This window comes from Amblyomma americanum, chromosome 7 (assembly GCF_052857255.1).
Source record: "Amblyomma americanum isolate KBUSLIRL-KWMA chromosome 7, ASM5285725v1, whole genome shotgun sequence".
Lineage (NCBI taxonomy): Eukaryota > Metazoa > Arthropoda > Arachnida > Ixodida > Ixodidae > Amblyomma > Amblyomma americanum.
The window spans coordinates 48,015,219-48,281,261 of record NC_135503.1 but is presented as its reverse complement, the minus strand read 5'-3'; the positions used below and the strand labels follow the sequence as shown (position 1 = coordinate 48,281,261).

Below are 266,043 nucleotides of genomic sequence, written 5' to 3'. Positions count from 1 at the left end.
GGCGCGCGCAAGAGTGGAGGCAGCGGACAGAAGGGCGAAGACTGCCGACTGACCCTGAGCTTGGGGAAAAGAGGGCTACCTGAAAGGAACAGGAGGAAAGCGGCAGTGGAGGTCAGAGGCGGCGGCACGCTTTTTGGGGAGAGAAAAGAAAGAGAGCAGTAGCGTAAACAGCGCCGCTTTTGAAGAAGCGGGCGCGTGCGCCGTATCTTTGAAAGCATCCCCCCTCCCCCCTCCTTTTTACATTGAGTTTGGCATGCATCCACTTTCGCTTTCTCATTGTCCCGCCTGGCCAGTGTCAGGCGGTGGATAGCAATTTGGCCGATGGCTGAAAAAGAAAAGTGCTAAATCGAACGCGGAGGTTCTATGTCTTGGTAGTAGTAGGGGAAGAAGGAAATAGAGGGCAAAGATTTAGGGAAGGTGATGAACAGAGTGATGCAAACAAGCAGCCGGGCGTCGTTCAGTAGTGGGAGAGGAGGGCTCTTGGATGGGAGGCAGGGAAGCCCATAGGGCGAGCAAGCGTAGGGAAAGCAGGGGAATGGCCAAACAGGGCTAGGAAAAGACGGCCGTCGCGTGTATGCTTGCGCGCTTGTTGACACCGAGTGACTGGCGGCCGGCGGGGGAGGACGCGTTTCAACGGTCACTCGCGCCCCAGTCCAGATGTGGACAGCTGCCGGCCCAGCCGTCCAAAGAAGCAAGGTCGCGGGGTTTAGTAGGGGGTCGCCGGGGGACGTAAGAGACGAGTACTCTCTCCCCCATCCCTACTCTTACCTCTCTGCGGCCATCCTAGCCTTCCGTTCTCGCCCACGGCTTTCCATCGGCTTACCGCCGGCCGCCTGGACCCCGGTGTCTGGGGTGGTGCGCCGTCGCTGAGTGACCACCGTTGTTGTGTGCTGCCACCTTGTGACGATCTCCGTCACTTCTGCCGCTGGTGTTCGTTTGTGTATGCTCGCTTTCGTATGAAAGCTTCTGCTATACCACCCTCCCCTCTCCCTACCGGACCGCTTCTCACCGCCTCCACAGCCGCGCCGTCTTTTTGAGGGTTTTTACCGCCTCGCGAGGCTTAACTGAGGACGTTTTGACCCCGAGCAAGCTTTCAAACGGCCGAGACTGGCGGACGCTTTCTGCGATCTCGAGGGAAGATTGGCAGGACTCGGCGACCATGTGATACAGTTCCGTAGCTCGGGACCAGACCGCAGGGAGTCCCCGTCTCCATTTACAACGCAGCAGCATGGGTTAGGAAGCCGGTCGCTCCGATCTGGTCGCCCTGTTGTGCGCTTTTTGGGATTACTGTCGAATGCGCGCGGGTGCCCTCACAAGCGATGCCAAATCCTGATTGGCGCCACTTCAAGAACGGGCTCGACCAAGGCACGATCAGTGCATTGTGTGGCATGCATAGCTTGCTGATGAGATGTGCTTTTGTACGTTGCTTGAGGTAGCTGGGGGTAATCCTTGTAGGCCATGTGTGGTTTGTGGTCAGGAATGATGTTCATGGTAGGGGACGTCGGATTACGACGAGGTCTTGAGGCAGCTAGTAACTGCACCACGTGAAAGCGTGTTTATTCGTCGTCGCTGGTGTTGGTTTCTTTGATCTTCTAGCTTGACAGCTTTCGAACCTAAGATCCGACGTGAAATGAAGTCGTCTGTGTGGGGGCTCTTATCTGCATTGCACCGTACTGCCTTGCAACGGCGCGCGGCGTTACGTGTGTTCAATTATACATGCGGCTTATTCATTGGCTGGAGTTGAAGTTTCGCTCCTCTGTTTCCTGAACGTATATGGCGCAGATACGTAATCTGTGTTTTCCCTCAGCTGCTGAGCGCCGCGCTGTCATTTTCTCTCAGTTTCCATAAAAGGGGCATTGAGGACAGATTGAAGTTGGCGTTTATTGTTACATTAGCGGATTATAACGACAAATACACCACTACTTTTATTAAAAACGGAGCTTTTATATGTTCGAAAAGCGAAAACAAATAAAATATGAGTACAGGTGTCGCCATCGCCGGCTGATGTCGCAACTAAGCTGGGGTGCAACGACACAATAAACGCGGATGCCGGGGGCTATTCTGTACTGCCATTCACTTCAAAACTGTGATTACGGAGTCATTTCCGGTGTAGACGTCAAGAGTATATATTAAGTAGAGGGAAAGCTTGTATATACCATTTCGTCGACAAAAATTTGCTGGCGGAAGAACATCAATATGCCGAGAAACAGCGACGAAATCCATTTGTGCTAAGAATAAACTTTGGGAGGAGTTGCCGTCAGTGTCCCTCTGACCAGTCGAAGCTCTGCTGCTTCGAGGCAAGCGATGCAAGTTTCCGTTATCTTCTTGTCCATTTAATTTTTGCCTTCGTCCTCTGAAAGAGTTTTTTTAGTAATTTTGCCTTCAATTCGCACAGAAGGTTTAAGTGATGGCGTTGTATTAACTACGCCTTCCACTGTCAGCTTGTTTTTCCAGATGTCACGCAGCGCGCTTTGCTAAGCACATAATGAGGCTTACGTGCGCCAACACTCGGAAAATGTCGCCGTCTTCGCGGGCGTCGTTTGTATGGACAAACACTGACAATGTGCCTTGTCCTAAGCGAGATAAATTGAGAGTCAGCGGAGTTCCTCAGATGGACAGAATCCGATTAAGCCTATCCTGCAGGCCACGAACCAAACGGGCTTTGTGCGTGTAGCTGATATATACGCATTCTCGCAGGGTTGCCCCTAAGCGCACGCAGTCCGGCGCTCTTCGAAGAAGTAAATGCGGTAGAAATGCAGGGTCTGCGCTGAGCCTTAATCGCGCTGGACGCAGAAAACGCTGTAAGCAGTCTCGTCGACTTCCGCCCGGGCGACCGCCCGCGGAGAGCTCGGAAGTGGTGACCGGAACTTTGAAACAACCGCTCCGGAAGCGCTCCATTTCCGAGGATGGCCCGTATACGCGCAAGCGCGGAGTGCACAGTGTTTGCTGCCCACCCGACCAGCAGGATCCCGCGTTCATCACTTTTCCTCGGACACTTCGCAAATTTAATAACCTCGACCAGGGCAGCAGCCTGGGCCTGTATAGTATATGTGGGCATCATTGTCAGACCGCGGGTAAACTGTAATGAACGGTTTCCTCCGATATTCCTAAATAACGCCGCACCCCTGCAGCCTAAAATGCGATTGAAAACAACAAAGTATTCACTTCGCTCCTATATATATCTTTGCAAGAATAGGGGAAACTAAAAGGGCGCACTCAGAAATCCTCCAGGATGACTGCTGTGTTTAAACCAGCGCCCCACTCGCGAAGCCCATGTAAGCACCGAGTTTTTCACACTGTACTCTGTGATTATTTGTATTTTCTATTTAAGTACGTATTCTGCTGCGCACGCGCTATGAGGAAAAAGAAGTCGCTGCCACTTTAATGTGTAGAGACCCATAGCATAGAGCATGAAGTTAAATCGTAGAAGATTACAGAAGAACAACTGCTAGACATGCGTACGGCTACAAAGCATTTTTGCCACATTAACGGCAGCACCCCGACTTGACTTAAAAAAAAGAATGGTAGTTTTGTTTGCGCGTGACTCGAGTAGGGTGCGAGTTTATTCTGTGAAGTTACACCTGGAGACTTTGGCGATCTTGTATAGAGAGAAGAGTGCGCTGCAGCAACATCGTCGGTGATCCATATGCGCTGTAGTTTGGCAGCTGCCAATCGATCTTAGCAATAGCTATTTGCATTAAAGTGTTCAGGGCGCATGTTTTAGTTTTGCTATCGTACTGTCACAATGCCCCGTAGACACGTGTCATCACGACATTGTAGACTGATGTTCATTTTGCGCGCTGCACACAGCGGCGCGTATTTTGCGCACATCGGAGTACTCTTCTTCACAGCATCACCAAAAAGCTCAAGGATATTTGCATGCGGAAAATAATTTAAAGAAAGTACCTGATTGCAAATATGGAAACGCGCATAGCAGTCAGTCAGAGATGCTAAATGCGTCTATGTTAAGCCTCCCTACCCGAGCCCTCATTTACAGGGCACAACGATCTGACAGTAATGAAGCACGCCACGTAAAAAGAAAAACAGAAAAACCATTGATAGCCGTAACAATCAGCACGTAAATCAAAATAGCCTAATAGAACTTATAGCAACCTTTCGAACGTATGTATGTCTTGCATGCTTGTCGAGATAGCATCGTCCAGAGCGACCAATCAAGAAAGGTCGGAATAAAGTCGCCGGCACATCCCACATGAAAAATGCCAGTCGACTGGGTGCGTAGCGTGATATGGTAGGTGATATGGCATAATGCGTAATATGATGTTCTGTAATGTGAAAAGGCATGGAAGAGTACATGATTTGGTGTTTATGACATAATAGGATGTGATCGTTAACAGCTGGCTGTGCCCGGAAGCCTGCAACGAGCACAGCGCTGAACTCATGAAAAGGCACCTTGGGTGAAGCGATATTTGTGTTGGAGGTCGTGTTCTGTGTGCTGCATAACATGATCTGAAAAAGGATTAAAGAAAGGTCATAGTTCTGCTGCTCCGTCATATAATGTTGGCACTCAAGCAGCATACCGAGCGCAAGTTTTTTTATTCATTGAGAAGCTTTCTGCACACTTCCGATTGAGTACGAATTCGTTTGTACAGCTTTACTACTCGAAAGTGACCATTTTCGGAAAAGTTTCTGCGCATGCGCGGTGAAGGCACAGCTAGCGCCCTCTGTAGGCGATTTGGTTTTGGCTGGAAAACATGAGCTGGCCGTGCATTCCAGCGCTGTAGTGCGGCGACTGATGTGAGCTGTAACTGCCATGTAACTGCAACGCGTTTCTAACTAAACTAACCAACGCGTTTTGCAACAGCGATACTTGGACGTAATAAAAGCCGCGACGAGATACAACGCGCAAAAGACGAAGCCGTTAATGGAGCCAGTAATTCGCGCATCCAGCATGTTTCGAAACGACTGTTCCTGCCACATTTCGCGCTTGCTTCCAAGTGCGCGCAGCTCGGTCGTTCTAGGAGAGGTTTGCCATCGACGCACGTGCGTATTTGGTGACAGCCAAATTATTTATAGTAGTATGAACATTCAGCATAAATGCTACAATGTCAAGCTGTGCTATCTCAACAGCGGAAGAATGCGTCAGAGCGCAAGCTCGCCTATATCCGCGCATTCTAACGCTCAACCGGCCTGTTAGAACGCGAAGCAATGCTCTATCCTATCAGCACGAGCTGTGATTGAGATGGTACAACGGGTTGTTTAATATAATCAGTTAAGTGTGGCCTCCGGAAAAAAGTGCTGCATGAAGTTAGCAGAAACTCCTGCCCTATCAAGGAAGCGCGAACATAAATGTCTGTGCGCATCAGGAAAGTGCATTTCATTACGCTGTTACAGTCGCCCGCACTTAGGCGCACATTCACGCACACTTTCATTTGGTCATTCGGCGTTCCGGTGAGGTAGTAGACTGCAGGTTTAGCCACACATAGTCGTTTTTCAGGCTACAACTCGAAAACTCCTCGCTTCACTCCGTTTCTAAAAACGGAAATGGGGTGATCTCCTCCTCTATTAGCCTCTTTCGTTAGCAAACGCACGTTTCCGGCGAAGAAACAACGCTAAAACAAGAAAACAAGCGCACGTGAACAGCTGAAATCTACATTTGCACATGCCTGCTCGAGAACCCCTTTCCAACCAAAAGTGCCAGCGGAGCTTCCCTGTTTGCACGGCAGGTGGCGCTCGCTTTTCCGCAAATGGTCCATTGCCTCCGACTCGGATTGAATGATAACAAACTATTCTTTTTATTTCAACAAGCTGTGACCTTTCCATTTTCTACAGCGCACACTCGTGTGCTTTTTTTGTAAGTCCTCATGTAGCATTAGTCCTCAAGTAGGTTAGGATTCATAGGGTTTCTAAAAATTGTTAGAAAATTTGTTAGAATGCGATAGTTTTCGTCTTCTTTCTCACTCAGCCCATGAGGTTTTCTGTAGGCGCACATAGTCTTCAGCATCGGTGCAATAATACACCTCAATTTGTTAAATTACTTTGTTTTTCTGTTTGTTTTTCTTTCAACAAATTCATTACCTATGCATCGTCCGCACTAGATGTAATATTTGGAAGCGAAGCCAACAATACTTTCTTTCCGAAACACAGTGCTAACGAAGACGACAAAGACGTGCAGGACGTAGTCGCGCTCGTTCGTTCGATCTGCTTGTACCAGAACGTTGTTTCGACCTGTAGACGAAGCGGTCTTCACGACTCAAGTTCACTTGCGCGACGTTGCCGAAGTCCCATCGCATTGTGGTCTAGGCTAGGACAAGGCTGGTGTTGTTCGTTCGCTGCCTGTGACGTGGCATCAGAAGGGTTGCGCCTTAACCTTGGGACCATGACTGACACATCCGCTTCACCGGAACGCCCGAGCAAGGTACGCCTCTTGCGCTCACTTCAAACTGGCGAGCTGTCAGTGCGAGGTCATTTGTGAGAAGACCCGGTAGCGCGTTTCAGCTTCTGTCTGAACCAGGAGTCTGGGCCCTGCCTTGGAAAAGTTGACGAGCTGCACGCCAGCTCTGTTTGCGGTCACGCGCGGGCCGTGAGGTTGCTCACTTCCAGAGACGTATCATGCCGGAGGAGACTGCTGTATTCTACCCTCGTTGGTGCAATCCTTTGGAAGAAAGAACGATTACCTTAACATATGTGCCTTTAATGAGAAGATCGGTGCACACGGGATGTGATGTTGCGCTTAATCGAAACCTTCTTTTTTTCTGTGCGCGTAGTGCTGCGTTGCAATACGGTTTTTATTTTTTGTAATGGGAAGGCTGTTTGTCACCAGTAGAGGGATGAGCCATTTCACAGTGGTAATTGTATAGAGGGGCCTCTGCTGAATAAATGGCGCAGTATGTCCTCTCTGACAGCTTCCCTCTTCAACTGCCTGTCAGTGAGGGGGTCATCCATGTGGGCCGGCCACCGGGCACTCTAGTGAACGTACGTTGTGTGGTCACGTGATCAGGTGAGCCTGACCCACGTGGCCATTGTAGAGAGTGCAATTGTCGCTCCTTCGCCTTTAGAGAAGCGGGAAAAGTGTGTCATCCATTTTGTGAGCGAGATGTTTGGGCTTGCAGTCTCGTGTGGCGTAACGTTGTCTTTCTCCTCGACGCATGCGCAGTCGGTGATCCAGATGTCCGGCTTCCGGAGCCTGGGCGACGAAGAAGAGGTGGAGTTCGAGTGCAAGGCCTCGGACAAGGGCGTCGAGGCCACGGCCGTGTCGGGGCCCCAGGGCTGTGACTGCAAGGGATCCCACCGCAGGCCCATGTCCAAGAAGCGCTTCCGCAAGATCAGGTACGGAGCACGTGTGTTACAACACACGCCACGCTCATTCCTTAACGCGACAACGTCCCGTTCAGCGGAAAATCCTTGTGACGTCATCAAAAACTGCCCACCGGATTGTGAGCAAATTGCCCACCGTGGCAGGTCACCCTTATGGCGTCACAGCATGCCCATTGGATAATGAGCAAACTGCCCACGGTGGCAGGTAACCCTTGTGACGTCATCACAACCTTCTCTCCGGATTGAACTGCCCACCGCAGCAGGTGATCGCGAGAGGTTGCCCAGGAAGAGCAACCGGAGTCTCACAGTCTCCACCAGTGGCTGCGTTTGAAACAGCCACCTGCCGGGGCAGTGGCGCATCGCTTAAACGCTGCACCCCTGTGCTAGGAATAGCATTAGGACTCCCAGCGACCTATGAATGTATACATTGACCAGTTCCGCATATACGGGCATTAACCCATTATCGCTATCGCGTCATAGCCTCAAGGCATATACCTTAAGTATCTCCTCCAGTTTTGAGTCGGCTAATGGCTCTGGCGTTGAGAGGAACATACAAATCGGGAAAGAGAACGCAGTTCCGGATCCATGGACGATCAAACAATTGGCTCGAGGAATAGAGCGAACACGGAAAGAGAAATCCTACCGTTGCAGAAACGTACCCTTACAAGAGGTTGTTGCTAAGCTGGACGGCACATATGTGCAGGATAGGTATTCTGGTGCAAAGCAGAACACACAAGAGCAGAAGACACAGCACCCCCCCCCTTTACAGGTGCGCCCTCATGCAGGTGCACCTGTAGCGGGTGCATTTATTATCATATCATTATTGCATAACATTTATTATGATAGGCACTAGAGGGCCGGCTTGTTCGGGCACTGTGAAGGGTCTGACGTTCTGGCCATACTGGTGACACTATGTCAGTGGTGGGACCGCGTCCTATCTACAGAACTTCATGTCACGGAGTGCCCTCTCGTCACTAAGCTGTCGCTAATAAGCGTAAGCCATATTACGTACTTTTCCCAAGTTAGCTCACATTGAACTGGAACCTACAGCCTTCTATAGTTCCCATTCCAAAGACAACAAATTGTGCAGCGAAAGTATATGGACATATCGACAAAGGGCGGCCTCGTCAATAACCAAAGGCAGTCTTTCATGCAGTTCGTGAGCTTGTTTTTCTGAGAAAGAGAGAGAGAGGGGAAACGTTGAGAAACAATTATGTGAGCGTAATTTTTAGTCCAGGATTCCACCAGTACAAAAATGAATTGTTGTACCCCGATCATAGCATTGCTGGCAAATGCATAACATTTCCCTGCAATGGTGACGACTTTTAATGAACACAAAGAACTTCGAGATAGGCTGTCGTCTGGTGTCGCTGCAAAACAAGATACTCAGAATTTGTTCATTGGGATGGAACTTGATGGCTGTTCAGAATATCTTAAGCACGGGATTAAGGGCGAGGACTATAACATGTCTACCAGTGAACGAAGGAGTGCACGAGAGCCTGGTTACCGATGAAAAAACAAAGGGAGAGAAATAGGCGGAAGTGCTGGCCTGAAAACCACTACACTGATGGACGCCAGCAGGAGTGAAGAGTCAGGACACATGTTAACACATTCACTCGAGCGATAACGAAAACACAGTAAAAAGGTTTCCCCGATATCTGTGTGTGACAAAAGGTTTCTCACTCTCTCTCACGCGTGCTTATCTGCGGTCCTACGCACACGCTGTTGCGTGGGCCCTTGTCTGGTTTGCGGCGATAAAAGTGGGCGTGCAACAGCGTCCAGCCTCTTGCACTCCGCGGTAACCGGGGGACTCCTGCTGTCCTCACAGTCTTGTCCCGCTTTAATGGTTTCCGCCTCGATTCGCTGCTGTCCGCCGGGGTCGGGCTCTCTCGTAAGTAACGGCACACGAGGGTGCACTACAAGCGTCGGGTGCACGGAGGTTTCGACGCGTCTCGTCCCGATCGCGCGCGCATGGCAAGGGAGAGCATGGAGACTACTGCGGACTTGTCTTTCGATCTTCGGGATGGAGACGCATGGACCGCGACGAAAATCGCTCGTGTTTCCGCCCGTCTCGTTTTCCGTTACTTTATCCTCCTCTTCCGCTACTAGAGATCGCTTTCTTTCACACCCTCCTCTATCTGTCGTTCCTATCGCATACGTGCTTCCGATGCATGCTTGACGTCTGCCTCGGCCGCGTATCCACGCACGTTCGCGCATTCGACGTCTGCCCGTCTCATCTGCGCTTTTATTTTTGTTTATTTAGTCGACCCACTCGCCCAGATGTCGACCGCTACCGCGGCGTGACGAAGACTCCATAAATCTCGAGCCTTCTAATGGCACCGTGAGGAATTCTCGGGTGGACACAGCTCGGCACTCTGTGCATCCTGTTGTCAGGCTTGGGGAGCGAGCTCTGGCGTTCCTGGAATCAATCGTACTCGCGAGAGACAACTGCAGGCGTGTTATATAACTCTGCTGGTTCCTTGGTTGCTTTTTTTATTCATTTTGCGTCGTGAGCGCAGCGTCTTCTACTTGTTGCCGACAGCAGCACAAACTACACTGTTTTGTCCACGTTCCTGGAAAAGGCGACAGCATTGTCATATGGCACTGTCGGCAATATTCGAGATCCTCTGGGAATCCTGTTGAATGACGTATAGGATGCATCGACTCACGTTCTACGAGGGCTGTTGCGGGCGGCCTCGCGTAATGTTATGACGCTGAACAGCGCTGTGGTGATGTATCGGATACCAGACATGCCGAGCAGGCGTCGAACATCCACAGTGGCTCAAGACAAAGAACATCGCAACCTTGTGCACGGTGCAAGGAAATGAAAGGTGTTGCTCTCAATACTAAAAACGTGAAACGCAATGCACAAAGACGTGTAAGTACCTCTAGAGGACCCTTGTCGTGTATATTCGAGTATTGCTTATATATGCATGATGCTAATTTCAAAGACGTAAGTAACCCATCAGTCTGTTCTTGATGCACATCCTGTGTTTCCGCAAGCATTGTCGTTATCTGCATTAAAATATAGAGATCAGTTTCCATAGTGCTGTGGCACCGCAAGGACAAGGATGTTGACGGAATGACGACAACACAAGTGCTCGCACTAAAAACCGACAAAATTTATTAAATGCGCGGAAAATATATATAGGAAAAAAAACGGTTACATGTGCAGTCCAGAACAAGGTTACAAAAGCACCCCGCAATTACACGTGATACTGCACCACGAATCTACCTGTTATCATGAGCTTAATACTCTTTCAAGATAATCAACCCCAGAGTCAAGTCCGACTTGCTTATACGGAAGGCCTCCATAATCTCATCGGAAGTCTTATTTTTATTTTCAAGAGAAGGCGCGTTTGTTTGAACAGTGGGACACACTTGTAGCTTTTCACATGCTTGCTCAAGTGCGTCCCCGAACCTCCGTGCTTCTAATAAATTTTGTCATTTGTTAGTGTGAGCACTTGCCGTTACTCTGTCTACGTCCTTGTCTTTGTGGTGCCACAGCACTATGAATTCGTACCAACTCGCCCTATTGTCAACCATTTTGAGATTAGTTTTATTGCACGAGTAACCGTCACTTTAACGGCGCTACGACGCGTCTAAGGGCCCTGTCACACTAGCCCGACACGCCGCCGACGCCGACCCGACAAAGACACCAAAGATCGGCCAACCCTGTCGGCCGACCTTGTCTGTGGCAGACCAAGCTGTCACACTAGGCCGACAACGACACCAACTCGTCCGACGACCAGATGTCTTCGTAGTGTGACATGCTTTGACGCCCGCGACGCCGACAAAACCGGTCTGCCGACCGTGTCGTCACGAGATCGGTCGCTGAGCAAAAACATTCACGAGACACGAACACGATTTCGCTATAGTACTGTTTGTTTATGTTCATAACAAGCTCTGGGATAGATGAATGTCCAAAAAGGTATCATTACTGAGGATCGTTGGCCAATGCAAAGGGGCTGGTTGAAGTGATAACTACGATACAAGCAAATTTCATCCTATAGCCGCCTGCTGCTGCTGCTGCTGCTGCTGCTGCTGCTGCTGCTTCGTGCGGCTCGCCTGACGTCTGCTAGATCCGCTGCTGAAGCCGTCGCGGAAATCGAGCATAACTTTATTTTATTATCGGACAGGTTGGTGTGACTAGAGGAGTTCCTTTATTACTGCGCTGGCTAGTTCCAAAGCTCCCTGAGCTGCGGCATCGATGCGAAACCAGCTAGGCTTAGCGACGAGTACGGCAGCCGGGAAGCAGCGCAGTTCGTCGCCCTGGCGCTCCCGCAGGCGTCGTCGTTGCCGAAAGCGCGGCTGTTGCGCAGGCATGGTGTCGTTGCTCGAATATAGCATGCGGCCTTTCTGATAGCATGGCTGTTTCGTTTTTTTTTTTCTTGTGCGAACGTGAAGTAAACCGAGACTGCTCGCCGGCAGGCCAGCATGGATCCCGTCCGCCGCTGTTATAAAAACCAGCTTAAGATTGTTTTTGACGTAAGCAATAAACGCTGAGACTGAAAAATGTGACAAATGTATCATTTCTGAGGATCGTTGATCAACACCGAGTTGCTGGTAAAAGCAACAACTTTGATAAGAGCAAAATTTCTCGCCAGAATCGCCCCGCAAGCTGCCGCTGGCCCGCCGTTGTGGTCCGGCTCGCCTGTCGCCCGCAGCGGTCCGCTAGCTCCGCAGCCGAAGGTGTCGCGGAAATTGACCATAATTTTAGTTCATGGTGCGATTATACTGTTAACAGCCAACCGATATTAAGAGATATAGCGCAGGCTACTTGCGAAGCGGCGTCCGCTGCGCCAGGCAGCAGCACAGTTCGTCGCCTGGCGGGACCGCGGCGCGGGCGGTGCCGTTGCCGAAAGCTCGCTACTAGCGCAAGCATGCTTTGTCGCTGGTCGTGTATAGCAGGCGGTCTTTCCGATAACATGGCTATTTTGTCTTTTCTGGTACGAACTTCAACACGCAGTAATCAGACCGCTGCGGGTGGCAAAGCGTACACTTTGAGCTCGAGTGCTTGAGTCGAGCGGCGCAACGATACTTGCTGCTCCGTGTGTCCCTGCTTGCAGTGGGGCTGCAATGCGCAAGCAGCGACCGGTGCATCGCGCCGGCCGAGTTTTCGCACATAAGTCGCACGCTTTACTTCTGTCGCGAGTGCAACACTGCGGAGTGCTTCTTATCAGCGCGTCTGAAGGACAAAAATTACTTTGTTCTCCGTGGCGTCATGGGTATGGCAGTAGCTTCGCATTCCAGAGGTACCTAGTTCGAATCCGCGTCAACGAGAATTTCTTTTTTTTCTTTTTATTATTTTAGCCTTAAATAATCTCTCCCGTCCTGTTTACCCGCGAACGACTGGATTTTTTTTTTTCGAGCCATGCCTTTCTGACCCAGAAACAAGTGCCGCTCAGTACTGGGCTGCCCTCAGCCTAGGTTCATAATCACGATTGCTAAAGAGTGTTTTACTATGGTGGGATTTATTTAAAAGAGTTAAAAATAAAGCGTCCCGGCCCATGAATTTCGCATAGCAGGAAATGACAAAAGAGTGAGAACGAGAAATGGTCAAGTCGGCGGGAGGTCTCGCACGCGGTCTCGCTAGTGTGACATGGGAGTTGGCGGACCATCGGCCAACTGCCGCCTTGTGGGAGACATGGCGCCGACGCCGACAGTCGGCCGACTGTTTTCGTCGGCGCAGTGTGACATAGAGCCAGACATCACGACGACATGGTTTTGGCAGACCGAGTCGGCCGACTGTTGGCCTAGTGTGACAGGCCCTTAATCAAACTACTACAGCTGCTCACATTTGGATGCAGATAACGAGAGCTCCTCGTCCATTCCAGCCTTGTTGCTGCCGCCGCAATACCGGCCACCGTAAAAGAGACGCCGTTTTTGGTCTCGATTTTGCCCCCTAAAGCTTTCTACGAGTGTCAGTGAGCCGTACCGCAAGCCGCGGCCAATAGCTGGTATCTCCAATTCTTCTTCCGTCGGTACTCTGTTGACGCCAGCAACTGAACTAACTGCTGCGCTGCTTTAGTTGGGCAGTCAACGTGAGTGCCCGCAAATGCGGACATTCCTACGCGTTATCCTTCGGGTACGCAGCCCGATATAGATGGGTAATCAGTTGTCGAATTCCACATCACAGGGCTCTTGACGCGGAAAAATGAATCGCTGTATTAGACGTTTTTAGCCTATCGACGACGTACTAGCGGAGTCGTATACTGGTCTAGCGGACCCCTCCCGCGCATGCGCGCAAAAGGCGTCCGGTAAGCCGGTATGCATCTACGCTAGTGGGTCTCCGCTTTGCTAAATCTCTTTATTCACTCATTATGTCTGAACGTAAAATGGCGGCCTGCTATACCTAACACCAGCTCTTCCTCTCCTTTGGCTCTGGCGCAGGTGCTACAACTGCGGCGAGTTCGCAAACCACATCGCGGCCAAGTGCACGATGGGGCCGCAGCCCAAGCGTTGCCACCAGTGCAAGTCGGCCGAGCACCTGATCGCCGACTGCCCACAGCGAGAGGACAAGCGCGCCAAGATCAGCCTCGCCTCAGCCACCGCTGGGGCCGGCGACGCGCCGCCGGAACACGCCCGGACCAACGGCGACAGCAGTCTTCCAGAGGACAGGCCCGCCCTCGACAACCACGCGGACGCCGCGGACAACAACAACACCAGCGCGCCAGTGGCCAAGCACGCCACGCAGCAGCAGGAGCAGCAACCCTGAGGCGAGCGACGCCCCGCAGTCTCGTCCTCTCCGACACGGGCTGTTCATCGCGCCACCTGGCGCCGCGAACCTCGCCAAGCAGCAAGGAAAAGAAATGAGAAACACAGAGGGGAAAAAAAAATATCTTGTAGAGAGAAAGTTTCCTTGGCTTTTTTTTCTTACGGAATCTGCCACGAATGTGTGGGCTTTGCAACGTCATCGGCGCAGCCTAATCCTGTCGTTGTTCCCAGTAGTCGAGCGGGGGCGTAGTTCACTGCTCCCTGATCGTCCACTCACAAGAAGCTCAGAGGAATACGAAGGTCGGTCTGCTTGCAGGTCTACTCCGAGTGAGAGCCGCCCTTGCGTCATTCTGTTCAGGTACTAGGAACTACCGATGCGTGGCGCTCATGGTGTTCTGGCGGAATCATGTACTTGCCAGAACTGAACCTCGAAACCACCTGTACAGAAGCGAAAAGTGACAAGACATGAGCGCCAAAGAAAGCAAAAAAAGCCTAAACGTGGCTGTAGTATCAAACGTTTCTTGCTTTGAAGTTTCAGGCATTACAGTCGGATACACCTCATGAACAAAGCGGCATATACCTCAAATGCGACCCTCCAGCCAATGGCGACGACCGATTTTCATGACGCCGTAGTTAATTTCATTAAGCTGTGGTCATTATTTTTAATCTGCCACACTCTGCGATCTCAAGCTAGCAGATGAAAGGGAATTAACCACGACGTCATGAGAAGCGGTCGACGCTATTGGCTGGAGGGCCCCTTCAATGGGAATATTCCGCTTTGTTCTTGACTTCTACCCGACTACAGTACCAGGTATGCTTAGCCACGATCGTGTCTAGCAGAAACGCCTTCGTGTGCACAATCAAAACGACGTTGCGTCGCGTGTTGCGTCGGTAATTTCCCGCACTTCACCAGTTTGCAAGTGCGCACTAGTTGGATCCGAATCATAATTGTGGTATCTGAGAACAGAGGTCATCACAAAGTGCCTCGTAACGTCAGCCTATTCTCATTTCTTTGCGAGGTCCCCCGTTCTTGGCTGATACCAAAACAATGAGCTGAACATTTAGCATGTTTGTGAAGAAAATTCAGCCTGACGAACAGCTACTGCCAACATGTCGCAGCTCGTCTTTTTAGGCGGAGCCCAAGAAGGTGGCTCATTAATTAGATGCTATGAAGGATGAAATCGAGCAGCAAAGCATGGTGAGAGCAGGCGAGGTTGATATTCACTGCGGTATTTTAACTTTTGAGTGGATTGCGACGGTTTTCCGCATGATACTGTGCAAGCATTTCAGGCGATGCCTGGCATCCATGTAGTTTAAATTCCGCGCTTCTGTCCAAAATGTAAATTCGCTAGCTTACTCCAAAGTGATGGATTGCCCATACGCCTCCCTTCTAGAATGTGTTATTTGCTCAAGCATCTCAACAGGCGGGCTCAATACCAAGTGGTATTGAGTTATATGCACGTCTACAGAGCTAAATAAATTTTCTGTCAGCTAATGGAATGAAGAAAAATTCATCATACTTGTTTCATAACCTGTCATTTTTCATTAACAGTCTGCAAAGCAGCCGCTTTCTATCACTGGCGTACGAGGATATTAATGAAACCGTACGCAACCGACCGTGAATAAAAGTCGGCCTTTGATCCCGAGCTAGGCGCTAGGCATGCCGCCAATCAGTGCATTTCGCTTCCACATATCACATCTAGAAACTTTATCTTGAGTGTATTTATTCAACTGAAATATGCGCGGGGGAGACCGGCGTACGTTTTACGGATTTATCTATATATCCAGCGGGCCAACAGTACATTTGTGGACGCAACAGCCTTTACGAACAACTCTAGAAAGAAGAAATACACTAAAACGGAAACATGCTTGCGATGGTCTTTGCAGACCATGCTACCTCGCTGAACTTACAAAACTTTAAAGTCGGTTTGCTAAATGGTGCAAAATTATCTTCCCGAGCCACAGGGCCGCCTCAGTAACCGTTGCCATCGCAAAAGGGCAGCTTTTACAACCTACAGAAGACATAGACGCGTGGACGTCCACATACTGAGCTAGCAATCATCATACCGTTTATGAACTTTTCTTGAATGGCGTATGTGGCTCGATAAATTCGCAAGGATCGTCTTAAAAGTCTTCGTAACGAATGCCACGCGACAAACTTTACGTGCCAGTAAAACAACTCAACGACTTATTTAGGTCCTCTGTGACGCAAGGAGTACTGTCATTCTGCCAAGGACGCATTCTGTCGCCTTGCGTGTGTAAAATGCTGTGTTGACTGCGAGGCTAACTTGTACAGACCATGTAGACAAACCTTGTTGCGTGGTGACCACAGCTGTGTAGGGCCTCTCTGAGGTCGTTTCTTTTCATTTTTCAAAGAGCTAAAGGTGTTGTTGTTTTCTTTTGAACCCATTGTGTGCAGTGGTGTGCAAAAGAACCGTGTATGTGTGTGCATGTGTGCGTGCGCATATGTGCGAGTATGCTTTGAGCAGGCGTGAATCCGCACGTCGATTATAGAGGTCACACTGCGGTCGTGACAGCCTTTTGAATCGTGTCTTTCGTTGTATTTACTCATACGCTGCTTTGCACCACGCTTTGAGTCTCAAAGTGGAAGAGTTCTTTCGTTTCTGATTACCCTTAATCTCGTAATCTTTTTTTTTTCTTTACGACAGTAGTGCATGTGCTCTGCGTTTGCATTATACTTAAGTGCTATTGCTTGCCTCTACTCTATTTGTCTAGTTTTGTTGATGACGCAATGTTTGTTGAAAGTTTATTATATTGCTTGTTGATTCAAATTCTTGACCTCCGGTGAAGAGTGATAAGACTAAGTGTAAAATAACGGCGAAAAGCAAAATTTTAGTCCTTTTTTTGTGCACATGCTGTGCATCAAGTCGTCCATGCAGTCAGTCTTGTTGTTTGTCTAAAGATACTAAGAAAAGCGCATTTCTACAGCTTTATTTACTTGGGAATAGCGTATTTTACCAAACACCCACGTGTATGTTCATTTAAAATGCTCAGTAATGGTAGCCATATTTGGGACTTGCATCAACATACGGGCGTGCGTGTGCATTGTGCAGCACATTTAGATTCTCTTGTTTTCACTTTAGTTTAATCCGGAGGCCAAGAATAATCCTTAAAATAGTCTAACAACCGTCTAGACAGAACTTGGTTTTGTTGTACTGTTGTGTGATTTTATGTTTAGAAAAAAATAGGTTGATGTGCAACTGCCAAATGACCCTGCCATACCAACAAGCGCGCGCTGAAAACTGTGAATGTATAATAGAACACCAATAGTCTGTGGGTGGAAGACAAGCTGTAAAATTGTTCATATTAAGCCGATAATATAATATACAGCATACAAGTCACACTGTATTAAATCGCTGTCATGCAGGCAGAGTCATCTAGGATGGTGCTCTGTAGTGACGCGTCTTCAGTGGCCAAAAATTAAATAAGTGTACAAGAGTAGTTTACTGCGTCACAAAAACTGAATGCCTATACTTCACGAGCGCTTGCTCAAACTAATCGCAGCTCCTCTTCTGAGTTGTTTGACGAATTAGTTACAGACAAAAACGCTTTGCGAATTAAGGCTCTAAAGTAATGGTCTTTTGTTTCGTTCCCGTGGTCACACTGGTTAGCTCAGGCGTGATTTGTACCTATCTGTGTAGCTGATTTGCTGCGCAGTTTATAAATCAGCAGCCGTTGACGGGTTGATACTCGTAACCAGGTTTATGCCATCTGCTCTAAAACCAGCCACAAGCAAACAAATTCAGTTCCCAGCATCCAATGTTTGGAAAGGCAGCATCTTATTCAACGGTCTAAACGAAGTGTGCCTTTGTGGTAATGTAACCTGGACCCAGTGACCCGCACTTTCATCGATTCATCTTCCTGACGAGTGATGCTCATTCAACCAATCTACTATAGCGTACGTGCAACCAGTTTTTTTCTTGTTGTGAGCTCAGGGGGCTCTTTGCCAAAGACATGCGCAAGCGATCGTCTTTAATACTCGGTGCGAGCTGGTCCCAGTGGCTTGAGCACTCGCCTTCTGATGTGTTATTCGTTGTTTGTAGATATTTAAAGGTACCATGGGAAACTATAGAAAATACTATCTAGAACATTTTGTTCTCGTTGATGAAAAAAAAAAAGACTGGAAACAGTCTGTGCTGTGTCAAAGAAATCTTTTTCCGGGAAAAGCTTGGGCGTGCATCACGTACTAGAAAGTACTAGCGGAGATAAGGTATATTTTGTAAAAGAAAGCTCAAGAAAATTACCTTTCCCAGCATTTCGGGGTGCTTTCTGCGAATTATTCAATAAGGAGTTGTGAGTTTGTTATACTGGAAACGCAGTGCGTAAGCAACGTTTTTGTGTTGTTTTCGACTAGGCTTGTGCTAAGTTTTATAGAACGAACAGTTCTTTGTGTGACGAGTACATATGTATGACTCTATTATTTTGCAATAAATTACCCTTGTCTATGCTGAAACAACCGGTATCCGTGATTGAACAGGTTCACGTGACCGTCAATGCCTGACAGCCGCAAAAGAAGCACTTCGACATAGTTTTTGCTTGTTCTTGAAAGTGCGTGCCTAATTTCGAGCACAAATATTCGTAGGCTTCCACCTGCGAGTAGATTTGCTGCTTTTCTCGGAGCAGCTCTCTTTGTTGGCACAAACGGATAGTGTGGTGTTGCATTTTTCGCAAGTCTGCCAAAAAAAAAAGGCGTGAAGTGGATTTGATTTGTTGTTTTAGAGAACAATCTGTCACTCAAATCTCGAAGACACGACCGCAGAAGATGTTTCCACTTTGTATGCTGAGGAATAAAGGCTATATATTAAGCACTTGGAACATTTCGTCTTCACTTGTATCTCCTGCTCACCTTTCTGCGAAGAAAAATCCACCGAAATTAAGTGGTTAGTTTTTGAACGCTACTCACCTGAGGGCCACAGTACACACGCAATACATCGGACGAAGTGCCGCTGTGCTCAGGGGGCATGACGACGCTGGTATGTTATGCGACCAGTGCTGTGGCATTGTCATGAAGACGAAGTGGAAACTTATCCAGTATTTCAAATTAGTCCCCAGAGCTAAAGTAATTACTAATTACCACGGTCACTCTAAACTAAACCCAATGCATTACCTTAAGGAACCTTGCAGGCACTCATTAAGTTAGTGTGGCTCATGCATAAGAACACGTTATTGCCATTTGCAATTTCTCATTACAACAAACTATCGGATGCATAGCTAATAAAACTAAGGACTTTGACTTTTGGTTCTTATGTAATGTGTGGCATTTTGTTTGTTTTGTCTTGCACACGTGGCATGATAACTCGTTGTTCTGGCTTCACATCAATATTTTTGTCATGTTTCCCAAGTCGTATTTTTTTTTCTGCACTTACCCCAGTCCTGCATGGGTCTGAGACGGGCCTGCATTATGTGTAAATAAATATATTAAATAAATATAGCGGGCCATATAATATATATTTTATGTTTCGCACGTAGAAACATATAATTCAGATTTTATTTATTCATGAGGAAAACAATTTGCGTTCGATCTCATGACAACTGCGGAGCTGTCACTGCTATCTATTATGTCTTCAAATTCTCAACTTTGCCTTTTTTTTCTGACTCTTCGTCCCTTCAAAGGTAGGTCAGCTACTTTCTTCACTGTGGTGAAAGACGTACTGGGTCATAACAAAGGTTTTAACATGAGCGGAGATATGCAAACCTTTCGATATTTTAATATATATCCCGAAAGGCATCACCATTAAAACGTAATATAAACAATCTTTCAACAATCTATAGTGCTTACAAGATAATCTCGCCATGTTCCATATCGTAACGCGTTCAGGCTGCGCAAGTGCATCGTAAAGGTAGAAGTCAAGCAATGGCCTGCGAAACCTCGACAGCTCGAGACGACATGGACAAAATATAGGCAGCACTGCGAAACACGGTAAGTGCCTTAATTAAAACAAGGTCGCGGACTTTTCTGCTTTGCATCGGGGCGAAAAAGCATCCATTCCACGTCCTCCCTAGTTGAAAGCACCACCGATAGCCTCAACCAAATCACTTGCTGTTTTGCCAGATTTATGAATGTCTAGGCCAATTACTCTCAACTCGTCCACTTCTTGTAATGCTTATTTCCAATCTTTAGCGTGGCTCCTTTAGTTGCTAATTGCTTTCTTTCATCCTTGCTTGCAACATGAAAGTAGCTGGACTTCTATGATGACAGTCCCAGACATGCATCATGGACGTACTCATCTAGCGTAGTTAAGGCCATTTGCAGATAAAAATTCAGTGTCTCAAGCTGTTTATGAGCAGGCCAAATCGTGGCATCATCTGCGTAGATGAACTAGCTGTACCTCTAGTATTTCTGCTAATTTCCACGCCAATAGTATGAGTGCGATATTGAATAGCAAAGGTGCTAATACTCAACCTAGTGACACGCCTCTGTTTGAGATGTAATTACCTATTTGATGTCCTTTATCCGGACAGAAAACGTCCTGTCCTTGAGCAGATTATGTACCGCTCTTGTGACTTGTAAGGGGTTGCCTATACCTTCCATAAAAGAATAATGACATATGTCTTTAGCGTCGTCTTCGGAGAGCGGGTGCTGCTGTCTGCTACAAGTAGACTGACCGATAGGCGCTGCCATCAGTCTGATTTACGCGCAAAATTATTGCAGGAAAAAATGTGCAAACTGTTGAAAACGCGTTTATAATGATCGTCATTGCAAAGTTTAAGAAAAATTACAGTATAACTGTCCATAAGCTTTAGTTACATTTTTACGCCGTGAGGCGGCATGAGCAGTACACAAGTTCCAATATGTGGACATGTAGACGGCTTCCAAGACGTCACACTAGAGGTCTTGTCGGATGTCTAGAGAATTGGAACGCGCCACAATTCTGTAACCGATACGTCCCAAACGTTCTTAAAGTTAAATAGCTCGGATTGGCTCAAATGGTGCTGAAAAACGAATTGGTTTTCAAAGAATGGTGTTCAAAAGGAAACTCTGTCTTCCGCTTCTTACCTGCATGTGCAATACGGCAACTGGGTCCATGATGTCAACTCTTACTGACTACCATTTGGGAAACATTTTGAACCACGTCAAGATCAAGAAAAATGACTTCAGGGCATTTTGCAATCCAGTTTATTCACAACCAAGTATGAACAATATTCATATCGGCTTGGTTCAAGTCCTTAACCCTTAACCCGGGGCTTAAAAAACAGACAAAACAAGTAAATATATTAACTCAAATCGTTCATGCATTTATAAGGAAGTTATGTATTTGAGTTTTCCTGTACACAAAACAGCTCGAGTCTAGGATGATTTTTCTCAATTACCTTATAAACAAAGCAATCAAACCTAAATGTTATAAGCGCCGAGAGGTTTGAACACGCTTTGTCAAGTGCTTCGTCAATGATCTCAAAAAAACCTTGTTTGGCCAAACCTACACTAAATTCCAGATCTTTCCTGAAAAAGCGTCAAACTTCCCGCAAAACACGACCACTCCCCTCTTTTGTCGAATCTTCGCGGCTTACTGACGAGATGGCGCCACCGGTGCAATCGCTGAGATAACTGCTCTTTTTGTGTCGTCGTCGCCGCAGACGATGGCAAGTACCCCAAACAAATATAGCATAAAGCAATTCTGGTGACCAAATGCCACTCCTGTGCAAAATTTGAGCTTGAATAACTCGCCAGTTTAACTGAGAGAAGAATTCTACGACGCGCGTTTAATTGCGGAACAAATGATATATACAGTATTGTGCGTTTTTATCGCTGTCACTTTCAAAAATTCCCCGCCTCAACCGCTGGCTCGTTTGCGGTGAAACTGCACACAGAGCTTGCGTATTATGGTAACTTTTGTATCGTAGGAAGTTTGACAACGGTACTTACTTAGTTGAGCCGTTTATGATGCGAAAACATAATCGTCTACGTAGAGATCGGCAACCAAAACCCGCAGACGACGCTTTTTCGCTGAAGGGCGGCAGTGGCGCCATCTGTTTGCGGTAGCGTAAAGCGTCACGACAAGGCCGTCGAGGAGAGCGTTGCAAGGAGCGCGGGCCGTTTGAATATGCCGTTCCTGTCGTTTCGTCTGCTTCTACACCACAACTGGCAGCGATGGTCAGATAGAGGATACCCTGCAACAAGCTGTAGACATAATACAGGACCTGGCGGGTAAAGCAGGGCTAACCTGCTCGCCCTCCAAGTCCGAATTATTTCTAATCAGATAGAAACCAAGGGGCCCTCGAGCAAAAAATTACAAACCTCCGCCTCCACTGAAAATCTGGGTGGAAGGGCTCCCTGTAAAGGAAGTTCAAACTATAAGAATCCTAGGACTCTTCCTTCAGTCGAACCGGAAGAACAAGGAAACACTAGAAAAACTCCAGACAACCGTCAATATGACGGTAAGACTAATTAGACGAATTGCAAGCAAAATGAAGGGAGTGAAGGAGACAGAACTTTGCAAAATAGTAAAAGCATTTGTAATAAGCAGGCTTGTCTACGCACTCCCATACTTAAAATTAGACAGTAGTGAAAAAGCCAAAGTAGAGTCTATGATTAGAAAAGCATACAAGGTAGCATTAGGGCTACCGAACTGTACCTCCACCGAAAGGTTTCTGGGCTTGGGAGTACACAACACCTTAGACGAGCTTACAGAGGCACACTTAACAATGCAGAGAGGCCGGCTTTCCCGCACCAAAGCAGGAAGAACCATACTTGATCGTTTAGGACTAGGCATACAATTGCCACCCCAAGATACCAAAACACAGATACAAACGCATCGCTAAGGTAATAAGAGTTAAGCCACTAGCTAAGAATATGCATCCTGCTCACCACGAGGGAAGAAGGGCTAGGGCAAGAGCTCTACACAACATATACAACCAAGATGAACATGCAGTATATGTAGATGCCGCAGAATATCCCCAGAAACAAGCGTTCGCTCTAACGGCGGTGGATACGCAAGGTAGACTGATAGTCTCCGGCACTACCATAACGAAATCCTCGGAAACGGCAGAAGAGGCGACAATCGCCCTTGCTATCGTTAACACAGAAGCTGCTACCATACTCAGCGACTCTAAATTTGCCATACGCAATTATGCGAGGGACAGAATTTCTCAGGCAGCAATGAGCATATTGGGTCAAACCAAAGACTTAGACAGAATTATTGAATTGGTATGGGTCCCGGCTCACTCGGGGAACCCTGGTAACGAAGCGGCCCACATAACAGCTCGAGAATTCGTCAGCCGAGCAGGGGACGCTGTCGTTGCTGAGAGTTTTTCGAAAGACGGCCTATCATCTTTTCACAATATTACTAATCATTTTAAACTTGAAAGGAGGATATTCCCTCCTCCAGACAAAGCCTTTAATAAGGAGCAGGAGACCACTTGGAGGCGACTCCAGACGCGATCCTTCATGACGCCTTACCTGTTGTCAAAATTCTACCCCGGTGAATACGACCCTGCATGTACATTATGTGCTGATTTAGCCACTTATGATCACCTATTGTGGAACTGTAAAGAGGAGCCGCCCCCGAAATCTCTAATACAGGTTCCTACTCTCGAGCAGTGGGAGGCCGTGTTGGTCAGCTCAGACTTGGGAGTTCAAACCCGGGTCATTGAATGGGCTACCCAGGTCGCTGTCAGCCGTGGACTGATAGCCACCTAGCACGGATCGTCTGCATTCTGCCTTTTCTGACGAATTAAATGTTTTCCAATCCAAAATCCAATCTGCTTCTACTGAAGCGCTTACAACATTTTCGACTAATTAAGCGGAAAAATATCAGAACGAATGATTTAACGAGGCTTTACCTTTTAAAGAATATTGTTTGCAGTTCTCGCCTCGGGCGGCCTAGTCGTGACGCTTTCCGCTGCCGAAAACAGATGGCGCCACTGCCGGTTCTCAGCGAAAAAGCGTCTGCGGGTTTTGGCTCGCCGATCTCTCGTAGACGCTTACGTTTTCGCATCATGTGCGCCTGAACTAAGTAAGTACCATTGTAAAACTTGCTACGATACAAAAGTTACCATAATACGCAAGCTCTGTGTGCAGTTTCACCGCAAACGAGCCAGCGATTGAGGCGGGGAAATTTTTGAAAGTGTCAGCGATAAAAACGCACAATACTGTATGCTCGGCAATAGTAACGATTACAAACTTCATGAGCAAAATAAGACGCAGCGAGGTCATTAATGCGGAATAGCATTAGGGTAGATGTCAGTAAGCCAGTCCATGTGTCACCACGTTTATGCCGTTAAAGCTTGAGACTTAATAAGGAACTTTATTTTTTTTTTTTTTGAACCTATGCGGCACGGCTTTAGCTTGTGACATACAGAACTTTTGTAACTTTGAGTCTATGCGGCACGGATATTGGTCGCGCTCCGTGCCTTTCATGTTCAGTGCAATTTTAGTCGCATTGGAATGTTCAATCACCGTGAAATCGCGCGCCCGCTTCATGAAAATTAAATCAGTTCACTTAGCTTGCATAGATACCAAAAACTACAACCAGCGAATATTAAGCACTTCTGAAATAGGAATACGGCAAGGTTGCTTATACAAACATTTCACGTTGGTCCTTCCCACGTAGTGTTTGCAACATCGGCACGTCAATGCGTGAATAGGTGCGACAAAGCGCATGCAGTACGATGCACATATACATTATAAACAAACAAAAAAAACAGGGCATAAAAAAAGCACTCCGTCGAGCCGGATTCGAACCAGCGACCTATGGATTTCTATAGCAAGAGACCTCTACAGTCCACCGCTCTACCAACTGAGCTATCGACGGCGACGAGAACACAGCTCTATATTTGTCGTTATAAAGGCATTTTATATTTTAATGCTACAAGAAATTTTTTTTTTTCCATAGTTCACACGTGGAACAGCAACTTGCTGCATCAGGTCTGAGTACATTCCATTCAAAGCGCAGCAAACAACTTCTCTCTTTTCAATTACTGTCAATGAAGCAAGCATTATGTGACGTTGAGCGTTCGCAAAGTTGACATCCGAGACCTGAAATGAACTACAAGGAGTTACTGGCATTAAGAAACACTACAAACAATACCTTGACTGATATAACAATGTCTCCGCCTGCTAAGACATTTCACTAGAACAACGAGGCATGCAATGTTTTTCTTCAGCTAGTTTTAAATACGAAACAACGCAACTACCGGCTACCCGTGCAGGAAATGCACAGCTTGGTTAAAGCATGGTGTTTCCCACAGATGTAGTTGAGGGCTCATGCTAAAGACGTCTGTAGTACAGTACACTGCACATACCTGTGGTCTATCACGCTTAAGCTAATTGCACTGACCTCGTGCACCGAGCTGCTCAGAAAAAGAGGGCCACCTATATTCGAGCACTAAACTTAAAAAGCACTTCCTGTCGCGAAGTGCTCACATGAGAGAGAAAACTTGCAATAATCGGGAAGTTCTCATCAATGCCGATATTCAATGTTGACACACGTTGCTGTTGACACACCCAGCTCACACAATGCTCATGGTCTTTTAGCTGTGCAGCAGACAGTGCCACCTATAAGAAAATAGGCCACATGTTTTAGGCTAGTCTTTCTTTAAGCCACTAGATGGCAGGAAAATACCGTGCATTGAGTGCGTTGCAACGAACTTTTGTTAGTCTTTTTGCAGTTTTCGATCGTTTCGATGCTGCTCGTCAACTGCATCAGCCATATCAAAGGAATTTGATCATATATGATTAAGAACAACTTGCTGTGCGCATTAGAAAAACATGCAGTAAGGTTATAACACAAGACAACAAGCAATAAATCTTACCAAATATATTGAATGAGGCGGAGAATAGTTTATGTTATATGTTAGAGCCTACATGCATCCAGCGGACTCGGTGGCGCAACGGTAGCGCGTCTGACTCCAGATCAGAAGGTTGCGTGTTCGAATCACGTCCGGGTCATATGTTTTTTTTTTTTTTTCGGTTTGTTGCACATTCACATTCCATAGAACAGGACGAAATAGTTTTAGCTTGGCGTAGAGATATTTGCGTATTCCAGTACCTGCGGTGTCTGCGAAGTAGCCAGCGTGCATCTTCACCTTGCTAGTGCGCGTACGCAGCACGCGTCTTGCACGTCCGAACACGTTTACGGTAGTACGCCTCCGCTATGCTAGAACTGTCTTGGCTTTGGTATTAAGGGGTGCAACGTCCCAAAGCAACTTAGGCTGCGAGGGACGCCGTAGTGGAGGGCTCAGGAAATCTCGACCACCTGGGGTTCTTTTAACGTGCACTGACATCGCACAGTGCACGGGCCCCTAGAATTTCGCCTCCATCGAAATTTGACCACCACGGCCAGGATCGAACCCACGTCTTTCGGGTCAGCAGGCTATGCTAGAACTATCGAAGTTCTCGGATCCTCCAATACAAAGCGAAAAGAAGCAAAATCAAATAATACCCCCGTCACACGACCGACTCGGAGCTCCAATTAACTTCGTTGGCCTAAAGAAGCACAAGGGAGTTTCGCCAGGGCGCTCAGCTACTGAGCTGGAGTAATAATAATAATAATAATTGGTTTTGGGGGACAGGGAATGGCGCAGTATCTGTCTCATATACCGTTGGACACCTGAACCGCGCCGTAAGGGAAAGGATAAAGGAGGGAGTGAAAGAAAAAAAGAAGAGGTGCCGTAATGGAGGGCTCCGGAATAATTTCTACCACCTGGGGATCTTTAACGGGCACTGACATCGCTTCTCGGCCTCATATGGCTGAGATCGTTGAATTTAAGCTGGATTACCCTGGTTCTAAACCGGCCGCGGCGGCCGCGTTTTGAAGGAGGCGAAATGCACAGGCGCCCGTGTGCTGGGCGATGCCAGTGCGTGTTAAAGATCCACACGTGGTCGAAATTATTCCGGAGCCCTCCACTACGGCACCTCTTTCTTCTTTCACTCCCTCCATCATCCTTCACCTCACCGTGCGGTTGAGATGTCCACCGAGAGGTGAGACAGTTACTGCGAGATCTCATTTCCTCGAAAGCCAATTTTCAACAAAGTTGTCTCACGGTTTGTAACCAGCTTCTCAGGGAATCCTGAGACACTCCGAGGTAAGGCTATAATAAATATTTACAATTTTTAGCCCTCTTTCTCTGCATTCAGTGCCACAGATCAAGACTGATCATTGCATATTGTATTCATTCTATACTTGGAGACAAGAAAATGCGCAATCGTGCCACGTATCTTACTAGAAATTGTCATTAACGACTGTTCCGAACGGCGCTGCAATAAAATACGCAGTTTCTTTTTTTTTTTTACCTGCTATGAAAGAAAGGTTTTCGAAATTATGCATCCTGGAACATAGTACGCCGATCCTCAAACAGGCACAAACCTATAGAAACCTTCCTTGCAGACCGCCGACCCATTCACCACGGTCTTGAGGCACTAAAAAATACGGCGCAGCGTTGCAATATCTAGCTGACACATGCGCGGTTTGAGCGGGCACATGCCGCGCGGGGCCCGGAAAAAGCCGAGCACAGTATTTCAGCTGCAGCTGCGCCACTTCAAAGGAACACCATGTGTACGATAGAGAACACACAGAAAGCTTCACGTCGGAAGGAACCCGCAGATTTTTGCTTCATGGGTAGTCCGAGCCGCGCAGGTAAAAAAGGTTTCTGCATGCATCGAACGTGACCTAGCTCTTGCAAAAGATCAACCAAAGCAACCAATTAAGAGGCTAAAAAAAAAGAATAAGGAACAATTATAGTGTTCATTTCGCGGCTCCTAATGACCGCCATTGAAACTGGATATGCTTTCATCCGCAGGAGACGCCACATTTTGTGGGCGTGGCCCAGGTATGGAAAAAAGCCGTCGACAGCACCATCCGCCTGGGTACACTTGTATGAGGACTGTATCGTGCCGCAAAGGCGTCATGAGGAGATACTGGGCGCGTTGTGGAGCTTCGTCTGTATATGCGTATGCGAGATCGTATATGCGAGGCATCTGTATAAGCGAAGTAGACACAGCGAGTCGCAGCAAATTCTCCATCCCTCGTCTCAGGCGGTTCAAGCAATGTGCATAAAAAAACTGGAGGTGCCACTTGAGCTCCGCCCTAAAGGTATAACGCGAAAGCGCGAATGGATTAATACCCATGTACGCGGAATTGGTCATTCTCTACTTTAGTCATAGATCCTTGGCAGTCCTCATACCCCTTCCTGCGCAGTGGTCAGGGGTTAAGCGATGCGCCACTGCCCTGCGATGGCAGGTGGTGCCACCGGTGTTGCATGTCAACGCAGGGTGCTCTTCCCGAGCGCGATCATTCATTAATTTAACTGCCATCTGCGACTGGGGGCAGTTTGCTCACTATCCGGCGCCCAGGTTGCGATGACGTTGCAAGGTCACGTGGCCTAGGCAATGGCTCCGCTTACGCGAGGGTACAGGAGGTCTGTCGCATACGGAAGGGACCTGTTTTGCACCCGCGAGAATATCATTTGGGTGACCAAGACTATAAGACAGCATTGCGTGGACTCACCGTGATTGGTCGATTAATTTAGCATTCGCTGAAGACATAGCCGGAATGAAATAGCACCAATGCAGTCGCTAACTTGCCCGGCGCGCAGAAATTAACGCATGGTTGCCAGATGCACGTTTGATATTCCACAACTGTCTCATCGTAAAACCAGTAAAACGGCAAACAAAAGTCCATTCAAGTTACCTTTACCACTAAATCATATGGCTTGTACAACGTGCGCTTGTATATAATTATAATTGGTTTTTGGGGAAAGGAAATGGCACAGTATCTGTCTCATATATCGTTGGACACCTGAACCGCGCCGTAAGGGAAGGGATAAAGGAGGGAGTGAAAGAAGAAAGAGGTGCCCGTAGTGGAGGGCTCCGGAATAATTTCGACCACCTGGGGATCTTTTAACGTGCACTGACATTGCACAGCACACGGGCGCCTTAGCGTTTTTCCTCCATAAAAACGCAGCCGCCGCGGTCGGGTTCGAACCCGGGAACTCCGGATCAAAAGGTATTTTTTAAATGAATAGACTGTCCAGTAACGCTTTAACAACGAATTTTAAAGGGAAACCAAAACCATACTTCAGTGTCTCTATCTGCTATCTAGTGAATATGCTCAAAATTAGCATGATAGCATCACTGTCCTCCTCTGCAGGAGTTCTCAAAAAGGTGGCAGTTCGTGCGAGTATGTTTCACGATGGCGCTCGAAAAGAGCAAGGGAATTCACGTTCACTTCAACGGGCGGTAATGCACTTTTAAATACCTATTAGCCCTGTTAACAAACAGCACACATTCGAGCTGAGAGGGTGCTCTTCTTTTCCGCTGTGCATTAGAAATTTCGCATAATTTTGTTTGTTTTGCACATTTCCCGACACACAGTCACAAGTTCGAAATGCCGTAAAATATATTTATTCAGGTTTCCGAACCCGAGTTATTTGAAAAGCGTCGACAAAAACAGGGTGACACAGGTACAAGGTACACTTCAGCACTCCGAAGGGTATTCACCTTTCTAGTCTTTTTTAGTAAGGAATCCACCGATGAACGTTTTTCATCATCGTTCTCAGATAACATTTAAAAAAAAAAAACAATTGGTAGCCGAGGTATACAGTCAAGACGGTTGTGGGTAGGCGCTGTAGCTCAGCTTACCCACTGTGGATTTCTTACTGCGATCACGCAGGGCTAAATACTTGCCTTTCTCAGTGGTGGAATATTTGAAGGACCAGGCTAGAGAAAACGTTGAGCGTGACACTCAAAGCTAAGCCAGAAAAGCTTAGAAAAGATGCCCCACACGATGTCCACGTGGCCGAAGCATTGTGCCCACATTTCAGGGAACAAATCTAAACCCGTCACGGTATGAACACGGCACATACCTCACGACATTTTTTTTGCTTTATTTTACTACGCCTGACCTCATAGGATATTAAGAATTACATTATCGGCCGTCCATATTATCGGATTTTTGAATAGAAGGCTTTATACAGCCGTGCCTTTGTCGTAAACCGTTCTTACTGTGCTTCGGGATCGTTTACTGCCACAGCTCGCGAGATGTTATGGTTACCCAAAACAACGCACAGACGTCATTGCATGTGACCTCTTGCAGAAGTGACATGTTATATTGCCACGAAGCTTTGTTCGTTTCCTTCTCTCTTCTTTGCTTGTGTCTTACTTTTATCGCCGGCGGGGCGTGGGTTTATCACTTTGTTTGCTAGGCAAGATGCGATCGGAGCGCTCTGGAAAAATGATGATCGCGCACGTCTGCTTCCACGATGTTCCAGGTGATTGTAGTCTTTTCATGAGTCTTATCTCGGAGGTTCTCTGATGTCGGCATTATGATCTTCGACGACCGCCTTGTGAATATTCGACGACCGCCTTGTGAATATATTTGCTGCTCTTGCCGCCGCTGAGTTGTTTTCTGGTTGCGGACACAAGTTCTCCCAATAAATTTTCTTTTGGAGTCGTTTTGCCGTCTTACTGCCTTCCCATTTGTCCTGACAATCGGTGACGATGGAGGATTTTAGCATAGTGCGTACTGCTACCGCTACCGCGTGCGGCGCCACCACTGCGCTTGTAAAGACGGTCTCAAAGCAGGGCGTTTAAAGGATACTATAATAGGACCGTCTGCGCATGTGCGCTGACGGCACCCGATGCGCGATGCGCGGTGCGGGGTAGCGGTGGCGATACGCGCTATGCTAAAATTCTCTAAGATCATTCCATTTACAGCGCAGATAGACCGGCGCAGAGCTTTGCATTGTTAACAAACAGCATGATGTGCGGCATCGGCACCGGCGTACAGTGCGCCGCGAGCGAAAATTAGCAGCGTTCGTCTTCTCATGTGCGCGATATATGTCTTGAGTGAGGAGTTGGGGATTTTTGTCACTGTTACTTTTGCATCGCGGATGACGGCGAAAGGTCCGCGAGAGCTTCATTTCATGACGTGTCTTGCGAATTCACTTCCCATACATTCTTAACTTGTTTTGGAACTACTCAATTCGGATGCAAAGTTCTGGCTGCTCTGTAAGATGCAACAACAGCTGTATCTTACCGGCACTCACCATGCATGCAGAAATGTGGAGGCTAACGAAAAGGGTTCAGCTTAAGTTAAGGACAGCACAGCGAGCCATGGAAAGAAATTGATAGGTGTAAAGTTAACAGAACTGAAGCGGGCGGAGTGGCTGGAGAAACAAACGCGGGTAAATGATATCCTAGTCGAAATTAATACGAAGAAATGGGCTTGGGCAGGGCATGTGATGCGATGGCAAGATACCCGCTGGGCCTTAAGGGTAACGGAGTGGATGCCAAGAGAAAGTATGCGTAGCCGGGGGCGGCAGAAGGTGAGTTGGGTGGATGAGATTAAGAAGTTCGCGGGGATACACTTCATGGCCGCAGGTGGAATTGGACAGGGTTAATTGGACAGAGATGAGAAAGGCCTTTGCCCTACAGTGGGCGTAGTCAGGCTGATGATGATGATGCATTATGGTCAAATATAGCGTCAGGAGTCTGAAAATCCCTTGTCCAACGCGAAATGATGCCCAGTAATTTAAAATAACTGTTATGAACCAGATTTTTAACCTTGCACGCAGGCTCTGGAGCGCTTCTATATTGATATATAAATAATTATTAACCATTCCTTTACACTGGCGTGTTGAGAACTGTCAACTAGCCATTAATTTCTAGCGTGCTCAATATTTTCGGATTAACTGCCGATTCCCCCCCCCCCCCTCCCCCCCCCCCCCCCCCCCCCCCCCCCATTTCTAATCTACTCTCTAGAACTTTTCCACCAACACCCAACAATTCTGGACAAAAAAATTTTTGAACGGGAAACCGATTATGAAAGCAATTTTTTCATATAATGTAAGATTTCACTATAACAGTCAATATATCTGCTGATCACGCGACGGCAGTCATGTTTTTTCTATTAGCGTTTTTGCTATCGTCAGAAGCGTTTCCCATTGGTTTTCTATGGCAGTCTTAACTGTTCGATGCGATCGATGGAAACACTTGAAAAGAAATATTTTGCTACATATCAGAATGGACCATTACTTTCAATATTTTCATAACATTGTCTTGCAATTTTCAAAATTTTTGACGAGAATGTTGGGCATGGGTTCCCTAGTCGTCTCTTGTTCCTACTATTTGAAAATCGAGCATGTCCTGGCAATTTCGAAACCCTGGTGCTTTGCGAATTCCTGCGGCGGCATCGTGCACTGAGCGTTGGAGGGTCTTACACTCAGAAAGAATATGTTGCATTGTTTCCCTGTCTTGCATGCAGCGACGGCATACATCATTTGTGGTGTCAAATTTTTGCTGGTAACATTTCGCCCTCAAGCACCCAGCCGTAGCCTCTAAAAGTAAACCACTTTCTTTACAACTAAAAGAAATCCCTTTTAATCTTCTATTTAGTCGCCCTATAGTGCTCCAACGTCGGCTTATCCAATATTTTCTTTTTCCAGTGAGTATTTTCTGAGGATCGTACTTTCTGGTTTGGTTTGGTTTGTGGGGGTTTAACATCCCAAAGCGACTTAAGGCTATTAGAGACGCCGTAGTGGAGGGCTCCGGAAAGTTAGGCCACCTGGGGTTCTTTAACGTGCACTGACATCGAACTTTCTGTTTCAAAGGTTGCCTTACTATCGGTTTCTTCGCTTTGACATTTGTATTTAGCAACCCATCTAGTTCTCCGCCTCCATGTAGTATCGCTACTGCGTCAGTATACGTACCTTAAAATATCTGCCACACATAGTTTCCGATTTCCTCATTCATACGTATACGCCTCAACCGTTCTTCATACCGCACCTTACTTTTAAGGCGAAAGCCTTAATGGCTCATACTCCCGGTCGAGATCCTGTCCGTCCGTTACAGCGCCAACCGGAAGTCACGGCAACGGAAGTGACGTCATACCGTCCATCCGTCCGTTACGCTCTTCAACTCAATAAGAAAAAAATTTTGTGCATGATTGGATTCGAGCCACCATCCTTCCGCTCCGCACCCGAGCGTGCTAACAACTACGCTACTTCCTGCCAGCGCATATGTAGTTCTCCTTGTCTAGGACGCTGGAGAGTGTTTGCGGAAGGCGTCGAATCAGATGGATGCCTCCCAGACAGCCCTCCAGTGTCTCCAGCATTTAAGATTCACAAGCAATTCTGTACTTAATTAACATCTGAACGACACATCAGTGACACAAGCAGCAACACCGCGCTAAAGGCTTTCGCCTCACCGCACTTTAGGCCAACAAAGTGCCGCCCTGAATTTTTCGCCTCGCGCGTTTCGAATTCGACCACCCCATATCACCTTGAACTGCTTCATTAATAGTGTTTCCATGCGACCCCAACGCAAGCCTACCGACTGTCCTCCGCTTTATTTCAGGTGTTGAATTTTGTGCAGATCCTAAGCACACCACAGCGTTTGCAAACCTCAGGCCTGTTACCATTGCGCCTTTACAGATTCCCCAAATAAATTCATATCTGCTATATCCCCACAGCGTGCGATTATTCATGACAGCTGCATTTTTTTAGTGCGAAAATACCAGTGAACATGGTTAAAACCAAAATTTTTGTAAAATCTTGCAATATCGGAGTGACTCGGGTATGCTCGGGTTAGTTGGGAGAAGCGTCGTGCACGCTGTAGGCGATGCAAGGGTGGCGTTGAGTGTGACCTTGGCACCCTCAAGGTCCCTCGCTTTCTCACCTTTCGCACTTCTACTCGGTTTAACCACTCTTTTTGCTTTTTTTATAATTTCCTCCCTTTGGTCTCGCATGTAGTCTCTGCCTTCTGCCATCATTTCTGAGGATACCAATATACGGTAGGCCTTGCCTACAGGTACTCGAGAGAGGAAAATAGTAGCGTCGAAAAACACACGCACAAAGCAGAAGAACGACATAGAACAAGCGCTTCATCTGACTTTAATCTCTGAAAAGCGAGCAAATATAGAGAAAACCTAGTCAACAAAACCGTTCAAGATATGAAATCTCGGCTTTAAAAAGGTTCACAGATGTATTGCTGACACAACCTCTTCCTTCTTTTCTTATGTGGTACACCTCCAGAACCTCCCGTGCCTTACTATCACCGCTCCTACCCAGAGTCTTGAACTCATCAAGTCGTAGTTCACACTTTTTGCAGTGCTCGCAATTTTCCCCCGCCGTATGTTCTGCCGCTCGGTGGAACAGCTTGCACTCTGCGCGGTGTTTGGGTCGATGTGCACCTCCTACTTCTTTGAGAGCGAGCGCGCGTGCTCCGCTGCACGCTCATTGATACACCTCCCTGTTTGGCCCACATAGGCCTTCCCGCAGGTCAGTGGTATTTCATAGACCACACCGGTATAGCACTTCACAAAGTGTTTTCCATGTTTTTTACCGGACCCGTTCCTCTTTCCATCGCTCGCTACGCGTGCGCTGCATAGCTGAGCAAGCTTCCGTGGAACCGAAAAGGCGACAAGTACCCCATGTCTATTCACTCCCTTGTTTACGTTGTGGGCCACTCGGTGCACATACGGAACAACTTCAGGTTTCGCAGCTTGCTTTCTTCGCTCTGATGGCCGCTTAAACATGGCGCCCTTGACTTTATGTAGGAGGGCTTCTGCAACGCCTGTGATTACCGAGCTTGGGAACCCGGCCCACACCAATCGATCCACTTGCGTATCAAAGCTCCCTTGCGTACCATGCTGACACGACTTCACGAGTGGAGATTTTAGGCAAAGATTAGCAATAACGCGTTTAACTGTATTTGAATGAGCCGATGCATACGGTGGCAGCTCCTTCCTAGCTCGAGGGGCACACTGCCAACATACATGTTCTCCAAAAGTAAGCTTCTGGTCTAAACGCAGTTTTTAAACATCCCGGCAAGGGCATCTCATGCGTGAAAACTAACCCCCTCCAGTTCTCTTTAAAGATCTCTACAACATTGCTTACAGCATTGGTGTAGGTTACGTCGTTCAGTTTTTTAAAAACTATCAAAAAATCGTCTACGTACCTGAACACTTTTAGTACCCCCTTCCGTGTTAAACACCGTTCTAGGGCGCGGTCAATATAGGCTAAAAATATGCTAGTAAGCATCGGAGCTACACAAGATCTGATGCAGATCCCTTTTTTTTTTGTCGATAAAAACTGTTGTTAAAAGATACAAACGTCACGTTAAGGTAAATTTCCAGCATTCTGAAAGAAATTAGCTACCGACACGTCCGAGGCGTTCTGGAACTCAACTGCTCCGGTACATTTTATGGAATATCTTACTGAGGCAAAAAAAAATGCAGTTGTTCTGTATGTGCAGAGAGTGTCCCACAACGTAAAAAAGCTGGCGAGTAGACATGGCGTGCCTGTCGTCTTTTCGGCTCCACGGAAGCTTGCTCAGCTCTGCAGCGCACGCGTAGCGAGCGATGGAAAGAGGAACGGCTCCGGTAAAAAAACATGGAAAACACTGTGTGAAGTGCTGCACCGGTGTGGTCTATAATATACCACTGACCTGCGGGAAGGCCTATGTGGGCCAAACGGGCAGGTGTATCAATGGCCGTGCAGCGGAGCACGCGCGCTCGCTCAAAGAAGTAGAAGGTGCACATCGGCCCAAACACTGCGCAGAGTGCAAGGTGTGTCACTGAGCGGCAGAACATACGGCGGGAAAAAATTACGAGCACTGCAAAACGCCTGAACCACGACTTGATGGGATAAAGACTCTGGGTAGGAGCGGTGATAGTAAGGCACGGGAGGTTTTGGAGGCGTACCACATAAGAAAAGAGGAAAAGGTTGTGTCAGCGATACATCTGTGAACCTTTTTAAAGCCGAAATTTCATATCTTGAACGGGTTTGTTGATCACGCATGAGATTTTTCTGCGCATGCCTAGGTATTCTGTATATTTGCTCGCTTTTCAGAGAAAAAAGTCAGATGAAGTAAGCGCTTGTCCTACGTCGTTCTTCTGCTGTGTGCGTGTGTTTTTCGGCGCTACTATTTTTCTTTCCCGAGTACAATGAACCATCAAGCCCCAATAGAAGTTCTTCATAATAAACTACAGGTAACTCTAAGTTTTGTGGCGTGACGTAGCTCCAAGCTAATTATTATGAACCATGACTCTCAATTTTTTAGCGCTAAATCTCAGTCCTTATTAATGCTCCGACGCTTTTCCGCAAATGTCCGCCAAGACTTGAAGGCCGTTCACGCCGACTGCTGGATGAACGATATAAATCTCGGTATGCGATTTGTCTCCAATTGCTCCCTTCGCCGCCACGACACAGTAAACCCTAATCCGCTCATTTCTATCTTCCATTCAATCTCCCTGATTGATCGGAGTGGCGATAAAGGGAATCCTTGCCTAAGTCTCTTTTTAACTACAATTTTTTTCTGCACCGTCCATTTCTTGCCAATTCACAGCTACGTCGTCCTCCTTGTAAACTTCGTTTGATAAACATACTGTTTCAGTGCCCATACCTTCGTTTCCCAAAATTTGGCTTAGGTTCATAACAAGACGTGGTTTACATTGTTGTAAGACCTTTTGATGTCTAAAAACGCCGCCCGCGGTGGTCATTCTTCGCTTGCAGCAATTTAGATGCACTGTGGGACTGCGAACAAGATGTCGTCTAATCTACGTCCTTGTCTGAATCCATTCTGTAGTGCTTCCAAAACCACCGCCTCTTCAGTCCAACCTTGCAGTTGATACTGGATGGCTTGCATTGCTATTGGAGCTATTGGATACAATTCCGATGTCAGCGTTACAGGACTATTGGACTTAATAATGGCTGCATTTGGGCGAGTTGGTTTTCCATTCTGAACGTAAAAGCGCAAAAAACACAAGGACACAGACTAAGGCAGACAACACGAGCGCTTACTTCCAACTGATTTTATTTCATGCAAGAAGCGAAATTTATACTCTTGATAAGTGTCTGCACATGCTTACAGGGCAATTACCGCAGAGTTATGACTGATACCAGTTATCATGTAACACATATGAAAGATGTCAGATATGCCATCTCTTTTTGTGACAGCAGAATTTATGGAGCACTTATGCAATCATCCCCAGCTCGCGCTATCTCCAAAGCTTCCACAATTTCTCGGGTAATTTGGCATTTGTGCACGTAAAGGATTTTGCACTTGTGAAAGAGAGGACGACAACCCTCTTTACTTTTACTTTTGCACTTTAAACAATGAATGCTCATGTGCCCCCCTTTTTTGTTGTTCACAACGTAGTCATGCTCGCTCAACCGCTCGTTCAGGCAACGTCCCGTTTGGCCTATATAGTATTTTCCACATGATAAGGGCACTTTATAAACAACACCTTCACTGCATCTCACAAACGGCTTTTGATGCCTGATTTTGCAACCAGTTTTTCTTTGGTTTCCTGAAGTACTTTGCTTACATAATGACATCAGCTTATTTGGGGCAGAGAACACCACGTCAACGTTTGCCCTGTTACCATTTTTTTTGAGATTGTGTGAAATCTTATGTTTATAGGGAATGACTGCAAATTTCTTATTGGCTTTTGTCTCTTCCGGCTCGTCCTGGCACTTGGCTTCCCATTTTTTCTTTTTGACAAGTCCTTCCGCCACAGAAACCAGCAGGTGTAACGGATAACCCACATCTTGCAATTTGTTGGACTGCAGGAGAAGGCTTTCTTCGATTGCATGTTCACAAGACTTCTTTGTACAGTTAAGAAACCCTAAACGAGCTATGTTTCTTTTTATAAGCTTTGAGTGCGCGGAACTGAAGGGTAAGGGCATTTTTCCATCCCTGGGATGATAAATCCAGCAAGTGTGGTCTTCTAGAAAAGTTAACCTGATATCGAGAAAGCGTATGCTACTGTTCTCTGGCATTTCATGCGTGACTACAAGAGGAGATAGGCTACACTTGAAATGATCTAAAACCTTTTTTACCGCCTCATTGAGGGTGATTGCAGTGGTGTCTAAGAAGATTAAAAAATCGTCGACAAAACGAAAAACTTTTAACACCCCTACGTCTTCAAGGCAGGCTAAAAGCCTTCTGTCACATTCAGCTAAAAACAGGTCACTTAACAAAGGAGCTACGCTGGACCCAATACATATTCCTTGCTTCTGCAAAAACAGATCGTCGGCCCACTTTACAAACGTAGAATTGAGATATGTACTTAATAGCTCCAAAAAACCCCCAACACTCACTCCCACTGAATTCTGGAAAGCAATGGGGTCAGCGCTCTCAATACATCTTTCAACGCACTGCAATAATCCGTTTTTCGGCAAAGAATAGTAAAGGTCTTTGACATCGACCGAGAAGGCAAACATGTTCTTTCCATCGCTTTGCTTTAGAAAATCAATTACATTTCCTGAATTTTTTATCATGAAAGGGTCATCAACAACTAGCTGTTTTAGACATTTCTGTAGGAAGTCAGAGACTGGTTTTTGCCAGGTGCGCGCTTCCGAAACGATAATTCTTAAGGGACATTCCATTTTGTGTGTTTTAGCGGAAAAGAACATGTTAAGACTTAGATCACTGGCCTTTTCTACGGACTGAGCTAAGCGGGTTTAAATTCAAGGAGATGCACAACTTTTTAGCTTTCAATCTTACTTTTGACAAATTTATACCTTTTTGCCTATCAAACACTTTCTCAACAGCATGACTGACTTTTTCATGAAAAAGGACCTTAGGCATCACAGCAAAACCACCTTCCTTATCACAAGGAAGAAGACATAAATCGCCTTGCTTCAGGAATTTCAAAACACTTGAAGGGGAAACTTGAGGCTTTGTCTTCGGACACTTCTTTAGAACGTCGACACCCTGCGAGACGCAGCTCCCTTGATCACTCGTAGGTGCATGTTTGGAGACTGTTCGGACCATGGCCAAGAGTTCCGGTTTTGATTTCTTTTGCTCCACAGCGAACTTGGGCCCCAGCTGAAGTGTACGGCGTACCTCTTCGGGAAGTGTTACCTCCCCAAACGTACGGACGTGGTTTTGCGACCTAGACAGCCGTGGAGGGACCAGTTTGCGAAGCCCTGGCAGGACAGTACTCCATAAAAACTCAGAAACCTGGTCGAGCGTTCGATTGAATTGTTTCCATTTTCTTTTGGCGCTCGGCAGGCTCTCACCTGTGCCGAAAAACGGATTATTGCAGTGCGTTGAAAGATGTATTGAGAACGCTGGCCCCATTGCTTTCCAGAATTCAGTGGGAGTGAGTGTTGGGGGTTTTTTGGAGCTATTAAGTACATATCTCAATTCTACGTTTGTAATGTGGGCCGACGATCTGTTTTTGCAGAAGCAAGGAATATGTATTGGGTCCAGCGTAGCTCCTTTGTTAAGTGACCTGTTTTTAGCTGAATGTGACAGAAGGCTTTTAGCCTGCCTTGAAGACGTAGGGGTGTTAAAAGTTTTTCGTTTTGTCGACGATTTTTTAATCTTCTTAGACACCACTGCAATCACCCTCAATGAGGCGGTAGAAAAGGTTTTAGATCATTTCAAGTGTAGCCTATCTCCTCTTGTAGTCACGCATGAAATGCCAGAGAACAGTAGCATACGCTTTCTCGATATCAGGTTAACTTTTCTAGAAGACCACACTTGCTGGATTTATCATCCCAGGGATGGAAAAATGCCCTTACCCTTCAGTTCCGCGCACTCAAAGCTTATAAAAAGAAACATAGCTCGTTTAGGGTTTCTTAACTGTACAAAGAAGTCTTGTGAACATGCAATCGAAGAAAGCCTTCTCCTGCAGTCCAACAAATTGCAAGATGTGGGTTATCCGTTACACCTGCTGGTTTCTGTGGCGGAAGGACTTGTCAAAAAGAAAAAGTGGGAAGCCAAGTGCCAGGACGAGCCGGAAGAGACAAAAGCCAATAAGAAATTTGCAGTCATTCCCTATAAACATAAGATTTCACACAATCTCAAAAAAATTGGTAACAGGGCAAACGTTGACGTGGTGTTCTCTGCCCCAAATAAGCTGATGTCATTATGTAAGCAAAGTACTTCAGGAAACCAAAGAAAAACTGGTTGCAAAATCAGGCATCAAAAGCCGTTTGTGAGATGCAGTGAAGGTGTTGTTTATAAAGTGCCCTTATCATGTGGAAAATACTATATAGGCCAAACGGGACGTTGCCTGAACGAGCGGTTGAGCGAGCATGACTACGTTGTGAACAACAAAAAAGGGGGGCACATGAGCATTCATTGTTTAAAGTGCAAAAGTAAAAGTAAAGAGGGTTGTCGTCCTCTCTTTCACAAGTGCAAAGTCCTTTACGTGCACAAATGCCAAATTACCCGAGAAATTGTGGAAGCTTTGGAGATAGCGCGAGCTGGGGATGATTGCATAAGTGCTCCATCAATTCTGCTGTCACAAAAAGAGATGGCATATCTGACATCTTTCATATGTGTTACATGATAACTGGTATCAGTCATAACTCTGCGGTAATTGCCCTGTAAGCATGTGCAGACACTTATCAAGAGTATAAATTTAGCTTCTTGCATGAAATAAAATCAGTTGGAAGTAAGCGCTCGTGTTGTCTGCCTTAGTCTGTGCCCTTGTGTTTTTTGCGCTTTTACGTTCATATTGGACTTAATGCGAACTGTTTCACCTTTGCCTTTGTATACCAGGCTCATTCTATACTCTCTCGCAGGTTACTGGGATTTTTTTTTGTTCTCAATACGTCACTTAAGGGAGTATAGACACCTAACTTTTGGGTGCGTGTTTTCTTGTTTGTAATGATGCGTAAGGCATTATTACACATTGATTACCACCTGGTATACTCCTACTACCGCTAAATAAATTATAATTGCATTTCTTTCTCATGCTGTTTCGGTTTCGGTTTCAACGGCCGAATGAAGACTGTGACGTCAATGTATGCTTACAGGTGACGTGAGGCATGAAAAGCTGCATCACCGCTGCTTCCTCATTCGTCGTCATTCCGGGATTTGAGGAAAGCTGGCTTCAGCACTGCCGTAAATTAAAACGATGAAGCAGCGATTATATGGACGTTTTTTTACATGTCTCACGTGGCACAAAAGCACTCTTTGACGTCACAGCCATCGTTCGGCCGTTGAAAACGAAACCGAAACAGCATGACAGAAAAAAGTTCGATTATAAATTATTTAGCGGTCGTAGATGAGTATCGCATGGTGATTCATGCTTAGTAGTGTCTTCCGTGTCACTGAAGAGAAGAAAACATGCCACCAAAATTAGGTGTCTATACTTCTTAAAAGCAGCATACAAAGTCTTTCTTTTTTATTTACCAAGGAACGGAGTCAGTCTCCCTGGTATTGAGTCCAAACCTGTTGATGTATGCAAAATGACCTTTTTCTCTGCTTTTTTTTTCAGCCTAACTGGTGTATGTCAGCGTCAAATTGTTCCGGAATACTCACGTCTTTCTTCAGTCGCCGGAGGAAAGAAAAAGGAAAAAAAAAGGCAAGAATGGTCGTTTACAGGCCGGACTCCTTGGATCAGTCGCATGTGGTAGAGGTCCGCCTCCTTCCGTTTCCACACTAGCCACGGCCGTAGTGCCACTGAAAGTTGTCCGCGAGTATGACAGAGTCGTACAACGGAATACCGGGCGCCGGCTGCGCACCCATAGTGGCAGGAGCGAAGCCAGGTGGGACCACTGCGCGTGCGCAGTCGACGCCGCCTCCCTTATGCTAAACCATTCTAAACAGAAAGGAGTAAAAAGGGGGTAAGCTGTCCTCTATAGCGCACTCCTTTTCGTAAAAATGAGTGAGCTAGAAAACTTACTCTCTTTTTACACCCATGTAGGGGAATTCTTGTTTAGAGTGTAGTTACTACTGGAAAGCGCGGTAGTTTTTACGCTGCAAAGATTCGCATGAGCGTCCGGTCAGGCGTTGTGCGAGCGTCACGCAGAAACTTCACGCTCGAGCCAGTGATGGTGGTTTGTGTGACACGAAACATTTATTTTTCTTATGATTCCACATTCGACACGTGTGGCGAACACTTCGAGAAAATAGAACACGTCGCCAAGTTTCGGCGTGAAGAACCGATGTCGTAATGTAATGAAGGGCAAAGTATCACAAAGGTAAGAACACTGGGAACAAAAAGAAGGAAAGGGAATGCGAGTTTGTTCATTTCAGATCTGCATTTAGTACAAAAGCGGGGTAAGTAAGTTAAGAGTGCCACATTCTCAATTTATTTCCGAAATCATTTGAGCCCTTGAGCTAATAAAGACGTCAGCAAACATTAGGAACAGGAACAGGTCACAGCGACAGCGTAAAAGCCAACTAACGACGATTAACAGTCAGACGTTTCGCTAAATGTGATACAACATTAAAACCAATGGGAGCACAGGTTGTTGACTGCCACGGATGCAGAACGGGTGGGCTTGGGAGTCACCACAACAACCAGCAGGAGCGTCGCTGTCTTCCGTAGCTACCAGAGCACCGAATTTTCACTGTGGTTTCGGGAAGTGCTTTGATTGCACAGAGTTTCATCGATCCGGAAGACGCTGAAAGCGGGACGCGCTATTAACGGCTTTTTTAAATAAGAGTATTCATTTTCAGGCCACAATTAGGCTAATTTTCTTGCGGTTATAGGTGAAGGTATTGGTAATGTTCGAAAACTTTGTTTATATATAGCGGAGGTCAGCCAGCGTAAGAAAGCGAACGATAAAGTAGTTCCAGAAGTCGGGATCAACTGCAAAGCTCATTTAGTGTGGTGGAGAATAATAACAGTAGAGAGAGAGAGATAAAGAGCAGCTTTTATGATGCGCAAGACATCATAAAAGCTTTTGACAGGCATTAAGTAAGCCTTTACGCGACTTGATCTGCTGAAACATGGCAGAAATCCACGATAATCGGCTGCGTTTGTGCAAGCACGGGTGACGTTTTGACGACTTCACCAAGCCCATCGCTCCATCCGTGTTCACAAGAATACCAAGAACACGTGACATCTACGGCATGAACAAACTGCTATCGTGTGTGAACCGGTTGGAGCTGCAGAGTCGCCAAGCGCCCCAGTGGCGTTTATTCCAGCAGGAATCACAGCTAGGCACGCAAATTTGCATCCTTGCTAAACCTATCGCTTATATACGCCAGCTTTGCGTTGATTAAAGAGGTATACCACTGATGCTGAAGCCTGGGCAGCAATTTTCACTGGTATTTCGCTTATTTTAGATCTAATGCGTCCATTTTACCAAGCGGTTTTTCAACGCATTACTTGGTGATTATTAAGAACGTGTTTCCTGTTCAAGTAAACGCCAGAGGAGAAAAGAGGGACGCTCCCTTTGGTAGGAAGGGTGGCGTCGGAAGAGGGGCAGGTATATTATTCGGTTTCCAGCTGATTGAAAGATTGGAAGTTTTTTTTCAGTTCTTTACTGCGTATTAACAAGCGACAAGACAGTAACGAGAAAGAACCGCAGAAGGAATACAAGGCGGTGAAGGATTTCCGATTGCACGTTTGAAAAAATAGCGCCCAGGAATGTACATACGAGATCTGTGAGCTTCACCCCTGAAATTGATTGCTTGCTTTGATCTTTCGATGCAGGTGTCATCGAAGCTTTGCGGGCTACTTGCGTGGAGCGCAGGTGAGGTGACACTCGCGGCTGAGCACAAGCGCTTATCAGGCGGATACAGTTTGGTAGGGATGTCGATAGGGAAGGCCAAACTACGCAAGACGTTCCTGTATACAGCCGTTAACTAAGTTCGCGCGACCAGTTGTCATTACCGGCCTCTTTCTAACATCCGTGCTACCGAATGGTGTTCATTTGCATTGTGCTGAGCCAGCAGCTTACCGTGCGATCAATTTGCTCGGTGGCAACGAGCTTAAGCCGGTTTTATTGGAAAAGCCCACCAAACGCACTTTATCCTTGGCGAACTTCTTAAAGCAAAAAAACTAACTGAAAGGATGACGAACGCTTTCAGTTAGCGTTGTCGTGAGATCGATCCCCGTGACGGTTTTTAGCTAATTCAATCTTTTTTTATGTAGCTATTATAAGCTAAAAACAGCTTGGCGTGATTGACGGATTTGCAATGTCCAGGTATGCTGTGAGGCATGGTGAGCGTGTTTTAAAACTGCGGGACTTTGAATTAGACAATAGTGCATTTCTAATCGAGCATTTGTCCAGAGCAGAGACTTGCTTCTCCACAAATTTTTTACTGATATCATTTGATATCGTTGCTTCGTAATACTTTAGAGCGCTTCACAATCTGTCACTTGCGAGGTTATGTGAAAAGAAGAATAAGAACGATTTTGACACTCAACAGGGGCGTGAACGGAACTTGTGTCGAACACGGTTACACATAGCATAAGAAATTGTTTTATATTATATAATCTATGATCTTAAAAGCGGGAAGGGAAAAGGGAGGACGTAGACAGAGAGCGTATACTTGTTCCACCGATTTGTCGTTCTCGAAGACGATAAATAACCCATCTTATCTCCAACATACGACGGTTACTAGTATATATCGACCAATGTGTCCAGAAGACAGAGAGACTAAGGACACAGGGGGTAGAAACAACATGGAGGGGTTCTTCTTTAAATGTTTGTCTGTTTATTCTGCCTTTTGGAAACGCGCAGAGTTGTGAGATGTGTGTGCACGACGTGTTTCCTCAGGTCCTGATTGCGTCTGTGAGTCTGTCCGCACCGTTTGAAAGAGATTTACACATGCCCAACACACGACCTTCGTGCGCCTTCGTTCAGCTAACTTATGTACAAGCGCCATGTGAGAATAAATATCTTGCGGGCCTCGTTCCCCCGTCTCGGACTGTGAAATGCAATAACACGCGCGGAGGCAATCGCTAAAAAAAAACAAAAACAGTAAGACACGAGCGAGGAAAGTACAGAAAAACGCCTAACCCGTCATAGGAGGTATACAGAGTGGCTTTTTATCCGCCTTTTTCTTTCTGGTTCTGATCTGGACAAAACAAGTACGGTGCTACAAGCTGAAACTGGGGATTTTTTTTACGCGAGATCAGGAGTCTGGCAGAATGCATACTTGAGCAGAATTTGTTTGCTCACATTCGTGGAAAAATTGTCAGTGAGGTTTTTTTTTTCATATTTGGCAGGAGGAAAAACGAAAAATTCCTATAATTAATTCCAAGCATTTCAGTTGCAGTGAACCCCAGTAACTGCTTCGCCACTCTATTAACTGTTTTGTAAGTTACTCTTTTATCCTCGTACGTCCAACCCTGCCTTCAAGTTTGTTTTGCTCATTTCCAGTTGGAACTTGCGAAAATGAAAGGGACCATTCCACGATAACACTGTTAAAGTTTATTTTCCAGGCCCTGTATTCTGTTTTTTTTTTTTCCTTGAAGAGGAACGTGATGACCTATGAACGTGCGGACAGACTTAAGACCACCTTGAGAGCGCAGATAGAGAGCAACGTTTACAATATATATATTTTTTTCTCGGTGGGAATTCCAAAATGGGTAGAGAGCGGAATGTTCGTGCGCATGCGCCAACTGACCGGCAGCCAGCGACTTCCCAGGCTGTGAGCCTCGTGGGACAATCGGAAAGGGAAGGGAAGGGCAAAGGGACGGGGAACCGGGAGTGAGAAGAGGAGGTGCGTCGCCGCACCACCGCCGTGTCCCGACAGGCCTGTGAAAAACCCTCGTCTGTCTGTTCGCTATTTCCTACGATGTTGGCTCTTCTAGAACCGCTGCAGGAACAGCGCTTTTTGATTGGAACCAAGCCGCACTTTGCGATGAAGCTGGACACGCGGTGTCACGAGGGAAGTGCGCGCAGGTACCCAAGAGAATGATCCGGATGGGTGTCGATGTTGTACCAAAGGCAGTGAAAGGAAGAGAGGGGACCGGGGTCATTGGGAAGGGGAGAGGAGACGCGCGCCCCCGGAATGTGGTGTGTATGGAAAGAAGCCGACCGTCCCGCAGCCCCCCGCCTCTCGGCCGCGCGATACAATAAATACGGTCTTGTACAGACCGGTGAGCGAAGGAGAGAGATACCGAGCGGGAACGAGCCCGACGTCGCAGTGCGTGTGATGTGAGAGCGGCCACCCGGGCCCATGACTTGTGTTCAGCTTTGTACAGAGTTCGCGACACGAACTGCGCGGTGAAGATCACGCACGCGCGCACGCATAGTCACTCTTTGTCCCTGTCGGGCGTCGGGTGGCACTTCTTGGAGAGGTCGTCGTCGGGCGACGCCGGGCCGCCACTGCTGACAACCGCCGGCTTGGGGTCTGGCCGGTGGAAGGGGTAGTCGCTCTCCTTGGGGGGTGGCGGCGCGTGGTGTAACGTGGAGTACTCGTCGCCAGGACTGGCCGGGCCAAGGTGGCCCATACTCGCGGGGTGCCTCTCCATGCCGGGGGGCGGAGGGGACAGCTCCATGGGACCGTAGTCGTAGCAGTTGGGACCCTTGTCGAGCTCCATGTCCAGGACCATGTTGGGCTGACACGAGGTGGTCTTCCAGTGCGTCCGCAGGCCGGAGGCGCTGATGTACTTCTTCTTGCACGTCTGGCAAGTGTACGGCCTCTCATTTGTGTGCAGCCGCTTGTGCAGCTTGAGGTGCACGAACTGGGTGAACTTGGCCGGGCAGAGGTCGCACGCGTACGGTTTCTGTCCCGAGTGGAGTCGCAGGTGCGTCTTGAGGTTGCTGGTGCTGCTGAAGCGCTTCTTGCAGACGTCGCACTGGTGCGGTTTCTCGCCCGTGTGCACGAGGTGGTGTTTCTGCAGGTGGGCCAGCTGCGTGAACGTCTTGCCGCACACGGAGCACGTGAAAGGTCGCTCCCCCGAGTGCGTGCGCAGGTGCACCTTGAGGTTGGACAGCTGGCCGAAGGTCTTGTAGCAGATGTTGCACTCGTAGTGCATCTTGCCGTCCTTCTTTTTGAGAGGGTACGGCAAGGACCTGTAGCCCCTCGGGTTAGAGCCTGGGGAGTAAGGTCTGTTGGCGCCCGGGGAGTTGCCACCGGAGGGCGGCAGCTTGCCGCTCTCCGCCGACATCGGAAGCATCGCATGGTGAGGGCTGTGGTGTCCGCCGAACTCGGGCAACTTCGGGTAGGGCGCCATGGCCGCCGATGGGGAGGCGAGGGACGAGTGCACAGTCTCGGGCACGGAGTACGCGTACATATTGAAGTGCGCCGGCGAGAACATGGGCGCGATGCCGTTCATGTAGAGGTAGTTGGCCGGCGCCGAACCCGGCACGCCGTAACCGGGGCTCACGGCAGACGAAACGGCCGGCTGCTGGTGCGCCTTGTCCGTCGAGTCGGGACTGTGCATCTCGGGGCTGCCGCCGCTGCTGGGGTGGAAGCGGATGCTCTTCTTGTGCGGGAAGACCATCGGCGGCGGCTGGGGGCCCTCACCCGAGGTGTCGGGTGCGGCGGGCGGGGACACCTCGCTGGACACGATGACCCGCACGGGCTCCTTGAGCGACTCGCGTCGCAACGTGGGCGCCTCGGGACCGGCAGCAGCGGCAGCGCGTTCCTGGTAGCGCTGCAGAAGGAGGTTCTCGAGAATGCCAGGAGCTGGAGGACCCTTGGGGCTCTGCGGCGAGATCCTCTGGCCCATGCCCTCGTAGGTGGAGAAGGCCGAGCTCGCGCTGCGCTCCAGCACGTCCTCAGTGAACCGGGGCGCGCTGGCGTACTTGGGACTCGCTGGCTCGTGCAGCGCGCCCTGCCGCTTGTCATCGTCGCGCCGCGAGGGGGCGTCCGGCGAGCTGGAGCTGTTGGGCCTCGGGTTCTCGTCGCTGGTGGTGACAGCGGGCGGCGGCGTGCTGGGCCCGCTGCGGTAGTGGTACGCCTTGGGCATCTTGATCTTGACCTTCCGGAACTCATTCTGCGGCGACTTGTCCGGCTGCTGCTCGGCAGCGACGACGGCGACCGACTCGCACTTTTCGTCTCGCTTGTCCGCCTTGTCGCCGCCGGTGGGCGGCTGCTTGCGCTTCGCCTTGACGCTGAAGTCGAGCACATAGTTGTCGCTGTCGCTGTCACTGCTGTCCTCGGGAGGCGTGAGGCCGTCCTCGGGACCGCCGTTGCTGTGGTAGCCCTCGTCGCTGCGAGTGCTGCCCTCGGGCGGAGTCAGCTGGTGCGGCCGGGAGAAGTAGGCGTCCTCCTTGTCCGCAGGCTGCAGTTGCTCCCCTGCGCGAGAGAAGAAGGTGGGCTTAACCGGAGCTTCAACCCTTGGTGCGCACTTCCGAAGCTAGGCTCCTCACACGAGCACTCTACAGAGTGCAGCTACTTCTACTGCAATTCCTTCGTTCAATCAAATTCATGGTTTAACAGCATCCAGGGGACTAATGCAAGCAGGCCGGATAATATGCTTACCTCGCTCTAGGGTGTGCAGTGTGCGTACTTAAATACTTTAATGTAGTATTAAAGAAAGGTGATTTGACTTTTCGTCGGTTCCTTGTCTCAGTAAAGTAGACATAGCAACACAATGTACTTAGAGGAGGTAAAACAGTCTTCACGGCACTTGACGCGTATCCGTGGCAATCTTTACGCCATTCTAAGGTGGTCTAGAACCTCCTATGCATCAGCAACGCAACCGGAGCCCAACTACCCAATTCATTGACTTAGCACACGCATTCGTATAGTGTCTTGAGGGCGTTTTGAAAAGCTTTGTAGTTGTAAAAGCTACTTTCTTTGCTAATACCCAAGTGCATAATGGCGTGCGAGTGGAGCTAGCTGAAAGTGATTATCGTGCAAAGGCTGGGGCTAGGCCTCATCTGTTTGCTAAGCAGAGCTTCAGTGAAAAGAATGTTTCGGCATGCAGGCAGGTAGAGAGAGAACTCACGTATCCTCTGGAGCATGAGCTCTCCGGTGACGGGGTAGCTGAGTCGTTCCGCAAACTCCCGGCAGTACCAGACCAGGAGCTCCTGGTTGGGGTAGATGGGCTTGATGGTGTAGAAGTAGATGTCCTGCTTGACCTGGCAGGCGACCAGATTCTGGTTCTCGCTCGAGTAGGCGGGGTTGACATAGCGCATCCAGTTGGCCTTGGACACATCGAAGCCGTCCACGTAGTGGAACGAATCTGGTCCGTCGTACACCCGCCAGAAGTACTTGCGGTTCGCGTTCGCCGGAACCTCATCCTTGCGGTAAACCTCGCCCATCAACGGGCCGAACCGTGTGCCCCGCGGGATGTAGTCCGTGCTCCAGACGCCCAGAACCTGCGAAGCAGCAAATGACCATGAAGTCCCGTTACTCTGGCGATGGTGGGTGTCGTAGACGTGACCATCACGGAAAAGTTCAACAGTGAAGCTAACAGGATGCCAGTATGGAGGCGGGGATAAGTGGGCGGTTTCCCCAATGGGTTTACTTTCAACTACTGCCTAAGACATTGCTTTCGCGTCTACATTAAAATAAGTGGAAGGATGACACACTCTATAAACGTAACTCGATATGTTAGCCTTGTTCACATGCCGTGCTACTCCAGAGGAGACTGACAAAGATGAATTCATACACACTAACAGAAGTCACATGCCACAAAAGTCACGCCACGGCCACCCAGTCATAGAACTCAAGATCTCAGAAGTCAGAAAAACCTAAGTAATTTCACAGGATGCATATAAGATCCGCGTGTCATTGCGAAATCTTAAGAGGGCCTGCGTTATGTGTAGGGCTGATTCCTTGGGCTGTGTTGCCACTAAAATGAATCGCACTTACTGCCTTCGAGAAACCAGCTCACCTCTGTCGAAAGCTACTGCGCACACTACCCTGAGCTCAATGTGTCAAGAAGGTTGCAAACATAAGGGAGTCGATATTTTTTCTCATGCTTAATGACCAAATGTTTCTTTTGTATATTCCCCGCTGTAACTTTATAAATAAGGCGTCGTCACGGAGAAGCGTGGACCAGGGATCAAGCCTACCTAATCTAATCAAAGTGCCTTACTCCTTTCCTCATGCGGGACGTTCTTAGATGGGCCAAACGTAAGCGCATTGTCCACACAAGACATTACTGCGGGCACATTCGATATCCGAATACAGCGAGCATTAAAGTATAGTACAGATTTGAAGCTATTCATTAGAGTGCATTGCTGATAGAAGGTACACGGAGAGTTTGTTTATGAATCCATGACGACGCAAATATGCTTCAGCACGGGAATAATGAAATCAACGAGACACATTGCAGGAATGCGATAGCAGCCCTGACACCCGACGTTCCAACATTGCCATCCGCTGAGTAAGTCTTCACGGTTTTCTTTGAGGCACCATGTACTAAGGAAGCGGAATAACATTAGGCAGCGCACTTGGGGTGGCGGCTTGAGATTTCTCCTATCAAGCGAGGAATTTAGGAAGTGCGGGAGCGCAAGGAGAGAGAACGATGGGGGAAGCTGCAGTATTATTCGCTAGGTACGAAAGCTGGGACAGGGCACGTACCCAGCAATTCTGGACAAAAGCATCTTTGAGCGGGAAACCGCATATGAACGCAATTTTTTTCATATAATGGTAGATTTCACTATAACAATCAATAAATCAGCCGATCGCCCGACGGCAGTCTTGTATTTTTTTCTGTACACGTGTTTGCTATCGTCACAAGCGTTCCCCATCGATTTTCTATGGCAGTCTTAAATACTCGATGTAATCGCTGGAAACACTTTAAATAAATATTTTGCTGCATATCAGAATAATGGACCGTTACCTTGAATATTTCTGTACCAGCGCCTTACAATTTTCTCATTTTCAAAATTTTTTCCCGAGAAAGCTGGACTTGCAACGGGCGTAATCTCATTATCCTGCGAGGATAATCTTCACGCCTATGAGCTCAATCTCTCTCTATAAATGAGCAAAGAACTCGCAAACGAGCCAGCGTCATGTCCATCGCCATCAAAGGTGAATCGCATACAAGAAGTCAGTCTACTCTACCTGGAACGTCTTGAGACTCGAAAGCTGTGAGAAGAAAGAGAGGCGAGAGATAAAGCGAACGAAGAGAGAAGGAAGAACAGAGAGAAAGGTAGAGAGAGAGAGAAGGGAGGGAAAGCTGCGAGATGAAACCGCGAAGCAGCGTTGAATGGCTCACTGATGAAGACCTACTGCCTCCTATGCGTTCTCCGAAGTCAGCTCCGCCGGTGAATTGATCGCGAGATGATCTGCGCTCCTCATCAGACAGCCGGGCAACTTGGTTCGTCAGCGGCGCATTTCCCCAGGGAATCCGAAGCCTAGCTACCGCATGCTTTCCCCCGACGCGCGGCCTGACCGACATTCGCTCCGACACTGTGTCACTGAGTCGTTCGTTAGACGCTTAAACACGGCGCCGGCGTCGCTGTCGCAACCGGACGGAAAGCTGGCGGCGGCCGAAATCGGGGTTCACGGTCGCCGGGCTTTGTTGATGTAACCTTGCGTCGTTTCGCGGCGCTGACCTTGAAGAGCGATAAGCGTGTCACTGACTCCGCGCTGGCTGCGGTTATCGTGGAACTGTGTCACTCCAAACACTATCGCCGCCGGCACTGCTGTAGCGGCTCGGCGAGCCGCCGGCACGGAGCTTTTTTTGACGCTTTTTTTTTCTTTCAGGTCTCCTCCGGTTTTCCCCTTGCTGGACCGAAGCTTGGCTATGCCACGCCCTGTGTTCGATATATCCGAATTTCTCTCAACGCTGCGTGTATGCTCTTAATAGTAATAATTGGTTTTTGGGGAAAGGAAATGGCGCAGTATCTGTCTCATATATCTTTGGACACCTGAACCGCGCCGTAAGGGAAGGGATAAAGGAGGGAGTGAAAGAAAGGAATAGGTGCCGTAGTGGAGGGCTCCGGAATAATTTCGACCACCTGGGGATCTTTAACGTGCACTGACATCGCACAACACACGGGCGCCTTAGCGTTTTTCCTCCATAAAAACGCAGCCGCCGCGGTCAGGAAAAATGCTCTTCTGTTCTATTTATTTTCCATCACTCAAGGCAAGCGTGTCGTGTATTTTAGCCCACGGACGCAAACGGAACACACATGCGCCAGCCAGCTCGTCATCCTGTTGTTTGCTTTTGCGCGTTTCGCATTTGTGAGAGTATAGCCCGAGTTCATTGCCGCTATCGTAAGTCGTTTTTATATTTCGTATGCCTGCTTTATATTTCTCTGCCGTACAGTTCCACTGCATGCTTGACACGTAATTCATGTACTAAATTGTCCACGGCTTTCTCTCTCTTCGTCATGCGCGGCTTTCTTAAGAAGTTGTAAGAACAGCACATTTTGGCAAATCCGGAAATAACTCTTCTCTTAAACGTAAAAGGGGGCAAACTATCAACTAAGTTGAGGAAAGCAGTCTTAAAGTTTGGCCGGGTAGTCCTAATGACAAGGACGGGAATCGGAAGGTCTGAGATATCTGATGGCTCATGTTGTCTCAGCAACGTGCAAAAGGTACGAAGATGTTCTTGTCATACTAACGGAACAAAACAAGGACTCCGTTGATGTTTACGAAAGGTGCCTGTGGCAGCAACACAACGACACCGCTGAAGCTTACGAAGGATGCCCGTAAAGTTGAAATTTTGGATAGACAGCTTGGTCATAACAAGTGGAGAAGACCTTGTTACACTCTCGATAACGTAGTTCGTAACGTTACCTGTCATGGACTGGTGTCATGGACTGGTCTCATGGACTGGTTTCATGGACTGGTTTCATGGACTGGTTTCATGGACTGGTGTCCATGACAGGCCATTAATTTACAGTCGCTGAACTTTGCAGTGAGCAATGTTCTTATTTGTGTATGGCCTTACGAGGTTTCTCTCTATTTTATAGTTACCCCTTCCTGGTTCTTTCGTCTGACTAGTCATCACATGGTTGACATCATTCCATCCACCATAGGTCTTGTAAATATATTTCATTTAGAGGCCCATGTAAATGCTATGTCACAAGCGTCAGAGTTTACAGACATTCGAAAGAACTACGGACTTCCTGAGAATTTGGACTGACAAATTTTAACGGGTCGAGGCAACACTGTGTGGTTCAAGGCAACCCATAGTGCAACCTCCCAAATTAATAAATACCACCTCGATGTTCCCTGACCTACACCGAAATCTCGATACACGGGCAATTTTGCATTTCGCCAGCATAAACATTCCACCGTAAAAGCCGGGCTCTAATCCCGGGCCTTAAGCTCAGACGCCGAACGCCATGTGTTCAATATGGGCCTATAGAAGCCATTACAATGTTATTGTTTCACATATCTGCGGGATAGGGCGTGCAAGACATCCACTCACATCGCTGAGCGTCTGCGAGGGCTTGAGCAGCAGGTTTCTGGGCAGCGAGGCCTCCGCCCTGTTGGACAGGCCTTCCTCGCAGGGCTGATCCCGCACCTGGTACACGGCCAGCTGCTCGAAGTCGGACTCGCGCAGGCTGCTGAGGTCCAGCGATCCATCTTCCATCATACGCACCACCTGCGGACACACAAGGCGCAACAGGTTGAGAAACACACACGAGGCGCAACAGGTTGACGAGGACCGCACGCCCCCACACGTCGTGGAGCTGCGGCTCTATCAAGATCGGCCACTGCACGCCGCCCGTTATCAGCACAGCGCTGGCGGTAACTGAGCATGAATTCTGATAAAGTTCAGCACAAAATGATGGCCGAGCCACCGTGAACACGTTAGCCTGACTGCAAATCGCGTAGGTAATGTTGGACCCGCATGGGCTGCCAACGTTCCTAATTAGCTTAGGCGCCCAACTTGAAGATAAAGTCAAAGATGAGGAGATGAACCGATAAACTTTAGGACTTGACAGGTGCGGGCAAGTCAGTTCGGAAACCACATAGACATTATTCCAGCCGTAATAAACGTCATCTATTTATCTACCTGTATAAGCTCGAGGCTTTGGAAACGTGGATACTTCGGAGCCAAACCATGTAGTTAACCTGTTCAACGACTGCAATCCGAGCACTTGCAAAACAGAACACAGGGGGCTCTAATGAGAAAGGTATGCTGCTGTGAATTCATAACGAAAATCTGGCTCGGTTAACAAATAAAGATATGTAATAAAAAATTTACATTACACGTTGGCGTGGCGAGGAAAATCTATTGCATGCACACTCAGAAGTCTCTGCGTAGAAGTAAACTTCACCCGCTGAAAGAAGCACAGCCATCAACGCGGGCATCCGTGTCGTCACAACTAACCGTTTGAGCGACACTCCGAAGGTCTACCATGCCATCACACGAGTCGGCTCGGACCATAACCGTCCCAAGGGTGCGCGGTTGCGACTCGCGAATGTTTTACGGTCTCGCGCTGAGCTGCCGGATGATCACTGTCCTTTTCTGCGCCTACGTGCCGTGAGCGCTGTCATTTTTACAAAGCCCTTTATCGGCCGAGTCCACGGTAGCGCACACACCCCAAAAAGACACAAGTAAAAGCGACGTCAATGCTATGAAAAAATAGGGCTAAAAGAATGAGGGCGTGGGGCTAAGTCCGTTGCACCTAGATAAGTAACCTTACACATCCATGTACGGAGGCGCATCATGTAGTATAACGTACGATAAAAAAAGGAAACGCGGAGAAGATTCGCCAGTCACACACACACGCGCTCCTCGCCGCGGACCCCTCCGCACACCCTCGCGGATCGGCCAGTTCAAACACCTCGGGTTTTTGTGTGAATGCCGCTGCTCCTGATAACCTAGCGCGGAGCTATCGCGTCAAGTTCAAGGCCAAGCTGACGTCGCAACGTTGCCCCCCGATGTAACGGCCCGCGCTACACGTCGTTTCGTTGCGTTTCTTTTTTTCTTTCAGCGCCAATCGGAAGCCGTGTCCTGGTGGTGGAAATCGAACGCCTCCCATCCAGGGCGGAGATAATTCCTCCTGCCCACCTTATATAAGCGTCGACATTAACAAATACATTGCAGTACATGCTAGGGCGTAGTGAGGCAGTGGGGCGATAGTTACATGAAGCTGATGAGCCACTTGGCGCTCATAAGAATTAGAGCTCAGAGGTTTAATGTACAGTTTTCGGGGAGTAAACTTACTCTAGTGCATAAATTGTGATCGAATCGTTCGCGGAGAGATTCATATTCAATAAGCGTGATTTAACGAGACCCCTTGAGTCTGCAGTCTGTACTTTCTGTCGCCTAGTTCGCATCTCTGTGTGTATACGTGTGCTTTATATTTATTGTATTTCTTCTTTTGGCGCTGTGGTGCTGTAATTTGTAAAGATAATCAATCCCCGAACCTCACAAAAGCGCGAACGTACACACTGTAATATGCTGAAATGCAAACAGGGAAATGAAGTCACGCATTTCATACGGCACAAAACAAGACAGGTGATGTGATCAGTTTTGTAACATTCCCACACTGCGTTACTGGACACTGAGCAATACGTAGACAAACAGGATCAAGTTTCAAGTTTCTGAGCTCCAAACATGAAGACAGTAGTTGCCCAGCACAACTTTAAATCGTAGTTAGAGTCAATAAATGGTTATAATAAAATTTACCATCGACTCAACTACAGTAGTATCCATTGGGGCTTAGCAGCACGCTCCGATATGCATAAATGTTTAGCCGCGCTTGTGGAAATCAGCACCAGTTTGCGAAAATCCGCCATATATAAGCATCACGGCAAAGAATTTCAGCCGAGCGAAATTTCTCCTAACCAATAAGGCCGAAACATTCAAAAACGAAAACTGTTTTCCAAGATACGAAAGGAACCACGCCCTGAGGAAGGAGGTAGTGAAAGAAGGAAGAGGGAAAGAGGCGCCGTATAGTGGAGGGTTCCGGAATAATTCTGACTACCTGGGGCTCTTTAGCGTGAGTTGCCATCGCGCAACAAACGAGGTCATTTCGCAATCCACTCCGATCTAAATGCGGCCGCAGCTCCCGGATAGATCCCGCAGCACCCGGATAGATCCCACAGCACCTTTTCAGTCCAGCAGCATCCAGATAGGTCGCGCGTACTAGCGCTCAGCAGCCGAACACCGTAACCAATAGCTACCGCGGTGGGTCCAACACGGCGCCATGCACCAAGCAAGCGCTAAGCGGCGAAGGAAAAAGTAAGAAAAGAAAGTTTTGAAGGTCAAACAGACAGGCTTCCCTGTTCTGGGGATAGGTGGATAAACAGGCCAAAAGATGGTAAGGAAGGAGGGGAGCACCCAACCGGACTTGATGATGAGCTTCAAATATGCTGATAGGCTCAATAACAGTCGCTTGGTTTTCCGCGGGTGCGGCCCTCTGCAAACAATACAGAACGAGCGCACCCGACTACTTATTGACAGCATTTGGACGAGAGCTGGCTTCGTAATGATGTCCGACATCATTCCTGGCTATCGAATGGGACTGTTACTTTCGAGAATTTCGCAGGGGTAGAAACGAAGTAGTAACAAGCGAGGGAAAGATATAGCGATAGAAATGAAAAGCAGCGCAATATCTGTCCACTTACGCGAGCAGCACCGTCGGTGACAGGCGCATTCCAAATGGTCATGTCAAAACCTCCTCCGACGGACTCGGCAGTAGCGGCGACAACGTTGCACAGATGATCCTCTCTCCTCAAGTACGACCCATCGCCGCGCATGTTCAGCTCACGGGAACAAAGAAAAAGCAGCCTTCATCGCCTATAAATTCGCGCGGCTCGAGGCATGCGAGGCGCGGGGCGAGCCGTTAACAGTATTTTTTTGACGCGCGATGCGCCGCCGTTTGGGGGCTACGTGCACCGTTGTACTACGTGCCTTGAGAACGGCGGCGCAGGGCGGAAAGGGGGGATGGGGGGAAAGGGTGGGCAGGCAGCAGTGGGAGAAAGAGCAAGTGATGCAGCGAGAGCCTCGCACAACTTTCACTGTCAACGCCGCACCATTATTGGTCGCTCGTCGTGCGCGTTATCATCGCGACTGCTGCCTGCGGCGGCCGCGTAGCATGGCTTTTGTCGGTTGCTTCTTTTTTTTTCTCTCTCTCATCGCGCGTGCATTTTGCGACTAGGGGCTCGAGAGGCGAAGCAGCGGGCTCGCCGAATCGCTGCCGGCACGGCGATGGAGCTTATCGTGAGCGGCTAGAAAAATAAAGAAAAGAGGGGGGGGGGGGGGGGCAGTGAGTGGGGAAATAGGTGTCTTTCGTTTGTTTTCGCCTGCCGCTTCTTTGCAACGCTTTGTGCCGTCCAAAGTTGTCATCGAGCCTCATATCGTTGATAGTTGTCGTCCAACTCCCCATGCCATCCTAAGTTGTCCAGCCCCAAGGTTGTCATTCAACTTTTTGCCATCCAAAGCTCGTCATCCATGACTTCGCATACTTGGCTAGGACATCCTTGAAAGCGTGTACCTTGTTCAAGTGGGTACAGGCAGTGTGCTTGTCAGCAGTCTATTTGTAGGATGATAAGAATGTAAAAAAAAATCTACATGTAAAAAGTCCCAGTCTGTCCGATCCACTGGATAAACACGACTGAGAGCGGAAACGTTGCCACATGTGTGTCGATGAACAATGGCAAACGCTTATGAGTACTAAGAACAAAGCATGTAGTTTGCCATCTTTCGGTCTCACAGAACAACCAAATAGAGACACCACCCACTGACTTATTTTTACTATTTGCATGGGAGCCGTACGTGCAACACTGTTACGAAGGAGTAATTACTCATTGGCATCCACCCAAGCGCGGCCATACGGCTACAGAGGAAAGCCACATAGCTTCGAAAGAAACTTCGTTGTAAAGAAAAATTAGTCCTGGTCCGAGGTCGAATCCAGGACCACCGGAGCAACCCTCTGAGCTAACCGGGACGGCTCGCTTATGGTAGGGCCCGAACGAATTGATCAAAAACTCGAAGTGGGAACAGTGTTGGTCAAATGTTCAGGGGAATCACCCGCGGTGCAGTATACTACAGATCTACTTCACCTTGCGGGGGAATCCCCTAATAATTTGATCAATAAAACGCTGTTGTTTGTGTTTTTGCGAATGAAGCTGCTTCTTCAGTTGGACAGAACAGGAACAAGCAAGTTATCGTGTTTCAACGCCCACACCTTGCTGTTAATCTCTACTGGGTTACATTATCGTCTTCTGCGATTACTCGTCACTTACAAGTATAAGGTTTGATTTCATTATGAGGCGTTCGTTGTGCTCCAGCAATTGTTGGGCTCAGCACGTGTAATCTACAAGCGGTGGAGCGGAATACTTCCGCCGACCAATAAGCTGCAACGAGTCAAGTCACATTTTCACTAGCTGTGATCACCCCGCAAACAAAATCACCCGAGGAAGCTGCTTAAACCTAACGTCTGTGAGCACCTATTCTTAATTGTCTTCGCGATCCTCCTCAAAATGCTTTCCCTTCCTAGGCTCGTGCATTCTTCATGGCTTTTAATAACGGCACCATCTTCTCACAAGGGTAAAGAAGAAAACGACAAACGCAGTTTATAACACGGCTTTGTTTTCTTTTTCTTATTTTCGCTTTTTATATCAATACCACGTTTAGTGTGTGCATTACTCCCCCCCGCACGCACACACGCGCACACACACACACACACACACACACACACACACACACACACACACACACACACACACACACACACACACACACACACACACACACACACACACACACACACACACACACACACACACACACACACTTCGCCTTTTTGGTATCGGTTCGGTATTCAGGAAAAAACAGGGACAGTGTGCTGGGGTGGGCCTTTCCAGGAGGAAATGTTGCGGACACCGAGGGCTGTGAACACAGAATGGCTCAGCCGCTCGTTCGTCCGAGAAATGCTGGGGGAAAACAACACGCCCGACACCCACACAGCTTCAACGGCCAGATTTCACCACCACCGTGAACTGCGGGCCGAGAGGACGACACCGCGAAAGAGGGGTCCTATACTTGATCGCGTTAAACTTGCCCCCCGTCCGTCTGTTTGTTTTTCCCGTCCGCCTTCTTTTTCATTCTCTTCCTGCGCAGCAGCTCCCAACGCAATAAGCCGCCCAACAGCATGCAATTCCCTCCATCCCCGCCATCCCCAAATTCTGTCTCCTCCCGAAGTAATCTAGAGTGGACCGTTTGTGAGTGTGTCTCCTTACTTGACTCCGGCTTATTGGAATTTAAGTGAGTTCACACACGCTTCAAGTGAGTCGCCAACAAAGACTCCCCGCTTTGTGTTATTCTCCCTCACTACCGACCTTCGTTCCCCAATTTCATTTCCTCTTTTTTTTTCTCCTTTTCCGCGAGAGCGACACGCTCTAAGCATGATCCTCCGCCTCTCACCACACGCACTTTGCTTTCACGCTCCGTCACTTCAATCTCGGGACCCTGTCCACCCCACCCTCCCTTTTAGAAAAGATGACGTCACTGCACTCCCGGAGGTCGGTGGGGAGAAAGGGAGCAGGATGACAATGGTCGCGGCGGTGTGGGCGACGGCCATCTGTTTGCACCGCGCCATCGCCGTCTTGTTGGGTCCCAGTCAACATCCCGCGGCGCGCTCCTCGACAACTGCTGCCTTATATCTCTCTCCCGTCACCCATCGCGACGCCCTTTTAATCGGCTGATTGAGTGAAGCCACTCAGTAGAATGGCTGCACCTGAAGTGCTGTCTTCGCAAAATGAACTGACTCCACGCTGCACACCTTGGCAGTGTCTATAGATTGCTGTCTACGGAGATGGCGTGGCGTTCAAAGCACGGGAATGGGTTTCCCGTTTGCGCGGCTCCTGTTTGCACCAGTAATTAAGGTTGGGAGCCGGCTGGGTATTTAGGGAACGCTTTGTCTGTGAGCCTTGGCGTGGTTTTCTTAGACTGGCATTGTGGGCTACACGTGTGATCGTGTGCACTTATACCGCGTGCGCTCCCCTACTACTACAACGACGCGCGCGGACGCACATTCACAAAGTACAGCCTTTATGCAAACAGTCGCTCCTGATAGAGTGCTGAGGACGGAAATAGCGCAAAAGGAACTGATAGTTCATAGCCACTGAATTAAGTTATGGTTTATGGTTTATGGTTTATGGGGGTTTAAGGTCCCAAAGCGACTCAGGCTATGAGAGACGCCGTAGTGAAGGGCTCCGGAAATTTCGACCACCTGGGGTTCTTTAACGTGTACTGACATCGCACAGTACACGAACATCTATGAATTAAGTTAGGCTTTCGCTAATTTCTGCCATTACGCTTCAGAGCTGTGTAGTCAGCACCTGCATGCTACCTTCCGGCAATTTTTGCTTACGACGGTAGAGACAATTCCTTGTTGCCGCTTGCACTGGACGGAGACATAACGGTTTTCAAAGCGGGTGAATGCGAAAACACTTAATGTAAAAGGCAGCTACTTAGGTAGCTACTAGTACTGTTCTTGTTTAACAACAACCGTGCCCCTTCCCATCTCTTAAATCGCAGTGCAATTACTTATTGCTTTAGCTATGGACCTCACACCTGATTGCACGTGGGAATAGCGCCTCTTCAATATCCAAGCGTCTTGCCATTCAAATATTTTAACGCATATACAGCCTTGCCTTTTACACGGCCTATGTAGCTGCCCTAAGCGCGCCTGTGTAATTAAATTTCGGACCAGATGGAGCCTGTTCAAGTTTTCAAAAATTAAAATATGCCAGTCAGCTCCACCGTCCACATATGTCTAGACCCGCCGCGACTACGCAGATAGTACGAATACAACGGAGCCAACGGAACTCCGCTCTTTCGAACTGCAACAGACGCTCTCATCCATGTTTGTAAGCACTGCACTTGAAGCGAGCTTTCTCCCGTTCTTGGAAACGAAGAGAGCTCTCCGGCAGACTCGGGAGCGGCGAACGACTCAGCAAAAAGCGGACGAGAGAGAGAGAGAGAAAAAACAAGGACCGCTGCCGTTGTCCGCTGCAGCGCAGGCCATGGCAGCGGGCAGTACCCCTCCTCCTCCATCTGCAGTGCAGCGGTGCTATCGTGTAATGACCAGTGCGTGTCGCCTATCAGGAGCATTGCATTTCGGGACGGGAGATTGCAGCAAGGGCTGTGCGTCCGGTGCTGCCGCGGCAGCGCCGATGTGCGAGGAAAGAGAGAGAGAGAGAGAAGAGGGACGTCGCGTTTGCGTCTGGAATTGTTCGCTTTAATGCTCCCTTTATCGGGCCGCGAACGCCATCGGCGACCGAGCCGACCGCGGTTCCTTCTTGTCGTACGTCGCCGCATGGGGTTCAAGGCTGGGCGAAGGGGAGGGGGAGGGTGCGGCAACGATGTGCAGCGAGGCACTGCGCACGAGGCTGGGCGAGAGAGGAGGGGAGGGTGCGGCAACGATGTGCATCGAGACACTGCGCACGTCGGGTCCGCAAGTTGGCGGTCGTGTTTCCTTGAGCTCGCGCCATGGGCACGTTGCGCAACCCTAAAGTGTCGCACGGGGGGTCGGCGTCGGCCAAGTGTATAAGATGGCGCCGTCGAACGGCCATGACACGGGTGACGGCGGCTGTTTCACCTAGCGATGTTGAGTTCCCGAGAAGGAGAAACGGAGATGGAAGAACTACTTGGCGAAGAGGGCGGAGGATGAAGCCCGGCGCACTTTATGCAGAGATGAACGACGGGTGGCTTACTATCAGGCGTTTTTCATAAAAACGTCGAGTTTTGTTTCCTAGGAGTCATTGAAATGATCAGCTTCATCTTGACGCGGCTACTTTTATTTTAAACATGATTTTTCAGGAGACAGCCGGAGGCACTTGCACTTGGGCCATGTTTTGTATTGGATCAATCCATTCTTCCGAATATGTGACTTACAGAAGTGCTATAAGCATGCCCGAGCCAGTATGCCGAAAATCCTCTAACTATTCTCATCAGGCAGTCAGCTCTTTGCATTAGAGGCTTGTTATTTTGTTTTCACATTTGCTTCAGGCACCCTAGGATGAAGAAAATTTCGTTTTTTTTAATCGCAAACACAATTATGTGCCTTCTTAGGCGAGTGAATTTTAAAGTTCGATAAATTTCACTCGCATAGACAAAAGTTTGAAGTTACACAGGAGTAGCACACAGACTTAAAGCAGTGAACTTTGAGCATACATGTGTAATATCCACCTCTTTCTGTTCGAATTAACCAACTGGAAATAAGACAAAAACAACCCATGAAAGAGTGAAAAAAGAAGCTTCACATACTTCTATGTGCCCTTTACATGGCTGCAAGCGTGCATATTCGTGAGCAGTACTTAATTATAATTATGTACATTTCTTTAAACACGTTTCCGAACAACATTTATTCTGATGTAACCAGCACAGTGACAGGTGACGAGTAATGTAGGGAACACGAAACGTGTTCTTGGCTTCGCTTTATTTATAATACTCATGAACATATTAATTTTTTTTTGTCAAATGTTCAGGGAAATTCCCCAAGGTGGAGTAGATTTGCAATAAAGGAGTAATTACATACTGGCATCCACCCAAATCGCAGCCATACAGCTATACATGAAAGCTATACAGCTTTCTCAGAAACTTCGTAGTTAAAGAAAAAAATTCGTCCTTGTCCGGGCTTCGTCCTGTTAGCCGTCCCGGTTAGCTTAGTACTTCAGTAGAGCAACTACTCCGGTGAAGCGGTGGTCCTGGGTTCGAACCGTGGACCGGGACGAATTTTTCTTTAACTACGAAGTTTCTGTGAAAGCTGTATAGCTTTCCTCTTCTGCCGTATGGCGGCGCTTTAAAATAAATTTGCAGTGGAAATTAGCAAAAAGCGATTGGAGGATTGGTGGCACAAAAGCAGAGAGGTGACATAAGTTTTAAAGTGCAGGAAGACGCTTTTTTTTAAAGGAAATGGCGAATTGTATTAACAACTGACAGCAGAGTAAACAAAAATAAAGGGAAAAAAACTGAGCATAGTGGCAACAACCACTGCCCCGTTTCTAAGGGGACGCTCCTACCTTCCATACATCCATCCAGTGAGTAATTACTCGCCTATTATCAATTTTTTTCTGATATGTTTTTCTGCGCGTTGGCTATACACATCAAGGATAGAGGTTGCTTATGATAGTAAGGACGCTTGTTAAATTTAAAAAAAAAGTTAGAATTAGCTCGAGTGTACAGTTTTAAAGAAGACCTATGAGTGGAACGTGAACCCCAGTCCCCTGCTCCAACGAGTGAGGCTCGCACAAACAACAGCGCCCGACTCAGCGAATTCTTCGCTTCGCTTGCCTTTATGCACACCGCGCGTGCATTTTTCCCAATGCAGTGCTATGAACCTAACTGGCCGCATGTGTGATGCGCTACTGATTACAACGGTACTCGTGTTGCGAACGGTCGTTCCTCGTACAAGCATGGACCCATCGCGTGCTGCGAAGAGGCGTCATTTCATTTTATTTTTCCCTCCTATTGCAACACTCTGCCCGCTTCTTTCACTCTTCGTTGAACGAGCGGAGAGAGGGGGGTGGGGGGGGAGGGGGGCATCGGTCGCTTCCAAGGCCCCGCATGGGCTGCTTATCGCACTGGCGGCGGCATCATCGTCCGGCTGCCAATGACCAACAATGCGGTCAGCCTGTGACGACTTTGTATCGCATGGTGCCGCTAATAGTTGCTAGGTGCGAATGCCTCCTACGGCCAGCGCAGTATCTTTGTTTTTTTTTATGCGTGTTTCTCTCTATTCCCCTTTCCTGGCCTTCCACTTGAACTGTCGACAGTGACCACTTATCCGACCTGGAAAAGTGTGAACACGGTCCGCAGGGTATTTGTCTCGTTTTGCAAGCGCGGTTGTTTCCTGCGTCACTTATTTGGTTGTTAAATTAGATATAGCTAATAGCGGACTCACAGCCCAGCTATACAGTTATACCGGTATAGGTACAGCTTTGGACAAAAGTATCCAGGCCACATGCTGTCTTTTTTTTTTTCTTCAGCCAACTATTGGTACCACTGAAGCTGTAAATCTCCGGGGACTAAGAGAGATCCTCGTTCTCATCTTTGAAGACCTTTCGGCCTTTGGGTACGCCCGAAGCGCTTGATTATATGGGCTCACTATGTGGCTCGGAGATATTTAATAAAGGCTGTAGATCATCCCGAACAAGGCTGAGTGAGGTGGGTCGGAGGCTCGGAGTAACAGAACGTTGGATAGGAAAAACTCCAGCAGATCTCTACAGCTACTGTGCGCAAAAAAAAAAAGTACAATTATCTAATTTGCTGAGTTTGACAGCAGTTATTTTCAAGAACGTGTTAAGTGGCACCAGTTGTGGTTGGAGCGGTAGTTACAGCGTCACTGGTTAATCGTCCGCGTGCCAAACTATAGGGAACGGCAACCCCCGCATATCGTCTTTCGGATATACGTAAAAGCACCTGACGCGAACTTTGATCTTGAAGTATGGGAACTTCCATCGAATGCATGCTTCATGTAAAATGTACTCGTCGTACCCTTAAGTATCAACACCACTTTGCCGTGTTGGCGCACTTGCTGTTTCACACATCGTATATTTGCACACAGTAGCGAGTTCACACTAAGTACAGTTGCTGTGTCGCGGCAGTTCATGAAACATGACTAATAAGGAAGTAATTACTCATTGGCATCCACCCAAGCGCAGCCACACGGCTACAAAGGAAAACTATACAGCATTTACAGAAACTTCGTACTTAAGGAAAAATTCGTCCTGGTCCGGGGTTCGAACCCGGACCACCGCTTCACCGGAGCAGTCACTCTACCAACTGAGCTAACCGGGACGGCTAGCATATGGTAGGGCGAAAGCGAATTGATCTATAACATGAAATAGGAAGTGTTCGTCAATGTTTAGGGGAATCCCCCAAGGTGGAGTCGATTTCTAATAAGGGAGTACAGTCGAACCTCGTTGTAACGAAACAGCTTATAACAAAATAACGGGTATAACGAAAGAGTGACGAGTCCTTTTGGAAGCTCGGTCAACACGGGCTATAGCGAAGCTACGGCTATAACGAAGTAATCGCCGGGACACTTCGACTACGTTATAACGAGGTTCGACTGTGATTACTAGTGAAACACGAAACATTGCTCTGTGTCGGTACATGCGCGTGTCCCACCGGCCTAGTGAACACAATCGCACGTGTCCTGTCAGCGGACGCTGCAGGCTGCTCCAGTAACACGAGCACACGCGTCCTGTCAGCCGGACACGAGTAGCGCACGCCGGCGACGCCTTGTCCCTCGTATCGGACGGCCGCATCACGCACGTAGCGAAAGTCTAGCTGATACGCATGGTGGGAGAGGAGGACAGCAGAGCCGCCGCCGCCTCTCTGCCGCAGGGCGCACGCTCTCCGTCGGCCGCACGTGTGAACGTACGATTATCGGGGGCTGTGGGACACAAGCGCACCGGTCCGCGGACTCCCCCGTGGCATGCGCAGCAGGCTGCTGTGTCGCAAGGGGGTTTTAGCGAAGCTTAATGCCGGTGTTTCGTTAAAATTATTCAAAATAGCGCCGAGAGTCGCAAAAAAAAAAAGCGAACATCGTTATAGGACGCGTGGTCACGCGTTAAAGACGGATCGCTGTTTCTATTTTCCTCTTTGCTTTTCTGTCGTCCCTAGGAGCTGACCTCTAGAAAGGAGGGTGTAAAAAGGGAGTGGCTGTTCTCTAGCGGACTACATTTTACTCCCACGTAGGCGGATTGGCGTTTAGAGTGTACGTGGAAATTATGGTTTATCTTTCTTAACCTGACCGAGCTATAATTTGGCCTTAGCGAGCATGAGAGCTCGCTTTCAGCAAAAATGTTTATACAGTTACGAGTGCCACATTAGGCTACGCGGGTTACTGTTGGCACTGAGCCAACATAGAACACACTTCTTGAGAGAAGAGAAACATTAATGCGACTTAATTACAAGTGTTCGCGTTTTCTAGAGCAAATATAAGGGGCCTTGGGGGGAACTGGTGCGCACAATTTGTGCACTGCTTTCGATTGCCATCATTTCTATACCTCGTCGATCTAATTCATGCTGCAAACCTCTTCCCTTAGGGAGTAACAACCCATACTTCGCAAAGAGAAAGCTTTTTCTTGTTGCTACACAGCTTTCTCAGAAGCTTCGCAGTGGAAGAAAATTTAATTCACATATAGACCGGGGATCGAACCCAGGACCACCGCCTGTGTGGGAGCAGCAGCTCTATCAACTAAGCTAACCAGGACGGCTAGCAGATGGTAGGCCGATGTCAAACTGATCAACAATTTTAAGCAGGAACTGCGTTACTCCAATGAATTATAGGTACTATATCTAATACAATATTTCAACTGCAGATCTTCTGAGAAAATTGAATAATTCTTCTCCACAGTCGTATGTCCGCGCTCCGGTGTGTTCTAATGAGTAATTAATCCCTATTAATGCAATAGCAAAGCATCATCGGGAAGAAAATGTGCCACCTAAAGCTAAATTTGCCCATTGGCTGGATGGAAGCGAGATAAACAAGTCGGAACATTCCAACTCGCTGATTGGCTGGAGGGCAGTGAAGTCACCGGACCGGCAGTGAGGTCACTTCCGATAAAAGAATCAACAGCTGCTATTGCTATCGAACTGCCAACAAATGACGAAATTAGGTGCCCCTGTAAACTTTTTAAATCGACTACACATTGGGGATAACCCCCTAAATACATAGGACCAAAACATCTAGCTGCCGCGGTGGCTGAGTGGCTACGGCGCTCGGCTGCTGGTCGGAAATACGCGGGTTCGATTCCGGCCGCGGCGGTCGAATTTCGATGGAGGCGAAATTCTAGAGGCCCGAGTACTGTGCGATGTCGGTGCACGTTAAAGAACGCCAGGTGGTCGAAATTTCCGGAGACCTTCACTACGGCGTCTCTCATAGCCTGAGTCGCTTTGGGACGTTAAACCCCGTAAAACCAAAACCAAAACTTCTATTGTGTTTATAATAGCTGTTCAGTCCTGAGACACCACTCAGTGGATAGGGTCCCTCCTTAGAGCATAAATTAGCGATACACACAAGAGAATCGAGTACCTGTTTGTCAGTGCTTATATTGGTCATCGCTCAAACAAATATGCCCCGCTTCACAGTGGACAATGTTCAGATTATATATAACTTCGTTCGCATGAGCTTCAGTTAACAGCTTTGAAGCGCCTCCATGCTGATTCATTAGGCAGTTCATGAGGTATGTCAGAACGTCTGTCTGAACGTGCAGACAGAAGTAGACTCGAAACAAGTTCACACTCAAAAGCGCAGTGCAACGTGTATTTCTGTAGCTTATTAGCTTAGCTGGTCGTGTCACTGGATGCCTTGTGGCACGAGCTCTTGAGGCATTCCCGATAAGCGCATCGCATAAATGCAGGGCAGCAGTACTATTTTTCTGAAAACAAGTAGCGTAGATTGCGGACAAAACAAGCACACACACACAAAAAAAAACGCCGCTGAAGCAAGTTGTTTTCGGGCTTTGGAGCACTGTCGCGTAGATAATCTATTCCCAGAAAGATGCTCGCTATCTAGGCGACAACAACCTAAAAAGAGAAACGAGCCACTGTGCAATGCCAGCGCAGCTCTGATAAGTGCTTGCAGAACAACAGCTTTTGCCAAGAGCGCCGACAGCCCGACTCGGTGGCGCAACGGTAGCGCGTCTGACTCCAGATCAGAAGGTTGCGTGTTCGAATCACGTCCGGGTCACTCTTTTTTTTTCTTTTGAAGCTTCGTTTCAGTTTAAGCGATATTCCAATGTCTGTCACAGTGCATATCATCGCGGACCTCTCTGTCTCGCTCTTCATGTATTTTGCTTACAGGATAACTATAGTTCGTGTACTAATGGAGGAGCATTCGTCCCGTCATATTACGCATCGCCCATTTCGCGGTTCGTGCAAGTCCTCTATGCAATACACTGCCTGCTCACGCATTCATAGATGCTGTTATGACTCTCCTGTTTAATATCACCCAACGGCTGGCTGCATTCGAGGGGGTAGCAAAAAATAGTAGAGGAGCAGTGGCGACTGTTCATCACAAGCCTCCTTAGGTACTGACGCCATCGCCACGATGCATACTCTGATATACCTAACACAGGCATACGGGTGTTAGGCCCCATATCAACTGAACAAAAACAAGTAATATAGGCGACAACGGTTTTTCTTGTCGTTTTTTTTTTTACGTAGGCATCATGAGGTTTGCTTTACGTTAGTCGTTAATGTCACCGGATCGGTTACCACATGTCTTCGGCACCTCATATGGCCAGTTGGAAAGGAATTCATTTAGTGTCCATTATTCAGGTGAGAATTTTTTTGTTTTTGAAGGAACTGGTAACGGGCCTAGGGGATCCTTGCTGCCAAACGACGCTCACAGTAAACAATATATTTCTAGGACCACCTCGCCCAGCCCTTCACAGTAGCATCTTGCATTGCACCTTTTGTCCACCTATCTCCAAGACACTGGGTAATAAAAAAAAAGCTATAAAATCTTTTTATCATCATTCTGTATGCATATGCCCAAGTTCCAAGAGTGAAAATAAATTATTTCGTTATTCTCCCTTTCTTTTATTATTTTCTGCACTGTTCTTATTAGGCCTTTTTCACCACCAACAACGCTGCCTTTTTTTTTTTCATTAAAGAGCTCCTTAGCTCTTTTTCTGCTCCAGCCTATGCAGCAGCGGCCAATTTGGTAGTGCAATGTCTTGAATGCTATGAAAATTTTTTGCCTGTTCGGAGTTTTTCCCATAAAATATTTTGCCGAAGAAAAATTCGGTTCGTACACATTGATCTGTCGCATGGTGGACTATGCTGAGAAACTTTCAGTCGCCTCAAAGAACACGGACACGCCCAGTACTTCCTCAGAAGTTGCGAGGCATCGTAATGCCATGGAAATATGCACTAACGTTTTCGATTCCAGCAAATGTAGATGTAGGTCTGCTTAGCGTCTGGCTATGGTGAAATGGTGAAGGTCGATACTGCCGTAGACTTAAGAAGAAAACCGGCAGCGAGGAATGAATTGTGAGAATGGAATCAGTTTTGACCAACCGCGAGTGTCTCAGAAAGTGTCAGGTTTTCAGACACCCTGACACGCTAGTCTGGTAGCGGAAGGCTATATATGAGCAGATGCAGAATTCCAAAGTTACTACTTCGGGATGGGCCACAATGGTCTCGCGCACTTTAAAAACCACCATGGTCGCCAGCAGGACCGCATGATAACGAACAGCCACGATAAGAAATAAACGACGGCCCCAAAAACGCATAGAAAAAAAGTAGAGAATCACACAAAAAAAAAACTCCATGCTCTCATAGACCAGGTGACAAAACATTCAGAAACAAAACGAGCGAGAAATTCAGCAACGCGAAACCAGGCCGTCAGAAAAAGGTTTAAAAACAAAAGAATGCAATTATTGCAAAGTCACAAACAAGATACATTTTTCCGCGCGTCTATCAAAAACGTTTCTGTCATTTTCACCAGCAGCATTGTGCGAGGTGGAACATAAAACTGGGCTACTACAATCAAGGCCACACCCCCTCGTCAGTTGAAGAGACTAATTACAGCATAACCGTTAAAGAAGCAGCAGCAAAAAAAGCAGCGCACTCCTCTTTCCCTCGCTGATCGTCTCTGTATAATGCCCCCCCCCCCCCCCTTCTCCAGAGAGCGCAAGCAAAGCAGAGCGGCCGACGCCCCACGTGGCCTCATCCTTCACAATCGTGCGCTTCTCCCGCCTCACCCTAGACAGGTCGTTGCCGGCGGACACGATGCAGGTATCCAGGGCGTCCCTATCTCTCCTTACACATGTCTCCCCGTTGTTCGCAACGAGGCCAGCGGAGGAGATTCAACCTCATGAAGTCGCTGCAGCCGATAACAACGCCGAAAAATCAGAATCTTCTCTCCTGACGGCTCGTAAACATATCGAAGAAAAGAAAAAAGAATAAAGAGCAACAAACGAGCCCCCCCCCCCCCCCCCCCCCCCCCCCCCCCCCCGTGTGAATCAGCCGTGATGCAGGCGACTTTCACGCCATGGATCAGCACGGTGACGAATACGTCGGCGAACAACACGCCACGGCAGTTATGTTAGCGGTAATATTTCGAAGTCCATATATAGTCAGTGCGATCATAACGGCTCATCCTGAACAGCCAGCTCCAGCCGCGAGCCCTTGCCAGTGGCATTTGCTTCCCTTACCCAGGCCAAGCAGTAACAGGTAGGTTTAGAACAGGAGGACCCTATCGATTAAGCACACTCAACAATTCCGACAAAAACGTTTTTCAACGGGAAGCAGTTTATGAACGCAATTTTTTTCATATATTGTAAAATTTCACTATAACAATCAATATATCCCCAGCTCTTCCATCGGCAGGCTTGAGTTTTTTTGCTATTACCGTTTTTGTTGTCGTCAAAAGCGTTCCCCACTGGTTTTCTATGCCTGTCTTAACTGCTGGATGCGTCGGAAGAATAAACCATTGCCTTCAAAATTTTAATAACAATACCTTACAATATTCCAATATTCAAAATTTTTGTCCAAGAATGTTGGACATGGGGGATAGCGTTGCGCCAGTGCGCATGCGCAAGACAGAATCGCCCTTGCGGATATTGTACTGTACATGCGTACTGACGCCCCGGTGTTCCCTTATCCCACTAACCGAAAGGGTCCCCCTACTCTAAAAATCCATAATGTGTGCTTACTCCACGAGATAAGTACTGGTTTCTCCATGCAGAGCTAGCTTGAGCATATATTTAGCAAAAAATAAAAGGCAAACGAAAAGACGTCTGTGTCAGAAATAAGACAAACACTAAAGTTGTCTAAGTCAAACATTTGCAGCCCGGCCACGTTGGTTTCTGCAACAGCTGAACCTCGTCATAACAATGTCGAAGGGGCCCGGCGATTACTTCGTTATAGCCGTAGCTTCGTTGTAGCCCGTGTTGACCGAGCTTCCAGGAAGAATCGTCATTCCTTCGCTATATCCTTTATTTCGTTATAAACCGCTTCGTTATAACGAGGCTCGACAGTATATGACAAAGTACGCATATGTGAACATCTTAAACGGAAATGAGGGCGACCACCACTTCTTAAAGTAAACGCCGAAAATTGAAGACATAAAAAATGATGCTGGTCCGCGCGGTTCCACCCCTCCCCGCCATCCCGTGTAGGGCGGGAAGCCCCGCTATGGGTACTGCTGAAGGGTACTCGTACGAGTAAATAAGGGAGCAATTATTCATTGTCATCCACCAAAGCTCAACCATACGGCTACAAAGGAAAGCTGTATACAGCTTTTTAGAAACCTCGAAGTTAAAGAAAAATTCGTCCTGGTCCGGGGTTCGAACCCGGCACCACCGCTTCACCGAAGCTGTCGCTCTACCAACTGAGCTAACCGGGACGACAAGCTTAAGGATCGAATTGACCAATAACTCGCAGTGGGAACAGAAGTGGGATCGAATTATTGATCAATTCGGTTTCGCCTTAACGTAAGCTTGCCGTCCCGGTTAGCTCAGTTGGTAGAGCGGCTGCTCCGGTGAAGCGGTGGTGCCGGGTTCGAACCCCGGACAAAGACAAATTTTCCTTTAACTGCGAGGCCTCTGAGAAAGCTGTATAGCTTTCCTTTGTATTCGTATGGCTGTGCTCGGGTGGATGACAATGAGTAATTACTCCACCTTGCAGGCTTTCCCTAACCATTTGACTTAATCGTATGCAGTTGGAGGCGCCAACGAGCTGATACCCTATAGATCGCTGATTTTCGATTGATTCCTAAAGTGTTTGCGGTTGACACCCGATTGATTCTCTGCATGTCTCTCTGAGGCATGCAGAGGGCTGTAGAAACATCGTTACCATTAATAGGACTTACCTTTAGCCTTTTAAATCGGATTTCTTCCAGGCGTCTTCATTTTCTTTGCATTTTTACCGGCACAACTTTTCCAGAACAATGATTAGAAATAATCGAAAGAGTACATTGGCCTGACCCCCGTTGCTGTCACACCTGCAGCTGCGGGTCCCTGCAGCATTGTTTAATCCGCTTTATCGCTTAGTAGGCGAAGTCGCGGGGCCGTTCCCCGGGCAGCGGCGGGGTCAGCTTGATAAGTGAATTGCGTCCATGCAAAAATCGCGCGCTCTACGTAAGGAGCAACGTACTGTGACTTGTAGGAAAATATTCGTCCCTTTTATTTATTCGACCAGTGAGCGCATGGAACTGCAAACACTGCATGCCCATTAATTACGATCTTAGAAAAGGTTTATCTGCTCTTCGATATAGCTCTGAAACGTTTTGTGGTTTAGACTGATCGAATGCACTTTGCTTTGTTCAATGCGTATAATTAGAAAGTTTATTGAGGCATGTGACGTTAATAATCAAATAGTAGTCGCAAGTAAGCTTGAAACACGTGTCCGCCTACCCAGATACCCGGCCTGGAAAGCAGTGCTCTGTAGAAATTATGCATTTTTTACAAAGGATCCAAAAACATGATAGCGCCCTGTATACCTGGAGTGACGTGCGTTTTGAACGCCACTGTTTTTCTATTTATCTAGTTTTCTTTTTATTTCATTCAGTAGATGTTTGCTGCCTAGCAGAGGGTCGACTTAGCGCCGACTGGGAGACCACGGTGGAATAAATAAGCCTCCCTTGTTTTATTATTTTTCCTGGACCGTGAAAGGCCTAGTTCGAAATAAGCACGCGGAGGTTCAGTGAACGAGATCGATATAAATTAGTGAATCAGTGCTAATTAATTACCATCGCGGAAATTAAACCGCACATTCCGCTTCCCTGCGTCCTCCAGTGATTCTCGTCATTGCCGTGTTGAATCATCGCCCCGAAGCACAGCTAACACGTACACGCAGCCTGATAATGCAAGAACCACAGGGGCGGTAGCCCAATCTAGCACCTGCACTGAACACGCCAACTTAGTGCCGGGTGTCACTGCTTGATCGATGGCGCTGCCTCGGACGAGTTCACTGCGAACTCGGTGCAGAACACACACACACACGCTTGTTGCAATGCTGGCAGGCGGACCTGAAGGCAAGCTGCTGTTGCTGAGCGTGTGTGTACAGCAAACCGCATTGCGAGCGATGGATGGGTTCTGGTGCTCACGGCGCCTGTTGTTGCATTTGGGTTTCAAGCCCCAAGGGTAGCGTTGGCCTGGCGGCCTGGGGCAAAGCTGGAAACATCCGAAGGTCCCGGCAAAGGAAGAGTCGACTGGCAACAGAACAACTTGTTTATTCTGGCATCGCAAAAAGAGCAGCCGGTCAGGGCGACCACGTTACTCGAAGGAAGGAATCGAAGGCTCCCGTTGGCGTCCGGGGCAGCCCCCTTTATACCCACGGAGTCGAGGGCAAGAGGGAACGGCTTGGGAAGAGTCATCCGATACGGCGACGCTTGAACATGTTCAGGCGTGACGGGCGCGTCCGCCAGGCCGGCGCCGGTCAGACCTCCTCGCCTCCCAGTTGGAGAGCTCCTCTCCCCGGCTGCCGCGCTTTGACAAGCGTGGGCACCAACATGCACACACACAAACATGCACGCACGACGACACGTGGCACTGAAACCTGCCTGGACGCGCTTGGCGGGAGGCGTTGCGGCAGCGATGAACGAAGCCGCGGCATCCGGTGCATCCGCGCCGGCTATACCGCGCGCTGTAGGCGAGACGTAACAGACCGCCCCGCCGGGAGAAGGAGATCCCGATGGTCAGGGGACTGCATCCGCTGTCCAGAGGGATGTCGCTCGATGATGCTCAAATTCGAAACCGGTGGTCCCTCGACGTTGCTTGAGCGCAGCGCACAGAGAAGGCCTCGTTCTCAGGTTCAGGTTCATACAGGGCACTGCAAAGTGACTTCGGGAGAGTTGCCATTTTTGTGCTCGTTCCCAGCAAGCGTTAGAACTACGCCGAAACGCAACCGCTCAGTCAGCAAGCACGAGACAACCCTCACTAAGCTCTGCCAGGCTCTTTCCCCTTTTATACTACTGCCTAGTTCCTTACAGTAGTCAAGCAGCACTCAGAACGCGTCCACAAATTGGAAAATTGCACAAGAAAGCACATAATCACTTTGAAACACTAAACAAAAGCAATATGTTAAAAATCCTGCCTCAGGAAGAAAACATCAGTAACCAACAACTTTGAGGCGGATTCCTACGTTAGGGGCTTCGACTTAAGCCATCGGCGTTACCGTTGAGACTCCCCTTTTTGTAACGCACCTCAAAGGAATATTGTTGCAAAGCGAGGCTCCAGCGCAGGAGGCGGCCATTTTTGGGAGATATGGTCTGCAGCCATTGGAGAGGGCAGTGATCCGTCTCAATGATAAACCTCGAGCCGGCTAGGTAGCATGACAATTTCTGAACGGCCCACACGAGACACGCACACTCTTTCTCGGTGGCGCTGTACGCCTGCTCACGACAGGTCAGCTTACGACTAGCATACAGGACGGGGTGTTCCACTTCTCCATTGTCCCTTTGGCACAGTACAACGCCCATGCCTCGCTCACTAGCATCGCACTGAACAACGAACCCTTTGGTATAGTCTGGCGATCGTAGCACAGGCTGGCTTGTTAGGGCGCTCTTTAGGGCGCTAAAAGCTCTCTCCTTTGTCTCGCTCCAGACGACTGTTTGGGGCTCTGTTTTTCTTAGAGCATCCGTCAGGGGAGCCGCGATATCGGAGTACCTGGGGATGTACCTCTGATAGTAGCCGGCGACACCCAAGAACGACCGAATATCGGTCTTCGTGCGCGGTTGCGGGAAGTCTCGCACAGCGGCCACCTTTATTTCAGAGGGGCGGCGACGACCCTGTCCAATCACGTGACCGAGGTAGACAACCTCGGCCTGTGCTAATTGGCACTTGGGAGCCTTGACTGTCAAGCCCGCTTCGCGCAGGCGGGTTAGCACTGCCCGCAAGTGTGCCATATGCTCAGACCAGGAGGCGGAGAATATCGCTACGTCGTCTAAATACGGTAAAGCGAATTCTTCCTGTCCCCGCAACACTTTGTCCATGAGGCTTGAAAAGCAGTATGGCGCGTTCTTCAAACCAAAACTCAAAACTTTAGGACGGAATGTTCCCATTGGTGAAATGAACGCCGCATACCTACTAGCCTCCTCTGTAAGTGGAACCTGCCAATAACCCCTGACAAGATCTAGGGTGGAAATAAACTGAGCGCTACTAACTTTCTCAAGGCGCTCCTCGATGTTAGGGATCGGATAAATTTGATCCTTAGTAATGGAATTAAGCCTGCGGTAGTCGACGCAAGGACGAGGTTCCTTGCCCGGTACCTCAACTAAAATCAAGGGGGAGGTATAATCACTCTCACCCGCCTCAATAACACCGAGCTGTAGCATTTTCTTTACCTCAGCCTCCATAATATCGCGCTGGCGGGGTGACACCCGGTACGCCTTGGATCGTACTGGCTCTGGCGAGGTAAGTTCTATATCATGAGTAAGGACAGAAGTCCTACCAGGCCTCTCAGAGAACTGACCTTGAAACTCTTGTAAGAGTTGGTGTAGTTCGGTTCTCTGCTCAGCTGACAGCGGTGCTTTAATGATTAAGTCACTAATGACCTGATCAGTGTCTTCCCTGTTCGTCACTGAGCCTAGTCCCGGAAGCTCGATCGGAAGCTCTTCTAACTTTCCCGTGTCGGGCATTTCCTCTCCTGTACCTAGTGCCTTCAACGCTACAGGCTCAATTTTATCCAGTTCGGACGTGCTCTGGATATCAGCTTGCTGCGCCTCCGACCCTTTTTCATTGTTTGACAACGTCGGCCCCTCAACTACCGCCTTTGCAGCGAGCTCCCGAACTCCTCGATCTGGTTAAGGCCTGAACGCTAGCCTCACCAAACAAAAGACCCTTCTCGCGCAGGAGGTGATCGGACCGGTTCGAAAATAGGTACGGGTACTGGGGGGGCAGCATAGATGACACTGCTGCCTCCGTCTCAATTGCTCCGAAAGGTCCTTCAATGAGCACTTTTGCTACGGGCAGACACACGCTGTGAGCTTCCACGGCTTGCTTGATCCATGCGCACTCGCCCGTGAACATATCGGGTTCTACGTAAGAGGGGTGAACTACATCCATTGTAGCTGCGGAATCACGAAGCACTCGGCACTCTTTCCCGTTCACGAGGAAGTCTCGCATGTAAGGCTCGAGAAGCTTCATGTTCTCGTCAGTGCTGCATAATGACAAAAACACGACTTTTGTTTTTGTTTCTGGACACTGCGCCGAAAAGTGACCCGGCTTCTGGCACGTATAACACACGCGCGCTTGCCTCGCCTCGAACCGCTTTCTGCGTTCGGCTTCGGCTGCCGCCGTCTCCTTACGTTCGGTCGGACTGCTTTCACTCGCATCCGCACTACGCGTGTCCCCCCTTGCTCTCATGGGTGTGAACTTCGGCCTCTCAGACTTGGAGCCAAATTCACCCTTTTGACCGTCCTTAGCTCCGCGAGCCCGACGCGTCACAAACTCCTCGGCTAGCTCGGCGGCTTTAGCCACTGTACTAACGTCTGGCCTATCCAAGACCCAGTACCGCACGTTCTCAGGTAACCGACTATAAAACTGTTCCAGCCCGAAACACTGCAGAATTTTCTCGTGGTCACCAAACGCTTTCTCTTCTTTGAGCCACTCCTGCATGTTTGACATAAGTCTGTAGGCAAACTCTGTATATGACTCATTTCTGCCTTTTTCATTTTCCCGAAACTTCCGACGGAACGCCTCCGCTGACAGCCTGTACTTTTTTAGCAGACTTGATTTCACTTGGTCGAAATCCTCTGCCTCCTCTCTCTTCAAGCGAGCGACTACGTCGGCCGCCTCGGCGGGTAACAAAGTGAGCAAGCGCTGTGGCCACGTTTCCCGAGAGAACCCCTGCTTCTCGCACGTTCGCTCAAAGTTAACCAGGAACAAACCAATGTCCTCTCCAAGCTTAAACGGCCGCATCAGGTCAGTCATTTTGAACGATACCCGTTCTCCTGCACCGTGTGCCTGACTTCCATTACGAGCGCGTTCCATCTCTACCTCGAGACGCTTCATTTCCAAAGCGTGTTGACGGTCGCGCTCTTCTTTCTCTTTTTGCTCTTTACGTTCGCGCTCGTCTTTCTCTTTTTGCTCCCTCTCCTCAATGGTCTCAAGGCATTCCGACAGCTCGTCATCATCAGCCTCCAACTCAAGAATAGCCCTTAGCAGTTCTGGTTTTCTGAGTTTGTCTGAGACATCCAGACCCAACTCTCTTGCAAGCTCCAGCAATTTCGGTTTGCGCAACGACTTCAAATCCATGGCTGCTCCGAATGCTGCTTTCTCTACTGCCTACTATTGTCTTGCCGCAAACTAACCCGGCAGCAACGACAACCACAATTACCAGCTCTGTTTCTGACACTAACAAAAGCCTGGCAAAACTCAGAAGAAGAAAGTCCCGCACTCACCAAACCTCGCAGCCACGAATTCAGCGCAGTCGTTCCGCTGCAGGCAACCAGTCATCACACAGGGCTCGTTGCACTGCTCCCGGATGGTCGTTGTGCTGCTCAGCATACAGTTGAACGCATATCTTCGCTGCTGGCCTCCGTTGTCGGGATCTCACCGCTGGCAACCAGTTGTTGCATTTGGGTTTCAAGCCCCAAGGGTAGCGTTGGCCTGGCGGCCTGGGGCAAAGCTGGAAACATCCGAAGGTCCCGGCAAAGGAAGAGTCGACTGGCAACAGAACAACTTGTTTATTCTGGCATCGCAAAAAGAGCAGCCGGTCAGGGCGACCACGTTACTCGAAGGAAGGAATCGAAGGCTCCCGTTGGCGTCCGGGGCAGCCCCCTTTATACCCACGGAGTCGAGGGCAAGAGGGAACGGCTTGGGAAGAGTCATCCGATACGGCGACGCTTGAACATGTTCAGGCGTGACGGGCGCGTCCGCCAGGCCGGCGCCGGTCAGACCTCCTCGCCTCCCAGTTGGAGAGCTCCTCTCCCCGGCTGCCGCGCTTTGACAAGCGTGGGCACCAACATGCACACACACAAACATGCACGCACGACGACACGTGGCACTGAAACCTGCCTGGACGCGCTTGGCGGGAGGCGTTGCGGCAGCGATGAACGAAGCCGCGGCATCCGGTGCATCCGCGCCGGCTATACCGCGCGCTGTAGGCGAGACGTAACACTGTGTATAGCGGCGGCCGATGCAGACCAGGCGGGCAGGGTGCCAGGACCTCTTTCTTATACTGGGGCGTTCGCGCGATCACCTTCGATAATTGATGGCCCCGTGATTCAGAAGGCACGGTGGGACGCCTCTGCGTTTGTTTCCTTGCTTTTTCTTTCTTTTTCGCTTTCGTATATATATATATACCTTCGTGCTCGCAAGCCTGCAGAGCAGCCTTTATTTCCTACTTGGTTTCTTTATTTCTCTTTTCTTTTTTTAATGTGTGTGAGCGCATGTCAGCCGTTTTGTTATCGCTGAAAAGTCGGTCGGCAAGGCCGCAGACTGGCGCCACGGCGGCAACCTCGGCACTCCGTCGAGTGGCGCGTCCGATTTTTGGCAGCGGTCACCGTATGCAGATGGCGAGTTTCTTTTTCCACTGCTCCCCCTTGCCTGGCCTCCTGAGCTTCACCGCTGCGAGTGCTGTCAGTGTGCATCTCCTTGGGGGTCGGCTGGTTCCCGGGCGGGCGGGCGAGTTAGCGATTCGCCTAGGCCGTGCAAGCGCCTGGGACCATGTGGGTTGTTTGTTTGTAGGTTGGTGCTGCCGCTCTCGTCGTCTTCGTTCGAAAATGGCCATTTATTTGCACCTTTAAGGCACGTAAACACCAACGGGAAAGGGTCAGTGCTGACTGCGGAGTGTTCGAAGTTATTTCTCTGAGAGACAAGTGGTCGAAGCAGGAAGTGCTGAAATGCAGCAAGACGGTAAGACTGAGAACACACAACGAGCGCTGTGAGAACACACGAGTAAGACTGTGCTGTGGTGCATCGACACCAGCTGGACATGGCAGCGAAATGTCGTGCAGTCAATAAGCCGGCGCGGCTTACGCAACATGGCTTTGAAACCGAACGTTAGCACGCATCCATACGTGTGACTTAGTCTTCAACGAAGTTGTCTGGATTGATCACGGTTCAAGCAGGAACCAAGGACCCAAGTGAAGCTTGTGCACAAAGCCATACTGGGAATTTTATTGGTGTTTTTTTTACTAGAGTTTTATATGTCAAAGTAACACTACAGGCTATGAGAAATGTCGCAATATGGAGCTCAAGATTGACTTCAACATCGGAGAGTGGTCTGGACAGAACTCGTGAACATATGCTTAGCAGCTATTGTATGCAACGAGCATGATTGGTGACATCAAGTTAACAGATATAAGATCTCTTTCACGACGTGACGTGCCTGAACGATGATAACAAGAAAAAACATGACTTTTCAGGAATGTGTTGAAGGTTGGGATTTATGAAAAATAAAACTGCAAAGCAAATCACAAAAGATCTGAACAAAGCACAGAATACTGGACGATGTATATGTGTTGCTTGAGAAGAGCTAGGTCGCTTTAGATAACCCTCAACGATAAAAGAAATTCCATGCAGGGATACCATCACATGCCATGTGTTTGCACGGGAGGTTCGGAATTAAAGCAACGAGTAGACTTTTCTATCGATCATCTGAAAACTTTCTCGTTGGTGCGCTGGCAATTTGAGATCTACAAGCTGTGGCCTAGTTTGTTCAAGGCTGTCTCGAGCAGCGGCGTCCTAGCTAAATGCCACGCCAGTGACGCCCGCTTTGGCAACAGCCAAAGGCAAACCGCTAAGCCAGGCCAGGCCGACTGTAGCGATTTTCTTACGTTCTGTAAACCTGCTCGCAGGCGCCGCGTTTCGAAAAGTGAAACCGTTTGGGTTCGGGGCATTTGGCAGAGCTCGGCATTTGGAAGCTCTCACCGGCGCGGTCGGTGAGTTCGGTCGAGCTGCGCATGCTTGTATGAATCGCCGCCGACGACAGGACTGGTGGGCGTGCGTTTTTCTTCTTTTGCGTGTGAAGTCTAGCTTATACTGCTTTCCCTCGCGCACATCTGAACAAATAGACTCCACCCTCGCCCTCAGCCAGTCTCGACTTTCCCCTCGGCGAACCTTGGGACGCGCGAATTTCCGGATCAAGGTGAACGGGACGCAACATACCCGTCGACTTCCCTTTATAGCTCAAGCGTCCGACGGCGCCTGTGTTTCGTTTTTGTTGCGTTTGGTATGCTTGGGCCCAGGCATGGGTGCTGCTGCCAAGGCGAACGAAGGCGGTATACACGGGGACGTGGAGTGGAAGGATGGCTGAATGCACAACAAGCACGGCTTCTTCAGCGGAGAGGGACTTCATTGCTCAGATGCGGCGTAACAGTGTACCGTCGAGAGTCTTACTATTGGCGTTATTAGCTATTATGTAAAACGCGTGGTCTCGAGTACAGAGGCGCCGTAATCATGCGCCTCTTTGCAACAAGGCTGAGCATTAGATACCCATAATTGATAGCTCCAAGCTCAGTAACTCCATTTCTACACACACTAGAATCGCGCGAACGAAGGTCACCTGCTCACTTACGGCGATCCGCAATGGCTCCATAATGTGAGAAAGACGCCACGGGTGAACGCAGGGATTAAATCAGTCTATGCATTACTTTCAGTGGGTTGGCCCTCTTGTTTACTGCTGATCGAAAACCACAAACGAGTAGAAAGAGGTAGCCTCTTTCTATATCTTTCTTTTTTTTTTGTCGTCCTATAAGTTTGAACAGTGCCTCGCTACCACTGTGAAAAATTACAAACCCAACAATTCTGGACAAAAGCATTTTTAAACGGGAAAGAGTTTATGTGCGCAATTTTTTCATATACTATAATATTTCACTATAGCAATCAATATATCCGCAGATCTCCCCTCGACAGGCTTGCATTTTTTTGCTATTAACTTTCTGCGATCGTGAAAATCGTCCCTAATTGGTTTACTATGGCAGTCTTAAATGCTCCATCCGAGCGATGGAAAAACTTTAAAAGAAAGATTTCGCTCCACATCTGAAGAATTGACCATTACCTTCAATATTTCCGCAACAGCACATTACAATTCTCCAATATTCAAAATTTTTGCCCAAAAATGTTGGATATGATTATTCATTCAGAAACTCAGCACAGACTACCATATTTTGTCATATAGCAGTCCAAAGTGGCACGTTGGCGTGTTGTATGTTCGTCTCTATACCCGAGTTCGCGAAGAAATGAATAACATCATTGCACTAGGCCATATGTATAGGCACCTCATTCTGTTATGACCCGCAATTGTACTGGCATTTTTTAAAGCAAAAACAAATTGCACTTAATTTAGGACGGCGGTACAAGGCCAACAAGAAAGCTCGTTTCAAAGAGCACAGAACAAGACAGCGTGCTCTTTCTTATTGCATCTGACTAATTTCCATTTTTTGCCTGTTTTTGCCGTCAAAGCACTGCCTCGCCTCTTTCAGCACGCGACTCCACACACATTAGCAGCGCTCCCTGAGAGCCAACGGCACCTCAGAGCCGCGTCATCGTCCCGCGACCTCCGCGGCCAGTCGCACTCACTTCCTCACGAGGCGCGATCCTTTTGTCGCGCAAGGTCAGCAGTGACAGCCCCGCCTCGCTCCGATGGTCAGCAGATGGATGGCCTGCTCGGATCGACAGGTCAGCCTTATAGATCGCCACACTTGTTGGGCAGTCGCGAGCCCTTGAGAGCGGGTGTCATTGGTCAGAACGCCTATCCGTGCCCTTCCGGGCTGGCTTCAGCAGTCCCGGGGGCGTATTGCGCCACTCGGGCTTTCGTGGCGTGTGAGCAAATACAGCGGGCGGGCGCGGAGGGGGGAAAAACAGAATCCCCTAATAGCTGTGTAATACATACTTCCGTAAGGACGTTTATTTTTTTTTTTCACTATTCGACGATTATGCCACTAGGTATAGGCTCAAAGGAAGGGTGTGTGATGTAGGAGAAAACTAGAAGTGCGCACGAGTTTAGCTAAACAGGCGCAAAAATTGTCGATATAGCGATTACTCATGGGTTGGCGGCCCGTCGTTTAGTATGCAGAGCGCGAGTTCATGCATATTGCTATGAGAACCGAGTTTCTATTGAGGGTAAAAGAGAAAATGGCCGTCCACCGAGATGTCAGTTAGCGTTTGGGAAACCTGTGCCTCGGGAAAATAATTCAAAATCTTAGAATTGCCGAGTCTCTTCAAGCTCTAAAGAGCGAAAAATACACTAGTTTTTTGGCAGTTCCTGGATGCGTATGCGCGCTGCGTCACTTTATCTTCGCCATTTGCCTTCCAATGAAAAACCGCTTCACCCTATAATCTGTCTTTCGGCATGGTATATAGTGCTGTGCAGTATTGTTTCTTACAAGGCGTTTTTGTTGTTGCTGCAACATTGTTTAGCGCAGCCTATAGTGAAGTGCGCTCTAGCTGGACCATTTCATTCAGGGTATTCCCCCTGATACAATAGATTCCAGTCAAGGGATCAATTGCCTAGTTGCATCACCTTAGCGTAGACTACGCCTACAAAGGACGCCTACTACACAGCCTCCTCGAAATCGCAGTTTTAGTAATATGCTTCTTCGTTTAGGACTCGAACCCGCGGCCGCTACCTGTCTCGAGTGTCTCTCTCTAGCAACTAAGCAACCTGGACAAGTGGAAGATGGCGCAGCGAGGCCGAATGAAGCCGAATACCTATGAGTGGGAATCATCAGCGTATTCATGCGGAATCGCCCGCTGCACTTTAGCGAGTACCCGCCGCGGTGGCTCAGTGGTTAGGGCGCTCGACTACTGATCCGGAGTTCCCGGGTTCGAACCCGACCGCGGCGGCTGCGTTTTTATGGAGGAAAAACGCTAATGCGCCCGTGTGCTGTGCGATGTCGGTGCACGTTAAAGATCCCCAGGTGGTCGAAATTATTCCGGAGCCCTCCACTACGGCACCTCCTCCTTCCTTTCTTCTTTCACTCCCTCCTTTATCCCTTCCCTTACGGCGCGGTTCAGGTGTCCAACGATATATGAGACAGATACTGCGCCATTTCCTTTCCCCCCAAAACCAATTATTATTATTATTATTTAGCGAGACTGATATAGCGCACAGTGCAGTGGTCTGCAGTGAATATAGCGACTTAGCGCTGGCTCAATGTGGTGAAGAGTGTTGTGTACAGCTCGTGCAGCAAACACGCGGCGTGCAAAGTAACCCCAACGCCTCCACTAACGAGCAAACTCCGCGTGTGGCGGCGAGACGTCCAAAAAGGGGGGACGCACAAAAGAGATCCGCGCTGCGACGCCTTCCTCGTGGGAATGTCCTCCGCCGGTGACGTAGATCAACGACCTTTATGCATGCGGCGCGAACACGCCGCCGTTCGCCTCGACTCCGTCTCCTGGTTGCACGCGCGGGGACCTCGGCGGCGCCTTGGTGCCGGCCGAACGCGGAAGGAAGGAACGGCTTGCAAGGTCGCACGCGCGCCGGCGGTGCTGCTGGTCGTGGCGCCGACCTGACCGCTGGGGCCGCCGGAAAGGGCCTTCGTGGAGGACACCGTGGCCCGTGTGTCCTACGTGCGGTACCGATTTGTGGTGGCTTTAGGTACATGCTCCGATTCGATCTGTGCAGCTCATGGTGACGTGTTGGTTTGTGTAGAAGTGGCACGCGACACGGGAATGGCCAGGGTTTGGAGCGGTTCGAATAAGAGCAGGCATTGATTAAAACTCGAACTGAAGAATTGGACTGGAAATTAAAATCGAAAGTTCGAAATTCAATTGTTGGTTGGAGTTTTGAGCTGTGAACGCCGTGACCTCTAAATGGTCCGGTGTGTGTTTTTGTGTATGAGCGCGTATGGATACTGAGAATTAAGTAAGATGATGAATTGGCTTTGGTGTGTGCATCATACTGTGTACTGTGTATGTTATATGCTGTGATAAGGGCTAAAGTGATACGAACTCGGATATGCGCATCCCTATGTATGACATGCATATGTGTGTCTTATTCGCGATATGTATGACGTGTAAACTGCGTACAGAAACTTTGCCCGTGCGAAAGGACTTGGTGGAGCCCGATTTATTCCTTTCAAAGATGTGGCGTTCCGTGTACATGCATTCATTTTTCCCAGTACGCACCCATCATGTGACGAGGAAAGCAATAACGAGCACCTTTTATAACTTTTAAATAAAAACAGAGATGCAATTACCGCGGCAATTTAAGTTGTACGGTCACGGGATAAATAGGTGAGGAACCTGGAAAAGGATTGTAATATTTAAAGACAGTAGAAAGTGTAATAATTTAGCGCTTAGAAAATGTGACATAATTTTGAAAGACATTTCATGTTAACAAATAATTCTCCCGGTTGCAGTGGTACAGCTTGGGGGTGCTCGAACAGTGCTTTCAGGTCATATCCCCCGACGTTTGCAACGAAGCCGAGGAGGACAGGAACAGGATTGCTCGAAGCCGTTTTCGTGGGCTCTGGGACATAGTATTTACAAGGTTTGTCAGTGCGTTCAGAAATGCGATTGGCGCTTTTCTAAGCGCACAGTGTTCCAGTTTTATCATGTCGCCGTTTGATTTCTGGCACAGTCTGGGCCTACACTTACACGCTGACTGTACAGAAGTTCCTCGAACTGTTTGTTCACACCTGTCAGTAATAAATAATTGTGCGCACAGCTTAGTTCTTGTTGCTGCTTTTCTTGTTTTTGGCCACAAATACCGTCTAAGGTGCGAAGCCGGTAATCCTGACATATGAAAGTGCGCGAAGCTAGCTTAATGTTCGGTCGCCTCTGCTAACATCACGGCGTAAGTAAAACAATGCAATAAATTTCACGCGTCAGAGCATCGACCCTGCGCACTGCAAATGAAGCTGAGCCGCATCGCGATTAATTTGCGCCAACTTAACCCAACGTAGCTCGAGCTGCACCTCCTGTAGTTAGCCAAGCAGCACGGAACTGGAGCACTCGTTCAACTCAAGTAGTGAGGGTATACAGTGAACACGCGAAACCCTCACTGAAGACTATCCTATCTCATCTGCGCCTGGCCTGAATGGGCAACACCTTGTTCCTGCATTCCATTCGTTCGTTTATGTGCTTGCGTGAAGTTTGTGCTCTTCATTCAACCTTTCTTTGTTGTCCTTATCTTCCAAGAGACTTCCGGGAAGCCTACCTGTCACGTAGGCATGCAGCCAACATCAAGAGCAAATAAGTTGGAGAAGTTCGCAATGATGGCGAGGCGGTACACATTCCAGATAGACAGATAATTGCTTTTCGGGGAAAGGAAATGGCGCAGTATCTGTCTCACATATCGTCGGACACCTGAACCGCGCCGTTAGGGAAGGGATAAAGGAGGGAGTGAAAGAAGCAAGGAAGAAAGAGGTGCCGTAGTGGAGGGCTCCGAAATAATTTCGACCACGTGGGGATCTTTAACGTGCACTGACATCGCACAGCACACGGGCGCCTTAGCGTTTCACCTCCATAAAAACGCAGCCGCCGCTGTCGGGTTCGAACCCGGGAACTCCGGATCAGTAGCCGAGCGCCGTAACCACTGAGCCACCGCGGCGGGTGCGAGAGCTTCGCACATTTTTTCATAATTCCCTGCCCTTGGCTGAACTTGAGAAACATTTTGTAGCGTTGTCATCTCTGTTTAAGGATAATAGAGAACTTAGCAGTGTATCGCCTGTGAACATCACTGCGCCATTTCTTTCTTATTTTTTTCCTCTTTGCTGATATTTGTTTTCTTTCTTCTGCCCTCCGTGAGTTCACTGCCGCGGTCACCAAGCATTTGTTCGCTAATCAACACAAGCGCGTATCTGCTTTGTAGTAAAGAGCCCCGTCAAGACACTTAGATATACTAGTACCGCCCGCATAGTCAAGCTTCCCCCACTCACTATCTTTCCAAAAACTTATCTCGAGAGTCTAAACGGTCGCCATTTCATTTAATTGTTTCATTAAGCATATATACGAAAAACTATTTAAAGTAGTAAGAGGTCCCAAAGTATAAGACTGCAGTGGGACATCTAGGTTGCAGCGAACTGGCGTACTCCATCGTCGCGTCTTCTGACGAAGCACGTCACAGGTATTCCGATTTCTAACACCGGACTTGGTTCCTAACTAAACAGATTTCTCTCTCACTCCCTTCCGTGACAGCAACACTCTCGTAAACGGCGAACTAGCGTCTAACGCCTCCACTTCCGCTTTCCTCTCCGGTTAAGGAGGAGGGTGATAACGAGGGGAAACAAACTGGAAAGGTAAGGTGCCGTAACTAGCTCACTATAGTTGAACAAGGCCACGAGGGAACAGAATTGACGAGAGGGCGAGTGAGGAGAGAACAGAGGGCGCCACCGGTCGAGAAACACGCAACAGCTCCCAATGCCCGCTCGACCATGTGCACGCTTGGGGCTCGGCGCTGGTCTGGAGGGCGGCCCGCGTCTCTCTCCTTGGCCGGAAGAAGAAGCGGGGGAGCTGCTCGCCTTGGTGAAAGTGGCCCCGGCCGATGCCGCGTTCCTCGCAAGGTTATCGGGCCGATTTAAGCCGGCTCGTCCTTGCCGCACTGCCGAGCGCCTCTTTTCTTTTTTCCTTCCGTTTGTTTCGTGCTTTTCTCCCTGAGCGCCGCCGCCTCGTTGTTTACGCGAGCTGGACCAGCGAAGAAACTGGTTAAGCAACGCGCGCGCGGCACTTCAATGTCAAAGGCGAGCGCCGCCGCTAATGGCCTCCCCCTCCTGTGTTCTTCGTGGCCCGCGTAACCGGTGACGTAGCGCGCACAGTGCGCTCGATGCTGTTCTGTTGTGCGTTCCGCTAAATGCCGCAGTCGCAGATTCGTCCCGCTTCGCTTGTTTCACCCTGTTATCGTACACAATGTTACGCTTGTTGCGCTAGTTAGGACACCAGTTTATCAAACGACACGAGCTGAATGAGCGCCGGAGGGGAGATCAGCTATTGAGTTATACTCATTTAAGCATTACCCGCCGCGGTGGCTCAGTGGTTAGGGCGCTCGACTACTGAGCCGGAGTTCCCGGGTTCGAACCCGACCGCGGCGGCTGCGTTTTTATGGAGGAAAAACGCTAAGGCGCCCGTGTGCTGTGCGATGTCAGTGCACGCTAAAGATCCCCAGGTGGTCCAAATTATTCCGGAGCACTCAACGGCACCTCTCTCTTCCTTTCTTCTTTCACTCCCTTCCTTATCCCTTCCCATACGGCCCGGTTCAGGTGTCCAACGATATATGAGACAGATACTGCGCCATTTTCTTTCCCCAAAAAGCCAATTATTATTATTATTATTATTGTTATTATTAAGCATTCGTAATGATTATGCAATCATTTATACCTTACGCAACTTTCAATGCTTGCGATATTGGTTAATGTCGATTAGTTATTACTCATTAAATCAATTGATTAAGCTCACTTATGAGTAACGAATCAGCACGCCGGTCTGTACACTGACAACGTGCACACTTGTTGGGGGCTGCACAGTCTCACTTGCACTGAGTGCGATTAGGTTAGGTTATGAAGAACGGAAAGACGCGGAAACTGTTTCACTCTTAAAGAAAAGAGGAGGAAAGACAATACGGAAACGCAGATTTGCACCACCCATGCTCTGAGACGTGCCTGGGAGCATACAATAAACAACTCGCGCTCGAGACCATTGTCTCACAACTTACACCAAGCATAGCGCAATTCTCAGCACTCGGCGCGAACTGAAAGTGTGATGTCCCCATTATACGACACATTATGAGGAATGTGCAGAGATAAGTGAGGCCTAGTTTCTCACGTCGACGACGCACTGCTCAAGCACAAATGCTGCAGTAAAAGTACTTTAAGAAAAGGCGGCTTCTCCGTATCTATTCGATTCCTTAAGACGTAAATTAGGATCATGGAATGGAACGTATCCATCAGTATACAGCCCGCCCGCTTATCTTGTGCACGATGTACGAGCAGATAGAGTTAATCAAGAGATATCGATCCAAAGAACGCTTTTGTCAAAGAGCCATCGGAAACCACAGCCCCATATCTCGGAAGGGTTCGAAATCAGGCAAAATACAAGAACTTCAGAGCAGTGAAGGTTTCTGTGTGCATATATATAGATAAGAGGACTGCACGTTAATTAAGCTCACAAGAGCACTCAAATTCCGCATTACTGCAACCAAATAATTAAACAAGTTTCGGGCGGCCAAACTGCCTGCCTTAAAACTCGGTGGAAAACGAAGATGTGTTACAAGGTTAAAGCGAGTAAAAGGGTTACCAGAGCCAATACTGAGTGTCTCAGGGTAAGAAATTTATCACCAAGCCGCAATTCTTGCGTTTTGTTTTCTGTACTACTATTTTTTTGCTGCGGCGGATTTGTTGTGTTGCCTTCCCATCGCAGCCGCTGATGCTATCGATGCCGGCCGCATAATATGTGCGATGAAGGGCGCACCCTCGGGCGTCTCGTAATCGAGAGATCGAGGCTCGAGACATGGGAAGCCGAACTTGATCGTGCGGCCATATCGCATCGCGGAAGGAACCTTGATTTCATCTTTGACCGCCTTTTTCTCCCTCAATCTCTCCCCCTCTCTCAATGTCACAGTCGTTTTCCAGCGCTTGTGATTCGTCGGTCAGTGTACCGGCGGCTGCCAAGTCTATGACCCCAGCTCGATTGCCAGCACAGAAAAGGAGTGTAAGAGATCGCCTGACCTGATGGCTGTTGCGTCCAAATTGATATCGAAAGGACGGACACGCATGCGCACGCACGCCCTTTGGACTGAGTGTAAGTAGAGCAGGGCTGTTGTGTGCTGCCGATTTCTCCGATCCGTGCTGCCCTCTGGCGGGCGAGGAAGGCGTGAATGGGCGTGTGGAAGCCGTTCGGGCAACATTTGGTGCCCCTCCCCGCTGTATCAATAGTAGCTGCTAGATAGCTATCTATTAATAAAATCTTATGACTTCAGTCCGCTCATATGCCTACATTTAAGACGCACAAATAAAGAATAATATCAAGAAACGAGCTGCCAAAGGGCATTGCGCAATTACTTCATCACGTGAAGGTACAGTTAGGTGTAGTAATGGGACACATCAATGCGAAGGAAATGTGCTGGTTAAATCGTGGTTAACGGATCTCCAGACTTACATGCGCAGTTTTCGTATTTCTGTTATATGCTTTCTGCGTGCGCAGTAATGGCTATGCTGTGAAATATAGTAGCGCCGTAAATGGTACGGCATCTATGGTTTTGTTTTCGTTTTGAGACCTCAGTTTCGTAATGATTTCAATCATGGGCACATGTTTGCACATTTCAATTTGTAACATCCTGGGAATATAGCGATATGTATGATTTTCTTCCCATAGCTCCGAACGTCCGTTACTTCGTACTTCGTTTCGCTATACGACTTTCTATTGAAGGCGAAGTTTATACATTAAGAGTACTCCTAAACGTCTTTTGTCGTTTTTTTTTTTCTGTCAGTTCATGAAACACGTTGTTCAGCCTTCGATAAGTCGCCCTCTGCAGGAGAAAGAAAGCATGTCCAGCTGAACTAGCTGCTCCCGAAAGTTTGTTCGCCACGAAAAGTCAAGAAGAGAACGCTAGTTTGATTCGTCCTTTCGTAAAACATGACACGTCTCAATGTGGAAGCAAAAGAATTCGGGAGAAGAAAAAAAAAGTTTTACAAAACCATTGCTTCCATTTCGAGGCTCCTTTACTTGGACTTTCGGAGTCCTGAAGAGATAAGTGAAGAGCTCCAATGATCTTTCATTTTCTCTTCGTTCTATGCTCCCGGAATCTTCTCGTGTCGTGCTTCTTTGCCCCCTTTGTAGTACTCCGCCGATTTCATTCGTCCGCAAAGAAACTGATGGTAGAGAGTCTTCGATGCGAAATGGCGCGGTGTGAAGCAAGCATCGAGGGAACGAAATAAGGAATTAAAGACGTGGTGGCGAGGAGGAAAAATAAAAAAGAAGGCACGACAACGGGACCAAGGAGCGGTGACTTTCAACGAGCAAGGCGAAAACGTCGAGAAAGCAGCTCGCGGCGGTGGCGGCGCGCCGTCTTATCTCTCTTTTTTTTTGTTTTTCTCTCTCCGGGTTTTCGTCTCTCACGGCTTTTCCTAACTACGTATACTTCACTCCGCAAAAACCCAAGTGCCGCCAACCGTGCGGGGAGCGAGCGAGCGAAAAGATCGCGATCCTGCCGACCGTGTACAAACACATGAGCCTAAAATTGAAGCGACCAGCGAGGTAGCTTGCATTCGCTGTCCCGTATAATAGAGCGTCGCTTCCTTTTCTGCTTTCGGCGATCCGTTCGTTCGTTAGTTTCCGTTTCCCCGCCAAAAAAGGAAGAAAAGAGATTCTGCTCTGAAAAGAGCCGCCGGTTCTTGCAGTGAGGCGCGGTGGTGTCAGATCTCTCCTTAGACGCCTGAGCGCCCCGGCTAAAAGTCTGCGTCTGTGTGTGTGTACGTCTGGAAGGCACAAGCGCCGTTCATGCTCCGAAGTGCGGCACGCGCCAGTGGTCCACTCTCTTTCGCCCCTTACGGCATAATAGCGGGGCAGTCGCGCGTCTGTCTGTGCACACACGGAGGCGAGGTTCGAGGGAGCCGTATCAAAAGGTAAACAGTCGTCGACGCCGGTGCTCCCAACGTGACCCATTGACACGTGTTGACTCGCTGAGTCGTCGCCGACGACGACACCGTCCTATCCCCCCCCCCTCTTTCACCTGCCCCATCTTTAGAAATAGCGACGGGCTGTATCCGAGCCATCTCGCTGCGAAGCAACCGCCGCCTCCGCTTCGCTCTCTCTCTATCTCCTGAGCAGTGTCCTCGGCTCCATCTTCTATCCATCCATCCATCGGTAGTGTTCAGCTGCCGCCGCCCGAGCGCTGTTTGCCGTGGGTCGGCGAGGCCCATAGCTGTCGAAGCCGGGTTGCTGGCATGCATCGGCGAGCCTTTTCAGCGGCTGCGCCGGCGACCAGGCGGCAGCGCCGAAGCGAATGTGTGCTTGGTGCGCGGTGCGCATGGATTCGGCGACCGCGGCTTTGCAGCCATTGGCGCGCTCGCTCGCAAGCAGGAGCGCGGGGATGGAACCTGCGCGCCGCTACGGGATAAAAGCTTCTCTTCCTCTTTTTCCTTCCTTTTCATTTTTTTCTGCCCATTTTTTTTTAAATTCTCCGCACGTGGAAATGGTTACGCGTCCTCTCTCTTCGTACCGTGTTTGTGTGATCGAAGCGTTCGCGAAATTGAATCTGGCTGCTTTTATTTCTTATATCCAGTTTTCTCTATCTCTCGCTCTCTTTCTTTCTCCTTCTCTACATCGGCAACGCCTGCCGTCGCTTTTCTCCTGATGCTGCTGTTGCTTCCTTTGTACTCGCGATTTGATTTCGAGCGCTTTCCTTTTTGTTGCCTCCTTTCAGTTTTGTCCTGCCTTTAAAGTCAAGTTTTGATTCTCTTTCTCTTTTATTCCTTTTTTCTTTTCCCCTCATGCCCTTTCGGTTTGCCCACCTCGGCATATCCTGTACCAGACGCGATTGGATCGCGAAGAGTGTGCTCGGAGGAATAAAAGTTTCGAATGCGCGAGTTTTACGCTCAAGGTGTCGCTTGTGTACACGTCAGATAGAACTCTCTATACCACTCTCGGAGACCTGAGAGTCGGGAAGAAATTGAGATTTTGCTCTTCTGCTCGTCCGAGTGGGAATATGCGTGTCCAATCCGGCTCTTGGGGAGGAACAAGATCAAACGAGGAAATGCTTCGGAGGAAGGACGAATTCAGGAGAGAAGCGGCTCCAGTAGACTTCGATAGAGCAGATTTTCCGGTTTTTTGTGGATTTTACGCCTTTTACAAGATCATTTGAGGACTCCGGTTTTTTTAAGTTTCTGTCTGTATTTAGAAGCGCGCAGAAAAGAAAGAGGTGGACAAGCATTCAGCCTTTTTGACAAGAACACTTTGTGCAGTCGTTCGTTCGTAAGGCTTTGCTATATTGATTTGGCAAGTGCGCAAAATCCTCTCAGCAAAACTGAACAAGCCGTGGTTGTATTTTATAGTTCTTGTTCTGTCTAGAGAGATATTATTCCTGGACCACAAACTAGCGGAGTTTTTTTTTTTTTTATATAAGACTCTGGCAGACTGCAATGAGTATATTGCAGCCCATCATGAAGGTAGGGTGATGTTCTCAACCTGAAAACTTTTCGCATACAGTCGCGCTCAGTATTACCTGCAACGCGGCTGTGCCGACTACACGGTGAGTCGCGCTGCGCAACAACAGAAAGCACTGCCATGTGCAGCTCCAAACTGAAGAACCTTTCATGATCCTCACCTTTCCGTTTTCTAATCTCATCCGCGAGTGCAGTTGCTCGTAAAATGAAGCCCCCCCCCCCCCCCTCCCCCCCCCCCCCCCTCTTTCCGCTTGTGCCCCACGAGCGCTTGGAGGTTGTACGGAATACGTATACAATGCAACGTTTTGCGAAGGCTGAGTGCACCATCACTCTACGCGAGCTTTTTAAAATCGCCCTTGCCGTACTTTTCTTTTTTTTGTGCTGCAATATAACCAGGAAATATCTCTGTATGAAATAATGTACCAACTTGTCCAACAACACGCTGTAACCAACATTTAAAATTACTCATTTCAGGCAGAATAACCGCCAACATTGTCAGTGAAGAGCCCTGTATGGACGTCCGTGGCCAGGCGCGGCGTCCGGCAGACGTCTTATAGAAATGGATGATCTGTTTCGAAGCATGTTGGGTATTAAGTCAAGTAACTAAGACGAAATCGTTGTTTTAATTTCGTAACCGCGACACGACGCGCAGGCACAGCTCGTTGCCGGATACTCTACAAACTTTCGATATGAAGGAGGAAAGAGTGCGTATCTTGGCGATATCTCGCATCACGGGTTCCACGTATCAAGGTATATATTGCGGTGGTTTGACGAATTAATAAAGAGTTGGTAGTCAGCGCACGTCCTCCGGTGTGTGTTTTCTTTGTGTCTTCGTCCCATAGCGCTGGTTCAACATTTTTAAAGACAACGCCCTGCTGCTAATGGCGCTTGGTCCCCGCATCGCGATTACAGTTGCACGTTTCATTGAACAGGTCGCAGAGTGCATCAAGAGTTTGTTGCAGAAAAGCGCACAGGCAGCACCCAAGAGGACTTGTCTGCACTAAGTTGAAGGGAAAGGCTACTCGACCGTTGCGAATTTGTGCTCATTCGACACATTTTCTCAAATTCTCGGAAATAAGAAAGCGGAAACTGGAAGACCAATGGGGGGGGACTCTTGAACGCCGCCAACTACAGCAGAGCCCTTAGGTTTCCACCAAATGGAACTCAAATGGCGCGACGGGAGAGCAATGGAGAATCTCGTTTCTTCATTTGTTACTTTGTACGTGTTCCATTCTGTTCACTCCACTGGGTGTATATAGTCCTGCACACGACCAATGAGCGCTCAGGTCATTTCACAGATTCTCCTCAGGCGCCCTACTTTTTTCAATGCTTCGAAGAAACAATGCTATAAAAGCGCACTTGATTGGTCTGCGTCAGGCTGGCAATAGTACGTCTGTGTACACTGCAACCGATTGTAAGTTTTTCTTGTGTTAAGCAATCAGCGATCGTTTTTTTTAACAGCTTTTATTATTTTCTTACAAACACGCTTTTCAGTGAGCGGGCATGATCGTCAGCTGATGCCATAATCGCTAACTGCTGCATATATACGCTGCCACTATGGACACTGCGTACATAGGAGTCCGCAAAAAAAATAGTGAACCCATCGCACCGTGCTCGAGTTCAAACTGCGAGAAAAAAAAAAGGAACTCACCGAAGTGACCGCCTGTGGCGTACCAGTTGCAAGAGGCTCGACGGCGAAGTTGAGGGCGATATCCGGCATCGCCGGCGAGTGGCCCATTAGGAATGGGACGGCGTTGGGACGGAGTCGCTGGACCGTAAGGCGTGGAGAGCGATCGCACCTCGCCCGCGCCGTTGTACAGTTTACGAGGACATCATCACAACTTCTGCTCCGATGGCTTCCGGCCCCATCTCCTGGGTCGAGTCACTGGAAGGACCATTCGTCATTTTCCTGCGCGCAGTATAGAAAGCGTGGCCGTCGGTCCGATCTCCCGGGAGTGCCTTGGCTGACGGAAATGGTAAGTTCTCCGCCCCTGCTTTCCGAGGTTTCTGGTCAGTCGTACATTTTCAGTGGTGTTCAAACATCGGGTACGAGCGTCGATGGCTCGGAAGACAATTATGAGGGCGCCAAAAGCGCTTCACGATCATCCGGAGTAAGTCAGCGATCACGCAACGTAAAAGGCCTCTGTCGTTGAGGCTTCTCTCGAATTCACGTCTTTGCCACTTCATCACGAGTCATTCGCGGGCCTGATACGCATTTCCGCAACTTTCCCCGCTTCTCCGACTGCACGCACGCGGCCTAAGTCATCCGTCACGTCAGCACGTCAGGATATCACTGCGGAGACCACTCGAGATATCTGGTGACCTTGACGAATGATGAGAAGAGAGAAGACGTTGTACCCTGTCATTCAGGGAAGCTACTAACGCCGCATGGTCATTGCTGTACGCACATCACTCCCTTCGTGAAATTCTAACGGGCCGAAAGAGTATTCCACCAAGTCACAGAGTCCCAACCAGTGCCGCCCGCGTGTTATACAAGAAGGCTCCGACCCAAGGAACAGTCATGGGAAGAGGCGTTCAAGGTTCCGGACAGCCGCCACCGAATCCCCTCCACCCTATCGCGTTTCCTTCGACCAAGGGCACCTCAGCCTCTACCCGCCGCATGCGGGAGAGGATCTTCCTGGACGACCTGGTTTCGGAACCGACCAATGGACAGTTGCGGGTCCCGCGGGGAGCGGGGCGGGGGGGTCTTTCGTTTCCCCTTCCCGGACTTCCCAGACTCGCCTCCTTTCCACCGTCGTCCAGACGCCCCAAGTGAAAGGGGGCGCCGAAAGTCGCCCGAATTCCCCCCACCACCACCTGCACCGGCTAGTTCGTTCTTGGCTGAAGTGTCGCAGACGGAAAGGCTTTCCGGTGGCCCGCACGCACTTCCGTGTAGGGTGGGAAGAAGTCCCGCTCGGCGTGTCTGGCAAAGACCCGCTGACCAGACGAACAGCAATGCGGAAGCATTGCTGATTGTCAGACTAAAAAAAAAAAGAAAACGAGATACATAGCTGCTGTCTGGGCGGCGACGCAGGGTCCACCTTTCGGTCAGCCTGTCCCGGGTCATCCCCATGCCCTTCCCGTTTCATTTCCCTCTTGGGATGAAAAGGACCGGTGGCACTTCCGCCTACGGGATTTCTTCATTTCTCTGGGTTTCCGTTTTTCCATTTTCTTTTATGCGTTTGTTTCTCTTTCTGGCATCGTGGTTTTTAAACCTTCCGGGACAACGCATATCTAGCGGAACGCCGAAGCCCGGTACCCCTGAGAAAGAAGTAGGCGTGGGAGCGGCCGTTTTTTTTATATTTATATATTTTCTTTCCTAGTCACTGTTTGACGAGGAAATATAGTTTGATTTTATCTGTTCCGACACTGCATGAGTGTTCCAAGCAAAGCCAAAGTTTTCCAGTGAGGATTTTCAACGTGAAATGTTCCCGGAAGCTAGGCATCTGAAACTTTGAATATTCATACACAAGATTCAAATCTTAGCTCCTAATGTTCCTGGCGGCCGTGAGATTCTCAGAGTGGTGTTAGGTGGCGTTCGGTCGAGAAACTACCGTAGGACTGCGGTTTTCATTTCTGTTTCCTTCCGGGAGAATATTCCGAGCGTAGACTTGTGTGCAAGTTGGCGGAGTTGCAGCGAAATTTCTTTAGTTCACTTTAGGCTGAGCTCAATTTCGCTTGTTATTCGGCCGTTATCTTCCTCACTGGGTTCTCCATTCGGAGAACTTGTGCTACGGGTGGTCAGAGACGGTTTCTTTGGTGTTCAGCGCTTCAAGAATCAAATATTTATTGCCTCTGCTTCCTGCCACAGCAGACAACAAAATTTCTAAACCCTTTCCTCCCACGGTCACTTTCAACTTTCACAGGAACCGCAACGAAGTGCCCATAAGCTTGTTCGAACAAACGACGCGCACAAAAATAGTCGCGCAAAACGCGAAAGAAACCCTACTCGAACCTCGGCTCCCGCTCACATCAGGGCCGGAAAAAGGAAGCGTCGATGCGGGTAAACGAGGTACCCCGGCTCAGACGACGGACTGAGCAGGGGTTGACCGTGGGAAAAAACGAAGGTGTTTCGCTCGGTTTCCCCTCAGGAGGAAGCAGAGCGAACTAGCAGTGGTTCGGAGTTGGGAAACGGGGGGCTGCCCCCTTCTCTGCAGGCGTCGGGTTCTAAAGGAGAAGTGAATTCCTAACCCTTACCTCCAGAACACCCCCTTCTCTCTCCCCATCCTCGGCATCGCGCTACACCCCCCTCCCCCCCTCCCCCAAAAGCCGCTTGCCGGGCACCCGCTGCTTCCATGGGTTCCATTTCCGAGCGCTTTCTCCGCTCCCGTAGCTCACCGAGAGTAAAAGTACACATTGGGTTGGCGGCTATCAGCTCCCTTATATGTTCTTTTTTTCTTTCGCGAAGGGCGCTTCCGTGAGCCCCTTGCTTGCCCGATTGCTTTAGGGCGGAGTGTCGCTTCTTATTTCGCTTCGCGGAGTTCGTTAGGTATGTGGCAGGGTTTGCCACGGTTTCCGAAGAAACACGCCCGTCGTCTGATCGAGCGCCGTCGTTTGGTCAAGGCCGTCTGGCCATTCTGCACAGCTCGAAGATAGACGTTCGTTCGACCACCTGCGTCTCAGACCACGGTGTCCCGCTGTGAGGACAGTAATAATGTGTCCGGAGCTAGCCTATTAACCGCTTCATACATCACGTGTTGTCGCAGTGTGAGGTTAAATATTCACTAAAACCTCTCTTAATCCCCTTTTCAAAAGGTAGTTAGTCTCCACTGACCTTGTAGAGAGAGGCACAGTGGAAAGAAACGTCTGCTGCGCTCGGTGTTACTCACGTGTGTTTCTTGCTTTTTTTTTGTTAGCGTGTCTGCTTGAAAGTACTCCGCCTGTGTTACGAAAGTTCGTGTCGGCATATAAAAAAACAATTACGGGAGGACCCAAGACTAATACGACGCTGTGGGAGAGCGCCCACGCTCAGTAAAGCCACCATCATATTTCACACTTCGTTCGGCGATTTGTAACCGACTCGGTTTGCCGTCGACAATTGTGCCGCACGTTTCCTCCTCCTCCTCCTCCTTTACCTCTTCCTCCTCCGCGCGCGCCCGCAGCTTTCCGCGTCTGCGTCTGGAATACCAAAGGAACCGCCGCAGCGGCAGCCGCAGTCCTAAGGAAGCGCGGCAGCATCCCGCTGAGTACGTGTGATGGCCGTTATATACCGTGCGCAGACTCTTTCAGCACGTTTACGGGTCTCTAGGCACGTCGAGAAGATTGCGATTCAGGCCGAGCAAACGGGGGATCCAAGCGGTATAGCCAGTCATCAACACGTGATACTTCGACGACTACGACAACGCGTCAAATTCTCCTGCTACACACGTTCATTGCGTCATGGGTCACATGCGGATCACGTGATTTGTTCATGCTTCGCGGGCACCGATACCGGATCACACAGTAAACCCGTGGGGCAGATTTTATTCTGAAGCCCTCTTTTTACACCTCACTACGAAACCTTCCTTACTGACTTAACGATATTGGGGTATGCAGTTCTATCAAGCTGACATCGTTGGTGCCAACATTTACTGCGCGTCGCGCGTCGCGTACATTGTGTATATATGACACAAATAAAGTATGCATGCTACCGGTATTAAATGTGTATAAGTAATAACAGCTCTGTTTTCTGTCGGCGCTCTCTTTAAGGTCTCCCTTACGCATGTCTCGCCTTGACTGACGCTATTGCGCTGTTTTCGCTGCTGTTTCGGTTCTCATACCATGTGAAACACGTTCCCCCAGACAGAAGACGGCATTCCGTAGCTTTAAGTTGTCGCCCCACTGGTTGTAGGACGAGACTCGTTCAAACTGAGTCGTCGCTTTGGTTTTGCAAACCAGCTACAAGAAGAAAACAATGTCGGTAACGGCCTGTGCTCTTCAGATCCTGGACACTACAATGTTTGAGACTCCCTTCAGTTCAAGGCCCTGCAACGTCTTGCTGACGATGATATACTCTTGTCTGAACATTCGGGACGGCCAAAGGTCATGACAAAAAGGAAGCATCGTGTATTTGGCGCCAAAGAAATGAATTTTAGCTTTCTTTTTCATCTCCGATATAGCGCTGTCGTGTAACAAAGGGAAGTCATGTGCCTTCTCGCTTAAACAGATAAACAAGGGAGCAAATTTCTTCGATCGTGGCTATACGTTGTTGAATAGATTGCAAAGAGACCTATAGAACTTTTCAGCCAGGCTTAACTAGGGGATTGTACTTCCCTTCAATGCGCAGAAGTATACATCCTCTTTCCCCACCCGGCATACATGTATCATCGCTGATGGCGTGAATATGTTGTTGTGTAATAATACAGCTTACGTGACCTTGGTCTTCTTGGCATAAATAGTGACCCATACAGCTTACACGTAAACTTGGCCCAGCAGAGTCAGGTTGAACGCTTCTGTCAGAATAAATACTACCCAAAACTCGCTCACAGAAGCATTCATAACGACGCCAGAAATAGGGAGGTCAGACTGGCTGAGATCGCTGAGAGGCAAGTAGTTTTGTTTATAGCACTTTTTCCGTTGAAAACAAAAACAAACCATGAGACGTAACCCACTTATTATGGATACCCTAGACCGCAGTTTACAAGTATCTGCGCATTATGGACATACTCTTTGCATTTCTCTTGTGAGGCAATCATTTCAGGACAAAGGCTGCTCATCTTTCAGCTTCTGCACTGAAAATACTTTCCTATCGTCCTTTCCCCGGCACGACAACGTTAAATTACACTCCTCTTTCTAGGATCTCTACAAACAGGAACATCGCGTCAGCAAAGGTGGCACCCCCCATCATGGCAGAATACAAACACGAAAACTCAGGTTTTTCGGGGGTCATTACTAATACAGATCACATCTGTGTCTATCAGAAAAACGGATATGGCAACCCGTCATCAGTCTGGCACGATCATTCCGCCTTAACCCTTGTCCGGCTAATTTCCCACAAAGAGCCACCTAGAGTTTCCAAGCGTTGGTAGATCCCAACATCTCCATCGCCCCTCCCCCTACCCTCTATAAATCGACTACTGCCACCTCCCCCTATCATTCCTTGACAATGGCGGCAACAAGTGAGACTCTTTTCGTCGGATATTCCGGCATAACATCTCCGCGTATACCGGACAGACCCCGTTTCACTCGTCCCGTGAGCCAACAGCGACGCAGTCAGGTAGCCGTCTACTCAGACACTCGTAAACGCAAATGAGTGAACGTACCCCGCTCACGCTCGAACGCACACACACGTGCACGCGCTGCAAGCCGGTGAAAACGAACCGGCGGGGTCGCGGTTAAGTGTAGCAGCAACCACGCACAACGATAGCAGAAGGCGAGAGCGGGCGAGATTTTACGAGAAGTGGCGTATTCAAGGTCAAGAGCACGCGCACCGCGCCGCCACACACGCGGTCTACTACACAACTCCCGCGCGCGCGCTTTAAATGCAAAAGAGAGAGGGCACCACCAGCATCACGTAACCGTTTCCTTCAGCGCGGGCGTCGTCGCCGTGGTTTCGCATACATGCGCGGAACAGGCCTCCATGGAGACACTAATGTCGGACGCACACACACGCACACTGCCTATCGTGGCCATGCATGGGTATGCGCGCGCCTTTACGAACGCGTGGGAGAGCTCGCGGCTAAATTTTGCAGCCTTGGAGGCAATTGGAGGTCCCGCCATACGACGTCTCCTGGTGCAGAACTCGCGCGGGTCACACCCATTTCCGACAGTAACGTGCGAATGCAGACAAGACGACGCGACGGTTGTTAATCGTGTCAATTATTCCTACTGGACACCGGCGGTTTTGTTCAAGGTCAGCTTCGGATACCGCGATGCTGGAAAAGCAATCGACGCCCCTAGAGGCGCCTACTCGCGTGAAATGCATGTAGCGGTGTGTCGCCATGAGTGAGGCCGATGTAAGATATATTGTGAAGGCTTAAAAAAAAAAAAACTCCAGAAAAGGGCGCTGAAATCTAGAAGGACGACGAGCTACATCGCCTCAAGACAACGCCTTGCCGACAACTGCTCACTGTAGTGACTGCAGAAAAATCATGCTGTATCAAATTATAATATTTTAGACTTTAATTCGGGTCAAACATATATGTTTTTTTTCTGTGATTGTGAACTTGTTACACCATGGCGCAGCTCTTCAACATCGCGTTACCTTGTCGTATATTGCACTGGCCGATGTCTCTCTGTACTGCGACTACGCGCACGTTAAAGGCGCTACGCACCAGTATTCTCGCACTAATGCCACTATATGAAATTGCTGACTTCTGTTCAAGGTCACATATGTACAGCGACAATTAAGCTTGCAGTTCCTATGACCCAAACTGAGTGAGTGAGTGAGTGAGTGAGTGAGTGAGTGAGTGAGTGAGTGAGTGAGTGAGTGAGTCGCCTGTTTAGCGGAGCAGCCAGCCTTATGGGTGATCGCCGGCTATCACTTCCTTGTTCTGCGCACTGCGGGCTGCGCATCAGTTACGTCTTGAACGGATTTGGTATCTTTTTAGATGTCGACAGTCTGGGTGCACAGCTCAGGGACAATAGTAACCTGTTACAATTTCATGGTTCAAAAGACTGTAATGACTATGCTGCGATGTCCGTGCACGTTAAAGAACCCCAGGTGGTCGAAATTTCCGGAGCCCTTCACTACGGCGCCTCTTATAGCCTGAGTCGCTTTGGGACGTTAAACCCCCATAAACCATAAACCTGTAATGACTACGCTTGAACTGCCTCGTACAGCTGAGCAGGAATAAAAGGTTAGCCTAGGTGAAGTAGGTTCCTGAAACTTGGAGCTATGACAGCCCCATCTTTGAGGCCAGCGGTACATAGAGCGATCTTCGAGTTTCACAGCCGCCTGGTTTCTCCTTGTGAAGACTAGTGTATAGCAAAGCCTGTTTTATCGTCAAGTCCCCCTGGTGTCCTGGTACTGAGAAAGTGAGAAATAAGATGGTCAAGTGCATGACGAATGCGCTTCGGTCGGAAACATCCCCCGATATACCACTTTCTAATTGACCTCCTCTGTCCGGAAGTCCCATCTGCAATACAGGGACTTTCGGTGCCGTAGACAAGAATCCAGAGAAATCTGCGCCGTTTCTTTGATTTACCAGTAAGCACAGACCTCATCGTCGCACTGAGGAAAAAAAACTCCGCCGTCCCCCGTGACCCTATGGCGACGCCGCTCAACAAGGGCTGCTTAACATTCAGCGTGTGATCGCCGCCACAGTTCTTGTCGGCGGACACACGACGCAGCCGCGAAGCTAAAGGGGCGCACCCATACGTGACCGGGTTTTCGCATAACATCCAGCGCGTTCTCCCCCCCCCCCCCTCTCTCTCTCTCTCTCTCTGAGGCTATTCCCGTGCTTCTCACCCTTCCTCCGCTAGTGCGGAGCTTGCGCAACGACCCAGTCGCTGAGGAGACCGCGCCACCACTTCGACGCTGGACTTAGGCACACAGAGAGCAAAGAAAAAGAGACGAGAGAAAGTCGTTTTCGGACTACTTTCTTCTTTTTTTCCCCCTTTCGCCCTTTCCTGCGGGCGTCCTTTTCAAGGGCACGCAGCCCTCCGGGTCTGCCGATGTTGGACTCGGACCTCCGGGATCCGTTGGTAACACCAGTAGGTGCGCCCTGCCTGCTTCGCAATTCAAGCGACGAAGCCCCGTCGCCGCCACAGTCTCAGCCTGATTCACTTTCTTTTTGTGAGCGTATGCGAAGACACTGACTGTCCTTGCGTGTATTGCCGCCACATTGAGGACAGACCTGTTTGAGAGTTTAATTGCGCATTCTTTGAAACGCCAGCCTTGGAGAGTTTTACCGTTCTTGCTGCTGCTTCTTACCAGTTTCTAGTAGGGGGTCCTTATTGTACTGCAGAGCATGGACGCATTAGGCGCGCAGAGACCTTCAGTGTACTTTCACTGCATAAGCCTGCTGCGCGAGAGCACGCGCGAAGGAGATCTGCGTGCGTTCTTTTCTGGCTTTGGTTGTAGACCAAAGCAAGCTATAACGTAGTGTATGTAAAGGACATGGCGGAACCGTGATAATTCAGCCTTTTAATACTATCGCGCCCCTGCACTAAACGAAGCGGAAATCGCGGTAATGTCCCTCATTCGAAGCGTTGAATTTGGCCATTTTGTGTAACGAGAACACAGAAAGCCCGGAGGCATGTCAACGAAAGTAAGCAAGCGAACAAAAATCACTAAAGGGAAAAAAAGTGCAATGTCTGCTTTGCTGGACCATCGTTAACGAATCAAGAGTAGTGCCAGCGGTCGCTGCCCTAAGCATTGCTCTTTCGTTCAAGTTAAACTTTTGCCTTCCGCAACTTCTTTTTTAACCGTACTCCTACATATGGTGTAGATGTCTGTTAGTGATAAAAGAAGCTTCAAATCTAGTACTCACATTGGTTTCTCTATGCCGGTGCTGCCAGCCGCCGATGCATACTCCGTAGCCGCCGTCAGCCCTCACGTGCACCCGTTATTCCGTTCACTTTCTCGAAAGAAACACAAAAGCAAGCGGTCACCTCGTTTCCTCCACGTTGCGTTGTCTTGTGAGACGTATGGGCGAGCCTCTCTTACGCGTAGTAGTGAATCACACGCAAGCATCGAACCGGAGTTTCTGTGGCGCCAGTAAGCCATCATTTCAGACTTCCGCGGAGGGTGCTGGCGTCCATCTCGATCGCCTAGTCCAGCCGAATACGACGACGATACGACACTCGAAACCTGGACATGCTATCCGGGGCCGCTAACGTACACACACACATACCCACTGTGCCGGGTCGCTGCCGCGTGTGGCGCATCTCAAAACGAGAAGATCCGAACGGAGGCGGCCTGCGAACACTGCTGCCGGTTTACATGACCCAAGACCAAGTGAAGAAAGGAAAAAAAAAGAGAGGAGGAAAGTAAGTTGTCTCACACACACGCACACACGCTCGCAGAGGGGGCGGCGGCTATACCCGCTACATTTTTTTTTTTTCTGTGGCGTCTAGTCACTTCTTTTTTCTCCTTCGTTATTTATTTTTGTATTCCGCGCGTGGCGCTTCTCCTAAGCGGAGGCGCGTGCGGTCTCTCCGCTCTCACCTGCTCCTCCGTCCACCGCCGTTGGCGTCTGCCCTTCGCCTGCCGTTTTTCCTGCCGAGGGGAAGTAGTTCCGTTGGACACCTGCCCCCGCGCCGGCTCCCGAAGTATAGTGCGTGTATGCTCTAAGACAAGAACCTCGCCGGCTTCTGCTCTGGCTATACAGAATGCCCTGTTTCTGCGGTTTGGATCTTCTTCTTCTTTTTTAGCATCCATATTGCAGAAAATGCCTGCTTTGACCCAGACGTCAGTCTACTGCGGATTGCTATCTGTTAGCCTCTGCTACTACTGCTGGAAATGCATGGTTCCCTGCTGGCCTGTTGTTCGAAACATATGCACCGTGCGGGCTTTTAGGAGAGCCCCGAGCTCAAGAAGGGGGGGGGGGGGGGGTGCTGTGTTGTGCGACTGCATTTTCTTTGTTACCCATCCATCACGCATACTATGCAAAAATGCTCCCGCCACCTTTTACCTATTGGAAGAGGTATAAGGTGCACGACCAACAAAGCAACTCCAGCCGATCTTGCTGCCGCTCCTGATCCAGTCGTACTGAGAAAGGAGTCGTAAAAGCATTGCTAAAGCGTTGGGCTGGGTGTTGAAAAGAAAATTTTCTTTAGCCATGTCTCTCAGGGAGAAGGCGTATATAGTTTAGGGTTTGGTTTATGGGGGTTTAACGTCCGAAAGCGACCCAGGCTATAAGAGACGCCGTAGTGAAGGGCTCCGGAAATGTCGACCACCTGGGGTTCTTTAACGTGCACTGACATCGCACAGTACGCGGGCCTCTAGAATTTCGCCTCCAATGAAATTCGACCGTCGCGGCCGGGATCGAACCAGCGTCATTCGGGCCAGCAGCCGAGCGCCATAACCACTCAGCCACCGCAGCGGCTGAGACAGCATATGTATGCCATGCTTAACAGACAGTTGTGCTACTTAAAATGTTTCTTTTATTCAGGCGGAAATGCATTGGCATTGTGTGCACTGCAACGGACTTTTCGCAAATAAATTTCCTTGAAGGCACCTCAATCTTTAATCTATTGTGCAGCGAAAGATTGGAAACATCAAAAATGAACAGTAATGGACTAATGGTTCCTTAAGCAAAAACAATATTTTCATTAGAGGCCCCATGGTGCCAAAATGCGTCGTCAGTCATAAAATTCGCTCCTTGGATGAAGGGAAGCGAGGTCGAACCTGGAGCGTTCCCATTGCCTGCAGGGAAGTAGCCTTACCAGATTAGAGCATTTCCATTAACAGGAGGGAAGTGACCTCCCCAGACTAGAGCATCCCCATTCACTGGAGCCGTTCCATTGACAGGAGGGAAGTGACCTAACAAGATTGGAGCATTTCCACTGACAGGAGGGAAGTGACCTCACCAGACTAGGGCATCCCCGTTGACTGGAGGAAAGTGACCTCACCAGACTAGAGCATCCCCGTTGACTGGAAGAAAGTGACCTCACCAGACTGGAGCATTTTCATTGACTGGAAGAAAGTGACCTCACCAGACTGGAGCATTTCCATTGACAGGAGGGAAGTGACCTAACTAGACTGGAGCATTTTCACTGACAGGAAGGAAGTGACCTCACCAGACTAGGGCATCCCCGTTGACTGGAGGAAAGTGACCTCACCAGACTAGAGCATCCCCGTTGACTGGAAGAAAGTGACCTCACCAGACTGGAGCATTTCCATTGACTGGAAGAAAGTGACCTCACCAGACTGGAGCATTTCCATTGACAGGAGGGAAGTGACCTAACTAGACTGGAGCATTTTCACTGACAGGAAGGAAGTGACCTCACCAGACTAGGGCATCCCCGTTGACTGGAGGAAAGTGACCTCACCAGACTAGAGCATCCCCGTTGACTGGAAGAAAGTGACCTCACCAGACTGGAGCATTTCCATTGACTGGAAGAAAGTGACCTCACCAGACTGGAGCATTTCCATTGACAGGAGGGAAGTGACCTAACTAGACTGGAGCATTTTCACTGACAGGAAGGAAGTGACCTCACCAGACTAGGGCATCCCCGTTGACTGGAGGAAAGTGACCTCACCAGACTAGAGCATCCCCGTTAACTGGAAGAAAGTGACCTCACCAGACTGGAGCATTTCCATTGACTGGAAGAAAGTGACCTCACCAGACTGGAGCATTTCCATTGACAGGAGGGAAGTGACCTAACTAGACTGGAGCATTTTCACTGACAGGAAGGAAGTGACCTCACCAGACTAGGGCATCCCCGTTGACTGGAGGAAAGTGACCTCACCAGACTAGAGCATCCCCGTTGACTGGAGGAAAGTGACCTCACCAGACTGGAGCATTTCCATTGACTGGAAGAAAGTGACCTCACCAGACTGGAGCATTTCCATTGACAGGAGGGAAGTAACCTAACTAGACTGGAGCATTTTCACTGACAGGAAGGAAGTGACCTCACCAGACTAGAGCATCTCCACTGACAGGAGGAAAGTGACCTCACCAGACTGGGGCATTTCCATTGACAAGAGGGAAGTGACTTCACCAGACTAGAGCATCCACACTGACTGGAGGAAAGTGACCTCACCAGACTAGAGCATCTCCACTGACAGGAGGAAAGTGACCTCACCAGACTGGGGCATTTCCATTGACAAGAGGGAAGTGACTTCACCAGACTAGAGCACCCCCACTGACTGGAGGAAAGTGACCTCACCAGACTGGAGCATTTCCACTGACAGGAGGGAAGTGACCTAACTAGACTGGAGCATTTCCATCGACAGGAGGGAAGTGACCTCACCAGACTAGAGCATCCCCGTTGACTGTTGGAAAATGACCTCTCCAGACTGGAGCATTTCCACTGACAGGAGGGAAGTGACCTAACTAGACTGGAGCATTTCCATCGACAGGAGGGAAGTGACCTCACCAGACTAGAGCATCCCCGTTGACTGTTGGAAAGTGACCTCTCCAGACTGGAGCATTTCCACTGACAGGAAGGAAGTGACCTAACTAGACTGGAGCATTTCCATCGACAGGAGGGAAGTGACCTCACCAGACTAGAGCATCCCCGTTGACTGTTGGAAAGTGACCTCTCCAGACTGGAGCATTTCCACTGACAGGAGGGAAGTGACCTAACTAGACTGGAGCATTTCCATCGACAGGAGGGAAGTGACCTCACCAGACTAGAGCATCCCCGTTGACTGTTGGAAAGTGACCTCTCCAGACTGGAGCATTTCCACTGACAGGAAGGAAGTGACCTCACCAGACTAGAGCATCCCCACTGACAGGAGGAAAGTGACCTCACCAGACTGGGGCATTTCCATTGACAAGAGGGAAGTGACTTCACCAGACTAGAGCATCCCCACTGACTGTTGGAAAGTGACCTCACCAGACTGGGGCATTTCCATCGACAGGAGAGAAGTGACCTCACCAGACTAGAGCATCCCCGTTGACTGGAGGAAAGTGACCTCTCCAGACTGGAGCATTTCCACTGACAGGAGGGAAGTGACCTCACCAGATTGGAACATTTCTTTTGACTGGAGTGACCTCACCATACCGGAGCATTCCAATTCGTGTAAAGGCACCAACAGCCGTTTATGCTATCACATCGCCAACAAATATTGGAATTACGTGTCCCTGCAAATTTTTTGCTGAAATTCACCGCGTATTCCGTCCGCGATGTGCGTGCATTTGTGTCGATAACAGAACGTTTTCAAAGCATTCAGGAGGCTTCATTGGTACCCCCTGAAAGACAAGATTGCAGTTTTTTTTTTCCGGCTCTCCCAGCCGACGCAGCGAATCTCCTCAACCGCTTCGAACCCGTTGCGAATCGTGCGAGAAGTGCCGGGACTTAAGCGCATAAATATGCACGCCTGCAGGACTGCTTCCTCTCACTTTCAGCAGCTGCATCCCTCCGCCCATGCTCAGCGGTGCGGCGAGAAAAACCTGCCTCGCAGTGTCGCCATGCTGATGATGAACCCCTCGCAACCGGGCGGGCGTTCTACGCACGACAATGCGGGAAGCAGCGGTCGCGACAACGACCGCCATAAGCAGAGGCAAGGATGGAGGAAGCCGGTCGTGTAAAACCGTCGTTGCTGCAGAGCGAACGCGAAAATCGCGAGATTCGCTGGTGGTCCCTCTCTCCATCTTTCGTGGTGCGCTGACGGAAACATCTGCCCAAGTCCATTCGCTGGGAGGCTATTGCACTGTTAGCTGCTCCTGAAGCAGCTGGATTGGACCAATTGCCTTTCGCTTTCTGTCGCTGCTATCGGAAACGGCTATCATACAGCCAGTCTGGCGCGTGGAGATTGTTTTCCATCACGCAGACGGTGCTTTCAAGAATTAAAAACAAACCATGGAGTGTATAATACAGCCGATGCCGGTGTGCCGAAAAGTTGATCTGATAAATTGGTCTAGGCAAACCATTACGTGCTCCATCAGTAGGCGAGTGTATGTTCATGTTACTAAACCATCCTTGCACGGTGTTTTCTTGGTTAAACAAAAAAAGCAAGGTTTTTGATGGATGACAGGTGACGACGTGAAAAGCAGCGCGTCAGAATCGTTTTCAGTCCTCGTGTCCGCATTCACTCTGAACAGGCAGCCTTTGCGTGTAGATGGCGCTGGTGTAAAGATAGATCGACCAGGAAGTGCAGAAGATCGAGGCAGCAGTTGAAGTCGACCTTCGACAACAAACTGTTTTAAGGAAACAGCAGACCTTTGAGGAAGCACGCTTTCGCTTGTGTAGCTGCGCACATCTAAACTTGAAGCACGCTTTATGCGTATACATAACTGAGTAGGCAGCTGTCATTTGCAAATGCACCTGAAAATAATAATTCGTGTTCGGTTTATTTTTTATTTTTTTCAGTGCCTGCATGAGAAAACCAAATTCATTCGTTCATCCTGAAGACGACGCCGTATACATTTATTTTAGCTCCAATTTTTCAAGGTTTGTTATGTCACGCTCTCCAAAATCTCGTCCTCGAAAGTAGCAAACCGTTTCTCGTTAGCATGGTTGACGCTCGGTGCCGTAACGTATAATGCGAGCCGACCGATAGCGTTTCCTCGAGATCAACTTGGCTGCCACCCGGCTCGCTGTGAACGGCACGTTGCCCAAGGCTCTGCATTAAAGCGCTATCCAACGCAGTCCTCGCTGTGTATTGTTTCTGATCAACTTCCGTGAGGGTCATCGGCCCGACGGCCGACTAGTTCTCCTTCGCAGTATGCACAGCGCGAGAGGAAAGGAATAGGGAATAGGAAAAAAGAAAGAAAACTTCGGTTTCTGCCGCCGGTTCCAAGTTTCCAAGGATGCTCCTGGCGCTCATGTTGCCCGACTACGAACCCGCGACTGGAAACAGAACCGCGCCGTATTAAGACAGCCGAGCACGTTATAGACCCGGTAGTCGTCGATCACCTCTCTCTTTTCGGCGCGCTAGGATTATGCGTCTTTTTTTTTCTTTTTTTTCGCACTTCTCTTCCCACCATGAACATGCTTGGCTTTCCATCTTGAATCACCGCGACAGCGCAGTATATGTCTGGTGTATACCGAGGCACGATCGCAGTATGTATGTGGTGCTTGTTTGGCGATGTACAGTAGTATGTCTTTGCTCTGTAAGCGCGCGCTTCACCTGCAGTATTGGGGGGCTCAAACCAGGAAGCGCCAGACTTCCGGAAAGGGAAAGAGAGGATCTTTCCGGCTGAATGCGTGGATGTGGCGGCGAAGGACTGAGACAAGGAGGAATGATGCATCCTAGCATATTCTTCTATTTGTTCTTTTATTCCTCTATTCGTTCTTCTATTCGTTACCTTCGCAGCAAGACAGAGCGTGTAACGGTCACTCCTGCACGTTTTCGTCGACTTGTCGACGAAAACGCGCGTGCGTGCGTGCGTGCGTGTGCGTGTGTATGTGTATATGTATGTGTATGTGTGTGTGTGTGTGTGTGTGTGTGTGTGTGTGTGTGTGTGTGTGTGTGTGTGGGTGTGTGTGTGTGTGTGTGTGTGTGTGTGTGTGTGTGTGTGTGTGTGTGTGTGTGTGTGTGTGTGTGTGTGTGTGTGTGTGTGTGTGTGTGTGTGTGTGTGTGTGTGTGTGTGTGTGTGTGTGTGTGTGTGTGTGTGTGTGTGTGTGTGTGTGTGTGTGTGTGTGTGTATGGAAGTTATGTGGAATGCTAATTGACGTTGTACAGATACGATATGGATTTGCATATATTTTTCCATGCCTTATGGACTCCATACTCCCTTAATTCCATAGAGCGGCTCATATGGATTTTTTCAGTAGAGACAAGTTTTCCTGCAAAGTCAGTGGAAAGGTTTATATCTCTGGCGTCATTCCTTTTTGATGCCACCAGTACATAAGACAAGTAGAAAGAGGGAATACCTTAGCTGAGGTATTCTTTCTGCAATCGACCTTTTTCGACACGGAAGGTCGTCATAACATTCTTATCCATGAAAGCTGCTTGGCATCACCCGCATGATCACACCTAACAACACCCTTAACACTTCCATGCGAGGCATCTTGAGGAAGCATCTATGACTCACATCCTTCCTTTTACACTTGGACTCCGGTAAAAGTCCCGTTATTTTATTCTCTTCTTTCTATCTTTCAGTTCTTTCTCTTATCTTATTTGTCTGGGCAGCAAAACGTTTCCTCGTCGCATAAAGCACGTTGGATGGCTGCGCATGCACCCGCGTGTCGCTTGGCAACATGCGAGCCGCCGATTAGGTTCTTTGCACCGAGCAGCGCCAGCTAGTCTGTATCAATCGGTGGCTTACGTAATCCCTCCGACCCACCGACATCACCGCTACGTCATCGGCAGGCACGCGCACTCTCGTGCGAGTAGCTTATTTACTTCAATACCGCTTCGCAGACGACGGCACACCGCAGCGGCGTCTGCTGCTGCTGCTGCTATTCTCAGCGCCTGACAATATCTCCAATCGCAAAGTCACGCCTCCACCCAACGGATGCAACAGCAGCGCTGGCTCGACCAAGACTGGTGTAAAAACAAAACAAAAATAAATAAAAAACAGGAATGCCAACGTATCAGGAAAGCAAAGAGGACGAGGAAACATCGCAGCAAAGATTGACTCCGGCGCGCCACGGGTCACAGTGCGGCTTAGCTTTGGCGTCTCGAAGAGAGAGAAAGTTTTTTTAACAACGTCGATGGCTGCCGCTAAGACTATTTTGATTGCGGGTGTAGTACACGTAGGCGCGAGCGGGACGGCGATGTTTGTAACGGCGAAACTTCCGTGCAAGGTCGTTTACACGTAATGAGCGTCGACTAGCGGAGCTCCTCGCTCTTCTGCTTTCAGGGGTGACTCCACTCGGTCTTCTTCTTTCTTTCTTTCTTTTTTTTTCTTCTTGCGTTTTCTCTTTCTCCAATTAGCATCTCCAGCGTTAGCTTTATGCCCCTCAGGCGAAACGTTTCCCTCGGAGTCATTTTCATTTCGTTTTCTTTTTTCTTCGTCGTCTCGACTTGGCTGATGCGGCGCCTAATGACCTAAGCGTCGGCAGTGGTACGAAGGTCTATACGCTTATATATCATTCCTGACAGCGCTATGTATACTCGGCTCTCTTTACGGGTGTATATAGACTCGGCGTACTCGTGTGCTAGTGTGCAACAACCGAGATGAAGCGATACTTGCGAGACAATGAAGCGTTTCTCTGCTCGAAACTTCAATCAAGATACCCGGAGCTGCGAATGATGTAAGCTTAGGTCGCTGGGCGGCGCAGGATGCTGTACAGTTGAACAAATCTCCCCCCCCCCCCCCTCCCCTCTCCGTAAAGCGCTGCAAAGTGCAGACACGGCAGGACAGGGTCAGTTATTACAGACTAAACGTGAGCACATGTGACAGCAGCGATCAAGGAACGAGTGCTATACAAAAGATGAAGCGCGCTTGAGTAGACAAAGGAACGTATAATGAAATGCCTTTCTGTTTATTGCCACGGTGTGTGCAATTAAATATGTTTGTATACTTTTTTTCTTCTGGGTCCTCGTATAGCAATCTCGAGAATGTTTGTCCTGGCTATTTGGAAAGTAAGCGGTCGAAAGCAACAACTGGCGTTTGTGTGTATGCCTCTCGTGCTTATCTCGAGTCTGTTTACACTACCGTGTTAGCACCTTGTTCAAGCTGATAGGAAAAGCGAAGGAGTACTAGATAAAGCACACACACGGTCTCTTGTTTCTTTTGCGGTTTCTGGCAGTTTATTTTTGGGTACCTGGAAGTAAGCACTGGGCTAAAGGGAGAGAGAGAGATAAAATAAGAGAGATAAGGCAAGGACGTTAACCAGAAGGGTGTTCTGGTTAACTGACAAGACGGACAGTTACACAACACAAGTGGGACAAAAAGACTGAATGGCGTCGCGAAATTCTGGATTAGCTTATCAATAACGCCCATTACAGCCTTACTCTGTCTTTTCAACGTGGGCCACAATGGGGAACCTGTGCTGCCAAGGTGGCACTGCAATTGTTCCATTCGGTGACTCAAAACTGCTTTTGTCAGCCGCTTGGGCCCCTGCAAACGCGAGAACACATTCTGCGCGATTAGATACCCGCGTCTGGCTGTCAGCATTCATTGCCTAGCTTCTCTCGGCGTAGCCCAGATAGCTGACGCACGGTACGTGCGCTTTCGACATAGCGCGGAGGCTCACGCCAATAAGCGCCTGAAGGTTGTGCGGAAAAGTACTAATAGTACTACCCAAAACTGCTTGCTCTTCTCGCTAGGCAGTGTGTTATGGCGCTGCAATCGTCACCGTAAACTTCAGCGCAAGTTTCCCATACTTCGAAGGTTATATAACGCTCTGGGATGCTCTAGTTGGTGAATATTACGTGCTGAAAAACATGAAACTACATTATGCTTCAAGGTTGCTTATTCTATTCTTGTGTCTTACATTCCTCCTCGGTCGCTTTTTCGCCTTATTAGCGGCGCCGACCGGGACTGCATTCGCCTTAGTCCACGCGTACACCTCCCAAGAACAGCCAGCTTAGAATCTCAGCACGTGAGGAGCCGCCAAAGAAGCCGGCTTGTTTATACATGCAAGACACGCTCTAGACAAAAAAAAAATAACTGACACAACGCCCCATATTATTCAATAATACCTTCTTGCCACGCATACTTTTCTGGCGCGCTCTCCTAAAACGGGCTAGAAAAGAAAAAAAAAACAGACAGGCGTTCCGGTCAGCCTCGAGGCGGTATAGTTTGCACGCACATACATATATAGAACAAAACAAGAAAGAGAGAGAGACACTACATATTCGTGAAGGACGTCGGTCCGCCGCCAACCCCAAATGCCCGGCAAGCAGCGAAGCGTGTCGCGGACTCGGAGAAACATTCAAACATTTGGGTGAAGAAGAAAATGCCGTCCGGCTCTCGGCTGCGCTTTGCCGGGGTAAACTTCCTCCCCCCCCGGCTGTCTTCATTCCTTATTCAGCATCCGAAATGAGCAGTGATATTCATGCGACCGCCGAGCCGTGTCCGCGCTAACGTCTCGGTGATCTATGTAAACAGCACGCGCGCGAAGTGGTTACTTGTTTCGCCAGCCCACGGCTGCCGACCATGCCTCGGCACTGCTGGCCCATATTTCGCGCGAGAATGCGTTCAACGACTCCGCTTCCCGGAGTGAATGAAACGGAGTACGCGTCAGGCTTGTTATCATGTTTACTTTTTTTTGCTTTGGTTTTATTGCGCGATTTGTGCAAAAACTCCGTTCCTGCAACGCGCAGTTGTAGTGGCGTTAGCTACGAGCAGAACCGGTACTGTTTTGAATATTTGTGGGGCTGCAAACGTGAACTTCCGCGGCCTTGACCTTTCCAAGTAACCGCGTCGTTTCAACGACCTGCAAACACTCACTATCGAGGAAGTGTTTATCCTGGCGTGAATACGTGATGAAACCATTCCGATATTTTGTCGCTCCTGCTTTAACTTGTCGGTGACTCAAAAGGTTTTGCCTCGCATCATCTTTTAGTTTATTTCGTGTATGCATTTGAATCCTTAATTTCTGCAGCGAACGATGACGCTTAACCTGTTTCTTAAACTCTGCTACTTCGCATATGGTGTGTGTATAAGCCAAAAGAACGGTGGCGTCAAATATGACTAGAAGTTTTGTTGCCTGAAGATGTACAGCCATGGGCGGAAGACGGGTTGCGTATGTGGATGCGGAAAAAATTATGTTTGCGTTGCCTTGCTAGTAGAATGACTAGCAAGGTGACGCAAAAATAAATTTTTAAGCATTCTTCCAGAGGATAAAGCACTCATGTTCTCTCATGCTTCAAACGCTTGTAATTTGCCAGCACATTGCCCGACTGTACAGGAATATTTTTTTTTATTTTGCACGATCACGCGTCCCGCAAACTTTTGTACATGACTGCTCTTGTTGAGCGTCCTCTCTGCAATATTGAAGAGGAGAAGACTACTAGCTGTGAAGACTAATTGGTGAACGATGCGTTGAGATGGTTGCGCACTCCGCAGGAGCCAACGCAACACAAGTCGCTTTCTGGTGAACACAATTGTTTCTCCGACCCTCTAGTTCCTGCCGTCAGTTTCAACGACAGCAGTTGACGGTGGTGATGACACAATATTTATTCGGCAGTCTACAAAATCCGCGCTGCATAAAAAATGCATAACATTGAGACTTGGTCATAGTTTTTTTTTTTTACTTACGCTTTCTTACCAACATTATGCAATGTTTAGACATCTATATACTTTCTATACGCTTCTTATAGACTATATTGCCTTTCTTTGGGTATTTCCTATTCTCTATTTATAGTTTTTACAATGTCTATAGACAAAAGTCTACTAAAGGTGTATTAATGTGCATTGCTATAAATCTATTGATTGACTATTGACTGTCTATAAGATTTGCGCTGTCTATAGACTAGTCTATAGGATTTCTCTACGAAAAGTGTGTAGACTTTATTGACAACAGCTGTATAAATAAATTTTTATAAGGGTAGATAGTGACAATAATTGGCTGTAAGGAAAGGAATGGAGCAGCAGTTCTGTAACCCATGGAGTGGTGTACAAGGAAGGGATGAAGAAGGGAGTGAAAGGAGGAAGAGAGAAAGAATCTTAATGTGGAATGCTCCGGATTAATTCTGGCCACCTCCAGGTTTAGAGAACCCCAAGTCGCCGAAATTGTTCCGGAAATGAAGACGAAATATTTCTCCACGGCAATTAGATGACCTTAAACAGAGTACAGCCGCCGCGTAGGCTCAGTGGTTTTCTCTGCTGCTAGCTGACCCCAAAAGATGCCAGTTCGATCCCTGCCGCGGTGTTCGCATTTCGATGGTGGCGAAATGCTTGAGACCCGTGTATACTGTGCGATTTCAGTGCACGTTAAAGAACCCCAGGTGGTCTAAATTATGCGCAGCCTTCCTCTACGGCGTCCCTCACAGCCTGAGTCGTTTTGGGAGGTTAAACGCTTCGAAAGAAAAAAACAAGCTGACCGACCTCTACTTCGTGTGCAGATTTTTTTTTTTTTTAATTCGCACCTGCAAAGCGAGAGAACTAGGCCTTGAATGCGCCGGACTCCGCGCGCTGCTAAACACCATTCATCCTCACCTCGTGGCCACTAGGACCTTCGAGCTTCACAGACACACATGTTGCGCGCGCACACAAAAGTCGGCTCATTCTCGGGGGCTGCAACGCTGATTACAAGCACCCGTTTCATCGGAGGCGCAAATGACGGGCTGTGCTCATCGCCTCAAGGTGCTCAGTGCACCCCGCATAGCCAATGAGTCTTATCCTCAACAAACTATACGCGCGCAAGTTTCAACACTGCCCTTGACTTCAAGAATAGCGGTGACTTGAAGGCTGTGTGGAAGTTTCTGCCTCCTCTTTTCTATGCGCGGGCGTAGGCAAGGCAGCTGCACCAACTAATGTATGCACTATACTCCCCCCCTTTCCTAGCATACAGCAGTCCGTGTTTCCTGACCCGCTCTCCGCAGGCCAGTGTAAGGGTTTCGTTCTAGGAACGTGAAAGGGGAAACTGGTGCTCGCATCCCAAATGCGCGGCTGCTGGCCCGCGGGGGAATTAACGAGCCGGAAATGAACGGCTCGCCTCTTTCGGCCTCTGCACCTTCGATACACACGCGATGGTGACCGCGGCCCATGCAAGGTTGAGTGGCGCGTAGGGCAATTAGTCGGCGCTTGCCCGAGTGCTTTTGCACGTCGCGAAGGGGAAAACGCGGGTGAGGGCTCGCTTCATTTGCAGGAACGAAAGTGTATAGAGTCAGGACTTGGGGTAACACTCGCGTGGGAACAGATGCGGAAACTTGAATAGGGGAGATATGGAGATGTGCGGCCCACTCGTTGAAAGGGTGTAATCTACACAGCGCTCCATAGCTGAGAGGTGCATACAATAAGAACTTTGTTTTCTTTAAAAAATAGTTTGCGGCGCGTATTCTTAATTGACATAATGCCCATTTTCAACACACTGAGAGGCACGGAGGGTAGGGGGCAAGAAGTGAGATGTGCAGTTCTGGCACAGTTGATGCGGTATTGGTATTGAATACTACCTCAAAAAACACGTATGAAAGGCATGCTTTGAATTGCTTGCAGGGTGGTGTTTTCCTGGATTAAACAGCAGTTGTAAGTACAGCCCTCATCTTGTGCCCATTCAATTCGTGACCTTTCGGTCGGCGATCAATTTCATTCAACCGGCCAATTTGATTACAGAAAGAAAATGAAATAACTGCCTCCAGAGTAGGATGTCTCATTCTACTGTGCACACGCCTAAACAAAATGAGAAAGTGTTCAGTTATGCGATCGTCGCCAGTCGATCATTAAACACACACTGAATAAATTGGCTTATTTCTCTGAAACCTTGCTGTATATAACGCGGTCCGGTTCACAACGTTCTACACTCACTACATATTTACACTCGCACAAATGTGAGCTTAGCTGAACCGCATCGTTATCGCATTTGATGCATGGAGTGAAGAACACGCTTTCATTAGCGCTTATATCATAACTGTCATCCTCTTAGAACGCAAACCACTATGCTACCTTTCAACATTTGCTTGCGACACCTCTGCAGAGCGATTTAACGCGAATCACTCGCAACACCTTCTGCTCTTCCCTAGATGCATTCTTAACGAGGCAGCTAAACGCTCGTTCACAGCTTCGCGTCACACAGACTCAACTGTAGCGCGAAAACCCCGTGACTTTAAAATCCCGGATGCAAGGACAGCCGACCACTCCTTCAAAGAAAGAACGGGACGGAGTCAGCTTCAGCCTCCACTCTCACAAAGAAAGAAGAGAAAAAAGGTTACTTTTTTTCTTTCATTCCGTGTTATCTACAACGGGCCGCCCAGGACTCTTGCATACGCGCCTGCACACCTCATACCACGCACACACATGCGCGCATATACAGCACCCCGGCGCCAGACGTCTGGGCTGCAGACCGCGTGAGAAAGGAGTGGGCGAGGGTGAATTGGGCGCGCATGCACACCCGGCAGGTGGAGGAGGAAGAGGAGAGAGAAACAGGGGGGAAGGGGGATGAAAATTCATTTTCCGGCCTTTCTTTCCTCTCGCCACGCGGACAGCGCCGCGCCAATACTAAGCAGTGGGCGACGAGAAACACGAGGCCATCCGTGCAAGCGGCGCCTCCTGACAGCAGTGAGTGTGCGTCGCGCCGTCAACGGGCCGGCCGGACGGATCCCGGGACGGACCCGGCCGTAACCCTCCTCCTTCCTCCAACCCTCTCTCGCATGAGATGCGCACGCTCATTGCTCCCCATTAGCGCGTGCATAACGGCGCAGCAGCAGCAAGAGACCGGTGCACCTGAGGAGCGTGCCGAAGCCCTGGAGGTGAACACGCATGCAAATTAGTTTCCTACACGGCGCCTGAGAGGAAAGCAGACCTGAAGTGCACGGCGACGTGCTGTAGCATGGCCTACAACCTTTATGAGAGAGCTTAGCGGCCAGGAAGACACCCGGAAAACGACGCAGCGAGTAGCGCACGCGAAAACTAATGCAGTTGAACACCGTTATAACGAAGTTTAAGGGGCCCGGCTATCACTTCGTTATAGCCGCAGCTTCGTTATAGCCCGTGTTGACCGGGTTTCCAAGTGGAATCATCATTCCTTCGTTATATCCATTATTTCGTTATAAACCGTTTCGTTATGACGAGGTTCGACTGTGCAACCGAGGTGATTGCTTCTCTGCGGTGGCCCAGGCCTCTGATGCTTAACTTAAACGAACAAGTAGATGGTTAGAAACTTGGGCTTGTTGGTACATTTTCAAGGATAGAATTGGTAGCGCAAAAAAACACAGGGACACAGAAAGACAACACCACAAACCGTTAGCGTTTTGTGGTGTTGTCTTTCTGTGTCCCTGTGTTTTTTTGCGCTACCAATTCTATCCTTGAAAAAGTAGATGGTATTTAGCAGTGAAGGTGGCGCTACGGGACATCCCGCGTTCCGCCTTATATAGCCACTGCGTGATGACTTTCGTATTGGGGTTTGAATAAATGCCTGAGTATCCTGCATTCACTATGTCGGTACCTGAGTATACAGAGAGTTGGGCAAATTCATTTGCAAGTACTTCGTTATAAGCTTGTCATGGCTGTCGCCAACCTCTCTCTACGACACGGAAGCGCTAAGTTTGAGAGAAAATTGTGGGAGCCGAAACTGAAAGCACTTCAAGCAGTCAGGTGCCCATACTGAAATGTTTTGAAGAATGGTTCAGAAAACGGCGTTTTTTTTTTTAATGAATGGGCGCCCTTTCGATGGCGCAACAATATGCGGAGTGTAGCATACGTCTTGAGGACCGGATCACGAACGGAACCCCTTCAAGGGCGTAGAGTCCAACCATAAACTGTATGGCGGCGCGCGTATCTAACGTGCGCTTTAAGTACACGCAGGAAGTCGGGATGATACTCAGGACGGAGGCTCTGGCGTGTTGTATTCTGCCATTTGCTGCAATTTTACATCCTGTTTTCACAATATTACCTTCACAAACAAAGTTAACAACGACTAATCTCTGGGATGAAGATGTCGAAAAACAAACGCAACACGCTGAAAGCAGTTTCGCGCTTCATAGACCACTTGCTACCGCAGCAGCTCGTTCCACCCTAGCCGAACCTGTTTAATAATATCCGTTGCCTGCAGCACGGCGTCTACGCTTAGCGCCCTGTCACATTGCAACCCGGCTCAGATCCGTCGGTCGCTCTCCTTATCCATTACTGCAGGCGTCCCTGGGTTACATAACGGTCCTTCCCTGTCCTCTCCGCCGATGCTGCACCCTGGCCAGCGATTACAACCGGAACTATCCTCGCATGCATCGAGGAGGAGGCCGAGGAGGAAGGCGCGTTCGGGGCGTCCAGCGCCGGCGCCCCCCTTTATCGCGTCCCGGCGCCCGCGCCTCCCGTCAAGGCCAATGAGAGCGAATTTGTCGGACAAGCAAGCGAAACAGAAAGCGAACAATGCAGGGGCGGTTGCTGCCGCTGCCGGGACCGTCCGAGAGCGAGAGAAAGGGGAGAGAGGGCGTTATATATATGCCGCATCGTTTTTTTTTTTTTCCAGTTCGGGTGGCTGAGGAGCGCAGTCCAGACGCGTAACCGCAACGTCGCCGTGGTGCGTCCTCTCCACTATGGGCGCAGCCAGCGAGCGAGTTTATTTCAAGGTCGTGGGTCCGAATCCCCCTCTCTCTACCTCAATATGTGTGTGTGTGTGTGCGGCGCGTCCCTATGGAGAATGTACATCGTGCCGGCAGCCGCGAACGTGCCCTGGGTACGGCTTGCTACGAGTGTTACCCAACTGACGCAAGCTCAGCGAAAGAACGCGCGCCGCTGGTCGCGCGGGGCATCTCTTTTTTTTTAATACTTTGTATCGGGAGCCCGTATTTCTTTAAATACTTTTTTTTTTCTATCGCATCCTGAAGAACCGCCGAGACGGCGTAGCCGCCTTCCGACTCTCTCTCTCTCTCTCTCCAGGCTTCGGTGTATTTCTTGCGTTATTACTTGTCTCTCAACACTCGTACTTCATTTTCTCTCCATTCGCTTCTTTCCATATTTCATGGCTTCTTTTTTCTTCCCTCTTTATCGGCTTAAGTAGGCTGTCGAAGATTTATGCTGTGGTGCGGTTCGTCCCCTTCCTACGTCCTCCTGGCGTAGTGGCTGGATGCGCTCGAGAAGAAAAATTAGAAAGATAAATGCGACCGCTACACTACCCTCGCTTCTCCTTATTCTGATTCTTCTCTGGCTTCTTTTTTTTACTCCTAACCCTTTGTACTGTTACTTTTTACTGGAAGCACTTGGCCCTCGCTTCATGACTTCCGCGAATCCATATTCATACATGTGCGCATACGCGCACATTTGAGCGCGTGACTGCGGAAAGGAAAAGAATGAAAAAGAAGGAGGTAGGAGAGGGGGGGTCTGTGCAAAACCCCACTAGTAGCGAGCTTGCCGCGGTAACAGTCCTCCCCGCTGTGTTCAACAGATGCTCCCCGCAGACGACAGCTCTGGGAATTTTGCAACGCTGGCGGAGCGCCATGTCTCCGGCTTTTCGGAGCAAAAAATGCAGATGTGCACGCGTGTATGCCGACAGGCGCGACAGTTGAAACAAAAGTATCGTCTTTTTGGAACCCACGCAACGCTAACGCGCATGCTATCGGGGGCCGCACGCAAGCTGGTGAGAGCACGCGTGTAGTGGTTGGTGTTCGTGACTCCGGTACTTACACCTATGCGCACGACTTACTAAGTATGCTACGCTTGCCTGCCATTGTACAGTGTTGAGAAGATGAAAGGATTATTAATAGCATGCTCCTGCCTAGTTTGTTGCTTTCTGAGAAGTCTGTACATGAGTTGATGACGTCCAACTTGCGATCTAGAAGGGACATGGGCAGGACATGTAATGAGCACAGTGAGAGAAACTATTGTTCGTTAGGGTAACGAAGCGGATTCCATGAGAAGGTAAATGTAGCATGTGCTGGCAGCGAATCAGGTGGGCGGATGAGGAAAAGGAAGTTTGCGGGGATAACGTGGCCGCAGCTGCAGCAGTATATGCAGCTGGGCTTATGATGATTTGTTGTCGTTGTTTTGGTGCTGTTGATAAGCGTGACGGGGAGAAGAGTACTGTTCCCTGCGAACGGACTTTTTCTAAGGCAAATGACATCGCTATCGCAGAGTATTCCGTGATGGGAAACTTGACTGTTCTGTGCTGGCATTGACGATGCTACTCGGACTAGCCTGAGCCACTGTGCACACCTGGACCAAGCTTTAATTTAAAAAAAAAATGTATACAGTTTGCGCGAAGGCATGTGCCATCTGTGGTGTCATGTGTTGAAGGACCTGGCAGTTATTGCACTCATGGGAGGTTTTTTGGCTCCTGAAAGGATGACAACCCCGTGAGTAAAATCTTAGTGCGCTAGCACTAAAACCTCCAATCTTAGATCTCGTCGATGTTTGTCTGCCTGAAGCCTCTGTCCGTGACCTTGAGGTTGCTCGGGAAGAGCAACCTAGGTCGCACAAGGCCCACCGGTTGCAGCACCTGCCATCGTAGAGCGGTGGCGCATCGCTTGAACGCCGCAGCATTGCGCAAGGAGTGGTAAGAGGACTCCCAACGTTTTATGAATGTATATCAGAGAATGAACAATTCCGCAATTATGGGCATCAACCCATTAAAGCTCTATGCATCATACCCTTAAGGCGAAGCTCAAGTCCGATTTCAGCGATCTTTGTCTGTGAAGCCTGTTTGACCTTGAAAACCGAGCCTCGAACCGAAAGAGAAGTGAAAACCGCAGTGCTAAAGCACCTAATTCGCACTTGGCCTCACCGCGCTAAATCGTCAGCGATTTCTTCAAATCTGCAGTAGTGTTCAAGTCGTTGCTTCTGTTGGCCAACATTTATTGTTCTGTCCTGTTGAGAACTCCTTCAAAAAGATTACGCAGCAACGTATTCACTGAACCCTCCGCCCCCTCCCCCCCCCCCTCCAAAGATTTTGTTCGTCAATGTAATGTAGTTTCGATATGTTCCTACTCCACCCAGTATATTGACAGTGATTCGCGCTCAGTGAAGGCAATCCGATCTTTCGCCTGATAATCAGGTAATACTCCGCTGACATATATGCCGACCGGCTAGCCGTTCACTCTGTACGCAGGAGCCTATAATGTGGAAGCATGGTAAAACGAAAGAGAGGTTGAGGAGTCCTGGACCAGATTCACACGTCCTCTACGATTGGTACGTTGTCAAAGCTTATGTAGCCCAGTTTTCACCACGCCGGTATGTTCCCTCTCTTCAAGCCTATTTGCCCGCATGCTTGCTGGGGCATGCTTGAGTGCGATCCTTTCTCACGTGATCGAGGAACCTGTTGTCACCTGAAGACAACGTGTCTAGAAATGCGCCCAGGAGAGTGTTTGGGGTATATACGATAATACCATGATTCCAGCGTTCTGTCACATCCACGCGCAACTCTATCGTATCTCGTTACTGATTCTCACCTTGCTCTTCGGCATCTTACCCCATCTCTTTCTACGAGTCGCCACAGATACACACACAGAGCTACGCCTGAGTGAGGCGTTCGTTTTTTCAGACGACGAGGAAGTTTTTAAGTACAGCCGCGGCGCTCGGGTCAGGTCTGCAATGTGACCGTGAAAACTCGCCGACGGCTGGTGCATCTCCTGACCCGGAATGACCCAGATATCAACACCCAGCCTCTTCCCTCCCTCTCCTCTTCATCCTCCTCAAACGGCGGCGGCCACCGCTAGGCGGAAACAACAATAAGAGCGGAGACCGGGGCCGCCGAGGGAAAAAAAATATTAAAACGGCAAACACAAAGAAACTAAAGACGAAACCAGAAGGATGTCGCCGCCGCCGTCAGTGGAACTGGTTACGGGCGTCGAAACTCGTCAGCTTAACGTGAGGCCGCCGATTCCGCGGCGGAGGGGCGATCCCGCCTTCCGTGGCCCACTTGACTGCTGAGCACACACGGGCTCGTCGGTCTAGGGGACCACGAAACTATACCACATATAGGCATCGTCATCATTACCGAGGCGGTTTGTGTCTGACCGCGAAAAAGTAGCTCAGCGGGCGGCTGCTGGCAAAAGGCGTGATGGTCTTGCGGCACGCGATTGCCCCGGTGTTCGCGAGCACTGTGCTTATATGTGTAGTCCGTGTGCACCCTATATAAGCATGCGCGCGCTGAATCGACGTGAGCGCTGACGCTGGATGCGTAGCACGCATGCATAGGAGAAGACCCCCCCCCCCCCCCTTTTTTTTTTCTCCCAACCACACCACAGCATCTTTTCTCCGGTAGCGAGAAATAGCCCCCTCACGAAACCTGCATTTTGACGTCTCGCGCGACATGCATGGCGTCGGAAATCATCTTGCTACCGATTGTAGTCTTTGATGTCGATCGTGTTTGTATCACGTTCTTGATTTCTTCTTTTCTGAACAGATGTTACCGTGTATTCTAATGGTTTCTGTTCCCGATTACAGACCGACGACAACGTACTGAATTCTTATAACTACGCCAGCCAGTTGTCGAGGAGCAATGCCCACAAGGCAAAACAGGCTTTTGCATACTGTACATCACTGATTCAGGTTAAACTGTAGCCAGACCGCACCGTTTGAATCAATGATTAGACACTGCTTTTCAATAATACTAATCGCGTGCCTCAGATAAGCGGTCAGTTTCTTGAGAAATGCGTAGTCATTAGTCAAACAAACTTTACTAAACCAAACGTTCCGCTTAACACCGTAGGAAAGGGAGTGATAGTCAGTCTTGCCGAGGTTTGATTGCACTGAAACAAACCAGAGCCCTACCCGCGTCATTGGTTAAACCAAGTGACACGCAGGCGTCTTTTATATTTGCTTTGGTTAGTTTTTTTTTTATCTTGGGGGGAGGGGGCTGACGCCAGACGAACTTTGTTACAAGGATTGTTTCTCTTAGCTAGTCACACTCACAAACCTAAAGGAGATACGAAGTACAGGAATATCAATGTACTCACTGGCTGCAGTCAGTGAAAAATTTGCTCTTGACAGGCTTGACTTTCTGCACGAGAGAAGAAGGAAGAATGTCAAATATATTTCACAACAATATAATAAACGTCTCTTTACATTTCAGTCATTACGATATGAAAATAATAACACAGCGTCAATTGTAAATAATCAGAGCCACAGCATCGTTTATATATACACTCGTCCTAAAGTTTTGTGAAAACAAAATAAGATATATAATCAGCTGTATAACTAAATACGTGAAAGGTGATTACACGCAAGAAACGCTAGTTATATACCCCATTTAATTGATACGTTTGTTAAGAACTTGAGAAGCGTAAAATCCGTCACAGGATAAAACGAAAGCCATACTAGAACAAAACCCCTAAGTTCCAAAATTGCACAGTGCGCAGATTCAGCACAGAAGTCCATGAGTTTCTGCGCTGTTCTCACAGAGACTGCACTGATGGCACCGCGTTATAGAGTTCAAAAATAAGCGTTACTTCTGTCAAGTTTTTTTTTTCAGAACTGTGACTAAAATATTTAAATTTGTGAACATGCTGTGCCAGTAGGCTTCATTACATCGTCTGAAAAGATGACGCCACACAGAGACGCATTCTCAAAATATCGGCTGGACTTCCACCCTCATCTTTGAACACTTCTTGTAACGGCGATACTTTTCTATACCTGCAGCCATAAAGACTCCCTATACTTGGATACAACTCAAGAATGCAGCGGCTTTTCCCTGTCAAAGGACCCCCTTCCAGCCAATGGCATCGGCCGATTCTCATGGCCCTCCTAGCGTGACAATGCAGGGAGCGGCGCCACGATGGAGAGAGGAGTCTATTCCAGTACACAGAGGGAAGGGATGGTCCCCTTTCATCTACCGCTCCCTGCTTTGTCACACCAGCAGGGTCATGAGAGTCGGCCGACGCCATTGGCTGGAAGGGGGAGAAGCCGCTGCGTTGTTAAGTTGCATCCGACTATAATAGAAATAATTGGGACTAAAAGTTGTATTATAAGTACGCAAGTACAGTATTGCTGAGCGCAGCTTAGCACAAAACGTTCCTGTGATCAAAGAAAAAGTCTGCGTTATTTACTAGGCCACTGTTCGATTCGCGCCAACGAGGAATAACATCTTGGAAAGGGCTAACGCATTCTTCTATCGCGCATCGCTCAGCTTCTCAAGAAACCAACTCTGTGTCACAAACATTACAGAAAACGTCACCTAATCCTGTAGTGCGCATAAGGCGACAGCAAATTTTTTTCCCCACAGAACTTAGTTCGTGACGTGAAGCAATTACTAACCTGCGCTTCTACGGCATCTCTACCATAGTTCAGTGGGAGTTGCTGAACGTACAGGGCGAAGCTAAGTGAATGTTATCAGCTGCCTAGCTACTGAATCAGAATAAGACGAATTTCCTGATACAATAGGGTGGATTTTTAGCATTGCAAATAATGCTGCAGAATCGAATAAATACAGAATGAAGGATAAAAAACTTTTTCATTCGCCTCATCGTCAAACTAAGCTGAGACAAAGAGCGTCAACACGGCTAGGTTAAGCTTGTTCAGCGATAAATTTGAAGCCAGTTTAGCCTGTATAAACCACGCCCATACCTACGCCCTTTAGAATGAATAACGCCCTATTAGCATTAACAACAGTATGCATATCCGACTGTGCGCTGCGGTTTACTGCAGTCGCTGAATGCATAAAGGAACAAAAAGGGCTAGTCTTAACCAGTGAACCTCTTTGCGCACTCTGCTCACGCATAGGGCGTGTGGACGCATAAAACGAGCTGAAAGGCCGAACTTAGAAGCGAACGTTCGTTTTCAAGGCTGCGCTGCCCGAAAAATCAACAACAAAATAAAAGCAACACAAGCGAACGCAATGCCATTGGCGAAAAGCTTAACACTCGCACTATGGCGTGTCGCAGATTTCGAATCTAAACTCAGAATTCTCCGCCCCGCCGTTTCGAACGTCGAACGCGCTGAGTCGATTCGGCTTCGCCTTCGTGCAGAGAACGGACTGGTCAGTAAAAGCGCTGCTATAGCTCCGGAAAGCGAAATGGCGCAAGCCATCTGTGGAGAAGAGAATAAGTAGGAAATTGTCGATAAAATAGAAAAGAGAAAGCATTCGTGGAGAAAGCGGGTGAAGTAGTGAGTCGATTCGGCTTCGCCTCCGTGCAGAGAACGGACTGGTCAGTAAAAGCGCTGCTATAGCTCCGGAAAGCGAAATGGCGCAAGCCATATGTGGAGAAGAGAATAAGTAGGAAATTGTCGATAAAATAGAAAAGAGAAAGCATTCGTGGAGAAAGCGGGTGAAGTAGTATTTCGAGTGTTTTTCATGCCGCTTTCGATCTCCCGACACTCCCAGAGGCGCGAGCGGTGACAAGCGCACGCAACACCAACAATCTGCTTTGTTTCCACTGACCTTATCTCCCTCCCCTCGGAGTGTGAAGAAAGAAGCACGAACGAAGTCTGTCTCGACCGCGAACGCACCCGCCTGCTTTTCCCCTTTCCCTCATTTCCTCCTCGCCATTTCTGGTTTCCCCTCAGTATCTGCTTGACTTGACGAATGCCACTTCCGTCAAGGAGGAAGGAAGCGGGGGGGCTGGAAAATTATTGGCGTGCGGCCGAGTATGAAAGCGAGAGGCACGCCCACAGTTTCAGTTTCAGCTTCTAGCTAGCTCGCTTATATTGAGTATGACTCGAGCGGTAAATATAACGCCGAACGGGAATTCCATGGGCGTACTTTCTCCACAGGGTCCGCTTGCTTTCCCTGCCATCAGCGCCTGCACTTTGTGCTGCGGTGCGCGAGCACGCCTCTTTCAATTCGTCGTTTGTTCAGCCGGCCTTGTCGCTTTCACTCCCTGTATAATTCTTGCTTCACCTTTGTGTCTCCTTTTTCTTTTTTTTTTCCGCACTTGACAGTCGCGGTCGTCGCTGTCAACCCGGCGCAGTGAGCCGTGCTCGTTTGCGGCGACAAGCGACCTTCGCTGGAATTCCGTCGTGCACAGAGGGAAAGGAGGACAATGCGCGGAGTTAAGTAAAGGAACAGAGAGAGAGAGAAAGAGAAAGAAAAGAAGGAGAAGGGCTGGCCTTCGCAAATTGGTCGCTGCCGTTATGCAATTATGGTGGGGCAACGGACGTGACTGATCCGCCTATCTCACGCGACGTATTGCGTGTGAAACGTCCGGCGTGTTTTCAACAAAAAAAGTACGGCTTTATTGCTTCTTTTCCCCTGCAGTGATAACTAAGAAATGACCTGCATTCTTTACTATAACAATTGATTCGGGGAACAACAAAGCAAAACTACAGAGCACAATCAACAAAGACATGGGTAATAGTGATTGATTCGCAAGATCTGTTTTCATTTCGCCTTCACACCACAAATGCAGTGAGACGCACAATAAATTTGAAAGCTTTCGCTGGAATGGGTGCGAGCTTTAACGGCGTGCCAGGACGGATTCGAAGGGGTCTCGTTCGACGCCCAATAATAATGCCTCGCGTGAGTGAGCAATGAGGCCAAGTTGGCGAGGCAAGCACATTAACAAGCATCGCTAATCGGCTGAACGGCCTCTGGAAAACATCACTGCAAGTGCCAAAAGAAACCGAAAGCCTCGCTTAAACCGCCGGGACGGAGGCAGACGAATGCATCCGCGTCCCAGGGGTGGGACCTTGCGCGTAAAGGTGAAACAATGACGACGACAGGCAGTCATCCAAGTCCTGATAGTCTGGCAACGGACCGCGCGATGTTGAGACAAGGCTCGAATTATGATGGGGTTCATTATGGCTGATCAATAAAATAATGTCCGGGTAGCCTTAATAGAGACCTTTCCAGCGGTTCAACACTGGCACGGACTGCTGATACCTTCATGTATTCATGCGCCCGTGGCATGTGGCAGACCCCCTTAGAGTTCTCTATGACCTATGCCATAGACAGTAGGTGGAGGGTCAGCTGACGTAATAAAATTAGTGAGTGAGTGAGAGTGTGTAAGTGAGAGTGAGTGAGTGAGTCATGTGATCATGCCATGCGATAATATTAAACGCACGAAAGGCGACGGCGAGGTTTCCAAGAGGTGGGCAGTGCACATTTGAGATGACAGCTGGTAAGAAATTACGAAGGATACGATGGATGTACATTCGAACCTCGTAAAAGCGAAACGGTTTATAACGAAATAATGGATATAACGAAGGAATGACGATTCCCCTTGGAAGCTCTGTCAACACGGCTACAACGAAGCTATGGCTATAACGAAGTAATCGCCGGGTCCCTTAAACTTCGTTATAACGAGATTCAACTGCGGTTCAGTTCTATTCAGCTCTAAATTTACTGCGTAGCGTGCGCATGACAGATTTAGGCGTTGGTCATTTTTGCTGATATAGTGATCCTTTCGCGACCGTACACACCTGTTGAAATTAAGAGGCATATTCCGATGGTTGAGTGAAGGCATAGGTCATTAAACACGCTGTGTTATCGACGAACGATTGCGTGTAAATGAACTAACTGTAAGGCAAGTTACTTCCCAAATATGCTTCACGGGGTCACAGAGCTTGACGAGTACATATCTGCTGTCTCTTTCTCCATAGCGCGATTACTTACATGCTAAGCAACTAGCTCAAGTCAAAGCCTTAGACGTGACTCTTTTGGCGCCTGTCAAATTTTGGTAATGGAAAAAACTCAGTGTCAGACCTCATTAAAGGAAGGATGCATTCGCGCCAGGAAAACAACCTTGCTCCTAACAGGCTTACGGATCCAGAACTGCACGCGATATTCTGTGTTGCGATCAGATTTCGTGATTCTGGATGCATGCCCATGCCGCCCTAACTTTCTTTATTATAGCTTCTTAAGCCAACAGCCGAGCTGGAGTAATCGTACCGAGATCAACCCTAGACGATCGCCTCTCATGGTCAAACAAGTAAACCGGGTCATGGTGGAGAAGTATGATGCAGCTATCAAGGAGGCATTACACACGTGTGACGAACTGGATTCAATCTTAGTCTCTTGAATTAGTCTTTCCTTCTATACTTTCTTCCAGTTTCTTGCTTAATTATTATGTCGCTCTCAAGGACACCCAGTTGGTCACTAGTGTTTTCGTTGGAATTGATCCATAGCATACCACCTTCATCGTTTGCCCGAAGGTTCTCGGTGGTCACGCCTGCTTTGAGAACGACCAGACGTAACTTTTTATGCGAAGATAGGCCTAAGAAAAGAAGAGGAAAGATATGAAAATGAAATGAAAGAAACACCGCAGATAGACGAGATAAGCAAGAGTTAAATAACGCGTCTTACCTCCGATCATATCAATGCCCCTAACCTGTACAACGACCTCGAGAAGGGTCACCCGATTGACAAAAGGACGCCGAGGAACCGATTCAAGACGCACGTAGGCGGGGTTAAGATGCTGTATATTACCTTCCTGGAAGGCTTATTGGTTATAACTGATAAGAGTTTCAAGGCGGTGAAAAGTTTGTTCTGCTACCTGTAGAATGTGGTTCTGTGGAATGTGGTCCTGCTATCTGTAGTAGAATGTGGTTCGTTTACGCGATAACAATTATCACTAGATGCGGGTGCGTTTGTTGCTGTCCTACCTTTATTTTTCTTAGCGAATTCTTTGTTTTTCACCGGGTTCTGGACATCGCTATCGACGGGTCAAGAAGTAAACACTGTTCGATTTTCACGTCTTACAGTCCATTCCTCCTATTGGCGGCCTTTTCACTGAGTAGCGATACAATGAACTCTATCTATTTCGCACAGATCGTCAGGCCATGGATATATTGAATCTCACTGCCAGTTTCAAATTACGCTTGCTTCGTTCTAGAGCTATAGAACACCATTCAAACAAGTTCTGCCGTTTTCTGTGCTCTCTTCGGCTTATTCGATGGCCCGTCGTGGATTATCATTCGGCACGACACCTCACTCGCGTCAGAGGAGATTAACGAATGTCAGGTGGAATTTAATGCAAGAAAAGCAAGAAAAACAAACAAGAAATTCTGTCGTGACTGTAATAGGCGGCCTAGTTCGATGCTTGCGGATCAAGCGATCCATCTTGCAGATCCCTGACGCAACCGAGCACCTCGTTTAACACTTTCGCGGCAAACTGTCAGCGGTTTAAATATTTATCTGGATTTTGCAAACAATAGCGCAGCGACCTTGGTATGGCATGAAGTAGACACAAGCCAGTATCGCAATAGTTAACCTCGAGATACTTATAAGGTACCACATGCAGCAGCAAGCGACACATAAGGCATCCATCGCATACCTTAAGTACTGCGTTTATTCGCTGCTGCTGCTTTATCAGGTGGCATGCTGACACTTTCGTTACTACTCAGCCTTCCTTTGCCTGACTTAGCTCTTCATCAAAGCCTCTTCTCGTTTCAAATGCTCGCTCAAATACATCGCGATAGCGTCAGTATACTGGATGAAATGCGTACGGCATTCAAGCGATGCGCATGAGCGCTGTTTCTATTCAATCAGAAGCCATGCTAATAGTTTCATTGCTATTCAACCTTCCTTTGTTCTGCTCGGCACGCCATCCGGGTAGCACCTTCACACAGCAACGTCGCGCTGAACGCTCGCTCAACTCGTATCGCGGGCCGGCAGCAGCCGCTGTCCTTCCTTCCTTCCTTCAACTTCGTCTGGGTGTCCTGGGAAGGTCGCACGTAATGCGCATTCCTTGGCCGCCGCGCAAGTCTGCCCTTGCGCGTTGCTATTTCGCTTTTCTGTTTTGCCTTTTGCGTCCCCTCCGACCGCCGGTGTTGGAGCTGCTGCAGTGCTTTCGAAAGAGTCGCACTATTCCGCGCGGCGGCCGTATTTTTACGCGCATACAGATGCACAGAGACGTCGCGCCTCGAGTTTATTGAGGCGTGACGGAGGGGTTACCGAGCCGCGAAGCCCTGTCTTTTCATTTATTTTTTCTTTTTCTTCGCCTTTTCCGCTCTTACGTAAAGGCCCGTGGCTTTTACGTAAAGGCTGAAAATGCGTGCCACAAGCGATTGACGAATATGCAAGAAATATTAGCAGTTTTTTTTCGATCCTCGCGCTTACTCGTGTGGGCGCCTCTACAACTTTGTCGCTTACTCTGTGCTTGTGAGTGACCCGCGCTTTGCAGCGCTTTTTGGCTGCCTCCGTAGAAGGTATTCGCTTCGCCCAGTGATAGGGTGACGCGATGTCGCGAGATTACAACGGCGCATGCGTGAGATCTGTACTGCGGCCGATCCCAGAGCAATTAAAAACCGTTGCCACGGCTTGTGAGAAGACTATATGTATGATGTTTAATTTTACTGAGTACAGATGTTTAATAACGATGCCACGAGAGCCGGGAAGTCTGGTCATATGGTCAGGCAGCCACACGCCCCATTCAGACGTGTTCGCCGAAATTAATCTATTAATTATTATTATGTTCCGACTAATTGTAATCTATCAATTCTAACGATTCCTTGTTGAATAAAATGAAATCACCCATCGAAAGACTTAATTGTATCGAATTTTGCTTCTGAAAATCCAAATATATTACTGATTGGCGTGTACCTGCGAAAACATTAATTTAGCGATGAATTACTGAGTTCCTTTCATTTCTCAGGTGCGGTTTTCCCTGACAATGTGCGGCAACCTACCACCAGCGTCAAATGAAACGCGAACAGGATAGATGAAACATGAATACAAAAACACAAAAATATTTGGTTCCGCAAAATAAACGCAGGCTCAATTGGTCGAAACTTCCACGCTACGGTCTTCGCAACATCCAAGTGAAAATCGACTATTCTATTGTTCATTCTCCTTCAGATAAAATTTCTCGTTTAGCGCTTTTCATTTTCATTGGCTTGCTTGTGTTTAGTTTGAAGCTGACTGTACATCAACCTCTCTCTGTGCTGACTGCGACACCGCAGTCAGGCGGCCTGCCACACATTACGCCCAGCTGAAAGTTCCCAGTAAAGGTTCCTTCGCTTTTATGACGCACGCATTCAAGTTGCATTGATTCTTTAAGCCGGAAGGTAGGAGGGAAATTATATTGTTTTAATGCCTTGCTTGAACTGTAAACAGGGAGTATTCGAAATACCTACCGATAAGTTCGGACATTTTCTGAGCTTGCTCATGATCTGTTTGCCGATTTCAGTTGTTTTTCCTGCGCTACACCAACCAGTATCAACCTTGTTCTGCACATCGCTAATGATCACTGCAGTGTTTAGCTAAGATATGATTGTAATCGGCCCGGTTTGCTGGCATCTTTCCACCTTCTTTTCTCTTTCTCCAAGCAAACTATCCTTCCTACTCCCTGTGCGGGGTCACCCGCCGGAATCCTGTTTTGGTTAGTCTCTCTCCTTCTCTTTCACTCTCTCCCTTTCCACTGTAATGATGCGCAGATTATTCTCCGCGTTTTTAAAACAGCCAGAAAATAGCTAAAGGCTCGAGCAAAGCTGTGTCGTCACAGCGTGGGTTTATTTCGGAACAAGTGAATCAACGCGGAAACAAAACTATCGCGATATGGGTGTACCCTTTATCTTCATCTCCGAGGGCGCGTTCTTATCTCTGAGTAAGCGCTGCGCCTCGGCTCTTCGGCCTCATGGGCGTCATTGAGTGACGAAGGTAAGCAACATGAGAGTCTGCCAGGGTCTGCCAGTTAAGGTCGGCCGTCCCGTATCCTTGCCCTATTCTCCACCAAGGCAGTGGCAATGACGACACACCGCGGCGGCTTATATCACTGCATCTCATCTCTCTTTCGTCCGCTGTTCGGCTTTCTTATTGCGCGCTATTTCTCGCTCCCTTGCTTTCGCTTAGCGAATGCCCCGTAACGTGCGCTGCCCTCTCAAAGAGTATAGGCAATATACGCGGTGAGAAAGGGTGCAACGCACCGGGGTGCCGCGGCCAACATCTCCTGAGGGAAAGGAAAGAAAGAAATAAAGAAAGAGAGAAAGGAAGAAAGAGAAAGCAAGAAAGAAAGAAGGAAAGAAAGGAAAAGGAAGGAAGGAAGGAAGGAAGGAAGGAAGGAAGGAAGGAAGGAAGGAAGGAAGGAAGGAAGGAAGGAAGGAAGGAAGGAAGGAAGGAAGGAAGGAAGGAAGGAATCTTATAGACAAGGGGTTACCAAACTCTTCGGCTAGAGGGCTGAATTATACATTTGTCAGAGCTACGAGGGCCGGGAAATAAATAAGTAGATATAAATAAAAACATGCAATAATATCCAGTAATGACCGGTCTCAGGTATAAATTATTATTCTTTATTTATTTTTATTAGTTGAATTCAGCTTATCATGACAGTTTGTTCAATTATGGCACCTAGCTCTCCGTAGGATTTTGCATAACTACATAGGATACGTGATGATACAAACTGAAATGTTACGTTCAGATATGCGCGGTGAAGTATGCTCAAAAATGCCATAGAAACGTGAATTTACAGCTTAGCCTTTTGGGAGGCAAGGAAGCATGAACCAGAACGTTGATGCGAATAGTGCAGCTGATGTTTGAATTTCACTATTTGGGTGAACTGCAGTTACAAACCTGATAACTCAATAATCAGTATGGACTTAAAGTGTTCGTCAGACAAATTAGATCGACATCAGGGTATACTTCGTGCTTTAAGTAAATCAAATCGGTTGCGGTCATGCGCGAATGAACGACTTAAATATAGACACTGCGCAGCTTACTTTGCCACAGACGAATCGCAGAGCGCAAGCGTAGGCCTCGTGGGCACGGCAAGCCGGGGTTCGGACACCATTTTGAGGGCTGTGTCCCGCCGCGAACCGGTCGGAAAGTTTGGAGACTCTCCTTAAAGACCAGCGTCGATCTGTGACGTAAACAAGGTGCAGTGGCGCTGCCGTCGCCGGCGGGGGGAAACAGCTGCGGGCACAACCTACAGGAATGCATGTAAACAAAAGTTTTCAAGCTATTTTTTTTTTGTTTTATAGTGTGCCTATGAGGTCATCCATTCGCTACCAAAAGCCGAGTACACTGTAGAAGAGGATGTGAAAGGTCGTTCTATATATAACTCCGGTGTCGGTGCCGGGCGAATGTGCGGCCCAAGAAACACATGTAAACATAACTTTCCCAAATAATTCTAATTTCACAGCGCACCTTCGACCGTTCGTTAACAGCTAGCGACTGCTTTTAAGAAAAGTATGAGAAATATATGCAACACCACTTCGAAGTTCATATCTTTTTAAAACGTCCCTGTAACTGTGTTGTGATTCTGGGCATACCCCCACAAGACGCCATCACCCTAATGCGGCCGCCACGCTTGAAATGAAATCCACGACCCAGTAAGCAGAGCGCCAAAGTAACTCAGCTGGTCATCACGGCACAATGACAATTCTAGATGACTGCTCTGCGCTAGTGCGGCTTCCACAATGCAGTGCTTGCTGTCATTCCCCAAACCGGATAACTGTAATCTCTCCTTTGACTAATTTTTCTTTCACGGGTGGACGTTCAGTTAGTTTATCAGATAGTGCATTTTTGCTTTGCTGACCTCCGGGTACTAGCTATAGCGTGGCACCTGTGGTTGTGCTCCTGAGCTTGACGACACAATTTGAATGCGATTCACGGCAGAGCTCCAGGACGGTGTATCACGTGAGCTAAGATATCCAGCTGTTGGCATCTCAGAGGCACTTACTGATGTATATAGAGGCTCTTTCAATGTTTCTTTCATGGTACGACGCAAAAAAGGACAGCTAGCTGCCTCGATGAGTGTTATATGCACAAGTGCTGTTGCTCCTGCACTAAATAGCAGAAAAACACAGGGGCAAAGTGTGACTAAATAAAGCGCAGTTTTAGGCAAAAAGATAAGTAAATTTTTTCTTCATGTTGTCTACAGCGTAGTAAACTTTAGACTTGTATTACTGACCCCATGCGTTTTCCATAAAAGCTTCCCTGAAGCTGTCACGGTCACTTAGCTGCGTTCATGAGTTGCGCACTAAGCTGAGTTTATAATATCTGTTGCTGTTCACACTAAGCTCGGCTAGGAATGCATTACATTCGTCACAAACACTGTTTATGCAGCATTTCTGTCTAAAAACGAACGTCATCATCCACGCTTGGAACATAACGAGCTATATAGCTCAAAAGCACGTGCTCCAAATTCGACTAATTCGCCTCATTTGTGACGCGCGCTCGTGCAGTTCCCGAAAACTTTCATCGTTAAAAGTGCAACTCCTGCACTTCTCGCGCTTCCAAGAACAAGAAATATGAGCGAGACCCGTAACTCAATTCATTAGGCGAAGCTACAAAAAAAGTACACCTACGTGCGTGTTTTACATTTTTACGCGACTGTCGTTGGCGTAACAGGAATGCAGTTGTAGAAATCCAAAAGCGGAATGTGAGGAATAATAATAAAAAATCAAATAATAGACTCCACGATGGGGCTGTTTGCATAAGGTCGTCGTCAAGTCGTTACGCAACTACTATAGTACTCCTTCACATACCCTTCCCTTTCTTCCGTTTTTATTTACAGGAAGCAGTGGGTGCTCCCGCTATTAGGTGCAAAAAATAAGAACCAAAGAAAGGGCCGTATAATTCGTTTCGACAACAGCAACAGCAATGCTGAAAAGAACAAGGAGGACCTCAGTTGCTTCTTCCGCTGTTACAGCCTCTTCATCGCAGCCTACGCGGTCGTTTGAGCTCGTTATACGTTTGGGTGGCGAGCGAATGCAAATGCGCTACACATACGCGTTGGCTTCTGCTTCTCTTTCTGTGGACGCCCTCTTTCCATTTACGGGGGAGCTTCTTCTTTCTATTCCGCGTAACTGAAGCGAGCAGAGAGATGTGGGGAAGGGATAGCTCGGCCGTTTCCTCCTCTCCACTTCCTGTCGCGTGAATCCCAGGGCGGTCATCAATTTCTGCTGCGCCCCGGAGACGACATGATTATTGCCTACTATGTACGCCTCCTCTTTGCGCCCTCGGTGTCTTCTTCCTATCCGGGGTTACTCTTCTCTTCTTTCTATCATCTCCAAACTCGCACACATTTGATCAAGCGGTTCGTCGTCGAGTGCCAGAGGTATGTCGCTTCTCGTGATTTGAATGCGACTGCGATGACAGCGATGTCAGTTTGCGACTGGCGTTCCTTTCCAAGTATTTCGCCAGTGTTGACATCCGATGTTGGTTTGCTTCCAAGAAGCGACGCTCGGAGCACGAAATAACGCGACGAGTGAAACGGTTTGCGCGGGAAAATGTGTCTTTTCATTTCTTTTTTCCTCGGTCGCACTGGAGCGGGCCCGTTGGCCCGTTATCTCTAATGATAGGCAAAACAACTCAGGACCCTGGGGAGCTGTTTTTGCCCGAGCTATCACGTGCGTCGAGCCTGGTGTTTCTTTTTGTTTTGCTTATGGTGTGTCCCTCAGTTCTGCTTCATCCCCAGTTGGCGTGCGCCGTAAGCAGGAGCTACATAGCCCTTTATGACGTACGCATCCCTGTGTCGCCATCAGTGCTAACAAGAGGACTGGGGCTGTCTTCTAAAGGCAGTGCAGTTTTCTTTCTTGCTTCTGTTTCTTTCTTCGGTGGCACGAATGTTTTAGGCCTGATTACTATGCTCTAAGCGTCGCTACGTTTATGACGCGTGATGGAGAGGTTGGTTTCTCAGGCTGTAAAGCGTTCGGACAAGGCTGTTGACCGTAGCTGCTTACTTAATTAGGGTGTACATTGCATGTATATGATTTCTGCACGTCAATAAACAAGAGAATGTTTTGGTTAGTATATTTATTATGAACATTTCAAGAGTAGTTGAACTTAAGTGTACACTGTGAGAACAACTTCATCAAATTTTTATATTTGGTAAACATCGACTGCGCGGTTCTGTCTGGCTATGTTGATGTTTGCCTGGCAGCAAATGACGCGTTTACTACTGAGAAAAACGGATTTAAAAATTCAAAAAAATTTTCCCCCTGTAGTTCGATCGAGACCACCACGGTCATGACCGAACACGAGACTCCGTGATGGCTGAAAAAGTGAATGGCAGTTTAACATGGCCTCAGGAATCTGTGCTACCGAACTGTCTTATCGCAATAGCGCTTAGCTGGCAAAAACCGCCGGTGGCACCAATATCAGTGCTTCACTTTTTGTCTTTGCTATAGCTTATAAATGCATCACCCTAAGTGAAAGTATCGTCCTTGTAATTAGAACGGACCAATACAATCAATACAATGCAATTAGAACCAATACAATCGAACTTCTATTTGTCCTCAGAGTTCCTTTAATTTCTTTTTTTTTTCTCTAATGAGCAGCATTTGCTACTGAATCTATGGACTCACAATCTGGCACTCACACCGTTTTGACTGAGCATAAATAATAATGCAGAAATAATAAACAATAATGCAATTGTTTAAAAATGACGATCAGCTGCTTGCGCAAAATACTTGATCATTTTGTCCTTATGCCAGTTCAGTAATCCGCTGAATGTGCGAACTCTTAGCTTAGCTGTCAGCGAAGAAATATTGCGGCTAAATCAGACTCGGGTATTTTCTCTGCTCCTAGCATGTGAATGTGTAACCTGCTGTAAAAAAATATTTCCAAAGCCGCGCCCACACGTTTCGAACAACATATCAAAACTATGGGCTCTACGTGTTCAAGGGAACCCGAAATGAGAGAGAGGGAAATATGAGAGGTAATCCCGTGACAATAACACTTAACCCAATTGACGTCATACTCTTTTCCAAGATGCTTTTCACTTCGGACTTGCCCTGAACTATAGCCTTCCCGCGATTATCTCTATGGAGACAAATTCTGCTAAGCAAACTTGCACAACCGAGCCTACGAATAAGGCCGGTCACATTCCTGCCGCTGTCCTTTGGAAGTAGCGGTCTCGCATTGGGGGGCTAATACTTTCCAATAAATTTCAAGCTCGTATTCGTGACGGAAGCTCAAACGAAATCGAGTCGTTTATGCAGAACAAAGAACTCGCGAACCCGACGCCCAGTTGAGCATGAGAGGAACGAAGGACGTGATTGAGCTGCCGATCTGGCAGCCCGCGCTGCCCCGCTTAATTCGCGCAGTACTCGGAACAACTCACAACTTGAATAACCGCACCCCCCCCTCCCCCTCCCCTTCAGCCCGCCCTTGCTTCTACTATAGCGATCCCGGCTTACCGCCGTTACATAACGCGCCACCGAGGGTCGCGTCGGAAGGTTGCGGCATTCAACGCTGATCCCCTCGCACGCGCGCAGACCCCAACCAGCACGCGACGCGGGAAGGGCCTCTTATCGGAGACGGGTATTTAGTAACATGCACACGAGCGCACATACGCATATATTCAGGTCGCGGCCATGGCGATCCCCGTCTGAGAGACACCTCTCTTCCTTGCTCTGTCTATCTATCCGTCTCTCTCTCTCTCTTTCTCTCTCTAAGCTCGCTAATCTCGATCTGCCACCGCGAGAGAGAAGGCATCCTCAAGCTTGATTTGGCTGCGACGCAAGCGTTAAATTTGCACGGACCTGAGGCGTGACAGTCGTGGCTCTAATTGCGTCAGCTTTTGCAGGTTTTTTTCACGTCCCGCCTGTCTCGGACGCAGGTTTTCCGCGTTATCCTCGCGCCTCGGGAATAGGCTGCGTAAGAAGTGCGTGCAATCAAGAAAAGATGAACGGCTTTCGCGCGCGAATCGGTTATTAATTAAGCACGCTATACTTGCTTATCTTTTCCCGCTTAGTTGTAACTATTGCATAAGTATACGTTCATTTCTGCTCGACGAATAATATAAATGTCTCGAAAAGGTTTCCGGATTAACTGGCTCTTTCATGGCGGGGAACATACGCTCTAAACACCGATACGCCTATATGGGGGTGGAAAGGGAGTAAGTTGTCCTCTAGGGCACTCCCTTTTATAAAGGGGAGAGGACAGCTTACTCTCTTTTTACTCCTTTCTGTTTAGAGTGTAGAAGAGAGTGCTTTAAGAATTTTGCCGCTTGCCGTCAGTTGTTACCGGGTGTTTGTGTGCTGGCATTTAGCACGCAACGCCAATTTCCCTGATATGACCAAAGAATCAGAATTAGTATTTTCCTTATTAAAGCTTGTATCCTAAATACATTAATAAAGCAGTGAACGCATGAAGACTTTCGCACAACGGTTGCACCCCGTCAAAATCTCGAAACAAGAAAGTGCGCGGTGCTTGCATGAGTGGATGCCTTGTTGAGGATTGCAATGCCTGTGATTAAGACTCCCTTTCCAATGTGCGAAAATAAAAGAAACAGATATATGCGCAACATTATAAGCGCTTTTGATTCCCGTGACCGAGGATCACTCTTTCATATGGCCCTGACAAAATTGCGTTTTAGGTAACTGTCAGTTTTCTATGACATCATAACCGCAGCGGTGGCCTAGTCATTTGAGCATCCGGCTCGCATGCGGGAAGTGCGGCGTTCGATCCCAAGTGACGCCGGGTACCCACCGGTGATACAATGGGTACAAGCTTTCTCTTGGTATGCATGGTGCTCGGATTATTTGGGAGGAAATGCTTCGGAAATGGGTCTTTGACCCCACCTTGGGTATAAGGAAATATCTTCTGCCATTGCGCTCTGTGGGCACAGATGCCCTTGCGCCATAGAAATATATAATCATCATCTACGACATCATCCCACGGACTTGACAAGCTTCATGCTATAGAACGGGTGAGTGAAAGAACTAGTAAGGTAGACCAAGAGAGCGAACAGCTGTTTGGACACACTAAAAGAGTAGACAGCTGGCTAAACCAGTCTGATACAGGTTTGCTGTCGCTTCGCTAAGCGCCGCGTTTGTTTAGATGCTGTTGGAATCAGTGCCACTCGTACAAACTTTCAGTATCATCCTATAATGCTTCCCCGACGACCTCTCCTAGCGCTGTTTGCTTGAAGCCCCGCACTTTCGTTAAGTGTACAAATAGGCTGGCCAGTTGAGCTGCCAAATTTGCAACGGCACCGATGTCGAATAGGATAACCGGCCCGACCGAAAGAAAAAAAAACACAGAAAAGGCCTTCGCGGTGCAAGGACTGGCTCCTGCGATGTCCTTCACGTCGGCTGCACTGCATCATTCTGGCGCGTTAAGAGCGCCCGGCGCTGTACAGCCAGCCTTTGTTTTCTTCGTGATCTTTGTTGGCACTCATCGCCGTAATTTGTTGGCACCCGCAAAGCTTGCCAAATGGGCGGTGATGAACGCCACCTCGCGTAACGAACAGAAAGCGTGCCACTGTAGCGCTCCAGCAGAGATGGCATCGATCGACATGTTCGCGCGTAATGCAGTCGGTTCACTGGATACACGGGTGTGCGTGGCTAATGTCGCAAATAGAGCGAATTCAGTCAACGCCCGCGTGTGTATATGTGGGCAACAAAAACAAGTGCAAGTGTCTATTTTTATGCCTGGCTTTTGGTGGGAGCCCAACTTTCGTATCACTTGCTTGGCATTCTATGCCCTGTAAGAATGAAACGAGATACCCTGGTTTCTTTTTAGTGTAGACAAAAAAAAAAAAGCGACACGAACACTGAATTAGTCACAATCAAGCTGTGGAAGAAACATCAAGGTAAACGTGGAAATCTCATGAATGTTTTTCGCAGTGACCGCTAATTACCCCCTCCCCCCTCCCTCCCTCCCTCGCCGACCCGTTTCTCAAACTGTGACACAGCAAGACGCCCGCTTGATGAGAGGAAATAAAAATATCAAAATAAAGATACAAGTTGAGAACAGAAAACATAATGCTAGACATGCCCAAAATTGAATACAATGAAGTGTGCATTCGGCGCACCCTGCGTTAATTTTTATTCCTCAAGTTTATTTTTAAGAAATCACTACCACTAAAGTGTGTGTTTGCTTTAAACACGCAATGCCGATTTCGTTGATCGCCCGACGAGAAACAGTTGCATAATTGTTTATTAAATATTCTCCAAAGGCTCCATTCAGATGAAAAAAAAAAACGATACTTGTTTTCAGGGGTGCGCCAGAAAACTAAGTACGTCGGTTCAGCGAGAAAAAAAAAAGAATCAGTTAATAAAAAATGGCAATTGCTAAAACTGGTGACCTTATTCTGGACTCAGAATTTTTTGTCTCAAATTTGCATACACTCGACGAATACCAAGAGACTCTCCAGCTCTCGTTGCCGTCAAGGCGCTGCCAAGCAATATTAGACACGAGTGTTTTTTTTTTTTTCCTCTCAAATGAAGGATCCAGTGATCCCGGATACTGTATTGAACGAAGTGACAATTCTTGCTTCTCACGAGAATTGGTGACGTTGTCGTTGTCTTTTTTTCTTTAATCCATTCACCCTTTCCTTTCTGCACACACGGACACGTCGCTGGCCCAGGCCTATTTAGCTGAGCTTCGGTGCTGCCGCTTTGTTCTGTTTTTTTAATTTTTAAGTACGACCGCTCAAACACAAACAATCTTCATTGCAGTATAGCGAGCGCCCGAGCACCACTTTTGTTACCGGGTGTATTCATCTTAGGTCTCCCGAGAGAGCGCGAGGGAGCCACTAAATTAAATCGACACTCGACTCGTCGTTGTAGAACACGTAAAGCCTTGAAAAAAAAAAAAAAGCTGCGGCAGAACTTTCCCAGGGTACGATCGTTTTCGACTCGACTGTGTCAGTCGACAGAGCCCCAGTTTCAAATATATGTGTCAGAAAACACAAACACACGCGCCGAACTTCCGAGACAGAGCCGCCAGGTCGCGCACCGGAACACAATGAAGCCGAGCACGTGGAGTGGATTTACTTCACTCTCAAGCTTCGGCGGCGTATGCAATCACCTTCGCTTGCATACTGCCGCCACCACCGCCGGATCTACAGAGTAGAGTCTGTTTCAGAGCTGCCACGCAGTCTGTATCTCGCTTTGAAATGAAAAGAGCATCACCTCTTGTACCTCACTTGCCCGTTTGCTTCTCTCTCTCTCTCTTTCTCTCTTTTTACTTCTAAAAGCCCCGACTCAAGCGGGATTTTAGTGAAGTTCCGCGGACGTTTCAACGGGGTGAAAGTCAAATGAATTCGAAACCGGCGCTTCCTCCGAACCCCCTCCCCCACCGCTTTGTTAGATCCCCCTGCTCGCAGCAACTTGTTAAGTTATACGGAGCAACAAAAATAAAGAAAATACGGAAGAAGTACAAATATACGCTAAAAAATGTCCCTGTCAGGTCGACAAAGCAACCGCCCCGAGCCCAGCCGAGCTAAGCGCCTTGTTTTCGTCAGTGAGGACCGACCAAAGAGAGTGGGAAGGAATGAATGGGAATCGCATTCTCATTGTGAGCTTGCAGTTGTAGTCGGTCCCAGAGGTTGCGTTCTTCAAGTTTTATACTCGGAGTTCGAGCATTTCTTTATGTGTGCATTGTGTCTGTCCTCATAGAAAAATACAGTGAATAAAGACACTTGTTGCGTTTTAACACCCACAACTCGAATACAAGCGCTGTGTACTCGACTCTCCGCTTGGAATGCATTACCTTGCAAAGGACGCGCGGGCTTTGTTGTGTGCTTGTTCCTGATCGCACGTGCAGCCTTATCCATGTCGCTCTTGCTCCCCCCCCCCCATAGCCCTCCCTACAGCCCATCCGCACTCCCGTTTTTGAGAGGATCAAAGTAATGGAAAGGGTTGTACGCGTCTTTCTATGCTAGTTTCAATGGCCGATTGGTTTTGATGGTGATGACGTGGTAGATAGCAGCAATGCGACCGCTTGTTTTAAATGCGAACAAAAAAGAAAACAAGACAATGAGTTTTCTTTTTAGAATTTTTTTCGCAACTCGAAAGCAATTTAGACGGGGAAGAAAGCTGCGCTCACTCATGTAAATTGGTGACCGCGCTGAGATGGAATCGCGAGGAAATGCCCGAAGTATTTTGCATGTAAATCCACAGTGCGGCGCCTGAGTTGATTGGATGCTGATTTTTATTCTTGTTTATTTTTATTTTGTACGAGCGAGAAACAGATGCACTTTCGGTATGCGGGCAGGTAACTGTGCAGCGCTCTGTTTTCGGGAACTAAATCGCTTTTTTTCGCTTTTGGTACCACCTTGCATTTTTGATGAATTATAAAACCTGACGATGTTTTGCTGTAACAAAGCTAAATGAGACATAATTATGCATAACACAAAGCGGTTGTGTTTAATCTGCAGACTACTACTACCAACGAGAGCTTCCTCACGCGTAAGCCTTTCCACTGTGTATCTATACATGTATTCCGTTGCATCACGTTTGTTTTCTCCGAGAGATACACGTGTGAGTATACATCTAAAAGCAGTCACTGGATTCTTCCTCACAGATTCGAGGTTTAGAGGTGACATTGTACCTTTTGCATCTACCGCAACAAAGTAACAAACCAGCCAGGAGGGCGAAGCAAACGGAGAGTTAGCGTGAGAGGAGAGACTGATTTATAAACAAAGTGCATGTTGAGAACATTTTGGTCGAAAGTTAGCGCACCAGGCGGGCTCGGGCAGGACGCATCTTGCGCAGAACATTAACCAGTGACAATATGGAGTAATTAAGTCAGGTGATAAGGGCGATTCTGAAACAACGTAGCAACATGCGAGATAATGGGGTTCGGAAATTCGCTGTATACCGGAAGACAAGTTTAATGAAGGAAAGCTTGGAGTCTATTGTGATTAGCGATACACGGCTGGCGCAGGACAGGGCACTAATTAAGATATCTCCGATACAGGGCCTTTCCTTGCAGAAGACTTAATTCTGCTAGTGACGTAGTGATGACGGGAAAGAGAGGAGATTGAACACCGCCATTTTACGGACATATCCACCAACCGTCTTCCTCTTCTTATTACTTTCCGTTATTTGCCGGCCCAATCGTGCGCAGCAGCTTGTAAAGTTTCTTTCTGGTCGCCTCCTGTCTATCTGTGTTGCTTATATCCTCTGTATTCTTTATGTTATCCTGTTTCTCTCAGCGTTACAGCACTTGATACACTGTGTACATCTCCCTGTATTTGTTTTATTTCTATGTTTTCTTATCATTCCCCCTCAGATTAACGCTAACCGCAACCGGTATACGGCCCGCTCTGAAGCGCGGTCACGAAAGCGGCGTGTACCTTGTCACGAAAGCGGCGTGTACCTTGTCAGAAGCCCCGCCGCGGTGGCTCAGTGGTTAGGGCGCTCGACTACTGATCCGGAGTTCCCGGGTTCGAACCCGACCGCGGCGGCTGCGTTTTTATGGAGGAAAAACGCTAAGGCGCCCGTGTGCTGTGCGATGTCAGTGCACGTTAAAGATCCCCAGGTGGTCGAAATTATTCCGGAGCCCTCTACTACGGAACCTCCTTCTTCCTTTCCTCTTTCACTCCCTCCTTTATCCCTTCCCTTACGGCTCGGTTCAGGTGTCCAACGATATATGAGACAGATACTGCGCCATTTCCTTTCCCCCAAAAACCAATTATTATTATTATTACCTTGTCAGAAGCACGTCGCTGCGGCCTCCATGACCGTGTGTCTCTGCTCCTGGGCTTCCCGGGCCGCTGACAGGCGCGATTCTGATTGGAGGAAGGGAGAGAAAGAAACAAAGACAGAGAACATGGAATTAGACATACGTCATCGGGCCCATTGGCACGCGTTGACTGCGGGCATTATATGCTGGCCAGAAGGCGAACTACGCAGCGCATCATTCTCATGTTGGTTGGAACATGACCCCATAATCTCAGGACAAGCAAAAGATTACAGTCACTGACCAAGTCAAAGTAAAAACAAATTGACGTTTGGGAACCCGTACGGGTTCCTTGTTCACAATGAGGCTAAAATATTCTCGTGACGACGCTGCGCAGCGCTTGGTCAGTGACTGTAATCTTTTGCTTCTACTAATGTCTGACCAGACGAGCTTTCGTCGAACCCTTGACTACAATCTCAGGACAGTAACTTTCATCAGGTTCTTTAATTGTTACGATATATCGATTAGCACTAATACCATGACGAGGACATAGATGTGGTGGACCCTGAAAAAGATGGAGGGATAGGGGGCGCAGAAAGGTGAGGTCGTCTTCGTTTAGTGGAAACTCTTGGAGCTCTCAAGATGTCCTTACACTAGGTGACGGTGCGCCTCACAGTATATGCACTAAATCGCGCCGATTATGAAGCTTCCGTCACTAAGCGCACTTTTCAGTTTGGCCAGCTCAGATATTACACAACGAGTCAGATGCCGCGCCCTTGCCCCGCGTCCTTAACGGCAGAGGTGAGAAGAAAAGGAGGCAGAGAGAGGAAGAGAGCACGAATAAAACCAGTTTTCCTCTATTTTTTTTTCTTTCCCTCTTCGTGCATTGCTGTAACCCTCACCCTCCCCCTCCGCTGCTGTGCTGGCCCTGCGCACCTGTTGACCTTAGCGGGAGCGAACCTGGCCTCCGGGTAAGCTCGATAGCGTGGCTTTCTTTTTTCCCTTGTATGTATGCCTATCGTCTATCCTTGCTGCTCTTTTCTTTCTCACCTTCTTCTTTCCGCGCCTCCTGTTCACAGCCGAGCCTGTGGGCGACCGCGCGGTTTTCGTTCGACACGAAAGACGAACGAAGGAACCTGTTCGGGTGGCCAGGAGTGCGGCCTACGCTTTCCAAGCCGCTACCGCGGGCACCGTCCAAGTAATTTCCCGCTACGTGATTTCACAGCGTGGGAAAAAGTCCGGAAGCGACTATCAATACAATTACTGGCACTGAACTTGAAACTTGAGCCAGTGCGCGACAAGTGGGATGTTTTACAGTACAGTCGAACTTCGTTATAACGAAATAATGGATATAACGAAGGAATGATGATTCCCATTGGAAGCTCGGTCAGCACGGGTTATAGCGAAGCTACGGCTATAACGAAGTAATCGCCGGGCCCCTTCGACTTCGTTATGACGAGGTTCGACTGTATAACCCTCTCGGAAGAGACAGTTCAGCATCAGTCCAGTGGCACCAAATGCGTGCATTAATGGTACACGTTCGAAGCGCAACAACCGTCTTTTAGTGCGAAAACACTATACCGACGGGTAAACCCCGAGCAAGATCTTGCGATGTTCGTGGGTTTGTGCCAAGTGAAATAGATAAATAAATATAAATCAAATAAATATCCTCGACTGGGATTCTAACCCGCGGCGACGCGAAGAGATCAGCTTCACTGGCCACAGCGCGATAGCACTAGGCTATCTCCGTAGTTTTTTTTATTATTATTGCATAGAAATAGTGCCGAAAAGAGAACTCTAAGCATGATTACGCCACAAAACACCGGGCCACCATGCCCATGCTCGACCCGAAAACAGCCGAACACGCCTCGTGTTAAACTTCGACATACTCTCGCGCTGTGCATTACACATCCTCTTCTTTATCAACTAATACTACTGTCAAACTAAATTTATGGTGCATGATCAAGTTCAAAGCGAGCATAAATGGCTCCCTGGGTTAGCGGACACTTTAGTCGAGCCTTCGTGCTTAGCATTGCTTGTGCTTGTTGGTGCTTAGCATTGCTAAACCGCCAGCCATTTTTTTTCTTCATAAATAGCAACACTTCAAAAGTTTGTCTGAGAGCAGCCGTGCATCTTTGAATGCACTGGTTCTGACGAATGTGAGCCCCGAGTTTTCACGTTGCGATACGGGTACGAGCCGTCTAATTTTATTTTCATCATAGAACATTAGAGCGACAGTTGTTCCGAGTAAGTTCCGCGGAGTTCACGGTGGCGCTGCTGTCTTGCAGTAAGCAGCTGAGCTAACCTCTCTTGCAACAAGAATCTCAATGACGTCACCACTGCGGGATCACGTGGTTACCTTCTGGCGAATAAGCACGCGCCACTTGGGGCCATGTGGGCGACGTCAGAGCTGTGTCGACCCGCCCCTGAGGGGGCAGGGCATTCGCTGGCTCTGCTGCCGCTGTTAATATTTTGCGCCACAAGGACACGGACGGAATGACCTGTGAGGCAGCATGGCCCTATTCGATTTACAATTTGAGTTATATTTTCTCAAAATCCCCGAAGGCTTTACCTAAGGCGAGTCATGTGAACATGTTCATCGTTGCTTTAAACTCTGCGGTAATGAAAATGCAAAACAGAGCGGAATGTGAAAGCAAAAGAAGCAAAAGATTACAATAAAACGTTAGTGACAATAAAGAATGGGAATAATTATTAGGATGCGATGAATAACAAAATTTATCCTAGCCTCAGCAAAACGACATTCAGAGCAAACAAGCAAACAAAAAACACACCAGGCAGAAAAGACGGTTCATGTCGCAGGTCGTTCAGTATGAATGTTACTATATTCTCTGGCCGGGAATTTCATAAGACCATTGCGCGAGGAAAGAAAAGTGTTCGTAACTGCATGCACCACCCTTTCCATCCCACCAGCCATAAACGCAGCCCCAGTCAAAAGTAAACGTGTTTTCCGTCAATCGGTCACCCAAGAAGGGTAAATATTCTGGTTATTTTTGCATCTTACTTATACCTTAAACAGCCATCACCAACGTTTATACGAAGATGTAGAGGAAGACGCACCATAAGCTAAAGAAAAAAGCTGGGAAAATAAGAGCTCAAGGCACGCTCGCTGAAAGTTCTGTCTGCAGTGAGTTATCGTGAGAGGTTCTATGCACAATAGGAATACGATGACTTGAACATGAGTACCGCTCAGATTCAATGCAGTAACAAATCTGACAACAATGGTAGCCCCATTTGCGGAAAAGCAACTGGAAAGCATAAGGCATCCCTATAAAATCGGTTGGATTGCATCGAACATTATATATACGTTTTAACATTTCCAACATTTCGACCTTCCGAACTATATCCGACCCTGTTGCTGTTTTTCTCTACAAGGCTTCAACAGGCAAGAAGGGCAAGCACAGGCCAGCTTAAAGAGCATGTTCCTTTGTTCTCAACTCTTTCAAGCTACGGGGTCACCCTTTCTATTCTCAAGCTTGCCTGACGTGAAAAACCGCCGCTTCGCTCACAATGATCTTCAACAAAACGTGCTTTCCATTACTTATCTCGCTTTCCTGCCATGTCCAAAGAAAACGGCGTTCATTTTTCTCGGACATTTCTTTTTGCAGCGCAGTTCCTATACGCGTCCTTGCACAACAGCCTGAAGGCAAAGTTAATTTTTGCGACTTCAGCAACGAAACTTTGCCCGTTCACGCGTATGGTTTTCCTTCTCTTAGGCCTCGGCTCGGAGGGGGAGTCCGCTCTATGGCTTTGCTCTCTGTGCTTAGTTCGGTACAGTGCTGTACCCAGTACACTCAACAAGGCGCACTTTGCTTTCGCCATTGGACATATCACGTCGAAAGGTGAAATGCCTCACCAAAAAAAGAAAGCATTATCACATTATCACCGCACACCAAATTCGCTCCGTTATCAGGGCGAGAAGTGAGAAATGTCATCAGAGCAAGCCGCTAACGGTTCCAGATAACTTCAGAGTTATCCTCCGGTTCACCGTAAGATCGTACGTGGTGACTGTGCGAAGGTAATCAATGGAGAATTTTGGCCTAGTGTCACACAGCCTACCTCTATCGAAGGCCGCCAACAGTGCATGTGCTGGTGGCCCCCAAAGAGTCATCTGCGCATGCTTTGTTGGCGGCTGGTGGTAAAAGTATTCATTACCGCTGCGCTTAAACTGTCTAAAAGTCCTCCACACCCGGTCTTACCACGTGAATACCGTCGCTCCTGGGCGGGAACAATGCGGTAGCCTTGGCCGCACTGCACAGAAATACGATTGCGGAGCAGTGAAAAACGTCGCGAGGTCGGAGACAGTCGCGCTCAAGCTTTCTGCGGTCGGTTGCCGCCCACTCAAAACTGCAGCCGCGTCAAGTGGCGAGACGCGAACGTGATCGAACCGCGAATTCGTGTCCGCGAGACGCGCGTCTGCCGAACGAAGGTTTTGTTTAAATTTATTTTTTTTCTAGAGTTTCACGAATGGCGTAGATGTTTGATCGAGCCACTACTCCGTCGCAGTGGTGCGCTTGAGCACGTCCCATCGGACGAAAGAGAAGCGCACACTGGTCCTCTTGAGCTTCGAGAGCGGCTGCGATCGCCGACCGCAAAGAGACAGACGCTCAAAGAGAGGGGGATACTTAATAAAAGGGAGCGGGACGAAACACGCGTATCGCTAGAGGGCGCAAGTAATCATCTATTCAAGGGCGAGCTTGTTCCTTTCTTTCGACGAGAAGTGAAGAGCGCCCCTTTTGAATTGACATGCTAATATCTTAGGGTCTCCTTTGTCCGCACACCGTGACGCTCGCGTGTTCATCGTGGTTCGTTGCGGCTTGTTAAAGCGGCGAAAGTCGTACGCCTTACGTGCTTTCGGCGCGGAGGAGTTGCGCGGAAGCGCAATTTTCCGATGCAGATTCTTGCGTTGTACAGCGAGAGCTGTTAGGCGCCCGTCCCTGGCTTTCTCGTCGCCGTCGTAACAGGTGGGTGCGTCAATGTGACGGTCACGTGACCTTATGTCACTGTCAACCTAGGTCGCATAAGTCTATGGGTGGCTCCGTTTGGAACAGCTGCCTGCCAGAGCAGGGGTGCATCACTTGACCACTAGACGTGTGCGATATGAGGTAACTTTGTCTTTTCTACCTCAATATATCCCCAAAAAATAAAAGCCTACACAGCTGTCGCTGAACATCGCGTCACACAGTCGTAACCGTCCTGAGAGATTTTTATATAATGGAAGATTTCACTACACAATCGATATATCCGCAGAAGAATTTTTTACTACACCCCTTTTGGGCCTGTGCCTCCAAATTTCTTCCTCAGTGTGCGTTCGCTAAATCGCCACAGAAGCGCTCCGCGCTACTGCCTTCTTAACGAGCACAAGCAAGATCATCAGCCAGTCAGTGAACACACAACGTTGAGAGCGACAGTACTGGGCGAAATAGGTGGAGCACTTTTGTGATCACATGCGAGAGCGAGGGGCACTGTAATGCGCTTCGCGGACGCTTAATTGTAGCCTTCCCCACAACTGTTATCTTACTTAAGTGCTAGTACGGCTTGAGAAAGCTATCTCGTGAGCTGAGCAGCGTTCAAGACGCTGAAAATTACCCCGTGACGTTTTTGCTGCGCGTTTTAAAGCTCTTGCCGAGTGAGAGAGGCGGGAAGGGGTGCAGGTGTAGATCAATTTAATGAAGCCTCGCAAAACGAAGCTATATTATGTTTTCGCCTGAGTTGGTTCGAACCCCGCTCGGGGCTATGAGCATATGGTAAAACCTCTTTTTTGCTACCCGTCATTTTGACGGAGTTCAGAGCGGTTTCGGTTAGGTTCGAGCTCATGCTCCACTTCAGTTTAGGGCGACGTTCGCCCTTAGTTTGCAAGGAATAGGGGCTCAAAGCGTTCGACGCTTAAAATCACACTGCGTGGTCCAGAATACTACACCGCTGTACGCGAGGTCGATAGCAGCGAGAATTTTTCCTCTCAAGAGTTCAATCGATAAATACTATATAGCGCACGCAGACAGGCAGGCAGAACTTTCTCTTCAGCGCGGACGAGAGAACTCCCAAGATGGCGACGCACCGGCAAATCTGCGCGATACAGCCCGCCCGGAAGCGCGCGCCGCGGCAAGCAAATAAACACCGGTCGGAGCTGCGCAGAAGGGCGCCACCGCTCACGATCGGCTAATATACTCCCGCTGTGGGGAACGGGTTTCTATCACCTCCAGGACGAGGTTACGCAATGCGAATGGATAAATAAAAAAGAAAAAGCCGTGACTGTATACACATCGAAACTTGACTGGTACGGCGCCCCCCGTTGCCGCACATAGCGGGAGCAGTCTCTCAAGCCTGAAGCAGCGGAAAGCGCGCGGGCCTCCGCCGTGCGACCGCGCACGTCACCGGCACCGTGCTCCCCTCCGGCGTCGGGCTTCGCCGCCATGCTGCGAGGAGGATGCGTGACCCAGTGCGCGCGCGTGGCTGCGTCGCGGAGGCTCGCTGCCGCAGCAGGCACCCCTACCCTCTCCCTCCCTCCCTCGCACCGGCGCCGCGTCCTCTCCTGCCCGGAAGAGACAGCGCGGAAGGCCGGCCGCACTGCTTCCTCCTTCCGTCAAGTTCACGGTCACTCACGGCCGTTCACCCCCGGCGCACGCTTACTCCGCCGCCGCCGCCGCCGCTGGCCAACCCCCCTTCCCCTCCCCCTACCTCGCCGGTCATGCCTTCACCGTGCTACGCTAGTGGGTTCCCGTCGATTTTGGTCGATTTCATGTCTCTTTATTTCTGGTCCCCTCCCCCTCGCGTCTCTTTCCCCCTCCTCATTCTTTCGCACTCATGCGCGCATGAAGAAACGGTGATAGAAAACGCAGTGGCGGGAGCGGGACGGAGGTGGGTGGGGGAAGGTTGCAGACGCAGGTAAAAAGCGTGAATTCTGCCCTTTTGATGCCTTCCCGCTATATCTACTTCTGGATCCCTCGTTTCCACCTCCTCAAACCCCGCTCACTCTTTGCGAGCTCCCTTCTTTCGGATAGCTTTGGTATATACAGACCCGCTGTCCCCCCCCCATCTCTTTCCTCCTTTCCCAGATTTCGCTGCTGCAACCTGCCCGCCCGTAGTGCAGTTGCGGCATCACTGGTGGTGGCGGTGGGGTGGCGGATCAAGCCACGCGTATTCGTCCCGTCCCGCTGCTCGTTTAATGCATCGCTTGGCTCTGGGCGCGGCGCTGCGCTGTAGGCGGTCCCGATTGTTTTGCGGTAGGAACCGCGGCTTCCCGGTCAAAGCGACCGCGCGGGACGCAGTCCGAACTTCCTGGCTCTTTGCGTGTTGCGGTACTTTTGCACGCTCAGGTGGATTCGCGCAGCGAATGGTGCATCTTTTTATCTCATCTGACAACGCGACGTCCTGCTGCGCCTTAGCATTAAGTGTCGTGTTAAGAGCGTCATAACGGTCAATTCTTTGACAGATCCGGACGGTGCAAGTGGCGTCACAGCATACAAAGACACTGACAACGGAGTGATGAAGTGTACCGACTAAACGCTTTCAAAGCCGATGAGCATTTGAGCATCGACTTTCAAACGACACCGCCAGACTCAGAATGCGCACAAGTCATGACCGTAGTTCACCATACTTGCCCTATGATGGTCTGATATAGCTTTGTAAGCTAAGTCAAAAGCCAACAACAGCTTCCCGATGAACTCGTAAAAAAAGATTAGAATCTTGGAGAGTTCGTTGGTTCTTCCGCATAACAACGCGAAGACAAGCACTTCATCCTCTTCCTGTGGACCCGGATTTGTGTGCTCGTCGGTGGAACCAGGAGGGTGGCGTGTTGGCAGCAGCGCCACCGACCTCCCTGCTTCGCAGAGTTCGATGCCTTTTAACCCGGTTTATTTATCCAGGGCTGGGTGTACTGAGTAAAGATGATGTCGGTGGTATTTGAACGGTGCAACGGGAGATGTTTGAGTACGGTGTAACGCAACGCGAGCAAACACTGCTCCAGTGCTTGTATTTGTTCTGCATCTGAATTCAACGCCGGCACTGCTGAACGCTGCCATGTATTTGCATGCTTATTTCAGGCAGTTATCTTAGTACGGCTAAGCGGGATTTCTGCACCCGACCTTCTGTCCTATGTACCGTGGGAAAATAATTGTAGATGCTGCTTAGCTATTCAAACAACCGTTGCGAAAAGCGTCGTCAGCACTCTCCAGCGCTTTTTTTTTAACTGTTCCTGCCATTCGTGACTTTACCTGGTAGTTCATAACGCCACGGAAATACAACAGCACCATAGACCAACCACCTTGAAACAGAAGAGAGACGAAGATAAAAAAAAAAATAAAGAGCGCCGCGTGGCTTTGATCTAAATAAAGGCCATCATCGGAAGCATCGTACATGTTGCACCGGATGTGTACCTGTGGCTTCCGGTGCGCTAGTGGTGTCCATAGCAAAGGGAATGCCTCGCAAACAAAACCGCAGCTCTGACGAGAAGTGGCCAAGTGACCACTTTCAAGAAAAGCAGATAATTATGGTTTGCTTGCAATAGAACGCTGCCTTTTGTCTGTAGATTAGTTCACTCTTTATATCATCCTCATTAGCTTTAACGATGCGACACCACCGCACAGGAGGCTTGCCAGTGAGGGATTGCTACAAATCGTCGACGCAATTTTACGCAGCTGATTTCAGTGGCATGGAGGTCTCACTAAAGAAGCATGCTGGGATCATATCTTGTGTGGTCTCGTGTACCATGGAGCCAAAGATACATTAAAACCATGAGGTTTGCGACAGGAAAATCGTGACACAACTGATTAGACAAGGCGACGACAGGGAAAAATCACGGCCCATTCTGGTCCTGAATCCCTTCAGAAACAGGCCTTCATTGTTTCCATCACTGAACAACTCAAACAATAGAGTGCACTGACGGTGGAGAGAACAGCGTCAATCAAGATTGAAAGTACCAGATCTTAAATGAGTTTTCACTTTCCCCGCTTAGTCTAGGAAATTGTGCATATATAGGTCGTACACCGCTAGCGTCACGTGATAAGTCAGCTAGGGAGGCCACTACACGTGGCCATGCACTCTCTAAACACTAATACACCTTTACGGGAGTAAAAAGTTCCGAGGGCACTTCAGTCTCCTTACGCGCAGCAATGCGAAAGCGTGGAACTTTCTAGAACGCGGGTTTTTTCCATGGCGGCAGTACGTGTTGTATTTTTGTTATTTCTATTTTTGTTGTATTTTATTTTATATATTCGTTTATTTTATTTTCCATTTTTATTTCCTATTTAAATTTTTTATTTTTATTTTCTACCTTCATTCGTTTTGATTTTTGCTTTTTATTCTGTTTTATTTAGATGACGTCATCAGCTTGACTGACAGCTGTACTGTAACCCTTTTCTCCGAACATACCCGCTGGCTAGTCACGAGCCTGCAAAGGCTTTCGCCTTAAAAGGGCGTAAGCTGTCCGAAAGCGCACTCCGCTAGAGGACAGCTTATACCCCCGTGTTACTCCTTTCTGTTTACACTGCCCCAAGGAGGAGTAAACAAGCAACGGAAAGCGCGCGCAGGCAGACTATAACCCTCGGCTGCGAGTGAGAGCGACGCATTCCGAAGCGGCAGCCTAAACGTCATTGACGGCGACCCCGCGCTTATCGAGCTCTTCGGACACCATGTAAACTCTGGCCGGCGGACGCTTTTCAAAGAAACCGCGTATCGTGCTCCCTCGAAAGCGATCTCGCCGGCGCGCGGAGCATTGTTTCGCACACGCCACCGCCCGCGTCTGCTGTGTGCACGTCTTTTCCGATAACCCCATAGCCGGGTGTCACTAGGCGCTGTCGCAGTCGCTGCACTGACACTGTTTTGGAAACGCGGAGAGGCAAATCTATACACACCGCCACCTCCCTTACGTATACCTGAACTGCGATTTCTCGAAAAATTATCACACCGCTGAGGCCCATCACCGCAGTGTAAGGCTCCGCCTAGAATAAAACAAAAACCTCGCCGCACAAATCTTGCTCCGAGAAACTCTCCTCGCGTAATGCTTTACGTGATTGCCCAGAATCAAAAAAAAAAAGTTAATGGCCCAAATTACGGGCACAAAAACCTCTCCCTGAAACTTTACCATAACTAATTTTTGAGGAACGTAATATAAGCTCAATAACTACACTAAACTATATATGACAAGCACATTGGATATAGCGTCTCTTATGACATCTCTACTACCTAACTAAGTTTTCTACTCTTCTTAGGCTACTGGTTACAATAACATACAGGGGACCGAGCGCTCCCATTCCAGCCAAGCTCGCGCAGCGACCTATAACTCGGCCATTTAAACGCAAGGCTTTTATACATAGACTCGTCTTCGTAGACATGCATCCCACGTTGCAGTAATTTGGGCGTATAGTTTGAAAGTTTGTTTATTTAGCATAAAGCAGGAAGTACGGACACACAGCTTCAGGAAACCAACAAAAATTCTTTAAGGGTTTCAACCACTGTAAGCTAACACATATCATGTAGACGACAGCAAAAAATAACCGAACTATTTAAGAGTAAACATATTAAAGCAGTAGGCACTTAACACAAGTGAAAACATCGTCAGGCAGTCAGCTTTATTCTCCCGCATAACTGCAGCTGAGGATTAGTGCTGTTGAAATTATCATGAAGTGCCCACTGAAGATTAAGACAAAGTTCCAACTTTTCAAACAAAGTTAAAACTCGTTGTCATGTTAGAGTCCAGTGCCGTTGGTTGCTAGTGCTTTTGCACTTTTCTGTAGTATTTTTCTGCGCTTCACACCAGTTAATGGTGTTTCTTCGGGCTTCTGTTTGAACAGTTTTTATCAAAATGTTTCCTGAGCACGTAGCTCGTAGCCTTTATTATAATTATCATTTTTTGTAATCGCAGTCCGCTTGATTCATTGAATTTCAGCGGCTCCAGAGAGACTTGCCCCGCCTCGCTCTGTAAAAGAAAACCGGTCTGGGCTTCGCGCAATGTCCGCAGGGCCAAAATACATCGAAAAACGTAAAGAAGCTGGCGGCTATACGAAGCAAAAAAAAAAAAAAGTACCAAGACGCAAATTTAACGGTTGTCGCTTCGTGCTCAGCATAATTATCACGAAAGCTGCCGCTCGCTTTTCGCGCGATGGCTCGAACAGTGCAAGAGGTGGAGCATGTATATACTGCACACATCGCGCGTGCTTCCACGCATTCAAACATGCGTGAGCGAATTCATTTCGTTTACAGGCTGCCTGCGTGCGGTCGGGGTGGAAAGGAAAAAAACTTGTTTGAGACGCTTCCCGGACGCGCGCGCCACGTCTTGAGCCTGCGACGAAGCTGCAATGCGTCTTTCTCTCTGCAGGAAGCCCGCCTGACAAATTTGTCGCCCAGCCCCCAGGTGTCGCACGGATAAGCTAAGCGTTAAAGGAAGGAGATACTGTGTGAGTATACACGCATATTTCTTCTTCCAACAGGAGGCCAGGTAGGTCGGAGGAGTAAATGCGAGAGTGAGAACTCAACTTCTAGATGTGTGCGGGCAATGCGTCTCAGCCCAGTCGTGTTCTCTTCAAATAGTGGCGCGTATTTTGACTTATGCCTTGCCTGAAAGGCCCTGTGTAATACACTTCAGGCAAAAGGTTGGAGGCAAAAGGTTGCAGGCAATAGATAACATCGATTACCACCAAATTATAGCAAGAGGCATAGTTAGATGCTCTGACCTATGCGGCTTTAGCCCCTAGGGGGTGAAAGCAGGTAAGGAGAAAGAGTAGCTGTAGTAGTTAGCTCCGGATTTCGACCACCTCGGGCTCCAACCTTCACTCACAGCGTATAGTTCACGGGCATGCCTTACGTTTCGGCTCCATCGAAACCACGGCCGAGATTAGAAGAAATAAAAAAAAAACGGTTTTCAGGAAATCAAAAGCGCAGTAACTGTTTCACTTCTAGCTGGACTGCTCAACCGTGCCGCCAGAGAAGGGAGGAAAGAACGAGTGAAAGAAGGAAAAGAGAAAGAGGAGCCATTGTCACGGTGCAAAATAAAGAAAATATTCTTACACCGTGACCATAGTGAAGGGCTCTGGAATAATTCTGGCCGGAAGCGGATGGCGAGGAGGAGATGACGTGTAAAGGAAAGGCGGTAACTCTCTCAATCTGGGTGGACACAACTTCGCATCGAAGGAAGAGGTGACCCCGCCGCGGTGGCTCAGTGGTTAGCGCGCTCGACTACTGATCCGGAGTTCCCGGGTTCGAACCCGACCGCGGCGGCTGCGTTTTTATGGAGGAAAAACGCTAAGGCGCCCGTGTGCTGTGCGATGTCAGTGCACGTTAAAGATCCCCAGGTGGTCGAAATTATGTCGGAGCCCTCCACTACGGCACCTATTCTTCCTTTCTTCTTTCACTCCCTCCTTTATCCCTTCCCTTACGGCGCTGTTCAGGTGTCCAAAGATATATGAGACAGATACTGCGCCATTTCCTTTCCCCAAAAAACCAATTATTATTATTAAGGAAGAGGTGAAGGCTGTGGAGGACTGGAGATATAAAAGGAGGAGTTGGACGATGGGGGTATAGGAGCCGGAACCAATGTAGCATCCATTTCTTTTTACCACAGAGTCAACGTCAGCGGTGCAAACTTCGCGCATGCGTTCTACGCTGCACCACCACCTGCCTTTCCCTCGTCCTCTACCGCCCTCAGCGACGTCATCAGCAACCGAACGGTCAAGCCGGAACGGTCAAGCGAGCGTCCCGCGCAACCCTCTTAACGTCACGCCGGCCCGTCCGCCATCGACGCTAAAGGCGGCCAGCATCGGGGCAGCGCTGGACGCGCTCTCTGCGTGACGGACCGTGCACGGGGCGATTGTTCTACGCTTCGGAGGAAGCGGCAATTCTACGAGCGCGGTCATGGCTGCGGTGCCGTACACGGCAGCTGCCTGGTCCGCGCTGCTTCCTGGTCACCTGAGCTCTGGGAAGTGAAGCGGCTTTTTGCGCGCCCCGACTTCCATCTTCTTTTTTTCCGATCGGAGAAGATATGCGCGCTGCCGGCCATGACTGGCCCTGACAAACGACTCTCTCTCTCTCTCCGGCGCCCGGTGTAGATCTTTGGGATTGCAGTTTCGCTTTCACGTGGGAAAACGTTCGGACGAACTTCAAGAGGCACGACGCTCTGCACGCGCTCTCAGATCCGACAAAGCCTGCACTCTAAACACAAATACGCCTGTATGGGAGTAAGAAGGGAGTAAGCTGTCTTCTAACGCACTCCCTTTTATAAAAGATAGTGTGCTAGAGGAGATTTTGCTGCCTTTTTACACCTTTATGTTTATAGTGTGTTGCTAGGCTCGCGCCAATCTCCACTTACACCCGGCCTTCTCCAGTCTTGGTTGTATACCTTTTCCCAGCAAATTTCCTTACCTCATTTGCCTGACTATACTCTTTACCGTCCTCGGAATTATCGACGCAGGTTAGAAATTATGATAATTATTTTGAGCCCGAACAGTTCTGCTGGGCTAGGGGACAGCGCAGGACGGTAAGGAATCGTATAAAAGCGCTATCTCCAGGATGGGACCAAGAAGCCGTCATCAGGATTCGTTCCTCATGACTCACTCTCAGGTTCTGGATAAGTGTGCACATGCTGTACCTGCTCAAAGCTCTTAATCAATATCAGCGTGCACACCCTCCGCATTTGCTGTCGTTTACTCGCTCACAGAAATGCTGTAGCGGCACTCGCTGCAGCTCTGATAAGTATCTCTGCCCTTCTTGAGAGCCGCTCTTTTTCAGTTTATCGAGAAAACTAAAGGTCACGGGAGAGAACAAAGGAGTTCGGCGAGAAGCGTATATTATTTGCATCGGTATATACCAGAATGTTATACACAATCACACAAATATGCTTAACTGCATTGTCTGTGGCTGGCGCTGTTTGGCCCTAGTTACCGACCATGCACAAAGGTCGGACATCACCATGATTGCCATATTGTAAATACTGACATAAAGCTTATTGATTGAATTCTTTGCTTGTCTATGTAGACTCACAAGATGACATATTGCTTCACCGGGCGTGTGATGCTTGAAACCGACATTTCGGTAAAAGCGCAGTGTGAGAACGGTCGTGTTCTGTGCGGTGTCAGTGCACGTTAAGGAACATCAGGTGGTATAGCAATTAATCACGAACTACCCACTAAGGTTGTTTCTTACAGCCCGTATGAAGCATTGGGGGGATTCAGTAGTATAGCTTAACTTGGATGCATGGCCACTGCCCTTTCTACCCTGTATATGCATATAAAAAGGCAGCTAAATAATTGTGTTGCAGGTTTCTTCGAAGACTTCTCAGTGACAAATCTGCGCGTTTTAGCGTCGCAGCGGCTAGCTGTTGTAAAGTTTTTCTTATTATCATATGGCATCAGTCTTTTTCTTCATGCCAATCTTCTCCTCCAGAGTGTTTAGGTTTGCGCCTTAACAATAGCAATAATAAAAATCTGTGCGCCAGTTTTTCTGTAAAAAATACATATAAAACTACAAACAGCAAACGACGCCCGTTAAGAAACGATGTCAAAATGCGCAAAAAAAAAGCACGAAAACTAAACGAACACGCTCAGTTCGCAGTCCAATAACACGAATTCATCGCCCTGATTCAAATGACGAGCGCCCTACCTTCGCTGATTTTTTTTTTGCCCTTTCTTTAGCCACATTGCATTCGAGCGAGACAAATTGCGCGCAACCTGCGGCTTATTATCAATTTGTTGCCGCCAACTGGCGTCAACAAATCCGCCGCTTCACTTCCCTATACTCCTCTTCTCTTCCCGTATATCGTTCACTCCCCAACAAAGCTTTCCCTCGTATTTATTTTTTTCGAGCTACCTTTTTGCCATTTTTCTCGGTGGTGACAGTTTCTTCCCCCGCCTCAAAAGTGGTGTTAGCTGTCAACAACAAACAAGTTCCGGGCGGGAAACGCAGAGGCGGGGAAATGCGCGCGTCGAGGCATCACCGAAGCAATCTGCGAGACGGCTCCGCAATCCTATTTACGCATATATTTGGAGGGAGATCCTGCGCGACACGCTCCGGGACCTGAATATGAGATAGCGCCTTCACAAAGGAACAGAACGAGACAGCGCGTGCGCATTACAGCCGGCTGTTCCAAAAAAAAAAAAGGGGGGGGGGGGAGGTATAGAGGAGGGAGGGGGTGACGGGAGTAGACGGTCTCCGTGTGCTTGTGCGGATGCCCTGATTCTATCCTTCCCTTACCCCCTTTCACAAGCGAGGACCCAAGCACACATACGCGTAAACAGATACCGCACGCACACATACGTATTAGAAAAACGCGCGCACCGATTGTCGAAACCCGTTCTCTCTGATGCAAGTCTTTTACCGTTTAGCGAAATGTTTGTTTTCCTTTCGATAGACTGTCGTCTCCTCTTCGAGCGACGCGAGTGAAGAAGACGCGCTGGATAGGCGCTGCGCGCACGTGAGCACGCGGTGCGTATGAAACGGGCGCGGAAACTTTGACGGATTATTAAACTCGTCTCCTTCCTTTTTCTGCATCCTATTATACACTCGGCTTTTTCACGCCTTCTCTTCCCATGCCTTCGCATACTCCCCCCTTCCCCCCCCCCCCCCCCCCCCCCCCCCGTCCCCTTTTCTGCACCTTTCCCTACCTCTCTGCACACAGCATACGTCATCCGGTTATAACGTGCATGCCGGCGTGCATGCTCCTTGCATAAAAAGAGTCAGGGTAAACAAACAAACAAACAAACAAACAAACAAACAAACAAACAGGAAACTAACAGCCATTGCTTGCCGCTCTGGCTCTTCTTATAAGGAGTATCGAAATGCACTTTATGGAAGTCGACTTGCGTGAAGCCTCTTTTTCCTGTCGCGAGTGTTGGCGGGAAATAGCGGTATCGACGACCACGACAACTTGCGGGAGAAAATGCTATAACTCCGTCGCCACTTGCCGGCCCGGTGCAGGCCCGGTGGCGCTTGCACTCTCTCCCTCTTCAACCTGTACACCCTGTGCCCAGAGGGAGCGAAATGTATGTTTATATGTATATAAAAGAAAGGAGAATGAGCTAGATAGATAGAAAGAGAGGAGATTGGAGGGAAGAGGGGGAAAGAGAGAGAAACAGAAGGCCTGTATACGTCGTTGCTTTGCGGCGAAGAAATGAAGCAAATTCCTCCTCACCGCTCCAGCTCGGATGCGACAGCGGTGGAGAGCTTGCTGCCTGGCGGGGTGGCGTCGTTGCTGTTTTTGCGCCGCTTCGCGCCTCTTGACAGCTGCGCGTCTGCTGCTGCTGCCGCGCGGTCGCCATCGAAGCCTGAAGCTAAGCGCCTCCGCGTTCACTATATTGTCGACCGCAACAGTTCATACCCGGCTTGTCGCGCGCCCTTGCGTCCTCTCTTGCAACTATTTTGCTTTGTTTTCTGCGCTTTATCGTGGTTTGTTGTTTATACTCTAGACCGCGGAGAGGTGCCTCTTCGGCCTGTATACGTATGCGCCCCTCCCGAGCTTGGCCGCGCGTTTGTGTGTGTCGTCTGGCTTCGGTTATTAATACAGCAGAGGCGCCGATTTAGTTTTGTTACGGGCCGCGCATCGCTGGTGAGACGCTTTTCTCGCCCGGATAAGCGCGGGCGGTAAGGCATGGGGAGCCTCTTCTCTTCATCGCGTCAAGGCGGGCGAATTGAAACTGTCCCCGCCGTCGAGTCAGCTGCCGCTGCTCCTGTGTGGGATGAAGGCCGGCACTTTGTGCGCTGGCTATTCGTCAGTTTTCGCTTGTCTGAGCCAAGGTGTGCTCCGTATAGAGGCTGGGGGATAAGGGAGAGCAGCGCTGGAGGATGAAGCGGAGTTGGATCTTTTTTGTTGTTGTTGTCGACGCCTGCATCGTTTTGCGGAGCTTGTTTGTATGAGCCAAGCTTCGACCGTGGCAACCCTGGCGGCTGTACTTTCTGTTTTTCGCGGTGTACACGCGTGGCCGAGCCGTGTCGAAAGTACAACGGCGTCGCCATAGAAAGTTGGCGTTTTCTGTGGTTTCGCCCTCCCGGGCAAGTTTTCACGCTCTCGGGTTGCCGCCCGCCATCGGAAGGGAGTTTGGTTTGTCCTTTGTGTCTCGTTTAGTTTTCCCCGCCTCTGTCGCTTTGTGAAGCGGAAGCAATCCGTGGCCACTCTCGGTGGAGAGAAAGGCGAATTATTTTCCGGTTTCGGACGCGCTTGGCCTTTGTGTTTCTTTCGTTCCTACCAGATGGCGGCAGCGTGTAGGGCCTGTCTCTGCGTAAGCCGTTATTTTTCTACCAAAGTGTCAAATAACGTTAAGCAGAATTGCATGTGCCAACGCATGTTACTTATGCTTGCAATCGCAAAAAAAGTAAAGCAGGAACATTAAAAATTAGAAGGAAAACAGGCAATGCTGATGCTGAACTTACATCTCGACGGCGTAGTGAATCGCGCGATAAGTCTGTGTTACTGAGAAGAAAGTTTGTAGAGGGACTTTAAAAAGCTAAAGTATTGTTGTCTTTTGCAGAACTGCTTTTAGAAATATTATCCGTTGCTGACTCTGATAGATCTATAATGCCTAGCTGCTGAGGTCTCTACCAGAGACTGGCAGTATTGCAGATAAATAAATAAATAAATAAATAAATAAATAAATAAATAAATAAAACGAGGATACCACCTCCGGCAAAATGTTCTCGGCACACCGGCGGCTATATGGTTCCGTAGTGAGCGAATTTGCGCTTATTTGTAACGACCCACCAAATGTACTCCCTTGAAGATAGCATAATCCTTTTTTTCGTCCTTTTTACTATTGGGATGAAAATTTCAAGCACGTCGGTTACTCTCTCAGTTGCTCGTGAAATCCTGCGCTGGGCTGTGGTCACAGTACCGAACTCCACAGCGCGTACACGTCCAAAGACTTCAGGTGACCCGCGTCTCAAACTCACTCATTCACCCCAACACAGCCACATCCTCGCCCTGCGACTCTCTTTCCATCAGTCTCTCTTTTCTCTTCTTCTTTCTCTCAGCCTTTCACCGGCTTCACACGCGTCTCTCAAGGGCAACGCGGAAGCGCTCGCTCTCACCGCTCATCAGGCACGCCAGTGCGGAACACTCGCTGACATCTCACGCCCCGTTATCCCGATCCGTCAGCGGCACCCACGCGTCTCGTTGCGTCCATGACGTAATCTCACGGGGAAACGGGCCCGCCAGTCACGCAGCGAAGGAAACCCGAGCAGAGAGGAGGAACAACTCAGAAGGAAAAAGACGCCACCGGTGCGTGCGGCTCTCGCCGAACGAGAACAGCGGGAGCAGGACAAGCGGTCCCGCGCGAGGAGGACAGGTGGCCTCCTCTCCCCTTTCTATCTCCTCCTCCTCCTCTTCCTCCTCCTCCTTCTTCTTCTCCCCCCATCGTTCTCTTCTTGTTTCCACCTCTGCCGGCTCCCGCAGATGGATGATGTAAATGACGTGCCGACGTGTATGCATCAGTCCACACGCCGCGGAGGCACGAATGCTCTTCGGCGCGTTTGCGGAAGGAGGCGAAGAGGCCGTCCCGTCATTAGCCTGGCCGCCGGTATATCGCGCGCGCCCATCACGCCCATAGCGATACCGCTAATAGGCCTAATGAGCGTTCGAACGCAGCGAGCTTGCGCAACTACCCTTTTTTGCCGCCTCGTGTGTGTGTGCACATGCGGGGTCGGTGGGAATGTATGCGCGCCGAGCGGGTCGTTAGGATACTCAGATGCGCCAGTGCATAGAGTGGAGAGCTGGGCGAGTCGGTACATGATTGTAGAAAGAAACCAGCGCAAAGGACGGAGACACAGAACAGGAACACAGGACGATGCAGTGAATACGTCGTTGGGAAACATGGGCCAGCGCAGTGGCCCAGTTATGGCGGGATATTTCGTCCCTACGATGTACGTATAAGCACACATGTATGACTCTGTCACAATACAATGCAATAATAATAACGACAGTCGCAATCGCAATACAATTATTATAAAATCATAATACAATACAATCAACATAAAATTATTGTGATCGTACCAATCGCAATAAAGTGACTGTCATAAACGTAATAATGCAGCAAGTTATTGAATATTTTTATAACTAAAACTTTAATTTTTACTGCACCACGTGTCCGTAGATTTATATGCCTTTGCCTACAGTAAGCAAATCGCCATACTTTTGCAACGCGATTATAGTGACTGGTCGCACCCGTGTTATCGATGTCACTACCCCAGCTATGTACAGGCGCGGTGATCTTCCACATCGTCACCGGCTATCTTGTGAACGTGTCACAACCGATAGTGTCACGCATCATCACGTGCATACCATATATGGCGCCATGAAAGAACAGCACAAGACAAAACAGCATGCGTCAAAACAGCGCACAAAAAACAGCACAGGGGAAAAAACGGCAAAGCGACAAAAGAGCACAAAGAAAAACAGCATGGCGACATAACAGCACAGGGGAAAAATAGCAAGCGCCAAAACAGCACGCTGGACAAAACGGCACAGTGAAAAAACAGCAGGACGAAAGAAGAGCGCCGGAAAAAAACAGCACGGCGACAAAACGGCACATCGGAATGAGGTGCAGCGCTACTGGAGGGGTGAACAATCCTAGCCATAAACGAACGGTAAATCACAGCACATACAGCAGCGACCTTTCAAGTTAGCGTGTGCTCGTCTCAAAAAATAAGTTTACGGTTTATGGGGGTTTAACGTCCCAAAGCGACTCAGGCTATGAGGGACGCCGTAGTGAAGGGCTCCGGAAATTTCGACCACCTGGGGTTCTTTAACGTGCACTGACATCGCACCGTACACGGGCATCTAGAATTTCGCCTCCATCGAAATTCGACCGCCACGACCGGCCAGCAGCCGAGCGCCATAACCACTCAGCCACCGCGGCGGCTCAAAAAATAAGTAAGGAACAGGGTAGGGAAATACTCGTTATGTCAAATATGCACTTTTCTGGCGGGTAATGGAATGAATAACGCTGAAGAAGTTGTTCTGGAAACATCGATTTGTATACCTGGGGTGAAGAAGAAGAAGAAGATGAACATCGATTCGGCGGGTTGCCAATCATGATGCTGAATTCGGACAAGTACGCCCTATCTAGGGCTCTGGATGTACAAAAAGTCCTTATTCTTCAATACTGTCACTGTCTGCAATTGAATTCTCTGCTCAGCAATATGCTTTATAGCGAGCTACAGGGCCTTCATACACTGAATATATCTAGTATGTGATGCTTACATCTAGCGATGGCAGCACTGCCCAAGCCGATATTTTCAGGTTGTTTGGTGTTTAACCATGACGCTGCACAGTGGATGTCTGAGGCTGACTGGCAGTTATTGAACTTTGCGAAACGGGCTACCCAACTGACCTGAAAATTCATGCACCAGCCTGCATTTGTTGAATGCAATTTTATATTGAAGCTTCTTTTTTTTTTTTCGCTTCAAAGAGAAATATCTCAAAACATCAATTTTCGCGACATTTGATCAAAGCTACGTTTTTCGCTTACAAGCCAATTTCTTTAAAACATCATTTTTCGACAAATTTAACCCTTTTGCTCAGGAACCGCAAGAAACACCTAATTTAACCTAACCTAAAAAACGCAGGTGGGAGTAAATTGAAGCAGAGTTGTAGAATGAATGCAGGGAATTTCAAGCAAGCAAGAACTATACATAACCACTAGTTCTGCCATATGCACTGTTCAAGCAACGCTTTTCCTGAATCAATGAGCCAGACCTGTTTCTTTATAAACCCGCGAAGCGAGCACTGGCTAACTCTAGATGTAGCTGCCGCAGTTGTTGTGATTTACCGTTTGCGGATATGACTGTGTAGTTCACCCCTCCATCAGCGCTGCACCTCACTCCGCTATGGTGTTTTGTCGTCGTGCTGTTTTTCCCTGCGCTCTTTTGTCATCGTGTTGTTTTTTTTTCGCTGTGCTATTTTGTCGCTGTGCCGTTTTGTCCGGCGTGCTGTTTTGACGCGTGCTGTATTTCCCTTATGCTGTTTTGTCGCCATGCTGTTTTTCCCTGTGCCGTTTTGTCGCTTTGCCGTTTTTTCCCTGTGCTGTTTCGTCGCGGTTTTTTGTGTGCTGTTTTGACGCATGCTCTTTTGTCGCGTGCAGTTCTTTCGTGTCCCCATCACATATAATACCCGAGACGTTGTTCGCGGCGCTCGTGAAGTTCACCAGCGCCGCCGAAGCCCCGGCAGTATGTATATAAAAATAAACAGTAGATTAAAGAGGTGTACCCTGTCCAAGTTTCATCTCAACAGCCAGTTTTTTTGGAAGTTCCAACAGCACTTCAAGGGTGAATCAAAAGTACACTTCAGTGTCTGTCGACATGCACGAAGGCCTCATAACAGTCATCACGACCCGTGTGCAGATGATTACAGATCATTACATGATTCTCGGCTCAGCGACCTGTTGCAAGACCCCTGTACAACCGCATCATAAGCATGAAAGGTGTAAAAAGGGAATAAGCTGTCCTCTAAAACACTCCCTTAAAAGGGCAGTGCTTGCTGCCCAAGTCTTCAGGAAGGGTTCACTAAAAATACGGAATGCTTACGGCTGGCATCGGCAACAAATTTTCTCTTCAAAACTTGCGCAGTTCCAGCAGTTACGAAGATTTTAATCCACGTTTCGATTTCCTGTTTGCTAACTGCGCCAGATTATTATGCTTTGAAGTGGGAATATATCTCCATTGCCAAGAGCAAGCATTCCACATATTTAGCTATCGAAATCTACTCCAGAGCTTGTGCATGTACAGACCCCTAAAAAGGTTTGGTTTGGTTTGGTTTGGTTTATAGGGGTTTAACGTCCCAAAGCAACTCAGGCTATGAGAAACGCCGTAGTGAAGGGCTCCGGAAATTTCGACCACCTGGGGTTTTTTAACGTGCACTGACATCGCACAGCACACGGGTCTCTAGGACCGCCGTGGCCGGGATCGAACCAGCGTCATTCGGGCCAGCAGCCGAGCGCCATAGCCACTTAGCCACCGCGGCGGCTTTACCCCCCCCCCCCCCCCCTTTAAAAAGGGAGTGCGCTGAAAAACATTAGCATACATAAACCAATATGGAGTAAAACGGCAGTAAGTTGTCGTTCAGCGCAGTCCCTATTTAGCGGGGGGGGGGTATAAAGCCGCCGCGGTGTCTGAGTGGTTATGGCGCTTGGCTGCCGGCCCGAAAGACGCGGGTTCGATCCAGGCCACGGCGGTCGTATATATATATATATATATATATATATATATATATATATATATATATATATATATATATATATATATATATATATATATATATATAGATATATATATATATATATATATATATATATATATATATATATATATATATATATATATATATATATATATGGGTTCAAATTCTCGTCAAATGCTGATGTTGCCTCTTGGTCATCAATTATTAAAAGGACCGTAAGCGTTATGGTACACGTGTCTGAGTTTCTGCCAGGCTCTCCTCATTGTCCTTCCTAAGCTTCCTATGAGTGTGCTTTAGTGTCTTCTTTCTATTTCTCTACTTGGCATTGACCCGGCATAATTTTGGGAATTACGATTAATATGCGTTCGAAATTACGCAGCGTATCTTTTCGCGCGTATTAACGCAACTTTTACCAAGAACTCACGTGAACAGAACATGTCAGCTTGGGGAAATATCCCACATACGCGAGCATTCTTTTCGGCATATATTCCTATTCGTCTTCGCGTGTTATAATATCTCTTCAGCGGACGTTATCGGAGGGCGCAGAGGAAATACGAAATGAATTTAGTTGGCGCGACGCTCGGCTGCTGATGGCGCCAATGTATGCTAAATAGCTTATAATTCCAACGGAAGTGTTGAGGCGTGGTTATATTCGCGCAGTTCTTATCACAGCGCACTCACACGCATATATAAGGCATGTCCGTACGCCCCTTAATCTACCCAACGGCATGCAACCAACCAAAGGGTTCAACTTCTTGAACACCTGTTTCGCATGTTAAACGGGCACACAGCCGGGCGGTATCCGGCAGCCAGTTTAATATCTCGACTTTGATCGCAAGTCATCAATTAAACTGTCTTCGCTGGGACGAGGAAGGCTTCTTTCGCTGCAGACGCTGCCCTGCTATCTGTCCACAATGTAACTATACTAGGGGAAAGAAAGAAATAAAGTCGGAAAAGCGGTGTCCCATTCCTGTAGCCGCAAACCCTTTCAGTGAGCGTCCGAGGCTTTCCGGTACATACTTTACAAGCTTGAGGAGACTTTCACGTGGGAAAATTTGAATATGAATCGCGAAATAACAGCCGCATGGCATACACTTTTAATAAAAAGGTCGGAGAATTCAGTATGTAACTACTAACGAGATACTTGTCCCTCAAACTACTATACCTCCTTAGTAAGTGGAGGCAGTAAAAGTATATATAATATAATAATATAATTGGTTTTGGGGGGAAAGGAAATGGCGCAGTATCTGTCTCATATATCGTTGGACACCTGAACCGCGCCGTAAGGGAAGGGATAAAGGAGGGAGTGAAAGAAGAAAGGAAGAAGAGGTGCCGTAGTGGAGGGCTCCGGAATAATTTCGACCACCTGGGGATCTTTAACGTGCACTGACATCGCACAGCACACGGGCGCCTTAGCGTTTTTCCTCCATAAAAACGCAGCCGCCGCGGTCGGGTTCGAACCCGGGAACTCCGGATCAGTAGTCGACAAACTAGTGAAAGTTAATACCTCAAGACGACACTGAAGAGCGCTGCACTCACAAGCAAAACAGTAGTTGCATAATGGGTGGGAATTGTTTTGCCTATGTTGCTAGGTTCTTTAGGCGTCGCTTGTTAAATTTGTATGCACTGTAAAAATAAAAAAAAGCTGTATGTTCAATTTGACCAATGCCCGACACTAGTGAAAGCTACAGTGTTTGCTGCCCGTAAAACACATACAAGCATACCGGGCACACGTGAAAGTTCAGAATGCACGAAAAGCACAAATAAGAAAGAGTCACACAAGCGCGACACGTGCACTATGCGTGCACGGGTACATCTTTCTCAGTCTTTATATGCTCTGTAAATCTATCTTTCAGTTGAGCTAGTGGCTCTTACCTGCTGAGCTGAGATACCAGCCTTAATTATGAAGTTGCGATTGTAGAAACAGGTTAGTCTACCTGACCGCACGATAGTTCAGAAATGTTTAATTACAAGATATTTTATTCACACAACAGCCAGTGTCAATCGCCTTCTACGGATTTATTTTAGGGTAAAAGGAACGGTTACTAACCAGGTGCTAACTAGCAACTTTAGGTAGTAAAAAGGAAGCAAGGGCCTACTTCCACTAACTACGTTGAAGGGGGTAGAGATATTTAGTAAAAAAGTAGTAAGAGCAGTCAGAGTTAGTAACAGCTGCGCTTACTACCTTTTTGTGACTTTTCTTCTTTTAAGAATGTACTGTTAAAAAGCAAGCGACAACTGACCCGCGTTCACAGTTCTTCGTGAGACCTTCGCGGGCGTGAAATACAATGTCCTCACGAATAAAGGCTTTAGCTGAGGTTATGTTCTGACAATGTCACTGCGTGTCAGATTTTTTCGAAGCGTCACCTTTTTTCGTAAAATATGTTATAATAAAAGCACACATAAAAGGAAACGTAGGCTCTAAGTTTATTCTTAATATAACAACGCTTGGTGAAGTTTATTTTTTTTTTTTACTGTTTGAGATTCAATAGATTCTCTCAGCCGATTAACCATATTCATTCGTTTCATTTTTCTTTCGCGCTTTAGCTTTAACCTCACTCGGCTCACATAAGAAGTGGTCTATAGAAATACACAAGAAAAGAAGAAATACGATGCCGACAATGGGGAAGCCTTTATTCTCGCTGCAAATTGTCTCTATACGAAGGAAACCTAGTTAAGGCATTTGACAGCACCTCGCGCGCTGCTTGGCTGGTATATAAAGCAGAAGAGACTGCTCTTCAAGTTCTGCATAATCCGGCAGCAATCGATCTTTGACCAAAGAATAAACGATCCTCGGTGTAACCCCTGGCTGTACACGAATAATATTCGCCCTCAATTCAAATTCTCCTTTAATGAAGAGAAGCCAGTTCATCTTGTATGCGCCTGTGCCAGTCTAAATGGTGACAAATGAACTCCTAATTGAGAGAAAAGAGCTAACCTGTAGACCTGATTCTGAAACGATGGTAGCCCATTCTATGTCCGCTTCAAACTTCGCTTCATTCCATAGTCTCCTGTTCAGTATCAGGCGTAAGCGCGAAGATATCTTGCTCGCTTCGAGGGACGGTTTAATTGAAAGTCGAAAGCCATCGCGCAAAGTCGACAGACTGGGAGAAAGGAAATGAGCATGGAGCTTAACAGAAGCGTAAGAAAAGAAGGGGGGGGGGTGAGGGAAGCGGCATGCGCTTTTAATGAGATGCTTTACATCGCCGCCCTTAAATTTCTAGGCCCGGGGAGGTTCCCGGATAGACGAAAACACCTTTGTTTAGTGCAGAAAAATTAATTCCAGCTAGCTTTGTTCAAGGGCCTTCAGTGAGATGCAAAATTATATATATATATATATATATATATATATATATATATATATATATATATATATATATATATATATATTGTTAGAGAAGGCGTTAGCAATATTATTTCGTTGAAAACTACTCAACGTCCTCCAGTACACTTAACGATGAATGTCAGTGACCAAATAGGGGCTGAAACTTTTTAACGCTTCAGCAGGATACAAATAAAAAAAAACAGTAGTTGGTAGCACTGGGCCACGGTCTAAGGCATCCTGTATTAATCTGCTGACCAATCACAACAGTAAATAAAATAAAAAAAGATCCCGAGGAGTATAAATCTTGAGCTTATGATTCTGTCTGGCGGTTAGCTTTTTGTTTGGTAACAGAAGCTTTAACAACGGACTGCTTCTTCTTTTTGCAAAGAAATTCTCCGTGACGGTACTGAGTGTATGCGGAGCTTCACGGCAGCGTATCAGGCAAGTGGTCATTAATTGTGCTTAACACCATCTCATTCGATCGGGGCGCATCATGTGGATCAAGGAGAGTAAATGAACAAGAAAACAAAGCTAAATAACGTGCCTACTGAAAGGCAACGGGCGAAAGAGTAAATGAAGAAGGAAAAAAAAAGAAAGGATAGAGAGAAAGGAAGAAAAGAAGCGATGCGCAAACAGGACCAGATACGCAAGGAGATGGTGGCGTCCGGCGAGATGACCTAATGTGGTCAAAACAAAGCACGTCCCCTTGACGTTGGGCTCTGCCGCGCTGTTCGGCTGACCCGGACGGTGGTTCGGCCGCAGATAGAAGGGGGGGGGGGGGGGGGGGGCGACGGCGGCGGCGGTCCGAGGCGTAGAGCCAGCCGTGCCATTCGGGCGCAACTGGGCGGAATGAAACGGTGATGGAAAGGAGGACGCAGAGAGAGAGAAGGAGAGGAGGCTCCCTCCGAGGTCGAGGTCGGGGAGAATCCCCTAAACGTCCGCCGGCTGACTGGCTCCTCGATGGTTGGCTTTGCCGTGCGGCCGGAGTTTGTCGGGCGCCCGCAATCCCGACGGTGGTGGTGGGAGGCTTAGTAGGGGACAAGATTAGCAGGACTCTGGTCTCGGCTAGTCGGTTCATCGTGATAAGCAACTGCTGCGCTACGGCACACACACTAAGTGAGAGAGAAGGACTAAGATCGACGATTGAAAGGTTATTTCGTTACTTCGATTACTTTTTAACAATACAACTTATCACGATTGGTCCTCTTTAGTCGGGGTATACGTAATGCGGCTCGCTGAAAGAAAAATGTCAGTGGGTAGACGGATTTCATCTCATCACTTGCATCTCCTTCTTAGTGAGTGCTCCCTGCCGCTATAGTTTCCTACTGTAAGACCAACTGAAAAAAAAAAAAAAAACATTAATATAAGGGTCTATGTTCGTAGTTGGGCCAAATGCGAATCAGATACAAAAGCACTGTGTGGTCATTGTTTTGAACTTTTTATCATGGTCATGCTTGGTTAAGCACGATATTGATATGTGAATTTCCTCTTCTTCCTCATCCTCCTTGGTATTTGATTAAAGTGGTATATCGAGTATATTCTGTGTGTTGTGTGTGTTTGCATGGCATGGATGAAGCATGGTAGATACATGACTATGTTTATTACTGTCGTTCTATGCGTGCCTACCAGTCACTGTCATGCTTAAAGGTTGCAAGTAGTTTGACGCATATTGTCATTGGAAAGCACACGTTCTGTCTGCAACACTAAATATTTGCTACGTTTCCACGGTGTACTAACCATTCTTGGATATAACCAGATGCAAACTACACATAGCGATATATATATATATATATATATATATATATATATATATATATATATATATATATATATATATATATATATATATATATATATATATATATATATATATATATATATATATATATATATATATCGCTATGTCCCTGTCTTTTAGGGATGAGATGTGCGCAATACAGTGTGGCCACAGATAATCGCCGGGGAACGGCCTGTTGGCCCTCACTGCAGCGTACACAGCCAACGTCGACCATCAGACGGGCAGAAATGATCGCCGGAAACAGATCTGGTTTACCAGGTCACTAAATCTATTCAGCGTGCTAAGGTGAAAGGAAGGATATTAATGAGACTGCGCTATGGCTTCTGGCGTGAAGAATGAGCATCGCAAAAACGCCAAGGGCCTGTAAAGGCAACGCCCATGTCTTTGCTCCCAAGGCTACCCACAAGACATAAGGAAAAAAGCACAAGAAGAAAAAGTCTCCGTGATAGCACACCGAGCTTCAGGTAAATAATTGCGCCATTTCGGTCGCAGAAATGAGGTAATATGATTCGGCCTTGATGAAGGCTAAGATAATGGGAGAACCGCTCAATTTGCACTGCTCATGGGCTTTGCAATCATCATTTTGTCCAGCTCCCACTGTGAACGAAATGCCCAACGGCACGCTATAGACAGCAAGAGGCAAACGTACCAGACACAAAGCTTGCTCGACGAAAAACTATTTCGCGTCTGGTCAGAATGGAGTTTCCGCGACGTGACAGGAACACCGCGAACGGATTCGTTCTACTCCACATGCACACATGATCGCACTAGTAGAAAGACACTATCGTACACAGGCGAGACCCCCCCCACCTGGCCGCAAAGCAGCCGTATAGCTCCATTCACGACTATCGGGAATAGAAGAGCGCCGCCCGTGAAGAGACATATCGCATGCGTCGACAGGAACCTCCCCCCCTCAGTGTTACAGATCGGCAGATGACGAACGGCAAACAATGTCGGTCTACCTGTCTGCGTCTCTCTCCCGCGGCCGCGAGAAAAATGCGCCAATGCGTGTTTCCTTTTTGAACACGGCGCAGGAAGTGCCTGATCACGACCACGCATGCATTTCCCCTTCCTCCTTTCTCTCTATTTACTTCCGGATTAGCGTCAACTGGGAGGGAGGGCGCACAGCGCGCAGAAGTGCTTTATGACCCCTCCTCCCCCTCCACCGTTCCCGCTCCCTCTGTCGGTAGATTTTTGCTTCATATCCTAATATGCAGGAGATGTGAGCGAAATATTCCACCCTGTGGCCATTTTTTTTCCGCAATCTTGAGTTATGCGTGCCGGTAGCTCCTGTGTGGGCACACAGTTCGCGTGTCGCGCCCAGCTCGTAAATAAGGTGATTCGCCAGTGTACGTACTCCAAGCGTACGAAGGTGTGTAGAGGCGCGCCTGTGGCGGTTATTACTGTACATATATATACATCCCTCTGTGTGGATGTGCCGCCGCGTTTTATATGTACGTGATTTGTGAATTTGGTTACACACGTGATGCTTACATAGAAGGGGCCGTCTGACCTTCAGCCGACCTTCTTCCTGCTAGAATGCTTTGTTGCTTCAGCGAATGCATTCATTGCCCCCGTGTATATACAGTGTGTCTTCTTCCCTTATATTTTATATACATAAATTTTTTTTCGCGGCAAGCATGTGACCTTGTGTACAAGCCATTCGGAGGTCATACACGCGCCTCTTGATTCACGGTCACGTGCGGGGGAATCGGCTTTCCATACGAACGCAGTTTGGTGATTTCTAACTGACATTTTCGGTCAAAATCTGGGGACGTGACGTGTGTTTGTTGTGGCGATGATATATGGGCTCATGGTGTTCATTTCAAACAACTATAGTGCCGAAAGCGGGCGAGGTTCTTGTTCCGAGAACATTAATGATTCAGTTTCTCAAAAGCTCTCAAAGTGTGCAAGAACAAGAAACAACAAATTACAGATTTGGCCAAGCTGGAGAATAAAGTAAAATCAAACGCAGCTTTTGTGTAACTAACGCAAGCTCCGTCCCCCAGAGGTCCGAATATTTTCTGGACAGCACTAAGGGACTGCTATCGGTGCTCCGAAGCTTAATGTAGTAAAGAAAACTGACCTCATTTCCTCAACCACGGGTCGACCACGATTTTGGGTGCCGTAGATAATCGTCATAGATTTTGGCAATCATTGAATTGGCGCCACCTTTCGAAACGCGTCCGCTCACACAGTTGCAGCAATACACCTAAACGTCACTTCAGCTGCACAAAGTGGCAAATGTTTATCGCGTTTGCACGTCGCAAGGCTCCACAATCGAATCGGTTTCGTAGTTTCGTTGCAACATCCGGTCACCTCCTGCTGCCGGCCTTCAGAAGCTGTAAACGTCGTGAACTCCACCTACGCCCTCTGGTGTCAACTACTGAAGGCGGTGCATATGTTTTGCTCCAGGGGAGACCAGAGCGCTTCATGGCGACAAATAATGCGACGAACGCTAAACCTTTAAATTCTAAACTTTCCCCGCTGCAGTTCGATTGGAAGGTGAGGTCTGCTGAGAAGAGCGATGTAACCAGTATATAAACAAGCCGCTTAATGTGTACCTTTCTTGATTCAGGCAGCCATTAGACCGGCGCGGTGGCTCACTGTTTATGGCGCTCGGCTGCTGACCCGAAGGACGCAGGTTCGGTCCCGGCCACGGCGGCCGAATTTCGATGGAGACGAAATTCTGGAGGCTCGTGCACTGTGCGATGTCGGTGCACGTTAAAGAACACCAGGTGGTCCAAATTTTCGGGGCCGTTCACACTGCGGAGTCTCTCATAGCCTGAGTCGCTTTAGGACGTTAAACCCCGTAAAACCAAACCAATCAGGCAGCCATTACCGAAGGAAGTGTGCCATTACCCTCACCCCTTCTTCCCTTTCTTCGCACCTAAATGTGGCGCCTCTCCCTTTGGGAGCCGCCGCGGTGGCTCAGTGGCTATGGCGCTCGGCTGCCGGCCCGAAAGACGCGAGTTCGGTCCCGGCCGCGGCGGTCGAATTTCGATGGAGGCGAAATTCTGGAGGCCCGTGTGCTGTGCGATGTCAGTGCACGTTAAAGATCCCTAGGTGGTCGAAATTTCCGGAGCCCTTCACTAAGGCATCTCTCATAGCCTGAGTTGCTTTGGGACGTTAAACCCCTATAAACCAATCCAATCTCTTTCCCTCTCTCACTTTTACAACTCATCGTCAACACCGCACCTCCGTGAATCCCGCGCTACTCAGATTGTCCCACGAAGCAGCTTGTATGTAATGGTATACTCATAAATATACAATACACACATTCCCATCGGTGGCCTGTATATACATAAGCCGCCTCTCCTTGCGAGGCAGCCTGAGGGTGCGGAAAAAACTTCCAGATCGGCGGCGGCGCGCGACCTGAGGCGCGCGTTGAGAGCGTCCGTGCCCGCTCGCTGTTGGCCGCTCGTCCATCAGCGGCGAGGACGGCTGCCCTTTCTTGTCCCGCCGAGCGTGGCTGCATCTGTTTGTGCACGCCGCAGCGCCGGTGCGAGAGAGCGAGCGTTCCGCGTGCGCTCGCAGCCGCCTCCACGCCACCGTTGCCGCTGCGACCTCCCCCTTCCCTCACCCTCCTGCCTCGCACGCGCGAGCCGATCCAGCGGCGGCGGTCACTTCCGCGTCTTTCGAAAACGCTGCTCTTTTAACGGCGGCCGCCAAGACGCGCTCTGCTCGGGCAGGCCCGGCCGACTCGGTCCCAGAACGCGTCTGGCGGATTGTGACGAACGCCCTCCGGCATGCGGCTCTCTATGGGAGGCGATTCAGGAGATGGCGCCCACTGCTACGGCTTTCCTCCTCCTCCTCCTCCTCCTCCTCCTCCTCCTCCTCCTCCTCCTCCTCTTCCGTATCTTCATCATCATCCTCATTATCGTTGTCATAATCAGTATCATTACAGCAGCCGCCCTCGTCACCTCCCTGCGTATATACGTGCATCGGTTACCGAGTTCTTTTTATTGGATCTTTATATTGATTAGTTTCGCGCACATACCAGTGGTCGAAGCGTGGTTCACGGCTGATATTTTCTGCTGCGCGCGGTGCGTAAGCAAATGATCTCTAATGATAGTTGCGTATGGCTGTGTGCATTTATGATTTGCTGCACCTCAAAAATGAGTGCGTGCTTGCATGCGTCGCAACCGTCTTTTCCACATCCGTACGAAATATTCCACTCCAGTGCGTGACACAACGCAACGCAGTTCTTAACAGCACTCGACATCTAACCTTCGCTGTTTAAATTATCTTCATTTGCAAGCGTGCGCGCGCCTGTGTGCGTGCGAGTTCCAAGCTTCGAGGTTCGCAACAGATATGGCCTTCTAACAAATGTCACATCTCCGCTTCCAAACGTCACTAGCCCCCACCCCGACAGAACTTATCCGGCTGTAATTCATTCGACCTGAAGTCGAGGTACAAAAAAAAATAAAAATAAAAGGAGAGCTACTCCCTCGACCTGGAAATGGTCCTACTGAAATTCTCATTTCGCAATTATACCGTCAGCTATCCGGCTCTTCGGGAACAGCGAGAGCGCACAAGGTTCCCATCAAAGAGTTCTAAAGATGCCGAATCCTAAAGCATACACGCTACCGCCGACTCTCGCCTCTCACGAGGCCAGCTTCGCGCGTAAACTAGACAAGCGAGTTAAAGGTAAAAGCACCCTAGCCAAGAAACCCGCGGCGCGCGGGAGGCTTCCCATTAGCATAGCGCTTTTGCACGATCGACCCCAGCTGAGAAAACGTTCGTTCACCCGCGAGGGCTGCATCACGCCTCGCAGTGTTTTGCAGGCACTTGTTGCATCCCTCTCGCCACTTTCGCGCAGGAAAGGTAGAAGGAGGAGGAGGAGAGAAGCCCCCCGCACTGCGGAGAATGAAGCTCCGGAAAGGAGAAAAACACTGCAGCCTTTTGGAACACGAAACGGTATCCGGTTTTCGGCGGCTATTCCATCGTTTGGATCCCACACTGAAAGCGCTTAAATTAGCCTCTTCGTATAAGTTCCAAACGTGGTGTGGGGGATACGACGTCGGCTAGCGGTACATTGCTATTCGCAGGCCGGTTGTGAGTGGAAACAGGTTTTACTTAGAAATCTATTACCGAATCTCCGTCCCGCAAGATGGGTGAGTTGTTTGCGTGTTTTAATTCTATAACCTGCGTACGAGGATGGCTGGCTTTTTTTCTTATTTCGACTCTTGTTTGTACAATCCCGCATGTTTCAAACTTCGTAGCATCTATCCCAGCGAGCCGAAATAAATTATCTCCGATTTTCTGTCGCAGAACACGGAAAGCTTTGAGTTTATTGGAGGTGTCATTATTTATTTCTGTTCTTTGCGCACATTTACCTCTCCGACTGAACCTCCAGTAGCAAACAACCTCGGGCTATACCTGTGAAATCTGGCCATTCATTTTTCCTTATTTCGTACACTTATGGGCGATGCGTCGGGGAATGTCGCAGTGGTGTAAGGCCGGCGGCAAAACGTGGAATGGAGCCGTACTCTTTACGTGTCCTGGTCCCATTAACGAAACACATTAATGACGCATTATCCCAGTCCATGCGATCGATCATGGGCAAGCGCGGGTCTCTAAGACCGGTACCGTGAGAAGAGGTCCGTAATGCCACTGGGCATCGGGCTGTGACCGCAACGCAAATGAACAGTAACCGGGACGGCCACATCTGTGCTCCTGAAACGTGCTCTGCCGTGCACCGACGACCGAACTGCGATTTAGAGCGCTTGCGGTTAATGTAGCACATCACGAATGCACAGTCAGTGGACCTGCCTAAGATGTCAATGACGCTGAATTATGACGCGCATTTAGGAAAGAATAGAAAAGTTCATTATTCTCGGCGTGTACTCAAATTTAAGGTGGTGAACGGCATGCTATCATTGCACGGGTTTCGTCCATTTAGTTTGAAGTATATAGTCCTTTTGTTCGCACTTGTGGACAAAGAGAATGTTTGGAATTAACAATGGCAGCTTTAATTAATGTGGCCGGGATTATTTTGTGCGCTTAAAAAACGAAACACAGTTTAATTAGAAGTCGCAGCAAAGGTGTTGCTCTAGAGGCAGTCATGGACTGCTTTGTTTCTCAATCTTGTATGGTTAGGGCGCAGCAGTAATGGTTTCTAACGAACTTAATAAAACAATCGTAAAATTGAAAGCCGCGAGTTTTTTTTTCACATTATCTAAAAAACACTCCAACGGTCAGTAACCATATAAGAAGTGTTGCCGAACTTTCTCGGATTAACATGATGTTAGCATCGTAATTACTACAACTAATGATAAATAAAACATGTCGTGACGACTCACCTCTTCGGAGAAAGCGCGCCCAATCGCAGCGAGGCTAATCTATACTCCGGGGAACTTGAATACCACTTGAAGGCGGTGCAGGTCTATATCCGGGATGACTCAATCATCACCTTCGTCGCCATTACCTCCGAACTGTAGCAGTCGTGCGAAATCGTGCGCTGAGCTCGTGGCAACTTACTACTCAATCCAGAACAAAAGTCACACTCGCGCTCACATCTGCTTCCGAAGGTTTCCCTTACGGTCTGCGTGGCCGACATCAAGGCACAACAAGCCCGGTATCAAAGTCCTGAAGGCAAAAATCTCCGAGCGCTCAACCAACACCACGCGCACGCACGAGCAGACACACCGGTAAGACTTGCGGAGGAGCTGCAGCCGCTCCAGACCACGTCCGCAACGCGAGGAACCTCCCGTATGGTCCGGACTCCGTGTTTACAACCGGTGTCGTTGACTCCCCGAACCTTCCTCTACTCGTCTTGGGAACCCTCCCCCTTCCTCCTCACTCAAAATGAGACGGCTTTGCCTTCCGATTGGAAGACCTCGTTTCGAGCAGAGATTCCCTCCGTTCCTACACTTTTTTTCTTTTTTTTCAGCGTTAAGCGGAATCTATCGCGACATGCCCGTTAGACACTGTTCCTAAGCCCCCTCTCTCCACAGCCTCCGCACTCTCCCTCACCACATCTTCGCCACCGCTTGTCGTAGTTAGAGCTTGGGAGAGGAGGTACGGATTCTTAACCTTCAGCGAGCGCTCCACGGGATTCGACAACGGCGTATAATTCCTGATCACTCGCCACGGAAAAACGGGTCTTGAAAGAAATCGTAAACGCGGGACGGCGGCAGCAGAAATAAACTCGCAAATAAACGAACGGGGCGCTCAGTGCTCAAAGAAACCTATCCCACTGTTTCCTCCTTTCCACACCTGACCTCTAACTCCGCCCAGCATTGTGCGGCGTCGAGTACCGCACCTTCCGTTATGCAATGCGTCAAGCTCAGTACCGCGGCTATCCTGTCCCGCGCCTTTATTCTACCCTAACTCTCCTCGCATTGTGGAGTTGTTTATTGCGTGTTACATACGGCGTCTCAGCAGAGCTCTGAACCCCGGGCCCGGGGAATCCTCGAACGGGACGGCGCCGGGGGTTTGGAAAACCAGAGTGGGAGATGGGAGGGAGCTAGGGGTGAGAGGTGAAGGTCTCCGGTATACCGGGTTCAATGATCGGCCGCGTACCTGACCCCATTCCCGTAAATTTCGAGATTTCTCTATTGAGCGCCCGCCCCATACACTCACGCACCACGCCTTTCTCGGCATTCTCGGCTATTTTTTAACACATTTCTTTTCGTGTTTTCACTTAGTTTCAGAAACGTTTAGTTTTTCTCTGCTTTCCTCTGCTAAGCATACGGTCGCCGAAATCCTCAACGCTTGCCGGTGGAGTACACGTAACATGGACCTTCTACAATTGCCGATGAGAGGCCATACAACGGACCCTCCTCCCCGCCATCACCCCCTCCCCTCTTTGTTGGAATCTTACGCGCTTCACAGAGCGCCTTGTAAGGCACGCCGTAAAGCACGCCGCATACGGCTGCTATAAAGAGTGAAAACTGCCAAGTTCAAGGGTACGCTCACGGCACTGAGAAAGTATCAGCGTAACGGACAGCGATCGCCCAACAATAAATAAAAAAAAAACACAAATGTGAGCTCGGCTCCCCGCTCTTTTTTTTCCTTCTACCCTTGAAAGTGTCGACCCTGGAAATAGACGAAAAATAAGTGCTGCGTAAAAAATACTCCAGCAAAAAATCTATGGGTGGGTTTCAAGTTCAAACGCTTTTTTTGTCCCTGCTTTTTCAGGACCCGGCCTTTGGCATTCACCTCTTCTCAACGTAATCGTGGCTCTCTTATTGTGTGCGAAAAAAAAATAAATCTGCTTGTTTTTTTATATGCTTTGGGGTATCGGCGTCCCCTCAGCCTTCACTAGTTTTTTTATTCATTTTTTTGTTACCTGCTTACGGGCACCTGTATTCTCGCTCCTCAATTTTTTCTTACTCTGTTGACGTCAAAGGTATACGTTTCAGCCAAGTGCAAAGCATTCGGGAACTAAAATGCAAAATAGTAACGTGCAGTCACTATGAAGAAAAAAAACGCTACAAAAACGATGCGGGAGGGGTCTCTTGTGTTGTCGGCTTCTCCCCTCGACTTGGCCTTTCGCCCTGGCGACAGAACCAGAAGGGGCAGGCCTGTCAAAGTGGGGTCACGACACAAGCACAGAGGGTAGGGGGGGGGGGGGGGGCGCAAAAGAGCGTTGTGTCGAAACCCTCCGCGCTTTGCAGAGCGGGCGGCGGTCCCCCGAGTACGCCGCCCAACCGCCCCGCATGTGTGTGGTGTGCGCCGGTGCCGCTATTCACGACGGGGACCTGCCGCGAGGCTGTTCGAGCAAACAGTGGCTCTCTAATAGGTTCACGCTTGGGGAGCGCGCACACACACAGCAGTGATCGCAGGCCTCCGCAGGTCTTACCGACATTGCATGGCGCAGTGCATTTATTTGAGCTTTTTTGGTTGTCGTTGTTGTGTTGTTATTGCTCTTGTTATGCATGCAAGAACCCTTCAGGAAGGCTCTTTAACCTTTCAACTAGCTCTGAAGCGCTTTTATTCACCTTGGTGTCTCTCGCGCACGGCGTCCACTATAGCGTGGTTGCATGCACTATGATTAAAACTGGTTGATCTCCCGAAAAAAGAGAAGGACACATCATCAAAAGCATGTGAAGGCTGAATCGAGTGATTGAAACTGCGAAACTCAAAAGTGAGGTCGAGGGGATGTGTTATGTACATTAAATACCACGGAAAGCTAATAGTGAGACGTCTTCGGAACGAAGAATGCAAAAGTGCGGTTGCAGTATTCAACATAAAATTTCATAATAATAAAATAAAATGCGTTCGGGTCATGAGGGTACTTGAATAAATAAATAAATAAACGGTGCACACTGGCTTGGGTGATAAAGGTATCGTGAAAGGATAAGAGTCAATATGGCCGGAACAATTTTGAAATGCTCCGAACACAGACTACAAGGATAAAGGGGACACATATCCGGCACTCTGGCTCTAATGCAGCGAGCTAAGCATGCGACTAAGCATGGAAAGCAAGCGTCTAGCATGGCACAGCACGCTAAAAAGATTGCCGCTAGGCTACTCAGAGATGAAGGCCGTATCATTGTCTCAAGCTAGTCCAAGGGTTTCTTGCATCTACCCTGTGAAGGGGGCAAGATAATAAAATAAAATAAAATCTTGATTTCCACATAATTGATGCTGGGGGCACAGTCAAAAAGCCAGTTAGTGGCTTCACGGGGATTGTGCCCCCTTTACAAGAGAACTGTAACGCACACATTAAAAACGTATTTACAGCGATAGCTGTTAGGCGCCCGTCCCTGCCTTTCTCGTCGCCGTCGTCGGCGTAACCGGTGGGTGCGTTAATATCACGGTCACGTGACATTCGCGTCGCCTGACATGTCACGCGACCTTAATGTCACGGTCAACCTGGGTCGCATAAGCCTACGGGTGGCTCTGTTTGGAACAGCCGGCTGCCAGTGCAGGGGTGCATCACTTGACCACTACAGCAGTGCGCCAGGAATATATCTCCAAAACTAAACGCTTAAACAGCTATCGCTGAAAATCGCGTTACACAGTCGTAACCGTCCTGTAAGTTTTATTATTTATGTAAACAAAGAACAATACATAGTCTACAAACATTTGAAAGTTGACCAATTCGACGTACAGTGAACAGGAGTGCAACGTGTGCAACAAGCAATAAAGGTCATTGAACTGCGTCATTACATTTCCCGCACTTTCGTTCCCATGCATGCAAAACTTTCGAGTTATGTGCTTCATGACCTTCAAGAAAAATCCGGTACAGAGTCTAAGCGCTCTTCATTTTTCAGATATATTTTTTCATATCTTTCTGCAGTTCCTCTTTTTTTCTTTTCCCTAACTCAGTCTGCGTTCCCCGGCCTTTCACTTCCGCGTGCCCGCACCGTTTGCTCCCGAGCGCCCCTTGCGCTCCCGCCCCTCCCGATCAAAAAAGGGCACCGCTCTCCCACGATCGTGAAGACTCCGAAGGTCAAGGTTCACCCGGGATGACTCCTCGGGTCGGGAGCGAAAGAAGATCAGGGGAGAGGATTGGGGAGGGTGCCGCTTCGCAACTGACGCCCTTCAAAGGGTGCTCCCAGGGTCGACGAACTTGAACTTGGGGTGAAAGGGCAGCTTTCCCCGAGGAAAAATCTCTCCGATTCCCTTTCTTCCTTTTTCTTTGTGTGCATGCTTCTGTTCGGCTTTGTGTATTAGGCACCGCCGCAATGCGACTACGTCTGGACGCCCAGTTCCTGCTTCCGGAAATCGTAAGAGACACGTTATTGAATCCTTCACATTTTTTATGAGCACTTCGGTTTTTTATTATTATTTTTTCCTCGCGTTTTGCCGTTTTGATGTTCTTTATAAACTTTAACGGCTGTACTACCGTGTGGCCGGAATCACAAAGCTGTCCGTTTACATCACAAAGGTTTGGTTAGTTAAGGTGATGTCCGATTGGAACCTGTGATACTTGTGATTCGGTTCGGCTAGTCAGAGTTTGGATCGCTCTTCCGCTGTCCAGTTCACGATCGCCGGTCAAACGACAGCTGAGGCTCCGGCCATTCATGAACAAAACTTACGCCTGGGTAGTCCTCGGGTGCCTTCAGGTAGCACATTTTACTACCCTGCTGGTGAAGCCCCATAGCGTCCCGTTTCTAACTGCATGCGCATGGGCTTTCGTTTTGTGAGGTCAATTTTGTGAAAGCTCACAAGCGAACTTCGTAACGATTTTGGCTCACTTGAGGATCTCTCTTTCGCAAGGCAAAGGTGTAATTGATACATATTGTCCCAAAAGCAGTCCTTTTAATTCATGCTACCGATTCTTGCAGTCGTCAACAGACGCAGAGACGTTGATAAACTGCGCAAACTTTGTTTAAAGGTGCACCGGACTTCCGCGAAAAAGGAACACCCTCTCAAGAAATCACATCAGAGGAAGCAGCTGTTCGACTTCGAGAGAACGCTTCGTCACAGCTTACGTCATCTCTCACCAACAAGCCTGATTTATCCGTCGGCTGAGCAAGAGAGATAGCTATCAAAGCGCATCGTACACGCACAGCAAACAAGCACAAAAAAGAAGCGTCTATGCTTTCGTCTTCGATAGAGAACACGTCGTTTCTCAGGAACCGCAGATGGCTTCTTTCACCACCAGCGGAGAGCGTTTGCGCGAACGGGCACACCTTGCATAAGAGACGCCAAGATTGGATCGCGCTGACCGTGAAACGTTGCCCATCAGGGCAGATAGCGCCCAACGCGCTCGCATAAAGAAAGCTTAGCTTCGGGGGGTGTAGAGTAAAGGAACTAGCGGGAGAAGGAAATAGCGAGGGAACAGAAACACACACACACGTTATAGGTCTTCCCCGTCCCATGCGCCGGTCGTAGATTTTGCGAGAAACGAGCTCGAAAGGAGCTTCGCGGTTTGCCCTTCAATTTCCGGGTTCCCAGAATCCCGACCGTTCGGCGGGAGATAATTTGTGACGTGCTGAGGGGCGCGGTCGATTGTTAACCTGGCGAGACGGCGGCATCAGCGGTCGTAAAGAAAAAACAGGAAGGGAAGAAAAGGATACGGCAGGAAAGTGAGGTAAAAAACTAGGAGGCTAGGTAAGAGGATCGACGGGAAGCAAGTGGCTTTTTCCTTCCGCCCTATGCGGGGCAACCCCCCCCCCTCGTCTCTTTCTCCTGCGACCGTGACCCTCACTCGTATTCGGTTACAGGGCGCGGGGGCTTCGCCCTGGCTCGCCCGTCGGCGTGTTCTGTCTTTTAGTGAGGGTGCTTCTCGACTTCGGACGCAGTTGGCCCGAAGTTCCGGAAGTGATTACTGGAAGACGAAGCTTCCGGTGGTTATAGGCGCGCAGTGCGGTGAAGCCGCAGGTAAAAAAAAAAAAACACCAAGCGCTGCCTTCTCGCGCCCGACATGATTGGGCTGGGCAATTTATGGCTTCCCGTCGTGTTCCAATTGTTCATACTTCCGAGCCGCTTGTTCTCAACTTCCAGGAGTACGCGGAAGTAACAAGAATCAAAATTAGACGCAGAGGCAACAAAACTTGAGGCAAGCTTCACTTTTGTTCCAAGTGGGCCTTTTTCTCTAAGTAGAGAAGCAGCGGTTCGAGGCGCTTTGTGTTGGAGACCAAAGCCATTTAGTTATCCGTGCAGATGGCCAAGGTCGGGTTACCTAGGTATTTGCTTTGTGAGAGCGCTCGTTTAATTGATGAAGGAACCAGCCGAAGGGAGCCAGGTCGCGAGGTCAACAGGGTGTACGCGTACAACCGCAAAGGAGAAATTGATTTGCGCCTTGTTCTCTTTTTATTATAACTAGCAACAGTTTCCCTAATGAGGAGATGCAGCACCAGTTCGCCTGTTAAATGAGTGCAACTTTTTGATCTGCCATCAATGTTCCTGCAGCTGTAAACTTGATCGGTTTAAGGAAATTGTCTCATGGTAGAAGGTCTGCACCTTCGCTGACAAATTAAAACGTACTACAAAACCAATTCCACCTAGCCGTAGGTCTCGCGAAATTCCCTTGCTGAGAAGCTTCCGGAAACACACATGGCTGGCTTCTAGCTAATTTTTAAAAATTTTCTTTTCTTTAAGCGTGACAGAGCTGCAATTCGACGCAAGAATACCGCTTCCGATAGCCCGTACTGTAACATGTGAGTGATCACAAGTAAGGCGGTGATATTTTACTATCTTAACCGCATTCCACTTGAACAAACTCTACATCGTATAGAAAGGGATGCCCTAACAGGAACACCCGCAGAGGAATGGCATATAACACTGGTATGATGTGCTTAAGTCGGTAGACGTCGTCTTCAAATGATTCAACCCCCAGCGGCTCGAATTTGCGCAGCTGTTATAGCATTCGCACCTGTTGTGTTTTTCTCAGAGCAAGAAACAAATTAAATAAACAAACACATTCCATCCGCCCACACTAAAACACGTTTTCTCATTCCGAACTCGACGACCGTCGCAACAACAGCAAAAAAGTCCTTGCTGCGGGACTGCACACAAAAAAAAGATAGAAAAAGGCGCGCTGCATTGCGCGGGCCCAGCACTCGCTGGAATAGTGTAATCCTTTCGACGTCAGGGCCGCACGCCGAGCGGCGGCGAGAGCTGCCCCACCGCGCCGTGCTATATAATATACATAACCCTGCGCATAACGCCCCACGCGGCCTTCGAGGCAACCGGCGCGAGAGCGGCCGCTGTTTCGTAGAAAGAGAAAGCGTGAGGAATCGTTCCTGCTTCCTCTTCGCCGCACTTGCCCCTTCCCTCCCCCACTGACAGCCGACGCTCTCCAGATCACGTTTGTTTTGCACTTTTTATGGCGCGCAGTAATCGCGCTCGCACATGCACTGCAGCACTGCCCATAGTCTTCTTTCGTTCTCCATCTACTCTCTTCCACTCCTTTCACCCTTTCGCTCACTGCGCTGTTCACGGTGTCCAGCCAGAGGTAGACAGTTTCTAGGCCTTTACTTTCCTCACAACCTCCGCCTTCATCGTACCCCTTTCCAACGCTGCACGCGCATCGTCACGGGTGTCAGGTCTCGCGCAGACCGCTGCACCGAACTGTTTCTTTTTCTAGTCTATTGCATTTTGTTGTTTTCTGCCGTTCTGAGTGCTGTACGGACGGGACGGTCGTCACCCTCCCCCTCCCCTTCCCTTATTTCGTGCCCTTTCACGTTCTATCTCGAAGTTCGCGTGACGTCCGGAAGAAAAACGCGGGCCTTCAGAGGCGCATGAAGTGAGGCACACATGGCCTCCCCCCTCCGCTGGCGGCGGCAACGTCACCTTGTCACATCCAGGGACGGCGAACCTTGCGACGCCTGTTCGAGAGAGCAGCTGCGGCGGTATGCCCACGTACGCCTTCTACCTACGCGCAGGGACGTTAGAAAGATATCGCTGGGACATCGGCGGCTGCGTTGCGTTTGGTTTTACTACACATGTATGCTGCGGCTTCGTGGTAAAGTAATATAAAAAGGCCGGCTCTGTCTTCTCTTTACGTCTTTTTTTTTCTTGGACTGCTGGGTAGCATATATAGTCAACGCCATTTTTTTTCGACTGATGATCGAGCGAGGGGTCCAAGAGCAGGACATCCTGGTCAAGATCAAAAAGTGCCAGTAAAGCTATATCCCCCCCCCCCCCCCCACCTCTTTGTTCGTTTAATTCTTCGCGATACTCATGATTTACAGTTATTTTCAAAGTCGCGGGTCACAGGCATTGTCTCTGAGTTGAGTTAAGTTGAGGTGTTGAATGCTACAGGTGGGGTTTGCCTTGCTTTATCTGCCGGCAATTGCTCCACCGCAGCGTCCCTTCGATATTAACAATGCCGCATCTACCCCGCTAAGCGCACAGTCTCTTATAATAGCACACATTCTCTCCCGCAGTCACCATCTATGCACACAATCAATCCACACCGTTCACATCATAGTCCACTCCAGAAGTCGCCATCTATGCACATATTCAGTCACAGTAGAACAGAGGCCATTGTAGTGCCACACTCCATACACACATTCACTCACAGTATAAAGTAGTCTGCAGTGAGACTCACGCAGAATCCCCAGCTCTTGAGGGCTTTCGAGGCAGTGGAGAACTTTCAAGACTCCTTCACAGCACTGAAATGCCAGACTGCTGTTCTAGAAGAAGACCTTCACAAAGGGAAGGATGCGTGGACAATCACGCTCCTTGATGGGGGCTATTTTGGGAACATTTTTTTCCAAGGTTATCTAACGTTTGTGCGCAGATGTCCTTTGTACGCTACTTCGTTTCGCCACTAGGCATTTGGAATATGCTGAAAAACTGAAAGCATATTAATATATATCGCCCCCTTCACAAGGGCTGAAACCCGTGGGCGAACATGACAGAAAGACCGATGGCGCGCATACCTTGAGCAATTCTTTTTAGGAACCTTGAATAAGTGATCGAAACGGTGTTGTGAATCACGGCGGTGAGCATACTCGCGTGGATCGACTTGCGCAAGGGTGACCGCCGCGCCCGGCGCTATATCCCCGCGCAAATGCGGCACGCCCAGTTGCGAAGAGGATGGACATGCTAGGAACCGCCTTCATACGAAGCTGGAATTCGTTTCATTTTGCTTCGGTTTGCTTCCTAAGCTCCCTTCAGCATTTGTAATTCTGCACAGAGAAAGAGAGGAGAAAAGTTTATCATCTTTTCCCTCCTCCCGCTGAAACAGTTTAGACCGACAGTTTAAACTACTTGGGTCTGTTAAAAAAAAAAAAGCAATAAGATTTATTTATCGCCGTTATGACCGAAATTTCTCGCCCTCGATCATGCCACCATCTTATCGCTTCCCTCTCTTGCTATCAGGCGCATGCATGACCGCATCATTCTCTTCCACAATATTATACTTGGCACTTTATCTGTACAAGCACCAATTCACTTCTCCAATCCTTCTCCGCCACGCACGCGACGCAGTAAGAAGCTCAACTTAGTTCCATTACAGACATCAATTGATTCTTACAAATACTTTTCTTTTCCCGCGAACTATAGAAATGCGGAATTCACTGGATGGTTCTTTTCGTGCATTTCCGTTAGCCTATTGAATGCATACTATCGCCTAAACTGACTGCTCTAGTCTGGCACCCCGGAAGACCAGGAGGCACTATAGCCGCCATCGCCAAAGCGTAGGCGGAAGCCACTGGAGTCCTGGACTGAGGACCCCGCCCACAATCCGCTCCGGTCTCCTTTTTCCAAATAAATGTTTATTCTCTCTCTCTAGTCTGACTGTTGGTTCCGGGTTCGAATCCTAATACACGCATGATAACTTTGTGAACATAAGGTTTCCTTCACATTCTACGCGCGCGGCCTCGCTCGGGTTCTTGTTAAGTTTGTTAATTGTGATTACTCGTTCGCTAAGTTGGCCCTCATCTTCTCCCCGCCGCAGAGCCTGCCCCGTGCTTGCGTCCCTGCGCAAAACCGGAAGAGTTAACAGGGTCCGAGCGGGCCGCGGTAATTGGTGGACGCTCCGCTAATCACCAGTGGCGGCGGCGCCAACGAGCCGGAACGGGAAAGACTCGTCCGGCGGCTTCTTTTTCTCGCTTCCATCAAAAGATGCGCCAAGGAAACGACCAGCTTTCTATATATAGCCTCCCCCCCCCCCCCTTCATTTTCACTTGCGCAGAAACAAACAAACGAACAGACAAGGAAAGAAAAGTGAGTTATGTAGGAAAACGCAGATTACAGCAAGTACGCAACCACTCGTGCGTGCATATGCTTGACTGTGTATAGTAAGAATCGATAGGCAAGAATGGTCCCTTAGACGTGAGCTGCTTTATCTTAGCGCGCCGAGCTGACCGGTAATAATTTCTACATCGTGCGCGCATCGCTCGCCCGGCCGCGAAGTTCGCACACAGTGTTGACTACGAAAGCGCCAGACGAAATTCATTACGCGAAGAGAGTGGCCGTTCGAGCAATACGAGTTGGCACCTTTTCGAGATGTAGAAGAAGAGAACATTATTTCATCGCGCAGGTTTTTTGACAGAGCCTAGGTGCAGTGTTTTTATCCTGCAGTGTTGTTTTTAATATAGATGTAGTCGCAATACCTGTTCTACAATCGATCTCGTACGCGAAACTCCGCAAGCCGGCCTTTTTACATGACATCACTGAGCAAACCAATATGGCGGAGCACTGGTTCGAAGAGTTGTGAAGGCTAAAGGATCAGTTCCGTAATGTTAACAAGGAGTATGAAACTATCAAAAATAATAATATCCTATGCGTTATCACCCTGCGATCATCCGGAGGGTATCGTCTGCCGTCTTGCTTGTGTCAACGGAGACTTGAGGAGAAGTGCGCACGCGGCATTTCCCATAAAGTTCATTAGCTGGCCTGTCATAGTTGTGAATGCACTTCCAAGCACGGAGCAGCGCAAGTGTGAAGGAGGAGGGAGGTTTTCTCTTCCTAACTTATGGCAATTCACCTTTTTGATTGCGGGCCGACCCATAGTATTACGTGAGGAGGAGGCTATGTGAACGAGAAATTTACATATTGAGGGTTTGCAATTTAGCGGTAGGCGAAAGAGAACCGCACGTTTGTTTCAACGTTCCATCAGCATTGACCGTATTCGGGGAACGCCGTTAAATTACCGGAGCTACATGGGCGGTCGGGCGAGCACTTTGATCCGGAACGCAGCGGCGGCGGTGGAGGACCCTCTCGGTGGAGGAGCGCCCTCTCGGCTCCGATCGCGAATTTATCGCCTTTCTTTGGTTCGCCCCCTCGGCAGTTGTTGCTTCCACAGTCGATAACGGCGGTAGGTATACACACCATAACGGACACACCGTGCTGGGCCTCTACGCGCCCCGCCTACAACACCGGGCAAGACAGACGACATTATGAATCGCATTAAGAATTACCCGCCATCACCCTCGCTTCCCTGCCTTCAGACACAGGTTGCGCAACTTCACGCGGCCTCAAAAGAAAACTAAAAGAAACGAAGGAACGAACAGCACAAATGAATACGATGCGGGTAAATAAACAACGCGCAGTCGTGGCCGTTACTTCCTTTAATGCGTTCGGCACGCTAAGCCTCCAATTTACAGCGATAGCGCGGGCGCTCGCGCGGCGTATTTGCCTGCGTAAGCTGACGCGCGTAGCGCACACACGTGCATAGACGTACAGAATGCAAAAAACACAAGGGGAAGAGAGGAGGGGGCGGAACTGATGAGTCGGAAGAGCACACACACATACGCACGACCGCTCTGCGAGCGGCAATACACAGAATGAAAGAACACACGAGCGCTTTCGCGGTGCTATGCCAGAGATTCGCCCCCTCGCCCGCGCGCAGCGGGGGGGCATAGCGGAGCAACAGAGAGGGGAGGGAGGGTGGAGAGGGAGAGAGGCCGTGTAACGGGGCGCCACGGCCGCTGCTTGGGGAAAAGGTTTTCCCGGCCGTCGACCTTGCATGCAACCTGTTGCGGCGGCCGCGCCGCGCCGTAGCGAGCGAGCCCGACCGCCGGCAGGCCTCGTCGCTCGTCGTGCTTCCGGGCTCTCGTGCGACGATGACGCGCTTCCAAAAGAGGGAGGGAAGGATGCGTTCGCGGACGGATCGGCCCGTCACGTTTCGCGTACCGCATCATCCTTCGAGAGAGCGGGAGTCGGCGCTGCTGCTTCTGTGGCTGCCCTTAGCGTTCCAGGGGCACAACTGCGTCTCTCTTTTAGAGATGCCGCTCTTTGGCCACCTGGAGGAACTCTAGAAAAGTGTGGTGGCATCGGGAAGTGTACAGGAACGGTACGGAGATGTGTTACTCTTTCGGTTACGCCCTTATCACGGCCGGCACCTGTTGGACTTGCAGGTGTGTGTGTGTGCATTCAGGGGCTTCCTGACTATTTGATACGACCTCGCGGTGGGATCCCTGCCTGCGCTCGAGGATCCATGCTCGAGAATAGATGACCTAAGCGAAGGTGTGACGTACGGAATAGGTGCTCGAAGTGCCACAGGATAGCTCTCGAAATGAGCGCCAGGATTGACCTTTGTGGCTGAGCCACCTGAGCTTCGAGCAAGCGTAACGAACGACAAAAAGATTAGCGAAGCATGTAACTGTGATCGAAGTCAACCGCCGACACAGAGGGCGTCCATGAAATGATCCCCATTCCACTTTGTTGCGCCGGCTTCGCTAGTAGTGGCGTGCGTACGGTGAAGGGGTGGCGAAAGTGGGAGGAGCAGTTGCTCAAGAGGCTTCCTTTGCAAAGCCTCGCCTCTTTAGAGACAGAGGACAAATAATTACTGTCAACACTTGTTAGAGAAACGTGACGTGACAAAAATGGCATTCTCAAAATATCCGCGCATGGCTTCTCGTGTCTACAGAAATGCACATCTTTTCAGCACTCTAAAAAATAATAGCTTCGCCCACACGTCCAGCATCGCGTTAAGGCATTCTTACACAAAGCATACGCTTGCATAAATCATTATAAGCTCGCCGCCTCTAACAAAACACGTGTGATGAGAAGCCATTAAAGTGTTTATTATCCCAAATCGAATCGGGGAAGCATACAAGCCTTCATGCGCGCGTGAAGAGTCCGCATCATAAAACTATGTAAAACCGTTTCCTGACTCTATTCACAAAAATAATCGCCACGGATAGCTGAAGATACTCTCCCTCTCGCTTGAATTCGTGTACAGGCGCATTTATAGAGCGCACGTATGCCGAACCCGGACATGCTGCCCGCTTTGCATGAGAGAGGGAGCCAACACGGCTTTCGGGTTATTTCTCGGCTTATTATATCTGCGCGAAGATGGGATTCTGCGCCACCTAGCGAGAACTTCTCTCCCTCTTTCCCTTCCTGTAGCGTGTGAAGTCGTGCGAGCGATAGCATCGTCTAACGATGCCATAAAACGCCACATGGCTCTAATCAATCACGCTGATTACACGCGCCATAGACTGCCGGCATCCCCGAGTGCACTCTTTGCGTCTATACACCCTGTATACCTGGTCTTTCCTCACGCGAACCCACTCTCTCGTACCACGGAGAGCTGCGCCGCAGCCACCGCAGCGCAGTTCACGACAACATGTACTCTCGAATAGGTGATGTTGATTTATTACGCGGTGTCTCTTACTCCTCTTAGCGCAGGCCCCGCGATCAAAGCAACGTGCGGGCAAAAAAGTAACTGGCTAGCGGCCCGTGTTAGCGACACTTCTTTCTTTATTAGTATCATTTTCTGCCGGCTAGCGGCGCTGCAGTCAGCAGTGCATGCGCGGCGTATATACATAACTGTGGACGGCGGCCGGCCCTCCGAGCATCTCCATCATGATCGCGTGTCGTGAACGGCGAAGAGATTAACAACATCGGCGGCGAAGATGGAGGCGAGCTTTTGTGCCGAGACGAGGGTTGTTATTACTGCGGCGAAACAGATATTTGTCAGGCTTAAAGGGGAGCGTGATGGATGGCGCGAGGATTATCCTACCGGGATACGCGTCTGGAGCGGTAAAAATGTCGCCGCTGGCTGCAGAGAGATCTTCCGGTTTGACCAGAATTCTGGGAGGTCGCTGTTTCTTTTTCTTAATTTTTTAAATGTACGCATTTTTTATTTTTTAGGTGCAGGTGAGAATGAACAAGGAGGGCCTCTAGATTCTTCGCCTGCTAATTTCTTGCTGTCGTTGCTTCAACGACAACGAGGGATTTTCAATACATCGTAGTTGCCATTGAAAGTACACATTTTCCTCTGGCACGCATCGACAGTGCCATCACCAGATTTCAATTCGAAGAACTCGGCTTGTTGGTATTGGCTCTAACAGTGTATAGAGTCATCAAGGAGCTGCCATTCTGTAGCTGATTTTAGGCATTAGTGCTCAATAATCGGTCTCTAAAGCCGCACTAGCAAGTACCTGCTGCATGTAAGCAAGTGATCTGCACAGTTCGAGATATTACTGTTAAGCTTCTTATCGTGTGTTGTTTGTAAGTGTAGTGCATATGCAGCATGTCACTATGTTTGCGACAATTTCCATACTCGCCAGCAAGAGACGTGATCCAGAAACCTAAAGGAAGGCGCGATGTCTCACAAGTATTGAATGCTAACATGTCTGTCCCGCGTTCACAGGTACATAAACTGCTAAAAAATGAGAAAGGCCGCTTATATTCATTCCTTTTGCAGTATGCAGTGCGTTTATACCATTACAACCTGTTATACCCGCATGGGCCTCTTACTTTAAGTTTAATCAAGCTGCGCCAAATACTCAACTCTTGATTAAAATAATCGCGCATTGTCATCATCGGCATATTGCGTTAGCCATTAACATACGAATGATAGCAACGAAGCGCATTTGAATGTTTCCTGAAGTGAAAATAACAATATTTCAGGCATACCAGCGATTTATCTCATTTTATCCGTCTATAATACGAAACTGCAAAAAAAAAAAGAGAGAGAGAAACTTCCATTTTCTTTAGTCTCGCACCATAGCGGCTGCATAGAAGTGGCCACAGCATTACTACCGCTAACTGCTGATCAGGCAGTAATTGTTTGTTTGCCCTGGTCCGCATTTGTAATGAAGTCATTAAAGGAAATAAACATCCGATTCTCTGCGATGCTGCGTATATGTTCTTGCGCGGTAACACGAGCGCGAGGGGGTAGGCAACGCAGCGTTAAGAACATGTGTTCATAAAATAACAATTGTTTGAATTATTAATATTTTCGCTGTATATACTGACGCCTGCATGATTATGGTCGTTATGTTTAGTGGCATGACGAAGTGGCTTGAATCAAATGCACAGCAACGCACCGTGACATCGTCAATAAGCATAGCCATCGACTATTTGCTGATACCAAATATCACCACTGCAAGCCGCTGCACTTAACTTTCGGCTCTCTGCGTGTCACCGTAAAAGGTATACACCGTCATGCCGGTTGAGCCTCAAGCCATATAAGGCAAGGGAAGCACCGTCCATGATGACGATCGTTTGATTTTAGTGCTCCAAAACTTATTGTTCAATAATTTCACCCTAGAGAAGCCTAATTGAAGGCTAGGTAGAAACTTTACCGATGTGAAACCGGCGCATAGGCACCCGGCGACAAAGGATATTGAACCCTTGAATCTTTTGCATACTAGGCGGACGCTTGAACCACGAAACCCACCGATGCTGTGAACCATTCATGATAACAGTTTCGGAGGAACCCGGCACACAATGCTTATTTTCTCATCGCTTCGAAATAACGCGGGTTATTCTGGATCAACCTCCACAAACGCAGGAGTTTGTCATGATGTTGCGTTCCCATGCGACCGCACAGGCCTCCAAAGTCCCCCCAAAGAGCGTAGACAACCAAAGTGCGAAAGGCGGGCCGACGCATCAGCAGCGACGCCTGAGCCGCGGGCTTCGCCGCATGACAGCACCTACCTCTGCTTTCCTGTCCTCTGCGCCTCCTCGCGTGCCCAGCACGGAGTTGCTGCTTCCGCTTGCCTGTAGTAGCGGTCGTTCAACTGTTCTTCGACAGTGTATCCAAATAATGCGCGCAAAGACACGCGCACGACGATCAAGGTCACACACTTTCACTTTTCTTCGCGCACTTTTTTTTTTTTCAACAACGAATCGTCTCCGGAACATCCATGCTGCTTCTTCGTTTCGTGTGCAGTAGGCTGATCGACTGTATTCTTACGATTCGCAGTCGAAGTGTTAGAGAGGGGGGCCAAAGGGCACACCCTTCTTTTTGACCTTCTTGAAGGTTGTAGCCGTGTCTAGCCGACGGCGGTTCATGCTGACTCCGCGGGCAGGACCGGCATCGTAAGGGCACGGGCAACGGCAGCAGATGACCGCCCTCGCTCGGGACCTACGCCGGCGGCGTCTCAATGTACTCAGAGGTCACCGAGGACGTGGCTGGCGGTAAGCCGATGCCTGACGACCAAGAGTTCTTGTCCTGGTACGGACCTCGCGGAGGACTCCAGCCCCGGCACGCCTCGTGTTCGAGCACAGTGCTTTCTCGAAGACTTTCACTTCCCACTCAGAAGCCTCCGCTACTTCCGTGCTCTTATTCAAGAAGGCCGCCTCCCAAACGCCTTTTGGCTTGCACGTTTGTTTCTGTTGTCTGCGCTCTCTTCGCGCTGGAACCACAAATGGTCCTTCCGGGTCACAGAGCTCTTGCAGAGTGGCCTTTCCTTCACGTCGACATGTGCAGAACCGTGCGGTCGGACTAGTCCGCAGGTGCCTTCAGCGCGACATCGAGCCGGTCGCATCCAACGCAGATCAACATCACCACCACACTCGGACGAGCGAGCGAGATCTGTCAACCGCGCGTTGACGTCGAGCAGGAGCACACCACGACGGCACAGGCGAGCGGAGGCGGTGACCCGGCGTCGTTCGCGTAGTCTCCGCAGTGAGTGACCACCGGGCGCGTCCAATTCACACAGTCAAACCTGGCGTGCACCGAACTGGATTAGGATGGCTGTTCCCGCACTGGCGTTGCCGTAAAGCGGTTTCGCTAGGAGAAGGAATAATGAGCAGTGGCGCTGACACAACGTGCTCCGGCGGACGGGTTGGCGTGGCGCGACGCGGCGGTGGTGCTTGCTACGCCTCGAGCTGGCGCTGAGGCCGACTAAGCGGACAGGTTGCGGCGGCGAAAAAAGCGGCAGGTTGTAAAAGGGAGAGAAGGAAGCGAGGCGCGCTCTTGTGCGTGGTGGCCCGCCGCCGCTTCTTCTTCCCCCTCGTCGTCCCCTCGCCCTCGTGAGTGGCGGAAGTGACCGGCGCCGAACTTGACCCCATTCCAGCGAGGGGTAGCAAAGCGCGGCCCCTCTAACGGAACTGGCCCTGCTCCGGCGGAGAGAAGCAGCCTCGTGCTCTCTCCCTCTCTTCCTTCCTCTTCTCTCTCTTTCCTCGCCGGCTTGGCCTTCGTGCTTTTCCTCTCTCTCGACATTCGCCCCTCTCCTCCCTCTTTCTACCGTCCTCTCTTACACCGTCACAGCCGGTGTAGCCAGGGCCGCTTGCTCACTCCCTTGACTGGCTTCGCGGTCAACGTCTGTTTCGCCGACGGCCAAGTGCAGCGCTCCGGTGCTGCAGCTGTTGCTGCTTTTTCCGTCCCCTTTTTTTTCATTCTCGTTTTTCATTTTTCTGTCCATCGGATGCGCCCACGAAGCCGGCTTCCGATTTTTGCTTTCTGTCTCTTCTGTTTGGTTTCTCTCTGCATTGTTTCCTCATTTTCGTTGCATTCATTTTTCTCAGGCGAGGCAATTGTTTTGCTGCGGTTTGACCCCGGCGCTTGCAGTGAACGCCAGCGCGCTGCTGTCACTGCTCGCGCGGCTTCGGCCCACGCTGGCGTACGAGTCCCTTTCAGGCTATCACGTTTCATCATCGTCTTCCATCATTTCCCTCCTCCCTGCAGCCACTGCGCTCCTACGCTGGGCGTGTGAACGCGAACTCTAAGCAAACCTGAAACACTTGATAGCCACTCGGACCCCACTCCATGTTACGCAAGGCAACGGAGGGCGTTGATGGTTCCGCATGGTGGAGGTTTATAATTCAGTGCCATCCGACCTGTCCCGTCAACGGGTGTGGTCTCCATAATGGAAATATCAAGAAAAGTTTAGTCCCGATAGCACACAGCAGCAGCACGTTAGTAGACTAGTTAACCAGCTCCAGGAAAGTTGTCAACTTGTCAACTAGCTTCATTTCCTGCTCCTCTTGGTTACTAGCGTTTCAGGAAGAGATGTAGCGACTGACGTATGTGTTATTGAAAGTGCTTTGCTTAAGGTAAATTCTCTCCGTTTCCCTAGACGCCAAACGTGCAGCCTTGTTTAAGGTTTCGTGCATAACTGCATTTCTACGGGCATTCTTTCGGACACTTAGCATTCTTTGAAAAATGCATTTTTCCTGAGCAGACTTAGGAGTGCTTGCGAGCGTGCATTTACCCTGATAGTCATTAAAAACCGGATGACAGAAAGCAGGACAGGTTTGAGGATGCAGTTAACAATTTCTTGTCAAACAACCTCGAACTGCGAACGTTATATTGACGGGCACACCGTCGACCCGCTCGCGTCCTGATTTGAAACGTGAGCGCCAGACATATTTCGTCTTTTTTCACTATGACTGTATCGAAATGGGAAATTTACACTCGCGATCCAGAGCAGAGGAGCCGAACGGCCCACTGAGCCGCTGGCGGGTATAGCAAAAAGGGCGGAACTGTGAATGTTTTTCACCAATTTGCATTGTTACGGTCATTGGGAGACACCCACCTCGGCATCCTCGGTAACGCTTATGTACACGCGCTATATATATGTCACCTATCAGTCAGATGATAATGTGATAACACGCACTATAGATAGGCATAAGAGCTACAATCCGAAGGCTGGAGTTGCTCCTTTAGGTCGGGAAGGCCGCTCCGCTGAGGAGGGCCGAACTTGTTTTCTCAGAGGTCGCAGGTTCTAGAACCGTCGAATGCTGCATCGCGGCGCGCCTATCGCCCCCTTGGCGAAAGGTCACCTGCAACCGCGTAGTGCGCTCTGCTGCTTGTAATTATCTACGCGGGATGCAGTGAAACAAGCTTCAATGTCGCACAACTTGACACGCGTCCAACGCGCTAACCGCAGATTCTGCACGGTCCCGTTTAACCTTGCCGTTCAGCTGCAAGTCCGCAGTCACGAAGGTTTCTGAATGTGTGTAGAGGCTGTTAGAGGTGAAACGGTAAATTAGAATTCCGAGGCTGTGCCCGCAAGTTGTCGAGACACGTCGTCCGGGGGTCGCGGTGAGTTATTTATCACTCGCGTGTTTATCTGCAATTGGAAGAAGTCTCCGTCCTTCGGCGGACATCCGAAATAAGCTTTCAAGTTTTCCTCTACTGGCTAAAAAATTTCATGATTTCAAGAAACGACATGAACTTGTGGAAATAAATGTGGCGGGCTTCAGTTAGGTCGTGACCGATGTTACACAAACTGACGCCTATCATGCAATAATTTGGCGATTATGCAATCGCGCCACCCCTGCCTATGCTCATAAGCTCTTTGATCAGCTATTTCAGGTGCTGAACAAACATCTCTTGACATCGCCTGTGTATACAGTTTATAGACGGTACAGCTGCGCTTTCCGTACTGCAGGACTTTAGATTTGTATTACCAACCCCTCTCCCCTGGCGGCAAGTTAAACAACACGTTGGTTTTGTAATGTGTACGCGTTCACTAATGCTGCATGCAGATGATTGTGCACCGTGATGATCCTTTATTGATCCCTCACTGCAATCAATAGAGTAGCCGTCGCTATTTGAGGTGCATAACCCATGTTATAACCCATATAGGTTTTCTTGAGAGCTCTAGCCGAAAGTATTGGAAGGTGCGACACGAACTCTCCTAAAATCACGCTATTTTACCACTGTACTCACTCAAGAATTCTGGCAATCCAAGGTATTCAATTTTACCTAGACGACACAAAACAAACTGGACAAGTGCGGGAGGAACCTCAATCCTCTAGTGGATAGCAGAGTGAGGCTTCCCCAAGCTAGCGGATTGAGCCTCCTCGCGCCCCCATTCAATTGGTTTTTTGTTGTCAAGAATGCCGCCTTCTTGCCATCTTGCCTTACATCTACCGTTTTATCCTAAACAGGCAATTTATAAAGTGCTTGGGATTGGGCTCGTTGGGATATCGTCATTTCAAAAGGTAATTTATGTGGGGCCGTCAGCAGTTTGACTTTTACAAGCGAGAGTCTTATATGATCCATTAGCGACGAAATCCGACGTCGTTATCGGCATCCAGGGAAAGCAGTCCACGAAGCCCTCTATGACGTCATCAGCGAAGGCAAAAACTTCTTTTGAACGTGCGGCGAATCGAACCAAGGACCTTCAGATTGCGAGTAGGCGAGCTACTGGCCGAACAAAGGTGAACCTAGTGTTTACGTTGCCTTACGTTCATATGCTAATGAGTAGGTGTGTTATTCGAAAGGAAGGAAACAATAAACTGAAAAAAATTAATGCTTTCGCCTTAAAAGCACGTAAGTAGCATTCAGTGTCCTCCGTAATTTTTTTTTCGATCGCACACCACCGCTTGCATCGACGGCAGGTATTAACCGCGTAAAGAGAGATACCTCGTCAACAACCCGTTGTGCGGCTGGACCACTTCCTCTTTCACACGGGCGCACATCGCGTCCCGCGAATGCCCTTAGACCGGCCTCGGCGTTCTTGGCCCGCGCATTCAATCCGCGCAGTGCATAGTCTTCCGCGCCCCGGTCGGTGTCAAAGTCTAAGCGCCGGTCGCATGCCACCGAAGTAACCAAATAAAGCAACAAACTAGAAAAAGAAAGAGACAACAACGCCGCCTCGTGTGTCGCACGGTCGTTCACCTTGTCGCAGGACGGAGCTAGCTCATTCTTACTCCTTTTCACGACGCTGCAGAGGCAGTATACCGCCAACGATCGTCACCGCGTTCTGCCGTATTCACCTCCCCTCACCCACGCCCTCTTTCCTGCTCTGTGTAGTACCTGAGTGTACCCTCATCCCTTGCATTCTTGCCCTCTTTCTTCGAGCACTTTATTGTTTTGCCACGGCTGTCCCCGACATTGCGCGCCGTGCTTTGTTTTGTGCCGCCCTCGCACTTTTCTACCCAGGTAGAGCGCGAACGCGTAATAATGACCCCCCCCCCCCCCCCCCCCCCGTCTTAAACGACGCTGAGCGCGCCTTTTCCGCGGTTCTGCTCCCTTTGTGCACGGATGGGAAGAAGAAAAGAAAGAGAGACACAGATGGATGGATGAGAGCAAAGAAAGAATAACAGTAACGAAAGGGGGAAGGCATGGTGGTGAAGGAAGAAGGAAAAGGTGAGGGAGTAGGAGGCTGCGGTGCTTTTGTTAAAATCGTTTCCTGAAACTTTTCTTCTTTGAGTAACGTCGTTTCTTCCTTTTATTTTCTTTTTTTTTATCTAACGCTCTTTCTTAGCTTCTTCTTTTGCCGCTCCAGGATCTGCTTGATCTTCTTCGCGACCTCTTCCTCAGCCTCGCTCGCCCCTCATCTCGCTTCGACGCTAAGTGAAGCCGCCCGACGCTATGCGGAAGAGCGTCCGCGTTGGTTGCAGCCACTTCGTCTATGTCTTCTTCTTCCGTACCTTACGTACTCACCCTTTCTTTTTCTTCTCTTCTTCTTCATAAAGAGGAAAGAGAGAAGAGCGAGGAAGAAGTAAAAGAGAAAGAAAGAATCACTTCGAAATGACCCTTCCTTAACTTCTTGCAAGCATCATTAGCTTTCGCACCTCCGTGCGAAAAGTAATGGTGGCTGCTAGTGATGAAGTTCCTGATGTGAGCTCAACGCTGGCTGATGTTTGTATTTATCAGCGGACGCCGAGTAATGCGCTAAAGTTTAAACTTGTGTCGTTTTATTAATTTTTTGTTGTTTTTCAATACAGTCGGGGGTAAACGTTAGCTAGCGTTATAAGCTCTGCGGGATAAACGGCATCACGAGCGGGGAGATGCTGGAATGCTGTTGCATATGGAATGATGTGCTGCCGCGATCAGCTTGCAAGGAAACTGCAACTGCGCTGTGACGAGCGTATGTCTTCATCTACCTCCTCAGGGAAGCAACAGGTCGCGGAAGCCACTGCGCATTACATATGCTAAAAATTCTTACGCACTGTACACGTTTATTATTGTGTAAATAGTTTTTGTGTATATTACCCCTCCTCCTATCCTCTCTTCCTGTCCCCTCACCTCTTTCGTTTCATTTCTCCATTCTGCCTGCTATCCTCCATTTCCGCTCCATTCCCCAGCTCAGGTGCTTCAGTATCGATGGCAGATGCCGGTTGCCGGGGCCAGCAAAAATCTTTTCCTTCCTTATTATTATTATTTTAATAAAATACTTACTACTACTACTGCTACTACTGCTGTTGCTACTGCTACTGCTACTACTACTACTACTACTACTACTACTACTACTACTACTACTACTACTACTACTACTACTACTACTACCACTCACTCACTCACTCACTCACTCACTCACTCACTCACTCACTCACTCACTCACTCACTCACTCACTCACTCACTCACTCACTCACTCACTCACTCACTCACTCACTCACTCTTACTCCCTTGTTTAATCATTAAATGTGTTCGTATCAAATCAATTCTGATTCAGTTAGGCTATCAGGTATAAAAATGTTAATTTGCTTACGCATTCCAGAATTCTCCACAGACTGCTTATTTCGCCTGCCAATTTGCATTTTGAACACTATGCGGCGCCTTTACAAAAGGCAAGGACTACTAAGAAAAAAATCAAAGGAAGATTAGAAACGATTAAACAGTCTAGAAATAAGCAATTGTGTGAAGGCCACCCAAAGCGAAAAAAGAAAGCGAGCTATGTGCTGAGGTTAATTTTTGCAATGTTGCCAGCATGCATGGCTCCCAGCGTAGCTGTTCGCCACTACCCGCTGTAACAGTCAAACGAACTTTGCGCGATCTGTTTTGTCCTCCAATGTTACTGTGTTAATAAGAAAACAGAAGTTCGCTGGAATGAGGATCCTGGGTCCATTGGAACTTCAGCTCCCGTTTGCTGCGTCGAGTATCGCACGTCCGGCGGCTCAGGCATAAAAAAAACGGCAGCGCCAGGTGATGAGCGGGAGTAGCGGCGCACTTGCGCCGCAGCGCCATCTCTCGGCTTACACGGCAACTAGAGACGCCCGTTGCAGTCGAAGGTTAAGGTCACTGCGAGCGCACAACTGAAACTGGTTCTCTGCCTCCAACCGCGCCCGCGGCATTGTTCGCATACTTCCGACCTGCGCCACTTTGTTCCGATGAGTGCCAGGCGACAAGGCCATCGAGTCGCGCTGACGTGGTTCGTAATTCATTATCGACCGTGCAAGGTCAGGCAAGCGCCCTTCCTTACGCAGTTTTCTCGAGGAGGCGTCCGACACACTTGTGGCAATTGCACTGTTCTGACCAGCGCTCTCCATGGGGTCACCCAGAAAAGATACTTTGAGCCTAATTGCTTATCGTATCAAACGTGGGACATCCGAACAAATTCGTTTGTTTCATTTCAGCACTCGTCACCCCTGTGTGGAGCAGGTGCTTTCATGAAAGCCGCGTAGCTCTGTCCATTTAATTTGCGGGGCATTTAGCGTAATTGTCAAATGGAGATAAACACATAGGCCGATATAATCGGAGGATTGGCCTCATTCGATTCTCAAAGAAAATGGCGCGAAATACACGGTCAAAAGAGAAACAAACACGACAGGACCATCGCGTGTTTGTTTCTCTTTTGTCCCCGTATTTCGCGCCGTTTTCTTTGTGAATCATGAACCAACTAGCCCAAACTAGAGTTCTCCTTCGATTCTATTTCCCTCATAACGTCCTACACGATGACTGACTGACTGATGCCTACGGTGCGCGGGGAGGTGGTATTGACACTGCAGCTAATACCAAAGAATGCAAAAGAGCAGAATTTGAAAAGAAAAAGACAAATTATCCAGGCCCCACGCAGTATTATGCATCTCGTCAATATGCTCGCTTTTACTGCCTGTTATTAGGAGAAAATGAATTAAAATGTGGGAGCTGTTTCTTTTCGAGTACAGGGAATACGAAGGTCATCAGTAACGAAATATTCACTGACGTTAGCTTGCATTCACATTAATCGAGGGAGACAAACTACCGCCTTAGTACACAGATGTAAGTCGAACCTTGTCATAACAAAACGTTTTATAACGAACTAATGGATATAACGAAGGAATGACAATTCCCCTTGGAAGCTCGGTCAACGCGGGCTATAGCGAAGCAATCGCCGAGTCCCTTCAACCTCGTTATAACGAGGTTGAACTAGTAACAATTTGAGAGCGTAGGCACAATCGTTCACAAGTGCTAACGTAGCAGCGAGGAAGCCCTGTTGTGCGTTGCGGAAAGCACATTAATAAGCATCGTACAAAGGCAGCTCTTACTTTAGCAATCACTTTTTTTTATCTCTTATTCCTTTGTGAAATGCTTGGATGATGCTGTAGGCCGCCTTCGTAAAATAAAGACCTGAACCGCTGCCAGCACTTTGGGGGTGCCTTCTTCTATTCCTCATTTCTTTCTCATTTGAACACTACTTGAATGTAGCTGCTCTTGTGAGAAGTAAGAAAGGCAATAAGAATGACATGTGTTTTTGTTAGTCGTCAGCACCAAATCTGATTTGTTTCCCCCCCTTTTTTTGCCCCGCCGCGGTGGCTCAGTGGTTATGGCGCTCGACTACTGATCCGGAGTTCCCGGGTTCGAACCCGACCGCGGCGGCTGCGTTTTTATGGAGGAAAAACGCTAAGGCGCCCGTGTGCTGTGCGATGTCAGTGCACGTTAAAGGTCCCCAGGTGGTCGAAATTATTCCGGAGCCCTCCACTACGGACCTATTTGTTCCTCTCTTCTTTCACTCCCTCCTTTATCCCTTCCCTTACGGCGCGGTTCAGGTGTCCAACGATATATGAGACAGATACTGCGCCATTTCCTTTCCACCAAAAACCAACCAATTATTCCCCCCCTTTTTTCCCCTCCAACATGGTTTTCTTATCTTCTCGAAGTGGTTTTTGTTACAGAACACTTTTGCGCGGCAGTGTAGTTAGACACTGAACGCAAGAACAGCTTGATAATACCGAGATAAGGAAGCCCAGTAAGGCGAAATGTATTAAAAAAAATAAGGGACACTTCAATCCATAAAAATAATTATGATTGGCCGCACAAAAAAAGAAAGAGTATGTAAAAATAAAAAATGAAGAAAGTAGCGAAGAAAAACAATTTTAGGGGCGATCAGTTGGAATGATGCGAATGAAATGTGATAGCACTTTGTTTCACTCCCCAACCTATTCCAATTTTGACTCATTATTATCGTATTTATTTTCGTAATCTCTTCTTTTATTATTTTTTCCGAGTCATTCTTAGTCCGGCGTCTGAATCTTCTCCTCTACAAGTGGGGAGGGGATTTCCTTCGCCACCTGCCACCGTGTTAGGTGGAAAGTTGGAGAGGGAAATCTCCCCAAACACCGCCTGTCACCTGCAACGGTTGACAGGTGCAGGTTTCACACAGGCGCCACCGTCGCCACCGCCAGACCGTTCTCGCCTTTATGTCACTCCTAATAACATCGCATTAAGAAGGCAACAAACATGCGCGCATCAGAGAAAAATCTTCCTCTATGATTACGCTTTTTCATAATGCCCTTCGTCAGTCACAACGACATGACGTCATGTGGCCGGGAGCGGAGACTTCACTGTCACGTGATCTCACGTGACCGCTCGCGTGGAGTGTTACTCCAACGACGACGACGCTCGCGCCACAAGTGAGCCACTAACAGCTGCGCTGTAAAAAAGAGCGCAGCACCGTCGCATCTTTGCGTCCATTCTCACGAAGCTCATAAGTGAGAGGGGTTTAATTTTGTAGCTTTGGCTGCCTTCTTGTTTCTCTCTATCTCTGTTTCATAATTTTTTGACGTCCAAAAACTATATATCGACTGGATTTGCCTCGTCTCAAGGTACACTGAGGGTTTTTACAGTGATGCTACTGCAAAAAACCCCAGTCGCAGCTGATCAATGTGGCCGAGTATCCTATGATCGCGTTTATAGATCTCGGTGATTTTGCGCATTTGTGACCCTTGATACCCTGCCCCAAAGATGCTAGATTTGCTATCTTCAGCTTGCGTGCTCCTGTCTCATCATCTTCAAAATTAATGCTTGATCAACTCTAACTTTGCGTCAGCCGTAATCATGGCAGAGCGAATTAGAAATCCGAACAAGAAACGCGCAGTACACTTGGGTGGTCTGGTTTTTCAGCGTGCCTTATATCCTTATTTTGTTGTGAAATGCTCGCATCCACTTCACTAGTTCAGCGCCCGGCCATTGTCTTTGACCCTGACGTGCGACATCCGTGTTGTGAAAGAAGCACGCGAGGGGGCCTCACTATCTCAAGAAAATGGAGCCGGTGACTGTGCACCGCGAAGGTAAATTGGCACTGAGAGGGAGGCGGGTAACCTTAGCTGCATTTCACTCGCATTCTCTACCAAATATTTCGCGGCACATGCGAAAAATGTGCTCAAACTTTAGTGCGCACGAGCTCTCCAAAGATTTGTTTTAGCTGAATTATTCGTTATATCCAATAATCTCCTTTTTATTTATTACCTTTAATCGTTGGGGGCTATAAATGTGAAAAGTACCAAAGCCTACGCGCCAGGTAAAAATTATCGGGTGTAGTACCAGGAGAAGATTTGTCCTGTGGTCGGCAAGTTTGCCTATTACTTTTTATACATTCTGCACTGTCACGGTTGACCTCACTCCCACTGCCTGCGTCACCAAGTCACTTCTCTGAGGCGCCCCGTTATAGTATACGCCGCGAACAACACGCAACCCCATTAAACGCGACGACCATATAGCCCGCCGACGCGTATGGCCCGTTTAGTCCGTGCAGTGGTCCTCTTTGTGCTCTTCCGCGGGTCGTCTGGAGCGTCGGGACGCGCCCACAAGCCCGTGCCCTGTGGCGCCCTTGAAAGACTTGGCGCACCTATTGTGTCGACCCAGACGGATGCGCGCGCCCCCCGCTCCCTCCGATGCACGTGCTAGAGGCGTCCGCAGCGCTCACAATGCATTGCGTCATTATTTCTATACCTCCAGCCGTACGTCTATGCGGGTCCCTTGAAGCTTGCCTCCCGCTTCCCTCCTTTCTCGGCACAATCACCGCCGGAACCCCTCCCCTTTCATTTTGGGGTTTACAATACGCGGGTTATGTATGTGGGAGTATATTGAAGTGGACGTTTAGGGCAATGGCGGTGAGGACAGGAGCGACCACGACTCCGTTCAGTGTTGGGGCCTCCGAACATGCATATGGATGAATGAGGGAAGAAAAAAAAACAAGGTAAACAAGCTGTGATGATTTTGGACAAGTCAACCATAAAAGTCAGAACCCTTGTGAGAGGGCAATCTCGGTTGAAGGCGCCACACGGTCAAGGTACACTTGTCGCTGGATGGTGGGCCTCAGTCTCCTCGAACGCAATCAGGAGATGTTATCGGCTGCGGGAATTCATGTTACTTGTTGGTTTCGCGTTTAGGTTTCCCGCAAACGGGTAGGAAGATGCCTTGGTCTGGCTACAGAGATCGGAAGATAAACAAATGCTCGAAGCGCCCATAGTTCTGGAAGCCACGCTTGATTGTGCAATTTAAATGTCATCGGTCAAGCCCAGAACCGTCGTCTGGAACGCGGCGGCTGCGTTTTTATGGAGGAAAAACGCTAAGGCGCCCGTGTGCTGTGCGATGTCAGTGCACGTTAAAGATCCTCAGGTGGTCGAAATTATTCCGGAGCCCTCCACTACGGCACCTCTTCTTCCTTTCTTCTTTCACTCCCTCCTTTATCCCTTCCCTTACGGCGCGGTTCAGGTGTCCAACGATATATGAGACAGACACTGCGCCATTTCCGTTCCCCAATAACCAATTATTATTATTATTATTAACTCCATAGTTTGACGACCCGGTATGGCCCTGTAGCTCACAGCGATATTCCGCAAGACACTCTTCGACATAGTCGTGCTCCTCATGTCAGAACAGAGAACTAGAGAATGCGCTCAAAATTCCGCTTGGTCGACGAGTAGTTTTCCCGCCGTTTTTTTTTATTCTGATTTTTATCAAAAGCACAGACGACTGTGAAAGGCACATTGCATTCGTTGCCTACAGCGAACGTATAAGGCGGCACTGTCAATGCCTATCTCAAGTACAACCTGTCCATTTGATCGCCGCTCCTAAGAACGTGTTTTTACGGCAAAGAGCCAACACTTCAAGGAAAGCTGCGTCGTCCTCGATCGCCATCGCCACTAAACAGGAAGGCAAGGCTGATAAAGCTCCATATCCGAAAGTGGTCCTTTTGATTGGCTTGCTGGTTATAAGTTCCTCGCAGACACTATTATTATATTATTATTGAAGTATGCGTTCAGATTTCTACACAAAAACGGGAAAGAACAGCGAAGGTGTGTGGCTGGGAAATGCAGCAAAGCTTTACTTGCTGTGAATAAATGATTAAAAATGAGGCTAAAGTTACTCATACGCAGCTAAACACCCATTCACTGTGCACAGTGCAGATATCAATCGATGGACGTAGGGTAAAAATAATGACTGAGCAAGTAATGCACGAGAAATAAGCAGAACAACCTGTGCCCGCTTACCATGGGAATATAGGAGACAGAGGAACTCGCATGCGTAAATAACTGGACGCGGAGAAGACATGTGCACAAAAAAGTAGAGGGAATAGAATCGCGTTATCGAATCGCGTTATCGAGCAATAAAGATAAAGGCAGCTGTCGTGAAGTAACCAACACAAAACTACATCTGACCAGAGGTCAGTTCCTAGTTTAAGTAACCATCATAACGTTTCAGTGCTCGCACGAACGCGTTGAAGTCGGCGAGATAACTATCAGCTCTTATCTGTGGTACCAATGACGACTGCTTCCATATGACAGTGTCTACAGAGCAGTGGACATGTGCCAAAGAAATCGGACAGCCATGGTGAGAACAGAAGGACGGGCTCCTGAAGGCGGCGACAGTCGGGTCCGAAGCGTTGTGGTCTCTCACATCACAAAAAGGAAGGTCCTGAGATAAGATGTTGCGTGGTGTATACGACTCGCTTCATTCGCACAGCAATATGAACTTGAGAGAGTTCGGGTGACCTTACTATGTGTTTTAGCCTTACATAACTGGGCGCCACTTCGTCGTGAAGGTGGCTTTATCCGGCGAGATGTCTTCGATATACAGAGCAGTGATTGAGCTGAATTATTGCACGTACCAGACTCACAGTAAGATGTGTGACCCCGGCATAGGTCACGAAACGTATCCCGGTAATTAATAAAGCGAGCTCACTCCATTGAGAAAAGTCGCCGTGAAATGCGTTAGACTCGAAAGCGAGCGGCGGCGCTGTAGTGATCGCCGGCTCTGATAACGGGCCAGCGACGCTATCTCGCCCGCTTATAGCATCAGCGGAGCTGTAACCTTTCTCGAGGTCCGAGGGCCTTCGGCCACAAGGTGAGGCGCCGACTTTGCGAAGGTGAACCCGGCGTCCTTTGCTGCCTCGCTTCGAGCAGCCTTCGCTCGGTGCCAAAAAATGTCTCGATCTCTCCGCGTTCTCTGAATGCGACTTCTGGAATGGAGGTGTTGAGTCTAAAGACAAAGTATTGTCTCCTACATGACCGCAATAGGCGATAAAATACGATATTGTGAAAAATGTCGTCAAGAACTTGCTTCTGTTAGGCACATCGCATGACATCCCCTCTTGTATGCATGCAAAAGCAAATCGAAAATCTAGACTTTATCAGCTTATCTTATGTGTAGCAGCAAAGAAAGAAGCACCTAACCGATACACAGCTAGCAGCGAGGAGTTAGTAAGTGAAGAGGGAGGACAGCTGGTATCGATGAGCAAACTGTGTTTACCCACGCAGGTGTTGAGTTGGTCCGTGAGGGAACGACACGATCGCTTGAGGATCGAACCGACTGCTGTATTTAAACGTGTGCTTACATTCCGCCGATGCCCTAGCTGGACGTGGTTTATAGAGCTCTGATCGGAGGTTCACACAATCGCCGTTGGCTGTAGCTTAAAAACCTGATTGCTGTGGGGACGCATGATATCTTCACGTAGTTGGCACTGCATCGTTAATTAGAGTAAGGTTAGAGTAAGGTGCCTTCTCGTTTCAAGCCCTTTGCCGCGCCATAGTCGAATTATTCGCCACATAGGTGGCTGAAGTTAAGCCAGTCTTGTAATAAATTGCCAAAGTCTGAAGGCATTAGCACTATCATGCGCGTTACGTTCCCTTCGTGAGTGTATGACTGCACAGATTGGCATTAGTTTTTGAAATATGGAAGTTCCAGGTAGTTGGGAAGAGGGCAGGTCACATAAAGAATTAAAAGAAAAATCACAGGCTGGGACACTTGAGACGGAAGCGTCTCGAGGACGACTGCTATCAAGCTCTCTCTAAAAAGAAAATGCCAATTTTGCTCTTTTATGTTTATTTATTTTTTCGGCCCCGTTTTAATTATTTGTGTCGACGTGGTAGCCAAATTGAGCTTATGAGGAGAACTTAATGCTGGGATCATCTTGAAGCTGCTTGAGAAAATATACTGATAGAAAATATTAAAAAAAGACTGCAATTTGCATCTGTTTTGTTCTTGCTCATAGGATTTTTTCTCGTTCCAGAAATGTTGCACGAATGTACCCGGCACTTTTCCCGACACTGATATATTTGATGTGCTGAGTTGCCAAAGGGTGAGCGTATGGGAACATCTCGTAAAGCGTTCCATCCGCTACACCAAGGGTTTCGAACGCTTCTGACGAGGACATGGCTTTGAGGCGCCAGTGTCTCGGTGGCCAGATTTACCGGTTTGCGATCAAGGAGAGGGACGTTAAAGAAATACGGACGAGGCTTAGGAATCTCCTGACGTATTCACTTGATAAAAAGGTAAAAGAAAGAGGAATGTGCGGATAAGTAGTTTTTGCCCCCATTTTCCGCCATTCTGATAGCGACAGCATTTCTTCATCGGAGCGTTGACTTGTGGCGCCCTTATCCTGAGCCTGCAGGCTTTAAACATCCGATTCTAGATACAGCGCTTGAATGTGATTGAGGTGCGTGTTATTAGTGCCTACAACACTGTAACAATGAAAACAGTCCTTATTGAAACAGTGGGAAAGCGGCACACGGGGAACTGGTCTTTCCGTCACGCCTTTGAACACAAATGTTTCTAACAGCACAATAAGGACCACCAGGGGGTATAAATTATTCTGTAGTCCTACACTGCGACAGCTTTCAAAGTCAAAGTCACTGCGGTGGCTCAGTGGTTATGGCGCTCGGCTGCTGACCCGAAAGACGCGGGTTCGATCCCGGCCATGGCGGTCGAATTTCGATGGAGGCGAAATTCTAGAGGCCCGTGTACTGTGCGATGTCAGTGCACTTTAAAGAACGCCAGGTGGGCGAAATTTCCGGAGCCCTTCACTACGGCGTCTCTCACAGCCTGAGTTGCTCTGGGACGTTAAACCCACATAAGCCCACAAACTCCTCTTTCGTAGTCAACCTCATGTCGACTTTGGAACGCTCAAACCTCTCTTACCGATCCACCGCATTCATTCATGAACTCGTGGGTCCCACTATGACAACGTGTGTAAAACTAGGTATCGCACAACAAAACAATATCTCTTTGAAGGGAAAGAGTCGAGCATTCTGGCTCCACTTGTAAGTGAAAAATAAAATAAAACCGATCAACAAAGACGTGAACTGTGCCTCAACGCGCCAATGCGAGTTATTTGTATGGAACTTCATCGTTGCGGAAACTCAGTCATCTAAGCTACCTCCGAAACTTTTGGATCGGCACGATTTGATTTCTATGTATTGAATAACATGATTCGTGTCCTGGAGAGGCCTCGAATGAGTCTCCGAAATTACGTCAACAAATGCCTCAACGTGCCTCAGTTCTTTTTTTCCTACAGTGCTTTTTTAGCCAGCATTTAGCGATCGGTCCATCTTAAGTTCTTCACGTTTACCAAGGCTAAGCCTCTCGCACGCCTCAAACAGGGAACACCTGACCCACTCCGCCACAGAGACAAACTGTGGCAGTTGGCAGCCGTTGTTCTGCTTCACTGCTAAGCATCTCTCTTTAGAGATACATGTAAACTCTTGCGGGAAAGCCTATGTACGGGACGTTTAACGGGATATTTACCGGCTTTTGTAAACTGGAGAAATTACGCGTTGACTCCGGCGGGTAGTGTTCCTAACCTGAGCTACTTTTGATCATTCTATAGCACGGCACTAAGCCTTCGATGTACCTGTTTGAAGACCAATAGTAAGTATTCGAGAATTCAGGGTGAACTCCACGCCCAGACCCACACCGACACAGTGCCACGGCCCAGATTTCTTTTCTCATAGAAATATGTCATCACCTATTACATCAATGTTGTGCGGTGAAGCAGAGCTCAAGATGATCATTTTTGTGTTTTCTATGCCTTTCAGCAACATGACATTTCTGTCGTTGGCTTGTAACAGGTAGAACAGCATGATAAGTAAAAAAGAAAACACTTACCGGCACGTTCAGCGGTGCAGCTTTGCATCCAGTCGCATGTGATCCACACGGACACTCGCCGCCACAGTCATGAATGCGATCAATCCACCCGGTCAAAATCTATACCCATCCATGCGCTCACACACACACACACAGCACCGAACCAAAATTGAAAAACAAATAAACGAAGGGAGGGGTAAATAAAAAACAAATAAACTAATAAATAGATGGGGCGAAATCCAAGCACGCACCCAGACACACACACTCGAAACTCGATGAGAACGCTGTCACTTCATGCTGGCAGAGCTTGGGCGTCAGCTGTTACACACAAGTCACCACAGATCCGTCTCAACCCGCTCCTCGCACACGGGCTCGCAAGTCGCTCGTAGCTGTAGTACAGTTCCTCGTCGAAAATGTGTTCGTAGTCGTTGTCGATGACACTAGCTTCGGCACCACTTGTTGCTTCTTTTGTTCTTTTTTCACTTTTGAGCCGTCCTTGCCTCAAGAAACGCGGGATCCTACACTGCACACGTGCCCCCTTCGGTGGGACCCAGATTCGTTCAAAACGCTGCCACCATCACGAATTTGTTTAAGTACTCCGGACGGGGTCCCGTGGTGCGCGCGTGCGTAGCTCGCTTCCTTCCGCGCGAGGGGGTTCCCGGTACCGGCCTCCGCCGGCGCTGTCTCGGCCAATGGGGGCGCCGCAGCTCCACCCACGTCATCGAGCGCTCGCCTCCTCGCCCAATCGGTGTCGCGCGCGGCCCTGACCGCACCTGCGCATCTTCCGGAGCATCTCTCCGGGCGGCTCGTTCGCGATCCGTGTGATCCGGGAGGAAGTGCGGGGCTCTCTTCCTTCCTTTTCCTCTACCCCTCTCCTTCTCTCTTCTTCCCCTCACTCGCTCGCTCCATCCCTTTTCATGCGCGCATCGGCGTGCACCCTTCCTTCTCCCTTTTTCACCCTCTTGTCCGCTCTTCGCTCTTTTCGGCTCTTCACCGCGGTCGGTCTTTGTTTAGGTTTTTTTTTTCCCCAGCGTGACTTCCTCGTTTCGAGACGGGCCGCATCGCCGACCCTTGTTCCGTTCGGTTTTCTCTTTTCTTTTCTGATCGCGTTCCCTCGCTCGCCCTCTCCCTCCTTCTTTTCTTTCTCTGGTGTAGTGTGTCACAAGTGCCAAGCCTTGGCCTTCACTCGCTCCTCGCGCCGGAAAGCAGGGCTGGCCGGAAAGAAAGGCTCGCAGTGGCGAACGCAAAACAAGATGGGGACTGCGCGGTCTGTTTTGAGCTCTGAAAGGCTGGAAAAGCGAATATTGGGGAAGATGAACGTCGATGGGTGGGTGCTGCTATTGCTGCTGCTGAGATTCGGTGCTTGCTGGGGGAAGTTAAATATTTCGCGATTGCAGGCTGTCTTCGCTCTAGTATAGTAGATATAGTAGAAGGGTTAAAGCGGGTACTCATCATGATACGCCGAAGCTGCAAATATCTACGTAGTGAGCAAGTGGCTCTAAAGGATTCGTGCGCGCTTTTTTAACTTTCCTGTCTATCACCTGGCAGTTAATCCTAGGGTTTCGTTAGTTCATAATTGCGTTACATTTGATGCTGCTTACTGCCTCTAAAATCGGTTCACCCCTCCTCAGAAAGACGAGAACTCACCCGCTTTTGTTTGGGTACGGCATTAGGCAGTGATTGAGGTCAGAGTAGGCTTAGACTTGGTTTGAGATCATGCCTGCTAAGAATCAAAAACCGCCTTCTCTACTGGAAACGTCCTGTAGACGTTTCCAGTGTAAAGCTGTGGGATCTAAACAGAGTCTGGCTCAGCTACCAAGAACTGCCCTTACTCGTCCTGCACTAACTAGGGGGCCCAGATGGCCACATATAAAATGGTTACCAGTGGTTGACTTGTGCGGAATTAATTTCAGAACAGTGCCCTTTCTCTGCAGTTAAAACTTTACCGCAACAGCAGAATGCACTGCAGTGAAACCAAAACACCAGTCTCATTTTATTTTTATAATTATTTAAAGCGCTACTGTGCTATTTACTTGGAGATTTACTAAGTCAAAACACTCTACCAAAGCCTCTTATCTTGTATTATGTTCTGAAGATAACGTGACGAGTCTCCAAGAACCTTAGAACAACAGGTCCGGAGCACTTTGCCAATTACCTTCGACGTGTCTGCATTCTCTGCGGCTTTCTAAGTCACCAGATTTTAGCACTAATTCAGATTAGCTATGCAGTTTCAGCTAAGCTTTTTGCAAGCTCTAGTCAAGCACTTTCTGGAGAAGACTGCCTTGCATCAAAGCAGTCTGCAAGTTCTACTAGTCTCGCGCTTAACACGTCGCAAGCTGTGTAAACCACCTCTTCTAAAGCTTCCAACCTTTCCTACATTGTTCTACTTGACAGGAAGTGGAGGCTCGAATCAGTCAGTTCCTGCTGTCATTTCATTTCACATATATTCGTTTGACCATTGCACTGTCTTATAGTTGCCCAATCAAAGGCAGAGCAAGTCGTCTTCATGAAGCCGACTAAAAACGAATGGCATGTTGCCCACCTATTCACTCACATACATCAATATTACCACGCACACTGCTTTTCACTCTTTCGTATGGTGAAAAAACAAGCAAAAGAAACTGGCGATTAGCAAAAATAGAGTCAGAACGTAAAATAAAGAAAACACTTTTTGCCGTAATTTTTACCCCGGAGCGCTCACGCAGCCGCTCACTTCCAGAGCCTCTTCGAATTCGACGCCAAACAAAATAAACATACCCCACTCGGTCACACTCGTCAAAGTCATGCTTACTACTCCCACTTCCCGTCTCGAGAAAACAGCCCTCATCAAAACAAACACTCGCAAAACGAAAAAAGAAGGAGCAGCAGTCGAATCAAAAGCCAAAGAAGGCGGCATAGCCGAGTGGCCCGCGTGCCCAGTGACCCAGTGACTGCGCCAGGCAAAAAAAGAATCAGTGAAACAAGAAAAAAAACTCCGGTGGCCTCGGCGAGGCCAACCGGGCGCCGGGACATCACCGCTATAACGCCGCCGCACTCTTTCCTACTCTTTCCCACTCTCTTGACGAGAGAGCGCGTCCCGGCAGCGGAGAGCGGAGGCAACATCATCCCGTTCCCCGGCTTCGACGCCGCCGAAAGAGGCCCCCAGCGACGGGGGGAAGCGCGCTGCCAGATGATACACCACCACCCCGTTCACCGCTTTTTCCTCTCCGATCTCCTCCCCCTCTGTTGGCCTCTCGGATGCAGCGGCAGTGACCGTGCGAGCCGGCGACGTCGCCAGCGCCGAACGGCTCGGCTCTCTCCTTTTTCGGCGGTGGAGACGTCGCGAGGCCGAACCAGGAACCGTCCCTAGCATCTTCTTCTTGAGCTGCTGCAGCCTCCGGTCTTTGTGTTTTGCCGCAGACGGTCCCACTTAGCCCGGTTACGAAACTCTCGTTGGGCCCGCCACCGCCTCTGGGTCCCAACGTGAACAGGTGCTCCCCTCAAGAGGCATGGCGCTGCTGCTGCTTGGCGTATGGAGGAAATGCGTGCGAACGGCAATTGTGGTCGCCGCAGCCAATGGGTGTGCCTCGGGTAATGAGACGAGTTTCTTTGGTGCGCGTTATATTTTGAGTCTGTTTCTTTCTCTGTCTACAGAAGGGTGAAGAAAACAGAATTTCGCTACGAACGAAATGCATCTAATGTATAGAGCGACGCAGGGTGGACAGAGGCGTGTCGATCTAGTCGTCCCTTTGGAAAATTTTGTTATCGTTTTCAAAGTTCGAGAAGTCGTTTGTCTGTCGTACCTGTTCGCGAGGAGGCGTTGGATGAAGGTCAAAGGGGTGAAGTTTACGGATCAGCGTTGATTAAATTTTGAATCGCCGGCTACCGACCAAACAAGGAGGACATGACGCAGAAGGGTTACGCGAGGGTATGATTTATGGGAATTCTCGCAGAAGGAATTCAACCGGTCTCTTGCACTCCTCTTAAGGAGTATAAGAGACCGGTTACACTTGCAAGGGACTAAAGGGTTTTGACGGATTTGTGCAGGATTTTGCGTCCGAGACTATCGATTCTTTGGTGTGCTGAGTATACAGACAGGAGTGCACATGGCAAGTGTATCCTCAAGCGGTAAACTATTACGTCGGTGGCCAGGACTGCTAAAGCTGCAGATAGCACATTGCGGAGATTGACGAGACTATACAGAAAATTTACTGCACAAACTTTTCCCACGGACCTCTCGCCCAAGGCCCAGCAGAGCTCGGACAAGTTCCTTGCCACGAGGGAACTAGGTAACAGGCGGAAACTCCCATGGTGCTAATATTCCGGGGGCTTGGCTCCTGGTGCTACCGATGCGATAAATAGCATGCTTCGGGGGCATCAAATAGTGCGAATAACTTCAGATGCCTAGACATTATATTTTGGTGCTCTGTGTTCTGTCAGAAATATAGTGAAAGCGTTGAGTGCTTGACGACGGTTTTATTTTGTTTGTCTTATATTTAGAGATTTGGGCTATGGAAAAGGGGGAAGATCAACAGTTGGCTGGGACCGAATTCGGCAGAAAAACAACTGAACGAGTGCGACGTAATTTTAAAATTTAGTTTGGCTTTTATTTTTACAATGTCTACTTTGGGTGAGAGTGAATAACACTGTCAAAGTGGAATGGCTTGATGCGCAAATCAGTGAACCAACGGCCTTTGAAGTTTAATATATCTGGATGGAAGCGCAGTTTGGGCCGAATACAGGGCCTTTAAAATCGTGCCTGGGACCTCGATGTGGCTTTCTTGCCTTGGATTAGGCACTGTGCATCTCCAGCTGTGACGAAGGAGAAAGTTTGTCTTGTTACCCAGAATCATCCCTTTCATTTTTTTCCTTAATTATCTCTAAACTTGTTAACTTTTTACCTTTTGTGCGTAAGAGCAGTATTTTTTACTAATTCTCCCTCTGCCCTTTTCATCGTCGAAGTCTTCCTCAGGTGGGGCCAACCTTGAAGCAATTGAGAAGCCTTCACGTCTAGAGCTTCATATTATAATTCAATAGGACGGTAAATAACTTGACTACGCACACAAGCGGCAGCACGAAAATGTGCTAACAATCATATTGTGTTCCAAGTGCGTGTGTTACTGAACTGTCGCTTGTCGACATCTATTAAATTTAAATAATTTCTCGCAAGTATTTTATCCTCCATTGCCGCTGACAGAGAGCGGTAATCCAAAGCAACCATTAGAATATCAGTGATTACTATTTTCCCCGTTTGACTTATTTAGACGCACTAATATCAAACGCAGGTCGTTAAATTTTTATCACCTAGAGCATGTGCCTCTTTTTACAGGACTTAAGTTGTAATAATAGGATGCCGTGGTATTAAGCGCTCCTATCGAATAAAGGAGCACATCAACCACTTATGGGCTCACAGTGTGATGGCTTGACGCAACATTTGGGCAAGTGATTATAGTTGCTTCATCTGTATCCATTAGGATAAGGTATGATAAGATTTATGAGAGAAGGACAACGTGAGATCAAGTCAGCGTAATAACTCGACCTCTTGCTTCACAATTATTTTTCGGAAGGCTGAACCAAGGTACAATTAGTAGGTGTGCTACTGATTCGACATGGCTGCATTTAACCAAAAACATGATTACTCGACTTGCTGCAGCTACTAAATTTACCTAGTTAAGTGAACAACGAAACCATTGTATATAACATTGTATTTGGCAATAGATAACGTCAATAGATTTTACAGGCCAGCACGTGGAGGTGGGAGTTTTCGATTACAGCATAACACGACACTTCAGCTGTATACAATGGATAGAGACCTACATACATATATTGTTCTGAGGAGTCCTCAGCGAATCACCACAACCCTGAAAAAAAAAAAAACAACGAGAAGCAGCTGCCAGAAAAAAAAAAAAGAAAAATGCACGAAGCATTCGCCTTGTCGGAACACACTTCTCTTTCGATGCACTTTCGAGTCTGAACGAATCGTAACAGATGCGGGGAGCGCACCGGCAGAAGAGCGTGCACTCCGTCTGTTCTGGGTGAAATGCATCGTCATCATCTTTCGCTGCAGAAAACAGAGGAGAGGAGACGAAAGCGCCAGCTCGAGACAGCACGAAACAAGCCCCGCGAAAGCGTAGACAGAAACCCCAAAACTCGTCCTCACCGCTTGCCTGTCCCCCCCATCCTTCCCAAGATACCCTTCCTCCAGCATCCAGTTTTATTTCTCTTTCGATCTCAGCGAGCGCTCTCGACGAAGCAGGCCAGTAGTTACGGGCAACCGCAACGCGCCGTCATCTCCGCGCCAGGAAGAGAAGCCGGCGTGATCACGCCGACATCTCCAAAGGAGAAGCGCGAAACTAGAAGAGGAGGAGAGAGGAAGAGGAGAGGCCCCAGCTTCATCTTCTTCCTCCTCTCTTCCTCACTGCGCCGATGCCTGCGCGCGCACGGCGGAAAGTTCACGCCGCGCGCCGTGGATGCTGCGCGGTCGGCGGCTAAACTCTTCCGAGAAAGAACAAGCTGGTCCCGGTGCGAGTCGGCGACGGCACCGGCTCATCGCGAAGGCCCGCCCGGAAAGGAACACGCGCGTTCCTGAGGGAGGCTGGGCCATCATCTCTTTAACCTCTTCTCGCCCACTCTGTCCACCCTCCTCCTCTGTTTATTTCTCTTCCTCTACGCTAGCCATCGTTACTTCCTCGGAGGGCCTCTATATGTGTGTTTGTATGCAAGCGTTTTCGCATGCCTGAATAGTGGAGGCCTCTTTGCAGAAGTAGCGGCAACGCCGACATGGTTCCCTGCTGCCTGAGACTGGAGAGCCACTTCCTCCATGCGCAATGATTGCTACCCCCCTAACCCCTCTAGCAACAACCCCATCCCCCCTCCTTCCTGCCTTTCCTTCTCGGCACCGCGTAGATAATAGGCGCGTGATGCATGCTTTCACGTGCCTCATCCCCCCCCCCCCCCTCCGCCGATCTTTCTTTTATTTATTTAGCCTGAGGACTCCCTCCGTATTGCTTATTCAGTTATCTGGACATGTAAGGGAGGGAAGCGGGCTTGTATCGAAGAATTCCTGAAGTCATTTCGTCTGGTCAGAAAGCCGCCGATAATGACATGACATTGACATGGTCAAAGTGTTTTCTTGGAGGACTGTCTCTCTTTAGTGAGTGGATCGGGGTGAGATCTTAGTTCGGACCGAAGAGACTGGTTAAAATATTTCGGAATTTCGATAATGTCCATTCTTAGGAAATCACAGATGGAGCGGAGGAGCAGTAATTGTTAAAAAATCTGAACCTTCGAAAATAGTGCGTCCAGAATCAATTCAGCAGAGCGGCTTTGACCAGCCATTTGGTAGACAGATTCAGCGCTAAGACTGCATGCGCAGAAACAAGCACGAACGCCTCCGTAAATCATGTGTTTGGGGGGGCAAAGTCTTCACGTTGGGAGTCAAATGGATAGAATAGGAGAAAAAAAAGACCAGCATGATAGTTCAATTATCTAATTTCATTATTCATTAATTCCTTAATTCAATTATCTGTTGTTGATTTAGACATGCTGGAGTGTCACTACGACTTCGCATAATTTTCTCTTATGCTTCACTTTGATTAGCGCTGCCGACTTTTGCCGTTCTTTGTGGGTTTCCTCAACGCAAAGTAAGGCGAGTTCCAACAGCTTGAAACACGGCGCACTAATCTTCCAGTTCTGATCCAGGGCACAACAGAGTCGGTAGCTGCTCATATAGGCAAATGCAACCGAGTATGTTACGAACTCGTCGTAATGTTCCATTGCAAATTCAGTGCATGTCGCCACTAGAGAGGTGTTTCCTCTTCTTTTCTTTGTGCGATATATTGAAGTCTGCAACAGTTTCTGTACTTTCCATGACACGTCTGGCACCGTGGAGGTTTAAATGTACGTAAAGTTTGCTTAACCACTTCTTTGCCCTTGGCCATGTTCGTAGAACTTGGCTGTCTGAAAAGCGACCCGTAATTAAGCAAGTGCCTGAGGCTGAGCGATCATGGTAAAAAACGGTTTGTCCTCCTGGAGAAGTCATGACAGAGAATGTGGAACTCGCGGGTGAACTGCAAAAGGCGATTACGTAAGAGTCTTGCAGTTGTAATAGCTGTGCATGGGGCTGTTTCTGTGGAAAAGATATCGGCGTCGTGTGTCGTACCCAAAAATTCCCATGTTCCCCTGCTGGGTTAGTGAGAATGCTGTCGAGGCGGACGAGCGAGTGGCCGCGCCGTCTAGTCTAGGTGGTGCTGCCACACAACACCAGCCCGCAACTCCCAACACCATCTGGAACAGGACGCGGGGGAAGTAAGGAATGTGAGTGGAGGGGATGTATATATCGTTGTTGCTCTTTTGCTTCGAATTCCGGAGAAAATTCTCTGCGCTCATTGATTGTCACCCCTGGTGTGTTGATGAAAGCACGATATCGTACTTCGAAAAAAAAAAAAAAACCTACGGCCCTCGTCCAGGTGTAAGACCCGTTTGAGCAATGGTGTCTAATGCAAACGCTTATTTCACATTAAAATGTAGTATCCATTAACCAAGCTTTCTCACCAGTCCCAAACGGGCATTAACTGTAGTTGCTTGCTTGAAAAGCCAAAAATGCCAGCGGCAATAGTTTTCAAACTGAAGCAAAGAAAATTAAATAAACACATGGTGAGTAACGGATTCCACAAAATATATATCAGCCAAATAATAAGAGAACGAGTTTCAATACTGCCCGGAGTCTCTGATCAACAGGGTCAGTTTTATTTCAGCCTGCGCTTCCATATCAGCGTGGTGACTACTTCGAAGTATATTTTAGTTCCCACCATGAAAAAAAAAAGCGTGACACGGAACCCTCAGTATCAACTAAGTGAATGAAAAAGCTTACAAGGCGGAGTTTCGATGATGTATCAGATCTTTGACGGTATCTCCGTCTGCTCCCTGCCTTGTAACAATGTAGCCAGCTGCTTGCTTAAGTGTCTGCCAGCTTGATTAATTGTGAGTCTGCTTGTCATCTTAACACCTTGTAGTCCTAATTGCTTGCTTAATAATTACTTCACAATTGAAAGACGTTCGCATGTAACCATATCACGAACTTGAGAAAGGGAGTGTCACGGTTTCGGGTTCATGACTTTTGGCTAACCACATTCCAGGTTTACTTTAGGAGAACTTCTCCCCTGCATTTAGTATACATGAGTGCTTGGGGGTTCAGAAAGAAAACGCGTGAAAAAGGCCTGCGAATAAATGTAGTGAATTCAGATGTCTGACTGTGTCGCTTCATTCGTTACGGCTAAATCCTCTGTTTTTTTTTTCATTAACGGGTTTTTCTCTCTCTGTCTCTCATTCGTTATTTCGTTTGCCTTTTAACTACTGCATCTAAAAATGACGCACATATACTGATGGCCCTCATCAAACAAATACGTTATTCCTCTAATAAGGTATAGTTTGTTCCGCTCAATACAAACTACGCAGACCCGCGGGCGTTTCCTCCTCCTGTGCCACCCTGTCCTCTCGCCGCCATTTCATTTATTATCATTCATTTTCTTTATCCGCATACACTGTACGCACGACCCGCAGGGACCGCATCCCTTCCTGCTTCTTCCACGGCGCGCCGCTCGCACACTGACCCAAGTCACCTCCGGCCGCACAGGAGCGCAGCGCGCGCCACCCTCCGGCATTCTCGCTTGTTACTGGGTCGTGCCTCGCTTTTGCGTTCGCCGCCGCCGCTTTCTTTCCATCCTGCCATATCGCTCGGGCATGGCCAGCGCTTGCCGCGAGCAGTTCGGTGCCGGCGACGGCGCGAGCGGCACGGCCATTGAGAGAGAAGGTGTGCCGGAAAGAAGGGTGTAAAGCGGGTAGAGGGAGAGAGCGGCCCTTGGGGAGCGCGCGTGTTGCGCATAGCTGCGTCGCCGGCTTCACGGTCTATGTGCCAAGTTCACTGGGTCTCAGCCGGGAGGAGAGGGGCCGACGCGGAAGCGTTGCGCCTCTGCCGCTGTTATGCGGCGAGGGTCGCGTCGCTGTACTGTCCCTAGCTCGATCGCTCACTCGCTCACGCAACAGCGCGCGTAAGCGCTCCGACTCTATCCCCTACGGGCTACCCCTACCCTGCCAGTCTACGTGTTGCCCGGCTATGTGCCCGTGAACAGTGCAACACTGTATAAAAGAGCGTAGTTCGGAGAGCAAGGGAGGGAGAGTGAAGCGTCTTTTGCAGTACTGTAGCTGCGCGGATGCGGCAGTGTGGGCCTCCGAATTGAACAGCTTTTTCTGTCGCGTGCTTTAGTGGCGCTGTCATCGCCGTTGCCACACTGCTGAATTCGTCTGCACAGAGGATCGCGCCTGGCGTGACCCCCAGCACAGTCGAGGTGCCACTTAGTGTTACATAGGCAAAACTTAGTGACACGTTAGTGATTAGTGTTGCACGCGTGACATTAATCGACCCATACGGATGTTGCGTCCAGGAGCAGGCGGTCACGCGGTGCTACGGGAGTGTCATGATGCTATGAATTCAATGTATCCGATAAGTGAGCTGGTTCGAACTAACTGTGTTGTTGCTGGCTCTTTATTAATAAAATAACAACGGAAAGAAAAGATGTCGCTAGCCGCGGCATCTGCCATCGAAACCGGAAGCACCTGAGCTGCGGCTAGCAGGAATAAAAGGACAGGGAGAGGGAAAGGAAGGGGGGAGCGATAGTAAGAAAGGATAAGGGTAGGGGGTAATATACACTGTGTACAAATACAGAATATGGAAATGAGGGACTAACTAGCACTTCGTTCAAGTAACATAGATAGTACGAGGTATACAACAAGCTTCGCATGACTTCCACCAACTGCGAGCGTAACTGCTCTAACCGGACGTTAACGCATTCTGCGCGTCTAGTTCTCACCACTGTCCTTGTCTCCCGTCAACTGATTATTGTTGGGGATTAGCTGCTGGGAGGTACTGATCTCTATCTGAGTAGCTGGGCGTTTCCGTCGCGCACTCTGCAGACCTGTACAGTAGTTCCTCAGTGGCCATCAACCAAGTAGACAGTGTTGCTCGCTTAATGTTTTCTCTGATGTTGTTGACCTCAAACGGAAAATGGCGCACGCCCACTCCCGATCATTAGCTAAGACTCGAGCGCCGACGTCTTAATACGCAAAACTGCTTTTCGATAATATAAATTAAACAGAATAGGGATCTATTAAGGCAAAGAGCCAATTGATCCGACTATCCGAGACACACGATCATGTGAGCAGACGGTGAAATGCTTTCCATATCACGTGACGTGCTTTGGTCGAACTAACCTGCGTTTGTTCTGCGGTCTAGCGTTATGGGCATACATGACGTAATCTCGATAGTCGTCACTTCAGCCGGAAAAAACGCAAAGGGGGCACCACATTCGAGCCATTCGCCTTCGAAGCTTTTACATGATGCTTAGCGGTCATGTCCTGCTCTTCTGTCGAATTTCAAGGTATACCTGCATGATCAAAAGCCTTTAACACACAGAGCACGGCGTCTCGGAATCACGTGTTTTAGAGATGACTGTTCAAGGCCCTTTGGAGCGGATCTTAGCGAACGGTTTAACTATGGAGACGAAACAGAAATTAATATACAACTATCGAGCTCTGACGCTGATAATGGTCTAAAGGAAGATTAAAGGGTACCTCATCAAGTGGCGCCTTAGTGCAAAGGAGCTAGCTGCGCTTTTTTTATTTGCACCACAAAAATTCAGGTTTGTCTGAATTCAATCTCAACGGCAACTTGTCAGTAGTATACGTACACTGGCTTGACGTCACGAAAACAGTGCGATGCTGCACTCTGCTTCGTGATAGCGCTTTCAGAACTCTGTGATGAATGTTGAAAACTATTGGAGTAGCATGGAAGCAAAGAACAATTCACATTAACTAGTATGCAACGAAGGCGGATTTAAAATGTGCAGTCGTCCAAAAGTAACTCCTGCCTGCAGTCGTGGGTAGCGCACGAAAGCGACAAGCTCATGCTGCTGAAATCTTCTTCCTCCTGTCTGTAATGCTCGTGAATACGGGGGCGGTACTGGTGTTTGATCTAAGCTGCATTTTAAGAGGTTATTACATTGATTATATAGAACGTAAATCGACCGAGATCAACCGGCGAAGTTACTGAACGGCCGCGAGTGGCGACTATCAGAACAGGAGGCTTCCGCTGTCGGGTTCATGTTTTCGCTCGCGAAAGGTCTATAGTCAGATACAACTCAAGAACGAAGAGGATTATCTCTACAAAAAAAAAACAGTTTCCAACCAATGGCGTCGGTCAATCGTTGTGAGCCTGTGAGACAATGCAGGGAATGACAGATGAAATGCGATAGTCCCCTCTTTGCACAGTCACGCTAGCAGGTTCGTGAGAATCGGCCGACGCCATTGGCTGGAAGGGGGTTCTTTGTATGGGAAAACCCGCTTCGTTCTTGAGCTGTATCCGACGATAGTGACACCCAGAGTGGCTCGTTCCTTATACTTCGGAGTCGCAGAAAAATGAATTCGCGGTAGCATAACTTCGCGATGGACTTCCGATTCACGTAGACTCGGTCACGGGAGCAATTTGTCGGCAGCCGGTTCTGTATATATATATATATATATATATATATATATATATATATATATATATATATATATATATATATATATATATATATATATATATATATATATATATATATATATATATATATATATATATATATATATATATATATATATATGCATGTATGTGTGTGTGTGTTCTCTGCAGTGACGAGCCGAGCCGGAAACTAAAATTATTACCGGAAGACCAGACTAAATAGCAAAAACAGTGTAGGAAACAGGAAGGACGGATAGAGAGACACTCAACGACAAAAAATAAAAGTGCAAGCAGCAAAACACGGCGATACGAGTGGCGCTGCGTGTGTACGGACCGCCGCGTACCGAAAGCACCGCCACGCTCTTGGTGGCGGTGGCATGGAGGCGCGACTGCGCAACGCCCAGCCACTGGGTCATCCGGAAGTGGCGCCAGTGACCGGGACGCAGTCAACAATGGCGGCCACTCGACCGCCGGGGCCAAGTGCAGGGACGCCGCCGCCGACGCGAGAGGGCGGAACGCAAAGGGGAGCACGCGCACAATAAAACAAAAAGGAAAGCAGAGGAGGAGGAGGAGGAGAGAGAATGGTTCCTGCAGTCAATTGTTTTCACAGGGGGTACAGCTGGAGAGAGGGGTTGGCGAAGGCTGCACGGAAAAGCACACAGTGTCAATTGGTTTGAAACAAATACTCTGCAGAAATGACTGAGCTCCTGGATGGGGCGCAGTGAAGAAAAGGGTGAGCATGGTATAGAATAGGCATTTCTAGCTGGTGATTGTAGAACTGAAGCCAGAAAAAAAAAAAGTCAGCTCGGTCTGTCGGTGTGCGCGTTGGAGTGTTGCCGGCGCTGGAGCGCCTCAGACAGTTTCGAGCTGTTTCGAGTGGTCGTTGTTCTGCGACGCATTTATTCGCTCATTAAGAATAGATATAACTTGGACAAATTACTACTTAAAAGTTAGGCGACTTCGGTGCAAATCCAAACAACAGATCAGAAAAGCATGACCCAGGGCTAGTTTGTATTGCATGTTGTGAAGAAGTTAGCACTAAAACAGGATGAGGTGCAGAAGAAAGAAAAGACATGGAAGGAAAGACAAGGTAACCGTCTTCTACACTCTAAACAAAAAGGGGTAAAGAGGGTGTAATCTCTCCTCTAGCGCACTCCCTTTTATGAAAGAGAGTGCGCTAGAAGACAGTTCACTCCCTTCTGACTCCCATATAGGTGTATTCGTGTTTAGACAGTATCTCTTTCCTTTCTTCTATCACTGGTATAGTTACCGCGCTAACTTCTTCACAACCAAGCATCAAAGCCGAAGGAATTGGCTCATTGCAAGTAGGCCTATTTTAGTGAAAGAAAATGAGCTATAGCGCCGGGATGCATGCATGCAGGAGGTTCCAGTGAAAGCATTAGCTGACAATCATGGCGCACTTGTGTCAACATCAGCAATGCACGGCTCAGGGAGAGGCTAGTATAGTGTTCTGCATGAGCAGACTCGAGACATGAAGTCGACCATACAACCACCACGTTACGCCTACACGTCCCCTATAAATCTTGGAGTGCCTGGCTCACCTCGAATCAGCTGCAAGACCAGCTTTCTCTCATGCGGCAAGCTCGCTACTAACTTAGTTACTGACATAAAAGCTAATGAAGTGTTTTCTTTCTCCCTCGGACCCACATCTGTTCATTTGGCAGTAAGATGTCCCGTCCAACGCTGACGCCTGTATTGGGGCATGTATTGGAACGGTTACCGCACTTTTCTTAACGTTGCGACTACTTTCTATAAGTGCGGCACCGTTACCACCGATGCACGCGCTGAAAACTGTACGACACGCGGCAGCGCATCCAAAAATTCCACATTGACAGGTATGACCAATAATAATTGGAACTTGCAGTTCGAATTGAATAACCGCATGGAGTTTGTCTCCTGCATCAAACTTGAAAGACGTTAAGGAGAATGCGTGCCCAGAAAAGATCAGCAAAAAACCAAAACAATAAAGTATGTTCGTCAAGTGTACATAATCACCTCTCTGCATGTTAACATGCTGTTGCTCACATAGCTTCAACCTGAACAGAACGATGCCTTACTTTGTACGAGCGGAGTAGAAAGACTTCTTTACTAGTTCCCCCTTACAACGCCTGCATCTGTACTTACATGGATTTTTAGTTTACAAACAAATCGCTGCAGTCTTGTGTCCGCACGGTGTATACACGTTTCAAAACCGCAGCGTGGTATTCATGCATGTAGAAGGGCGACAAACTGAACAAGTTGAAAAGCCGGCGCATATCGAAATTCCGCTCCACTTGTACACGCCGAAAGAAGAAAAAAAACACACAACGTTTAAAGAACACGGACAGTGGGAGAAGGAGGGAAAAGAGGGCGGGAGTTTCAAATAAAACACGACACACACTGCAGCGTCGGCGCCGGTCAGACATGCATCCGCGCTCGCACGCACACAGACATAGGCGTTGGCGCGAGCGTCAACAAACACACGCCGGCCCCCGGAAGACCCCACGAGTGGGGCCCACCGGCGCCTGTCGACATGCTTTGCCCCCGTGTCCGGATGCTGTCTGATTCGGCGGGCCGTTTGTCACGCCACAACATCCCCGCCCCGGTCCCGTCATCACCACCGTTGCGCAGCTAACTGTGCCAAGACCGCGTTCCTGACCCAGCTCCGCTACAGCGGCCGCCGGAAAGCTTGTTTCGCAGTACGCCACGAAGGTCCTTCTCAGTGGATAACTTGCACCGAAGACATAGCGACAGCCATGTTGAGGGGTCGGGGCCACGGTGAAATTTCGCGTGTTTATATAACCTACTTATCGTTACCTACCCGCCGCGTGGCTCAGTGGTTAGGGCGCTCGGCTACTGATCCGGAGTTCCGGGTTCGAACCCGACCGCGGCGGCTGCGTTTTTATGGAGGAAAAACGCTAAGACGCCCGTGTGCTGTGAGGGGGGAGGGGCGGGTGGTCGCTATGCATCCGTCGCAATCGTCTCCTATGCTTTGGCTAACGCAACACTGTCGACTAACGACAGCAACAACACCAATGACCCCGACAAAAACAACAATAACAATGATAATAAACCAAAATTACCCCACGTCGCTCAAGCATACGTGATTAAAGCGTTTGCGCTTTGCCAGCTTACACCAACTGGCTGTGAGCACAGCAGCATATCGAAGCTTAAAACTTCAAACCCGACGTAACAATGCATCGATTCACGTTCGGTATTCGAGCCCGCAATTGCTGCTGCTAGCAAATTAACAGAGGGGGTTAGTATTAGAGAAGTCAACGAAATTAGAGTTGTTAAGCGTGCCACTGATGCCAGTGAAAGAAACGAAGCTTGTATTCATTTTTTTTAACTGTTACTTCTCTCAAATCGCCTGATATCCTCCGCATGCAGTTGCAACCGAGCCCGGATTATTTTCTGTAACAAATGTTTCCGCCGTAATATGTCCCTGCCATTTTGCCACTGGTGAGCAACACTTTTGATCTTTTCATACTAAATCAGGAGACGTACATTCCTTCAAAGCCGTAAACCCTAGAGTTAAAGGTTGGAGCGACCAATTACAGGGGAGCAAAGGAATTGCTGCAAGGTATGGCCCCTCGATTCTTGCCCTGAACGGATCAGCAGGCAGTTCGGCTTCGCCTTAATGCAGTTGAGCGTGCTGTGAAGCAAACTGCACAGAGTGGTTGGTGGTGGGGAAGGTGGAAAGATCGGACGGAGAGCCACAGAACACACACCGTCTTCTGGGCCGCCCTGAACATTCCCGTCGCCATTCAAGCGACAGTTAGAACTGTGTATTGAAAGAGAGGCATCAAAATTGGCCGCTGCTCAGAAAAGGGCAATTTTTTCAGCAGTCATTCCTTTGAATTCGCTATTTTTCTTCGTCGTATATATGCCTTCAGTGACTGTCATGGAATTCAAATGAGCACTCAGTGTGCACGCAAGATGCGTTTTTTTGTCACATAAAAGTCTATGCTCTCATTTAGAACGCCATGAAACTTCAGCACACCTGCTCCACATATTCGAATTAACGGGCAAACTAACTTTTCTACACCGAGCTCCAGCCTCATGGAGCAGGCTTTCTTAGGCCTATCACTCAGATCTGAAACGTATAATAAAATTTTCTGGCTCTTTCTTGGGCAAACGTGCAACTTCTGTGGAGAAGGCGCGAGGCGATGGCAACAGGGTCATTGATCCCAGGGACCTCTCGCTCATGCGAATGTCGACGTGTTCACTGCTCGAAATATGAGTTTATCGACTGCTAGCGCGCATGCGTCTCAGATATCAGTCATATGCTCCGAAACTCGCGCTTATGCACTGTCACTGTAATGGAGCCCTTCTTGGCTTCATTGTTCGATGAGAATAGGGCAAGGATCCGCGATAACGTGATAGACGTACGAACTCGGGGTCATGGCTTTCTTGTCTTTCACGAGCCGAAACCTTATGGCCAGGGAAATGTGATTTACCTCCTATAATTCGGTGCCCGCCAGTCTGCACGCAGCCGGCCACAAATCAGACGCCTTTTTCAATGCCGGACCTCTAAGAGTCTCGATGGACTGCCGACTGTCTATAATGGCTGGCTGGCTGCAGGAATAGCAGCGCCACTCTCCTTCCCGCTCACGCCTTCATTTCCGAGGCCTTTGCCCCTGACGGTGACAAAAAGAATGGCGCCGTGCAGTTCGCAGCGTTTCATGCCTCGCAACAAATCACGCCCCCCAGCTCTTTCTACCGCTTCTAGTATACCGTCTTCCCAAACTCACAGCGAAGGGGGCAGGGGCTGTGAAAGAAACTCAGAAAGCTATGCAAGAAAGAACGGGGCACCACCAAAGGTGGCGAAGAGAAATCCAACACCGCGCTGAAACAGCGCTGAAGGCGTGAGTGATTGAGTGAGTCGGCTTCCCCCGTACGGGAACGATCCCCAAGCTGCGCAATGCCGTTTCTTAGGCTGGGCGCTTCCCCTTGCCGTGAAGGCGAGGCTGCCTGCGCGTACAATGATTTCCCGCAGGGGCGCTTATAATGGGGCTAGACCTATTCGCACAGCCGATTCCGTCCAGCCAAGGTGCGAACTAGGGTACGGTATCCGTCCTTCTCAACGACGAACGATGGTTTAAAAGGGTTCTCCGGGGTTCTGTCGCGTGCCCCGTCCACTGCTTCCCCCTTTCCCCAAACCTACCCCTTTCTTCCTCACTGCTTCCCTCGATCAACCTCTCCCTCACTGCTCTGTTTCCTCCTCACTTACCAGCTCGTATTCGATGCCTGCACCTTCTCTCCGTGTGTGGGCGAGTGAACTCACCAGCAGGTGAGAGGGTGCTCGGAGCCCGACAAAGGCCTCGCCCGCTGGGCGCGTCACTCGTCAGCACCGTGTGCGTCTGTGAATGCGACCGTTTCCTTCCTTTACGGGAATGTGGTAGTTTTCGTTCGCGGCACCCATTGTGAGCCATTCGCGCGTCTTGTGCACGTGAGCGCATGTTTGTGTGCGCGCGCGCACGCGTGCGCGTCCACAAGCAGCTGCTGAGCCGAATGCACGGTCCGCGGTGCCCCCCCCCCCCCCCCCCCCCCCCCCCTCCCTAACAGTGAATTTGTACCTGCGGCCGCCCGTTGTGATCGCGTTGCTTTTCGCACAGTCGCGGGTGTCGTTTTGATGCTCCCCGGCCTCTGCGGGGCTCGAGTAATGGAGGAATTGTGTGCTCTGGGGGCGAAACCTGAACGTTCTTAAGCCGGCGTTTTGCTCTTCAAAGGGGCCAGGACCTCTTTAGCGCATCCCGCTACGTTCCCGGACCCCGATGGGTGCCTGGAGGACGTTGAACTCGCGCTGATCGGTTGCGATGGACTCGCGAGTTTTCGAGTGTCCGTTGCGTTGTTCAAGGGCATCCATCCCATTTGAGTCGCCTCTCAGCGCTCGCAAAGAGATCGAAGGGCTCCTTTAGAATACGCCGCTTGTAGAGATGCGGAGCGCCGTTCGATATAGCGAACGACTGAAGAAAATGGATTTCGATATACTGAGCAATTTTGTATACTGTGTACAGGATTTTCAAGGAAATAATCTCTCGTGTGCGATATAGCCAATAATTCGAAATATTCAGTTTCGCCGTGGTTTCAGTTTCGCACCGAAGACATAGCGGCAGCCATGTTGAGGGGTCCGGGCCACGGTGAAATTTCGCGTGTTTATATAACCTGCTTATCGTTACCTACCCGCCGTGGTGGCTGAGTGGTTAGAGCGCTCGGCTATTGATCCGGAGTTCCCGGGTTCAAACCCGACCGCGGCGGCTGCGTTTTTATGGAGGAAAAACGCTCAGGCGCCCGTGTGCTGTGCGATGTCAGTGCACGTTAAAGATCCCCAGGTGGTCGAAATTATTCCGGAGCCCTCCACTACGGCATCTCTTCCTTCCTTTCTTCTTTCATTCCCTCCTTTACCCTTCCCTTACGGCGCGGTTCAGGTGTCCAACGATATATGAGACAGATACTGCGCCATTTCCTTTCCCCAAAAAACCAATTATTATTCGGTTTCAACATATTCGCGGCTTGGCTCTACGAGATTTCTTTCTTTCTCCCTCTTTTCACCTACTCCACCTCTTCTCGCAAGGCACGCTTGTGCCCAAATTGAGACAGTTGCCACGTCTTTCTTTCCCTAATAAACCCCTTCCTTTCCTACCTTCGGCTCGTTAGAATATTTTCATTTTCTACGTGAATTAACGTTGCCTAGCCGACACGAAAGGCACCTAATGATAAATGCAGGTAAGTTGTGCCCACTCCGCATGAATAGACAGACGTCCACACGCTTGTCTTTGCTGCAAACTGTTGTCTTTATTTACTATTTCAAACGCTGCTACGCCGGGAGCAATGGCCGGCTCGCTGATATAACGCAAGGCTAACTGCAGCTGTGTAGCCAACGACGACCTCAAGCTGTCTACAGCGCTCGAACGGCGAGCTGGGTTGTTCATTTGTGACAATCGCCGCTCAGTGGCAGGTCCGATGTATACTACCTTTTACAGACACGAGAAATTTAGCATGGTGCACGTTGGAACGATGCATGCATGATAAAATGTTTCGAACCGCAAGCCACTCGCAGTTTTGCACACGTAAGAGAATATAAGTAACCGATTGCAATTAAAATAACTTCATCTGATCTCAGTGGTCAGGTACAGCCCCTGAAAAATAACTGAACAATTACAGAGAAGCAATCGATTACTATTGGGATATTTTTCATCTATCTTTTCTTATCATAGCACATATATACACGGATGAGAATATGCTGGTGCAGCGACTGGTTTATCTCGTTTCTAATTTTATCTACAGTTGTGTTTTGAAGAATGCTTCGGCATTTTTTTTCACGTTTCCTTGCGAACACGTATTGACAGTAGCGACACTGAAAAGCATTTCGATGTACAGTCTTTGACCGGCCGCGGTGGCTCAGTGGTTAGGGCGCTCGGCTACTGATCCGGAGTACCCGGGTACGAACCCGACCGCGGCGGCTGCGTTTTTATGGAGGCATACGTCTTTCATACAATAATTGCTCCACCCGCTTGATTCTGAATGGTCTTATTTCATTATCCGTGTCCATCTTTTCGTCTATCAAACAGGTGTGTCCATTATCGCCACCTCTGTTTGAACTCTATATAGAGCCGCTATGTCCGAGCATTCTTCCGAGTAGTGCTGTTTTAGTGAGCTCAAAGTATCAGCTTATGCAGATGATCTGGAGTTTTTCTGCGCAGATAATCTTAGCATGGATGAAGTTCGTTTAACTGAGCAGTTTGGCACAGTTTCAGGTGCCCAGATGGACCGTTCCAAGAGTTGTCTGCAGCTTCGATTGTGAGGACCTACACCAGCTGAATATGCTGGCGTGGCGTGGATGTGGGCACCGTCCAGGTACCTTAGCGTACTTTTAAGCGCGTATCAGTACAGGTACAGTGAAAACGATAAGAAAGAACGCGTATCGGGGGGGGGGGGGGGGTATAGCGCTACTCTCAGACATTTGCCCCTAATGTTCTGTCAATATTCGGCAAGGCTGCCGCCTGTGGCTTGATTCTAGCAAGAAAAATTTATTATGTTTTGCAGATTATTCACTGTTTCCGTATTTCTATTCATCGTTTTCACAGAGTTTTTGCAAGTTTTGTTTGGTGTTCTTCCATGGAACTCATGCAACGTAATTATCTTTTCCGACTATTCAGCGTGGGTGGCTAGGTTTAGTCCATCTTTATGTGCGGCATATTGTTGCACATCCGTTACTTCCAGCGTTTCTGCACACGGATTAATACTTTCTCCGCATTGATTTTCTCCACTAACTTCGGTGACCGTCCTTGTTTATGGGGGGTTTATGCATGAGGTATATTTTGTTGTGCGTTTTCTGGCAGTACAATTTTCGACAGAGTTCTTGTTTTCAGTGCTGCGAAAACGATTGTACAAAGACTTATTTCGATGGTTTTCCCTCATCCTATTTACCGCTCAATGTACCTTGGATTGCCAGGGTACGATGTCCTCAAGCGGATGCGAAAAATATTACTTTCTCCGTGCGCTTTCATCTACCAGCTACATGCAGAAACACCTGCCCGTCAAGACTTGGCCTCGGAAAAAGGGCAATTTTTGTCTCGTCCGTGAACTGTCGCCTCTGTGATGTTCCTTTAACGAACGACGAAAGCGTCACGGAATCGCGACGAGTGATGCGTGTGACGAATGCGGTGCAGTGGAAACACTAGAACACCTGCTCCTTCACTGTGCCGCGTTCGCCGATGCTCGTCGCGATATGCTTACGGCCTATAGGGCGCTGGGCATACTACCAGACTCCCTCAAGACGCTATTAAGGCCGCAGGGCAGTGCACGCACCCGTGAGAGAACCTTGGTGAGCCTCTGTGCATTCCTCGAACAGACTGGCTTGACGTCCGTCTGTTCTCCGCCAGGTAGTTACGGGCAGTGCCGGTACGCTCCGCGAGTTCTACCTTGGACGATTAACAACTGGACTCCCCACTAAAGTTGTCGTCAACACAGTGCTGTGCGCGCGCGTTTTTATTGCTCCATCATGAACTAATCACGCGCACAAACTGGACACATTTCTTATTGTGTAAATAGTTTGCGTATATTACCTCTCCCTCTATCCTCTCCTCCTGTCCCCTCACCTCTTTCATTTCATTTCTCCATTCTGCCTGCTATCCTTTATTTCCGCTACCCCAGCTCAGGTGCTTCAGTATCGATGGCAGATGCCGGGGTTAGCAAAAATATTTTCCGTCTTTTTATTATTATTTTATTAATACTACTACACTTACTACACTTACTACATCTTTAACGTGCACTGACATCGCACAGCACACGGGCGCCTTAGCGTTTTGCCTCTATAAGAACGCAGCCGCCGCGGTCGGGTTCGATCCGAGTTCCCGGGTTCGAACCCGACCGTGGTGGCCGCGTTTCGATGGAGGCGAAACGCAAAGGCGCCCGTGAGCTGTGCGATGTCAGTGCACGTTAAAGATCCACAGGTGGTCGAAATTATTCCGGAACCCCGCACTACGGCGCCTCTTTATTCCTTTCTTCTTTCACTCCGTCCTTTATCCCTTCCCTTACGGCACTGTTCAGGTGTCCGGCGATATGCGAGACAGATACTGCGAAATTTCGTTCAGTCAAAACCATTTTTTTGACGAATTTAAACCTTTCTCATACTTTTCGCGGTTAAGGAGACGACTGATGAATCGGGGTGAAACGTTAACGAAATAAAACTCGAACGCATTCCTTACAGCAGGACGATGTCTTGCTTTTTGGTTCCAAATTCTCGGGCTCAAGATAAAAAGTTTCAGAGTCGTTTCGCATTTGTAGCCAGTAAAATTTCGGATTTCTCATAATACATCATCGAGGTAGCGACAAAAGAAGCATTCGATAACAGAAACGTTTTGTTGTTCTGATCCCGGTATTTACATAATGGCGTAGTTGATGCGCCGCGGTCGCTTGCTGGTTTCGATGCGCATTATGTGGCCGTACTTGGCCGTCTTGGATGGAAGTTGGTCAGTTTCTTGTCGGAGGAACTCTGGGCACACATCTACATTGCCATTTTACTTCTGGGCAGGATAGCGCGCATCCAATTTGGTGAAAGTCAGTCTCAAGACATATACTTGGGAAGCATAGGCACCCCACAGGGTTCGGTATTTTCCCCTCTTCTCTCCAACATGGCCATGACACGGCTATCGATGAGCCTGAATGGGATGGATGGTTTGGACTTCCTCATGTATGCGGACGACATCACCATGTGGATGACCCGTGAAAACGACGCGCACATCGATGGAAACGACACACACATCGAACGTATGCTATAGAAGGCCGTAAATTAGGTCGAAAACTGTCAGCTGTATACGGGCATGAAATTGTCGCCGCAGAAGTCTGAACTTCCATTTATCGACCTCTGCCTCAAAGACAAACTAACCATCCCTAACATCAAACTACAAGCGCAAGGGGTGTAGATCCCTCATTGTTGAAGAAAATTAATGTGGATTAGCTCAGCTAATCCAGGACATACAAAGCGAAATATGTCGGTGTTCACTGTGTTCATTGGCGTTGGCGTTGACAATGTTCTAGACGGCGATGGCTTCGAGGAAAGGAAGAGCGCATAACTGGCCCCCTGGATATGCGGACGCTTCATTCGTGCTTTGTTACATGTAGCGGTGGTGAGAGAGATGTGGCCTGAATGCATTAGCTCTGACAGCGTTGTGGCTGACATGCGACACTGCAGCAATAGCTAGGCCTTAGCGTTCATTTGGTGATCAATCTCTCGCGATCAACCATTAACTGCATGCCACCTCTCAGGGTGGCAGGGAGGGCGCGCTGCTTATCCAGTGTGCGGAACGCAAAACAAAGCAGGCTTTGCAGGTGGCAGGGAGTGCGCGCTAATTACCCAGTGGGCGGAATGCAATCGAAGCAGGCTTTTGCAGTTGGACACCAACGCCACATATATGAAAGCGAGATTGAGGTCTTCACTGACCCACGGAGCCGGTTTTGAGTCTTTGCTTTCGTGAAAATGAACGGCCTTTGCAAAGTTGTCAACGGCAATGAAATAACTCTATGAACGCCATCGGCTCACTTGTTTTGTTTGGTTTTTGAGGAAAGAAAGTGGTACAGTAACCGTCTCACATATCTCGGTGGACACCCGAATCGCGCCGTAAAGGAAGAGATAAAGGAGAGAGAGAAAGAAGAAAGAGAAAACTGAAAATTGCAAAGACTGTTCATTTTCACGAAAGGAAAGGCGCAAAACCGTCTCCGTGGGTCAGCGGAGACCTCAATCTCGCTTTCATGTACGAGGCGTTGGTGTCCAATAATAATAATAATAATAATTGTTTTTTGGGGAAAGGAAATGGCGCAGTATCTGTCTCATATATCGTCGGACACCTGAACCGCGCCGTAAGGGAAGGGATAAAGGAGGGAGTGACAGAAGAAAGGAAGAATGAGGTGCCGTAGTGGAGGGCTCCGGAATAATTTCGACCACCTGGGGATCTTTAACGTGCACTGACATCGCACAGCACACGGGCGCCTTACCGTTTTTCCTCCATAAAAACGCAGCCGCCGCGGTCGAGTTAATAATAATAATTGGTTTTGGGGGGGAAAAGAAATGGCGCAGTATCTGTCTCATATATCGTTGGACACCTGAACCGCGCCGTAAGGGAAGGGTAAAGGAGGGAGTGAAAGAAGAAAGGAAGAGAGAGGTGCCGTAGTGGAGGGCTCCGGAATAATTTCGACCACCTGGGGATCTTTAACGTGCACTGACATCGCACAGCACACGGGCGCCTTGGCGTTTTTCCTCCATAAAAACGCAGCCGCCGCGGTCGGGTTCGAACCCGGGAACTCCGGATCAGTAGTCGAGTGCCCTAACCACTGAGCCACCGCGGCGGGGTATTTTTTTCCGCGGTCGAGTTCGAACCCGGGAACTCCGGATCAGTAGTCGAGCACCCTAACCACTGAGCCACCACGGCGGGTGGTGTCCAACTGCAAAAGCCCGCTTTGATTGCGTTCCGCACACTGGATAGGCAGCGCGCTCTCCTGCTACCCTGGGAGGTGACATGCAGTTAATGGTTGATCGCGAGGGATTGATCACCAAATGAACACTGCGGCCTAGCTATTGCTGCAGTACCGCATGTCAGCCACAACGCTGTCAGCGCTAATGCATTCAGGCCACATCTCTTTCACCACCGCATGTGGCGGTGGTGAAAGACCACGACCACCACCACCATTCTCATCCTCTTCCTGTCCCCTCACCTCTTTCATTTCATTTCTTCGTTCTGTCTGCTATCCTATATTTCCGCTGCCCCAGCTCAGGTGCTTCAGTATCGATGGCAGATGCCGGGGCTAGCAAAAATTTCTTCCTTGCTTTCTATTATTATTTTATTAAAAACCACTTACTAGTACTACTACTCTAATCCCTATAAGCTGTCGGTGATTAATGCGCTAAGCCGGGAAGCTTGGGAGTAATATTTTTTTCCACGATGAGCAATACAGATCTGTATGAAAGGTTTGTCGAGAAACACCAACACAAACGACGTATGGGGATAGCAGGAGTGGCATGAATTTTATACCGTTACTCAAGTACACCTGCGCCTTAAAGAGTTTTGATTGTATGGATTATGTTAAAACTTCGCGCAACCAGCGAAGTTCAAGTTGACTTACGCTTGGAAAATAACTATCAGTAAAATACCTTTCACTAGTGCTGGAACTATGCTAAAAAAACTGTGCGCCGTAGGCCGCCCTAAATCAAGAGTTGGAAAGCCTAACTAATTGTTGAGCTGGCTCTAGTCGCGCTTGCTAAGTTGTATTCAAAAGAAATTTTGGCTCAGAAAAATACTATCAGGGCCCGTGGAGGTTGCATTTTAGTCCACCCCATTGCAGGGACGAAGTGCCAAAGTGAAAGCATCAACTGCACTGCAGGAGAAGCGTTCGGCTAAACAAAATTGGAGGACGCTTAAGCTTCGTTTCTAAGAGTGCGTCTCCAAAAGTGAGTGAGTGAGACGCGACAGCGTGTCGCAGCTTGCCGAAAAGTACACGGAACACCATTGCCCGTTTGGGGTGATGCGTGACTCGCTGGACAATTTGAGGAAAGGACGCCTGTCTCACATATCTCAGCGGACACCCGAACCGGGCCGTAAGGGAAGGAAAATGAAACGAACAATTAATTTTAAGGAAAGGAAATGACGCCTGTCCCCCATTTCTCGCTGGACACTCGGATCGCGCCATAAGAAAAGATCAACGAATGAATGAATGAATGAATGAATGAATGAATGAATGAATGAATCAATCAATAAAGCCAAGCTGTCGCGTTAAAATTCTTTCTCTTACGGCGCGGTTCATGTGTCCACTGAGGTGCGCCATTTTTCGCTCACGGCCAAACACACCGACGCCGACGCCCACGACACCGGCATTTCTGCGACACGAGCTCCTTAACGCTATCGCGTTAAAACCAGTGCAAGCTCTCAGCCACGTTCATCCAGAAATACATTGAACTGATATGTTCACGTGATATCGTTAACGTTCTCGTTCAGCGGAGAATCCGCTGTCGGCGTTGTCTCCGCTACGTACTGAAAATCCCGCTTACTCAGGCGGATCGTAACGTCACGCGTTGAGTGTGGAAATATAATTAAAGCATTATTGATATTGTGATTAAGAGGTAGTAACATAGCTAAGTTGTTGATATGACAAGTAAAGATGTACACTGAATAACGCCGAAAAATTTTCGAAGACGCTTAAGCTTCGCCTTTAAGAGCAGGACGCGACAACGTGTTGCAGCATTGCAAAGGAATCGACGGAACACCAGCGTCCTTCGGTGCGACCCCTTGCCCGGACAATTTAAGGAAAGGAAACATATCTTAGTAGACACCCGAACCGCACCACAAGGCAAGGAAAATGAAAATAAAATTTATAAGTAAAGGAAAGGACGCCAGTCTCACATGTCTCGGTGGGCACCCGAACCGGGCCTTAAGAGAACGAAATTTAAATAAAAATCAGTTTTAAAGAAAGGAAATTACGCATGTCTCACAATTCTCGCTGGACATTCGTACCGTGCCGTACCGCGCCGTACGGCGCGGTTTTTTCGCTCACAACTTTACGGCAAAGGCCGTGAAGAAGTTCTTTGTGACAGGGGTAGACGCCGACGACACCGACTTTTCTGCGACACGAGCTCCTTAACGCTATCGCGTTAAAAATGGGATAAAGTAGTTGGGAATTGAACCTATGACCCTTCGGTTGGGTTGGGCTATCCCCAAGCCATTGAGGCACAATTGTTCCGCTCGTTAAATGAAGGCCTCGTGTTGTGCTGTGGTGAATATATATATATATATATATATATATATATATATATATATATATATATATATATATATATATATATATATATATATATATATATATATATATATATAATTATATATATATATATATATATATATATATATATATATATAAATGGCTGATGGTTTATGGTTTATGGGGTTTAACGTCCCAAAGCGACTCAGGCTATGAGGGACGCCGCAGTGGAGGGCTCCGGAAATTTCGACCACTTGGGGTTCTTTAACGTACCCGCCGCGGGGGCTCAGTAGTTAGGGTGCTCGGCTAATGATCCGGAGTACCCAGGTTCGAATCGACCGCGGCGGCCGCGTTTCGATGGAGGCGAAACGCAAAGGCGCCCGTTTGCGGTGCGACGTCAGTGCACGTTAAAGATCCCCGGGCGGGCGAAATTTTTCCGGAACCCTCCACTACGGCGCCTCTTTCTTCGTTTCTTCTTTCACTCTGTCCTTTATCCATTCCCTTACGGCACTGTTCAGGTGTCCGCCGATATGCGAGACACATACTGCGCCATTTCCTTCAGTCAGAACCATTTTCTTTTTCACAAATTTAAACCTTTCTCATACCTTCCGCAGTTAATGGAGAGGACTGATGAATCCTTGTGAAATGTTAACGAAATAAAAGTCGAACGCGTTCTTTATAGCACGACGATGTCTTGCTTTATGGTTCTCGATTCTAAGGCTCAAAAAAAAAAGATTCAGCATCGTTTCGCATTCGTAACCAGGAAAATTTCACATTTCTCCTACTACATCATCGAGGTAGCGACAAGGGAAGCATTTGATGAAGGAAGCAATTCAATGCATGGTTAGCTGCTTTTAAGTTTACGGCGCAGTTGATGCGCCGCAGTCGCTTGCGGCTTTCGACGCCGCGCTGTGTGACCATACTTGGCCGTTTTGGAAGGAAGCTGGTCAGTTTCTTGTCGGAGGAAATCTTTTGAAGCGAAAAGCTTCACAACGCTAGCCAGCACCGCGCTTCGCGCGAGCCGGCGTATGTCGGAGCACGAGTGACGTCACGCGCGGCGCAGGTGGCCGCCGCCGACTCTCTCTCTCTCGCTCCCTAGTGACTAAGGCGCATGCGCCACTAGTAGCACTGAGCCACTAGTAGCACTGAATAGCGCGCTATCTGACTCACATATCGGCCGACCCCTGAACCGCGCCGTAAGGGAAGGGATAAAGGAGGGAGTGAAAGAAGAAATAAAGAGGTGCTGTAGTGGATTGGATTGGAAAACATTTAATTCGTCAGAAAAGGCAGAATGCAGACGATCCGTGCTAGGTGGCTATCAGTCCACGGCTGACAGCGACCTGGGTAGCCCATTCAATGACCCGGGTTTGAACTCCCAAGTCTGACCAGTCTGACCCTGACCAGGCCCATGAATACACCGCCACTTGTGTAGTTTGTTCTGCTCCTCACCAGACTGGTTCCTACAAGTGTAAACGCCGCTAGAAAGTCCCACCTGTCGTACTACAACGCCAGCTACAGGCTGCGAACTCAGACGATGCCTCCACCTCCCATCGTTCCCGATTCCGGACCCGTCGCCAAGGCGTTGAGAACAAACACCTCGGCCAAAATGGATTCCTACAGCTCCTCCTCCTCTTACCGGCGCTCCAGCCGGAGTCTCTCACGGTCCTTCCCACCCCTGGACTACAGGCTGTCCCCTCGCCGAGAGTCCTCCACGAAAAATCAGGTGAGCTGGGCAGTCTCGGCTTCTCACTCTCAGCAGTCTCAGCCTCGCGATTCAGAGCTGCAAGCCTTGCACGACGATATAACAGCCCTTAAAGCTAGCAACTATAGACTACAACAAGAAAACGCTTCTTTAAAGTGTCCACCCTTTGCACCCGATCCAACATCTGAAACAAATCCTACTCTACCCCTTCAACCTGTTCCCACGACCTCACCCCAGGCGCCCACATCTACTCCCCCGCAACCCAAAGATACCACCTCGAGTCCTCCCTCTAAGCGGAAAGCTACCTCCCGCTCAGGACGATACGTTAATTTTGCCAACCTCGAGGAATTTGAGGCTCGCCTAGAAGACAAATTAGAGGCTATAATTGATGTCAAGCTCAAAGCGAAATTTGCTTAGTTCTACCGACAAATCCAACAGCAAATGCACCAGTTCCAACAACAAATGCAGCAGCAAATCCAACAGCAACTTAACACCCTTGTGCAACAATTCCAGACGCGCGTCACAGGTCTTGAAGCTAGGGTAGACGCACCGGCCGCCCTCCCCACGACACGGGTTAAACCATACGATTGCTTATCTCCCGCTCCAGCCCCCAAACCCATCTTAGCTTCAACCTCACTGCCTTCAACCACCATGGCGCCCCGCCACCCACTTAACGTGTGGCAATGGAACGGCAGGGGGTTTCGCCGCAAGCGAGGCAACCTGCAACAGTACGTCCAAAATTCGGAGATCCCCCCTGATATCATCACCCTCCAGGAAACTCATTGCCCAATGAAACTACCTGGTTATAAACCATACTCCCTTCCTAGATGTCACCGCTCCCGACACTATCTATTTTTATTCAATTTAACCTGCCGGCCGTCCAACACTCCTTAGACGACGTTGGCGCAGACAGCGTGTTGCTCGAACTCCTCCCTCGTAAAAGGGACGACCAAAGCCTCTTCATTTTTAACCTTTATAGCTCCCCAAAAAAGAGAAGAGGCGACTTCAAGCCCCTTCTTTCCCGTGTCAGCAAGCTCGCGCACCATTCAGGTCTCCTCATTGTAGGAGATTTCAATGCCCACCACCCCGCTTGGGGTTACCGCGCCGCCAACCGAAAGGGTAACAATCTGTGGTTACGGGCACAGGACTTCACCCTTGTTACTGACCCTCACACTCCCACCCGCGTAGGAAACAGCATGTCTGCTGACACTTCACCTGATGTAACATTTTGCGAAAACGTGCGGATCGATCGGTGGCTCAACACTAAGGATACTGTTGGAAGTGACCACTATATCCTCGCGACCACCCTCGGCACGTCCCCGTACCGCCGGAAAGGTCGCCCGAGCCTAATCACAGATTAGGGCAAGTTTCGTTCCCTACGTACTCAGAACGCCCCTACCCGGATTAATAACCTGGGCGAGTGGATCTTCAATCTCCAGGCAGATGTATCTGCTACTACTCAGGAATCACCTGCCACGGCTCATCAATCCAGTACAGACAGCCGTCTCCTCCGCGTATGGCAGGCCCGCGAAAGCATGCAGAACCGCTTGAAAACACAACGCCACAATAGAACGTTTCGGCAAACAGATAGACAAACAGATTGAGGCGCACACTCTCTCATTGGCTACCCAGCAATGGGGTCAAGTTTGTGACAACATGCGTGGCTAGCTCGGGCTAAGCCGCACCTGGCAACTTCTCCGATTGCAAAACATCCCAACGAGACAGCATTTCCCGCATAGTCCATCAACACCCCAGCTCAGACCAGGACCTTCTCGATGAATTTCGTGTCCGGTATCTCAATACTACTTCCCCGGACCCTCTCCCCCCCCCCCCCCCCCTACATGGGTGGTGCCAACCCTGCCCTGGATGCGGAGATTTCGGAGGCTGAGGTAAGATTCGATCTCATTCAGCTCCGCTCTAACTCTGCCCCGGGACCGGACGACATTTCCAACAAAACCCTCCGCAATTTAGATGACCCGTCCATTGAGGCTCTCACTGCCTTCATGAATGATTGCTGGAGAGAGGGTGAAATCCCTGCAGCATGGAAACATGCACGCGTGACTTTCATACCGAAGCCAGGCAATCGACTAGCTCTCGAACACCTCCACCCCATCTCCCTCACTTCATGTGCTGGGAAACTGATGGAACACGTCATTCTCAACCGTCTTAATCAATGTGTTGAAGGTAATGATCTCCTACCTCGCACCATGACTGGCTTCCGCTCGGATCTCTAAGCAAGACATTATGCTCCACCTCTCTCGAGAGATACTGTGCCCCTCTACCAGAGCGGGCACAAAGACTATTCTAGGGCTTGATTTAACTAAAGCATTTGACAATGTCTCGCACGGAGCTATTCTCGCTAACCATCATCATCATCATCATCATCATCATCATCATCATCATCATCATCATCATCATCATCATCACCATCATCATCATCATCATCATCATCATCATCATCATCATCATCATCAGCCTTATTAAACCCACTGCAGGGCAAAGGCCTCTCCCATGTCTCTCCAATTAAGCCTATCCTTTGCCAGCTGCATCCACCCTTTGCCTGCAAACTTCTTAATCTCATCCGCCCATCTAACCTTCTGCCGCCCCCTGCTACGCTTACTTTCTCTTGGAACCCACTCCGTTACCCTTAAAGACCAGCGGTTATCTTGCCTTCGCATTACATGCCCTGCCAAAGCCCATTTCTTTCTCTTGATTTCGACTAGGATGTCATTAACCCGTGTTTGTTCCCTCACCCACTCTGCCCGCTTCCGATCTCTTAACGTTACACCTATCATTTTTCTTCCCATGGCTCGCTGCGTTGTCCTTAACTTAATCTGAACTCTTTTCGTTAGCCTCCACGTTTCTGCCCCGTAGGTGAGTACCGGTAAGATTATGCTGTTGTACACTTTCCTCTTGAGGGAAATTGGTAAACTGCCACTCATGATCTGCGAGAATTTGCCACATGCGCTCTACCCCATTCTTATCCTTCTAGTTATCTCCCTCTCATGATCCGGATCAGCTGTCACTACCTGCCCTAAGTAGACGTATTCCGGCACAATTTCTAGGCTCTCGCTGCCAATTGTGAACTGTTGTTCCCTTGCTAGGCTGTTGAACGTTACCTTGGTTTTCTGCATGTTAATTTTTAGACCCATCGATCTGCTCTGCCTGTCTAACTCGTTGGTCATGATTTGCAGTTCACCTCCTGAGTGACTCAGCAAGGCAATATCATCAGCAAATCTCAGATTATTTAGGTATTCTCCATTTATTCTTATTCCCAATTGTTCCCAATTCAGGCCTCGAAATACCTCCTGCAAACATGCGGTGAACAGCATTGGCGAGATCGTGTCTCCTTGCCTGACGCCCTTCTTTATTGGAATTTTATTGCTGACTTTATGGAGGACTATAGTAGCTGTGCAGTTGCTATATATATCTTCCAGTATTTTGATATAAGGCTCTTCTACCCCCTGATTACGCAATGCCTGTATGACTGCTGAGGTTTCCACTGAGTCGAATGCTTTCTCGTAATCAATGAAAGCTATATATAGAGGTTGGTTATATTCTGCGCATTTCTCTATCACCTGATTGATAGTGTGAATATGATCTATTGTGGAATATCCTTTACGAAAGCCTGCCTGATCATTTGGTTGATTAAAGTCTAACGTTGCCCTGACTCTATTAGCGATTACCTTAGTAAATACTTTGTAGGCAACGGATAGTAAGCTGATCGGCCTGTAATTTTTCAAGTCCTTGGCGTCTCCCTTCTTATGAATTAAGATAATGTTTGCATTCTTCCAAGCTTCTGGTACAGTCGAGGTCATAAGGCATTGCGTATACAGGGTGGCTAGTTTTTCTAGCACGATGTCCCCTCCATCCTTCAACAGATCTGCTGTTACCTGATCCTCCCCAGCTGCTTTTCCCCTTTTCATTGCTTCTAAGGCTTTCTTTACTTCATCTTTCGTTACTGGCGGGATGACGCATTGCTGTGCACTGCTGTCTTTTTCATTAGCGCTCTGATTACATTGGCTACTGTACAGGTCTGTGTAGAACTCTTCGGCTACGTTAACTATCTTATCCATATTGCTAATGACATTGCCCTGCTTGTCTCTTAATGCATACATCTGGTTTTTACCTATGCCTAGTTTCCTCTTCACTGTTTTTAGGCTACCTCCGTTCTTTATAGCATGCTCGATTCTCTCCATATTAAACTTCCTTATGTCGGCTACCTTGCGCTTATTTATTAACTTTGATAGCTCCGTTAGTTCTATTCTATCGGTAGTGTTAGATGCCTTCATGTTTTGGCGCTTCTTAATCAGATCTTTCGTCACCTGAGATATCTTCCCGGTATCTTTTCGAACTGTCCTACCGCCTACTTCTACTGCGCACTCCGTAATTATTGATGTCAGGTTATCGTGCATTGAATGAACATCAAGATCATCTTCCTCAGTTAAAGCCGAGTATCTGTTTTGCAGCGCTATCCTAAACTCCTGTGCTTTCCCTCTTACGGCTAACTCGTTAATGGTCTTCTTCTTCGCTAGCTTCTTCCGTTCCCTCTTCAAGTCTAAGCTAATTCTAGACCTTACCATTCTATGGTCGCTGCAACGCACCCTTCCGAGGACGGCCACATCCTGAATGATGCCAGGTTTAGCGCATAGTATGAAGTCGATTTCATTTTTAATCTCACCATTGGGGCTCTTCCAGGTCCACTTCCTGTTTTCTCGTTTGCGGAAGAAGGTATTCATGATCCGTAAATTATTTCTATCCGCGAATTCGACTAATAACTCTCCCCTGCTATTTCTAGAGCCTATCCCATAGTCACCTACCGCGTGGTCGTCAGCCTGCTTCTTGCCCACCTTCGCATTGAAGTCGCCCATCAGTACAGTGTACTGCGATTTTACTCTATTCATTGCTGATTCTACGTCCTCATAGAAGCTTTCAACGGTCTGGTCATCATGGCTGGATGTGGGTGCGTAGGCCTGCACCACTTTCAGCTTGTACTTCCTATTCAGCCTAATTACTATAGCTGCTACCCTCTCTTTAATACTGTAGAACTCCTCTACGTTGCCAGCTATATCCTTATTAATGAGGAAGCCCACACCTAGTTCTCGTCTATCCTCTAACCCGCGATAGCACAGTATGTGTCCGTCCTTTAGTACTGTATATGCCTCACCTGTCCTCCTAACTTCGCTAAGCCCTATCACATCCCATTTAATTCCCGCTAGTTCCTCGAACAGCACTGCTAGGCTAGCCTCACTAGCTAATGTTCTAGCGTTAAACGTTGCCAGGTTCAGATTCCAATGGCGGCCTGTCCGGAGCCAGAGATTCTTAGCACCCTCCGCTGCGTCACAGGTCTGACCGCCGCCGTGGTCAGTTGCTCTGCAGCCGCTGGGGACTGAGGGCCGAGGGTTAATTGGTTTGATCATAGAAGGTTGTGGCCAAGTACTACACCAGGGTGGCCAAATCCTGCTCTGGTGAGAGAGTGCGTTGTCGGTTCTGGTCACCGAGATAAGGCCGCACTCCAGGCCTGATTATGCAATTCCATCGACACGCGGATTTTTTTTTAAAACCCGGTGGAGAATTGCGCGGCACCAGGATTTGAACCCCGGTCCTCTTGCACGCGAGGCGGATGTTCTACCTCTACGCCATCGCTGCATGCCTTCTCGCTAACCACTCCCTACTAAATCCTGGTCGCCGTACCTACGAGTATATACGCACCTTCCTCTCTGGTCGTACAGCTGAAATTAGCTTTGGCTCTCTCCACTCTGACCCTATAACCTTCGGCAGCAATGACACGCCCCAAGGATCCGTTCACTCCCCCTTTCTTTTCAATATCGCCTTGCTCACGCTACCTTCAAAATTAGGCGCTATCCCCCGGCTATCCCATACCTTATACGCAGACGACATTACCCTCTGGGTTTCAACAGGCAACGATGCTGAGGTTGGATCCGCACTTCAACAAGCGGTGGATGTCATTGAGCGCCACGCAGCCGGAGCCGACCTCTCGTGCTCACCTCAGAAGTTCGAGCTGCTGCTCATTCGAGGTCAACCCGGCCTCCACGGCCATCCTCCCATCTGCATTACTGCTAGGGGCCAACCCATACGCGAAGTATCCACCATTAGGGTATTGGGGCTTCTCATCCAGAGCAATCGAAAAAACACGGACACTGGTTAAACTCATAGTCTCTGTCTTGCAGACCATTCGTCTAATTCGTCGCATTGCTAATAAACATAGAGGCATGCGAGAGGCTGACCTCCGACGTCTTGTTCAGGCGTTTGTTATCAGTCGTCTCACATATACCCTCCCTTACCTCTACCTTAGCTGCCAGGAACGGGACCGCGTTGACGGCCTTATTAGAGAGGCATACAAGGCGGCTCTCCATCTCCCCCACCGGACCCCCACGTATAAACTACTGGTATTAGGGGCCCACAACACTGTGACGGAGCTCTCGGAAGCTCATCTCACCGCTCAGTACGAGCGTCTCACCCACATATCCACGGGACGTCACATACTCGACAAGCTTGGAATAAGCTTCGAAACGACCGTCGCCGACAAGGCCCAGCTTCCGTCCCATATCCACAGCAACCTTATCGTTAGCCCTCTCCCGAAAAATATGGACCCAGAGTATCATGTCGCTCGCCGCAAGGACAGGGCTAAGTCTCTGCATAAAAACTATTTAATAAATTTAAATGTAACAAGATAGGCTCTTCAGCGTTGCTAAGCGAACTACACGGTCAGGAAACGATCCTCCGAAGGTCACGAACTCATTGCGAAGCGAGCGCTTCAAATTCGCATTAGAAAAGCATAAGCAGGGCGAAGCTGTACACGATCGCTCTCATACTACGATTCCATACAGCCGTGAAGTTGGACAAGCAGATCTACTGACGACTGGCAAACAAGGGAACTGGAAAACGCAGGCGCTGTCTATATTTCTCTTGCCCGTCACCTGACGCGCTGCTTCTCAAACTCCGTGGATCCCGACGAACTCACCTATATAGTGTCACATATATACGTGTTCACATAACAGGTGCTCAAATATATAGGTGTTCACCCACATAGTGCACATTAAGTTTATTACCGGACTAAATGTTTGGTCGCGTTCAAGGTGCGCGCTTGGTAGACAAAGCAGAAATTTGTTTTGACCGGTCAGTTAGCAAATTATTTTAGTACATCAGTTTCTCCGAAACTAATGCCACCACCACGAGTAGTGTGGTAGCGTGGAAGCTTTATCATCTCGGATAAACGTCATAGACTTTGTTATCCAGAAAAATCATTAGTAAAACCTCCTTGCGGCCGCGTTCACGGCCACCAGCGTAAGTGCTGAGAGATGGTTCAGTTTCCGATATCGTGCCTCAGATACCTTCAGGGGCATGCGTGTGCGTACGGTGGGGGGTGTCACAGAAATTCTTTCCACAAGATTAAAAAGTTCACAAGAAGCTCACAACCGCGCACGCATTGTGCGTTGCAGCAGCGGCAGGAGCCTTCGTTTCGTGCACGGTCAAGCGTGAGCACTGTTTGCGCTCTTGAAAAGGAAATCAGCGACCCGGGTGCCCCATGCACGCGCCCCGCGCACCCTCCGAGCTTTGTGACAAGCGCGCCAACAATGGGAGGCTCGCGCCATAGAACGGCGCTTCCAAGGTGGAGCGGTGCGGAATTAACGGACGCTGACCGTTTCTGCACAGCGGCCCGCCAGGAGTTTTGCGTGTGCGTGCGTTTTGCGAACGTGCGCTGTGGGGTGTATGTAGTGGGCATCGCTGATCGGTGACCCCTGAATGCCCCCGTTGCGGGGGCGGACTTGTGCAGGTGGGGGATCCGCGCGTCTTCGAACCCAGTACCGTGCTTGAACGCTTTATAAACCGTTCAGTATATGGCAAAATCAATCTTCTATTTTTACTGCACTCAGTGCGTAATGCGGACCAATGCACTGATTTGTGTAATCTGTTTATCTTATGTTTGATCTGGGGAAGAAGAGAAAGGGAGGTGCCTAGACATTCGAGCTGTGCATATTTACAATGTTAAACGAATCAGCAAAGAAATAAAGACGGTTGAGGGTGGTGGGAAGGAGTAACGTCATGATAAAAATTGATTATTTATATATAGTTTGTTGCTGGACTAGTTTCAAGTTAACGAAAGTAAACCATGACAGACACAAGAAATACATCGTTCCCTGTCCCTTCTCCGTGTTGTGTACCTTGAGATCGTTCTGGTTGCGGGGCATTATTTCTGAAGTTATTTGACACTTATACGTACACTGCTGACTGAAGTGCAGCATTTCTCCGTTTGACTCAGAGAAACGCCCTTATTCTTCTAATTTCAGTTCAAGCGATCAAACTTGGGGCTAAAGCGCTGCCGCACACAAACCTCTCCGCAACGCTTTCTGAATAGAGCACACATTTGGCAATATAGCGGTACCTCAGTAAAACCGCACATAAGCCACACAAAAAAGACATACTCATAAGCTGTCAGCGCAACAGGAACCGGATGAAGAGAACAAGGGATTGCGATCACAGCACTGCTTCTAAATGTTTTATTATAAAACTGCTTGAAGTAGTTCCTGTCGTCCCTTGTCTCTTCATCCATTCTCTGTCGGCCTAACAGCTTTTGAGTATCCAGATATCTGATACCTGATTTAATATCTGCTGCGAGTCTTTGGACCCAAGATATTAAACTTATTTTTGTAATATGGCGGAGTTCTTGGCCTGGAAGCACTCTGGCACGGGTCGGCCCGGTATTGCACTGCCTCCGGGATCGGCCCGGCGCATATTAGCGCGCGCCTTTTCTTTCTATCTTTGCTCTCCTATCCTTTAACTCTCCTACTTTCAGCACGCGGCAGCACGCGTGGCTCGGCTTGAGCCAATGGGCAGGCCCGTGCACTTTCTTTTTCTTTCTTCCTGTCAGCAACACCAGCAGTATGCAGAACCAACTGGCCCTCAACTCGCCTGGCTAGAGGCTTAGTCAGGCGATCTTTGTTATCGCCCTTTGCCTCTGATACAGGACAATACTTGCGTAATGTCAAAAGCAACAGCAAACAAACAAACAGGCTTCACTGAGGCGTCGCAGACCTTGTTAGCCTTGCAGGCGGCTTGCGTACCGAGAAACTCGGTATAGAGCTTTGGGTGGATTTAGTCGCTGTTTATTCGAGAGCGGGGGAGGGGCTCGACGATGGCGCAGCCAGCAGGGGGTCAGGAGCGCGCTCCGCTTTCGAAGGTGGGGTCAGCGGCGGCGAGCCAAGAGCAAAAGAAGGGGGAGGGTGGGGGGGGGGGGGGGTGTACGTTGGCCATGCGCAGTAGAACGGAGTGTTCGGACTCCAGGGTTCAATCACCTTCGGTCTCCACTACCTTCCCGCCCCTGAGCAACGCCGATGAGGAGGAGGGCGCAGCTTCTGCCGGGAATACAGAAAAGGAAAGGGGGAAAAGAAAGGGAGTGATTCAAGGTTGGCGACCTCTGACCCTGAATAAGTGATAGGAAGCAGTGCGCTGCCACTCCCAACGCCTCGCTTTAACTTTTTTTTTTATTCTCCTCGTTCCTTGAAAATGCACGCCGGGCACCCTCCCTTATTTTCAAAGGGCAGGGGGGGGGGGGTCATAACAAATCCCTCTTCGTGGGGTCCCCCGGAATTGTGGAAACGGGCATACAATACATAATACATGTTCGCGGAGGGCTTGAGGACTAAATTTGTTTGGATTCCGTCTTGCGAAAGTTTTGCGTTCTGCCCGGAACGCCAGTCGTGGCAGTGGCGACGTCGTGCTTGTAATTTATATGTAGAGAGAGATATGTATTTTGGGGCGCGCGGTTCAGGGGCCCAAGATATTCCTCCTGACGGAGGGGGAAATTGTGTTCCCAGTTCAAAGAAGAAAAACCCGAGACGGCTGCGAGCGAGCCAGCGGGGATTAGAGAAAGGGGTATCGAGTTTCTTGTGCATGATTTAATGCGCTTGTGGCGCACCTACATGCGTTTCAACCGCGCTTGCTGCGCCGCCGTGTAGTTTTGGGATTACAGAACGGGAAAACGCGGGGCGGCGATTGCTCTGTTGTCGTGTACGAATGGTCAGCTTACCTGGTAGAAAAGGGGTGAATGATTTCGGGAGGTTTGGGTGCATCGAACTTTCCAGCTCTAGCTGTCGTGACATTTTAATACCAGCCGCGAAGCAAGCCTATAGGGAGGGCAACTTGCGCTTTCTGTGCGTCGCTTACGGAACAGATGTTGCTGTGCTCTAGCGTAAGTTTATTGTAGATCCCAACCTTTTGTTTGAAGCGTAGTTAAATTCGAGCTATACCAACGCGTTTCAGATCTAGCAGTTACAAAGAGTGCTCGTAGCGAAAGTGGTGTCTTCACAGCTATTCGATAAAGCTGCTAACATTGATGATGCAGTATAAGATCACGTACGCAGCAACACCACTAAAACTGATATGACGCTGCAGCACCACATCTGATGGTGGTGATGCGCAGGGTAGTGCTGGCGTAAACTATACCGGTAACAGTCCCACTAAACGCTGACAAAAAGCTAGCAGAACTATTAACCGCACCTGTTGGAGAAATTTTCGCGTGGGACCTATACTCCGAACTCAGGCAATGAATTTCACCGATAAGTATTTCTTGAGAAGTCGAAGGAACATGAAGCGGGAAATTATGTAGGTCAAAATGATAATTTCTAGAGGTCCGAGAAACAAATGCATCCTTCTAATTCACCTTTTCGTCGCCTCAGATTTATGTCCGTTTCCGTTGTTAAATTTGGAACGTGCAACAACGCTCATCCCTTGTGCCAGTAGTTTCATGCACAAATTCCCGGCCATGCGTGGATGAATGTGCAATGCACACTAACCCTATAGACTGTGGAAGGAGTAATTACCCATTATCACCCACATAAGCGCAGCCGTACGACTACACAGGAACTTTGTACAGTATTCTCAGATACTTCGGAGCAGAGAAAAATTTGTCCTTGTCCAAGCCCGAACTTGGGCATCATAGACCAGGGCTGTCTCCCTACCAACTAAGCTAGCCAGAATGTCGGCAGATGGCTGTGCGAAGCCGAATGGATCACAAACGTGAAACGGGAACGGTGTTTCTATGAAGTTCCTAATGAGCAATTACTCCCTCTATCAGAAACTACTCCATCTTCGAGAATTTCCGTCGATACTTGGCAGATATATACTTTATTCACGCAGTAATTCTTCCATTAGGGTTGACGCAATTTGTACATCATTCTTGTTTCCTCTGCAACATAGTTGGTTTGCGAAGAACGCATAACGGCTTAGAACAACGCACAATTGCTTGAAACTGCGCGTAGAAGATGAAACAAACTTATAGTCCTTCAGCTGCAAATTGCGTTCATGCTATGCCCATCGAAGACATGTTATACGATAACAAAACTTGCAGTTAACACGCGTGTTCACTCTTCCTATTGCATGCAAGACTGCCAACTGGTACCCGGGCACAACAATGCATACCAAAAAGTCATCATCTGCAAATTTGATTGTGGTATAGTCTACTAGTTTCTTAGGCTCTGGGACCTTTCTTCCTCGCTCGATGACATGGTCAAACGTGCCTGCATTTAACGTGTTCAAGGCTTAGCAGGAAAAGCTTTCACCTCCCCTGCAGGTACATCTCACCCCGTATTGGTCTGCTCGCATACACAAAGTTGATGTACCACCTTGTCGCACTGTTATGCAAGACGATTGCTTTATCCCAAGAAAGTGCACTGAATGGAACTGCCTTTCTGCTTCCACAGCGTCTATCTTTCGAACCCCTAATTTCAAGACTGGCGCCCAAGATGCTTATTAGTTTCAATTTGTTATACTGCACTATTACGCACTAACATATTTGCTCCTTTCTGTAATGCCTTCTGAATATTAAAGAACTTAATAATTAATAAAATGACAGCTGCTGGCAATGGTAGGTTATTAAAAATAAAACAAAGCATGCAACTAGCTGAAGTCATGGCATCTATATCTACTGGTAGAGTGTTATCTTTCGCTGTGCTTTGCTGGTGTTAAATCAGGTGACAAAACAAAGAGCCCAACGTTACCCTTAACATCATCATCAGGGCCATATTACGTCTCCTGTTCCAGGTCACTTCGCATGTGTGACGGGGCTGGTCGACGCACTATACTGTTCAGTATGTGCGTAGGAAATACTTAGTAGGAAATATTTTTTTCTCACTGCCCGAAGAAGCACTATTTCTAACCGCTGGGTGACTGACGTACCGGCTCGGCATCATGAGAATTGTCCTGAAAACTTTCCAAAAACATTGTGTCACAAATAAAAAGAGGTCACGTTCAGTAATCGGAAACGTCAATGGCCGCGGACAACATATATGGAGCTTACAGAAAATTGGTAGGAGTTTAATGTAGTTAAACGAGTACACGTGCGAAAGCAGGTGTTCATTCTTCAACTGGAGAGGGCACATAAGCTCCGCCTTAAGGATTATAGTTTACGGTTTATGGGGTTTTGCGCCCCCAAAACAATTGAGGCTATGAGCGACGCCATAGTGGAGAGCTCCGGAAGTTTCGACCACCTGAGGTTGTTTAACGTGCACTGACATCGCACAATACACGGGCCTCTAGCAGTTCACCTCCACCGAAATGCGGGTGCCTCTGCCTTAAGGGTATGACGTGATATATTAAGTGGGCCAATACCCATACATGCAGAATTGGCCATTCTCTACTTAACATTCATAGATGGCGACGAGTCCTCATACCACTTCCGGCACAGTGGCGCAGCGGTTAAGAGACGCGCCACTGCACTGGCAAGTGGCTGCTTATATACCACGGCCACCGGTATAGTGATTGTGCGACCCGTGCATGCTCTTCGCGAGCGACCTCTCTTGCAGCTAGCGCGAAGCTGCTTCTTACTTAACCGATCTTACCCGAGTCACTAAGGCAAGCTAGGGTAGTAACTCGGGTTGCTAGGCGACGGTACAAGACCCTACGTACGTACGGTGAAAAGATTCTTGGTCGGTGTTGGTGAGCGTATAAGTGCTTTCGCACTAATAAGGCGCACCACATAAAACACGAAAACTGGAGCGGGTGTTTCTGCGGCTGGAACGTCGCATAGAAAACGCGACCGTATACAGTGGTGTGACGAGCCGCAGATACTGCGACAGCGTGCCAGCTGCGCGAGCTGTAGAAACAAACACTTCGGTGTTCCCGTTAAGTGTGATCCACCCTGTACACACATATAGAGGAGCGATGCCCATGGGACGCAACGCGGGCGGAAAGCGAGAGTGGGCGGAGTGCATGCGTTATCCAGGTTCAGCCAGCCGGCCAGACGCACGCGCGCGCGGTTTCCGGGAATTCGTAGCGTGAAAGTTCGCCGCACTCTGCCTTACTGTCGGGCTTCCACCTCGTAAGAAAAGGCGCGGGAGAGGACAGGGTCCGGGGCGGCGCTGGGTTCACGATGGGAAGAAAGAAACTAGCACTGTGCTGTTATGAATCATCGGTACTCCCAAGTTCATTCCAGTCTGTCGGCTTTTGATTGTGTTTTGTTGTCCAGGCCCTCCTTGCTCTATTTTGCGATTTAAACGCGATTGTACTTCCAGAGCTTCGCTCTGACATTGTAAGACAAAATAAGTAGAAGCATCGCAAAATTAGACAGGGCGTGGTTTTGTTATTTGTAGCAGCCAAACCCCCTGTTTCGCGTTCCACCATTCTTGAAACTGTTCCGAAGCGAACTTTCCGGGGCTTTCTGGACGCAGAGGTCATGAAAAAAGAAGCTCTTGCGCCTGGACCTTCGGATCTGATTGCTGTGTATACTTTTAGTGTTGTGCTCCCTCGATGGTAGGTGTTGGGGCGGGCATTCGCAGGCCGCTCTTCTTCTGCTTTTATTTAAGCTTCCTTGCGGTTGAGAGCTGGCACAAACTTCCCCGCGGCTTTCACGGGTTCGATCATTCGATAATGCCTTCCCAGAAGGCTCCTATTAGGCCTGTTCGGAGAAAAGACCCTTAAATTTGTCATCGTTTTTTCTTATAAAAAGTAAAAACTGGCATCACGGTTCGCGTTTTCTATCTTTTCCACAATATCAAAGGACGTATTTGCACTCCGATTTCTACTGGAAATGTAGGCCTCTTGGCAGAAGCCTTTAAAAATATACTTCTCTGAGTTCATTTGCCACCTGTGCAAAAAAAAAAAATGGCAATAGCGTTCTCAGACGAAACTATTGGATGAAATATTAGGCACCAAGAAAACAATTAGTTACAGACTAGACAAAACCTCCGATTTTTAAGCAGTTCAGAAAAGCTTTCCTTCCTTAGTCTTGCCTGGTGATGACGCAAACAACCCATCAAGTACCCTAAGGTATATAAAGCCTGCTTCGCTTGACACCTCAGGCTTTTCAAACTGCGCTTGCAGCCCGACAGATTCACCACCTGTATTTCCCCCCTTACCTTTTTCTTAGCTCAGTTTCTATGCTGCTTAACACCAGACCTGCTATTAATAACGTTTCGCCAATGAATTGAGCGAACAATGCCAAGTATCAAATGTGCTGTGAGACGTGGCAACTGGGTCTTAATCGGCACTGAGGAATCATGTTCAGTGCGCTAAGGTCAGCGACCTTATGGGAAAAAAATCCCCCAACGATCGCTTCCAGCAACGCACGCTGGCCATTTTATTCATGATGTTCTTCACGGCAAGTGCTGTCAGTTTAGCACAACCCGCTCCATTACGTCGGCCCAAGTCAGAGTGCGCGTCCCCCGCCAATCCTCTTCCGCAAACACACAAACAATCTCCGATGTTCTACCCATTTCCCTTTTTGTTCAACTCTATCATCCCTATTGGGGAGCACATCGAGAGCGAAGAAGCAAGAGAGGACAAGGACAATATCCCGCGCAACCTGCATCCGCTTCTCGGGGTGAGAGCGAACAACACCCGCTTGCTTGAGCTACACACAGCGACCAACGCCAACAGCGGCGCCAAACTGAGGGAGAGGAGGCGCTCGCAAGCGAAGACCGCACACAGCACTCAATGTCGTCACGCTAAGAACCAAACCAGTCAGACAGAACGCTCGCTTCCCATTCTGTTTTCTCCCAGCGAAAGAAGAGACAAACTCGTCCAAACAGCGGGCCAAACACAGCGCCCACACAGCCAGCCAGCCAGCCGAATGAACACCTAATATCGCTCGGGACACAACAAAACGCCCTTTCCTGTTCGCGACATACAAAAGTGGCTTGGCTTGTTTGTCCTCCTGTGCTGTTTGTTTGGGCCGCGCGGAGCGGAAACGCGATGACAAACCCCTTTTAACAAATAAGGGCGCCGCGAGAATTGCGGAAGACACTTCCTCCGATTTATTTCCTTTTTTCCCCTCCTTCCCACATTTCCCCTCAGCAGCAGAAAAAAGGGACCCCACTCCGCGGCTCGCGGGTGGCGGAGATCGACTCTCGCGGGAACAGCACAGGGACAGCGGAAAGGACCGAGTGAGAACAGCCGGCGCCGTCGAGCCGAGACGTCCATTGCATCCGCTTCCGATAAGTTACCTCACCAAGCGCGTATGTACACTAACCTTACGCTCCAAGTACTACCGACTTCCCCTGCGCCATTCCCCATCGCCTTTCTTTCTTGCGCTCCCGAAACTCCCTTTTCACGAAGCCCTTTTCCCCCCCCCCCACCCCCCCCCCCCCCCACCCCCACGCCTCCCGATGGACACAGCGTCGCTGCCTGGAAAAGCTTGACCCGCGGCTGATGACCCTTGGCGGATGTTTGTCGGAACCCCTTTGTGGCATTCTGCGCAGGGTCTTAAGAGTTGCCGCTCTCCTTTTAAAAAGGACGCCCCCTAGCGGGCAGGAAAGCGCCTCCCTCGGAAGGGTCAGGTTCTTGGGTTCAAGGAGGGGAATCCTTCTCATCGTACACACCCAAAGGCAACCCACCCACTGACGACCCCTTCCTTCTCCCCCCTGTGCTATAGGTCCGCTGTGGTACTCTTCGCCGGCGCCTTCCGCGTTTCCGTTCGCTAGAAGTGACCGCTTGTGTTCGGCCTTTCTGTCGTCACCGTTGTGCTTGCCCAGCACATTCTTATTTGGTTGACTGCCCGGTTCTTGTCTCCGCGGCGCCTAAGATATGCAGGTGGCGCCCTCTGCAGCAGAACGAAGGCGACAAAACGGATACGTGAAGGATTCGAGGTTTGATCCGCAAACGCGAATTTGCCACGGTTGTCTCGACTTCTGAAGCGTCGACTTGGAAGGGATTGACGTGCAGAGCTGTCAGCGGAGAGCGAAACGTCACCGCTTCCTCTCTTTTCGTGTCAGAGTGGTTGTTGTAAAAGTTCGCTCAGCTGAGATGGTTTGAAGCGCGAATGATTTTCGGGAGTGTCGCGTACGGGACAGCCGGTTTTTTGCCGGGAGCGAAGCTAGCTGGTAAAGATGTTAAGGGCTCAGGTCGGCGTCTTTGAAGTCCCAGTGTCACCATATGATTTTCGCTAGTCACGTTTGAAGGTCGATTTGTTCATGGGCTCCATTCAATGTCAGCCTATAGAATTAGTAAAGATGACAACTGAGCAGCTACGAGCAAGATATCTGCGCTCGTTGCCTTGTGCAAAAATCTTTTCAAGAATAAACTTGCCTATCCAACAGCTTTAGTTATAAGCGGTCTTGCGGGCGTAGTGCTTCCCGAGCCACTTCATTGCCAGTAGCTCTGGGAGCTAGCTGTCTAACTGCCATTTAGTCGTCGTAACAATGCTTAACTGTTTGGGAGCTAGTATCCTATGATGAACCAGGGAAAAAAAGCCCTCGAATACACGTATAGTTTTCTTCTGTTCGCCTGTTTATTGCTACAGTGGAGGTCCCAGCATACCCTGTATGACATCAGCAGGATATCTGTTGCTATGGGGAGAAGAGTACCCAACTCTCTTTAACCCAGCCGATGATTGTTGTTAAAAAAGGCTTTATTATCACAGTTGAAATGTGTAACTTAGAAAATTTGTTCTGGAAGCGCATTATATGTTTGTCTTAGAATTACATACGTTTTTGTTGCCTGCAACCAAATATTTGCTTTTGTTACCTTCGTGTTAAGAGTAACTTTCTAATTTGTAGTTTATTTCAAGCAGAGTCTGGATCTCTAAAGCCGCTTGCGGCACCTGGTGCTAGAATTACGAGCTAATATCTACTCCCATGAGTGCTGAGCATACGTAAACGGTGGCAGCTCATCAATATTAACGCTAACACCGCAGGCATCGCAATATTACTTGAACGTGACCCGAAGCCTGGGAAATCGCGCATTTTTTTTCTACTCTGAAATACTAGTTACGCAAGAAGGAAATAACCTGGCCCATCCTACAAGTACCCCGGCATTCCGTTAAGAGCCATCTATTCCGTGTAGCTGTGTCGCCCTTCATCCATGGCTTCGTCATAGCTCATAATCTCGGCGCGAGGCTGGTTCTTGCAGGCAGAAAGAAGAATAAAACGCCGGCAATCCGGAAATCGCCCTTGTATGGAGAGCTCGTCGTCTCCCGTCTTGTTTTTTCTTTTTTCTTTTTTTCCGCGCACCGGTATCTCACCTGCGCCGCCAAAAGTTCACGGTTCCGCAAAGCTCTTCTCTCTGGCCGTATGTGTACATGGCCGGGCCAGGTCACAACACTTTGAGGGGGGATCCCCTTTAAAGGAAGGCCCCCCCCCCCCCCCCCCCTCCTCTTTTCAAAACGAAATGAGATATCGGGCCCCGATAACTTTTCTTCGGTCTTACAAGCACCCAGGTTAACTGTCCTCTGTCTCTTTCCTGATACATTTTGTTTCATTCGCTTATCGAAGGCGGTAAGCTCTTAAAAGGTCGCCTCGCCCGTTCTCTGTCACCGGCCGGGATTCGACATGCGCGCCACGTACCGGCCGTGCGGTACAAATTCTGCGGCGGCCGCGTCGCTTATCGCCAGCGCCGCTTAGTTAACTGTTTATTTCTTTCGCCGCTCGTTTATTCTCGTATTGCTCCGCGTTTGCGTCGCTCGCTGCCGCGCGGGAAGTTTGTTTTTGTTGACCGCTCAAAGCTCTGCGAGCTCCGACCGACGCGAGTACTCTTCTAGTTCGTTTATTTCGTCGGTGCCGTACTTTTCGAAGCGACAGGAACGGTTGATAAGGTCGGTTATACATCTTCGTTTGTCGTATACCGGCAGTAGCCCCCTTGCGGCAACTGTGTAGCAGTTGAACAGTACCCGCGTCTTTGAATTTTAATGGTATACGATTTTATATTCAACCATTTCAAGACTGCATTTGCATTTGCATAGAGGGAGCCTGCTACTACGGCACCTCTTCCTTCCTTTCTTCTTTCACTCGCTGCTTTATTCCTTCCCTTACGGCGCGGTTCAGGTGTCCGCCGAGATGTGAGACAGATACTACGCCATATCCTTTCCCCAAAAACCAATTTTGAATTTTGAATTTGCATAGAGCACGTGCGAATGAACATGTCGTGTTCGCATTGATTGGAGCGAAAGAGGAACGAAGGCGACTGTACTTTACAAAAATGTCTTTAGACAGTCTATAGGCTGTCCATAGACTTCTGTCTATAAAATATATAGACTGTCTATAGACAATCCCTAGGGAACAGTCTATAGGCGACGCACATCCTGCAGACAGTCTATAGACAATCTATAGATTTATGGCCATACACATTTAGTAGGCTTTTGTCTATACACAACGTATAGACTCAGCATAGACAAAAAGAAATATCTATAGGAAGGATATAGAGTCTATAAGAAGTCTATAGACTGTCTACACACCATTTTTGCAAGGGTAGACGCTTGATAAAGCGATTACGCAGTTCAGAACGAGTAGACAGGGTAATTCCAGTGCGACAAAGCGATCTCCCCTCTTTTCCAACTTACAAACAGGCGTCGGCGTAAACTTGAACTAAACTGGCGATGTTTAAACGTGGTTCTCGCTTATATTCGCGATTACGAGACGCTGTTTTATTAGCTCAAGGTACTGGAAAAATTGACAGGCGACTACGATAGTGGGTAATGATAATTCTTAATGTAGCTATTCACACGCCACCTGCCACCGCTGGCAGGTGGCGTGTTCCGCTGCTAGCCACCCTCCGGGAACCCGTCGCAGTCACCTTCAGGTCGCTCTCTTACTTGGACAACCAGTTATGCCGATTACGCCGAGGCCGACTAAGACGCGGATGCCAGGAACGGGCGCCTAAGAGCTGTGCTCTAAAAGGGCCACTTCTCAAAGTCTACGCTTGCTCTTATTTCAGTGAAAATTTCAATTTGTGACACAAAAGAAGGGCTCACTATAGGCACCAAGCATAACATCTTAATTTAACCAAGCCTAGTGTAACCCGCAAATGGCCTCGGTGTGTCGAGTATCGCAAACGTGACCTGGTATAATGCAGAAGTGAAACCATATAGGGCGGGTCGAAAGAACGCGAACGCATAGAGAAACTCAACCAAAACGCTTTCGGGACAGGTGGTCGAGCTTCTCCGTGCAATAACTTGATAAAACTCCGGCTCATCCCTCTTACTTAACAGTACGCACGTTTACGGAGCACAAGGCTCCCCGTGCGGATAATTTAATTACTTCTCACGTTTCGCTACACTCTCAACGTAACGTACCGTGGGCGTAGGTTTCGCTTTTCGCGCAGGTGTAGTATACGAACATCTGTATGCGTGAGCGCACCCGCATGTTTTCGTTGGCTTGTTTGTTTGTGTACGCGCGTACTATCGTGAGCACGTTCTGGAGCCAGCTCTGGGTAGTTGTGTGCACCGCTGCGGATTCTCACGTACGTATGTGCTCGCTATGCCTGTCCCCTATGTAAGCTAATCCTTTACCAGGTAATGATATACTATACATGTGAATGGGCTAGAAAACAAACTTGAGTTAATGATGTCCTAGCTGCAATCAAGAAGAGGAAATGGGCATGGTCATGGGCAAGGCACGCATTGCGAAGGCGAGATAACCGCTGGTTCCTTGTAGGGTAACGGAGTGGGTTCCAAGAGATGGCAAGCGACCGAAAGTAAGGCGGGCGGATAGGGAAGCGAAGTTCACGGCTACAAAGTGGTTACAGCTAGAGCTGAACAGAGTTAATTGGAGGGATATGGGGAGAGGCCTTTCGTCTTGCAGTGGCTGTAAGTGGGCTGCTGATGATGGTGAGGATTACGACGACGATGATGATGAATTGGTATGCGGGGTTTAACGCTCCAGAGCAACACGTGGACTATGAGGGACATTGCAGTCGAGGACGCCGAATTAATTACGCCCGCCTGATATTTTCCAGCGCGAGTTGATGTCGCACAGCTGCACTTCGACGTTTTTGAGGTTCGTCGCCGGTTGGGATTCGTTCCCGTATCCTTGTGCTTAGCAGCCAAACTCCTTAGAAATTCAGCCATTGATTCGGGAGCATTAATCCCTCAGAAATCAACAAATTAAAGGCTAGTTTTATTGTTACCCTTGCGCTGAGGTGTAAATTACAAAGAGATAAGGCGTGTTCTTGAATACTATTTAGAACACTCTAGAATACGTCTAGAATACTCTAGAAGCTTTATTTCTGTAGATGCTCAATCAGACATGCGCCAGCTCAACCTGCGGCAGCGCTGCACGCATTTTGTGAGAGTCGAACGTATGGGATCGTATTTCGGTAATGACGAGCCGCCAACTTTAGCGGAGCAGCTGCTGCAGGTTCCCGAGATTCGCGGCTCCCCGTAATGTATAAGACACTCCTAATGACTGCGTAAAAGCAACACAGGGGCGGCGTTTCTTTTAGAGCGGAGCAACGAAGCTAAGCGCCACCTAGAGGCCTTCAGCGGTGGCGCAAGAGAGCGCACGCACGCGGAAGATGGACGATGACGAAAGGCGCCGTTGGCGGCGAGATGTGCGAACGCCAGGAGAGGCCCTGTGGTGGTACGCACGCAGATGCTTAGGCGGCCGCGGAGGGAGACCCTCCGATCACGTTTGAGAGAGAGTGCGTCGCTGAGGCGATCGACGAAACGTTTCGTCCGGCAGTTATTTTTGGGGACAGGTGTGGGTGCCCGCATCGGGGAAATAAAAGAGCAGCGCCTAGCCTCGAGAGGCGTTGTTTTGCTTTGTTTTTTTAAATCACAATGTGTATAGAGAGCTTCCGCATTAGAACCCCTCACTATGGCCGCGGTCACAAAGCATCTCTATAGGCAGCTGCGTGCTTGAAGCATCTCTACACGCCTGCGGCTATTTAGAACACCCGTATCGCTCGTAAGCGAAGAAAAACAGAAAAGGCACATTGTATTTTTTTTTTCACCCGCCGTGGTGGCTCACTGGTTAAGGCACTCGGCTACTGATCCGGAGTTTCCGGGTTCGAACCCGACCGCGGCGGCTGAGTTTCGATGGAGGCGAAACGCTAAGGCGCCCGTCTGCTGTGGATGTCAGTGCACGTTAAAGATCCCCACGTGGTCGAAATTATTCCGGAGCCCTCCACTATACGGCACCTCTTTCTTCCTTTCTTCTTTCACTATCTCCTTTATCCCTTCCCTTACGGCGCGGTTCAGGTGTCCGCCGATATGTGAGACAGATTCTGCGCCATTTCATTTCCCTAAAAACGAATTTCCATTTTTTTGTATTTTGCTTTTTTTGTTTTTGAACCACTGTTATAAAGTTTTCATAGCAGCGTTCTGTGAGTGAGTGAATGACTGAGTGAGGAAGTGAGTGAGTGAGATGTGAGTTAGTGAGTAAGGGAGAGAGTAAAAGAGAGTGAGTTAGGGAGAGAGTGAGTAAGTGAGAGAGTGAGTGAGTGGAGTGAGTGAGCGAGCGAGTGAGTGAGCGAGCGAGTGAGTGAATAAGTGAGAGAGTGAGTAAGTGAGAGTGAGCTAGGGAGAGAGTGAGTAAGTGAGAGAGTGAGTGAGTGGAGTGAGCGAGTGAGTGAGTGAGGGAGTGTTAATGTGGGTGAAAATATCGGTGACTAATGTTGACAGCCTTTCGTGTCTGTTAACTCGCCACCAAAAGGAACGTGCACAGCTGAGAAATGCGAAATTTTACTGGCTACAAATGCGAAAAGATGCTGAATCTTTTTATTTTGAGCCCGAGAATTTGGAACCAAAAAGCAAGACATCGTCCTGCTGTAAGGAATGCGTTCGAGTTTTATTTCGTTAACGTTTCATCCCGATTCATCAGTCGTCTCCTTAACGACGAAATGTATGAGAAAGGTTTAAATTCTTCAAAAAAAAAAAAATGGTTTTGACTGAACGAAATGGCGCTGTATCTCTCACATATCGGCGGACACCTGAAAAGTGTCGTAAGAAAAGGGATAAAAGAGGGAGTGAAAGAAGAAAGGAAGAGAGAGGTGCCGTAGTGGAGGGCTCCGGAATAATTTCGACCACCTGGGGATCTTTAACGTGCACTGACATCGCAAAGCAGACGGGCGCCTTAGCGTTTTTCCTCCATAAAAACGTAGCCGCCGCGGTCGGGTTCGAACCCGGGAACTCCGGATCAGTAGCAATGACCCCTATTTCTGAATTCTGACATTATGCGCGATGCTCGTATAGGCTACCCCCACAAGCTAAACTGTCAGTGTTACATAATACAAGAATTTGAAGCAGCGCAAACAGGACAACTAGAGAGAAAGGCCAAGACAGGACGATCGCTGCTCTTCTAACAAATAGTTTATGGAAAAACCGAAGCGTAAGCACAGTCCTACAGGTCATCTTGTGGAAATCAGTTTTCTAAATATGCTACTTCAGTATCATGCAGAACTGAAGATGGTGCGCTGATACATTGACTGCCTGCTAATCCCATATATGCCTCAACGATTTCTCTTTCGACTTGAGTGCAGCGCTCGTCCTGTCTTGACCGTTCTCTGTAGTTGCCCCCGTCGTGTTCGCGCTGCTTGTATTATGCGTCAACATCAACTGGCCCAAACTTCAGTACTTCTGTAGTGTTACCCAACTCCCCAAATAAAGATGCGAGGTAATTCATACGCTGGGCATTTGTGTTAAAGAGAGAAAGAGTATCGTCTGTGCGTTTGTTCATGCTGTACGAAGCGCCTAGGGTCTCTTAATGAACAGTAATAATAAGAGAAATTCAGTTTATTCTCAGCATCATGAACGAGAACAGAGAAAAATTTTGCGACGCTTAAAAACAATCATGCTGTATGGCACAGAAAGCCAGAGGCTCACATCGCATTGCGACACAGAACATGAAAGCTGTGGTGTGTAATACATAATCAAATCCAAAAGTTTTGCCAACCAAACATATAAAACCATTTTTGCTCCATGCAATGGCCCGCCGCGGTAGCTCAGTGGTTAAGGCGCTCGTCTGTACTGTTCCGGAGTACCCGGGTTTGAACCCGACCGCGGCGGCCGCGTTTCGATGGAGACGAAACGCAAAAGGCGCCCGTGTGCAGTGCGATGTCAGTGCACGTTACGGATCCCCAAGTGGTCAAAATTAATCCGGAGATGACTACTACGGCCCCTGTTTCTTCTCTTCTTTCAATCCCTGCTTTATCCCTTCCCTTACGGCGCTGTTCGGGCCTCCACCGAGATATGTGCGACAGTCACTGCGCCATTCCATTTCCTCAAAAACCAATTTTCATTTCCCATGGAATGCAAAGAAAAGCAATCAGTGTACGTTGTAAACACCAGAGCAATGAAATGACCGGGCCACTTTCAGAAACTACAGCGATGTAAATATGATACATTCAAAAGCATTTAATTTTTACTTCTTGTTTGGCCTTTTTCACTCGGCTTATTTTCAACATAAATTTGTTTACCTGATTAATTGAAATAACGTGGTACACGCGGCATTTCTTCCCACAGTTTGCATTAATTCGTGGTATCATGAAGGCGATACCACATAATTTCGTGATTGTTCCACACTCATGACATACCTATCATTTCTAAAGGATATATTTTTAAAGGGGTAGTATTTAGACACCCTAAATTGTTATTCTCGCAGTTCATTGTTATTGTGTTGATTCGCTTCTTTAAGATCTGAAAACTGAAAACAAATGAAAACAGATGAGATATCATCTCATGTTTTAATATTGGTTCTCCGATTGGTTTATGCACCACCTTTTTCAAGCGCTGCGTCTTTGGGCTGGCACGATACTTTGACGAAAATATTACATATAAAAAGGTCATATAAATGTCGACATAAATGTCATAAAAATAAAAATCCGTGCAGTTCACTTGTCGTTTCCTCTTCGTTGAGCTGAAAATACAGTCGAATTCAGGGTCCCGAACCAAGTTGTATAAACACCGAGCAGTAAACCAGCATCCTATTCCGATGAATGTAGTGAAGAAATAAAGCAGACAAGAGAACTTGTGCATCGAACGAAAGGGGTTATTCTCATTTCACGATCACGTTCGGCATTGATGTTACCCTCAAATTGGGGGGGGGGGGGGCAAGGGAATGCAGCCCCCGCGACAATCGCAAATCAAAAATAACAATAAAAAAACAACCTTAGACTCGTTTCACATTGCCGGAGTTGTACATCGACAAGCCTTTAGTCCCCCAGCGTCTGCAGCACCCGAATGCCGCGCGCCTTGCACACTTTGCGCAGCCTTTGTTCGAAGGCGGCCACAAATCGTTCCCGCTGGACCCCGCGTGGACCCCGCTGGCACAGGTGAAGGGACAGCAGCAGGCCGCCCAGGGACACACCCGCGGCCAGAAGGCACTCGCAGCACCTTGCTCACCACAACGGCAAAGTCGCTGACGCTGGCCGCGTAGGTGATGCGGTGCACGGTGAAGGGCACGCCCCCGCAACAGCACCCGTTGACCACGAGACCGGGGAAGCCGACCGCGGCGAGCGCAGGCAGCAGAGGGCGCCACGGACGGCTCTGGCTGTCCGTGTAGCCCCCGGAGGCGAGCAGCATCACGGGGCCCGGTCGGTCCTCGTTGAGCCAGTCGAGCGCCACCAGGCCCCGGTCCGAGGGCACCAACAGCTCGCGACGGTAGTTGAGCCGCGGCAGCCACCGGTGGTAGAGGCAGCCGACGAGGCGCTGGAGGTTGGCGCCGGTGTTCCAGATCGCGGTGCGGAAGTATCCCTTCACGAGGGCTTCCATCTGGACGGTGAGGAAGGCGCGCAGGCGAGCGCTGCTGTACACCGGCTTGCGCAGCGCCAGCACGTCGTCGAAAACGTAGGTGCTGCATGCCGGGCATTGCAGCGACTCGCGCTTTGTGGGCGCCTTGGAATGAAGCACGACGCCCATCGACCGCCTCATCGAGCCTCAAGTTCTTCTTCTACTTCAACCTCTTCTTCGTTCTAGTAGTATGCCGCTTCTGCCGCATCCAAAATTGAGTGCACCAGGACGACCGCAGTGCCATCAGCAAAGTAAAACATTTTTCATATTAACCTGGCCATGACTGTGTTATTAACGTATAAATTAAATAACAAAGGCTCAAGGAATGGTGCTTACGAGACTACGCTCTGTTCAAGTTGATTGCCTATAATTTGCAATATTTCTGATCTATTCTTATTAGGTATCTGCGGTTTACGGAAATAATGCCTAAGGCATGAATTGAATGACCCATGTAATCTCATTTTTAGAGAGTTAGCTCTTAGCTAGTTCCTTAGTTTTGGGCAGTTGTTGCCGTTATCGGCTGTTGCTGTTGCTGTTAGGAAGAATGAAAAAGGTGCACGGGCCTGCCCACTGGCTCAAGCTTAGCCACAACAGCTGCCACGTGCTTAAAGTAGGAGAGTTGAAAGATAGGAAAGGAAAAAGAAAAGATTAGGAAAGACGCGCGTGCGCGCGCTAATATGTCCGGGGCGATCCCGGAGGCAGTGCAATACCGGGCCAGCCCGTGTCGCACTCCGCCATATTTTATCAGCGTCAATGAAGACGATGAAGACGAAACAGCAGCCGCGTTTCTTCGTCATCGCTGATGTGCCGTCTTTTGTAGGCTGTGGTTGACATAATTATTATTGATATTTAATTACTCTCCTTTTTTTTACATCCAAACTCTTATTCCTTTTAATTCCGTGCCCTTCTCGTGCCCTTTTAATTCCGTGCCCTTCTCGCAGTACGAACGACTATCGGCCACACCAACTGGCAGACACATTCTGTCCACACTAGGCATAACATACGAACGACAAGGCGGACCCACAACTGACCTTCTCAAACATATACGCCAGCTTCTGGTCATTCCTCCACTACCTCGGAACATGCACCCAGATTTCCACGCTGAACGTCGTACAGAGAGAGCCAAATCATTAGGCAAACGCTTTATTAATGATACCTCTGTGGTATATGTAGATGCGGCAGATTCTTCGGCTGACAAGATGGTAGCTGTGGTCACCACGGAACGTGGTACACTCATAACTGGGGGCACTATACGCACTCAGCACACACATGTTGGAGAAGAAACAGCCATCGCTCTAGCCATTGTGGGATCCTCGGCAGAAACCACTGTCAGCGACTCAAAATTGGCTATACGTAACTACACGTTTGGAAGAATCTCCCCACAAGCAGCACGGATTCTGCTAAAGTATCAGCCCACGCGGCGCATTCGCCTAATCTGGACGCCTGCTCATTCTTCCTTTGCTGGTAATGAGGCGGCTCATAACCTAGCTCGAGAACTGTCCCGCCGAGCTGGGTCGTGCAGCCCACCCGCCCTATACTCTGGCAAGGACAGGTTGTTTTCTTACAGAGAAATCCTGCAGCACTACAGGCTTGCAAGACTCAGATTCCCCCCAGCAGATAAAACGCTCTCCAAGCAACAGGCCAAAGCCTGGCGTAAACTTCAAACTAACACCTATCCAAATCCCCAATTGTGTAGCTTCTATTCGGAAGGACTCTACTCAAACAAATGCAAAAATTGTGATGCGAAAGCCGATCTAAATCATATGATCTGGAACTGCCCGCAGTCCCTACCCGCGAGCCACTTCATTACCGACTCTGCTCATTGGGAGGCTCTATTGCTCAGCCCCGACCCGGGGATACAGATCAAGCTCCTCCAGCTGGCTGAAGACGCCGCCGCTGCCCAAGGGATAGCGGCCGCCGTTTAAGCGGGGGGCGACTTCGTGTCGCTTCTCTATATCCGCTGGAAATAAAGTTTCACAACCAACCAACCTTTTAATTCCGTGCCCTTCTTGAGGTAGGATCCACCGGTGTGGCACTGCCGCGTGCTTTTCTTTTGCCTTTATTCAGTACAGGTGAAAAGCAACCTCTGCCTCCCGTTTCTTGGCCGATACCCCAGTGTGGATATGTGCCATCTCTTGAAAGGCTAAAAACAACAAACCGGGTACGAGTCTCCTGCATGAGCGCGAACTGCCTTAACTGCTCCTGGTGCTTGCGGACCCTTCGTCACGAGTAATTCGCCCCATTAAATAGAATATGGTCTCAGAACAGAAACCAAACAATCCTTGAATAAAGATGTAGCGCAAAGGAGACGAGCACGGGAGGGAGACACGACTACTAACAACTGGCTTTATTTTCCGTAATAGATATCAATATACAGGTGTACACATCGCACTCGCACATCACACTAGGGCGGTTCTGGGCTTCTTGACAGAAATAATGAGAATTCTGATTACATATCTACAATCGCAGAAATAACGGTATCAAAACGCATCATCAGCGAAAAAAAAAGAAAGGGGGGGGGGGGCAACAAGCATTTTAGATGAACCTACAGAAAAAGCTAAAGAAAAAACAAAGAAAACAGGAACGCACGAAAGAGGCGGTGTAATTCTTAAAGAAAACTTTCCACAAAAGCGCGCTCGGAGGAGAACAAACTTATCGATGCGTCGCTAATGCAATGACTCGATTTTTTGTTAATGTGGAAAGCCTCCAGCAAAACTCTGGCTTTTGTGCTTGCGCTCCTGCCCAGAATCTTTGCTTCCTTGAAGCGGGGCTTGCACTTGCGTGTCAGAGCATGCGAAAATAAATTCGCGAGCTTATCTTGTAGCATTAAGTTTTGAGCATGCTCCCTTAAACGGTCGTTGAGACAGTGCCCCGTCTGCCCTATATAGCATTTTTCGCAGGACAGGAGAATCATGTAAACCACTCCCAAGGCACATTTGACGAAGGTTTCTTGATGTTGCTTCTTGCAACCGCGCTCAACTTCCCCGCAGATACGGGGGCATAGTTTGGCCAACTCATTTGGCACCGAGAAAATTAGTGGCATATTGTGCCTACTGTCTAGTTTCTTGAGGTTATGAGAAACCTTATGAATGTAAGGCATCACCTCGGGTTTGGCCCTCGCGCGTTCAGTTGCAGCCATGGTTCGTCGGGGCTCAAGGTTTTTTAGGAGGGTTTCAGCGACTGCCGTTAGGACCGAACTAGGGAAGCCTGCAGCCGAAAGCCTGCGAATCTGATTATTAAAGCTATCGTACATTTCGTGCGAACACGACTTACGAAGTGCAGATTCTAAGCAGCGCGAAGCGATGACTCTTTTTATATACTTATAATGGGAGGAATCGTCGGGCAAGAGTGCTTTCTTGGCACGTGGGAAATACGCTCAGCAGGTTTGTCCCCTCCTTAACCTAAGCTTCAGGATTAAAAAGCGTATCTCACCTTTCTGCCGGAGTTCGTGGGTAAAAGACAGTTTTTTGCCATAGTCATTAAACAACTGTAAGATATGTCGAACTGAAAGTTCGTAAGTAGAGTCATTAAAAACCTTTAAAAACATTAAAAGATCATCAACGCACCTAATTACCTTTAAAACCGGACCTTCACTAAAAACTTGATCCAAAAGGCGATGAATATAAGCTAGAAAAATGTCACCTAAAATAGGCGCCACACAGGGCCCTATACAAACGCCATTGCGTTGCAGAAAAGGCTGCTTGTCAATTTGGATAAAAGTGAAACTCAAATA

At 48.7% G+C, this 266,043-nt stretch overlaps 2 protein-coding genes, 4 non-coding genes and 1 pseudogene across 13 annotated transcripts in view; 4 read left to right on the top strand and 3 right to left on the bottom strand.

The window, feature by feature from the left end:
- lin-28 (protein lin-28 homolog) overlaps window positions 1-18,828 on the top strand; it is a 213,063-nt gene extending 194,235 nt beyond the window's left edge. For all 3 annotated transcript variants that reach the window (XM_077632071.1, XM_077632070.1, XM_077632072.1), the window contains 2 exons: window positions 7,115-7,287; window positions 13,669-18,828. In XM_077632071.1, the coding sequence (XP_077488197.1) occupies window positions 7,115-7,287; window positions 13,669-13,993 (498 nt within the window). In that variant the 3' untranslated portion in view covers window positions 13,994-18,828. The remainder of the gene's footprint in view (window positions 1-7,114; window positions 7,288-13,668) is intronic.
- A 5,845-nt stretch (window positions 18,829-24,673) lies between these two features.
- TRNAY-GUA (transfer RNA tyrosine (anticodon GUA)) lies at window positions 24,674-24,764 on the bottom strand. The gene is given in 2 exon segments: window positions 24,674-24,709; window positions 24,728-24,764. It is a non-coding gene; the product is annotated as a tRNA-Tyr (tRNA).
- A 1,064-nt stretch (window positions 24,765-25,828) lies between these two features.
- TRNAW-CCA (transfer RNA tryptophan (anticodon CCA)) lies at window positions 25,829-25,900 on the top strand. Its single transcript has one exon. It is a non-coding gene; the product is annotated as a tRNA-Trp (tRNA).
- Window positions 25,901-41,748: 15,848 nt separating this feature from the next.
- LOC144099046 (PR domain zinc finger protein 1-like) lies at window positions 41,749-209,456 on the bottom strand. Of its 6 annotated transcripts, none has more exons than XM_077632069.1 (6): window positions 208,887-209,456; window positions 142,766-142,846; window positions 122,465-122,508; window positions 52,947-53,123; window positions 48,558-48,930; window positions 41,749-47,902 (listed from the first exon to the last, which is right to left on the bottom strand). In XM_077632069.1, exons 4-6 carry the CDS (start codon window positions 53,112-53,114, stop codon window positions 45,912-45,914), a joined length of 2,532 nt encoding a protein of 843 aa, XP_077488195.1. In that variant the 5' UTR covers window positions 53,115-53,123; window positions 122,465-122,508; window positions 142,766-142,846; window positions 208,887-209,456; the 3' UTR covers window positions 41,749-45,911. The 6 variants fall into 6 exon arrangements, with proteins under 6 accessions (XP_077488195.1, XP_077488194.1, XP_077488190.1 ...); XM_077632068.1 differs by lacking the exon at window positions 208,887-209,456 and adding an exon at window positions 192,277-193,687; XM_077632067.1 differs by lacking the exon at window positions 122,465-122,508 and having other exon boundaries at window positions 45,766-47,902; window positions 208,887-209,026.
- TRNAT-GGU (transfer RNA threonine (anticodon GGU)) lies at window positions 64,208-64,280 on the bottom strand. The gene has a single exon. It is a non-coding gene; the product is annotated as a tRNA-Thr (tRNA).
- TRNAW-CCA (transfer RNA tryptophan (anticodon CCA)) lies at window positions 67,111-67,182 on the top strand. The gene has a single exon. It is a non-coding gene; the product is annotated as a tRNA-Trp (tRNA).
- Window positions 209,457-245,944: 36,488 nt separating the features above from the next.
- LOC144099613 (U2 spliceosomal RNA) lies at window positions 245,945-246,112 on the top strand (annotated as a pseudogene).
- Window positions 246,113-266,043: the final 19,931 nt, after the last annotated feature.

What these genes read in the sequence shown, in the direction of transcription:
- LOC144099046 (XM_077632063.1), bottom strand. Translation starts at nt 192,483, where the DNA reads ATGTTCCGGAGACGATTCGTTGTTGAAAAAAAAAAAAGTGCGCGAAGA. An exon ending in CAGAGGACAGGAAAGCAGAG is followed by an intron (nt 142,847 to 192,276) that starts GTAGGTGCTGTC and finishes TCCTCCAATCAG; the next exon opens with AATCGCGCCTGTCAGCGGCC. An exon ending in AGCGACGTGCTTCTGACAAG is followed by an intron (nt 53,124 to 142,765) that starts GTAATAATAATA and finishes GTGTGTCCGCAG; the next exon opens with GTGGTGCGTATGATGGAAGA.